The sequence below is a fragment of the Pipistrellus kuhlii genome, unplaced genomic scaffold, assembly GCF_014108245.1.
Source record: "Pipistrellus kuhlii isolate mPipKuh1 unplaced genomic scaffold, mPipKuh1.p scaffold_m20_p_22, whole genome shotgun sequence".
In the NCBI taxonomy this organism is placed as follows: domain Eukaryota; kingdom Metazoa; phylum Chordata; class Mammalia; order Chiroptera; family Vespertilionidae; genus Pipistrellus; species Pipistrellus kuhlii.
Window position 1 is genome coordinate 10,110,001 of NW_023425521.1, and position 274,146 is coordinate 10,384,146.

At 48.3% G+C, this 274,146-nt stretch overlaps 5 protein-coding genes and 2 long non-coding RNA genes across 14 annotated transcripts in view; 5 read left to right on the plus strand and 2 right to left on the minus strand.

Annotated features, from left to right (window-relative positions):
- WNT3 (Wnt family member 3) overlaps nucleotides 1-5,823 on the minus strand; it is a 43,151-nt gene extending 37,328 nt beyond the window's left edge. Inside the window, exon 1 of one of the 2 annotated variants that reach the window (XM_036451723.2) lies at nucleotides 5,582-5,823. In XM_036451723.2, coding sequence (XP_036307616.1) covers nucleotides 5,582-5,661 — 80 coding nt within the window. In that variant the 5' untranslated portion in view covers nucleotides 5,662-5,823. The remainder of the gene's footprint in view (nucleotides 1-5,581) is intronic. The other variant, XM_036451724.2, reaches the window with a different exon arrangement.
- Nucleotides 5,824-45,692: 39,869 nt separating this feature from the next.
- WNT9B (Wnt family member 9B) lies at nucleotides 45,693-51,056 on the plus strand. The gene is made up of 3 exons (XM_036451424.2): nucleotides 45,693-46,135; nucleotides 47,027-47,292; nucleotides 48,271-51,056. Exons 1-3 carry the CDS (start codon nucleotides 45,742-45,744, stop codon nucleotides 48,742-48,744), a joined length of 1,134 nt encoding a protein of 377 aa, XP_036307317.2. The 5' UTR covers nucleotides 45,693-45,741; the 3' UTR covers nucleotides 48,745-51,056.
- Nucleotides 51,057-75,823: 24,767 nt separating this feature from the next.
- GOSR2 (golgi SNAP receptor complex member 2) lies at nucleotides 75,824-93,834 on the plus strand. 2 transcript variants are annotated; one of them, XM_036451485.2, is made up of 6 exons: nucleotides 75,824-75,967; nucleotides 82,924-82,988; nucleotides 84,452-84,560; nucleotides 85,377-85,509; nucleotides 88,101-88,241; nucleotides 91,243-93,834. In XM_036451485.2, exons 1-6 carry the CDS (start codon nucleotides 75,939-75,941, stop codon nucleotides 91,402-91,404), a joined length of 639 nt encoding a protein of 212 aa, XP_036307378.1. In that variant the 5' UTR covers nucleotides 75,824-75,938; the 3' UTR covers nucleotides 91,405-93,834. The 2 variants fall into 2 exon arrangements, with proteins under 2 accessions (XP_036307378.1, XP_036307379.1); XM_036451486.2 differs by lacking the exon at nucleotides 88,101-88,241.
- LOC118726552 lies at nucleotides 92,728-109,901 on the minus strand. Its single transcript, XR_004990325.1, has 4 exons — nucleotides 109,890-109,901; nucleotides 109,503-109,505; nucleotides 105,160-105,170; nucleotides 92,728-92,809 (listed from the first exon to the last, which is right to left on the minus strand). It is a non-coding gene; the product is annotated as an uncharacterized LOC118726552 (long non-coding RNA).
- GDPD1 (glycerophosphodiester phosphodiesterase domain containing 1) lies at nucleotides 101,067-128,345 on the plus strand. Of its 3 annotated transcripts, none has more exons than XM_045586372.1 (10): nucleotides 101,067-101,514; nucleotides 109,138-109,180; nucleotides 116,342-116,477; nucleotides 117,262-117,307; nucleotides 121,942-122,060; nucleotides 122,569-122,658; nucleotides 123,265-123,398; nucleotides 126,119-126,178; nucleotides 127,223-127,274; nucleotides 128,187-128,345. In XM_045586372.1, exons 1-10 carry the CDS (start codon nucleotides 101,082-101,084, stop codon nucleotides 128,253-128,255), a joined length of 1,182 nt encoding a protein of 393 aa, XP_045442328.1. In that variant the 5' UTR covers nucleotides 101,067-101,081; the 3' UTR covers nucleotides 128,256-128,345. The 3 variants fall into 3 exon arrangements, with proteins under 3 accessions (XP_045442328.1, XP_036307372.1, XP_036307373.1); XM_036451479.2 differs by lacking the exon at nucleotides 128,187-128,345 and adding an exon at nucleotides 127,671-127,841; XM_036451480.2 differs by lacking the exons at nucleotides 127,223-127,274; nucleotides 128,187-128,345 and adding an exon at nucleotides 127,671-127,841.
- A 711-nt stretch (nucleotides 128,346-129,056) lies between these two features.
- YPEL2 (yippee like 2) lies at nucleotides 129,057-222,594 on the plus strand. 4 transcript variants are annotated; one of them, XM_036451490.2, is made up of 6 exons: nucleotides 129,057-129,174; nucleotides 131,579-131,707; nucleotides 179,935-180,248; nucleotides 212,994-213,037; nucleotides 214,042-214,150; nucleotides 218,147-222,594. In XM_036451490.2, the coding sequence occupies exons 3-6, from the start codon at nucleotides 180,132-180,134 to the stop codon at nucleotides 218,234-218,236; spliced, it is 360 nt and encodes a 119-aa protein (XP_036307383.1). In that variant the 5' UTR covers nucleotides 129,057-129,174; nucleotides 131,579-131,707; nucleotides 179,935-180,131; the 3' UTR covers nucleotides 218,237-222,594. The 4 variants fall into 4 exon arrangements, with proteins under 4 accessions (XP_036307383.1, XP_036307382.1, XP_045442329.1 ...); XM_036451489.2 differs by lacking the exons at nucleotides 129,057-129,174; nucleotides 131,579-131,707 and adding an exon at nucleotides 159,658-159,940; XM_045586373.1 differs by lacking the exons at nucleotides 129,057-129,174; nucleotides 131,579-131,707 and adding an exon at nucleotides 160,144-160,326.
- On the plus strand, nucleotides 183,381-200,233 carry LOC118726553. The gene is made up of 3 exons (XR_004990326.2): nucleotides 183,381-183,874; nucleotides 191,556-191,558; nucleotides 200,221-200,233. It is a non-coding gene; the product is annotated as an uncharacterized LOC118726553 (long non-coding RNA).
- Nucleotides 222,595-274,146: the final 51,552 nt, after the last annotated feature.

Here is a 274,146-nt window from a genome sequence, read left to right on the forward strand (position 1 = left end):
TGGGGCTGCAGAAGTAGAGGGCTGGGCTTCCCAAGCCAGGCTCTGAGTGTCTGAATGGGGGGCCTGGGATGGAGGGGGCGGGGGCAGACTCACTGGGGGAGTGGCACTGGGGCCACACGGAACTCCATGCTTCACAGCAATGAATTGGGTCCCTGTCGCGATCCTATGGACTCCCAGGCAGACGAGACCCCGCAGTGTGGCCAAGGAGAGGAAGCCCAGAGGAGGCAGAGAGAGAGAGGGTCCTAGGTCAGTGGGCGGGAAGCTCAGCACTCGGACTCCTGGCTGTCAGCACTCCCTGGCACCTGCCAGCAGGAACATGCCGATGGCACATCAGGATGGCCTTCACCTCTGAAAGAGGCACACCTCCTTTCGAACCAGGGGCCGGGCAGAGTGCCTGTCCCTGTGTGGTGGCTTTAGACGGAGTCTGTGGCTCACAGCTCTGCGTGGGTAGAAAAGACTGCAAGACCAGGTCCCCCTCGATGCACAGCTCACCCCAGGCTGAGGCCAGAAAGACCTTCCTTTTCCCTACCGCTCTCCTCGGAAGGCTCTGTGGCTGCTTTCTCCTTGGAAAGTCACCTCTCCTTCCCCAGCCTCAGTCTCCTTGCCTTTTGCCCAGACCCAGGAGGGACCTATTCAACGTCCAGAGCGAGCCCCAGGGTCACAACTCCCTTCCTGCCTATCACCCGTCCATCCCACAGCCGCCCAAGTGCCTTCCAGGCTTGCCAGCCTTGGGCTCCGCAGAGAGCAGGACGGGAGCTGCTTGCTTGGCTGAGTCTATTCTGTGAGGATTTCCACCTAAGGCCCTTTCCATCTTCACCAGGGACTGGGCACGCACCCAGGTGCCAACGAGGGTGGGTGCTGGGGGCTCTGGCTGGGTTTGCCACTGGGGAAACTGCAGGGAGGGAGGAGAGAGTGCCCGCTGAAGGACTGGGCACCATGGTCTAGCTCCTGCCTCTTTGACCTTTCCCACAGAGGGCTTCCCATGGGCAGGCGGCCCTCACCTGAGGTCCTCAGGATCCCCGGGGCGGGGTGATGTCAGGACCAGGCTCCATCCGCGGCTCACCTCCTAGCCCCAGAGCTGTTGACAAAATGCTGAGAAATTCTAGAACTTTCCCTGACAGCTGCCCCTTTCCCCAGGTCTTCCCCACATTAAAGCAGGATCTTCTTTTTTTTTTTTTTTTTAATGTATATACTTTTTATTGATTTTTCACAGAGAGGAAGGGAGAGAGATAGAGAGCTAGATACGTCGATGAGAGAGAAACATCGACCAGCTGCCTCTTGCACACCCCCTACCGGGGATATGCCCGCAACCAAGGTACATGCCCTTGCTCAGAATCAAACCTGGGACCTTTCAGTCCGCAGACCGACGCTCTACCACTGAGCCAAACCGGCTTTGGCTAAGACAGGATCTTCTAAGAACGTACATAACTCAGCACCATGCTCCTGGTATTATTACAACGTTTGGCTTGTTTTGTTTTGTTTTTTAAGCAAAATGTGGTCCCATCCGAAGAATGCAAACAAATCAGCCACCACTTTTACTTCCTCTGGACACCAAGCTCCGCCCACCGCGGGAGTGGGGTGGTCATGGGGGCTGTTCACTCACTTCCAAGAGGCCTGGATTGATTTCCCTGCCATATCCCCCCAGGGAGAGGCCTGCCCTGGGAGGGAGACCACCCCGCTCAACGCAGGCCATGCCTGGCCATTCGATCTGGTATCTGCTCATCTGTCTGTCTGTCTGTCTGTGAGATCAACAGCCTCCAGCCAGCTCCGTGCCTGCCTCGCCAGCCCCAGCCCCAGCCCAGCCAGCTGTAATTCCTGCCTGTTACAAGTGTTAACACCTGGCCCGGGGCTTTCCTCCCCCGCAGTCTCCAGGTGCCTCCCTGGGCCCAGCCCACTGACCCCCACGGGGTTTGACTGAACATGTTCACAAGCCTCTGAGAGGCGGGTGGAGGTGGGAGTGGGGGAAGGAGGAGGGGGGGAGGCAGAGGGACACCTGACAGATGGGGAAACTGAGGCAGGGCTTATGGCAAGCACTTGAGTTGGGGAACAGATCTCAGGATGGTGGAGAGAGAATTCAGGTGTATTTCCCAGCTCACTGCCCTTGGCTTCCGCAGGACACTTCCCACCCCAAGCCCAGCTGTGTGTGGGCAGTGCAGGTTGGTGATCCCTGGGTGAAATGGGGGGAAGCAGGCTCAGATAGGTGGGTCACCCAGAAGTGAGGTGCCCTTCTAAGCCCTAGCACAGAACCCCTGAATCAGGGCCTCTGCCTCTGGAATGTAGTAGGCACTAGGCCGGGCCCTAATAAGATAGTTCATTTTTCCCCCAAGAAGGAGAGAAAGACAAGTTCCTCCAACAGACAAGAATTAGAGAAACCAGTGCTTGCTGCCCCCCTCTTCCTGTCCCAGCTCTGCCACTGCTTGGCTGCAGGGCCTGGAGCACATCGCCTTCCAGGGCCCTCTGGGTCTGAGGCCCCTCATAGCTCTACCTTCTGGTCTACCAGCTCTCAGGGCTGAGGCCTGCCGAGATGGGGATTCGGGGTGCCTTCTGAGGGTGGCACGGGTAGAAATCCCACATGGTCTCCCCTGTAAATCCCTCCTGGGGGATGCGTGAGCTGGGTGAGCCAAAGTGGGCAGGGGCAGCCGCAATGAGCTCAGATGCTGAAAGGCTGGAATCTGACAGCCTGGGGGCAGAGTGGGAACAGCAATCTGAGGCCCATCTACTCTCCTGTCCCTGTCCCAGCCTCGGCCCTGGCCTTGGTCCCAACCCTGAGAAGGTGACTCACCCTCTATCCCTGCTCCAAGACCAGAGACAGGGGGCCTTAGAGGGGACGGCTGCTGACCACCGTCCTCAGGCAGACAGGAGAAGCTTATGGCTGACCACCCTGCCCAGCCCAGATCCCAGGTCAGCTGTGCCTCTTGCAGGTTCCTTGTTAGACCTTTGTCTCCCGCTGAACTGTGGCCCCCCCCACAAGCACCCCATCTCAGGATTCCCTCACACCCACAGGTCATCGGTGTGCCAACATCTGTAGCCACAGACAGCCATGGTCACTGGCACTCGAAGACAGGCTCACAGGCAGCCCCAGACACAGCCCTCACATCCATATTTCCCAGGACCATCGGGCATGGCCACGAGCACGGATATCCATGCACAAAGACATCTGTGGGGCTTTCCCCTTACCCTGTCATGGAGGCATGTGCACACATGCACACACACACGCACACTACACTCACATGCCCAGTCATGATCACAGTCATGCAGTGTCATAAGCAGACACAGGTGCTGACCTTCACACAGGCACAGATACTTCTAGACTTTCTCTCTCTCTCTCTCTGACACATACACACACGTATCATAGAATCAGCCACTTGCTGACACTTGTATGCAGACACAGCAGCACACCCTGTCACGGGCTGTGGATCCCCCAGGTATAGCTCACACGAGTTCACATCCGTGATCACCCGGTTGCAGGCACAGACATTCCTATTCACAGAAACACACTGGTATACAGATGACACCCTTTAGGGTCATAGACCCAGAACACACACACACACACACACACACATGCACACACGCACACATGCACACACGTCTCTGCTCAGACAAAGCAGCATCCCTGTCCCCCAACCCCCAAACAATCCATGTGGCCAGTACGGCTTTCCAGGTTTTCCCAACATCTTTCTCCTGGGTGGCTCCTCTCTGGGTGCTCCCCATACACCATTACTCACCAGACCCCAGCCCTCCCGCAGGCACTGCCCGGGGAAGTGCCTCCTCCAGCTCCCAGAGTAGAACCTGGCCTCTCCAGCTCACCCCTGCAGCCCACACCCTCTCCTCCCGCCCTCCCCCTGGCCAGGGTCCCCGTGACGGCAAAGAACAGCATGGCCTTAGCAGGGGGACCGGAGCGGGCAGGGGGGCGGGAAGGGCCATAGCGACAGGCCGGTTTCCGCAGCGGCCTTCCCTGCAGCGGGCATGGCCTCCGGCCTGGAATCTCCGGCCGCCGGCCGCCCCCACAGGTCTCTTTATGCCCAGGCGGCCGTGGGCCAGCCCGGCGCCCGGGGAAGGATGGGCTGGGCAGAAGAAAGACTTCCCCTTGGGTGTCTGTCCTGGGCACAACTCTCAGCACCTGATCAACAGAGATCCTCGGCCGTGCCTCCTCCGTCCCAGCCCTCACACAGCCAGAAATAAACACGGCCGCCCCCAAGCCACGGGAGGCAGGCTCCAGCAGGCGGGCGGTCGCCCCCAATCTCCAGGCTCTGCTCCCCCTGTCCCTGGCTAGAGAAGGGGTGGCGAGCCAGGGGAAGGAGGACACGCAGGTGGCACCACACCCTGGTGGCTCTCCTCTCTGACGTTCACCCCAGGGACCGCAGCCCCTCTCCTCATTCCCAGACCTTAAATTCTCACCCTCACCTCCCACCCCCAGGCCCGGGCTGTCCTCGGTCCAGGAGGGGGAGATTCTTTAATTGAAGTTTTCCGGAATGCAGAGGGCTGGAGACTGGGGAGAGGCGGGTGTAATTTAGAGAACTGGTTTCAGTGTGTCTGTCCCCTCTGGCCTCTGGGACCTGCCGGCGGGGGATGAGGCCGCTTGGAAAACAAGGGACTCCCTGGAATTGAGGCTCCGGAGGGCTGTTTATCCCTCGGTTGGCTCCCCAGTCAATGCACATCTCCCCAAAACACCGCGCCCGGTTTTCCAGCCTTATTTACTGAAAACGTCTTTTGTATCCGCATTTCCCGGGGATGGAATCCTCCTTTCCCTCCCTCCCTTTCTCCTCGGTCCTCGGTTTTCCAAAAGGAACGAATTTAACATGGAGAATCGGGCTTTGGGTCGGAGAACAAGCCCACCCCCTTCCGAACAACTACATGTTCAATGAGCCCCCCCTTTCGCCAGGATGGACAAGCAAGAAATGAATAAAACACGCATTCAATGGCATCTCGGAGCAGCAAATACACCACATTCACTTCTGAGGCTGAAGATTAATCTAGAGCAGAGTGGGGAGAGTCTGATGAAATCCCCCCATTCCCCTGCCCCTGGGGTCTCCGGAGCCCCTGGGCTCTGGAATAGGAAGGCAAATGGGGGGTTATTGTGGGGAAATCTCTCGATGGAGGCGACGGCAGCGGTGCGGGTGGCAAGGACGGAGCAGGATGGTTTTGCCCATGAAGACCCCAAAATGGAGAAGAGGAGTGGCTGGGCCCCAGGGTCAGCGTTGGATTTCCACAAACCCAACCGCGAGCAAACGGAGGGTATTGGGGTGGGGGGGTCCCCCAGATCGGGATGGGTGGAGGCTGAGGATGTAAGATCAGGAGACCTTCTGAGACGGGGTAAGCCCTCCACTCCAGCCTCTGCAGCGAGTGTAGCAGGGAAAATGGTGATTATCAGAGAAGCCAGGAGTAGGATTCTGAAGGCGACACCAGCAGAAAATCGGGGGAGAGAGGATAGGGGATGGGGGGCTGCAAGGAGGCCAGGAGAAAGGAGCCCCAGCCCGGGGCCGAGCCCACCCCAGCCGGCGTACACCCCCCCCCCCCCCAACCTCCCCGGGAGGACGCGGCGACGAAACGGGTCCGCGGGCAGACAAGGGGCGAGTCTTACCACCAAATTGGGTAGCCGGCGAGGACCCTGGTGCCACCGAGCAGGAGGCCGAGGAGCAGCCCGAGCAGGTGGGGCTCCATTGGAAGCGGCGCCGAGGAGGAAGTTTGCCCCCGACCATGAAGCGGGGGAGCGACGCCCCCACTAGTTGGAACAAAGTCCACTTGAGGTTGGGAATGACTTTCTCGCTTGTCAGAGGCGCACCTCCGCCCGCGGCCGCCCCCCTGCGCGCCGGGCGCGGAGCCGCCGGGCCGGGATGTCAGCGCGCAGCCAATCAGCGCGCGCGGCCTGCGGAGGAGATGCGTCCCTGGTTCGGCCTGTCAATCACGCGCCCCTCCCGCCGGCCCGCGCGTCGGGGCGCGGGGAAGGGCATCGCCCTGCAAACTTGGGCAAAGCCCGCGCCCCGGGCACAAGGAGAACTTGGGGGGGGGGGGTAGAGGGGAGACGCGGCCCGGTGGACCCTTTTGCTGGACCGCCCGGCACCCTCGCCAGCCAGGGCTAGGGAGCCGGGGGCGTTCGCGCGGCGCCGGGTCGGCGTGGGCACGGATGGGTGTCTCCGCTCCCCTGGGGGGGGGGCGTGACCCCTGGGGCCTGGGGCCCTGGAGCGATGGACAGTAGAAAGCACGGAGATGCTCCCAGAAGCCTGGAGCCTAGGATCGCGGAGGGGGCTGGGAAATGCCGCCCCTCCCAGCCTCCAGCCTCCGGCCTCTGAGCCCCGAAGCCCCAAAGCCGCTCGGCCCGGCCTAGGGAGGCGGTTTCGCGGGTGTCAGAAGGGCCTGCGGAGGCTCCAAGGTCTGGCTGCGGGCGGCGCCGGGGCCGGGGCCGTGTCACCGGAGTCTTTTGTCAGGGAGCAGATCGGTATCGGGACCTCCTGCTGCCTTTGCATTTCCTGCAACTGACACCGGCGGCCAGTTGCATTTCCTGCTCCCGAGCCGGGTCACTTTCTCCTCTTCCAGGGGTCAGGCCAGGCCGCCCTCCAGCTCCGGTGGGAAGCCTGGCCCCGCGGTCCCATTTGGATTTTGGAGGATGAACGTTTAAGGGGTCCTCGGAACACCCTGCTGCCCTCCAGACACACCCCTCCTCCCTGACCGTCCTGCCCTTGGCTTCAACCTGCGGTTTTCGATAAGGTCCCTTTTCCCCGTGTGGACACCAAGTGTACCCCAATACCACCACCACCACCACCACCCTCCCCCGGCCCTCATCATAGCTAAAACGTCCACCTAAGCCCGTGGCTTCTTTTTGTCCTCCCCCTCTCCAAAGTCAAGGAATTTGGTCTCAGCCTTGAGTGGTGCTGAGATGGAGGGCACACCTTGGGGGGACTTGCCCGCTATCGCCTGGGTGGCCTGCACCCCCCAACTCCCCTCCCTGGCCACCCAAGGCCTCCGGAGGCACTCGGGACCCTGGAGCAGCCCTGGGCCTGGGGTGAAGCAGGCAACGCCAGGGAGAGGGGGGCGAGGGCCGCTGCTCAGAGAACCATAGCGGGAGGGGCAGCCCCACGTCCTGGGGAGGGAGGCCTGGAGCTCGGGCTCGTCCAGGTGGGGGTGGGGGGGCTCGACCGGAGGAAGTTCATGCCAGGGGCCAGACATTTCTGGCCTTTGATCTGGGCCACCCATGCCCACAGCTCGAACCCGCCGGCCCTGCGCATCCCAGGAGCTCCCTGCACTCTCTCTCTCGGCTGCTGCGGGCGCGGGAGCTGGGGAGCTGGCCCGCGGGCACCAAGGGTCGGAGAGCCGCCTGGGCTTGTCGCGGCTTCGGCTGCGTTCCTAGCCCGGCTGGAGGGGGTGGGGTCGGGGGAGAGATGAAAGGGAGGAGGGAAGGAGAGAGAAGGGAGAGACGGTGCAGGAGAGAGGGAGAGGCTGGCTGAGAGACCGAGGAACACGGAGACAGAGCAGAGAGGGAGGGGAGACGAGCAGAGGGAGCCCGAGGAGAAAGACGGGGGAAAGGGGAAGGGGAGAGGCTGCCATGGGGAAGGATGAGCAGGAGGAGAAGCCCTGGCCTGCCTGGGGACAGCGCATGGGGTGCAGCCTGTGGAGAGGAGATGTCCGAGTGGGGGGCTGACGTAAGGTCCTTATTTCCCATTCACCTGGAAAGGAGGCCACAGCGGCTTTGCTATTGTCCCTAACTTCGGAGTGCCCCCCTGCCGCCCTCGCCCCTGCTCTAGGGGTAGGGAGCTCTCACACCCCCAATGGCCTGCCAGGTCCCACCGGACTTCTGTCCCCCCAGCAGGGGCTCTCAGCTGGTGTTCTGGTCCGAGGAGCCGGTGGGAGTTCAGATCCACCTGACCGAGTGGGGTGCTCCAGAGCCTCATCTCTCTCCGAGAGCCTGGGGGGACTCCCTACCCTGGCCCCCGCGACCCCACTGCAAACCCCGTGTGGCTGGAGGTGGGAGCTGGACTCGATGACCTTTGGGGTCATTCCGGGACCCCAGAATTCCACAGGTGCCAGCCCTGGGCAGCGGGGACAGGAGGTTTCTGAGGCTGCGTGTGGGCTGGCGGTTGGCAGAGCCGTGCCCAGCCCGCAGCCCTGGGCCGTGTAGGTGAGACTGGGCATCCCTCCGGGCAGCTGGGGGCACGGAGAGACCCAGGCCAGGAGCGCGGGGAAGGGAATGGAAAGGAGGCCAGCCAACAAGGGGGAGGGGAGGAGAGCTGGTCCCCCAGTCTTGTGCTGGCCGAGGGAGGAGAGGGCTGGAGGCCGTGTGGGAACCTGTGTGCGGCCCCATGGCCCCTGCAGAGTGGAGGCCTGTGCGGGGATTTCCCCCCCACTTGAAAGCTCCCCAGAGGAGGGGATTCCTGATCCCTTTCTCCTCCCCTGCCAGGTGTCCTTCCTTCAACACAGGCTTAATTTCCTTCCTCCCGCCTGCCCCGCGCTGCCGCCGGTGGGAACACAGGCACGGTCCCCGGCGGGCGGGGGAGGGCGCCCCCGCGCCACGTGTCCCGGACAGAAGCGCCTTCTCTCTCCCGGGCGCACCCCGGGCCGCAGGGTGGGCCGCCCTCGAGGGGGAAAGGGTTAAATCCACTGCCAGGCCGGCCGGAGCGAGGAGGTGGAGGCCTCCCTGCGGCGCGCCCTGAATGGGGGCAGAGGAGGCCGCGACGGCCCGGCCCGGGGGCCAGGGGCCAGGGGTCGGCGGGGGGAAGCACTTTGTGTTGTGTTGTGTGTGTGTGAACCTCGGGGACCTCCGACCCGCCCCCCTGCAGGCTGGCGGCCCACCCCCATCGCACCCCCACCTCTCCGGCGGCCCCGGGTCCTTTGATGCGCGCTCCCCGGGGGCGCGCGGCGGCCGCTGTGGATTCCGCGCCCCCGGCGGCCGCCCCGCCCGGACAAAGAGCCCGGGCCCGGCCCGCCCGCAGGGGGCTCCCCGTCTGCCGCGCGGAGGGAGGAGGAAATATCTCCGATCCAGCGTCCTGCCATCCATTTTTACTGGGGACAGGCTGACGGCTGCCGGGGGCCGGGGGACTGGGCTGGGCCGGGGATGGAGAGAGAGGGGAGCAGCCGGCGCGCAAGGCCAGAGGAGGCGGAGACCCGCACGGAGCGGGCGCGCCGGGACTCCTCGCTCTCTGCCCTGCAGAAAAGGGCTTTGGACTCGCTGCTGAGAGCCACAGGAGCCGCACGCGGTTCCCAGCAAGTTCCCTGGAGGCCGCTAGAAGGCTGGGCACCCTGGAGGCAGGAGGAGGGCCAGAGCGTGGGGGGCTGAGGCCAGGAAGTGATGGAACAGGATTTCTTTCACCTGCCCAGCGTAGAGAGACAGCGTCCTGGAAATGTCTGTCGCAAGCTCTTTGGTGAGCAACAAAGATCACAGTGGGACACACCAAGGCGCCCCAAGCCAGCCTGCCTGCTTCTCCATCCCCAGGCTCCGGCGCGCCCCCTGGCGTCGGTGCGGATAATAAGGCAAGAAATTGGGCAGCGAGGAAGGGGGCCTGCCCCGCCCCGCCCCCGTGGGCCGGGAGCCTGCGCCTCCTGCTGGTGTGCAGCCCGGATCTTTGGGGAACCAGGTTAAGTAGGCGTCTTCGGGAGTGAATGCCCTTAATCTACCTCGCAATCCCTGAGCTTAGCTGGGGATAAAGTGTGCGTGGCTTGGGATCCCCGCTCCTCCCAACCAAGGTGGCTCCCTGGGAAGGCGGGCCGTGGAGAGGTGAGGCCCCGGCGGGGCCTGCACTCCTGGGAAGGGGGCCTGCGGCTGTAGCAGCCTGTGTCCATGGAAACACTGGAGACTGCAGGCCGCAGGGTGACGGCAGGAGTTCTGTCTGGCCTGGCCCACCCGCACCCCGAGACCATAAGTGCCCCCTACGGGAACTGAGGGCTTTTCCCTGTCACAGTAGTCACTCCCCGCTCTTAACCATCTCCAGTCCCCCAAGGGCATTTTGGAAAGTGATTTGGGGTCAAAGACTTTTACAAGGGAGGGAGCAACAGAAAGCATGGGGGCGGGGGAGGAGAGGGGGGCACTGGCCAGCTGCCAGTTATCTCTGAACCTCCTCCATGCCCTGCGCAAGGTGGAGATAACGCTTTGTATCTCATAGGGAGCTGTCAGCGTTAAATGAGAACGGTGCTGACAGAATGCCAGACCGCGATGGTGAAGGAGAAATATTGGGTTTCTTCCTTCTCTCGGAGGGGCTGAGGGTCAGGGAGCGCTCCTGGGTGCCCCTTCTGCCCCCGGGAGCCTAAGCTAGGCGGTGGGTCCTCAGGTGCCCAGCGGCCTCCTGCAGGATTTGCCCACTGGAGACCCATCTCAAAATCTCCTCCTCAGAGAGGCCCCGAATACCACTAGCTGCTCCTCCACGCTGTCCCTCTGGGCCTCTTACTCCAATTTATTTTTCTTTATGGCCCTGAACACCGTTCTTATCTACTCTACAACACAACCCATACACCTATTTAGTTGTTCACTTAATGGTGCCCATTTTTTCTACTCTGAAGTCTAAGCCCTGTGGGACTGCTGGAGCCCCAACACCTTGGCTTCCGGGTGAAGCCTGATGGGTTCATAGGTCCAGCTGGGGAGAGCCTGTCCCTGAGAGGTTATCTCAGAGCCCAGAGGTCATGCCGCCATCACTGCCCTAATGACCCCCAGCTCTGCCTCTCACTTTGTGACACTGGGGACCTTACCTACTCTCTCTGAGCCTGTTTTCTCACCTGCGGGGTGAGGGGGGGGGGGAAGGTATAGTAACACCCGCCTCAGAGGGCTGTTGCTTATTGAGTGGAGTGATGCCTGCCGTGTTTGAAATGGCACCTGAGACATGTTAAGTGCCAGGTAACGGGTTTCCGTGCCTTTATGGACGTCAGCTGCTCTTTCTGAAGCCGATCGAGGAGGGCAAAGTCGTCTGTTTCAATTGCTGAGGCCCCTTCCTCCAGGGGCCGGTAGAGACCCCAGTTTGTTCTGCTACCTACCCCTCCCCAACCTGGCTCGGAGATTAATCCTGGGCCGTCTAAGGCAGACTCACTCGTCAGCAGAGCCAAATATCAACAGGACGATTGAAATTTCTTTTGAGAGCTCAGTTTTTTGCACTTAAGCTTCTTCTAACGCCACTTCTTCAAAATAGACTCGCCCAGGCTGTGGTACTGTGTGGAAGAGCCACACTCAAGGGGCCAGAGGGCTGCATGTGGCTGAGAGCCGCAGTTTGCCGACCTCGGGTCTAAGCCAATCATGAAGACCCTTTCCCCTTCCCAGGGATTGGTTGAGGGATAGGCATGTGACCAGCTTTGGCCAATGAGACACGAGGGAGGTCTACAGGAAGGTGCAAAAGGACTCCTGGGGAAAGATGGTTTGGAACTCTTGAAGGGAGGCTGTGGGAGCCCCCTTTTCCTGCTTTTGGACACTGTTGTGCGTGGTGGCATGCCCGGAGCTGCAGCAGCCATGCTGCGGCCCTGAGGGCGGCTGCCTGAGGCTGAGGCTGGCTGGGGGAGGAAGAACAGAGAGGGGAAGACGCTAGGCCTCCGACGCCATTGCTGAGGCATTCGCTGCCTCCGGGGAGTCCGACCGGGGAACTTCTCATCACGTGAAGTGACGCATTGCCCTTGCTGGTTAGGCCACGCCTGGCCGGCACTTCCCACCGAAGTCCTCCTCACTGAGCTCCGCGTCCGCAGCCCGCAGTGTCGGGTACAGGAAAGCCGTGAGGCGCCGTGGTACAAGTTGAGCTGCTTTCCTGAGGATGGGGAGGCTCCGTTTTCTTGGCTTGGGGGTTCAGTCCGGGTGGGGGCGCGGTTGTCATTGGAACCTGGAGCCGAAGACACGCTCTGGGGGATACCTTGGGGTGAGGGGAGAAGGAAACAGTAAAAGAGAGGGTATGGGCTTGCGGTGGGGTTCAAAACTAACCCAGAATACAGTTCCCGCTGGTGCTGCCTTTTCCTTCCCAAACAGCAGTACCTTCGGGGATGATGGAAATTGGAATCAATAGTGGTGGTAGATGGGCAACTTATTGAGTAGGCTCAAAGCCACGGAGTGGGACACGTTCAAACGGTAGATTTAATGATGTGCGAATTACATCTCTATTTTTGAAAAAAAGCTTCAGCAGCTCAGCTGCCCTCCTCCCACACTCGCTCTTCCACCTGTGATCTCAGCCCTCGCTCGCCGCCTCCTCAGGCTCCTCAGACACATGCGCACAGGAGTTCTTAGGCTGCTCCTCCCGGGGGCTGGTGGGAGTTTGGGGACAGAGGGCTGTGCTCTGCCTCCCACCCACCTTTTCAGGCCTCTGTGCATGCGCCTCACCCTCTGACCGGAGGGGCCAGGTTTTCCTAAGGTCTGTCCCCCGAGGGCCAAAGGGCCTCAAGCTGCAGGGAGGAAATCAGAATAATGCTGCAGGGGGTGGGGGGGGGGCGGTTGGGGGAGGAAGGGGGTATGAGCTTTGTGATCAGGCAGAACAACTTCAAATCCTGGCTCCATTGCTCAGCTGTGAATTTTGGGCAAGTGATTAAACCTGTGTGCCCGTTTCCTTACTTGGCAAAGGGGAATCCTAATTGCACAGCTCACAGGGTCAACTGGATAATTTGCCCAAAGAACTCGGGGGCATACAGTAGACAACATATGCTGGTACCTTAAGACTGACTAACTTGTAACCAGAGAAAGGCAGAATCGTGGCCAGACTGACGATTGAGAGACAGTGGTGATAATAATGAAAGCCTGACATAGTATTTGGCCGAAGGATGGATTGTGGAGAGCATTTCCCTGACGAGGGGTATGTACCTCTGAGGCTGGCGGGGACCATGTCTGCCCCCACGAGATGGAGTGTGGTGGGAAACAGCTTTGAACACGGTGAGAAAGCTCTTTGCTATTCCCTAGCCCAGTGGTCGGCAAACTGTGGCTCTCGAGCCACATGCGGCTCTTTGGCCCCTTGAGTGTGGCTCTTCCACAAAACACCACGGCCTGGGCGAGTCTATTTTGAAGAAGTGGCGTTAGAAGAAGTTTAAGTGTAAAACATTGGGCTCTCAAAAGAAATTTCAGTCGTTGTCCTGTTGATATTTGGCTCTGTTGACTAATGAGTTTGCCGACCACGGCCCTAGCCCATCCTCCACTCCTTTTAAGGATCGTTCAAGGAGGAATTCTGTTTGGTGCCAATGCCACACCTACAGGATCCCTTTCTAATAAGAAGAGAAGGTCATTTAAAACCTTTTTCTGCCGGGAGGGGACAACAGTATCTGGGTAGAATGCAACTATCGTTGAAAGTCATAGTAACAGAAAGCTTCCTTTTTAGTTGGAGTCCTTAGGAACAGAGCAGATCAACTTAAGGAACGTGTTGAGAAAAGAGAGCAGTTTGCTTGCAGATATGGTGTGAACGTGGCATGGAAACACCTAGAGTAGGGGTGTCGAACTCAATCAGAGAAGGGGCCAAAATCTAAAATCCAGCCTAAATCGCGGGCCGAATGGTTTACTGAACAGTCATAAACTGTCATTGTGATGGAAACGCAGCGGAGTGCAGTGATGACAGCGCGGTGCGGGCCACATTGCAAGGCCTGGCGGGACGGATTTGGCCCGCGGGCCTTGTGTTTGATACATGTGACCTAGAGTCTGGAGGACACTGGATCATGGGGACCACTGAGCTGAGGGCCTGCAGTCAGGGTGCCCTGCACGTGCCAGCCTGTGTGGTCAGGGCATCTTCTTGGGGGTCCTGGGAGCCAACCAGGCTATGTACAGATGGCAAAACGGGAGGGCACCCTGGCCAAGAGCTGCGAATCATCCTTGCCTTGACGTGTCAGACAGGAGACTTGGGGCCACCCACCCAGCCTTGTGAATACATTGGAGGGCAGGCTGGCCCGGCACCAGGCCTCTGTGACCCAGATACTCATGGGAGGTGGAGGAGGAAGCTTAACTGTCTCCCAGTTGTCCAGAGTAGCTGAGCAGGGCACTTTTCCAGTCCAGGCCTGATGGAGGCTTTCTGGGGTGGGGGTGGAGGGTCTTAGGTGGCCTGGTCAAGTTCAGACACCCCTTGATCACTGCACTAGAGGCAGGCAGGTCAGGGCCCAGAAGGTGCATCAGCTCAGAGAGCCCCCTGCTTCCCTCCAGGAACAAGTACACAGAGCCGCGGAGGAGGGAGACAGACACCAGGGTGCCAGCCGCTGCTTTCCCTCTCTTGCTGTGTGTCCCTGGGCAAGGCCCTTACTCTCTTCGGGTCTCAGTGTCTCTCTAGATAGAAGTGGCCAACGAGGAGTCCTCCTGGTGCCAACACGGGGGCTGGATGGTCCCACCACCCTTTGTGTCCCTGCCCCTTTCAGGCCCGACCAGGCCCCGGGCCAGAGCTGGCTGCCGGCCCCCGGCTGGGCCTGGCCCGGCCTTCAGAGGAGGCTTTCCTTCCAGGTGAGGAGTTATTCCTAAGGCCCGGCAGGGCTGGGCAGTGCCCCGTGGCACGCGAGGCACTGATAGGAGAGCCTGGGGCCTGAAAGGGAGGGCAGGAGAGACTGAAGAGGTGGCCAGGGAGGGGGCGGTTCTAGTCGCTGCCCCTCGGGAACGTGCAGAAGGTTGCCAAACGGAGTTTAAGCCTCGGTTCCAGCACACAAAGCCTGTCTCTGGGGGGCTTGACCCCTCGGAGCCCCCACCCCCAGGGCCTGCTGGCTGAGCGGCCCCAAAGGCACTGGCCCCAGAAGGGCCTGGCTGTGGGCTGGGAAGTGGCTGGGAGGGAAGTTTTAATGATACACAACACAAGGCGCAGGGGGGGACAGAGAGAGGGGGGCGGCGGAGGGAAGCAGGGAGGTGTGGTGGGGGGAGAAAGAAAGACCTCCTGCCAGGCCTGTTGCCAGGAGACGGCTAGGCAGCCAGAATCAGCCCTGCTCTTTTCACAGTCGCCTTTAAGCGCCGAGAGAAAGCCCCGGCCATAAAGGGAGACATGTGTTGCTGGGTGTGTAAGGCTAGCCTCTGCAGTTAGGGAGCCCCCGGCCACTGCCGGAGAGAGCCCCGCTCGCCCCCAGCCCTGCCCCCGCCCCTGGGGGTTATGGATGAATGGGATTGGGCCCGGGGAAGGCGCTGGCGCTGGCCCTGGCCACCGAAAGGCCGCAGCCACCTCGGGGCTGAGACTCACCAGCCAGCGCCCAGGGAGCTGGCAGGGGCTGGCGGGGCCGGGGAGGCCGGGAGGTCCAGCAGGGCGTGCCCACGCCCGTGGAGACGGATTCTGTTGGCTCAGGCGGGCCGCTGGCACATGGGGGTGGATGTCTAGGTGTCTAGGAATCCTCAACGGGGACTTCCAGGGTGGGCCGGGCAGCTGACCGTCCCCAGCCTGCACTCGGGCCCCGTGGTCCCGGTCACACAGCCCAGGGGGTGAACAGGCCGCTCCAGGCTGTGCCCTGGCACGTGGGGACTGTGTCCGCGCAGCCCAGTGGGTGACGGCGTCTGTTTCCACGGGGAGTCTGCCACACAAGCACCGGGTAAACAGAGGGCGAGGGCCATTGGCAACACAAAGACTTCAGCTTCCCAGGCCCCGCTGTCCCTCAGGGGACACCCCAGTGCGCTCTGCACGGAGGCTACCGATGGGCGCACGGACGCCGGCTACCCTTGATCGGACGTGGAGTGTGAGCTCCCTGGTGCGAGGGCTCCTTCAACACGCTGCTCTCACACCTGCTGAGAGCAGGCTGCCATGTCTGCTGCTCCCGTGGCAGTTTAATTAGAGACCAGCAGGCCCTGCGCATCCTCTGGCGTCCACGAAGGCCAACGCTCCAGGCCTGGGAGGGTGATAGCCCCTCTGAAGCTGGGCTTTAGCTTGGGAAGAAATGGAGAGCAGCCCCCCAGCTCCCCAGCCCCCCGGCCCCCCAGTATCCCGGTCCCCCAGCCCCCCAGCTCCCCAGCCCCCCGGCCCCCCAGCCCCCCGGTCCCCCAGCCCCCCGGCTCCCCAGCCCCCCGGCTCCCCAGCCCCCCGGCCCCCCGGCTCCCCAGCCCCCCGGCCCCCCAGCCCCCGGGGGTCGGCTGGCCGCTGTGTGGACTTGGGCAGCGCCAAGGCTCGGGCCGGCTTCCTGCTCAGGCAGCCCCCGGAGTGAGTGAGCCGGGGAGTGAGTGGGGCAGAGCTCAGGAGAGGCCGTTCTGGACAAAACGGAGAAATCCTCGTGTCCCCGAAGGCATCTCTGAGTGCGCACACGTGTGCGCGGGGATGTTTTCCACACGAGCCAGCGTCCTGGAAAACAGGGCTCGCAGGAAGGGGTAGGGTGAGACGGCCCACGCGGCTGTCTGTCTGTCTGTCCTTCAGGGCTCCTGTTGGGAAGGGTGCCTTCCCCTCCACCTCCCTTTGCCTCTTGCTCCTGCTGAAGCCTGTGTTGTCACCAGTTCTCAAGCCTTTCCTATCCGCTGGGGCCAGGCCCCACCCCAGGTGTCAACACTTGCTCCCAGAAGGGCCAAATCTCCATGAGGTGATAACCAAAAGGGCAAATTTGCCAACTCTCTGGGGGACGGGGGGGGGGGGGGGGGGGGGGGGGGGGGGGGGGGGAGTGGTGGTCTGGGCTGTGGCTGGAGGAGGGGTGGTGGCGGTGCTGATTGCATGAGGGCCTGGGGGGGGGGGGGCAGTCCGCTGGGACTTGGCCAGGCGGCAGGGATGTGTGAAGGGGGAGGGAGGGGCGGGAGGGCGGGGGAGCAGGGCCTGGGGAGCTCTGCAGGGCCCTCTGAGGTCCTGCTGGGCTTTACAACAGGAGGTGTTGAGTGCCTTCCCTGGAAAAGCCCAGCTCCCTGGCTTGTCACTGACTTTTCATCCCAAGGAAGGCCAAGGCCTCAAGGAAGCAAACACACCTGGCTGGGCTCAGCCCTGTTCTTAAGGCGGCGCAGGTTTAGTCCTTACTCCCTGCCTCTCCCCGCCCGCCCCGCCTCCCTGTCCCTCTGCTGTCACGCCCCACCCCCTTCCAGATGACCCAATTTTAACTGGAAGGAAGGTCTCCCTCTCCCTCTCCCAACTCTGCCTCCCTTTATTCCCTCCTAACCCTTACCAAGGCTCCTCCGTATCCCCACTCTCTCAGTCTGTGGCCCATGCTTCTCTGGCTTGTGGGGGGAGAGTTCCTGAAAGCCCAACCCAACCCCAGAAATACCCACCCGGACCCCAGAAACGGCCATGGACGAGCCCACCTGTCCGCATTCCTTCCCCCGGCGGAACCGGACCCCGAGGCTGCTGCCCCCCTCTCTGGTCCTTCAGATGGGGCAGGGCCAGGAGTTAATCTCTTAGGTCCACAGTCACCTCCTCCAGGAAGCCTCCCTGGCTTACAGCCCCCTCTGCGCCTTCTGGCTCCTCATCAGGGCAGCGATTCCTGACCTCTAGGGGCCCTCAGCAGTCACCAGGATTGGTCTCCAACGCTCAAGGCTGGTGGCCAGCTGGGCTGAAGGGGGGTGAGGGAGACACTCTCCTAACGCGATGGAAGAGGCCTGGCCAGCTTGGAGTGAGGCTTCACTCTGCCCTCTGTACCGACTGCCTCTCCCCTTGACCACGAGGCTGAACCTTCCCTCAAGGGGTCCCGGGAGATAATGGAGCAGAAGCAGCAACCTCCTCGGTGGGACAGGCCCCTCCCCAGGGGATTCCTTGGAATTGAGGTCCCCCTTCTGGGAGCCCCCCAACCCTCCAAGATATTGTGTGTGTGTGTGTGTGTGTACAGGCTCCAAACAGGGCCCTGTGAGGATGGTCAGGGCCACAGTGACACCTGCTGGGGATTCTAGGAATACCAGCTGGAGGGATGCTAACAAGTGTGGGGGTGGGGTGGGGAGGGCAATTAATAACACCTCAACACAAATGTTGAAATTCACGTCCGATAGTAACCCCCCATCCTCGTGCCAGAGAAGAAGCACACAACGGTGCAGAGGGGACGGGGGCCACGGGGTTCCAGCTGCGGCTTCCAGGGAAAGCCAGGGCCCCGCGGACAAGAGGTGCGTTTCTCAGAATCGGTGGGTTTTTGTTCGTGTGTTCATGTTGTTGTTGTTGTTGTTGTTTTAACTCTATTCACAGAGTCTGGTTTCCAGGAATGTAGCCAGAAGTAAGTCTGAGGTTATTATTCGCACCTCTATGTGAAATGGAGTTGTAAGGGCAGTAAATAAGTGTGCCCTCTGTATATCTTTGTGTTGTGTTGCATCAACAAAGGGAAGGAACTACAATATGTACCCCTGCACATGGCAGTGATTAACAACGGTCCAGGTGACACAGTCAATGCCAATTTCCAAAGACATTGGGAGGAATAAATAAGATCGTGAAATGAGCCCTCGCTGGTTTGGCTCAGTGGATAGAGAGCCGGCCTGCGGGCTGAAGGGTCCTGGGTTCAATTCCAGTCAAGGGCACACGCCCCGGCTTTGTGGGCTCCGTCCCCAGTAGGGGGCATGCAGGAGGCAGCCGGGCAAGGATGCTCTTACAATTGATGTTTCTATCTCTCCCTTCCTCTCTGAAGTCAATCGATACATGTATATACATGATCATGAAGTGAATTAGCCCAGTTCCTGACACCTGATAAGACTCAGGATGTTGAGCCAATTCGCCGGTAAGATGAAACCTGTGGTGAGGAGAGCCGGCCTGGAGGGAAGCAGAGGTGCCAGGGCCACAGGGCGGTGTCTCATGTTGGAAGCCACCGCTGACCTGTGTCCTTCTCACCCCGCGCTACTCAGTGACGCCCTGGAATAAACAAACAGCCAGAAGTGGGGATAAAGAGGTCCAGGGATAGGGATTCCGGGTTAGGAAGTAACCCTTCGTCAGGACTTTTTTTTTTTTTTTTTTTTTTAAGGAAGAACCCAGCATAGGAGTCTTATAAATATTTCTTACCTCATTTGTTTCACCCTCACACCCCTGTACTTGCATAATCCAACCTCACCTGCAGTGATGGGGCTGGAGAGAGAGCCTGCCCCTGCAGCCAAATGATACGCTCCTTCCTTAGGTGGGAACTGCAGGTGAGGTTTGGAGTATAAATGCGGGGAAGATGGGGGGAAGGGACTGATGGTGGGGACTCACAAGGCCCTGGTCCTGGTGCATCAATGTTTCCATCGAGTCCCCATGTGAGATAATAGGGACAGTGAGGGCCCTAACTGGTTTGGCTCAGTGGATAGAGCGTCAGCCTTCAGACCTAAGGATCCCAGGTTCGATTCCCACTAAGGGCCCATATCTGGGTTGCGGGCTCGAAATGGGGCTGTGGGGGTGGGCAGTGGCCTGCCAGCCTCTTCCATTCACATATCACATCTTCCTCCAGACCATCATCCGGGAGCAGGTGGTGGGCAGCTCCGGGGCCTAGCCCTTGAGCAGAGGCACCTTTTGCATTTTCTGCCCCATCTCGTGTCTCCCAGCCCAGCAGTCATCAGAGGGAAAACGGCCCAAAAGCCTTCGCTGTCCCGCTGGTTCCTCTCGGAGATACCTGGTTGAAAGTTCAGGCTTTAGCTCTTCCTGCTGGAACAGAACATCATACCAGTAATGGGGGCAGGGGGAGGGGAAGGAAGGAGGGAGGGGAGAGGAAGAGTTCGGAGCCCAATGGGTGAGTGGAAGGGGAAAATGCAGAATAGGGGTTGGCTTGTTTTTTTCCACATCTCAGGTTCATTTTAAAATATAACATCCCTGATCATTTTGGGGGGTGGGGAAGCCCTTCTCCCAATGCCTTCAGTCGAATTTGGGGACCTGAGATGATTTCCCGGAGCAGCATTTGTTATAACAGGCATGTGAGTGTATCAAGCTTCAATGCACTTTATAAAAATCTGGGTGTGCAAGACAGATCCACTGGCCCGGAGCTCGGTGCAGGGAGAGGGGGTCATTCACCACAGTTCACAAGGGTTATTTCCTTTTCTAATGAATGTCAAGTGGATTTCCACAAATCTCAAATGTTGTATTTATAACTGTCCATCGGATGCTTATTCTTTCAGACATGCAAATACGCTGTGGCCATGCTTCACAGCACATGCCCTCTCCCCATGACCACAGCCAACTGGACCAGGGGTGGCCACCTCCACCTTGGGCAGCCAGTCCACACTGGCCAACAGCCTTTGACGCAAATGTCACTGGGCCCCAAGGCGAATGGCCATGGCACAGTGAGGGGATCAGGCTGTAAGTTCTAAGAAGCAGACAGATATGTTCAGGAAGAGTGCAGGGTGAGGAAGCCAGCACCAAGAGCAAGCAAGAGAGGCAGACCTGTACCTGAAAGTCACAGGGAGCATTAGTGACAGGTGGCTTGATTTCCCCATCACTCTGTCTTTTCTTCCTTCCTTCCTTCCTTCCTCCCTCCCTCCCTCCCTCCCTCCCTCCCTCCCTCCCTCCCTCTTTCTTTCTTTCTTTCTTTCTTTCTTTCTTTCTTTCTTTCTTTCTTTCTTTCTTTCTTTCTTTCTTTCTTTCTTCTTTCTTTCTTTCTAATTGATCAGCTGCCTCCTGCACACCTCCTGCACACCCTTGACCAGAATCGAACCCGTGGCCCTTGAGTCCGCAGGCCAATGCTCTATCAACTGAGCCACACCGGGTAGGAGAGCATCCTCCTTCCCTATGACCCTTACACAGTCACTGTGTGGCCCCTTCCCTGGAGGCAGGGGATGAGGAGGATTAAGGGTGAGGGTCACATTTGGGAAAGAGGGTACCAAATAGGAGGTGTAGGGCTCTGCACTGTATGGCAGGCAGAACGACTGGGCGACCCGCATCCTGCTGATGCGCTGAGAGCCCTTCAGCACATCACGTCCTCCCCTGAGCTCCGCGTTTGTTGCAAAGTGAAGGAGCTGGGAGCGATCCCTCTGGGCTCTTCCTGGTCTACTTTGGGGCATCTAGGGTCTCCCATGGTCTCCCATGGACCTGCCCTTCTAGTGCTGAGTATCCTCCTCCACGCTGGGCTGCTGTGAGCAGCGACGCCGGTGACCAGCAGGGGGCGCTCCTGCAGAAGGCTGGCCACCGTGGCCGCTCAGCATCATCCGCCTGGCCAGGGTGTCAGGACAGGAAGGTCATCCCTTCTCTGTCCTTCCCAGCCTGTTCCAGTCACTGGCCTTCCCGCATGGCCCCTCCCCACCCCACATTCTGGGATTAACTGTCTGGAAGGTTCCTGGAATCCAGGTTCTTGGGCAGGCCCCTTCCCTCTTTGTGTGTCCCGGTTTTCCCCATGAGCAAACTGGGTTGTAGGTGCCCTGCTGCTTCCCATTATCTGTCTCAGGGCAGGAGATGCTGCTTCTACCCTCCACTAGGGAGGTAGAACCCCCTCAGCCCCCCATTACAACCTTTACCCAAAGTCTTTTTATGCAAAGGTGGGAATAATTTCTGAATTCCATGTGGCACCTGGGACAGTGAGTGATCCTCAGAAGGTACTTGTGAAATGACTGGTTTTTTGAAATCATCTGGACTCTTCTGAATCACCCTGGAAGGTGCCCACATCCACCCTTGCATTTTTCACCACCATTTCTGTGTGGAAGACAAACAGGGAGCATTCTATCCATTTTACGGATGAGGAAACTGAGGTCACAGAGGAAGCCAGGAACAAGGTTAAATTAGGACCCAGGGTTCTCTCTCCATTCACCTCAGATGTCCCATCCATGGTAGTCAGCGACCCCTATTGGAGACATGTGGTATTGGAGGCTGGTCATAGTAGACGCTGAATGCCTGGTCATGAGGGACTGGGATAGACCATAACATTGGAACTGGGGGTGAAAATAAGATTCTGGAGTCAATAACACAGAATGGCAAGGCTCGGCAAGTTTCAAAGATATTTTCTGTTATAAAGCCCCCAACTTCCCTTTCAATCAAATTCTCCAAAGTCGAACCAGTGTAGCAAAGGGATGCTCTGTAGGGTCATTCCTTAGAAGTAAAATGACAAGCACTGCAAAAAAATTTATTCCTTATCAAACATTTATGTGACAGATTAGGATAGACTGTGCCATTTGGTAAAGTGAAGAAAGATTAAAAAAAATGACTGCAAGTCAGCTCACATATTATTGCCTATTAGTATTATCCTAGACACACCTTCCCTGACAATGAATGGACTGTCCTCTTGCCTGGATTCCCACCTATTTTGGTACTTTCTTCTCTTTACTGCAGCACAGTCAGTGATGATACATATGCTTCTGGGTCCAGCACCCTAGGGTCTAACCCCAAGTCCAAGCTTACTAGCTGACCAGTTACTTAACTTACCTGTGCCTGAGTTTTTTCATTTGTAAATGTAGTGAGGATTGAATTAGTTAATATTCTTCTAGGACTTAGAGCCATGCTTGGCACCCTATAAGTACTCAATGCCTAGCTTATGCTTCTTTAGAAATATCAAAGTGCTCTATGTATTTATTTGCACATCTTTCCCAACAAACTGTGTGCTCTTCAAGGGCAGGGCCTGGCTTAATCATCTCTTACTCTCAGGGCTGAGCACCAGATGCTCAATCCAAGTTTGTTAAATTAAATATTATGTAATCACTAGTGGCCCAGTGCATGGATTCATGCACATTAAAAGGAAATTAATTAGAAGAAATATTTTAATATCGCTATTCATCCTTTCTCTATAATAGAAATGTCTACAAAAACAACCAAATTCATGATCGACAATGACAGATCGAAACACACATGTGTGATTGGTGCCAGCGAGAGCTTTATATGTATTGCCTGTGTGAGAGTCAACGCTTATTTTTATTTTTTTATTTTTTAAATATATTTTATTGATTTTTTACAGAGAGGAAGGGAGAGGGATAGAGAGTCAGAAACATCGACGAGAGAGATACACTGCCTCCTGCACACCCCCCATCAGGATATGCCCGCAACCAATGTACATGCCCTTGGTCGGAATCGAACCCAGGACCTTTCAGTCCACAGACAGACGCTCTATCCACTGAGCCAAACCGGTTTCGGCATCAACGCTTATTTTTAAACTAGAGGCCCAGTGCATGGGCCTCCCAGTTGAACTCCCAAGGGGACACTTTGCATATTAACCTTAGAAAGTATATGTAGACTGCCAGTGCGCATCATATGTACCAGCCAGTCAGTCAGTTAGATGATTGTATGGTCAGTCACTTAGCCTTTTATAGAATATAGATACTTTATATGAAATGGACATTTTGCAATAAAATGGAATTAGTGACTTTAAAATGTTTTAATATATTTTTATTGATTTCAGAGAGGAAGGGATAGAGTGAAAGAAACATTGATGAAAGAGAATCATTGATCAGCTTCCTTTTACATGCTCCCTACTGGGAATCGAGCCTGCAACCCAGGCATGTGCTCTGATTGGGAATCAAACTCTGACTTCCTGGTTCATAGGTCGACACTCAACCACTGAGCCATGCTGTCACTCAAAAAAATTAGTGACTGGGCAGAGGGTGGGGTGGGAACCTGGTGGAGGAGAGCAATGGTGGTGGGGGGGGAAAGGAACATTTGTAATAATATGAACAATAAAAACTTATAAAAAAAAAAAAAAAAATTAGTGACTTTTTTTGAGGAGTTAAACCTGAGCTTACGTCTTACTGTTTCCTGGAGATAAATCAAGGTTTGAGTCTCTCCCGTTTAAAGAAAGACGTCTGGCTGGGCCAGGAGAGCCCACGCTGAGTTCAGGAATATGTACTCTGACCCAACTGTCTGCTAGTCAAGACTTTGTTCATGAGCAACTTCCTGCAGACTCAGTTGTACCTGTAGTTGTGAAAATGCAACCTGGAGGAAAGGTGTGTGACGGCCATCTCCTCCAGCCATGCGTGCAGGGAGCTGCGTTCCTCCAGGTGCCAGCTGCATTCTGGACTTCCAGACGAGGTCCCTCTCCTCTCAGCCTCCCTTTTCTGAGGGCAAGAGCTTAGTCTGGAGACAACAAGCTAAAATGATGTTGAGAAGCTAAAATGATGTTGAGAATGAGATGTTGAGAATCCTCTGTTCAGAGTCAAATCTTGAGAATGCTACTTACAGTAAATTCTGGGATATTTTTCATTTCTATTTCATTTCTAAGGAACTTGTCTTTCTTGCTCTCTTCCTTTCCTTCCTTCTTTCATTTTTCTTTCTTTTTGTTGAGCCATATTAGTGGCTGTGCCTTGTGTGGGAGACCTTCCTGTTGTAAAACACCCAAGTACAGTACAGTTTAGTTGGTGCGTGACCTGTGGGAAGGATCTACTGGGGATTGAAATAGTTGAAAACACGTGATTGTTATTCAATGCTGCTTGCCCAAGTCACCTACCACTGTGTTCTAATACTTTGGGAAGTGGGAACCCAGTGGTTGGTATATTCATGGTGAGCCCCACACATACACATGCCTCCTGACATGTATGAGTCACCATGGAGTCACTATTCAAAATTGAGATTGTTACCTACCTACCTGTCTATGATCACCAGACAGAACTCCCTCTAGTTCCAAGCATGCTATGATAGAGGGCTCAACATCTTGTCCCTCATGAAGATTATAAAATCAAGGGCAGGGTCCGTAGCCATCAATAAGTCAGATCCAACCTATCCACACTCCAGTATTCATTCATTCATTCATTCATTCATTCAAATATGTAACAATTACTTGCCTGTGAGCTGAAGCTCTGTACCACTAGGGAGGAAGGTGTGGGATGTCGAAGAAACCGGAGGCAGAGTTTTAGTTCTTAAGAAATCTGCAATCTACAAAGATCAGGGGCACCTAACACCCCCCCACCCCAACTCCAGGACTATGTGTATTAATGTAATCACTAGCTCAAAACTAATCTGTGCTAAGAAAGTCTCTAGGGCCAAGGTGGTGAGCAAGCAGAACCAGGAGTGGTCATTCAAGGCAGGCTTCCAGGTGGGGATGGTGGCTCACACAGGACACCTGCTGGCCTTGGCAATGGAAGCAGGGCTTGGGGGGTATGCTAAAGGACAACCCTCTGCATTTGGCCTTCCTTGGCTGAACTCAAAGATGCTCAGAGCAGGGCCTCAGGCAGGCAAAGGGCAAGGGAAGGTCACACCACCCTCTACATAACAAAACCCCCACTCAGAGTGTAGTTCCGGGGTGAGGACGGTGAGGCAGGACAAGGAGAGAAGGCCTCGAATGAGCATGGCCATGGGTCGGGGGAGCTCTGCCTACTCAGGAGTGAGCTCCCCCAGAAAGCACAGGGTCCTTCCTGCAGAAGACAGATGGATGTGTGCCATAGGAGGATGTCAGAAATACTCCCACCCCACCTCCCAACAGCTTTTCTGCCAGGCCTTCAAGGTCTATCACGAAAGAATTATTCTGGAGTATCTGTCCTTTCTCCCTTTTAAGAAATCTTTTTCTACCATAAATGTTAAATATGCTTATAATAGAAAGTGTAGAAACTACAAAGAGGATAACAACGATTTTTTTTACCCACAATCCCCAGCCCAAGACACTTTTTTTTTTTTTTTTTTTTTTTTTTTACCATTTGGGTGTCTTTCTTGCCATCCTTGTTGTTTTCAAGCACAGCCATGAGTCTCCTACATGTGGAATTCTGCAGTCCGAGTTCACGTTCCCCACTTAGCCTCAGTCTTATTTCATTCAGCCTGATGTTCCGGAGACATCAAGTCCCCAACCACTAAGTGCCAGTGAGCTCCATGACACTGAGAAAGTGCCCTCTCTGGATTTAATGTCCCATCTGCATAGCAAGGACAGTGATGCCCAACATGCTCCCTCACAGGGCCCGGAGCCAAACAATACAAGTGAGAGTCAAGATCAAATTAGTGTGGCGGGTAGAGTAGTTGGGAGTGGTCAGACAGAACTAGTCATAATGAGGCCACAGCAAAGAGGCTGGGGTTGGGGGAAGGGGGTAGTGAGAAGGATGGGCAGAAGGACAGGTCAGCACACCCATCCAAGTCCTGTCGGGTCTTCCCCAGCACCAGCTCTCCTGAGCAGCCAGGCCTCGGGCCAGGCCTGGGCACTGGTGCCTTCCCTCAGAGCTGCATCTCCTGCACCACTTCCTGGGGGCTGAGAGCATTCCCAGTGCAGCCTCAGGGTGCTTAGAGAGAGCCAGCCAGCCTGGAGTTCCTCCTTTCCACTGCTCAGGGCCCGGTGAGCTGGAGGGATTGTGTGACTGCCTGGCTCTGCCTTGGCTGGGGTTTGGAATCGTGGGGCACCTGACAAAGATGGATGGATTCTTGCCCTAGCCTGTTTGGCTCAGTGGATAGAGTGTCGGCCTGCAGACTGAAGGGTCCCGGGTTTGATTCTGGACAAGGGCATGTACCTTGGTTGCAGGCTTCTCCAGGCAACCAATTGCTGTGTTTCTCTCGCATCGATATTTCTGTCTTCCCCTTTCTCTTCTATTCTCTCTAAAAATCCAAGGGAAAATATCCTCAGGAGAGGATTTTAGAAAGATGGGTCCTGCAGGTTTGCTTTCATCAGGGTGGCTGGACTTGGGGCAGAATTGGGTGGGGGGAGTTCTGGAGACACCTTGGAGAAGGATTTGATGCAAAACCACTTGCTAGCCTTTCATCCACGTGTTTGTAACTCCCAAAGAGAGAGACAGCGCGCGTGTGTGTGTGTGTGTGTGTGTGTGTACACACAGGGGAGGGGGAGGACTCCATCCCTGAGCGTGGCTGCCTTGGGCTGGTTAATGGAGACAGGTAGCTGCATGTGGATGTCTAAGAATGCTTCTCCTGCATACCTGTGTGAACCTGTGGGTCCAGGAGCAGCTGTGGGTCTGCCCAGGAATTTAGACAACCACGGGGAAGGTACGGGGGAGTCTGTGTGTCACTGAATGCCTGGGCTTGTGTTGCAGTGTCAGTGTGTGTGTGTGTGTGTGTGTGTGTGTGTGTAATGAAGCATGTGTCTGAGGATAAGAAGGGGTGCTTCTGTGAGCATGCATTGTGTCAATATGACTCTTTCTATCCCTGAAGCCCCATAAAAAGACCACAGACCAAGCTGGCAACAGCACATGTTTCCCGAGTACCTACTATGTGTGCTGGGTGGGCCCTGTGCCAGGCTCTGGAGATACAAAGAGAAATGGCCAGCCATCTGGATATTTTCTAAGCATATCTCACTGTCTAACCACGCATGTCTCTGTTGACTTTTTGGCGCTTCCTCCAACCTCTCTGCAGCACAGTCTCAACCATCAGATGTCAACAGGTAACTTTTATGAAATGCTGAAAATGTGTCACTTTGGGGAGAATGTTCTCGCCCTCACCCACCCACCCCCTTCTCCAGGCACGTGCCTGCTTGTGCCTGCTTGTGTGTGTGGTATGTGCTTAGGGGCGTGAGGACAGGATGGGGAGCTGGGGAGCCCGAGCTGGACCTGCTCCCTCCTCACTGCCCGCACTCAGTGCTGCGAGGGCGTGGCGGGGGGGCTCCGGTCTGACTCACACGGTGCTGCTCCTCCGAGCTCTGTTGAGCCTGCTTCAAGGGCTTACCAGGGGTGAGCTGGAGCTGGCTCAGACTGGCTGGCAGAGCCCACGGTGCAAACCTCTTCCTAGCTCCAGAGATCGGGGGTGACACCACATTGGCAGCTCAAACTCTTTCCAGCACAGAAATCGGCAAACGATACGAATCAGACACCCATTCACCCCCCAAAAGCATGTAAACATCACCGGTGCTGCCTGCCGTTACAGCAACAACAACCGGCTATTGAGTGGTAGCACCCGTTTGGCATTTGGCATCCCTCTCATCTGCACAAAAACCCTGTGAGGCGTTGGCCATCGTCCCCATTTCATACCTGGGGTTCACAGTTACATGATTTGACTTCAGGTCTCTGCCCATCACACGGGGCTGTGCCCCTCCGTAAACGGGACCGTGGAATCGGGTAGGGCTGGCAGAGTTGTTAAAAAGCATCTTCTACCAGCTAATCACTGCTCACTTGACAGGGAAATTGAACTCAGAGAGCCTCACTATGGAGGGACGGGGGTGGGGATGGGGGGTTCCTGTGCTAATGCCACCAAACACCTAACGCCACAGCTGCCATCTCCCACCTGTCTCCCCACCTGCAATCATGCAGTGCCCACCGCAGAGCCAAGGTCGCTGCAACCGGATGTTCTGCCGGCATGGCAGAGTTTTTGGAAAGTTGACCTGCAGGTCTTGGCATCCAGTGCAAGTTATAGTTTCTTGTGCTGGATTTGATCCAGAGTTCAAGACCCTCAAGAACATTTTAAACTTTGCTTCGGTTTCCCCCCTAGAGTGTACCACTTGCCCACCTGCGCTTCGGGAATTAGGATTAAATTTTTAAAAGAAAAAAAAAAAAAAGAATAAGCAAGACAGAGCTTCGTGGTCCAGCCGTGGAGATGCACATCCTCTCCGACAGAGGTTCTTTGGGAAGCAAGTCCCCCCGGGTCCCCCACCCCCTCCCCGGCTCTGCCTACCCCACTGACCAGAGAACTTGGATCTCTGTCCCCAGAACATCAGCGGCGCTTTGTCAAAACCCCCCTCCCCGCCCCCCCCCCCCCCCCCCCCCCCCCCGCCCCAGGCCCCCGCCGGGCACCTCGCCTTGGCCGGCCTTCCGTTTAGAACGAGAGCCCCCTTTCCCCTGCTCCGCTTTGGCTAAGGGACCTTTTGGGGGGCAAAAGGGTCCTCCCCCCAATGCACGTGGACTCTGAGAACCGCTCTGCTCCCAGCACCTGGCCCTGCCCTGGAGTCCGCGGCCCTTCGGCCAGGGGAGCGGAACCCACACCGCTTCTCCCCTACCCCAGGCTACTCCCTCCCATTCCCACTCCTCCCTCCTAGTCCGGCACCCCCATACCCCGTACCCTGGGGAGAGAACCAGCGCGTGCCACCACCCGCCCCGAGAGAGAGAAGCACACTCTCCCTCACCCCACCCAGCCCTCCCATGCCCGCCTCGGAGGACGGGGACTGAGGGGCGAGGGGGCGTCCCCGTTCCGCCGCCACGTCCCCTCCCCGGGTGGGCCCGGCGTCAGGTGCGCACTCACCTGGGGCGGGGGGGGGGGGGTCTGGGGCGGGGCGGGGGCGGGCCGAGGCCGCGGGGCCAATGGGACGGGGGCTCGCCGCCGGTGGGGGGGGGAGGAGGAGGGGGGTGGCCAACAGCCCTCTCCTCCCCGCCCCGCCCCGCCCCTCCGGGTTTAAAGCCCCGCGGGCGCGGGCGGCGGCGCTGCGCCGTGGAGCGGCGCTGGAGGTGGCCTGGCCCCGCGCCCCGCACCATGCGCCCCGCGCCGCCCCCGGCCCTGGCCGCGCTCCTCCTGCTGGCGCTGCCCGCCGCCCACGCCGCCTACTTCGGGTCAGTGCCCCCGCGCCCCCGCCCCCGCTCCTGCCTGCCGGTCCTCCGGCCGCTGCGGGCCAACTCCGCCGACCCCTCTGGCCCCGGCCCAGGCGGCATCTCCCACTCAGACCTCGCTCTGCCCGCGCCCAGCGCCCCCTCCCGCGTCTCCAGCCACCTGGGCTCCGACCCCCAGCGCCCCCTCGAGAGTCCGGCTCTGGGGTCCCCATTCGCAGGCGCTCTTCCCACCGTCCCTGTCCGGGACCTGGCCGCAGGTCCCGGGGTCTGCACGCTGCTTCTCGGACCCTGGTCCCGTCCCGTCCGCCCGGTCGCGCCCCGGCGTCTCTCGGCGCCCCGATGCCCGCTCCGCTGCTCGGCGTGGGCTCTGTCCGGCCGCCGGCTTGGCCTCGGCTCCCTCGCCGCCCCCCGGAGCGCAGACCCGGAGGCTGGGGCGGGCGGGGTGGGCTGGGGCGGAGCCGGGGAGGGGGCCCGCGCGGCCCAGGAGGACGGAGGGTCCGCGCAGCCCCCAGAGGGGACTGTCAGCTGGGAAATCCCACCGAAACGCAGAGCGGCGTCGGTGAGTTCTCCCCGGAGGAGGACGGAGAGCAGGGGCGGGACTGGGAGCGCTGGGAGCGCACGTTTCGGGGCAGTGAATGGGACCTCCTTCTCCGGCGCTGAATGGCAGGCACTTGGGGTGGGAGATGGGGTCGTGGGGGTGAAGGCACTTCCCTGCCCTCCGCCCGAAGCCTGAAGCCTGCTCCGACCACGTCCAGTCTGTCTTCACTCCAAGGTGAGGTTTACAGTCGGACTAGAAGGCAGGCAAGGGAACCCCAAACAAGTGAACCTGCCAGAGATCGCTTCTAAGGGCCTTCCAGGGAGGGGGGAGTAAGGGTCTGAGGTGCCCTCCCAGGCTGGAACAAGGACTGTGGGCTAATTTCCAGGTCATGACCTCTGGTTAAAGCACTCCTGGGCTGTGGGCAATGGCAGAGAGAGAGAGAGAGAGAGAGAGAGGGAGAGGGAGAGGGAGAGGGAGAGAGGGAGGGAGGGAGGGAGGGAGGGAGGGAGGGAGGGAGGGAGGGAGAGAGAGAGAGAGAGAGAGAGAGAGAGAGAGAGAGAGAGAGAGAGAGACAGAGAAATGGAAGGGGCGAGGGCTTGTCAGCTCAAACCCTAGCTCTGGGCTTAGCTGCTGCTGACTGGGAAGACCACTCACTCGTCTTTAGGGCTACAGTGACTCCTTTTACAAAGAAGGGGATGAACTCGATAGACGGGACCTCTAGACCCACTCCAAGAGCAACGCACCGACATTTGTATTTGGTTTTCCTAATGGTTTCAGGCTTGAAGGTGCTGTTATTGCCTCAGCAGGAAGGATATAATGGGAAGGGCACAGATTTGGGGTTCAGTTCCACACTTTCCTACTTGCTAGCTGTGTGTTCTTGGCCAAATCACATAACCTCTCTGTGCCTTGGTTTCTCATCTGTAACGTGAGGTTAATCGTGCCTATTTCATATGAAGATTATGTGAGTTAGTACATGTGAAGCAATCAAGTCGTGTCTAGCTCAAGGAATACCGATGATGATGATGATGATGATGATGATATCCCAGCTCTGACAAGGGTTTCTGAGCCAAAATGGAGAGGATCATTCTGGCTGGTGTGGTAGGAAAGCAGAGGACTTTGAAACAGGGCATGGGATTAGAGATTGAGGGGTGAGCAGGCGGCAGCCTTGGAAATGAGAGGGGCAATGATTCAGGCTGGGCTAACGGGGAAAGGAGTCCTGTGAGTCTTGGAGCCACCCCTTCCAGGTGTGAGCCTAGCTGGGCAGAGCTGGCAAAGCACACGTAAGCTGCCGCCACCACGTCTGGGGAGCAGGACTCACACTAAGAGAATAAGCTAAAACTGGGCCTCGTGCTGGCATGTGTTTGGTCTCAGAGAGCCCGGGTTCTCACTGGGGAAGCCCTGTCGCTCACCAGTCAGGTCGGGGGTCCCAGCTTCCCATCAGCATTGGCTCTCTGGGAGGGAGGTGTATCAGTCACCCACACTTAGTGAGAATGGGAGACAACGTGCCTCTCCCTTCTCCAGGCCATTTGCTTTCTGATTATAAGAGGAAGAGCTTTGGCATTCTGATAAAAGAAAATTCAAGCATCAGGAGAGCCAGTGAAGCCCATCTTTTGGGGACCTTCAAAATCACAGAAGCATAGACTTCAGCATTGCAAGTGACTCCCCAAGGATCTCTGGCCCAACTCCCTGCTTCAAGCAGGTCATTATCCCCCAATTTTTAAAGGAAACAACCATCTTTCCCAAAGCACAGTAAGCTGGCAGTTGCTGCTACTGCTTCTGCATGAGCCTGGAGCCTAATTCTGTTTATGGTAATCTATAATAATGAAAGCATAATATGCTAATTAGGCCAGACAGCCAAACGACCTTCCGGACATCCTTCCAGACGACCTTCCGGACAAAGCCGGGGCTGCGAGGGAAGCCTGGGTCCCGGGTGCCAGAGGGAAGCCGGTGCCAGCAGCCGGGGGAAGGAGGGCCTACTCTTGCGTGAATTTTGTGCACTGGGCCTCTAGTAAGAACTTAATAACTAGTATCACAGTTTACAAATAACTTTCTCGTTCAGCTCTTCTCTCAGCTGATTCTCAGAGCCATTCCTCAGGAATATAGGATGGGCCTAAGCAGTGCCCCAAAGGAAACCAAGGGTCAGAAAGGTCCAACAACTCACCCAATGTCACACGGCATGTCAGTGGGAGAGGCAGACTAGAAGCCAGTCTGGGCTCTTTGACCTGCAGCCTCCAGAGCTAATACGGAGTGGTCAGTCACCCAGGGAAGCAGCAGCCGCAACGGAGGCTGTTTAGTTAACTCTGTCTGACTCTCTTGGCTGCGTCCTCAATGGTGGGACCGGATGCACTGAGCCCTGCTGGTGTGTCAGGTGGACTCTCAAAGATGGCATTTTTATGGTGGACTGGGAGGTAGACCAGAAGTCTGGGAGCCCAGGTTTGCCCTCTTTCTGGACCATTCTCTGTGTTGTCTGTGGCCAAGTCATTTGCTCCAGGATCCTTAGCACCTGGAGGTATTAAGGTTTCCTAACAGGCTGGTCCTCGCCTGGAGTCTAGGATTATTCACCGACTCATGTTTTGGCCCAGTTGGCTTGAGAATTCCGGAAGTATTAACTGATGAGATGTTTTATAAAGGAACATGCCTTGCCTATGTGATGAGCTGCACGCTTGATTAAGTCAGACCAATGGCTTTGCAACTAGAAATAGTTCCTTTGGATGCAACTTTTAAAAATCATAGTTGACTTCCGTGGTTATTTTTAAATGTGTGACCTCTGTGCTTATTGGGTTTCTTTCCTCTCTGGAGATGGAACAGAGAAGTTTATGAAAAGCACAGCTAGACCTGAGTTAGAGTCCAGATCATGCCTCTTGCTAACTGTGTGATATTAAGCAAATGTCTTAACTTTGCCGAGTTTGGGTGATGAAAACACCCATCCAAAGGCTGGTGTGAGGCTTCATTGAGCCAATGAATGGAAGGGCCTGATAGGTTGCCAGGCACATATTTATACTAAGTGCTCAGTACAGTGCTTAGTACTCTTGGTGGTTGCTGGAGCTCTAGCCATCTTCTTGGGTTGTAAAGATGTCATCCTTGTAGAGAAGCAAAACATGCCAAAACCGGTTTGGCTCAGTGGATAGAGCATCAGCCTGCGGACTCAAGGGTCCCGGGTTCGATTCCGGTCAAGAGCATGTACCTTGGTTGCAGGCACATCCCCAGTAGGGGGTGTGCAGGAGGCAGCTGATCGATATTTCTCTCTCATTGATGTTTCTAACTCTCTATCCCTCTCCCTTCCTCTCTGTGAAAAATCAATAAAATATATTTTTTTAAAAAAGAGGCAAAACACAATCTTAACTCCCCACACCTCCCTCCCCCAAATCAACATTACATACAATAAAATGCACATGTTCTAAGTGCACGGTTTGGGTTTTAGCAAATGTCTGTCCCCATGCAACCACCACCACAATTACATTTCCTTCATCCCAAAGGATCCCCTGTGTTCCTTGGCAGCCCACCCTCCCCCACCAGCCCCAAGCCACCCCTTCTCTACTTTCTGCCATTATAGATTAGTCTTGCCCCTTGTAGAAGCTCATATAAATGGAATCATATGGTATAGTATAGCTTTTGCTATATGAATTCTTTTTTGCTCAAAATAATGTCTTGAGATTCATCCATGTTGTTGCATAAACCAGTAGCACATTTTTTTTTTTTTTCCGAGTAGTCTTTCATTGTGTGGATGTTCCTCAATTTGTTTATTCATTCACCTGTTGATAGACATTTGGGTTTTTTCCAGCTTGGAACTATTCCAAATAAAGTTGCTATGTACCCGTCTTTTTGTGGACATGTGTTTTTATTTCTCTTGGATAAATATCTAAGACCGGATTGTTAGATCACATGGTATGTATATGTTTAACTTTATAAGAAACCGTCAAATAGTATTCCAGAGTGGTTGTACCGTTTCACACAGTAATGTGTGAGAATTTCAAGTATTCCGTATTCTTGTCAGCTACTGTCAGTCTTAATTTTGGCTATTTTAGTGGGTATGTATTGGCATCTGGCTGTGGTTTTAATTTGTGTTTTCCCATTGATGAATGGTGTGTTGAATATTTTTATGTGGCTGTTGGTCATTTGAATGTCTATTTCATTGACTTATTTGGTTTTTTTATTGTTGAGTCATAAGAGTTTTTATTATTTTTGGTACAAGTCCTTTGTCAGAAACTATTGGCAATATTAGATCCTTGTCTGTGGTTTGCCCTTTCATTTTCTTATTGGTATCTTATCAAGAACAGAAGTTTTTAATTTTGATGAAGTACAATTTTTCAACATGTTCTTGTATATAGAACATGTGCTTTTTTGGGGGGTCCTATTCCGGAAACCTCTGCCTCCCAGAGGTTGTGAAGATTTCCTCCTTTGTTTTGTTTTGTTTTTTTTCTAGAAGCTTTATAGGTTTGGCTTTTGCACTTAGGTCTATGATTCTCTCTTGAGTTACTTTGTGTGTATGGTGTGAGGTAAGGGTTGAAGTTTATTGTTTTTTCGTGTGGATAGCCACTTGTTGCAGCACCATTTGTTAAAAAGATGATCCTTTCTCCATTGTTATCTTTATTGCAAATTGAGCCAATAGATGAGGCCTATTTCTGGACTCTCTTTTCCATCTCACTAATTTATATGCTTATCCTTATGCCAGTACCACTCAGCCTTGCTTACTGTAGCTGTTAAGTAAGTCCTGACACCAAGGACAATAAATTCTCTGTCTTTTTTTCAAAATTGTTTTGGCTCTTCTGGATTCTTTATATTTCCACATACATTTTAGTATAAACTTGTCAATATCTACAGAAAAGCCTGCTGGGATCTTGATTAGAATTGCAAGGAATCTATAAATCAATTTATAGAAGATTGGCATTTAAACAATAGTGAGTCTACTGATTTATAAACAGGCCATCTCTATTTAAAATGTTAGCAGTGTTTTGTAATTTTCAGTGTACAGGTCTTACAAATATTTTAAAAAACCCATTAAGTGTTTTATATATTTGAATAGTATTTATTTTTAATCAAAAAGCATTTTTAGGAATTACTTGAGAAAAAGCAGGATTGAAGAGAAGAAAGGGTAAAATACATGTTACTGCTTTGGGGTAGTGGGTTGGAAGCCAAACATCACTGATAAGAATCACTGTGTTTAGGGAAGGAATTCAGCCAGCCTTGTTACCAACCCCCCTCCACGCCCCCAAGAGTTGGGCTCTAAAGTTGGGTTTAGGGTGAAACCAGCCTCCTCGGTGGATGGTGGTGACGTTTCTGAGGCCTTGGAGTGGAAAAAGGAGGGGAGGGAAGCAAGTCAGGGGAACTCCTGGGGTGGCATCTCTTAAGTAAGAGAGGTCCTGGTACCTTTAGGATTATGTGCTCAGGTAGATGTTTGGCTCAAGAGGAGGGGGGCCAGGTACTCTGAGGGGACACCACCTCGGCATCTGCCTGATAGGATTGGAGGCAGCCCAAGGGCCTGGTCTTGGAGTCACACAAATTGAGTTCAAATCCTTCATCCAACTACTTACAAAAGTGTGGCCCAGGCAAATCATTTAGCTATTCTGACCTCAGTTTTCCCATCTATTAAAATGGGTTAATCCTTACCTCATGGGGTTGTGGTGAGGGTTAAATAAATGCATATAAACGCGCTGAAATGCTATCCTATATAATAAAAGCATAATATGCTAATTAGACCAGACAGCCAAAAGACCTTTCAGACTTCCTTCCTTCCGGATGAAGCCAGGGCTACGAGGGAAGCCCAAGTCCCTGCTGGTGGCCAGAGGGAAGCTGGTGCCAGCAGCCAGGGGAAGGAAGGCCTACTCTTGCACCAATTTGGTGCATCGGGCCTCTAGTCTCTGTATAAGGAGTCTGAGAAATTTCATGATCTGTCTTAGAGCATCCAAGTTAAGGAGCATCTTTCGTGCCATTTGCTCCTTCCTCTCTTCATTTTTAGCCCATTATGTAATTGTTTCCAGTCATTGTATTGTATAATTGAATCCTTCTGTGTTCAGCACTTTATGTGCATATCATCTCATTTAGCCATTGTGACAGCCTAGGGGGTGGGTACTGATATAATTATCTTCATTTCCAGGTGGGTGGGGGAACGTTCAGAGAGACCAAGAGCCTTGCCCAAAGCCACACAGCTAATGGCTGGGAGCACCAAGATTTAAACTCTACTACTCTTTAGAATCCAGAGCCAACCCAGTCAGCCCGGCCTCATGCTCCTGTTGAGCCCCAGCTGAGGCCTGCCTCCCTCTGGCCAGCTCAGGCCCTCTGAGACCCAGCCTTTCACTTGGCTTCTATCATGGGCATCTCTTGTACCTCTCTCTCTCTCATATATATATATATATAATGTTTTTATCAATTTTTAGAAATAGGGAGAGAGAGAAATGTCATCAAGTGGCTGCTTCCCATACGCCCCCTGCAGGATTGAGCCCACAACCCAGGCATGAGCCCCAACTGGGAATCAAACCAATGACCCCTTAGTTTCTTGGTTGATGCTCAACCGGTGGGCTGTACTTCATGTCTTAAACCCTTAATTTGTCATCCAATTCTTCATGTGCTCATGTCTCCAGTTCATGCATAGCTCTCTTTAAGAAGGGGTATTGGGGCCCTGCTGTGGTCTGGGTCCCCCCCAATAGGCCTTAGCTTTGTTCCTGGTCTATAGTGAATGTCTGAGTGAGAATCCCCTCTCCCTTTCCCTGGTCCTTCCTCTCCCCCAGAGCCCTCCTCTCTACCTCATCACATTTATTCTTTCATCTTCTGCTCACTCTTGGTTCTCTGGAGCACACGTTGCTTTGCCAGGATCTGGCCTGTATCTGGAAGGAGCTAAAAGCCAAGCAGAGAGCAGAGACTTGCCTGATCAGATGCCAGAGTCAGCCCCACGTGGCCTACCATGGGGATCCAATGGCAGCCAAGATGCACTTGGTGCTAGGGCAGTGGCCTCAAGGCCAGACCCTTCACTGGAGAGATGAAGATTGGCGGGGGGGGGGGGAGTGAGGGGAGGTGAAGAGTCTTAAAGAGCCAGGAAATACTTAGACCCCCATGCTCAGTCAGCACTGGAATTTCCAAAGGAACTGGTTTTAGGACAACAGCAGAGAAGGCCTACTTTCTTGACAGTTACAATCCCTTCGAGGCCAGATGCGCCTCAGAATTGAAGACTTTTCAGATTTTAGAAAGGTAATATAATGCATACATCATGTATAACCTGACATCCCTAGCAAGGCCGAGGCCAGCACCCCATCATCCGACACTTCGTTTTTGCAGAAGAAGCATCGAGGTGTTGGGATAAATCAAGACCGTAAATATTCTTGCCTTGGTTCAGGTCAAGTCTCTGCCGCGTGAGTTCCTCACAACCGTGCAAACACTCGGCAGTTTCCAGAGCTGTCTGGAGTCTGGAATTGTGGGTAAAGGCTTGTGAATCTACAGCAAACTTTCAGCACGTGTCACCACCAGAGGCTGTGAAAGAAAGACTTGGGCCAAGTTCTTGGCTGGTCCTCACTTGGTATCAAAGGGGGGCTCGGGCTGCCCTGGGAGTGTTTGTCCCCACAGGGGCCCAGAGGGCTGGGGGACTCGGGGTCTGACTGACCACAGCCAGGTGGCCCTGAGCGCTGGCACCGGGGAGAGCACGCACAAATGATCACAGTCTAAGGGCCAGGGAGGGCATGGTTGCAGCCACACCCTCCTGAGAGCCAGACAGCAGAGAGGCCAGGAAGTAGGGATGGAAGAGGCTGAGGGAGAGCCTAGAGCTACACTTGAAGGGTTGGACATCTGAGGGAGTTATGCAGCCAGCAGGAGTCTGAGGAACACTTGCTCAGAAGGTCTGGGGTGGGGACAAGAGGACCTCAGAAGAAAAGAACCTATGATCTCTACCAGGGAGCGTACAGGCTACTTCGAGAGACTGTACGGCCCTGAGGAGGGAGAAAAGAGTGCCAGCCCCACAAAACCAAAGCTACTGTATCTGCAAGATTGGAAGATGGGGAAGGGGATGGGCAAAGAGCGATGGGGCTGACAAGTAAGGAGGTCTTCCTGGAAGAGATGGACAAGCATCATAGCATGTTAGATGGAGCTGGACGGGCCCCCTGTGTCCCTTTTCTCATCCTCTGCATTGTCGGAAAAGGCAGTGGCTGGCTATAAAAGGTCCTAGCTGGTTGGCTCAGTGGATAGAGCATCAGCCTGTGGACTGAAGGGTCCCAGGTTCAATTCTGGACAAGGGCAGGATTCCAGTAGGGGGTATGCAGAAGGCAGCCGATCAACCATTATCTCTCAGAATTGATGTTTCTATCTCTCCTTTCCTCTCTGAAGTCAATAGTGTGTGTGTGAGTGTGTGTGTGTGTGTGTGTGTGTGTGTGTATGTAAATATAAATATATATATATTAAGTAAATAAAAGGGTACAGGGGATCCATGAGGGGTTTTGGACTGAAAGGCATTCCAGGTAGGAGGTCCAGCATGAAGAAAGACATGGAGGTCGGACTGAGAGCCATGGCTGGGGAGCAAGGAGGAGACTGGCCTGGCCTAAGGAGAGGTGCCCTCTGCTACAGCCCGGGCTTGCTGTGCGTCCAGCATGGTCCAAGGTGGGAAGTTAGTCTGGTCCTGCCCTGGAGGATCCTGATCTGTTCCCGAGGGAGCACCCCCTTGGGCTGTCCTGGACCACTCTGGCCCTCCCTAGGCACGCTCAGGGCGTGACTTCTTGACCAGGTTAGGAGGTTCCTGCTATTTCTGGAGCTGAGAGGAGGGGTGTGGGCCATCCCTGGAACCTGCAGGAGGACAGACGAAGATAGCAGCATGGGACGTCTCTGCCTACAGAGCATCTGCAAATAACGGAACTGTCCTTGTCACAGAGTGAGCACACATGAGACATTCCCTAGGGGCCTGGCGCTTCCAGGACCCACAGCCCAGTTGAGCTTGCCTGGCCATAGGGAAGAGGGTGACCACTCAAGAGCATGCCATACTAGTTATCGCTGGTTGGTCAACTTACCATGATTCATAGGTTGGCCGTAGTTACCCAGTCCAGGAGCCAGCATCCCGTAGTTGGGGCAGAGCTGAAGGAGGGTGCTGCTTGCCAGGAGATACAGCTCAGCAGCTGCAGTCCCCACTCCATGCCTCCTACGCTGCTCCTCCCCTGGGTCAGGGTTGGCCTCTGAACCGAAGAACCTTGGGAAGCTTGTCTTTAGGGCTTCTGGCCTCCCCTCTCTCTCCTCCCCCCACTCCTTGCCCCAGGCTCCCAGTTTCTCCCTTCCCAATCCCAGATGCTCTCCTCTGACCATTTTTCTATCTAGCGAAGTACTTGCTCTGGCACTAGCATTACATCAGACTCTCACGCTGTAGTATGAACAAGCAGGCTGCTTCTCTAAAGTCAGAAGCTCTCTTTCTGACTTGGGGCTGAAAAGGGAGGGTTAGACCAGGGGCAAGTAGCCTCTTAAACCAAGGCATCTTCTCTCCCTGGGGCTGCCCAGGGGCCAGAGGAGTCCTGACCAGGTTTCCTTCGCTTCAAACCTTCCTGTCTTCTATTCCTAACACCCTAGGCACTGGCTGTGGTGGTGTCTGACTTTGATTACCTGAAGCTTCACGTTGAAACTGAACACGGGAACCACCAGACGGGTTGATAGAAGCCGTTAGGAGACCTGGGACCTAGCCCCAGCCCTGCCACGAGCTCAGTGGGTCACCTAGGACCATAAATCCTACGTGGATTCCTCAGGCACCAGGCAGCTAGCTCACAGCAGACACTTGGCAAACGTCTCCCTGCCCCCAGAAGCCTTGGAGATATTTCCCAGAAGCCATCATGGCGAAACCTTGGGACTGGGTGATCTTGCAGGGTTTATTCAGCTTTAAGATAGAATCACTCAAACGGTGTCCATCTGGACCCAGCCAGGGACCTGGGGGAGAGGTAGAGGCGAGGTGTTCCTCTGCTCAGGAGTCGCTTCGGGGACCCTCCATGCCACCTGATCCATGCATGTGATGGGCGAATGCTCCCTCTCCTCAGCTTCTGCCTGAGCCTGAGCAGGGAGGGTGGGAGTCGGGAGGGAGGAAGAGGGATTCATTTCCTTTCCAGATGTTGCACTTGTTAAGCTGTGGATCCTGGAGATTGTTGAGATGCAAAGCGTGTTTGCTGTGTGGGCTGCTTGCTGCCCATTTAGCTCGGGAACACGTCTCCCCGATGCCATCCTCAGCGGGCAGCCCGGTCTGCGGAAACAGGAAGCAGAGCAGTTCTTAGGGAGACAAAGCCCACAGCTGGGACCACTCTTTCTCTCTAAGCCAGGGATTGGGGGGGGGGGAAAGTAGGGGGCTGGGGGGGAGCTCTGTGGGCTCCTGGGGGGAGGTGGTGATGAGATGCAGTCCTCAAGGTGGGCTCTGCGGCTGAGAGCTGGGGAGCAAAGCAAGGCTGGACCCAGTAGGGGCTGGGGGACCCAGACAGGAAAGGAGTGAATGTCCTTGTTTATTTCCGTCTTCTGCGGGTACACCTGGCCCAAAGCTGATGCTCAACAAAACCCTCCATTTTAATTTTAAATGAGTGAGTGAGTGAGTGAGTGAAAGGAAGGAGTGCAATGAAGCTAGGAGATGTAGGCTGCTCATTGAGGACTTCTTCCTGGGGGAGGCGGAAGGTGGTGCTGACTCCAGGAGAGGGGGCAGGAGGCTGAGGATGGAGGGAAGGATGGAGGGCAGGACACCTGATGGCAGGAAGAGGGGAGAGAAGCCTGGGGCAGGTGTTGAGGGCCCCTGCCCCCTCTCTGAAGGACTGTTTGCTCAGAACCATGGATGCTCTCTTCCTGGGCTAGTCACTGCCCTCACTAACTCTTCCTGCTGGGAAGAGGTGGGTAGTGGAGAGCGAGCACAGGTGGGGGTAACAAGTTGGTGAGAGTGGGAGGGGGGAGGGAGGGAGAGGGAGAGGGAGAGGGAGAGGGAGGGAGGGAGAGAGAGAGGGAGAGAGAGAGAGAGAGAGAGAGAGAGAGAGAGAGAGAGATTGATTCAGTGAGGGCTGGGAAAGGTGGGCTGAGACGTTTGAGATGAAAGCACAAAAGGAGCACTTACCGTGTAAAGGGCCCTGCAGCGGAAGCCTGTTATCGGAGCATCTAATGGGGCTTGTAGGGCCGAGGCCAATGCTCCAGGCAGGGCAAGGCTTTCCTGGTTCCCAGGCAGCTGCCTGCAGTTGGCATGGGCCCTGGTGCCAGGCACAGCTCCTGGCCCCTCCAGCTAAAGGTCCAGACATGCTGGCATGACCTGGTGCCCTGGAAACCACCAGCCTTGTCCTGTGCCAGCCCCACTTACCCACCACATCCTGGGGGAGGCCTCCTCTGGCCCCATCAGACCCTCTCAAGCAGAAACAGGTGTGTGTAGAGGTGGGGGGGGAGTAGAAAAGCAGAGCCGGGGGCACCCTCAGGTGATGGGAAGTGTTCTCCACCTGCCAGGCCTAGGAGTCCTCCTGCCTCCTCCCCACCCCATACCTCCCCCTGCAGGCAGGACGGAGACTGGCCAAGGTCAGTTCTTACCCAGATGATTTGGGTCCCGGAGCAGCTACTGATTGTTCCTTTGGGAGCTGGGCTGGTTCAAAACTTCCTTCTCCCTCCCCTGCCCCTTGGGGCCTCGAGAGAGTCTGGGGTACTTTTGCATTCAGCCATGTTTTCTCTAGACTGTGAGCTCTTCGAAGGCAGGAGCGGGTCCCAGCACCCAGCCCAGGGCCCGGCACATAGTAGGTACTTAAGAAGGACAGGTATCTGGAGCTTATGACATGCGAGGCAGTGTTCTAAGAGCTTACAAATGTGAACGCATTTCCCCCTCAGGTCAGCCCTGTGACGCAGGCCCTGTGATGAGACTCAGGAGGTGGAGTCCCTTTCCCAAGGTGGGGGGACTCGTAAGAGGCGGAGGTGGGATTCGAATTCAAGCAGTCTGGCCCCGGTCATGCTCCCCCACTTGTCACCGCGTACCTCTTAGATGGAATGGCTCAGAGGGCGAGTGGATGTCCTCAAGGTCACGGGCGAGTGAAGGCAGACCTGGGACCCAACCACCCAGATCAGAACTGCCTTGGGGACCTGAGGTCCCTGGGTCCCCACTCTCCAGCAGGTGATGGGTGATTGGTTCAGGATGAACCCCACTTCCTGTCAGGGGTCTGATGGCTCCTGAGTCCTGGCTGATGGTAAGCCAAAGCGGTCTCCTGAGAAGCCTTCCTCGAAGCCTGGGGAGCCGTCTATTGCTTACTTCACCGTCACCCCAGGTGGGGCTGCTCTAGCCCAAACTGTGGGTAACCTTGGGGAATGTGAAAGGAGGCAGGAGCAGACAGAAGAGACATCTGGGGTGGGGGGTGGGGCCGGGGGTGAATGTGAGATGGAGTCCTAAGGGGCACCCTTGCCTTTTTTCACTCCATGGGGAGATGAGGTGGCCAGGGAAGTGTCTGGGATGGTCAGGGGTCAAAGCCAGGTGCATCTCATTGCATGGGAGTGGGGGTTTCTGGTCTTATTATTAACCTAAGGGTCATGGGCCAAGGGGGCGGGGGGGGGGGGGGGCAGAAGATATAGGCTGGGGCCAAAGAAGGGAGGAGAATGGAGATGGCCACAGGGGGTTGTTACATTCCTAACGGAGAAGAGAGTCTGGAAAGCAGCCTGTGGAAGCCGGACTGGATGCAGGAATGGGGGAGACCAGCTGGGCCCACGCAGGTGCCACCCATGAGGTCCCAGGTGTCTCAGGAACAGCAGTCAGGCGGGGAAGCCTGGAGGCTAGTCCCCCGGCGCAGAAGAGCAACAAGGAAAGTTGCAAATTCTCCATCCTCTGCTCTTTGGTTCAGAACGCTGGTCACTTGTTTGGCTGATAGTCGGACCTCACCGAGGAGCCGTGTCTTTATTAGAACCCCCAAATTTGTCTGGATTTGTTAGATTAACGAAGGCCACTTGATCTTCTCCTGTTTACTCCCATGGGGATCAGCTAATATGTGGGCAGTTGAGACTTTTGCAGAGGGGCCTGGTGTGTGGGTTCTCAGGCCTGGGGTACCAGAGGGTGTGGTTTCTTTAAGGAAAGGGGATCCTGACCACTGACCTGGAACAGACTGGAGCCTGCACCTCCTGGAATTCTTCCAAGGTCAGGAAGAAGCCTTCCCCAGCAGATGCCCTGGGATGGGCACGTGGAGAAGAGCTCACAAGCGCGGTTTTAAGGAAATGCCTCCAGGCATCCTCTAAATTTGATGTCAGGGCCCTCTTTCTTCAAAGGAAATATGATCTCCAACCACAACATGGAAAACAAATAAGGGGAAAACTGGGTCCCGGAAGGGCTCCCAGCTGTCCGCCTCCTCGCCCCTGAGGGGCAGTGCCAGGGAGCCTTCTCTGAGGGCAGCCCAAGGCCCAACGTGGCCGGAGGTCCCTGTGCGGTTGGCTGCCTTTCCCGACCATTAATCGCTACTTAGTGTCATTACCGCTAATAAAATTAACCGACTTTATACCGGACTCCTGGGGCCGTCAATCACAGGCTCTCTTACATGGAATTTAAAAACAAAAACAAAACATGTGCCTGTGCATGGGGAAAGGGTACTGAGCCTGGCTAGGGCAGCCCAGGAGCAGCCTTGGGCACACTGGTACTCCACAGCTGTCATAAGAACCTCACCAGGAGCTGCAGGCACCCTTAGTTAGACAAACCAACTCCAAGTCTTGACACTGTATTACAGGTAGGGGCATCTCAAGCAAGAACACAGCTGACCTCAGAAAGACCCTGCTCCCCAAATTCTCTCTCCCACTCTCTTGAGGCATTGATTCATTCTCTCTTTAGACCAGCTTCCTTTTAAAAAAAAAAATTAAAAAAAAAATCGCCTGAGTTACAGGCCAGTCACCAAAAAAGAGAGAGAAAGCAACTGTATGCTCTCTTAATTCACATTTCAAATTCCCAGAGAAAGGACTGATTGGCCCAGCTTGGGTCATGTGATCCTCATTGGTTCAATCAACAGGCCAGAACAGCAGGGCAGCCAACCCATGCAGAGGGCCACCAGGGAACAGGGCTGTTTTGAGCTGATAGAACCATTTCACGGAGAGCTCTAATCCTAGTCCCCACCTTGCTGCTGATCTGCCCAGTCACTGCCTCTTCAGGTGTCTGCATAGTAATTTAAGGGGCTTAGAAATAAGCACTCATAAAGTGGTAGCTGTATCATCTCATATAACATCACGTACCTGTAATGATACAACAATGATAGCTATTATTCTTAAAATGCATTTGAGACAGGCCTTGAAGGACGGGCAACACTGTTGATCAAAATCCCTATCCCTCCCTGCTCATTCTGCCATCTGCCAATCAGCTGCTGTAAGGAAAGCAGCAATTTCTGAAACATGGGAACTGCCCGGGCAGGCACTGTCCCTAGCGCGGGGAGGACATTTGGGGGGCTGCGTGGCTGCTGCCCCTTTGCTGCCTGCAGCCCCCCAGGGGCTCTCCGCCCTGGAAGCCGGTCAGGGTGGGGCCCCCTCAACTGGAGGAGTTGACATCAGGTTCTGCCGTGGACCAGCCAAGGGTCAAGCTCCCAGGGTTTCCTGCCAGGCTGCCGGGAGGGGCTTGGGTGTAGGCCTGGCGGACTGGAAATTTACCCATTTGCCCCCAGGTTAATGATTAACGGGCCCCTGCCCTCACCCTGTCTGGGAGGGGAACCAGGGCCAGGCTGGGCCAGGAGGAGCCTGATAGCATCTGTCTCTGCTCGGAGGTTTCAGAGATATGCTCCGTGCTGGGTTGGCTGCACCTGATGGGTTTGGAACCTACAGGCGCTTTCTGGGGGCACCTGGGGCCCGGCCAGCACCGGCGCCCACCCAGACAGGGAGGGCATGGCGTCTGGCCAGGTGTCCTGGCCGGGCAGGTGGCTCCGAACGGGGGACTGTGCCCCTGTGTCCACGGAACACGGGCCTTTCTGACCCCTCGGGGCTTGGCCAGGACTTGCCTTGGAGCAGGAATGGCCAGTGCCACGTTCAAGCAGGAGCTTTAAAAGCCTCTGTGTGGTTCTACCTTCGTTCTTTTACCTTGACCAGGAGGCCAGCATGTTCCAGAAAGGGGTTACGTCCTCCAGCCTGCGTCTGGGATGACATATTTTCCGCCCTCGCGGAGGCCACCAGGGGATGGGACAGTGGGTTTTCGAACTGGTAGAACCATGTCACAGAGAGCCTGCGGGGAGGGGAAGGCGCGCTCTAATCCTAGTCCCCACCCTGCTGCTGGCCTGCTGGGCGACTCGGGCCCGTCACTGCCTCTTCCAAAAGCCTCTGTTTCCTTCTCTGGACAAAGGGAAGACTCTGCCCAAGTTAGACAGTCAAGCATCTTGCAGGAGGAAAGGATTTTGAGAAACTCTCGCATGTCCCCAGGCACTGCGGTTGGTACTTTTCACGTGATCATCCCCGACACCCCCAGGAGGTAGAGAGCATCACTGGTCCCACTTTCCGGAGGAGAAAACCAAGGCTTCAAGGTTATACAGCGAGGCAGTGGCAGACAGGCTCAGAACGTGGCAGCCGGATTCCAGCACCCACAAGCTTCAGATGTTATTGTATAACGAGAAGTCGGGGACTGATGGCAATTCAGCCCCGTCACCTTTACTCACCCATCTGTCAGTCTGTCCATCCACCCACCCCCCCATCCTCCCTTCCCTCCCCTCCCTCCTTCTTTCTTTCCTTCCACCCATTCTTCCACCAACACGAATATTCCCCAAGCATTTCTTATAACAGGCACTGAGTGGCCAGGTGGTTGATGATCTGGGAACAAGTTAGGTTGGCGTGGGATTACTTGGGCGGTGACATGTGTCAGGGGGAAAGGACCATCGGGGAGAATGGCTGGGTGTCTGCTCACCGTGTACAGCTCTCAGCCTCCCCCCACCCCTACCCCATCCCCCACCCCCATCCCCGCCTTTGGAATGAGTGTGGCTCTCCCCTCTGAACAGCCAATGCTACCTGCAGTATTTCCAGACTTCCCTGATCATTGAATCTGTAAATATACAGATTCCCCAGGCCCCACTCCAGACCCACAGAAGCAGACTTGCTAAGAGTGGATCCTGGAGGTCTGTGTTGTTAAGCACCGGGTGATTGCGTAAGGAACTGGGTGGGCAAGAAGAGCAGAGACTTTGGCATCTAGAAGACACGCTTGGGACCCTGCCCTGGCCCTTGTTGGCAGCCCCTTGGCTTCCTGCTCTGCAAAAAGGGACTGTAGGCCCATGGGGCCGGCCTCCCTCCGGAAATGGCGAACCCCTCCACGAAGGCCCCTTCCCCTGGCCTGCCCACGTGCTCCAGACCTGTCCTCTTTAGTTCTCTCCCCCAATCCGTCGCCCCATTGGGACTCCCCAGGGTCACGGGCCTGCCTTCTCGCCCTCCTAGCCTGACTGGCCGGGAGGTCCTGACGCCCTTCGCCGGGCTGGGCACCGCGGCGGCGCCGGCCCAGGGCGGGGCCCACCTGAAGCAGTGCGACCTGCTGAAGCTGTCCCGGCGGCAGAAGCAGCTCTGCCGGCGGGAACCCGGCCTGGCCGAGACCCTGCAGGATGCTGCCCACCTCAGCCTGCTGGAGTGCCAGTTCCAGTTTCGGCAGGAGCGCTGGAACTGCAGCCTGGAGGGGAGGACCGGCCTGCTCAAGAGAGGTAGGGAGGAGGGCAGAGAAGAGGAGGGCTGGGAGGAGGAGGGCAGGGAGGAGGAGGGCTGGGAGGAGGAGGGCTGGGAGGAGGAGGGCAGGGAGGAGGAGGGCTGGGAGGAGGAGGGCAGGGAGGAGGAGGGCTGGGAGGAGGAGGGCTGGGAGGAGGAGGGCAGGGAGGAGGAGGGAAGAGGAGGAGGAGGGCTGGGAGGAGGAGGGCAGGGAGGAGGAGGGAAGAGGAGGAGGAGGGCTGGGAGGAGGAGGGAAGAGGAGGAGGAGGGCTGGGAGGAGGAGGGCTGGGAGGAGGATGGCAGGGAGGAGGAGGGCTGGGAGGAGGAGGGCAGAGAGGAAGAGGGAAGAGGAGGAGGGCAGGGAGGAGGAGGGCAGGGAGGAGGAGGGCTGGGAGGAGGAGGGCTGGGAGGAGGAGGGCTGGGGGCAGGAGGGCAGGGAGGAGGAGGGCTGGGGGCAGGAGGGCTGGGAGGATGCCCTTCCCACACCCCTGGCCCCTATGCTCAGGCCACACTGCCCTTGCGAATCCAGCCCAGTCCTGGGGAGCAGAGTCCTGGGTTAATGAGGCCCGTTAGTGAGGGCATGTGACAGAGAGTTGAAGGCTTCAGAAGTGGATTAGTCCAACTTGTTCACACCTGGATGTGGAGTCAGGAGCAGCGGTTCAGTCCCAGCTGTGTCCCCCTCACCAGGTGCCTAAGTCCCTTCTCTTTGCATCTCAGTGTTTGCACCTGTTCCCCTGCCCCCAGCCCTCCACTGCCCCCAGACTCCGCCTGGGGAATCGGGGTGTATACTCACAGTGAATGGAAAGGCCCATCTTAAATAGCACCTCGCGGCCTGAGCCCAAGGGCAGGGTCCTCGGGTTCACGCGCCCCTCCCCCCGCGCCCCGGCCAGGCTTCAAGGAGACGGCCTTCCTGTACGCGGTGTCAGCGGCCGCCCTCACGCACACGCTGGCGCGGGCCTGCAGCGCCGGCCGCATGGAGCGCTGCACCTGCGACGACTCCCCGGGCCTGGAGAGCCGGCAGGCCTGGCAGTGGGGCGTGTGCGGCGACAACCTCAAGTACAGCACCAAGTTCCTGAGCAACTTCCTGGGGCCCAAGAGGGGGAGCAAGGACCTGCGGGCGCGGGCCGACGCCCACAACACCAACGTGGGCATCAAGGTGAGCGCGCTCCCGGGGCCCCAGCCCGTCCTCCCCACCGGCCCCCCAGCACACACACACACACACACACACACACACACACGCGCACACGCACGCGCACACACACGCATACACACACGCACGCACACACACGCACACGCGCGCGCGCGCACACACGCACACACACACGCACACACACACACACACAGCCGTCCCAGGAAGAAACCTCTTTAAAAAAAATTTATTGCTTGATTAAGGTATTACATATGTGTCCTTATTCCCCCATTACCCCCCACCTCCTATTCATGCCTTCACCCCCCTGAACCTCTTTTTTTCAACCAGCGTTCCTTGGGCAGCGGCTGAGGGCGGTGACCAGGACACAGGGAAGGTTCCCGGGGGTCAGCGGCGCTGGGCAGCGGGTGGGGGCCAGGGTGGGGGGGACAGGCCCCCGTGAGGCAGGAACGTTTGGAAAGGGGTCTCCGTTCCAAGGACCAGCCTTCCTGGAGGCCTTAGTAGTCAACGTCGTCAGAAAGCTCTGATCCGGTGCAACCTGCACTCCTCCTCCGAGTTCACACACGGGAAGAGGAGGAGGCCCAGGCGAGGGACGGGACTTGGCTGGGGTCACACAGTAGCTGCCTCTCCTGGACTGGAGGGTAAACGGTGTCCAGGTCTGTGGGATGAGCGGGCTGCGGGAGGAAGGGCCTCAGGAAGCCGAGGTCCAGGCCCTCATCACTGAGCTGTGCAGACCACGGCTGCTGTCCTCGGCTGTGCTCGCCGTCCACGCCGCAGGGTCTCCGGCCCGGGGAGGGGCCAGCCCAGCCCTCTCTCATCGCGGCATGCCCGTTGGCATCGGACTGCTTCTGCCCAGGGCAAGAGGAGCCTGGGGCTAGTTTGCACAGAGATGCCACCTGGCAAACTCTCCCATCTTCCTGCCCCTCCCCCGCCGGGGGAGGGGGTCGCCCTGTGCCTCTGACCCGCCTCCCTCTGCCTCCCCCCCAGGCCGTCAAGAGTGGCCTCAGGACCACCTGCAAGTGCCACGGCGTGTCCGGCTCCTGCGCCGTGCGCACCTGCTGGAAGCAGCTCTCCCCGTTCCGGGAGACGGGCCAGGCGCTCAAGCTGCGCTACGACTCGGCCGTCAAGGTGTCCAGCGCCACCAACGAGGCCCTGGGCCGCCTGGAGCTGTGGGCGCCCGCCAGGCTGGACGGTCCCGCCAAGGGCCTGGCCCCCCGGCCGGGGGACCTGGTCTACATGGAGGACTCGCCCAGCTTCTGCCAGCCCAGCAAGTACTCCCCGGGCACGGCGGGCAGGGTGTGCTCCCGGGAGGCCAGCTGCAGCAGCCTGTGCTGCGGGCGGGGCTACGACACCCAGAGCCGCCTGGTGGCCTTCTCCTGCCACTGCCAGGTGCAGTGGTGCTGCTACGTGGAGTGCCAGCAGTGCGTGCAGGAGGAGCTCCTGTACACCTGCAAGCCCTAGGTCGGCCGCCCGGTGTGCCAGCCGGGCACTGCCAGGACCCCCTCACTCAGTGCCCAGAGCCGCCCAGCTGTCCGGCTGGCCCCTCGGGGCAGATACGCCTGCACGCATGCGCTCATCGATGGGCGTGCCCATGGGCACCCATGCTCCTTCCTCTCCCCATCACGCCTGGCAGCCTCCCCCTCCCTCAACACTCAGCCATGCGAGGGGCAGGCTCTACCCTGAGCCCGAGGGTCCCCAGTCTTTTTTTGAGGACTTGCAGCAGGAAGGCAGAGTGGGAAAGAAGTGGAAGGAAATGAGAGAGGCCGGGAGGAGGGCAGGCCTGAGGTTTCAGAGGGGACGGGAGAAATCCCTCGCCATCTCCGTTCCTAGGACGCGAGGCCCAGCGCCGCCCCGCCCCGGAAGAGGCAGGGAATTGAGCTTCGGGGTGAGGAGGGCACCAGGAGGCAGTGCCAGCTGGAAGCTCAGGCTGGAGCCTGGCTGGGAGGGGTCAGTCCCTCCCGGGGGCCCTGCTCCAGGCGCGGTGGGCCCAGGGGCCACAAACGGTCACCACCCAGAGACAAGGGCCAAGGCCAGGGGCTGGGAGCCGTGGGTTTGGAGAAAAGCAAGCTTTCTGGGCTGGAATGGGCCACGTCGGAGACATGTCCTAGACTCCGAGTCCCTGATTATGTTTTTAAAATCTGCCCGTGCTGAGGCCTCTTTCTTGTCTTGAGAGCTGTTACCCAGCCCCACCCAGCCTTGCTCAGCAAGAGTACCCACGGATGCAAGACCCAGAGGGGGCGCAGTGCCGGGGGGGCTCAGAGGATGCATCGAGGGTGCACCCTCCCTGTTTGCTCTGGGACACAGATCCTTTAGTCCCCACCCAGGAGAGGGTGACAGCCCCCTGGTGCCAGGCAGAATGTGGTACCAGGCAAGCTCAGTGTCTCAGCTTCTCCTGGAGCTGGCTCTGGTCCCCAAGGTTGGGGTCCCCCTGTGCTGTGCGGCCCCCACACAGTTGACATTTGGGGTACAGGAGAGTTGGCTTATGCGTCCTGATCCTGGTTACATTTCTACTCTAACAGCTACTCATCTTCTTAAGGTTTTTGCCCTGGGGAGGTGTAGGGACATGAAAGTCTTTGCTAAGCCTGGTTTCTTAGGGAGCCCCTTTATTTACTAATGGGCCCTCTACCTAAAAAACAGAAGTAACTGCTGAATTCCTCCAATCCCATGGGCATTTTCAGTGATACCTCCCAAGGCCCTGTGTGGGAGGAGGAGAGAGAGGCTGGTACACTCACACACACACACACACACACACGCACGCACACGCACACATGCATGTACACACACATACAAATGCGTGCGCACACACACACACACACACACGCGCATGCCCCTTGGATCTGCCAAGCTGAGGCTTCTCCCTTGGCAGCACACAGTCCTCTGGTTCAGGACCAAAACCCCGCAGGGATCACTTTGCTGGCGGCCGTGCTTCCCCAGAGCAGGGCTCGGAGCCAGCCGGGAGGAAGTGACCTCCTCTGGGATGCCCTTGGCCACTCTGCTCGCCCGGCCGCGCCCTCTGTCAGCTTCCTCTCACCCTGAACGCAGAGTTGCTGACCCTCCACTGAAACAGGAAGCGTCAGAGTCAGCTGAGCGCTCAGAAACTCCACTGGGGCCTCAGGAAGAAGCCTCGGGGCGAGGCCTCTGAGGGCGAGACGTGCGGGCAGCCTGCAGGATGCTGGAAGGATCTCTGGCCCCAGAGGCTCTGATGAGCCCCCTTTCTGGACTGACCACGCACCCAAGCAGCTGGCCCACAGCTGGCAGAAAGAGCACCCAGGAGAGGGGGCTGGTTTTCTCGTTTCTCCCCCACTCCCACCGCCTGGAGACTCTGCCAGCCGCAGCCATCTTGCTCCCCAGAGACCCAACTCTGCCCCCATGCTGGCTCAGCCGGAGGCCTACAGCGGCAGGAGGAGGAGCATGATCTACAACATGCCATCTGCACCCCAGCACCCAGGCCGGCGGTGTCAGGGGTGCAGGAGGATAAAGGGCAGACTCTAAGGGACCAAGGCCATGGCTGGCCACCAACACAGACAGCCCAGGCCAAGGGCCTGGATGCAGGCTCTCAGGGCCCCTCCGCCTGTGAGGCCACCTCTCTCCAGCCCTTCCTTCTCTTTTGTGGCTCCCACCCTTTCTCTTCCAGTTGCCCCCAGAGGTCCACCTCAGTCCTGCCGGGACCCTGGGGACCAGTTACCACTGACCCCTCATTCTATACAGCTTTAAGGGAATCACTCACAGGGTATTTGTTGTCTACCTCACATATATAGATTTTAGGGCAAAAAGAGAATAATTTATATAGCTAAGATATATGAGAAAATATTTATGTTATTTATATAGTTTCTATATTCTATGGGCAGCACCTGTGGCATGACTCCCCCCCCCCCCCCCCCCCTTCTGCATGAGCCCCATTGGCTTGATCCGGATCCTCTTTGCGAAGTCTGGAACTCTCTGCTCTTCTGGTCCCAGGCCCCCTCTCCTGCTCTGGCCACACTGTCTTGCTCATGACACTGATGACAACAAGGATGACCACACCTTGAATCTGTAAAGCACTTTCAATCTTCAGAAACCCCCAGAAGCTCACCTGCTTTCCCCGTTTCCCCGGTGAGGTCGGCGGGACCATGTCGCTGTGCCCGTTACACAGATGCGGCCCCGGACGGGAAGGCCGTGCTCAGAGTCACGCTGAAGAGGGCCCGTCAGTGACTATGGACCGAACGTCTCTTGGGCCAGGCTCTGTGCGGGCTGACTGATCCTGAGCCCGGGAGCCGCAGAGCCCGGATACGCCCTCAGCCCAAGGACCCGCGGCAGTGGCTGCTTCCCTGGCGGTGGGTGACATGGGCCGTTTGGATAAGGACAGCACTCCGGCATTTCCCCATGGATTCCTCTGTCTCGGGGCTGGGACTGCCCAATGAGGCTGGAGAGACAAGGACCCCGTCGGGGGTCACTCCAGGGGCGCCACCATCGGACCCCCCTCCTCCTGCCCAGGCCACCCAAGAGGTCGGGCGGCTTCACAGGGCTCCTTCCAGCCACAGATGGGTCTGCTTTTATTAGTGTTTTTATTTAAAAAAATGAATTGTTTCCCATGGGATTTCTGGCTTCTCCTGTAACATCAGCTGCACCGGTAGCCTGGGCCTGCGATGCCACCTGGCCGAAGTCAGCTCGAGAGGGGAGCCCTCAGAGACAGAGGGCACGGGGCTCCCCAGGTGGCCAAGGACCAGCCGCCGCCGCCCACTTGACTTACAGATGCTCCACCGGGACCTCATGGGCACATCATCTCCATCCCCTGGTCCAGACACACCGGCTTCCCTCGTGTCCTCCGTTGCCCGACGGACAGAGCGACAGACCTGTGCCAACCCTGACCGTTATTTCTTGCTTTCCAGAGGTTCTCTCTCTCTCTCTCTCTCTCTCTCTCTCTCTCTCTCTCTCTCTCTCTCTCTCTCTCTCTCTCTCTCTCTCTAACAACCATGAACTTCAAATGCTTTTTGTCTTGGCACATTTTAGGATTACCGTGGGAGCTATCGTGTATTGAGCACCTTGTTCTGCCCATCCATACGATTGCTTAGGGAGTTCCTACGGGTGCCCGCACCACCCTGGAGGCTGGGGGGCAGCAGTGAGCGGGACCAAGTCCCCGCCTCCCGGGACTGACACTCTCGTGGGGGGGCAGGGAGACAATAAACCAATAAACTACATGTCCGCTTCTATACCCACTTTGTCTCATTTATTGAAACCACCTTACACACTGGGCACAAGCACCAGCATCGGTTAAGGAAATGAAGGTTGTGAGACGTAAAAGCTCCCAGATGCCACTCGCAAGCAGCGGTGTCAGGATTGGACCGCACAACCTCCGAAATGTGTATTCCCTCCTCTCTCCACCTGCTGTCCCGCTCAGATGTAGGCATTTCAGGGATGGATCACCCCCTTTTATGGATTCTGGTCACCTGAGGCCCAGAGGAAGGAAGTAACCCATCCAAGTTTGCATGCCACGTCAGATCAGGCCGGAGCCTGGGTGCCCTCCCAGACGGTAAGTATTTCTAGAGCCCCAGTTTCATGGCCAGCGATGCAGGTTTGGGTGGGGGCAGGACGAGGCAAAGCCAGAACCTTCAGGACTTAGGATTGGTTGGGAGAAATGAGAGGCACGACTGCGCATTGGTTTGAGTCATTTGTGTGTCAGCCCAAGCGTCCCTCCTCAGGCCACTCTGCCTTCCCAGCATGCTTTGGGAAATTCAGGTCCTCAACCAGCCTCTGCTCCTGGGGGTCTGATAGGGCAAGAGGCTCTGCCCTATGACCACTCTCCAGCCCTGCTGGGACCCTCAGGAGTACCCAGGGAAGGAGGCAGAGGGAGGTCTATAGTCCAACCTGAGAGAACCAACAGTTCCACCAGCGTGGCTGTCCTCCTCATGGGCTCTTCCTGCCCAGGGCTCCCAGGCCTGGCGTGGAGACAGACGTGTCCACACGCAGCAGGTTCCAGGGCCCCGAGGGATTTCCCACTCGAGCCTCACCTCACGGGAAGGGCATCCTTCTTCCCTTTACAGATAGGGAAAGTGAGGCACAACATGGTTCAGGGACTCACTGAAGCCACTTAGCTAGGCCACCCAGGTCTTTGCCCCCAAATCTATGTTCTTTCTACTCCACCTAACTCTCAGCCTCCCCCGGATCCCAGTGGGAGGAGGCTGAACGTTACATAAGAGTAGAAAGGACTTTCCGCTGCTCTAGTCCATAAACTGGTCCCCAATCAAACCCTCTGGCCTTTCCACCCTTAGCTGCTCGGTGCCCCACTCTTCCTGGGGATCAGAGCTCTCCAAGACAGCGGCTAGGTTCTTGAGCCTATGGAAACCCCCCTTTTAAAAATGCTTCGCCATGTGTGCTCCCTCTGCCTGCGGGTGCGTTATCTTGAACCATTTATGAGAACATTGCGGACACTGAGACGCGGACATATTTTCCCACCTATCTCCTAAGAACAAGAACGTTCTCCAGAAGAACCATAAGGCCGTCATCCCATCCAATATTGACACAATATCATCTACCACACAGTCCTTATTCAGACTTCCCCAATTCTCCCTCCAAAGGCCTTTTATCCATTTTTTTTTTCCTGACTCAGGATCCACTCAAGAATCAGGCTATGCATTTTGTCGTCCTATGTCTCTAGCCCCCTGTAATCACAGATATTCCTCTTGCCTTCTTCGTGTCCATGCAGGACGTTGCCGTTTTGGAATGGTTCGGGCAGGATGTCTTGTAGAATGGTACTCCGTGGAGATCTGTCTGATTGGTTCCTTATGGTTACACTCTGTAAACACTCTGGCGAGACCTCTACTTGGGTGATGGGTGTCCTTCTCAGCGCATGCCGTCAGGAGCCGTGGGATGCGGCTGTCAACGTTACCGGTGATGTTGGATTTCATCACCTGGTTAACGTGGTTTCTGCCAGATCTCTCTGATAAAAAGCTGCCTTTTCCCCTTTGTGGCTCATGTGATGTATGACTCATCTGTGGAGCGATGCTCTGAGACTGGGAATATCGTGTGGCCCAATAATATTTTACCCAATAGCCTCAGTCTCCGTTGGTGATCCTTGCCCCAATCAATGGCAAATGGTGATTTTTCTAATGCTGTCATTCCTATTTCTAGTTGGCATTCTTCCATAAGAAGAGATTTCCCTTCTCCCTTTCCCACAGGGTATTTCTTTTAATCGTCACAATCACCCTGCAGGGTACCAGTTGTTATCCCATTCTACAGAGGAGAAAACTGAGGTTCAGGGAGCTCAAGTCATTTGCCGAGTGGCAGAGCGGAGATTCGAACTCGGGCCTTTCTTCATGCCTAAGCTCACACCTTTCTGGAATATTCTCAAAGTCCTGGGCTGCTTCTCTGACGACCTAGCTCAAAATGGGGAGTGGGGAGTGATGCCATCTTCTAGCGGAATCCCTGTAGCAATTGTGGAAGACCAATTTATGCCGATGGTGGGGGGAGAGGAGGAAGATTCCTCTCTTGAAACCACGATGCAATCTTGCTCCCGTTTCCCTGGTCCACCTTCGACCTTACAGGCTCAGCAGTGTCTCAGCCTCCCTTTTTGCTACCCCTGAGGGCCCCCGTCCCCACCAGCCCTGCTCTGGTCCGTTCTGGGTTCCTGGCTCTATGGAACATGGCTGTAGTGACCGCAAGTCCTGGAGCTCCTGAGAAGGGCCTGGGGTCAATTCCTCTGCCTCTACCAACTCCAGGAGACACGTGGCATGATCCCATATGTCCTGTTTCCAGGAGGGGAAGTATGCTCACTGTCTAGCAGCAAGCGTAGCGTGCCAAGCTCTGCCCTAGAAGGAAGGCTATAAAAGACCAGAGGAGTGGCCTGCGATTGGGGCGGGGCCGTTCTGGAGGGAGAGCATGGGCTGGGGTCCTCTGCTCACCCCCCACCTTTCCTCTCATTTCTCACATCTCCCCCCGGGTGTGCCTTCTTGCAACTGATCACTCAGCAAACGAAGGGGCCACAGGTGTGCTAGGCATGTGCCAGAGTGCCATGGTGATGAGCCGTAGGCCAGGCCTTCAGGGAAGTCACAAACCAGGAAAAGAGATCACGAGGTGGTAGTGGGGGAGGCGGCTGACTGCACGGAAATTCTAGTGCCATTCTTGCTGGTCATCTCATTTCACCACGATGGCATCCCTAGGAATGTCCTAGTTTTAAGGAAACTGAAGCTCAGAGAGGTTCCCTGCCATCCCCAGGACCCGCGGTCAATGACAGGCTGGAAATGACACAGCCCCTCCATGCCCCTTGTCTCACAGGGTAGGGCTCGGCTTCTGCAAAGGTCTAGGGACTAGGGAGAAGGAGGCACCGGGGGATTGCAAGGATTCAATGTGGCTGCTGGCATCTTCCTCCCTTTTGCTTGTGCTCCTCCTGTCTTCCTCTCTCTCCCTCTCCCTTTCTCCCCCACCTGCATACCTGAGGCCCCCCGGCTTCTGGGTCCTTATCCCCTTTCCTCCCATCCCTCCCTGAGTCCCCAGGGCCTGTGGGGCCCACATTCCTCCCTGACTCTCCCTCAGACCCATTAGTGTGTTTACCCTGGAGCCCCAGCCCCTGACTCTCCCTGCCCTGCCCCCACCACTGGGAGTGGTCAGTGGAGAGGTAGAGGCTGGTCAGAGCCGCAGGAGAACCTGACCCAGCATCCGAATTCCTGCCCCCCTGTCCCAACAAGTCCGGGGCAGCCAACAGTAGCCCCCGGGTGCCTGCACCCCTTCTCGCACGGCCCCTCCTGTGGCTGACAGGCCCTAATCTCAGCTGTCTTCATGCAGCCAGCCCTCCAAGCCTGGGGTCACCTGATGCCGACACATTTTAATTCAGAAGCTGATTTCTGCTTGTTGGCAACATGTCATTTCTGAAATTGCTTTCTCTGCCCAGAGGCAGGAGATGTCAGAGCCGTGCAGGTGTTACAGCAGGGCCGCACCTCCCACCCCCACCCCAAGTTCAGGAAGGATTAAGGGGCGTGGGGGGCACACATTAGATCCTCCAGCTCTGCTTCTCATGTTTCCCCGAGGGCCGGGGGCCAAGGGTGGGGGATGCTGGGAACAGCCTCAGCTTTCCTCTCCGGACCAGAGACGGAGGCCCAGTGGAGGGTAAATGAAGTTGCTGCCGCGGCCGATACTGACAGTTATCAATGGGGGGTTGTCAGGAGCGTGTCCTAGATGGGGGCCAGGCACCCTGCAAAGTGCCTCTCACGCATTACTGTGTTTGCACCTCATGATAACCCTCCAAGTTGGTGCCACCCCTGCCTTACAGCAGAACATAGATGCTCAGAGAGGTGAGATCACTTACAAGGACCTGAGGTCACAGAGTAAGTATGTGATGCAACTAGGACTCAAACCATGAGAGTGACAGCCGGGCTAAGATTTAGAGGTTCCAGAAGAGATGAGCCACAGAGCTGGGAAGGACTTGGGGCTGGCTTCCCTTTGCCTGCTTCATGGCTCCACCCAAATATCTCCAGCGAAGTTTGCCTGCTCCCCTAGCTTTCCCACTCCTGCAGCCCACCAAATGGTTATTTGCTCCTATTACACTGATTTGGCTTTTTGCATATACCTTGATTAGCTATTATTTCAATATTGGCATCGTTATTGGATAGATGAGTGAAAAGACAAACAAATTAATTTATGAATCTTTCTCTCCCACTTCCCTCCCCATCAGTGTCCTCCGTAGCAGGCTTCCTGTGTCATGTCCTCCCATGACACACTGGCTCCTTACCAGCCGTGCTTCCTGCCCTTTTCTCTCCTCCCTTTCCTTCTCCTCACTCTCTCTTGCCTCCCCTTCCCAGCTCCCAGAATTCTGGGCTGCCACCAGGAACAGAGTTAGGCAGGAACTTGAACCCGCAGCCCCAGCAGGAACAAACTAATGCAGCTGGAAAGCAGCCTTCTTGTCCCCTCGTACAGATGGGGCCTGGGCCACCCCACCCTCTCCAAGGTGGTCATCACCTCCCAGCTCCACCTGCTTCTCCATCCGCTGCTTCCTCCTGCTTCTCCTGCTAGCTCTACAGAGGACCTATGGCTGCGTGTACTTGACCCTTGGCCAGAGCGAGGGACATGACCGGATGGGCTGGTGTGGAGAAAACTTCTGAGTCGCCTCATGCAATTGTTGCATGGGTGCGGAGTGTTAGCCTTAATCAGAGGCTTTCACAGCCATCATTTCCTCCAGTGCTGGCAGAAAGCAGTGTCAGCTGGAAGGCGTAAAAAGAAAGAGGTTAGCAAGTCATTGAACTGCAGACCTAACAGGCCCCTTCCCATTTTACAGATGAGGAAATCGAGGCCCACAATTGGGCAGGCACCAGTGGGATTTCTGAAGTGTGGCAACTAAAAATATGAAACCAGGATCTGTTTCAAGAAGAAGGGGCAGGTGGTCTTTAAAAGTCAGATACGCAGAGTCCCCAGGTGAGTACTGTCTTGGGAGCTAGAGCCAAGCAGGCAAGTTACCTTTCTTCTCTGAGCTTCATTCATTAAAGCAAGGAAGCAAGCACATAGCAAACACCACCAACAAAATCCTCTCTATAGATAGGTAGGTGGGTAGATAGACTGATTATCTATACACAAGTACTCCTACTGGGTGCCAGGCCCTGGGGAGGAAGCAGTTAACACAGCAGGCTGGGCTCGGAAGGGACAGGAGACGGATAAACAAGTCATCACCACTGAGGGTGATGAAACTGACAACCTGGTAGCCCCAGGCAGCTGAACTCAATGACTGGGACCAGTAGGAGCGCAGGGAGACTTCTCACTGTATTCCTTGTTGTTGCTGTTGAATAGGAACCATGGGAACTGCATTGCTTACCCCTCAAACTGAAGAAAATACAAAACAGAATAAATACGAGGGGTGATGAGTGTTAACAAGGGGTGAGTATAGAGTGCTTCCAGAACACTTCAGGAGCGTAGGTGCAGACCTGGCGGAGGGGGGGAGGGGGGGAAGGGAGAGACATCCCCCTCCCCCTCCAAGAGGAGTGACTTCAGCCCAACCCCAGCCTGCAGCTTCCTGGGGCCTTGGCCAGGTGAAGCGTTCGAGGGGGAGGGGGATGCAGCTGCCAGTGGGAGGTTACAGCGGGAGGCGATAAAGGCAACCTTGCAAGATCACTGAGAGGATTGGAGGGTGTCTCGAGAGAATGCCTGGCACACAGGATGTGCTTCATGTGTGGTGGCCACTGCTATGATTAGGCCCCAAGTGCTGCCATCGGCAGGGGCTGGGAACACGGGCCCTCATGCTGTCACTGACTGCGTTAAACGCCCGGGCCTCGGGTGTCTCTAGCGGACAGGAGCCTCCTGCACGGCTGCAACCTTTTATAGTTTCTGTGGACCCAGCAGTAGGTGCAGAAGGCAGAGAGAAGGCCTAAGATAAGGGTGCCCTTCTTGGGTGGTGGGCTCTCCTAGAATCAGCGATCAGACATAGGACCCAAACAACCCCGAACTTTTGATGCAGGGGCCGGCTGCCCAGGTGGTGGCACTCACACCGAGAACCCTCCTCATGCTGGGAAGGGACAGAATGCCCTGAAGGGGATAGCACAGCAACCAAGACCAGTGTTGTGAGCACTAATGATGCATGAACGCCTCATCCTCACAGCCACCCCACCAGGAGCAAGGAACTGTACTCACTACCCCCCTCCACCCTCCCCACCCCCGTCTTACAGATGAAGCATGCAAAGGTTAAGTGACTTGCATGAGGTCATTTCATGAGGTCACATTCATGAGGTCACGTGGTCGAGCTTTGATCCCAGGTGGCCCCTCAGCCACTTAGAGGCCCAAAGCAGAGCTCCCATGTCTCCAATGTCCTCTGTGTGCCTGCTCCGCCCCTTCCCTGCAACAGGAAGAGAACCATTTCCTTCAACCCAACAGCTCACTGTGCGCGCCTAAGACCTAATTTGTGTCCTGGACTTAGAATCCGTGGTGACATCAATACGTTTTTGAATATCTGATTTCCAGGGAGGCCGGATGGCCAGAGGGGTGGACTATATGTAGATGCCGGATGGGGTGAGGTGCGCAGCTCACTTAGAGGTGTCCCACTGGGTCTCAGGCCCTCTGGGATGGGAGAGCCTTACCCCAACAGGAAGTGCTCCCCTCCGGAGGGGACTCAGCAGGTGGTTGGCCAGGGCCAGAGAGGAAGAGCCCTGACCCTGGGAGCACTTGGGCTAGCCAGCTGGTGACCCTGTTCCTGCTCTCCTCCTCAGAAGAGATCAGTAGTCACACCTTAACCCAAAGCTTCATCATGGCCTTGGTAGGGTCCAAGCCAACCATCGATGGTCCGCCTATAGCCTCTGGTTGGCTAACTAGTCCTCTGACCTCTGACTCCTAAAGGTTAATCAAGACCTCTGACCTCTGTGTTCCTGGACCTCATCCTCTCTGGCACTCACCTAGCTCCCGTCATCCAAGCTGAGAGGTGGTCTGGAGCTCGTGTCTTTTCTTCCCTTCCAAATCCTGGAAGGAGGGGATCCATGCAGTCCTTCTTTATCTTGAACGTGGGAGTTGCATCTCATTGACCCCTGAGTGAGGCCTTTGACTTTTGACCTTTGGAGAGAAGGGAAGGCCTCTGTGAGCAGCAGACCTCAGCCTTGTGATCAGGATCAGCATTCTTTTTTTCTTTTTCTTTTTTAAAATATATTTTATTGATTTTTTTTTTTTTTTTTTTTTTTTTTTTTTTTTTTTTTTTTTACAGAGAGGAAGAGAGAGGGATAGAGAGCTAGAAACATCAATGAGAGCGAATCACCCATCAGCTGCCCCTACTGGGGATGTGCCTGCAACCAAGGTACATGCCCTTGACCGGAATCGAACCTGGGACCTTTCAGTCTGCAGACTGACGCTCTATCCACTGAGCCAAACCGGTTTCGGCAGGATCAGCATTCTTATCGATGGGCCTTTCTGTGCTATAATTTCTACATCATCTGTAAAACAAGGATAGTAATGCACCGTAGGCAGAGAGAATCATGAGAATCACACTTGTTAATACGAGAGCTTAGAACACTGCTTGCACAGTGCAGCTCTAAATAAGCATCAGCTGCTCTTGGTGTTATTTTCACTACTGTCACTGTGACACTCTCCCTGGGCTCCAAGGCAGCCCCTTTCATGCCACCCCCTGGGTCCTGCCCGAGTCTCCATCCCCAAAGCCCTGCCTCATTCCTGCATCTGCTCTGTCTCTTTATCCCCTGTTCCTCCTCCTCGACTCTTCCCTTCCCTCCCTGCTATCCCGCTGCTCCTGCGGCTCTTTGCTGGTTAATAATGCTGCTGTCACTTCAGATTAGAGCCCATTCCGTTCCTTCATCTCAGCTTAAAATTTTTGTGGTTTCCCAGCTCTGCCTACGGTGCTCCATGAGGGGCAAGGGCTGCCTAGCCGGAGGAGCCTTCGGGAGGAGGAATGCAGGTCTGAGTTTCCCAGGGGGGCTCTCCTGGGCTCCTGCCTATCAGAGACGGGGCTGGGGTGGGTGTGGGGGTTAGAGGGTGTCCACTTGTAGGACTGTGCATTGGAAGTACTGGGAAGGCCAGGGCCCTCTTGACTTGGGCGGGTCATTATCTACATGTCATGTTGGGATTTTGTCACCATGAGGAGAGGTGAAAACAGAATCAACTTCAGAGTTGAGGTTGGAAGCCTGAGGAAACCAAACTGGAAAGGCTCTGGCTTCTAGGGCTGAGAAGAGGAAAAGAAGCAAGAAGCCTAATTAATGCTCCTGGGTAAGGGCCTGTCCTCAGGAGAGCTGAGCTGGCCAGACAGGGCAGTGGGACCAGAGAAGGGACATCATGTTCCCAGGGTCTCTCCTGGAGTAGAGATGTCTTGATGTCAAGACACACACACTGAAGACCAGGATAGCTCGCTTGGCACAGCTGCCTGTGGCATGCAGCAACCCAGTCCCCACTTGGGCCTTGGTTTGTCCTGGTGACTCAACACCATGATACTCACCTACATCCATTTTTTAAAAATATAGACTTTTATTGATTTTTTTACAGAGAGGAGGGGAGAGGGATAGAGTTAGAAACATCGATGAGAGAGAAACATCGATCAGCTGACTCCTGCACACCCCCTACTGGAGATGTGCGCGCAACCAAGGTACATGCCCTTGACCGGAATGGAAGCTGGGACCCTTCAGTCTGCAGGACGATGCTCTATCCACTGAGCCAAACCAGTTAGGGCACCTACATCCATTTTTCATGACCAATACATCAGCTCACAAGATTTGAAGAATGGTCCAAATGATCACCATGCCCTCTTAGGTGCCACCCTTTTATCTTCCATACAACCAATTAACAAACACTTACTGAGCACCCAGTGTATCCAAGATGCTGTTGGGGTACAAGAATGGAGTCACCTGGCCTTGACTACTCGTCGTCCCAGCTCCTTTGACCTCGGTACTTTAGGTTCAAAGACAAAATTTGGAGATGCAGCCACCCTCCTCAAGGAGACTTACCACCTGGAGGGGCTAACCACACAGCAATGTGATTGACTGAGTCCCTTCCCTTCCCCGGGCCTCTGGCTCCTGCTCTGTAATAACAAGAAGGGTCAGGCTCCCTGACCTTGGGTGCTTGCCAGGCCTCCTATAATTCCAATGTAGGTTCTACACAAAAGGTCACTGGGTGATGCGCAGGAATAACTTAAGTCCCCTGAAGACAGGTGCCAGGAAGCCTACCAATTGGATAATTAGGCTTGCCCCGACCCCTCATCCCTTGAGGGAGCAGACATGGACCTCAGCTGCCCTCCCCACAGTGGCAAGCGGAAGTGCCGGGAGGGCCCCCTCGTGGTGTCGGGAGTCCCCCGGTTGGAATGTGGCCATGGTGGGCCCTGGGACAGAGGGCTTGCCTGACAGATCTAAGGCTGCCGCCTGCCACCGGGTCTCCATAGGGCAGCCTGCCGGCCTCCCTCCTGTGGAATGACAGCCCCGCTCCCCCCTACCTGGTGTTTAATCTTTAATGCAGGCCCCGCTGCCCTCCGGCAGGACCCATCAACCCACCCGCTCTGATAAAAGCGATAATTAGTTCTTTTTCAACTTTTCACTTCTCCCCCCACCACTCTGATGTGTGAGCATTGGGAGAATTCCAACTAATGGGCCTGCCCTCAGCCAATTCCCCACTGATGCAGGCCGGAATGTGCGCAGGGTCATTAGCCGGGCCTCCGGGCAGGGGCCAGCGCTTGGGACGTGCTTGAGACGCGCTCTCCTGCTTGCTCTGGGTGCCCCAGCCACCCGGGAGAGAGCCCAGCTTCTGCAGAGCAGACCTGCCTGGACCTGCTGGATCCCACCTTCCTCAGCGACGGCCCCTTCCTGCACCTCAGCACAGCCTGCTGGGAGGTGGCCCTCGGTTCCCATGGGGCCAGGCCGAGATGACACAGGGCCATCCGTCCCAGGCATCGCCCTTGCTTCCAGGGCAGGGAGCCCAGCTGGGTTCAGCCACCGGTCAGTGCAGAGACTGCTGGCTGGAATCCCCCCAACCCCGCCCCCTAGTGACTTACAACAACTAGCTTGTGCATGGCGCCTGTCCCAAGTGCTTCCTGATGGCTCAGCTCAGACGTTGCTGCAGCCCAGGGCTTAACCTGTACCTCAGGAGCAGGGGACAGCTCTGGCCTAGCTCCTCTTCCCTTCTTCTCTGACCAGCTCCAGCCAATACTCACAGACTCATGGGTCACCTAGTGCTAGAGGCTACCAGCACCCAGAACCATGGAGCCTACGTCACTAATATCATAGATTGCCAAGGCTACCCAAGTCTAGAGCTACTGCCTCTAAGAGGTAGAAACAGCAGAAACCGGTTTGGCTCAGTGGATAGAGCATCGGTCTGCGGACTGAGAGGTCCCAGGTTCGATTCTGGTCAAGGGCATGTACCTTGGTTGCGGATACATCCTCCGTGAGGGGTGTGCAGGAGGCAGCTGATGGATGTTTCTAACTCCCTATCCCTCTCTCTTCCTCTCTGTAAAAAAATCAATAAAATATATTTAAAAAAAGAGGTAGAAACAGGGCCATTGATGCTGAGAATCAGAGGTTACTACTAGCCAGAGCCACTTTGACCTAGAAACCCAGGGCCACCTTCACCAGGTGCTGTTGACACCTGGAACCGCCTAGCCCCACAGGACACAGGCACCAAGCACCCCAGAAGAGCTCATCCAGGACTTCCGCGGACTAGAACTCCAGAGTCTTCACGAACCAGCAAGGCGAGCCACAGAGTCCCTGGTGTCTAGTCCAACCTTGGGCCTTTATTGGACTGAGGGACTTGGAAGTAAGGCCGCACTGGCACTTAATGACGGGCTTTCCTCGTGCAGACTCTCGTGTGTTTTCCTTCACTGACTCTGCTTGACAATGAACTGCCATGGAGACTCTTGAGTCACTAATTATAGCTAATCTCTATCAGCACTTTTGCGGCTGATGTTAGTTTGTTTTCACCTCATCCCAGAGAAGCAGTCCACGCTGGAGAGATCATCAATTCACTCATTACCGAACACCATCCACAGGCCAAGCTCTGTACCTTAGGAGAGAGTGGAGAACGAGACAGCCCAGGGCCTGGCCCTCGGGGGCTTCCATTCTAGTAGATAATAAAGAGGTAAGCTTATGAAAAATGTATTTTCAGTCAGCTGTAATGCAATAAAAATAAATCAGATAAAGGTGGGAGGGACTAATATACCCTGTTTTCCCGAAAACAAGACAGTGTCTTATATTAATTTTTTCTCCCAAAGTTGCGCTAGGTCTTATTTTCAGGGGATGTCTTATTTTCGGGGAAACACGGTATATATCTTATACATACATATAGGTAGGTGTTCATGGAAGGGTTCTCTGAAAAACTAGCTTCTGAGCCGAGATAGGAGGAGGGCATATGATGCAGAGGGAATTGAAGTGGGAACCAGGGTGGCACATTTAAAGAACAGCAAGCTGGTCAGCGTGGGGCTGGAGCTGGGCCAGCACGGGGATGACCAAGGGAAGACCCTGAGGTAGGCGGGAGCCTTCTTACACTGAGTGCGTGGTCTGCTTTAGGGACTTGAGTTTTGTACCTTGTGCAGTTGGCTGCTTTGGGAAGGTTCTCCAGGCTTCTTGTGATGGAGGACCGAAGGGAATGCAAAACTCCAAGGAATACATTTTTTTAAAAATATATATATTTTATTGATTTTTTTACAGAGAGGAAGGGAGAGGGATAGAGAGTTAGAAACATCGATGAGAGAGAATCATCCATCAGCTGCCTCTTGCACACCCCCTACTGGGGATGTGCCCGCAACCAAGGTACATGCCCTCGACCGGAATCGAACCTGGGACCTTTCAGTCCCCAGGCCGACGCTCTATCCACTGAGCCAAACCGGTTTCGGCTGTGTATCTATTTTTTAATGATTTCAGAGAGGAAGGGAGGGGGGGAGAAAGATAAAAACATCAGTGATGACAGAGAATCACTGATCGGTTGCTTCGTGCGCGCCCCACAATGGGATTCATGAGGTTCCATGAATCAAATGAGATAACAACCGAACTTTTTCCTTTGCTTTAGATCAAGCCCAGTCTTTGGCTGCAGACATGGAGGCTCACGGATGCCCACTTGTGCAAACCCCGTCAGAAACGAATGAGGGGAAGGTGTCTGTGCTGGGGAGGGGGCGATGACCTGGAACAGCCATTTTCCTCGTAGTTCAGAGTAACTCAAGGGACACTAGAAAGTGTGTGTGTGTGTGTGTGTGTGTGTGTGTGTGTATGTGTGTGTGTAAAACTGAGATGGAGAGGACTCTGTGGCAGGAAGTTTTCACTTGGCTAAGTTCGAACAACAAACAAGGAGCAGTTTGGGGCCAAGCAGAAAGTCTAGAGGGGAAAACAAACAGACAGAGCAGGGGACCAGGAATGCCGGGATGGGTTTCCCAGGCTGCGGGGGAGAAACGCAAAACGCTGGGAGCTGGCTGCCAGCAGACACTGTGAGTAGCCTGCTCCCCCTCTTCAAGGTAAAGGAGCCCCAGTTCTGACGAGATACTCACCTCCCCGGGGAACAGCGCTCCATCCCCAGTGGAGGAGTAAATCCAGGTGTAACCAGCTCTTCATCTGGTCAATGAGAGGTGAAGCCAAGTTCTGCAGGGCTGGTGGGAGAGGTCTCTCTCTTGAAAAGGGCAAACACTGCTCCTCTTATGCTTCCGTTCTTTACAGCACTGGTCTGCAGTACCCAGATGTGTGGTGGACACTTGGACACCAGGAGGTGAGCTGGCAGGCAGAAAGGTGGGGAAAAAATTCAAGTTCTCAAGGATGCATCGCGTCCCTAAGTTGACCAATACCGGAGCCTCCTCCCTCTGGCCTTCTTACTGTGGGAGATAAGTTTTCCTTGTTTGTTTTTGTTGTTGTTGTTTTTAAAATATAGTTTATTGATTTTTCACAGAGAGGAAGAGAGAGAGAGAGATAGAGAGTTAGAAACATTGATGAGAGAGAATCATCGATCAGCTGCCTCTTGCACACCCCCTACTGGGGATGTGCCCGCAACCAAGGTACATGCCCTTGACCAGAGTCGAACCCGGAACCTTTCAGTCCACAGGCCGACGCTCTATCCACTGAGCCAAACCGGTTTCGGCAGTTTTCCTTATTGTTTTTTTTTTTTTTTTTTTTTTTTAAACCCTTTCAGGCAGGGTACTAATATCCTAATTGATTCTGTCGTCCTCACTGGAAAACAACTTGATGGCTTCCTCACCTCTAGATCTCCAGCACCTAACACCTGGCTTATTGTGGGTGCTCAACACACGATGGATGGATGGATGGATGGATGGATGGATGGATGGAATGAACTCACCATCTCTCACAGCAACTTTGTCCCGGTATCTGCTCTTCTATTCCCATTTCATCCTTGATTAAGGTTAGAGTGTCCTGAAGAGGCATGGAATCCCAGTCTCAGGAGATCTGCATGAAGCCTTCATGTGAACACAGGCCTGCGCTCTGACTGGGGCTGCAGAGAAACGGGGACCTCCCTAGCAAAGACCTCAGAAAGAGTCCCTTTCCCCAGGTCTCCTGCAGAGCGCTGCCTCTTCCTTGGAGTCCAGGCACTCCTGCCTCCTACTCCCCCCCTCCTGGGCCTTCCTCTCAAAACACAGAGCAGGATCAGCCACCATCACAAAGAAACCGTCTCTGGTGCCCCAAAGTCTCCATTTCTACATTGGAGAAAGGGGGATCGCAGCAGCACTAGTGAAGTGACCTTCTTAGTCACAGCGTCCAAAGACCCCTGTGAAGATGATGCTTGGAATATAGCCCACCCCCAGCCCACGTGGGCAGCAGTGAGAAGACAGAATTTTATCTTCTGCTGAGTCACAAACTGACCCCTTGAGTACATGTTGCTCATGTGTGAGAGAGCAAGCCCTGGTCCCGGGTGACATCTGTGGTTATGGAAGAGAAGGAAATTTGTGTCTCTAAGGATTAACCCATGACCTTGACCTCGTGGGCAATGAAAACTGACAGCTAAGCCATCATTCCCAATGGCCCATTGTGCCTCGTGGCACAGGACAGCCCAGTGGGGTGTCAAGCAGACAGCAAAATCAGTAACTGGTTGCTTCATTCCGCAGCCCCTGTGTATATGTGTGGGGGGGGGGGGGGCGGGGAGGAGGAGATATTGTGTGCCTGTGAGTGTGTGCCCAGCCCTGCAGACTAAGGTCCTCCAAAGGATCTGCCCCAGTGTGAAGGAAAGACCCCACCTAGCAATGACGAAGTGGCGGGAACATCTTTCCCCAGCATCTGGGAGGAACAGGCAGGTCCGGATGTGGGCCCCTGACCTTCTCCCTTCCTCCTGGAAAGGAAGCTCCTCCTGCAGCCACCTTTGTGCTGACCATGGGCGGTTACAAATGCAGTTCCCCGACTGTCGACTGTCGTCTCTTCCTGAGCAGCGAGGAGCAGCGGGCCCAGCCCCCACTCTCCGGGAAAGCCCTGCACGCCCTGGTTTCTGACCAGTGCTGCTGGGCGGGGCGGAGGCAAGGACCAGAGGCCAAGCCAAGGCCTTCCCTGGGCCTCTTCTGCAGCTCGGCTCCCTCCCCTCTCCCGTAAGAAAATAGACACAGGGTCAGAAAGGACTTCCTTGAGCTAACAGGACGGGGCCTGCAAAAGGCGTGAACTGGGGCCAGCAGACGGACGGTGAGCATCTTTGGGCAGGGAAGCTGGCCGATAAATGTCACTCACAATCCACCCCTGTGGCAATAATTACGTTATTCAGACCCCATGACAGCCCTATGAGGAAGGGGCTACAGTTATGTCCATTTCACAGATGAAGAGGTGGGGGCACAGAGAAGTTACTAAGCAACTGGCCTGAGATTGCCCATCTAGGAAGTGGCAGAGCTCAGATTGGAACTCGGGCTGCAGAGGGATGCTCTTAGCTCATATGCAACCCACCATACACACAGAAGAGCATTGGGTGGGTGTGTATTGGGCGCTGTCATAGGACCCTGCCGCTTGGGAGACCGGTCTATAACTGGGCCACAGCTACCCTGCCACTGGAGCTACGTGGACAGAGACAGAAGAAGAAACTCCATCTGATAGCACCATCCACTCTGTGCTGCGCCACATACTTTCCAGTACGTGATTTCATTTAATCCTTGCAAAAACCTCATAAGGAAGATGAAGGTCAGAGTGTTCAAGTCATTTACCCAAGGATGCACAGCTTGCCACTGACCCAACCCTAGGGCTCCCTGATCACAAGGCCAGATGGCTTTCCACTACACCAGGAGTATGGGAGGGGCATTTGCCAATTAAGAAATTATGGTTCAGAGCTTGGAGGATTCAAGTAACCTTGCCAAGGTCAACAGGCAGCAGGGACCTGCGTCAGGATTTGGACACAGGCCTTTCTGGTGCCTAAGTGAGCAAGGTTTCCAGTTCATCTTCATCCTGTTCTCAGGACTTCAGGCCTCCATTGCCCCCCCCTCCTCACCCCCAACTGGGAGGGAAGTAGAGGAGGAAAGTCCATGCTCTTGTCCCCCAGGCCATGGCTGTGAGCACTCAGGGCACTTGAAGTCAGCTGACCCTTGTGCTTCAGAAGGGCGAGCCGGTGCAGGTGTTTGGCTCGCTGGGGAGGACAGCTGGTCCTCTGCTCTTAGCCGAGGGACCCTTCCACACTCCGGCCCCTGCTCTCGGCATAAACAAGGCTTTGGAGACTCCGATGGCAACCCAGATCTCCCGATTGAAAAAAAAGAAAAGATAATCAAGATAGCGTCTCAAATTGTATGCTATTTTCTTAAAAGCAGGGGCAGACGAAAAGGCCCCACCAATTTCTATCTTGCCCTGGGCCCCTTAACCACAGCTCCAGTTGGGAGGGGGATGTAGGGGAGTTCAGTCTCAGCATTGTGGGTGAGCAGGCTTGAGGGGGGGGGGGACATCCCAGCCTGAGCTGAGAACCCCCTAATCCCCCACCAATGGAATGTGCTTGATTCCAGGAGGCTAAGGTATTGGGGGTGGGGAGCTTTAAAAAGAAGTCCCCTCTAAAGAGCCCAATGTTCAGACAGGCCTGTGGCCCTGCTGTTTGATGGTTCTTGATGGATGAGCCTCCGACTCTCCTCTTTAGCCTCCTTGTCTCCCCTCCTCCCGCGCCCCCTCACTCTGTGAGGTCTGGCTTGTGCGAGGAAGCCCGTTGGTGTTGGGACACGTTGGTCCCATGGCCTGCAGCAGGATGGAGGCCTCTGAGGGACGCCTGCTGTCTGGCCCTCTCTCCTCAGAGGGCTTCTCCAGCCCCACGCCTCAGGGTCCTGGGCACTTCCCTTTCAAAGCTGCACAATTACCGCCATTAATGCAGCTTGTCTCCCCAGGGCCCTGAAAGCCGGGCGGGCAAGGAGGCCCTGGCAGCAGATCTGGTTATGGGGGGCTGGCCCAGTGGGTGTCGATGGGGCTTTTCCCTGTGGGAGGCAGGAGCTAGGAGGAACTACGGTGAGCTCAGCTATGAACCTCTCTCTGTGCCCCACTGAAGGGGCCTCACTGGAGCTGGGAGCAGGGGGGAGCGGCAGGTGAATTTTCTAGGGTCAGCCTGCACCTGGAGTGAGTGCCTCCTTAAACTGTGTGCCCTGGGTGCCCGGCTGGCCTCATTCTTGTCCTGTCCCCGTTCGCCTTCAACAGAAAGCCTGCCTTGATTGCCCTCACACCCTACTCTGAGAGTCTGGATTCCAGGGAGGGGCCCTTTAGTCTAGAGAACTGGGGCCCGATGTGTGCGTCAGCCTGTGCCAGTCCTGGGGTCCAGGCTGGGAGGGTTGAGTGCGTGGAGGAAATACTATCCAAGTCAGCTCTCTGCCCTCAGGAGCCTCAGCTCTCCTAGGGGAGCCACAGGGTCCAGCCTAGACTAAGGTGACCAGACGTCCCGCTTTTGGCGGGACAGTCCCGCTTTTTAACAATTTGTCCCATGTCCCGATTTTTGGAAAGATCGGGACTGTTTTAAAACGCCGCGGGACGCGGGACAAATTGTTAGAGATCGGGACTGTCCCGCCAGAAGCGGGACGTCTGGTCACCTTAACCTAGCCCAGCACGGCCCCATAGAAATATAGCACAACTACCGATGAGAGCCTCATGTTTAGTGTCACGTTCCTAGAAGTCAACTTTAAAATGGGGGGACATGGGTGCAATTCATTTTAATAACACTATTTCAACATGAATTGATGTTAAAAAAAAAAAAAGGTATTGAGATATTTTATATATTTTCTATTCTAAATTTTTTAAAGTCAGTGTGTATCTTATGCTGGCAGCCCAAGTCAGTTTGCACTAACCACACTTCGTGCGCTCAATAGCTGGTGTGGCCAGTGGCGAGCACGTTGGACAGTGGAGCCTGAAGACCACGTGGCTTGGGCTGGGGGACAGCACCTTTGTTTCAAGGAGAGACAAACAGGTAGGATGTGCGGAGGCCCGGCAGGTTTGGGGGCCTCGGAGAGGAGCTGGGAGAGTCCTCCGTGGAGCCTTTGTGATCTGGGAGGCGGGGGGGGCCTGCTTCACCTCCTCGCACGTTGGAGGCGGTCTGAACGCAGGGAGGGGTCCCGAGCTCTGGTGTCCAGCCTGTGCTTCCAGAATCCCTGTGTGGAAAGCATTGCTCTATGTGCCACTCAAGAGGCAGTGTGAGGCCGGGAGCTGAGCATGGCATTGGGAGGCAGGCATGAGTTCCAACCCCAGCTCTGTGATGTGGGCAGGTCACATCTCCTCTTTGGACCTCAGGGGAAATAGCAGGTTGATTGGTTCTCGGTTCATTGGTTATCAAGGGCTTGGCAAGAATTATTTAACACCTCTGCCTCCCACCACACCCCTGACACCCGGAGGACTCACTGAGTGGTGAGGATGCTGCGTGCTCAGGGAAAGCTCTGCAGGGCTGTAGATGAAAGGGCTTCTAGATTGCCACTCCGCCACCTGGCAATAACAATCCCTCCGCCACACTGGCCTCCCGAGGCTTGAGTCAATTCCTGGGTGCGTATTGAGCTCTCCAGTAAGCCAGATCCTCAGAGTCCCACTACTTGAGGGTAAGACACTCTCTGCTGACATTAAGAGGACATCCCCTTAAACCCATACTCTCCAGCCTAGAGTAGTTAAGCAGTCCTGTGCCAAGCCTTTCATTCCCCTTCTCATTTAATCCTCCTTCAACACAGCAAAATACCTAAAAATGGGTATTATTGTCCCCATTTAACAGATAAAGAAACTGAGGCTCAGAGGAATGAATTGATTTGGTCAAGAGGACCGAGTTGGAGAGTCACACTCAGACTCTGTGTATCAGATCCTGAACTCTGTCTACTGTCCCATGCCTCAATGGTCCAGCAAAATAGGGATCCAAAAGGAGGAGACAGAGACCACCAAGGAAGGCCCCCAGGGGGGTGGGATTGAGGGGGTGAAGTATATTTCAAAGATGCCCAACATCCCTTAAAAGTTTCAGACTTAGCCAAAACCGGTTTGGCTCAGTGGTAGAGCGTCGGTCTGCGGACTGAAAGGTCCCGGGTTCGATTCCGGTCAAGGGCATGTACATTGGTTGCGGGCACATCCCCAGTAGGGGGTGTGCAAGAGGCAGCTGGTCGATGTTTCTCTCTCATCGACGATTCTAGCTCTCTATCTCTCTCCCTTCCTCCTCTCTGTGAAAAATCATAAAATATATATTTTTAAAAAGTTTCAGACTTAAATACTCATCTGGTCCCACTGACACTGAAATGCCCAGCTGGGAGTCAGCAAGGCCTGACTGAGTTCAGGTCTCAGCTAGCCACTCACCCACCACGTACTGTATTTTTCAGACCATAAGACACACTTTTTTCCCCCCCAGAAGTGGGGGGGAAAAGTCCCTGCGTCTTATGGTCCAAATATAGCCTACACATATACTTTTTAAAAAAAGTTTTTTTACTTGCCCGGCTCTGTTGGTCTCTATGTGCTTGCCCGGCTCTAAAATGGTTCTAAATGCTGCTGTTTACTTTACACTGTAAAGTTTACAGGGTTGATTACATGTGTTTATGACTGTGATGTTGGGTTTTAATGCACATAAAATATTTTAGGACACTATTTGTTTCAGAATCTTTTTTTCTTCATTTCCCTTCTCTAAAAACTGGTGCGTCTTATGGTCCGGTGCGTCTTATGGTCCGAAAAATACGGTAACTTTGGGCTTCAGTTTTCTCCTCTATAAGTTAAGATACCCACACTCAAGGGGATTGTAAGAAATGAATGAGATCGTTAGAATTAAGAGCCCAAAGAGACTAATTCCTTATTCTGTCCCTCCAGTCTAAATGAAGCCAACCCATTGCTCCATGATTAACCAGGAGCAACCTTTCCTTATACAGTTGCCCCAGCCTCATGCTACCTCCGCTTTCCTCAGGCCTCCTCACTTTCCAAGGATGCTCACACGCCCACCCTGACCCGTGTGGCCCTAGGAAGCAGGGGGCTCGGAGGCATTTCTGCAGCCTGGCAGAGGGCTTCCTCGAACCTGTCCGCGCTGAGCCCCTCCTGGTGCCTAAGGACCATGGGAATCACTTAGCAAGAGGAAGAGCCGGACCTTTGCCCTGGCCCCGCTCACAGGTGATGGGGTTAATTGGGAATTCTCTTTCCTTGCTCAGGGCTGCTGGTGGGGGTCCGGCTCCCCATGACCTGGGGACACATTAGTCCGTGATAAGTGGGGCTTTCCAGCCCCTTTTATCATGTTTACAATACACTGACTCTTTTTGGACAAAACCCTGCTCCCCGCACCTTGCTCCTGGCTGTTATGGCTACATGAGACAATTTGCTGATGGACTCTCCGAGGAGGGCAGCTTCCTGGGAGACCTCCTGCAGCACCCCGGGCAATATCTCCTCCACCTGGTGGGTCCCGGCAGGGGCCACAGAGGCTTGTTTTCCTCAGCTCATGGCAGCCTCTGAGTTCAGAAATGTCATCCTTTCTGTCTGCTCAGATTTAATCGGAGGGGTTGGGGAGCACACCCAGAGGCAGTGAGATTATGTTTCTCTGGCTTTGGTGGGGCGACTAGGGTTTCGTTGCTGTTCAAAGTGGAAGCCGTCAGAGGTGTATTACTTACCTGTGGCAAGGCCCTCTTTGGGTCTAAGATAAGGTGACCAGACGTCCCACTTTTGGCAGGACAGTCCCGATTTTTGGAAAGAAAATTTGTTAAAAATCGGGACTGCCCCGCCAAAAGCGGGACGTCTGGTCACCATAGTCTAAGAGGAAGGATGATGCTGTAGTGACCTAAAGGGTGGTGTGTGACTGCACCCTGGGTCTAGGCCCCCTCTCTCACGGCCAGCGTGGGAAAGCAAGTTAATTTCTCTGAAGCTCAGCATGTTTGTCCACCAAACCACGATGGTGATGCCTTGTCCTGCCTCCCACTAGGTGGTGATGAGCCCAGAATGTGAAACAGTTGTGAAAGTGCTTAAAAGGGGGAGTGTTTCGTTTAGCACTCTGCACTGATTTCAAGCGACGACTCAGCAGAAGAATGGCTCCCCTGATCAGTCTATAACTGCCTAAAAGTCAACTTTCAAGTAATTCTGGGCTTCTGACATGGCAGAAAGGTAGACTATTTAAGAGGGTGAGTTGATTAAATAGAGTGCATTTCAAGTCAACAGATATGTAACAAGCACCTACCTCGTATGAGTCACTGAGTTAGATGCTGGGGAAATGCAAGAATGAAAGAGACACCTCCTGCCTTCCAGTTAGTGGACAGAGGAATTGTGAAACAAATGCTGAGAGGGAGCACCAGGTGCCAGAGGAGCAAGGGGGAGGAATTTCAACCCTGCCTGGTTGTCAGGGGTGCATCCCAAGGGAGCTGAGACCAAAGCTGAGACTCCAGAAAGTGGGGGTTAATCAGGCTTGAGGCAGAGGAGAGCGTGCTTGAAGCACAGGGAACAGTGCGTGCAAAGGCCAGAAGACGCAGAGGCCCTTATGAGAATTCCTCTAGTTAGGACAGGGGAAATGGCCAGGGATGTGGCCGGTAAGGAGGGCTGCCAAGTGTGTTTCTTAGGCACCAGGGAGCTATTAAAAGTCTTGACGTGTATATGACATCAAATCTCTGTTAGAAAGATCTTGGGGCAACAAGATCTTGGGGAGGAGGATTGGAAAGGGAAGGGAGTGGTTGAGGAATGATGAGGACTGTTCAATAGACTCTCACGGTTTAGTAGAGGAAGTGAGATTATTTGAAGCTGGCACCAATTGTTCGAGGTGGTGCCTGAGCACTGGCACAGGTGGCATAGACAATAGGGGCAAAGGGGGGTTAGTTAGGAGGAAACAGGAACAGAAGATATGTGAGAGGGGATGGAGCCAGGGCTGGGGAAGTACAGGGAACATTGATGGGTTGGTAGATGGTTTAAGATAATTAGTCCGTTCAATTTGCACGCAATGGCCAGAGAGACACAGATGAATGTAGTTTCAGAAATCCAAATTATTTCATCAAATTGGACAGACCCAAAAGACTCTTCAGGGGGATGTGTTCCCAGTTTATCAGACCATCCAGGGAACAAGCAGGCTGACTACGAACTTTACCATATCCCTGGGATGTAGTCTACTTCTCAGGCCTGGCAGACTACATCAAGGGATATGGTATGGTCCAAAGAAGAACAAGGTATAGGGATAAACATTCTTTGAGAATATTTAAAATTTCTATCCAACCTCTGATAGCTTCCAACTACCTATAGAATAAAACTCTATAAAAACCTAAGCATAACATTTAAGATCCCCTATGATCCACCTCCAACTTTTCTTCTAATTCTATTATTGCCCCAAACACCCTAAACTCAGCCACAAAAGATCTATGTTCTTTTCCCCATTTGCCTGTGCTCAATGCCCTCCCCTTAATCACCACCAGGCCAAAACAATAAACATACAGAGTGGCAGTGTGTGCAAGACACTTAAAATTCTATTGATTCTTGAAGGTCCTATTCATGTTTTTTTCAAAACATATTTTTATTGATTACAGAGAGGAAGGGAGAGGGAGGGAGGGATAGAAACATCCTTGATGAGAAAGAATCACTGATAGGCTGCCTCCTTCACACCCCACACTGGGGATTGAGCCTGCAACCCAGGCATGTGCCCTGACCAGGAATCAAACTGTGACCTCCTGGTTCTTAAGTCGATCTCAACCATTGAGATCTGTCACTGCCAGCTGAGCCCTACTCACGATTTTTAAAAGTCCATGTACACTTGCTCTTCTCCAGAGAAATGGTTCTTTCTATTTTGTAGCATTTACTAGTACTCTACTTGATAATATAACTTGAGGGTGTGAATAGTCCTCCCAACAATGAGAGGTGAGAGATGTGAGGGCTGTTTTTCTTGTATTCCTACCCTTAACATCTGTGCCTTGTAATAGTAGGTACTCATTAATAAGTACTAGAATGGAAAAATAACGTTAGGGAAAGAATGTACACGATAGACAGTCTCTTGAGACACAAAACTGGGTGGGATCCAGGATACAGGAAAATAGTAGCATCAACTTCTCAAAGGAAGAGGAACGTCTCCTCCCTTGGGAGGAACCGCAGATAAGCCTAATGGGGATGGAAATGGGTTAGGCGGTTGTGGCGGGGCCAAAGTGTCCAGATCCTTCAAGTCCGAATTCAAATGCCACCTCCTACATTGTCTTCCCTGAATCTCCTACCGGCGCTGTTGGTGTTGCCAAGCTCGGCTCAGAACATTTGGACTTTTTATTTTGTAGACGTTTATTCGTATACCTATCTTATTTTCTTTCCTAGATTTCGACCTCTTTGAGGACAGGCGGAACCTAGCTTCTCCCACAGCACACATTAACATTAACACATAGGAAACATGCATTCAATGTGGGTTTATTGGACTAAACAGTGTGCGCGTGGAGGGGGTGGGGGTAGGTGCGTGGGCAAGTGAGCACACAAATTTGAGATAGGAGCAGCTTGTGCCAGATTCTCCAGGGGAGAGCGCATCTGCAGACCCACAGTCAAGCAGTTTAACACGAAGCCCAGCCAGACAGCAGCGAGGAAGAGCAGGTAACCGCCCATTCGCCGCCAACCTGGCTCTGAGGACCTCACGTCAGAATTCTGAGGCTGCCTTCGCTACTGCCTGACCCAATGCTGAAGACAGCCTCCGGCCAAAACCTATACCTCCTAGTCCTGCATCTGAGGCCGCACTTTTAACGACAGTTATCCTTCTTCTCCCGGCCTATTTCCTCGTTTCCCTTCCTACTCTCGTAATCACCACCAGTAAGGCGTATTGGGGGGGCAGCCCTAGCCAGTAGAGAGGAGAGAGGGTCCTGAGACCGGAAGCCGAAAGCCGGAAGGAGGGCTGTGAAGACGTGTTCGGAGGAAGCCGCAGCCGGACCCGGCTGGGCCGGCGACATGGAACCGCTGTACCAGCAAACGCACAAGTGAGGGTCGCGTCGGGGCACGGGCGGGGCAAAAGCAGGCTCGGTGAGACCGGCCTCCTTAGCTGGGGCCTGGGGCTTTGGCCATTGTGGAGGCCCAGTCTTTCCGCCCGGGCACTGCTGGAGGCAGCTCGGAGGTGGTCAGTTCCTGGCGGGATGCCCAGGTCCACGGCGAATGGAGGGTCTGGCGTGGGGCCCGAAAAGATGTGCCGGATGGCTCCCGGGATCTTCGAGGCCGTGACTACCCTAAGTGAAGCCAAAGTTGCATCTACCGGTTCTAATAGTTTGTCTCGCACCTGCCAACTCAGTGCTCCGGGTTAAGAGTTCTGCGGCAGGATTGGATGGAGGGTAAAGAAAGTCAGTACAGACAGGATTAGCTTGAGCAATTTAGAAGGATCCATCAGTGGGCGAATGTCAAAAAGTTTCATTGTAGCTCGCAGCTCCTAAATGATGTCAGCCTCCATTCTTGATTGACCCCAAACTTGTTGCTACATTATGATTTTTCCCCTTTATTTTTTTCTGATTTGGTTTATAATAAAGACCATGTTTTTATGGCACAAAGAAATTGCTGTACAAGTAGCATTCAGCATTACACACCTAGTTACAGATTACCATTAAGAAGATCAAGTTTTGATGTGGCTTCTCATAATTTAAATTCCTTGGTAGTCCTTTATGAATATTGTCCTGCACTTTTGGAATTTGCTGAGACATGTAGTTGAGTATGGTAATAGGAATCATACCTATCTGTTATTTGGAAAGAACTTCTATGATTTATTTTGTTTTTATTGTGGTAAAATACACAGAACATAAAGTTTACCACCTGCACCATTTCTGACTGTACAAGTCAGTGACATTAAGTACATTAGTGTAACCATCACTGCTATTCATTTCCAGAACTTTTTCATCAGCACAAACAGAAACCTGATGTACCCATTAAGCAATACCTTCCCAATCTCCCTTCCCTAAGCTCCTGGTAACCTCTGTTCTACTTCCTGTTTCTGAATTTACCTATTCTAGTTATATAAGTGTAACCATACAGTATATGTCCTTTTGTATCTGGCTTATTTCACTTAACATGTTTTCAAAGCTCATCTATTTGTGCCATGTATCAGAATATCATTTCTTTTATGGTTGAATAATAATTCTTGTGTGAACACCAACCAGATTTTGTTATCCATTCATCTGCAGATGGATACTTGGGTTTCTATTATGAATAATGCTAATATGAACATTGGTGTAAATCTAAGTCCCTGTTTTCAATTATTATTATTTTTTTTAGTATATATCTATTCCAATCCTATTTTAACAACTCTGTCTTTCCCTCTCTCTTCCATTCTCTCTAAAAATCAATAGAAAGATATCCTTGAGTGAGGATTTAAAACACAGGAAACACACCAAGTCCTGGGAGTGTCAGAAATTAATAATTGTAGCTGAATTGACACAACCTTAACTGAACATATTAATTTTACTTGAAGTTTGAACCCAGTTTGTGATTATCTCTCACATGATACATAGCTTTAAAATGTTTATCTAATTCCAATGTACAGAACATTGGAATTAGATAAACATTTTGAAGTTAACGTATCTTACAAACTCCTGAACTGCCTGAACAGTGAATGGAGGGAAAAATGAAAAGTGGAATAAACATTTTATACTTAGTGCATTAGAATGAACTTTAGAGAGGAGCCAGTAGGCAGGCTACTGTTTTTGAGACCCCGGTGTTGTAAAGGTGCCCCACTTGTAGTCCTAGAGATTCTGATTCAGTTGGTCTGGAGTACAAGAAGCTCTGTTTTGTTGTTTTGTTTTTAACAAGCTCTCCAGATGATTTTTATGAGCAGTTGCACTTAAGAACTTTACCTTATGTCAAGACCAGTTTTTCCGTATTTAATTTTGCCTTCTAAATACTGTATAGTAGAGGCAAAGTGGGTGAAGTGAAAATGACCAGATGGTTTTACTACTTATAAGTAAGGTTAAAACAACAAACTTGTATGATGCTATATGGGGTACAGAGCATTTTCATATTGCATTTGGATCTACCACCCTTTAAATAATTACTGTTAGTATCTCTATTTTAACAGTTGAGGAAGCGGAGGCATTAAAGGGTTAAATTACTTGTTCAGTGTACCTTAGCTAGTACATAGTGGAACTAGAACTTCAACCCAGATCTTTCCATATGACAGTCAGAGGCAGCATGGATAGACTTTTAAAAAGCAATTGTGTTTTAAAGTGCTTCCCAGATTTTCTACTGACCCTTTAAAAAATATTAGCAACAGTGACCCTTGCCTACGTGCTCCTAGGTCTCTGCTTAGTTATGTTACCACCCAAGCCCACCACGGACTCCATGCTAGGCTCATCTAGGACTTCTGATTTCTAATGTCCACACTCCCAGGTCTTATTAGTGTATCTGTTTCTTGCTGGCTTCAAGTGTGTTGTCCGAATGCCCAGTTCAGTTTAAAACAGATTTTCCACTTGGCACATAGTAGTTCCCACCCCACCATGCATACTTGCTTTGTTGTTTTGCATATATTCCCTCTCAGGCATGAAATATAGAGATTGGAATCACTTTATTGGCCATATTTTTTCTAGTTCATTCGAAGCAAGAAGAGATTGGATGGGAAAAGTCAGTAATGTTTCCCTGCAACTTATTAAAGTTGATCCTTTTTAGCTTGGGAAATAGTAAAAGCCAGCTGAAGATGTTTTGTGGGTATTGGCCTCATCTCTCTCCTGCTGTCCTCATAGAATTTAAGAATTGAAAGTGACTGGCAAGATCTTCCATTTCATTTCACTCCAGTCAGGAAGACCCTTTTGATAGTTTGTCTTCATGGCTTGATTCCTAAACACTCCCTTAGTCATCCTGTTCATCTCCCATTGGGGTAAACCTTTAATTGATAGGGTTTCTTTAACAGTTGGCTCCCAGAATAGAATGCCACTTTATAGTGTGCATTTGACTTTTTTTTTTTTTTAAACATCTGAAGACAGGATACTTTTTAATCCCCATTTTATCGTAAATGGAAAATGTTAATGTTTATCTTGTCACATCTTAACCCCTCATTCTATCACAAATCATGTGCAGATTTTATAAACATAAGTTGATTTTTTTTTTCTTCAATATTGAACTATATAGAACCAAAGGCAGTGCTATGGTAGAACACTGGAAATCAATCCCTCAACCTATATTATTAAACCAAATTTACTACAAGATATCTTGAGAGGCTATCAAATATCTCTTGAAATAAACATAAACGTACTGTGGTATCCTCAGCATATTACTCCTTTCCACTGTAGGCACACCTGTGGTTTTATTTCCCATGGACCATTGTGATTGTCTATCCCACTTATTTGTTGAGTGAGTAAATAACTGATCCTTGTTAAACCATTGATTCAACACCCGAAATTACCTTCCCGATAATCTCATCAGGAAAAAAAAATTAGTTATTTTATGTATGAAATATTTCAAACATAAAAATAGAGAATAATATAACATGCGTTAGGCCTCATATTTAATACATATGCTGCAGGTATTTAAAAACAGAGTAGAACTGAATCCCACACATTCTCTTCCTTTCAGGGACCTAGTCCTAGAAGTGGAATGCTGGCTCATTGGATACACACATATTTCACTCTACCAGTTTTTGTTTGTTTATTTTTTGGTGTGTGTGAGGTTTTTGTTTGTTTGTTTGTTTGTTTTTAGAAATATGTCTTTATTTTTTAAATATACTTTATTGATTTTTTACAGAGAGGAAGGGGGTGGGATGGAGTTAGAAACATCCCTTAGCTGTCTCCTGCACAACCCCCTACTGGGGATGTGCCCTCAACCAAGGTACATGCCCTTGAATAGAACCTGGGACCCTTCCGTCCGTAGACTGATGCTCTATCCACTGAGCCAAATCGGATAGGGCTAACTCTACCAGTTTTTATCAAAAACCTACTAAAGCCGAAACCGGTTTAGCTCAGTGGATAGAGCGTTGACCTGCGGACTGAAAGGTCCCAGGTTCGATTCTGGTCAAGAGCATGTACCTTGGTTGCGGGCACATCCCCAGTAGGGGCTGTGCAAGAGGCAGCTGATCCAATGTTTCTCTCTCATCGATGTTTCTAACTCTATCCCTCCCTCTTCCTCTCTGTAAAAAAACCAATAAAATATATTGGGGGGGGGGGGACACCTACTAAAAGGGTTTCTACCGGTTTATAATCCTATTGGCCACGTATGAGAGTTCTAGTTTCCTCACATCCTTATATCAATGTGTGTTATCACACTTTAAAATATTTGCCACTCAGAAGAAATGTGATATCTCCTTATTTTTATTTTTATTTTTTTAATATTTTTATTGATTTAAGAGAGGAAGGAAGAGGGAGAGAGTGATAGAAACATCAGTGTTGAGAGAGAATCATTGATCGGCTTCCTCCTGCATGCCTCCCACTGGGGATAGAGCCTGCAACCTGGTCATCCGAATGGGAATCGAACCGTGACCTCCCGGCTCAAGGGTCAACATTCAACTCCTGAGCCAGCCAGGCATGTGAAACGGACCTGCTTTTATTTTTATTTTTATTTTTATTTTATTTTATTTTATTTTTTTAATATATATTTTATTATTTTTGTACAGAGAGGAAGGGAGAGAGATAGAGAGCTAGAAACGTCGATGAGAGAGAGTCATCTATCAGCTGCCTCTTGCACACCCCCTACTGGGGATATGCCTGCAACCAAGGTACATGCCCTTGACCGGAATCGAACCCGGGACCCTTCAGTCCCCAAGCCGACGCTCTATCCATTGAGCCAAACCGGTCTCGGCAAGGACCTGCTTTTATTTTTAATTTGCACTTTCCTGAATACTAATAAAGTTGAATATCTCTTCATATGTTTATTGAGCATTTAGGTGTTTTTTTGTCAGTTGCTCTTTGCTATTTTTTTAAAAATTGCTTTGTTTGACTTTTCCTATTGATTTGTAGCTGTTTGTTATATATTCCCAACATTAGTTCTTGGTTATCTGTGAAGATATCTTCCAGTCTCTGCTTGTCTTTTTATATTTTATGGTGCCTTCGTTGTAAAAAAGAAAATTTTTTTTTAGTTAATGGTTTTCCCACTTATCAACTGGTATGTCACCAAGTCCCCAAATATGTAGGACTGTTTCTGGCCTTTATTCTTTCCTCTTGCATCAGAGTTGGGGTTTGTCTATTTTTGTCTGTCTCTCCCTGCATGTTACCATATTGTTTTCATTAGTATGTCTTTGTAATAAGTCTTAATAGTAGATGGGATAGGTCATTCCTTTCATACCTATTCAGAGTGTCTTGGCTATTTTTCTCCCCACTCCATTTTTTCATTTAATTTCTGTTCCTGTCAGTAATGCCACCAATTTTCAGATTTACTCTGTTAAGCTGCCATTGAAAATTTACCCACTGCATACATCCAGGACTTCAGTAAAGTTCTAATTCTCCCTTTGATCGGCATTACCGTCCAGTCCTCAATAGCTGTTTCCACAGTTGCCCTGTTCTGGATGTTCATTACCTCTAGCTGTGTTCTACCTTTGCCTCCACATCTCCATGTGCCCTGTTCTGGACTTACCTGCTGACGTAGCAGTCTGGTCTTTCAGATTCTGTTAGTGGTTTCTAGGGGGCATGAGTCTTGCCCAGGATCACTCTGGGAGTCATTAAAAGGCTGTCCTTGCTTCTGGGGCCATAGGTTATGCTTAGAGGCCACAGGAAAGCCCAGAAAAAGACTTAGAGAAACCAGATTTGGGCTCCTGGCCCACACTGATACATTTGCAGTCACAGTTTGTGGTACTTATGGTGGAAGATGGTTGGTGACCTTTCCCTCGAGTTGGGGATGATATAAGAGCTCAGCAGGTCCCTTTCACATGGCTCTAACATGGGGAGACTCTAAGCACCAAGAGGTGGTTGTTGGGGGGAGCATAAGCAATTCCAAGGACTAATCCCAGGGACCACTAGGAAAGGTTCTGAGGGTGACCTTGGCCAAGCTTTGGGGAGCCTTCAGGGTGCTCTGGAGCCTTATGTCTGGGACCATGCCAGAGGTCCAAGGTGTAGTGTCATTTCCAGATGAGATGGCAGTGGCCTCATATTGCCTGGGAAAGATGTCTACCAAGTAGGAGATCCTTTCATTGAGGGCCTTCCTCTGATGGTCCAGCTAATCACCTCATCCACCCTTTCCCTCTGACCCTGACTCTTCTGGACAGGCTGGCCTCCTTTTAATCCCCATGACATGATTTGCATGCCTTTTTGCATATCATTTTCTTTATATCTTTCTTCACTAAATCACATCTTCCTTCAAAATGATATTCAGTACTCCCTTCACCCACAAAACTCCAGCTTACTCTGGCTCAGCCCTGGCCCTTTCATTCACTTGCCTTTGCGTGGCACCACTGTGCTTAGCTTTCTGTTTGTTTACACTTACATGTGTTAGTTTTCTCTTAAATCTTCTTGGGACTTTTCTTTCTATCTAGCCTGTCATTCCTAATTACACTGTTTCTCAAGAACAAGGATTATCTCTCTCACCCTTTGACTCTGCCCAGTACAGACCAGTGCTCAGCACATTGGGTCAAACAACAGAGAGTGGGATTGGCTGGGTCCAGATCGAGGTTTATCACTTGCTATGTGACCTTGAACAAGTTACATAACCTTTCTGGACTTCAGTTGTCTTGTTTATAAAATAAGAATAATAATACTTTCCTCATAGGGTATTGACTTTGCAGAATGTCTCCGATGGGGGAAGCACTCAATAAACGCTGCCTGTCAGTATTATTATTATTATTATTATTATTGTTGTTGTTGTTAAGATATTCTAAACCATGTCAAAACATGTGGCCTCAAGTGCCATATACAAATTTTACAGTTCAGTGATGCTGTCAATTTAAATCAGTTACATGTTGGCATCAGAAAAATTGACTTTCCTGACTGAAGTGCTGTTGATTACTCCTGTCTCACCCATTTCCTCCCTTTTCCTTTGATAGGCAGGTCCACCAGATCCAGTCTCACATGGGACGCCTGGAGACAGCAGACAAGCAGTCTGTGCACTGTGAGTAATTAGCTATGGAGACCAGAGTCCTTTCTCTGATGACACGGTGCTAATGGGCTGGGTTTCCTGACTGCCTTTCTGCCTCAGGGGCCTAATGATTCAGCGTGGAATGAGTTCTGTTGTTAAGGTGCAGAAAACCCTGTGGCACAGTCACTGATTTCCCTGATTGTGCCCTTTGGAATCCCCCAAGTCGCATCCCCCATTACCCCTCCACTCAACCTGACATGGCCCTGTGCGAGTGGAAGTCTTTCCTCCATCTGTCTTAATCTCATTACCTAGTCCTTAGAGGAATGTGCTCCCTAAAAAGTCGGACGTGTGTAACTGGCCTTGGTCATTTCTTCTGAGTGAGAACTGTGGCTTTTTAGAAGGCCTGTTCGGAAATGGATAGCAATATTAATTAATTTAGTTCCCACACCGTGATTTCTTTGGAGTAGAGGGCTGCTTTGTGGTTTTTAGTGTCTTTTCTATCATTAGAAAAGGTCCTTTTTCTGAGTCGGTCATGCAGACACTGCTGGCTCCCCTCACACTGCAGAAGCTGCCTTCTCACCTCGCTGCTTGGCTGTCCGCATGCCCGTTTCTCTGTCTCCTTTCCACAGCTTCAGAGCATCTCTTCTCGTGGTTCCGTGCCCCACTTTGTTCCAACCTGTATTTGTTAGCTAACTTACAAAGGTGACGTTGCTGTCACTTATTTATGGGGCAAAAAGCAATCTGCTTTTGTGCACAGTTTAGTTTCTGTCCATTGCCTTTGTTTGCCTTCCCAATAATCTCATTGTTACCTGATTAGAAATGGAAAGAGGTCATTTTGACGGTTTATCACAAGGGATAAGGAAGACGACTGTGTTTATCATATCTGTACTGCTATGGATCCTTTCCTGGGCCTTTCCTACTGATACTTAGTCTATTTTGGGGATTCCAACTTCAGCCCACCCATTCTTATGGAAAGCCTTAAGGGAACTCTTCTGTTTCGATTACTAATCTTCTTCTTTGTGTGTGTGTGTGTGTGTTGTTTTTTGTGTGTGTTTTTTTAACCTTATTACTATAGGGAATTCAATGGGCAGTCTTTTTTCTAGACATTTATAATCTATATCTGAGAATAATCTCAAAGGAAAAGAGACCTCATGCTGTATCAGAAAATACTGACTTGCTTAAAAACTTTTTGGATAACATTTACATGTCCATTTTATTTTCTAACAGCAGGAAATTTATTTCTACAGATTTACCCTCTTAAAAATTGGCATTGTTATATCATTAACAGCTATATATACATATTTGAAACAGCATTTACAGAGTCACTTAGTATAACTTGAACTTTTTCTGTTATTCAATAGCATATGTATTTTTCTCCTTTTTGAAATACATATTTTGAGTCTATTGGGTGTGGAAAAAGGTATGTTTGATTTACCATTCTAATTTAAGTTCACTATCTCTTTTCCAGCAATTATTCTTTTTTCTCTTTTGTGCAGTAGTAGAAAATGAAATCCAAGCGAACATAGACCAGATATTCAGCCAGCTAGAACGCCTGGAGATTTTGTCCAGCAAGGAGCCCCCCAATAAAAGACAGAATGCCAAACTGTGAGTGCTCTATGACAGGTCTTTCTCCACAGGGGGCTATTGAATGCTCTGAAAATTCATTTACACATTGAAAAACTGAGACTGTGCGAAGATAAAGTCCCTGTAAAGGGTACAATTTTATTCTCTCAAAATAAAAATCCCGTGATTTAGTGGCTTAGAAGTTTTGTGTCTCCTTACCTCATTGGTGTCATTTTGAAAATTTGCCTCCAGAACTGTTTTTCTGTCCAAACCTGTGGCCGCTTGAAGCCTAAGTGAGTTTACTCTACCCTTTGGCTCCCACTACATTCTTGGGTTGAAATGAATCTTGCTCTTAATCATTTCAATCAGTCTAATTATAATGAAATACCGATCTAATGTTTGATAGTCCCCCCATGAAATTAAAATGAAACCACCCTCACCGCTTACACCCCAGCCCCTGCTCCCAAAAGTTTTATGAAACTTTGCGGATGCTTTACGCCAAAGATGCCCTTGGGCTTCTTCCAGGAGAGTGATATAATCCATAGAAGGTCAGGAAGAGGTCACTGAGCCTGTTTCCTGTCACCTGTTCTCTGTCATGCATTCAGAATCAGAGACCAGCAGGTATTTAAGTAAAGCTGCTGGAATCTCGTGTGCTACAACCCTACTTTAACCACAAGCTACTTCTTTATTTTCAACATAATTGATCAGAATCAGATTCTTTGGGGTGGGAGGGTGGCATGGAGTGGCATAGGAAGAAGTAAGGAAAGTCTTCTTTCCTGAATACAAAGCCTGGTGATCTCAAATTGTGCCACTCTGGGTTCCTGGGATGTAACATCTATCTCTCTTTCTCAATTCCAGTCGTGTTGACCAGTTAAAGTATGATGTCCAGCACCTGCAGACTGCTCTTAGAAACTTCCAGCATCGGCGATACGCAAGGGAGCAGCAAGAGAGACAGCGAGAGGAGCTTTTATCTCGCACCTTCACCCCCAACGTAAGCCAGGCACCAGGGTGGGAGTCTGCAGGTACTCAACAGCTCATTGAAGCTGGAGCTCAGGGTCTGAGTGTCATCCTTTTAGGTGGAGTCTGAAGCAGACTGATGAGGAGACCAACTGGAAATGACAGTGGATCCTGTGCCTTGCCACAGAGTCTGTAACTAGACAGGGAATCTCTTTTTCTAACACAGAAACCTGAAGAGGAAGCAGTTAACTTGAGGGAATGAGCGGGGTGAAAATTGCCTGGTTTGACTGGGCTGATGCAGAGAGGTCGTGGTTGACATGGTAGAAACGTTTTTTCTGATCAGATAGAGACAGATGATTAGAACTTAGGCCATTTTTAGGGAGGGCAGCATTTCAAAGCTGCCTTGGGGCAGTTGCCTTTGTGCTGAGTATGTGTGTGGTTCCAGTGTCAGATGCATTACAATGTTTTTGTCCCTAAGCTGAGCGCAATTTTGGAGGAATTTGTTAACAGACTTTTTTGTTTTAGACGGATTACTTGTTTTGAGCCTGTTTGAAAGTGGCCTGTTGGCTTTCTCGTTTGATTTTGTAGAACACCATTGTCCCTGCCCTTTGGTTTCTATAAGATCATTTTCTGCACATGATATAGGACATACGACTTTTCGTGTTCTGCATATTATATTCCGCCAAATGAGGTGGGTTTTTGGGTGTGTGTGTGTGTGTGTGTTTATGGAGATGTTTGTTTTCTAAAGAGGTCTTAGATTTCTAAGCCTGACATCAGAACAAATCAGTTCCCAATTTGCGATGTTTAACTCTCTTTGCTGTGTCCACACTTGTAGTAAATTTCCCCAAGTGTTTCAGAATGTACCTCTGTAGTTTCTGTGTCTCTAGAATGAGCATCAAGTAATAATGACTAACAATTCACAAGCGTGGTGGAGGCGTGTTGGCAGTGTAGTGGTGAGCATGGCCATTTCCGATAATGTAACGAACTCTCTGACGCTCTGGAAGATGCTGTGTGGGCTTTTGATTGTTACTTAGGCATTTTTTAGGCCGAGGACTTACTGAATGAACTTCTTTCTATTTATTCTATGATCTGGAACTATCAAACATTTTTCTGAGAGATAGTGGCTCATCAGCTCTACCCTTTCAGGTGGAAAAGTAAGGAAGATTTGTATATAAAAGGCATTCAATAAATGCTTGCCAACTAAATTAAGTATTTAATTAATTCAAACGCTGCAGTCTTCTGACCCACTGAGCATTAGCTGTATGTAGAACACTATTTAAGGTGCTGAGAATAGAGGGTGTGAAAAACTCCTTTGTCATCAAGGGAGATTGAACATGTGTGCGTTAATTTTCAACTTGATCATCAAAGAAAAGATGGTTTGATCTCTTTGTAGTGGTTAAAAGTGGTTAAAAAAAAAAAAAAAAAAAGGCCCTGGCTGATAGGCTCAGTTAGTTAGAACGTTGTCCTGAACACCAAAAGGTCGAGAGTTCGATTCCTGGTCAAGGCACATACCTAGGTTGCAGGTTTGATCCCTGGCCTTGGCAAGGTGGATGCAGGAGATGGATTGATGTGTTGTTGTTGTTTTTCTCTCTCTCTCTCTCTTTCTTCCTCTTTCTCTCTTTCTTTCTATCTGCCTTCCTCTCTCACTCCCTTTCTCTAAAAGTCAATGAACATGTCCTAGGGTGACTCAGGACATGTGGTAAGAATGGCTCTGGTTGACAGAAGAGTTTGTAGTCATCAGGAGGCAGGAGAGAGAACAGTGTTACAGCTGGTCATGAATTGCTCCGTGTACAGTGCACTTTCAGTGTCAGTTTAGAGCCTAGGATTGGTCCTGATCTTCCTCCAGACAGATGGCTAAGAGAGCAGACTCTGCACTCAGAACTGGGAGTCATGCCTTCCTGGATTTCTTACAGCTCAGGGAGAACTTGAACAAGGTATTCTAACTATCTGGGCTTCAGTTTCCTCATCTCTAAATGGGGATAATACGTTAACTACTTCATCAGGTTAGGATGAGGAGTAAGTGAGCTTAGGGTAATGAGCATGCAAAGTGAAAAGTACTTGGTCAGTATTAGTTTTTGTTTCCCTTCCTTTTTGTGCAGATTTTTCTTGCCTGCTCAGGAGACCAGTCCCATCTGAACATTATTTGGGCGTCAGTAGGAAAGCACTGTCTCTTCTGTCCTTAGTGTCAGTCTAAGTGGAGGGATAAGCTATGGATAAAATAGCTAAAGAACAAAAGCAAACATTTAATGTGGAATTAAGGGGAAACCAAGAAAAGGGACATTTGGAACAAGCTAGGTTAGTGAGCAGTCAGAGAAAGACTTTGAGAGAAGCCCATGGGGTCTTGAAGGAATCGATTTTCCCCAGTGGGGGTCATGATAAGAGGCAGGAATTAATAAGATTTGTGTAATGGAAGTCTGAGGAAGGTGACAGAGGCCATTCCAGATCTTCGCTTTGCCTTTCCCCCCCCCCCCCCCCCCTCTATTATGTTCCTCTGATTCTTGCACCATTCCCTCTGTCAATTCTTCTGGCTTGGCCTTGGCCAACAGGCAGAGCTGTCAGACGTGGTGGGCCCGCAGAGGCTGACTAGCAAGCAAAGTTAATCAAGTGCCTGCGTTTCTTCCACAGGACTCTGACACCACCATACCAATGGATGAATCCCTGCAGTTTAACTCCTCCCTCCAGAACATTCACCACGGCATGGATGACCTCATTGGAGGCGGGCACAGTATTCTGGAGGGACTGAGGGCCCAGAGAATGACCTTGAAGGTGGGGGCCCTTCCGGGGGACAGGGAGAAGGCCTCTTGTCTTGGCCTAATCCAACAGCTTGGTCCCTGCATTTGCATTTTGGTTACGTATTCCCAAATTGTGATGCTGTGATGGTGAGACGGATCCTTCCTTTGGTGTCAAATTATTATGAGTCTGAAAGTAGCTCAATGGCCTTTGCTAGTAGGTGTTTCTTGTGCTTGTAATGAATCGTAATGTGGCATCTTTTGGTATCCCAGGTCTTGTCCCACTTTCTGAAGGTGACTGCTGCTCTGAGAGGAACCAATAATAGACTTAAGAAATTCTGTTATTTAATCCACTCGTAAGAAAGAAGACGTGGCTGTGCTTTGGCATCTCACAGTCAGGTGTTTTCTCGTAAGGGCCTCTGCTGTGTGCTGTAGAACTGAGACCTTTTTGTGCTGTCGTAACCGAACCCCCAGAGGTGGGGTCTCAGGGCTGCCCTGGTTGTTTAGCAGGAGATAGCTTCTAGAGCCCATGATGGTGATCCCCGGTAACTCCTCCCCCGCTCTTAAGCCCCAGGTATTGCTGGGAGCCCTGCGCCATTGGCTGAAATGCCAACCCCCTGGGAGTAGTTTACAGAAACATTACACAGACTCTGATGCCAGCCTCAGCCCTTTTCCTGTACCAGCTCTGGTGGATAATGGGGTGTGGACTGTGCCTCATTATCAGGGTGTGGTTCCCTGTGAACGAAGCACTCCCAGCCACTGAGCTGTGAGAAACAGTCCCTCGGAAGCGTGAGCTTTATCTCAGTTTTTCTTGGACCATGTTGAGGCAGGCAGCTCCACGGCCTTCAGTACATTTCGGCCACCTTCACCAGGGGGAAGGCCAGGCCAGCCATGGGCGACATGTAACCTGCTGCTGATGGCCTGAAGTGTGGCCTCTGACAGCTTCACGGTGCCCTCCTTTCAGAACAGCCACTTGCAGTAATCTGAGCTGATACCCGTTGGTTAACCCGCCCTTACTGTAGAAAACGGCTGGCCTCCTTCCCATCTCTCAGAGAACAGTAAAACCCTTCGCTAATGTCGAGCAGTGGGGGTTAGAGCTTATTGTTAAGGCTGATGTTGGCTTCCTACTGCAGTCTGGCATCACTGAGTAGTGCAAGCAACTCCTGCCCCTGCACGGTCCCCGGAAGTGAAGTGCTAGGGAGCCTGTGAGATGCTCAGAGGCTGGGAGGAAGATGCTGATCCCGGTCCTCTGCACACACCACTACCTGCCTTCTTCCCTCCGCCGCCTCCCACCCACCTCCACAAGGGAAGTTTCGGGCTTTAACCGTTTGAAATTAACATGGGGGAGAACATCGAGGAGCTGGGCCATGATTTGGGGCTTGTCCTAGTTGAAAATGTTTATTTGGGGAAAAAGTTATGGTAATTTTTAGGTGATTTTAGAAACTTGATGCTTGAACTTCACATGGTGAGGAAATAATATGCATTTTCAGAGTTGAGCAGAATCTTAGTGAGAGTCCAATATTCACCATCACCGTATGGAAAGCATGTCTCTGCTCTCCTCTGGCAGTAATCAAGTTTGACTTGTGAAATCTCTCAGTGAGGCTTTGAGATCATGGACTGGGCAGCACGTAGGTCTGAATTCCTGTCGGTAGTGCCTTGTGTCATTCTCGCTTCTCTTGCTTCTTCTCATTTGCTTGTTACTGTGTTGTTCACTTAAAAAATGGGTGTGGGGCATTAGGTTAGATGCCATTCATACAGATGCAGTCGGTGATGTGTGTAGAAGTAACTTGGGGTCTCCTGCGCATTCATCTCTATTTCTTGTTTCATAAGAATTTGAATGTGATTAAAAATGAAAATTAGAAAGCAGAGAGGAAGAGCACGTTGGGTGGTTTGGTCTCTTGGTTTAGGAATAAAACACCCTTTTGTTATGGTTGTGGGTGGTGACATTTATATAAGATCATTGTGATGGTGTCTGTCAGTTGTGTTTCTGTCATTCCATCTTGCCCACTTCAAACCTTCTCGTAAATCTGGGCACTAGCACACGTGTTGTACTCAGCAACATCCTGATAGGATTTTGGAGATAGGGAGCGGAGACTGTTTTAATATAAAATATTTTAATTTAAAAAATTTTATTGAGGTATCATGTACATGCAAGGAGGTATACAGATCTTATTTGTATAGGTCATTGAATTTTGACAAATGCTTGCATTTTTGTAATTCACACTGTATCAAGACATCGCCCCTAAAAGATCACTGATCTGTGAGAAACTCAGTCTTTCCAAGTCAGTCTGCCCCTTTCCACAGGCAACCACAGTTCTGATTTATTTCACCACCAATTAATTTTGCCTGCTATTAATGTTACTGTTTTGTGTGTGGCTTCTTCTCAGTGTTTTCCAGGCTCTTTCATACTGTTACATGTTGGTAAATAGGTCCTTTTTATTGCCAAGCAGTATCCCATTGTCACATGTATCATAAATTGTTAATCCATCCATCCTCTGGTGTTAGATATCTGCATTATTTCCAGTTTTAAGATATTCTCCTGTGTTTTCTTCTAGAAGCTTTATTACAGTTGTAGCTTTTATGTTTAATTCTATGATCCAAATTAAGTTTTATATATAATATGAATCAAGGATCTTTTTTTAAATTTAAATCTTTATTGAAAATATTACATATGTCTCCCTCTTCCCTTCCCTCCCCCCCATTGACCCCTTTTAGCTTGCTCCCACCCAGGTCAAGGATCATTTTTTTTACACAAATATATATGCATATACATAGATACTTATATATAATTTATACAAGACGTATATGTGTGTATGTGATACATACATGTGATATTTATTATATAACCAGACTTTTCTTTCCCCCTTGTGTTGCTCTGGTATCTTGATCAAAAGTCATTTGACCACATGTGAGTGATCTATTTCTGGTTGATGCTGCTTTGTGTATGCTTTAGACTTGACTAAGAGACTATTGTTGGTAAATCCCCACCTCATATTAATGTTCACCCACCCTGCTTTTCTTTCTCTTTTCTACCCCAGGGGACTCAGAAGAGGATCCTTGACATTGCCAACATGCTGGGCTTGTCCAACACGGTGATGCGGCTCATCGAGAAACGGGCTTTCCAGGACAAGTACTTTATGATCGGTGGGATGCTGCTCACCTGTGTGGTCATGTTCTTGGTGGTGCAGTACCTGACATGAGCCAGCTAAGCCCAGCAGCTGGACGCCGTTCCTGCTGCATGAGCGTGTGTGACTGTGTATGTGTGCGTGAGAGAGAGAAGGGGGCCCAGGGGCCATGTTTTGAAATGTATGTCCGTCTTAACTGTGAAAACCACTCAGAAGTCATTGTGATCTGTAACCCAGTGGGCGTTTCAAACCTGCTCTGTTTGTGACATCTTGGAGAGGATGCGAGTGCTACCAAGATTCACGGTGCATAGAAAATGAACGGAGTACCTCTTCTCTTTTTGTCATTCTCACTCTCGCTGGGGGTGGAAGTGATGGAATGGTAGGCGATGAAGTAAGGAAAAGAATGGCTTTGGTGGATTTGTCCACGTACATGATGCACACCCCCGGAAGGCTTTCACGGTGACCCTTCTGGACAGGACTGTCCACATTTTTGTCATCCAGCTTTTCCAGCTCCGAAGGACAGGACAGAGCAGAAGCGGAGAGAAGGAGGGGAAAGAGGCCTTCTTTTCCTGCATTCATTATAGTAAATGGATTCACATGCAGCTAGCCACCCCACCCCATAATGACATGCAGATGACTGACCGCTCATACTGTCACCCTTCCCCAGAAGCAGCTCCCTGGAGGAAATGGGCATTGGTGCTGTTGCTGACGAGTAAGATTTTCTACATTATAGCTGTTGGGTGTTGCTCCTTTCTAAACTGAGGCCACTGTCATTCTCTGGGCACGTGCAGTCTTAAGACTAAAGACCCTAGTTCATGGAATGGTTGGCTTTTAAGGTTCCAAGACTGCAGCCTGGCACCCATGCCCAGGTTTTGTTGGGCTTTGACCCCTTAGAAAACAGCTGTGAGCAAAGGATAGTGATTTGTCCATTACAGTCTCATCTCTAGTTTTAACATCTGTAACTCTTTGGATCTCTTTTCGTGCCTGGAAATATATTAGCAGCTGCCAGCCAAGCGCCCCTCCCTCCCCCTGCCCAGCCAGTGTGGGCAGGTGCCACCCTAAAACTGTCTCTGGTGTCCTTGTGAGACCAGACCCTTTTCCCTTTTCTGACAAACCCTGGATTAAGAATGGCATATCGTGGAATTTATTGTAAAAGCAGTCTGTCTGTTTTTGATTAATTGCTGAAAGTACCAGAAAAACCTGGTTAGCATATATATATATATCTCGATCACAGGCCCTCCCAGCCCTATGCTCAGTAGCTTTATGGCAAGACAAGCTAGCACTCAGAATTCCCCAGACTGGAAACCTGGTCCATATTACTGCCACCTTTGATTATGTTGCCCCACCTACTGTCTTCTGTTTCTTTCCCTTTTCTGTGTGTGCTCCATTCAGCTGCTCTTTTCACCTCCCACCTGTTTCTGTAGCAGTATTGGTCTTTTAAGCAACATCTGTGGCATAGATCCCCTTTTGATAAATGTTTCTGATTTCACACTTTTGGTGGAATCTCCATTGCTCTGGCCCATGGGTTTTCAAGGAAGGGGGAATCCATGACCCCTTCATAAAAGAATTGAAGGCCCTGACAGAATGAAAATGATGGCTTGGAGGATGGAGAGAGGGGTTGAGGCATCTTCAGTCCTAGATCTAATTTTGGGGAGGTACAGTTTGAAATTTCCCTCACATCCAGCACCTCTGCCATCCTCAGGACCCAGCATAGGCCTCTTAGCATTCCATAAAAATGGGTTTTTAAACTGCACAGACCTGGACTCTGGAAGATCTTGCCAGACAGTACACTTTGGAAGAAGGTGCAAAAGGAGCAGCTAAGCTATTTGGACTTGAACTCTGGGAGAGTAAAACTCGCCTGCCCACCCCCCTCTATTGGCTGATGTGACATCTGTTTGCAGTGTGCACCACGGCGTTTCCACACTTGCCTTTATAATGATTGTTAGCCTTCATGAACCAGCAGTAGGGCCTTCCCCACCTTCAGAGTCATTCTCCCAACTTTGTAATAAAAACTGTGGAGGCATTTTGTGGGTCTTCCATCCTGGGTAGGGAACTGCAGTCACAGTGTGTCTGTGAAAAACGCCTAACTGAATGCTTGTCTCCACAATCCCATGTAGCGAAGAGTCCGAGACCAGGACAGGAGCACCACCTAGTGGAGTCAGGGTGAATTACCAGGTTGAGCTTGTGCGAGAATCTCCAGTTGACAACCGGTGACCTTGTCCAGGCTTTTGGTAAAAGCTTTGCTTGTTGTGGTTTAAGACAAGTGGGGTGTCAAGGAACTTGGGAATATCTTCTTTCTGTGGAATTTACTTGAGTGACCACCTTAAGAAAAGCCAAATTTGAAGACCAAATAAATAGGAGAGTCTTGATTTTTATAGGTTTCATTGCTGGCATTTTTCCTAAGTCCTCTGACCTAATGAATTTAAATGGGTTTTATTTGCAAATTTGGATTTAAACCCATTGTTTTTTAAACATATCGGTTAAATAAAATTGAGATTTGTTTTATTTAAAATGTTACATTTTGTAAAGAAACTTGACATTCATTGTTGTAACTAATGATCTTTTTATTTTTATTGATTTCAGAGAGGAAGGAAGAGGGAGAGAGGGAGATACATTAATGATGAGAGAGAAGCATTGATTGGCTGCCTGCACACACGCAACTGGGGATCAAACCTGCACACCAGGCACATGCCCTGATGGGAATTGAACCCTGACCTCCTGGTTCATAGGTGGACCTGGTTCAAAGCCATGCTAATGATCCCCTGTTTAATGTTTTCAGGCCAGACATTCTCAGACATTGCTCCATGGCTAGGGGCTGCTCTGGCTGCTTCAGAAGCAGCTTGGAAACTTTTAATTATGATTCTTGGGGGTCTACCCCAAACCTTCTGAATTAGAATATTTGTGTTAATCAAAGATTATAGCATTTGCAAATGTATGCTGAACTAGTTCATCATATATGAGTGAAGAACCATTTATAAATTTCCCAGTAAGTCTTATTTGTTTACGTCCTATCTCAGAAAAGATTTAAGGAGAATTATAGGAAATAACTAAAACAGTGAAATAAAAAGAAATTATCCAGAACAAATCAGAGTAGAATATCAATACTAAGGAAAAGGCTCAGTTTAAATCATGAAGCCCTGCTGAATAGCTCTGGGAACCCCTAGTTTGCCTGTGAGCCCCCAAAGCCAAAGTAAAGAGAGAAACATGATTTGTTAGTGTCTAAATGGGGGTGGGGGGTGAGGATGGGGATGTGTTATTTGCTCAGGGGGAACCCAGACCTTTAATGCTGCTAGCTTGCCTGGAGCCCTTACTGGAAGTCAGCCGTGGTTATTTTCCTGGACTGCCCCTCTAACCTTCACAAACCCTCTGAGTTAGGACCTGTGTTGTCTCCGTTGTGCATGTGAGGAGGCTGGGCTTCAGTGACTTTCCCAAGGCCCCGGCGAGGAGTCCTGGGGGAGCTGGCCTCTCTTCTGTCCGGTTTCATAGCCCAAGCTCACGATCACTGCACTGACCTGACTCCTGCGTTCTGTATGAGATGGGGGAACAAAGCAGCCTGCTAGCATTGGGAAAAGAGCTATAAGGCATTTATTGCACCTAATATGGCAGGTTCTCTGTCCTAAAACATTTTCCTAATTGAAAGGGGAGAGGCTGTTTGGCCAGGAATTTCTGGGAATGGAAAATGGAAGTGATTCTCGGGTCCTGCCACCAGAGAGCGACATAACTCTACTCGTTGGTCTTCCCAGAACCCTGTGTCAAGCCTGGTGTTGGAAGAGGAAACAATTGCAGGTTTGATTTGGCTCTTTTTAGGTCTAAAGTTCCTTCTCCTTTTTTGTGTGTGTGTCCTTTCATTTTACATGGCACATGGGAGGAGAGGGAAATGCGATGGGGTGGGAGAGTCTGGCAGGTCTTTTTCCCCCAAGTACAGTTGGTAAGTCCCAGGCCATAGGGCCTCTGCAGGCCCTCCCCACTTCATCCCTGTGCCTCTGGTACAGATTCTCAGCCTTGGTCCTACATTGGGCCCAGCAGGGAAGCCCTCCCATCTCCTCAGTATCCAGCTGCCAGAGCCTGGCATATGCCTGGCACCATGTTAGCTGTTTTAGGGCAGATGAGTTGGAAGCAACCTCTGCCCTTTGCACTGGGCATAGTTACAGAGGCAGCGGTGAAAGCCCTGGACCCAGGATGCATACACTTGGCTTCAAATCCCAGCCAGCCCTGCTGGCGGCAACCACATCTTTCTCCTGAGCTTTGTCTTTCTCTCCTTAGAATAAGGTAACAGCTGTCCTGCAGCCACTCTCAGTTGGACAGGGGCCCAGAAGACTGTGTTTGAGGCAGACTCTAGAGGTCTGCAGCGAGGAGTGTCAGCCTTGGCCTCTGCGATCACCAAAGAACTTAACCAGTCCCCATTCTGCAGCTTGTCCCCAGAGGCTTTGAGCTACTTGATCTCAGGTGTGGCCTAGGATTCAGGAATTTTTTTCTCTCTAACCTTCAGGAGGCTTTAGCTGAGCTCCACTCCAATGAGAGGCCTTAGCTCAGTCTGTATGTCCTTTGAGCCATTGACATTTTCATTAGTCCACGAGGGAGTTCCAGATAAGCATCCACCCTACATTGAATATTCACAACACAGGGTACTAACCACTATACGATCACGGCGAGCTGCGGAGCCTTTATGTTGAATATTCAATCAGCAAAAAGCTCAGCTCTGCCTCACATGCCTCTTGCTGATGTACAGCCGTCTCCAGTCCAGCTAAAGGGTTGGTTGTGCTCAGTCTCCAAAATCCTCGATAGATATCATAGTTCAACCTTCAGTACATCATGAGGTGATAGTCTCACCTTTAGATTCGGGTGAAGTTCAGCATCCAGTGTTGCCTATCAGTGTGAAAGATGCTGACCTGGGGGTTTTGGTAACTTCAAAGCTCCCTAAGAACATTGAACTACCTGCAGCTGAGAAGGAAGTCTCAGCTCATCCTCCAGAGGCCACTGAAAGATCAAACCTCCACCCCAGCCGGAGATCCCAGCTCAGCCTACTTCAGAGGTTGATACAGCCCTGCAGTAGACTGCAGCTCCAAAGCACCCTGAGGTGGCATTTCCATGTCCAGAATCTATTCAGGCTCAGCAGCCAACCTTGACTGAAGTCCCAGTTCAATCTTCAAACATGAAGGTCATCAAACTCTAGAGCACATGTGTCAAACACAAGGCCCGCGGGCCAAATCCGTCCCGCCAGGCCTTGCATTGTGGCCCGCACCGCGCTGTCATCACTGCACTCCGCTGCGTTTCCATCACAATGACAGTTTATGACTGTTCAGTAAACCATTCGGCCCGCGATTTAGGCTGGATTTTAGATTTTGGCCCCTTCTCTGATTGAGTTCGACACCCCTACTCTAGAGTCTACCCTGAATATGTTGAATTTTCAATCCAGCAGAAGAACTCGGCTTCTGGCCTGGATTGTCGCTGTGCCCCACTTGCCTGGGTCACTTGCTGTGCTGGGACCTCTGCCCTTCATGTCCAGGCTGCACCTGTGGACCCCACAGCTCCCGTTCACATAGCAGCTGTTGTGGCCATAGGTCCAGGTGGCTCAGCCTCTGGAGTTGGCCCTGCACTCAATCCTGGTGACCTCTATCCCAGGGGGACCACCGAGCCTGCCCTTGGATCAGCAAAACCCTTGTGAAGAGGTTGAATTTGCATCATTCCAGTAGGAAGCCTCAGCTCTGCCTACAGAGGCCCCTGAGAAAATGGAACCTTCTACAAACCTTCAGGAGGCTTCAGGTCAGCTTCCAGAGGCCTCAACTTAGTCTACAGCATCCTCTGAGCCATTGAAATTTTTGTTACTCCACTAGGGACTTCCAGACAAGCATCCACCCTACCCTCAATCTTTAATCCAGCAACGAGCTCAGCTCTGCCTTAGGTGCCTCTTGCTGGTGTACAGCCTTCTCCAGTGCAGCAGAGGATTGAGCTCAGTCTTTAAAATCCTCTATGGATGCTGTAGCTCAACCTTCAGTACATCCTGAGGTGACAGTTTCACCTCTAGGTTCGGGTGAAGCTCAGCATCCAATGCCTGCCTATTCATTTCAGGCCCCTCTAAAAAGGTTGAACCATCTGCAACCGAGGAGGTCTCAGCTCATCCTCCCACAGTCCACTGAAGAGGTCATACTTCCACCCAGCTCAGCCTACTTCAGAGGTTGATGCTACTGTATTGCAGCTGACTGCAGCTCCCCCAAAGCACCCTGCGGGGACACTTCCACATCCAGGTCTTGTTCAAGCTCAGCAGCCAACCTTTCCATTTTTGGACCTGGAGCTAACTATCCCTCCCGAGTGCTTTTCTTCCAAATGAGTACCTGTTCACTAGCGTGTTACAGTTGGTAAATTGGCTTTGTGTGCATTAGGTTTCAGTTGCTCTTTACCATGAGGTTTCAACTGGTTTTGTATGCATTAGGTTTCACTTCTCTTATAGGGCAATTATAGATATACTTTTATTTTGTTTGTTTTTGCAAGTTTATAAAAAGAGTATAAATGATGCTGTTTTGTGTAAGGTTTTTTGGAACATGAGAGTTTTGGGATCCATCACTGAACGCTGCTACCAAGCCCTCTAATGCATGGGAGGCTCTTGTGTTCTTTGACTGTCCAACTCTAACTTGCTCTGAAGCTCATGGTTTTCTATCCACCAAACACTCTGGTGCTTTTAAGTATTTTTCTATATATTGGGTTTATTGGCACTTACTTGATAACTTCCAAAGTGTGCTTTCATGCCCAGATATCTTGAACATGGTTTCTGTCAGTGATCTTGGGTACATCATAAATAATGACACTGTGCTTACTTATATAAAGACAGTGCTGCTTATTTTTCAAAACAATGTTTTGACTAATTATATTACTCCCTTCTGCCCAAACAGTGGGCAGGGCAGGCATTTTAATCTCCTTTTACAGGTGAGTAAAAACAAGATGAGCTGTCACCTAGTGCCCAGATCTCCAGCTCCCAGTTTTGGGCTCTTTGCAAATCCATGCGCCTCCTTTCTCAGGACCCTTACCTCCCCCTCTGACCCTCACCACCACCAGCAGTATTTTTACTTCTTCTGGAAACGAAACATAGCTGCACAGTGGTACACTTGACCTTCATGTAGTCAGAAACTTTTGGATGGTTCCCAAGTAAAGCTGAAATGAAAGCAAACTATGCAACTGACAAAATTTGCTTTCTCCCTCTGCATTTTGGGAGGGGTACAAAGGTGGGAGGAGCACCTGAAGGCATAATTGGGTGGAAGGAGAAGGCTCAATCCTAAATACTGGGGCCCTCTTTGATCGTGTTCAGCCGCCATCTCCTTTCTTCTCGCTCCCTTGGTGACTCTGAATTACAGCTGTCACTGACCTGGAGTGCAGTCACGTGAGCAGCGTCAGGGAAGAGCCTGGGCCAGAGCAAAGACGCGCGGCGACCGCTAGGGGGAGCGCGGGAGCCAGGTCGGTCGGGGAATGGGCGCCTGGCGCGGAGGCGCTGGACCGCAGACCAGAGGGGCACTCCTGGTAGTGAAGTGTCGTCGTCGTCGTCTTCCCCCGCCCCCCGCATCCCGCCAAAACTTCGGAAGACCGAGACGACTATCACCACGGAGCTCACGCTGGAGCCAACTTCCCAGATGTACCACCCTCCTGCCTCCTTGGGGGAACTGATGTTGAAAGAGCCAGAGTGTATCACAGAGCAGGGCTGGGGTACCCTTTCCTTTAGGACACATGTGTCAAACACAAGGCCCGCGGGCCAAATCCGTCCCGCCAGGCCTTGCAATGTGGCCCGCACCGCGCTGTCATCACTGCACTCTGCTGCGTTTCCATCACAATGACAGTTTATGACTGTTCAGTAAACCATTCGGCCCGCGATTTAGGCTGGATTTTAGATTTTGGCCCCTTCTCTGATTGAGTTCGACACCCCTACTTTAGGAAAAGAGAAAGGTTTATCATACAGATTACCTAGTCTTTCCATGGGGGCCCATGTGACAGATCACAGATGACCAGGAAATTACATACTGGTGGTAAATTACATAATGTTTCTGGGAGAGGCTGAAACTCTAGTTAAATTAGGCATTAAATCTAGGTTTGTTACATGCAATAAACATTCTTGGAATATTGATGTTTATTTCATGTAACATTATTATATTTAAAATCGTTTTTCTCGAAATATTAATGTTTATTGAAAGATGAGACAGAGGGCCAAAAACCGGGACTACAGGTTTTATTAGAGGAGAAGGAGCTCTGCCTGGCTGGGAGTAGCAACACGTGTAGGGGTGAACACGCCTTTTGAGGGGAGGAAAGGGAAGGGGTGGGGCTCAGAGTACTAGGGGCACGCTGATCGGTGGTTTCCTATAAGGCACATGATTGGGCACTTAGATACTTAGGAATCAAGAACTTAGGGTTTTTGGCAGATGCTGATTGGTGGTTCAATGTACAGTCCATATAAGGTGCCCGGTTAGGTGCTCAGGAATATCCAGGCCGAGGGTGCAGTTTACATCATACGCTGTCCATCTGTCAGGGAGAAGGGAGGGTCCATCATTTATTGCATGTAACATTATTATACTTAAAATCGTTTTTCTTGGGGGAAAAAATCTAGGTTTATCTTGGGCCTTTAGCATGAATGATGCCATTTTGGGCCTGTGGTTTTTGTCTTTAACATTCCGTCTACCACACCTAATTCAGATTACACTATAGTTATCAAAAATGGTATTTCCCTATAAATCCTCTGTAGGTTCTTCCTGAGCCTGCAGGGCCTTGATTGTTTTCAAATCCAGTGTTGCTCAGTGGTTGAGCATCCACCTATGAGCCAGGAGGTCACTGATTCCCATGGGGCATGCCAGGGTTCCAGGATCTATCCCAGTAGGGGTATTTCAGGAGGCAGCTGATCCATGTGTTGCTCTCATACCAATGTTTCTTGCTCAAAAATAAATTTAAAAATCATTAAAATACATAAAAATTTAAATTAAAAAATAATTATTGCTGATAAACTGAACAAAATCTTTTTCTGCTACTTTTTAAAGTCTAATGAAGGCACCTGATTTTTAAAAATCTTCTAAATATTTACTCATCTTAAAGAAAGCTAGAATTTCAGGGAATCAAGATCAATAATAGAAGGTGAGAGCTGGAGGTTTTTATTTAGTAAAATAAATAAATAAATCTCATTTTACAGATAAAGCAACAGAAGAGAATAATTTGCTTAAGGCCAGAGACAAGAACCACAAGAATTTAAATAACCAGTCTGCATTCTACTTCAGCGGAAGACTTGCTCTGGCCACATTTTCGGCCCCGGGGGTTAATTCTTTTGCATTTAAACGAGGACTGGAGATTGGAATTTGTGAGGTGAAAGGGGAACTAGTTGGGACTTTTGGAATTCAGTTTCCTGTCTTCCTAAGACTTCTGAGTGACAAACTACGGCCTTGTCAGCGTTTCCTTATTTTAAATAGACTCCTAAGTCAACAAATATTTGACTGCCTAACGTGTAGAAAGCATGGGGATTGTATTTCCATACTAAATTAAAGAAGAGCCAGTCCCTCAAATATTTGACTAATACATTGGTATCTGGCATGGGCACATGTTGCTCTAGGGGACTTTCTCTGTCGGCTTAGACAAATGGTTGGGTTTGTTAATTGTTTTAATACCGAGCGTTCACTCCTCCATCCGTTACAGTTCCTTGCCTTTCCCAGAGCAGAGGCTAAGCCGCACGGTGGAATCATTCCCTTTTTACGTGGATTGTCCAACGATGCCAGGCCCTCTCTGCCCGAGCGATGGCGAAGGCACGGCCAGGTCCCAGCTCCCGCCGCGGTGGGGAGCTGCCGCTGACCCCCAGGACGGTCCGGCCGGCGCCCACCCCGCACCGGGCGGGCGGAGTGCGCCTGCGCGCCGCAGCCCTTTGTTGCCGGGCCGGCGGCTGCGCCTGCGCGGTGGGCGCGCGCGAACAAGTGCGCTGCGCCGCGGGCACCGGCGGGGGGCGGGCTGGCCCGGAGCCGCCGCCGCGTCCGCGCGACCGCCGCAGCGGCGCTGAGAGGGCCTGGCGGCGCAGCCACCCGCGCTTGGCCGACATGTCCACCGCGGCGTACTACCTCCTCTCCACCCTGGGAGGGTACCTGGTGACCTCCTTCTTGTTGCTCAAGTACCCGACCTTGCTGCACCAGAGGAAGAAGCAGCGGTTCCTCAGCAAACACATCTCTCACCGCGGAGGTGAGGGGTCCGCGGAGCCCGGGGGCGGAAACGGGCGCCTTTCTGTCGTGTGTCCTTCTCCCCCCCACGCCCCCCTCAGGTCCTTCGGGGCTCCGCCAAGGCTGGCGGGTGGGAATACGCCCAGTGTGAGGAAGAACGGGGTCTGGGGCGGTGAAGAGGGGGCGCCCCGGAGGCGAAGGCGATGAGGAGGGGGGTCTCCGGGGGGCAGGAAGGGGGTCTGGGGACGAAGCCGAGGGGAGGATTTCTCGGGCGCAATGGTGTCGGGGTTCCCTGGAGGAGGCGGGGCCGGGTGAGAACGGTGGACGGAGAGTCTCTCAGCGGCCGCGGAGGGTCCCGCCGCGGGGCATGGGGCCCGGGGGGCCGGGAACGGGCCGCTCCCGGGGGGCCGGGGAGCCGGGGGGCCGGGGGCTGGGGGCTGGGAACGGGCCGCTCCCGGGGGGCCGGGGGGCCGGGGGCTGGGGGCCGGGAATGGGCCGCTCCCGGGGGGTCGGGGGGAGCCTGTGGGGAGATCCTGGGCCGCAGTGTTCAGGCGGAGGAACCGCGGGAACCGGAGCGTGGGGCCGCAGACCCGGCCAGGCCCCCCCCCCCTCCCCGCGCAGAGCGGGGTGATGGGTGAGGGGGGAGCCGGGCCCCTTCCCGCGCCCCTGGAGCCCGGGCCGGGCCGGGCCCGCCACCGGAGCGCCCAGGTGCCCCGGTCTGCAAACCTGTGGGGTTTTAAAGCCGCACCCACACCCCAGCCACCACACGTGGATTTCCAAAAGATGGAAAGGTGATTTCGTTATGACGGGATGGTATTGTTTAAAGAAAGCAAAAGTTTGTTTTGGAAAGATGTCTTGCTAGAAGGAGGCTAGATAGTCCGCCCTCTGATCTCCCAGACAGCAGTCTCAGCAGGTCCAGTCTTTGCCTCTTCATTGTTGAGTATTAAGTGTCTGTTTCATTTGAAATATGATGTATAAAATGTCGTCAAATTGGGTTATTTCCATCAACGTTAACTCTTCTTTAGAAATGAATGTAATACTAGGTTAAAATTGCTTGGAATTTGTAGCCTAATACTTAAAATGGTACATTTCTAGGTTTACAGTCTAAAACTTGATTTAGTACCATCACTCCTTTTCTAACAAAAACTGGCCAGGAATAAGGGTTGTTTTTTTTGTTTTGTTTTGTTTTGTTTTTTTAACATTTCATTGATTTTTTACAGAGAGGAAGGGAGAGAGGGACAGAGAGACTTAGAAACATCGACCAGCTGCCTTCTGAACACTCCATACTGAGGATGTGCCCACAACCAAGGTATATGCCCTTGACTGGAATGGAACCTGGGACCCTTGAGTCCACAGGTTGAGGCTGTAGCCACTGAGCCAAACCAGTTAGGGCAGGAATAAGGGTTTAAATGTCACAGAAATACATTAGCATTCATCTGTATAATTTTATCACTTCCACATAGTATTAAAGACTAACTTCCATGGTTATGCTAGTCTCCCACTCATGGGAAGTATCAAAGGTTTTTAAAGGTGTCACCTGCCAAACGCCATGTTGTTTCTCATTTGATTTATCTGCATTTTAATAAATGCATAGTTCAACTATAAAATGTACATGTAACTGCTAATACGCCTTCAACCATTAAAGCCCCAAACCAACTTTTAGTGTTGAAGTTGTTACTCTAGAAGCAATTTTCAGTGGTGATGGTCCTATTCTGGGGGTGGCAGTACACACTGCAGTTGTGTTTACTGATTTTCAAAAAGTGTGCTTGCTTAAAACCCAGACCAAAACAAAACTAGATCCTCTAAAAAGCTCTCTATCATTAGGGGTGATCTAAATTTTTATTTTAGAAGAAATACTCTTGTTAAAATATCTGCAGGCTCAAAATCTGTTTAACTCTGCTTGTATGCTGGGCTAATGCACTGTAGTGAGTTTCAGTGTGTTAGTGGCTTCATATGCTTTTGTGTGAGCATCTACACCAAATAATATAGTTGAGTCTAGAGCACATGTGTCAAACACAAGGCCCGCGGGCCAAATCCGTCCCGCCAGGCCTTGCAATGTGGCCCGCACCGCGCTGTCATCACTGCACTCCGCTGCGTTTCCATCACAATGACAGTTTATGACTGTTCGGTAAACCATTCGGCCCGCGATTTAGGCTGGATTTTAGATTTTGGCCCCTTCTCTGATTGAGTTCGACACCCCTAGTCTAGAGTGATAGAGGCAATATTTATTTTAAACACACACACAGAGTAACTCAAGATACTATGTTTCTGGCCAAAACTGGTTTGGCTCACTAGATAGAGCATCGGCCTGTGGACTGAAGGGCCCCGGGTTTGATTCCTGTCAAGAGCATGTACCTTGGTTGGGGGCGCATTCCCAGTGGGGGGGTGTGCAGGAGGCAGCTGATAGATGTTTCTCTCTCGTTGATGTTTCTGGCTCTCTATTCCTCTCTGTAAAAAATCAATAAAATATACTTTTAAAAAAAGATACTACATTTCTGGGAAATAATAGACTGGGAAGGAGTCTCCTTGTTTGCTTGTTTTTGTGGGGGGGTTTTCTTGGACACTGATAACAGCAATCAGTAGTCTCTCTGTGCATATGACTAACATTTGGGCTAATACTATAATTGCCCTAAAGACAAATACCTGATATTTCATATAAACCGGGTGTATAACCATTCCGAGACTGAAATATTGATAGCTATATTTGTTTACAGTATATACACCTGAATTGCTCTAATGTGAAACTCTTACTGTGTAACTCTTAATGTATATTATGTCTGCCTTAAAAGCATTTTCCTGAGTCAGATGCTAGACCTACCACTAATTAGCCTTGGGTGTAAACCTGAGTTTACAGGCTTGCTTCTCTTTGAGTTGTTAGAGGACTAGGTACATAGAAAGCACTTTGAAAATTTGTAGAGTTGAAAATATAAGCATGGATATAGGAAATCCACATTTGCATTTTGCAATAGAACTTTGAGTTGATTAGAAGATTGAGATCACCCTATACTTATGTTTTCAAAGTTTTAATGAACACTTTCACCTTTTTTAACATTGACCTTGAAAGTGGCTGTCTTGGAAATTAAATGCTATAGGTTTGCTTTGCTCTTACCTCTTTAAAGCATACATTGTATTGCATTATATTGTAATAGGATATATTAATACATCAGCTTCCATTACTAGGCCAAGTTTTAGATTTTATTAATTTTATCTCTAACCTCTAATACTGATACTAATATACAATATAATTAAAATAATAGCTTATTGTCTGCTAATTATCTACTATCGATACATGTTAGATAGTTTCCATGTGTTTCTTAAATTTATTTGACCAAGAGCACACTTTATAACTACAATGTATTGATGAAATATCAACAGAACCAAAGATATAACCTTTGGATTAAATGGAGAGCAAGCAGTATAATCAAGGGCCATTTTCTTAATTCCTTTATGAAATTATAGGTTTTGTTATTATTTTTCCATTTGTAAAAGTAACTCATGTTCATTATAGGAAACTTGGAAATATGGAATTGAGAAGAGAAAAAATAACTCCTAAACTTTACTATCTGGACATTTTGACGTATATCTTTTAAGTACATATTGTCCTGTATTTGGAATTACATGGCATATATATTTCAGATAGAGATAGGATAGCAGGGAAATAACATACTTTAATACTCTCTAATCTGTCTCCATGAGCCAATTGAATTAAGCAACAGCCTTTAAAAAGAAAGTCTACTTACTAGGCATTAATGGTCAAATAATTTTTAAAAATCAGTTGATCAGCCCTGACTGGTTTGGCTCGGTGGACAGAGTGTCGGCCTGTGTACTGTAGGGTCCCAGGTTCAATTCTGGTCAAGGGCATGTACATTGGTTGTGGGCACATTCCCAGTGGGAGGTGTGCAGGGGGCAGCTGATCGATGTTTCTCTTTCATCAATGTTTCTAACTCTATATCCCTCTCTTTTCCTCTCTGTAAAAAATCAATTAAAATATTAAACAAAAATCAACTGATCAAATTTTTTAATGTTTTTTTTATTTATTTATTTAAAAAAATTTTTGAGAGAGAAAGAGAGAGAAAGGAGATAGGCGAGTGAGATAGAAACATCAATAAGAAACATCAGCCCTAACCAGTTTGGTTCAGATAGACAGCCTGCGAACTCAAGGGTCCCAGGTTCTGTTCCAGTCAAGGGCATATACCTTGGTTGCAGGCACATGCCCAGTAGGGAATGTGCAGGAGGCAGCTGTTCGATGTTTCTAACGCTCTATCCCTCTCCCTTCCTCTCTGTAAAAAAAATCAATAGAATATATTTTTTTAAAAATAAACATCAACTGGCTGTCTCCTGCATGCCCCCTACTGGGGATCAAGCCTGAAACTTGGTTATGTACCCTGACCAGGAATGGAACCAGTGACCTCTTGGTGCATGGGTCAATGACATTTAACCAGAGCCGCACCAGCTGAATCAACTGATCAAATCTTAACATTTCCTTCTAATTTTTCACCCTTGCAATTAAGCAAGAGTACTGTCACAGTCTGGGCATGTTGCCACAGATTGATTTAACAGGTGATAAGTCTGAGGGTAAAGATTGCTTTTGGGCCCTGGCCGATGTGGGTCAGTTTGTTGAGCATCATCCTAAGCACTGAAAGATCGCCATTTGATTCCTGGTCAGGGCACATACCCAGGTTGCTGTTTCAATGCCGGGTGGGTTGTGGTGCTCGTGGAAGGCAACCGATGGCTGTTTCTCTCCCCTCTCTCTTTCTCTCTCTAAAATCATAAAATAAAATTTAAAAAATAAGGTGGAATGAAAGTATCTCTATTCCTTCAAAAAAAAAAAAAAAAAGGAATTTCATGAGAGAGGTGCTAACACCAAATAATTCTTTGGAGAGGAATGACATACTCTTAATTTAGTTACTCTCTAGGCTTTCCCCATATGAATCTAATAAGTAATTTGTCCCATGCACCAGAAGGTCTCTGGTTTGATCCCCAGTCAGAGCACATACAATTATCCAATGAATGCATAAATAAGTGGAACAGCTAATTGATCTCGCTCTCCCTTCTTTCTCTAAAATCAATAAATAAGAAAAAAAAGGCAGTTTCACTTAAGAATATATTTGTTGTATTATTAAACATTATTATTGTTATTAAATTTCAACCTTCAACTATACATAGCCTGTGTGACATAATTAGAGGTATTCACTTTTACTGCATACCAAAGTATGATGATGGTTGTCTTGAGAAAAAGCACTTGTATGGTCATTTGGCTTGTGAGCTGAATTTACCTTTTTCCCCCACAGAACACCATTTTTACTTTAAAAAAAAAACAAAAACTGACAGCTGGTTATGGATACTTGAATATTCAGCAGATATGTTCTTGAAAATGAATAAAGTATATCTCTCATTAGCTAATAATAATAATAATAATAATAATAATAATAAATAATCTAGCTGCCTTCTATAAAGGTAGTGCCAATGATTAAATTTGAACTTTTAAGCAAAAATTAGAATTTTGAAAACGTGCATATGCCAGTGTGAGCTTGATAGCTTTCCAATTCTCAAAGATTCTCCTAATAAGATCAGATGTTAACAAATGAGATTTAAAAATATATATTATATAATGATATGTGTCAGTATTTAGAAGATTGGCATAATTCAGTGAATCGGTATTTTCCAAAAGATTACTGGATAATATCATAAAGCCATGAATGGGTGAAAGATCCATTCAAAGTTCACAGTGGACCAGTGGGTTTCTATGTAATAGAGTGTGAAAAGGACATTTATGTGGTTCAGATTCCACATTGCAACGAACTTATAAAACTCCCTTGTTGAATTCAGGTACGTGTTAAGCAGATAGAAGAATCTAGCTGCCTTCTATTAAGCCAGACATTAAAGAGATTAGCAAAAATGTAAAACATTCTTCTCATTAAACTTTTTGGAAGGTAGTTATTTTTCATAAAATATATGTTAGCATGAAATGGGTTAACTCTTATTTTCAAATAAATAAATTTTAAGGAGTCAATTTTTGAAGCTCTTTGAGGTAATCAGTAAAAGAGTCCTGAGAACAAGTGCCTGGAAACTGCCAATTGAATGAACTCTTGTCTGTAATAAGAATCATTGTGGTCTGAAGCGACAAGAAAGTCCTTTGACACGGAGGAGTTGCAAAGTGACTTCATTCTGGAATTAATGTTAAGAAACATTGGGAGAAAATGGGGAAGAGAAAGTCTCAGGCACATGGCATGAGCTTAAGACTTTGATTCTTCCCTCTATTTTGAAAGTAGTGCATATTCATTGTAAAGTGCAAAGTATAGAAGAATGCATGTTAGACAAGAGATCATTTGTATTCTGACCAAATTGATCACTGTTATTAATTTGCTTTGTTAAATTAAACTACTCACTACTTATTGTGCCAAAAAGCAAGGACATGAACAGGACACTGCAGTCAGCTTGAAGGAGCCAATGATGTTGACTTTGGTCATTTGGTTAAAGTGGTTTCTGAGAGACTTTTCCACTGGGAAGTTACTCCTTTATTCTTTGTAATAGCGTTTTTGTAGGGAGGTACTTTGAAACTATATAAATAAGCATTCCTCATCAAACTTTCCATTTATTAAAATAGACTGAGAATTTCCTATTTTATATAGTAGTTTAAAATTTGTTACTATCATTCATTTGATGCTAATGTTGTTTCAGGTTTGGCTGGTGAAAATGCCTTCAAATTGGCTTCAGAATTCTTTTAACTTCCTTAGGGTGTTTTGTTTTTTGTTGTTGTGTTTGTTTTTGTTTGTTTTTGAGACAATAAGCAGTCACTAGTTTACTTAACAATAACCATTTTAGCACTCTAGGTGTGTTTTTTTTTTGTAATATTTTAGAGTGCTTTGTTCTTGAAATATTGGTTATCTGAATATAACATATTTCCATAGTTTTTTTTTATTAAAAACAGACACCAGTTGGATGTTTTAAAGTCATTTAACCTCAAAACAGCACTTTCTAAAAAACAAACAAAAAAAACACAGCACTTTCTTTAAAAAAAAAAACTATAATCTCCATATTTATTTTATCTGTTTTCTATTATGCAACAACTCTAGTAACCATTATCCTCATTCTTATACGTAAGAAAGCACAGTCTAACAGAGATTGGGTAACTTTCCCAAGGTGACACAAACATCAAATAGACTGTAGAACAAAGATCAGAACTCTGGAGGCCCATTCCCAACTTCTATAGTATCCTGCTTTCAGCCAAAGTGATTAAAGTACAGGCACTTGTCTTAAGTAACTCATGGGGAAGGAAGGAGAGAAATAGGTAATAACTTACGCTATAATATGATAAATGCATGGCAGAGAGGTGCATAAGGGACTGTGTAAATACATAAGAGAGATGTTTAACTCTGCTTGGGGAGGTGTATAGGTACCAAGTCCTGTTCTGTCTTTCCTCGCAGATATGACAGTTTACAAATCATGTTTACATGCTCTCACACTTCTGAGTTGTTGTGTCTGTGTTTTGATCTTCGATTCTTCCTGGTGCAGCTAAAAAATAGAGATGCCATTATACTCTTTAGAACATTTGTAAAGATGTATCTTATTAAAATGAATTTATAGAAAAATAAAATGTGCAGAGTATACAAGTAAATGAAGTTTACATTTAATGTTTTTACAGGTGCTGGAGAAAATTTGGAGAATACAATGGCAGCATTTCAGCAGTAAGTATATAAAAGATTTACAGTTTATCTTTAAAGTGATGATGATTCACAAACTGAAGATAGTATACATGTCACATCCACTTGTGAATAATATAGTTATTTCTATATTACTAAAATTGCTTTTTTGTGCAGTTACTCCAGTGTTACAAATAGTGTGTCTGGCTTCTGCGTAACTGAAGAAACTACATCAGAGTTTGGGTAATCAAAAGATACTATAGTTCCAAAATTGAAAGAAGACATTTATAACAAGGAACACACTGTGTGTAATGCTAATTAGTCTTGGAGAGAAAGAGAAAAGTAGAAAATGAAACAACTGTTACACTGGCTGCTGTTTATGAATAGGATTATGTGTCGACCCAGTGATTCTCGTACAGACCTGAATCCATAATCTAATCTAAAACAGGGAATGTGAGAAGTTAAACCCCGTGAAAGACATTATCTATCCATATTGATTTTTTCTTATATAATTTTAAAATCATTTTTATCTATATAAAAACAGCTAAGAAATCAGGAAAACTTGGCTTATGTTTTGGTCCTGCTTGTCATCATTCAAAGACATTTTAGAGATTATTTTTCCTGTTACCAGGTCCAAAGGTATGCTTTTCCACATTTTATTTCATCTAAATTTTATCCCCCTGAATTTGTCATGGCTTATTTTTCCTGTTCTATAATATGATGCCTTTTAACTATAATCTCAAGAGTCTCTTACATTTTTAAAGTGCATACTCTTTCCTTCTGTCATAAACTGTAAAACAGAATAATTTAAATTATTTTTTCTACTGAGATTATATTTCTAGCTAGCTATAGCTAAATATGTTTATAAGTTCATTTGTACAGTTTCTACTGAGATACACCCCACACACATATTTAGATACACAGTTCATAAAGCAAATATATATATTATGACATGTAAGTGAAGATGAGAAGATAAGATACTAGAGGAAGTATAAATAGTTGGTGTGGGAAGCCAGGTTAAGATTAACTAGAAAACTGAAAAACTACCAGGACTAGAAGAGCTATAATTCGGCATAGAGGAAGAATGTGGAACGTTTGAGATTAAGATGTGAGGATAGATAGACCAGGTGTGTCTAGGAAATTGTAAGGACCTTAAGACTGTATTGTAGTGGGGCTAAATAAATAATTAGGACTGACAAAGAGAAATAGATGCATCTCACGGCTTATAAAAGTTCTTTAATTTGGTTTATCAAATGCTTTCAATAACATCTTAAGTTATGAATATAGCTCTTCAGTAATTTCTTGGGAGCAAGCATCTTTCCTCATTGCTCTCTCAGTCTCTAACATAAAGTGTATGTTACCATAAAATGGGTTAACTCTTATTTTCAAATAAATAAATTAAAAATTTTAGACATAATTTTCTGAAGCTCTTTGAGGTAATCAGTAAAAGAGTCCTGAGAACAACTGTCTGGAAACTGCCAGTTGAATGAACTCTTGTCTGTAATAAGAATCATTGTGGTCTGAAGCGACAAGAAAGTCCTTTGTCACGGAGGAGTTGCAAAGTGACTTCATTCTGGAATTAATGTTAAGAAACATTGGGAGAAAATGGTGAAAAGAAAGTCCCAGGCATATGGCATGAGCTTAAGACTTTGATTCTTCCATCTATTTTATTTTTTTTTTTTTTATTGAGCATCTTTTTAAAAAAATATATTTTATTGATTTTTACACAGAGAGGAATTGAAAGGGATAGAGAGTTAGAAACGTCGATGAGAGAGATACATCGACCGGCTGCCTCCTGCACACCCCCAACTGGGGATATGCCCACAACCAAGGTACATGCCCTTGACCGGAATCAAATCTGGGACCCTTCAGTCCGCAGGCCAACGCTCTATCTACTGAGCCAAACCGGTCTCAGCTATTTTATTTTTTTAATATATTTTATTGATTTTTTACAGAGAGGAAGAGAGAGGGACAGAGAGTTAGAAACATCGATGAGAGAGAATCATTGATCAGTTGCCTTTTGCACATCCCCTTCTGGGGATGTGCCTGCAACCAAGGTATGTGACCTTGACCGGAATCCAACCTGGGATCCTTCAGTCTGCAGGCCGTCACTCTTTCCACTGAGCCAAACTAATTTCAGCCTTCCCTCTATTTTAAAAGTAGTGTAACCAAAACTGGTTTGGCTCAGTGGATAGAGCGTTGGCCTGCAGACTAGAAGGTTCCAGATTCAATCCCGCTCAAGGGCATGTACCTTGATTGCGGGCACATCTCTGATAGGGGATGTGCAGGAGGCAGCTGATTGATGTTTCTCTCTCTTTGATGTTTCTAGCTCTCCATCTCTCTCCCTTCCTCTCTGTAAAAAAATAAAATAAATAAAATATATATTTTTTAAAAGTAGTGCATATTCATTATAGAGTGTTTGTAAAGTATAGAAGAATATATGTTAGAAAAGAAATCGTTTGTATTCTGACCAAATTGATCACTGTTATTAATTTGCTTTGTTAAATTAAACTACTCACTGCTTACTGTGCCAAAAAGCAAGGACATGAACAGGACACGGCAGTCAACTTGAAGGAGCCAGTGATGTTGACTAGATCTTTTGGTTAAGGTGATTTCTGAGAGTTTTCCACTGGGAAGTTAGTCCTTTATTCTTTGTAATTAATAAGTGTTTTTATAGGAAGGTACTTTGAAACTACATAAATAAGCATTCCTTATCAAATTTTCCCTAACACCTGGCTCTGGTACTATCTCTTACTAGTTGCTTACTGAATGAGATACAGAACAGGGTACTCAAGAACAAAGCAGAATATTAGCAGAAGACAGGATGAAGAAGATAGAACCCCATCCATAATAAACATAGAACCAAAGACTAAGGAATTATATTACACACACACACAGTCACTAAACCCTTGAGTATGTAAAAATCTGGTTCTTAAGAGCTAATAAAACTATGTTATTAAACTAGGCTGTCTTTGTAAATACCCACAGGACAATTTGTTCCCTATGGTATTAACATGAATGGTAAGAGAAAGAAACAAATTGTATTAGCAATAGCTGGAAGTATAAGTTGGCAGACAGTCAAAGTAATTAATCAGTGACCTGATTCTTATAATATTTTTTGGACTATCTAGTTAATATAATACCAATTATCTCATCAATGAAATGGGAATGATAATACAACCTCAATATTGTGAGGAGTTAATGAAATTCAAATAAATTCCTTAACAAAATTCCTGTTGTAAATTGTATGCATAGCTTCTGTGGAGTTTCAAGTAATTTCACATCTTCTTTTATAGCTAGAGTTTTAATTTCTTTTTCTAGAAAGTTGAAGCCTGGCTTTCCTAACTTTTTTCAATGTTTGTCATCAACTTGTCAGAAATTTAGCTACAAAATAACTGGTGTTTCAGTTGATGTAGATAAATACTATTGTTATTTATGGAAATTTCTGAAGGCCATAGTGATAAAAAAAAAAATTCTATGTTCTAGCTATTTGTATATCAAGTTGGGGTAATTTATTAGGATAACTTATAAATTGTCCTAAGTATACTTGCTATTGCTCTAAATTTTTATTTATTATCTTGTTATTAAGAAATAAGCATACACCCGGTCAGTGTGGCTCAGTGGTTGAGCATCAAGCCATTCACCAAGAGGTCACTGGTTTGATTCCTGGTCAGGGTACATGTCCAGTTTGCCAAGCTCCATCCCCAGCAGTGGGGCATGCAGGAAGTAGCTGATTGATGTTTCTCTTTCGACTTCTCCCTTCCTCTCTAAATATTGTATGACAACAATATTTAAGGAAATTAAAAAATACAGAAAAATAATCTACCAACCTAAAAGCTGTTTTGTTTATTGTGCTGTTTTAGATTTTACTTTTATACATTTGTGGCTCTAACAAAGATACAGTTGGCAAACAAATATTCTCTTTTAAAATTGAGAATTTAATGGTCAGGAGAAAAAAAAATTCCTTTCAGAATATTATTGCTCATTGATAATGTACCTGGTCACCCAAGAACTCTGGTGAAGATGTACGCTGAGTTTCATGTTTTCTTTTTTTTAGATATATCTTTATTGATTTCAGAGATGAAGGGAGGGGGAGAGAGAATTTCATTGATTGGCTGCCTCCTGCACACCATCTACTGGGGATCAAGCCTGAAACCCCAGCATGTGCACTGTCCTCTGGTTCCTAGGTCAAAGCTCAACCACTGGGCCACGCTGGCCGGACCTGAGATTAATGTTTTCATTCCTGCTAGTGCAACATCCATTCTGCAGCTTATGGATCAAGGAGTAATTTCAACTTTAAGTCTTATTATTTAAGAAGTATATTTTGTAAGGCTATAGCTGCTTTAGTGATTTTCCTGATAGATTTGGGCAAAGTAAATTGAAAACCTTATGGAAAAGATTCACCATTCTAGAAGATAAGAACATTTATGATTAATGGGAAGAGGTCAGAATATCAACATTAATAAGAGTTTAGAAGAAGTTGATCCTAACCCTTGTGGATGACTTTGATAGCTTCAAGACTTCAGTGGAGGAAGTAACTGCAGATGTGTGGAAATAGCATAGGGACTAGAATTAGAAGTGGAGCTTGAAGTCATTACTGAATTGCTGCAATCTCATGATAAAACTTTAATGTATAAGGAGTTGCTTTTAATAGGTGAGCAAAGAAAGTGGTTTCTAGGGATGAAATCTAATAAAGTCTAAAGTGAAAAAAGAAAGTCTAAAGTGAAGAAAAAAAAGAAGTGTGACTCAGTGGTAGAGCATTGACCTATGCCAGTGGTCAGGATACTGCTGCTTGTGAGCCACATGCGGCTCTTTGGCCCCCTGAGTGTGGCTCTTCCACAAAATGCCATGGTCTGGGCAAGTCTATTTTGAAGAACTGGCGTTAGAAGAAGTTTAAGTTTAAAAAATTTGGCTCTCAAAAGAAATTTCAATCGTTGTACTGTTGATACTTGGCTCTGTTGACCAATGAGTTTGCTGACCATGGGCCTATGCAGTCGAGGATCATAGGTTCGATTCCTGGTCAAGGATACATACCTGGGTTGCAGGTTTGTTCCCACTCCAGTGGTCTGGCACATGCAGGAGGCAACCAATCAATGTGTGTGTCTCTCTCTCCCTCCCTCCCTCCCTCCCTCCCCTCTTCCCTCCCTCCTTCCCTCCCTCCCTCCCTTCCTTCCGCCCTTCCCACCTCTTTCTCCTTTTCCCCCTCCCCCCTTGCTTCCACTCTCTCTAAAATTCTATGGAAAAAAATATCCTTGGATGAGCATTAACAAAAATAAAAAATGGATCAAGAGGAGAAAATGTAGTGTGGGTATGAGATTATGGTTAAACTTTTTATCTTAATGTTTTCGAATGTTCCTTATAATAGTGTTCTGATATGCATAAAGTCTAGTGTGAGGTGGAATCTATTCCTGGAAAAGATGCTGACTAAATAGTTGACATTATAAAGGATTTAGAATATTACATAAACTTAGTTGATAAATCAGTGGCAGGGTTTGAGAGGATTGACTGGATAAAATGCTATCAAACAGTATCACATGCTTCAGAGGAATCATTCGTGAAAGGAAGAGTCAACTGATGTAGCAAACCTCATTGTTGTCTTATTTTAAGAAATTGCCACAGCCACCCATCTTCAGCCACCTGTACTCTGATCACCCAGCAGCCATCAACATCGAGGCAAGACCCTTCACCACCAGAGATTATGACTCACTGAAGGTTCAGATGATGGCTAGCATCTTTATTTTTTAGCCGAAACTGGTTTGGCTCAGTGGATAGAGCGTTGGCCTGCAGACTGAAAGGTCCCAGGTTCGATTCTGCTCAAGGGCATGTACCTTGGTTGCGGGCACATCCCCAGTGGGGGGTGTGCAAGAGGCAGCCGATTGATGTTTCTCATCAATGTTTCTAATTCTTTATCACTCTCTCTTCCTCTCTGTAAAAAATCAATAAAATATATTTAAAATAAAAGGCCGAGACCGGTTTGGCTCAACGGATAGAGCGTCGGCTTGGGGACTGAAAGGTCCCGGGTTCGATTCCGGTCAAGGGCATGTACCTTGGTTGCTGGCATATCCCCAGTGGGGGGTGTGCAAGAGGCAGCTGGTCGATGACTCTCTCTCTCATCGATGTTTCTGGCTCTCTATCTCTCTCCCTTCCTCTCTGTACAAAATAATAAAATATATTTTTTTTTAAATTAAAATAAATAAAATAAATAAAAGTATTTTTTAATTAAGGCATCTACATTGTTTTTTAGACATAATGCTCTGCAAACATCTTTAAGTGGGTTCCTTGGCAATCAAAGCTTAAGCCAGTCACTTGCATTATAAGAAAAAAATGTCAGGGCTTCCACTACCCTACACTGTAGCTTTGTAATAAGTTCTGAAGTCATGAGGTGTGAGTCTTCAATTTTGTTGTTCTTTTCCAAGATTGTTTTGACTCTTTGGGGTTCCTTGAGGTTGCATGTCAATTTTAGGGTAGATTTTTGTTTTTGCCAAAAATATCGAATATCATTGGGATTTTGATGGGAATTACATTGACTCCGTAGATCAGTGTAGTATTTGCATTTAACAGTGTTAAATATATTCTAATTCTTGAGTGTGGGATTTCTTTCCATTATGTATTTCTTCTTTAATTTCTTTCAACAGTGTTTTGTAGTTTTCTTCGTATAAGCCTTTCTCCTCCTTAGTTAAGTTAATTTCTAAGTTTTTTTATTCTTTTTATGCTATTGTCAGTGGAATTGTTTTATGATTCCCTTTCCAATTTGGACCCCTGCCCTCTTTTTTGATCCTTGCTTAATTGCCCTGGCAAGAATTTCTAATCCTGTGTTGAATTAAAGTGTCAAAAGCTGGCATCCTTTCCTTGTTTTTCACTCCTTTCATTTTATAGATGTGGAAATGTAGGCCCAGAGGGGGCATTTACTTGTCCAATGTTATACAGCAAGTTTGTAGCAAAGCAGGAACTGACATCTAGATCTCTTAACTTCCGGCCCAGTGTTCTTTCCATTCTAATTGGGTTTACAGAAGCTAGGATAGCTAGTTATGGAAAGACAACATGCTTCTCTTCTTCTGAGTTCCTTTAGAATATTTTCACATCAGTTAGTCATAATAGGTGACAGTGTTAGGAAATTTTAATATTACGGATTTTTAATTTTTTGCTGTTTGATGTATAATTCCAAATTTAAGTTTCATAATGTCATTATTCTTTGTATTTCTTCAGTGCAGTTACTATTGGAACTGATATGCTGGAATTGGACTGTCATATCACAAAAGATGAGCAAGTTGTTGTATCACATGATGAGAATCTAAAGAGATCAACTGGGGTCAATGTAAACATCTCAGATCTCAAATACTGTGTAAGTATAAAAATGCATGATAAACTGATATCTTGTAGATCTTGGGCCTGTAACATTTTTAAAAACAGTGAATGCCAGATAAATAATAAAATAATAAAAAATAAATGACAGTGGTTAAATAATGAATGTCAAAGGAAATTTTTAAAAACTATTCTGAGTTTCAGTAAAGATGTACTCACTATGTACATATAGAGAGTCTTATTTTTGTAAGTAATTTAACAAAATTCCAAAGTTCTCAAATGTAAAACTACTAGAGTTCAATTCCTTGAAATACTTTTTAATTTGCTTTATTTGGATTAAATATATAAATTAGTTTTACCCTTACAGTATGGGAAAGAACCCTTTAAAAATCTGGTTTTAGTAGTAAATCCTGATAAATAGAAGGAAAAATGCTGTTTTACCACCTAAAGAAAATTTATGTTAATAGGATACTATCTTATTGAATGTACAGTATGTTTTTTTATATAGTTGTGACCCTGCTGTTTATTATATATATTGTATTTTTTTTAATATTTTGACATAATACACATTTTCTGAACTTTTTGTTTTTAGTGGACTTTAGTTTTTAGAGCAGTTATAGGTTTACAGCAAAATTGAGCAAGAAAGTATAGAGAATTCTCACATAATTATATGATTAAATTGCTTTTGGAGATTTTCTGCTACAGGGTACCTTACATATAAGTATTTTGTTCTTTTATTTTTTGAAGAAGCAAATATTTATGTCTTAATGTAATACATTAAAATATTGATTTTTTGAGAGCTAACTCTTTTCAATCTTTTAAAGGAACTCCCACCTTACCTTTGCAAACTGGATGTCACATTTCAAAAAGGTAATATTTCCCATTTGCAACTTAAACATTAACATTAAAGTGTATTCACTTATGTTAAGAATTAGACATATAGGCATGTTCTCTTGTCATAGTAAGTTTCAGCTTAAAAGTACTGCCCTGAAAGCATTCTCTTAGGCCTAATCTGAAATCTTGACCCTAAAAAGATGTCCAGAGATTTAATTAGCTCATTCTACTAAAATTATATACAGTTAATTTGAGCCAATACTAATGACAAGAAACCTATATATTATTAGGGACACTTTGTACTTCTAAAGCTTCCAGTTCTGGAATATTACTATAAAATATAGTAATCATAAATCAAATAAATGAATAAATTAAAGGGATCCCTTTCAGATCCTTACTAATTGTCTCACATTTGATTCTATGTCATTCAGATGCTCCATATTTTAAATTTTAAAGAGAATTATGTTTCTCAAATCATCCAATCCAGTCAGTGTGGCTCAGTGGTTGAACATCCATCTGTGAACCAGGAGGTCAAGGTTTAATGCCTGGATTGCTGTCTTGTTCCCTAATGGCAGTTGTGCAAGAGGCAGCTGATTCTCTCTCATCATTGACTAGAGGTCCAGTGCATGAAAATTCATGTACTGGAGGGTATGGGGGAGGATTCCCTCAGCCCAGCCTGCCCCCTCTCACAGTCTGGGAGCTCTCAGGGGCGGGAGGCAACCCAGCAATCGGGAAGGCGACACCCCCCTCACACCTCTGCTGCTGCCATTGCCGGCAGCGCAAGCCTTGGCTGGCCCTGGTTACCTGAGCCTTGGGCAGCTGGGCAACTGACATCGAGGCTTGCCTATGCCTCAGACCAGCCCTGGGCAGGTGGGGGCTGAGGGCAGGTCCGGCCACAGTACTTGCGGACACGCTCACACCTGCCACCACCACCCCCACTCATCTCCCTCCCCCACCCCTCATGGTTGAAAGGACTGGAGGACTCTGGCAGGACTGAGGGGACTGGGCACCACCATCTTTGTGATGAAATCTATAAAAATATATATAAATAAGTAAATACAAACCATACATTTCCTAGTCATCTTCACTTTTCAGTTAGCAGCATAACAGTTTTCTTTCCTTTGAGAGAGCATATCTTATAAAGAAACATGTTCCTTGGCCCCAATTTGTTGGTTATGCTAGAATGGAAAATACACCTTGAGATACAGGTTGCTGAGCAGGTAAAGTCTCCTGCACTAGCACAATTCAGCCTCATGCTTTGAATGATTCAAATGTAACTCAGTCACGCTATGAGATGCTATAAGTTATGGTCCATGGTATGGCTTGGATATACTTAAAAGTTTGGTCAAAGGATCTATTGATAATAATTTTCAAAACATACTCTTAACTTCTCAGTGAGCTACATTTAACATTGGTCAGTAAAATTTCTCTTTGGGAAATTTTTATTTATATATTTATTTTTTTGGAAATATAATTTTTATTTCATTTTTCCCACATGTTTTAATATAATACAACATTCAGTTCACTCGTTGTGAGAGAGTAAAGCTTACTATGTATTTTCACAATTGAGTTTAGTAGCTCATGCTGGCTGTTCCTTGAGCCTGGAATCCACTTCCCTTGGTCTGAAGAAATTCTATTATCCTACTAAGCTTAGCCTAAATGCCACATCCTTCATAAAATCCTCTGACCACTCCCTTTTCTACTTTTCTTCCCACCTCCCCAAACCTTGTCATGGGTGAGTCTGTTCTCAGCTCAGGATCTGTCCTTGTCTGTGGGAAATTTTAGAAAGGCAAATAAAAATTAGAAAACCATTTAAATTAGCTAACTCTGAGTGATATTTAGATCTCATGTTTGTTGTTTTTTGCCTTCCAGGTAAGTATCATTAAGCTGTCTTGGTTTCAGGAAATACCTTTCTCATTCTTGTAATTAACAGGATTATACTTACCAACCTTTTCTCATAGTTGTGTCGATTGTGAACTTGGGAAAGTTAAGAGAATTTCATGGGTGGAGAGTAGGGACGGGCTAGAAGGGGTCAATTTGGTGCAAAAGGGGACATATGTAATACTTTCAACAATAAAGATTTTTTTTTTTTTTTAATATATTTTATTGATTTTTCACAGAGAGGAAGAGAGAGGGATAGAGAGAGTTAGAAACATCGATGAGAGAGAATCATCGATCAGCTGCCTCTTGCACACCCCCTACTGGGGATGCACCCGCAACCAAGGTACATGCCCTTGACCGGAATCGAACCCAGAACCTTTCAGTTCCCAGGCCGACGCTCTATCCACTGAGCCAAACCGGTCCCGGCAACAATAAAGATTTTTAAAATAATGATAATATAATTTTTTAAGTAAAAGAAAATTTCAGAAGTGAAATTTTTCCCTTTGTAGAGCAAAACCAAAGCCTCATAAAAATGAAAAGATAATTTGAGCCGAAACCGGTTTGGCTCAATGGATAGAGCGTCGGCTTGGGGACTGAAGGGACCCGGGTTCGATTCCAGTCAAGGGCACGTACCTTGGTTGCCGGCATATCCCCCGTAGGGGTGTGCAAGAGGCAGCTGATCAATGACTCTCTCTCATCGATGTTTCTAACTCTCTATCTCTCTCTCTTCCTCTCTGTACAAAATCAATAAAATATATATATATATAAAAAAAAGATAATTTGAGAGAAAAAAAGTTTTTATTTTTTTCTGGTTTTTATTCCTCCCTCATAAAGTCATAAAACTTTTGGATGTGAAGAGACCTTTGAGACTGTCTCTTCCTGTTATAGATAAAGAAAGAGGCCTAACGATGTAAATTAAGGTCACACAGTCAATAAGTGACAAAGCTAGGATTTATCTAGGTTTTCTCCTCACCAGGCCAGTATTTAGCTACACCACATTGCTTCTCCATCTGGAGAAAATAAACCTCCGGAAATAGAAAGAAATATAAAGGATGATTGAAATCCTCTTTTAATTTTTTCATGACTCAATTTTCTTTGAATTGAGTTGCACTCAACACATTACTGAAGTAGCGTGTATTACTCTTGCCTGAATATAATATTCTCAATATCTGAAAAATTCAATGATGATAACAGAGCAAAACTTTAGAAATAATTTCAGTAACCACTGATAGGCTGTAGTTTCTACCTTTCTAGATTCTCAGCTGAGACTCTGTAACAAAAGAGAGATTAATATGAGAAAAAAAAGCAGAAGTTTATTAATATGTATGTCTCATGGGAGAGACTCAGAGATGGTTAGAACCTGAGTTTATATAGCATTTTAACAAAACAATATTTTTTCAGAGAAGTGACAAGATAAAGGAAAAGGACTTTGAATTTTTAGGGTGGCAAATTTTAAGAATGCACAGATGTGGGAGAATAATGGAAGATAAAGTTTGTTATATACAGTCCTCTGGTGCTGATAAGGGTCTATGGTTGTGGGTGATTAATTTTTGTACAAATATAAGTCTTGTTTTAAAGCAAAAGGGGAAGGGCAGAGAACCTTTCTTGTATCTGCTTCTCCATTGTCTTCAATTAGAAATAATCCTTATACCAAAGCTGCATATTTTGGAGTGGCAGACACTGCTACCTTTCAAGGGAAATGGTTAAACGAAAGTAATTAAATTGATACATGGCTATGGAATATGGAATATTTTTAAAACTTTAAAATAATAATTGTAGTCCTGGCTGGTGTGAGTCGGGGATTAGAGCATTGCCTCATACACTGAAGGGTCATGGGTTCGATTCCCAGTCAAGGGCATGTTACCTGGGTTCCAGGTTTCATCCCTGTCCCAGTGTGGGCACATGTAGGAGGCAACCAATCAGCGTGTCTGTGTCTCTTCCATCAATGCCCCCCTCCCCCCACTCTCTCTAAAAAAAATTTAAAAAAATTAATGAAAAAATGCCCTCGGGTGAGGATTAACCAAAAATAATATTTATAGAATTAGATTGGTGGATTATAACAATGTCAGTATCATGGTTATGATACTGTATTACAGTTTTACAAGGTCACCGTTGGTAAAGTGTGCACAGATATCTATTATCTCTTACAATTTTATGTAAATCCAGTTAATCTCAAAAAGTTTAATGAGCCCTAGCTGGTTTGGCTCAGTGGATAGAGTGTCAGCCTACAGACTGAAGGGTCCCGGATTCAATTCTGGTCAAGGACACATGCTCAGGTTGCAGGTTCCTTCCCCAGTTGGGGAGGGGGGGCGGTGCAGGAGGCAGTCTACCAATGATTCTCATCGTTGATGTTTCTCTCTCTCTCCCTCTACCTCTCTCTCTCTCTCTCTCTCTCTCTCTCTCTCTCTCTCTCTCTCTCTCTCTCTCTCTCTCTCTCTCTCTCTCTCCTTCCTCCCTGAAATCGATTAAAAATTTTTTTTTAAGTTTAATGAGAAAAACCTTAAACAATTATAAATACGGTGTAATAACATGCAATACTTATTTTTTACTTATATAAAAAGATCAGGTTAAATATGTAGGTATACTATAACTATTAAATTATGCATAGAGGGAAAAAGAATAGAGAAAGTATACCAAATGGTCACAATGGTTATATCTAAATGGTTGCATTTATATGATTTTTCTTTTTATGCTTTTCATCATTTTGTAAATGTCCTATTATGGCTACTACTTTATCTCTTCTAATCATCAAAAAAATAAGTTATCTATTAAAAACCTTGCTTTCTCAGCATGCCAATGTGAAGGAAAAGATAACCGGATTCCGTTACTGAAGGAAGTTTTTGAGGCCTTTCCTAACACTCCCATTAACATCGATATCAAAGTCAACAACAGTGTGCTGATTAAGAAGGTACTTCAGGCATTGCCTCCTCTGAATGTGTTGCATGCATCCAATTTCACAAACTAATAAGGCTAGAGTAGATGGCTGCATAGACTGATAATGTGCAAGGAAATGTGATGCTCTGTGTTGTTTTAAATAATGCCCTGGTAAAAGAGATCACTTTACTGTTGGGAAGCCTGTTTTCAGAGTTGTCATGTCTCAGTCGTGGATAAAAGTGAGCTCCTGTGAGCTAATAGTTCTGGCATTTGTATGATTAACTTCTAGTTTCACTTATTTCATTTTTAGTTAGTGCATGTCAAATTATTAAGTAGTTGCATTCTATTAGATAAATGATATGATGGTAAAATGTAACTAATTTCTTAAATTTTATAAAATAATCTTAATTTATACGTCGGTTCTTCCAAGATTTTGTACTATTCACTGGCAGATAGTCAGTTATAACCCATTTTTTAAAATGAAATAATGTAAGTGGATTTACAGTAGGCACATCTATAAAAATATGAATTTTCACTTACAGGTTTCAGAGTTGGTGAAACAGTACAGACGAGAACACATAACAGTATGGGGTAATGCCAATTATGAAATTGTAGGAAAGTGCTACAAAGAGGTAATTCTTTCAAAAATGATACAGAATGACCTTTGTTATTGTTATGTATAGATGGTAGGTTATAGTGATATTTTTTTAATATGAAGACCAATGGTACTGGGTGAAAGCAACTAACCAGAGTTTGCTAATAATAGAGATAATGGATTTCTTAGAGATAATGGACCTTGCAATTAAAGTTCAAAAAAGTTGGACTGGTTTATAGGATTGTCACCATTCGAGGCAACTAAGTTAAGGGTATATAAGACTCTATTATGTTTTTACAACCTCCTGTGAACCTATAATTATTTCAGAATAAAAAGTCCACTTTTGGCTCAGAGTCACAGAACTTTTCTTTTGTTTCATATTTGTTTTCTAGAAGCCTCTGGCTTTCTATCATTTTATTTATTTATTTAGGTAGATAGGTAGGTACTTGGTTTTGTTTTTAGTTTCCTGTCATTTTAGAACTTAAAGACTTACAAAATTAATGGAAAAAGTACCCTCTGGTGAGGATTGACCCCCCCCAAAAAAAAAAAAAAAAGATAAGAGTCTTGGGAAATTTTGAGTATTATGAAATAATCCTCTCTTTGAGCAGTTGCAAAGTAACATAATATTGTTCGTGTCTTTTAGAATTCAGATATTCCCATTCTCTTCAGTGTACAACGGGTTCTGCTCATTCTTGGCCTGTTCTTCACTGGTCTCTTGCCTTTTGTGCCAATTCGAGAACAGTTTTTTGAAATCCCAATGCCTTCTATCATATTGAAGTAAGTGGTTACCTGTTTTCATCAATTATCAATTACAGGAGGACTAAGATAAAGCTCATTAATATCAATATTAATGATAAAGAATAGATTGCTATAGTTATGTCTGTGTTTTATTAGCTGACCTATATTAACAGTGCTTTTTGCCCTAAGACATTCTCTAAAACGAATAATACTAGCAAAGGATTATAAGTATTTAATCTCGGCCCATTTCACATAACAATGACTTTCTGTGCCTATGTATTCAGAAGTCAGATAAAAAGAATTGAGCTTCAACCGAAGGACTTGTGTACATGCATATAAGTACAACCAATGGACATAAAACTCTGGGGAGGGAAGGAGGAAGGGGGGCAAAAAAAAAAAAATCAATAAAATATATTTAAAAAAAGAAAAAAAGAATTGAGCTTAATTATTGGTTTAATCTCTTATTCTAACATCTACCATGTTTCCCAGAAAATAAGACATCCTCTGAAAATAAGCCCTAGTGCATGGAAAGATAAGACATCCCCTGAAATAAGACCTAGTGCAACTTTGGGAGAAAAAACTAATATAAGACACTGTCTTATTTTCGGGGAAATAGGGTAGTAGCAATTGCCCTCCAACTTTCCTTCTTCCTACTACTATACAAAGCAGAAAATCCATTAAACTTGAAATTCACCACTAGTATTAATATATTTAGGAAGAAAAACAGCCACCCCACAACAACCCAAAAGAAACTTCTGGAGATAGGAGAAAGAAAATGATAGAATTCATTTATACAAGATATTTCTCTGAATGTATAACTTCCCTACAGGATACAAAGCCTTGCTTTTCGCACACTAACTTACTAAGGAAAAAAACAAAACAAAACAATTAGTGCCTGACAAATAATAAACACTCAATAAATGATAGCTTTTATTGTTAAATTATCTTTTACATTATTATTAAAGACAGCTAGTTTTATCTCCTGCACCCTCAGAATGTGATTTCTAGCTATAAATTTATAATAATAACTAAATCATCACAAAGGAATTCAGAGTTACTGGGAGATCATTTAAATGTGATTTCACCTGCATGAAAACTTTTTTCATTCTCCAAACAGAATTTTTTTTAAAAACCAAGCTAAGCCAGGCTGGTATTGCTTAGTGGTTGAGCATCAGCCTCTGAACCAGGAGGTTGAGGTTCGTTTCCCAGTCGGTATATGCCCAGTTGTGGGCTCGATTCCCAGTGTGGGCCATGCAGGAGGCAGCCAATCAATGATTCTCTCTCATCATTGATGTTTTCTCTCTCCCTTTCCCTTCCTCCCTGAAATTAATAAGAAATATTTATTAAAAAACAGCAACAAGCTGAATATTAGTCATTAACTATTTGAAAATATTGGTAAGAAAAGGAATTTGGTCAGTACCCTTGTATTCAGCATCTATGTTTCATACCAGTTTGAGTTACTTAGTGATGAGCATTTTTATCTATTCCTAGTTATATTTATTAGCAGTCTTTGTGGCTATTTCTCAGATAAAACAACAGAAATCACTTCTTGTTTACAAAGAAATAATTTTTTTTAAGAAATAATTTTCATTGCTAAATTCAAATGATTCCTAACTATTTATTCCTAGTGTACTTAGCGTTTCTCTGACCTGAGATGAACTTTTGAGCTCTCTAGATTGTCTCTATGTGTTCCTTTTAGAAGCTAATATTATTGAAACACAGACCTGAAAAAATTAGAATTTTTTCATAGAATTAATCTTTTCTCTAAAGAGTGATTATGGATTAAGACATGGGTAAAACATGTTGTATGCTTTAATGTTTTGGGGTTCTTTTATGGGAGACAATGGGAACTTCCTAAGACAACATAATAATTTGTATTTAGTGAGGTAATTTAGTATTTGAGGTATTAAATCCCTCAGATTCCTGAAATAGCAACCAGGACTTTCCACCTCGGCTAGAGTTAGGGAAAAGAGGATTTTATTTAGAGAGCTTCTAAATAAAAACTGAATTCAAAGAGAAAGGACAAAATGAATTTAAGTGTGGGGACTCAAGATTATACTAAGAGTATAGAGAGGTGGCTTTAGAAAGAAAACAAGGAATTAAGAGCTGGGGAGATTAAGAATCACTATGTGCTGTTAAACTTAGAAAGAAACTGAGAAATCTTCATAGTAGAGAGGCTAATGGAGATTTCCTATGGTCACAACCCGAAGTTAATAGCACAGGTAGTGGTGCTGCTCTGGCCATCAGTAAGACTGAAGAAGGAACAGCATATGTCTAAATGTCATGTCCTCTTTCAATAGCAAAAATAATTAAAAAGTACAGGGCCTACATCTTTAAATATTGAAAGGGAAAGAAAAAGAAAAACACATGCTTTTATATGGATTTTTTTTGTCTCATTTTTATCCCAAATATCTTTTAATCCATACTAAGTTTGGTTGTGTGTTTTAAGTCTACTATATACTAAATGATAGCAGATGCAGCAAGAGAAAGTTGGCTTCACCAAAATAAGAAGAGACATGAGCCCTAGGCACTCTGAATCCCTAGAAAGATAACTTTTTTTAAACCTTTCAGTCGTTGCAAAAAGCCTGAAATCAGTGGAAAATAGAGAACCCAAATGGGCTTTATTTTAATTTATGTTTGTCTTTTTAGGAATTTTTTTTTTTTTAGTACATACTAAGTATAAGGCACTTTCTGTTTTTGAACTTGTTTTATTTTATCACACTGTGTTTCTAATTTATTCAAATTTTATTTTGTCTCAGGTTAAAAGAACCACACAAAATGTCCAAAAGTCAGAAGTTTCTCATCTGGCTTTCTGATATGTAAGAATTTTCGTTTCTTGATATTCAAGTTAGTGTTTTAGCTATATCTATTAAATACTGTGCTCAAACTTAGTGTGATCTTTCGACATATAATTTGTAACAAGGATGTGTTGAGTATCAACTATACAAATGAATGTGTATGAGTCATTTAGAATTAGTTTAATTATTAGTCAGAAAGCCTTATGGAGGAATTTAGGGAGATAATCTCATTCATCTTAAACACAATCCACCCACAGTTAAATTATTTACTTGAGGCTACCTAGCTAGTTAGTAGCATTCTAATAAACATAAATGAAATAGAAATTAGAAGTAGCCCTAGCTGGTTTGGCTCAGTGGATAGAGCATCAGCCTGTAGACTGAAGGATCCCATTCTAGTCAAGGGAAACATGCCTGGGTTGTGGGTTTGATCCCCAGTAGGGGACATGCAGGAAGCAGCCAATCAATGATTGTCAATCATCATTGATGTTTCTATCTCTCTTCCCCTCTCCCTTCCTCTCTGAAACCAATAAAGATATATTTTTTTTAAAAGAAAGAAATTAGATGTAAAGCTTTTCAGTACAATAGTTCCCATCTTGCTCAAGTGATTTGTATTCTAAAAGTTCACTTTTAGTTGGTTATTTGGAACTTTAAAAAAATGGTTTTTTTCCCTATATATAGATAATTAATGGACATTAGATTTCTAAGAGAGCTCACAAAAGACTGATCCATTCTGTACATGAATTACAATGTTATAGAACTTGACCCAAGTTTGCCATCTTATTTTAACTTGCAAATTTAGGAATGCAGACTCCAGTGAGCTGCTCCAATAAGAATAGGTCTCTTGAGGATCTATTGGTAGCAAGGAGTAGAAAATTGGTCTGGTTGTTCACCGGCCAGCAGTGAAAAGAGATCCAGCAGTTAAGATATAAATGTATCCATAGCAGTGGTTATTGTTTGAGGCCATTGCTTAAAACTCTAAATTAGGACTACATTAGAACTAAGGACTAACTTTAGTCCTTCCTAAGGCTAAGAATTACCTAAATCTGTTCCGCTTTTCTCTTCTAGTTTATTAATGAGAAAAGCTTTGTTTGACCACCTTACTGCCCGAGGCATTCAGGTAAGTTTCTGGAAGGATGAATTTTTGGAAAAAGACTAGTTTACCAGTTTAACATAAGTATAAGTAGCAGGAACTTTTAACTGACTTAATTTAGTCCCAACTCTGATGATGATGCTTGCCTGGTTGACATATGAAGATCTTAATTTCTGCCTTACAGTGAACAAGAAAGCATTGGCATTTCAGTAACTACAAGTCCACTAATGTAGAGGTCAGAGTAGCTAAAGGCAGAGGGTAGGTCAGGGCATATTTAATGAGCAAAGTGGAATTTTTTAAACTAAGAGTCCAGTTATTTCTTAAAATTGCAGATAAATGCTATTATAAAAATAATTTTCTTTTTAAAATAATTTTCTATGTTAACATTTGTTCTCATACTTCTCCCATGCTTCTAACTTTCAGGTATATATTTGGGTATTAAATGAAGAACAAGAATACAAAAGAGCTTTTGACTTGGGAGCGACTGGGGTGATGACAGATTATCCAACAAAGCTTAAGAATTTTTTACACAGTTTTTCAGCATAGAAAAGGAAGTATTCAGAAGCATACAAAGAAACCATGAAAAGACCTAAGGGGGAAAAAGTTTCATTATCATTTTCCTAAGCCATTTTCAGAATGGTAAAAGGTTTAATCAGTTAAGTTTTTATTACCTCATTTTTAAGCTGCCTGAGAATGTAGAAACTCTATATTGTATATTTATTTTAAACAATATTGCATATTTTGCATTTGTAAATAGTTTATTTAGAAAGATTATTGATCGAGATTTCTGTATATGATTATATTGTTATAAGTAATTCTGAAATCAAAAGACTTGGATAATTTGATAATTTCACTGGAATAAGGCCAGCTCATCAGTAAAACAAAACTATTAAAGGCCACTATAGCTATTTTGAGTTGTCTTACTATTAATATTTCTAGCTACATCTTAGTTGGTCGGAGGAAATACAGTGGAAGGAGAGCTTTGAAATCATTGATGTGGTTACCTGACAAATTGTACATGTTAACAGAAGGCAGACTCAAAGAATTAACTGGAAGTTTATTATTTGATCAGAAATAAAATCTGTAGACTGAATTAGATTTCATAGTTGCTATTCTTAATGGGAACATTCTATTTGGAATCCTTTTCAGGTGTGTAACATGTTCTTTTTCTTTTGGTGGGGGAGGGGGGAGAGGTAAATATTAAAACTAGACGTATCAATTGTAAATTAAGACAAGATCCAAATAATCATATTTTTATGTTTCCTGTAAAGAAATTTAAATTTTCCATTTTGGGCAACGACTTAAGTGTTTGAGCTTACATCTAGATTTTAAGTAACATCTTGAATCCTAATCACATGAAACTGATGAAAGTGCATATCATTTGTTAATACTTGTAGTATAAACTACCTGTTCCTGATCTCTTAGAATGTATTTTGAGTATTAATGTGGAAATGAAAATTTCCAAGGCATTAGCCATCACTTTCTCTGCTTTTCTGATGTGACCTCATGTAAATCTGTTTCTGATTTTATGGACTAATTTTCGTGATCTCTTTGGGAGTTGGATGTAATCTGGATTAATAAGTGTCTTTTACCTAGATCACATCTCTCACTTAGAGTCTGCCAGTTTGCAGCTAAGAAGGATGGCCAGACTCTCACTTATCCCTGGATGATATAAGTAACATTTGCCTTTTTTGTTTATACCGAAATAAAGTTTTCCAAGAACAAAATAAGGGTCCTTCATTGTTTGTTTGTTTTTATAGTTGTAAATTCACATATACTTTGTAGATTTTTCTTTTTGCAGAATTTGATGAGGTGATGAATTGATGAGTAAATGCAACTGAGATTTCTCTCTAGAGTAAAGAAAATGTGGAAACACTTTTATGGTAAAGAAGTTGCTTCTTGGCATGTGAACAAATAACTTGGGCAGGTAATCCACTATATCAGTCACTTTTGCAATAATTTGTTATTATAGTTGCTAGGGATCATATTTGATATAATTCTTCTTGTTATTTCTTTTTACCAAATTTTACTTTATTATGATTCAGAGCAGTTCATATTGTAGGGCCAGCATATATTTTGTGTCAACCAATAGAAGATAAAGTACCCAGTATGGTAAAGATGTTTAGAAAGTCATGTTTTAGAAATGTGACTAAATCACTTTTATTAAGAATAGTAGCTTTAACAAGAGAGTTGATACTCACTATCAGAAAACATTTATATACTGCTTTTCTGATTGGGGTATCATGTTTTAAAATAGGCTAAATAGCCCAACCAACCTGGCTCTGGTTTAGTATCAACCTATGAACCAGGAGGTCACAGTTTGATTCCCAGTCAGGCACATGCCCAGATTGTGGGCTCTATCCCCAGTGTGGGTCATGCAGGAGGCAGCTGATCAGTGATTCTCATCATTGATGTTTCTATCTCTCCCTCCCTCTCCCCTCCTCTCTAAAATCAATAAAAATATATTTTATAAATAAAATAAAATAGGCTAAATATCCTTTCAATTTGATATAGCTATTGGTAGCATGGTAGACAGCATAAGTGGGGGAGACCTTTCTGTTGAGATGCAGCTGGCACCAGATTTGACAGAACCAGTTGTAGGTCTAGTCCAGCATGTCAGTAGTATTCCAGGTACATGGCATTTGGCAGGCATTTCAGTAAGCAAGGTACCAACCAGAGCTAGCATGCCGGTCTTGGAAATAAGCTCATTTAGTAGAACGGAAGAACAAAGCGATAACACTGGATCTATTATAGTAGTAAATTGGTACTAAGTCCTAGAGCTATTACATCTCTAATTTCTGGCCAGGCCTGATTCTAAAAATTGGGGTGGGTCCCTGACAACAGTGGGCATTTAGAAATCACAACTGTAGAGAAAGAATGGCAGTAGTGAATTGAAATGAAAGAACGTAAAACGTAAATCTTAGTAAGTTCCAGTATGGGAAGCCATTAGCAGAGTACAACGTGAATGATGATTCTGGTTAGAGTTGTGCAACATGGTGGCCCTGAGGAGGTACATTGAAAAAAAAAAAAGGCCCTAGCCGGGTAGTTCAGCTGGTTGAGCGTCATCCCAATACACCCAAGTTGTGAGTTTGATCCCTGGTCAGGGTACATACAAGGATCAACCAATGAATGCATAAATAAGTGAAACAACAAATTGATGTTCCTCTCCCTCTCTATCAGATCAGTAAAAAATAAAAAAAATTTAATGGTCAAGAGAGAATCTGCAGTATTTATGAGTGCCAATGGAAGAGTGCCAGGTTGAAGAGTTTGTTCTGAACTGAAAGTCTTAAGACTTTAGTAGGTGTCTAATCTTAAGACATTAAAAACAAGCACTAAAACTGTTAGGCAATAATATGACATAATCATTTCAGTAACAAAAAGAAAATATAAATAGTGGTCTGAGACGAGGCACCAAAACAAGGTCAGAGCTAAAACAGTCAGATTCAAAAGTCAGAGATCAGAATGCAGAGAGCAATGGTGCCAGATGAGTACTGGAAATATCAGAAGGAACACTTTGTGAAGTACATGATTGACTGACCACTATACTGTACACCTAAAACTAATACAAAACAATATTGAATGTAAACTGTAATTGAAAAACAAACAAACTTAGGTTAGCCGAAATAGTTTTGGCTCAGTGGATAGAGCGTTGACCTGCGGACTGAAAGGTCCCGGGTTCGATTCTGGTCAAGAGCATGTACCTTGGTTGCAGGCACATCCCCAGTAGGGGATGTGCAAGAGGCAGCTGATCGATAATGCTTTCTCATCGATGTTTCTAACTCTCTATCCCTCTCTCTTCCTCTCTGTAAAACATCAATAAAATATATTTAAAAACAAACAAACAAAAAAACTTAGATTGTGCATCAACTGTAATTGAAAAAAATTATTAAAGAAAAAAAATTTTTTTAATTGTTTTAAAGAATGCTGAGAGCATACAAACAATTCATAAAGCCACCAGTGATGTTAGGCTTTTCTGCCTCTGGACTGTTTGGAATGCTAATTCAAGGCTTTAGATTCTGTATTTAAAATGAAATCAACTCACTTGTGATTTATTTAGCCTCATCAATAAGAGTTGACAATTTATATTAAGAGAAAAAGAAAAACTCTTAAAGGAAATGAGTGTGGAGAAAAGAGTGACGGAGTCAATCCCTTGAATTTGCCCACAGCATGTTCAGCCCCTTGAAAGCAGAAGTGGCACCTTTTATTTAGTGAGAGAAAGTGGTTGTCAGCATTGTCCATAATAGGACATTGAGAAGGCAGGGTCTGGGAAAGGATGATAGCATTTGGCTTAGAAGGAGGCCTCCTTAACTGTGGTTCACTTATCTCTCTAGTTGATGGAACTGATACCAAATTGCAAAGGGCTGAAGAGGACTGAATGGTACTAAATGAGGCTAGTAAAAGTCAGCCACTTATTCAAAGGAATTGGAGAACCAGGACATTTTAAAAGACAGCAGTATCAAGTGAGTTGTGTTCTAAATGGGGAGGCTTATAAATGTGTGAAAATGAGAAGGGGCCAGTGGAGAGAGATTGGAGATATTAGAGGGGACATTTGAGAAAAGATCCCTATCAAGACTGAATGGGTTGTATTTATTCAACAAATATTTATGAATGCCTGCCATGCCTGGCACCTGGGTTATAGTTGTGAACCATACAGAACAGTCCCTGCCCTCCTTAGGGCTTTTGGTCTTGTTAGTAAGTAATTGAGATGAGAGAAAAGGAAGAAGCAGGATATATATTTTTCTTATACTCTAGGGTAAAATCCTATATAATAAAAGCCTAATATGCCAAGTGTCAGAGCATTTGTACAACCGTTTGACCAGTTGCACTGACCACCAGGGGACAGGTGCTCTGACCAGTAGGTTAGCTTGCTGCTGGGGTCTTGCTGATCAGGACTGGACAAGACTGGCCGGTCCTCCCACAGTCCTTCCAAGGCACCGATCGTGCACTGGTGAGATCCCTCAGCCTGGCCTCTTGCAGTCAGGGATCCCTCGCTCCTTACTGCCCCATCCTGCCGCCACCACCACTGCACTTGCCGTCCATGAGCCCAGCTTCTGGCTGAGCGGTGCTCCCCTGTGGGAGCACACTGACCACCAGGAAGCAGTCGCTCAATGCAGGATCTGTCCCCTGGTGGTCAGTGTTTAGCACAGCTACTGGGTCATTCTACCCGTCTTTCTACCATTTGGTTGATTTGAACACCAGGGTTTTATTATAGAGGATCTGTAGTCCCTATGCTGTATTTTTGATGTAGTGCATTTTTTAATATTCTTGCTGCTAAGCAAACATAGATTGGAAGGGGACAGGATGGAAATAGAGCTAGGGCAGTGGGAGTGGAGTTGGAGTGACTGGATTTGAGATTTATTTTAGAGGTAGAACCAATGGACTTGGTGGGTAAAGGAAGAGGGAAAACTCTTAAGTGAATTGGTAGGTTTGGCTTATACAACTGAATAGTTGGATGGTGGAGCCAGTTACTGAGATGAGAAAGAAATGAGTTTCTGGAGGGAGTATGAAAAATTTCAATTCAAGTCACTCTTTGAAAAGCAATATCCAGAGCCCAAGTATGCATGCAAGTTCAAAGCTGTTTTCACCAAACAACACTGCTGTCCCCAGGCTTGTTCTTTCTCCACTGAACTTCTTAAATATGATCATAGGAAGAGTGTGTTAAAAAAGAAATCCAATTATTTCTCTCATGTCATTGTTTTCCTTTTTCTTCCAAGTAAAACTTTTGATTAAACAAATTAATATTTAATATACATAAGTGCTAGCCTCTCCCAACTATTGTATGGCATTACACAAAGGGTAGGTGTGTTGTTTTGTTCACTTTCTTATTTTAACCATTTTATGGGGGGGGGAAATTTGAGTTTAAAACACTCCAAAAATCTCACCTTTCTGTCTTCTGTGATCTCTGAAATCAAATATTAAAGTTTACCAACGATGAAACTATACTTATGTATATTTAAGTAAAAGTTCAGATGAACTATTAACTTTTTACAGGCTCTTTCCCAACCCCATCTCCTTCATAGTTGACTCACTTCCCTTTTTCTTGGGTATATCCCTTTAGTCATCATGTTTAGGTCCGATTCCAAAGAAAAACATTTGGGTGACTTTGCGAAATGTAACAGGATACACCTGGTCCAGTTAATCACTCACAGCAATCACTGACCTATCAAAAGTTAGATGGATGACATCATCTTAGAAGAAAAAGACCTCTTGGGAAATACCAGATGGGAAATGCTGAGGCCAGCTATGGCAACATTTTTTCTCAGGAAAATGTTGTCTTTTTTCTAAACTAACCAGTTTTGGGAATAACTTCTCCCAAATAACTTATTTTTTTGAAAATACCCAAATTAGCCGAGACCGGTTTGGCTCAATGGATGAGCGTCGGCTTGGGGACTGAAGGGTCCCGGGTTCGATTCCGGTCAAGGGCATGTACCTTGGTTGCGGGCATATCCCCGGTGGGGGGTGTGCAAGAGGCAGCTGATTGATGACTCTCTCTCATCGATGTTTCTAACTATCTCTCTCCCTTCCTCTCTACAAAATCAATAAAATATATTAAAAAGAAAAAAGAAAAGAAAATACCCAAATTAAAAAAAAGAAAATTACCCGAATTACTTCACACTCATTAGAATGACTACTATGAGAAAAATCCAGAAAAATTACAGATGTTGACAAGGTTGTAAAGAAATTAAAACTCTTGTGCACTGCTGGTGGGGAATGTAAAATAATAGGACTTCTAAGAAAAAAGATAGGGTGATTTCTCAAATAATTTAAAATAGAATTACCATATGATCAGTAATTGGGTACATACACAGAAGAATTGAAAGCAGGGACTTTTCCAGAACACCAGGTTCACAGCTTTATTCACAGTAAGAGAACGGTGTAACCAACCCAAGTGTGCACTGACAGATGAATGGACAAACAAAATGTATGTATGTAATGGAATATTATTCTTAAACATGGGGAGTGCATAAAGCTGTGGTTGGGCCCTACCATCAGGAATATCATATTTTAGAGAGAAAGACTTAGAGTAAGAGTTTAGTAGTCCAAGGACAACTTCTAACTTGGCATCTTATGACCAGTTACTACCCTATTATTAATCTAAAAATTATAGTAAAAGTTGCCTCATGAGGACATATTTATATTATATAGTAAACCTTCATTCAAAATGAAATAATTAGGTATCTTCTAGGTACTAGGCATTATTCCAGATGTTGGGTATTTAATAAGAAATAAGATGTAGTTCCTACTTTTAAGGGATTTGTGGGGCATTCTTATTTAGAAGGCTTTAATATGTGTGTGTGTGTGTGTATTATTGATTTTAGAAGGAGAGAGAAACATTGATGTGAGAGAGAAACATCAATTAGTTACCTTCATATGCACCCCGACTGGGGAACCAAACCCAAAACCTGAGTACATGCCCTGACTAGGAATTGAACCAGCAATCTTTTAGTACATAGGACATGCTCAACCAACTGAGGCACACTGGCCAGAGCTAAAAGATTTTTTCTTAAATATGCCCCTCCCCCCCAGCATGGCTCAGTGTTTGACTAATGGCCCATGAAGTGGGAGGTCACGGTTTGATTCCCAGCTGGGGCATATGCCCAGGTTGTAGGCTCAATCCTCAGTGTAAGGTGGGCAGATATATGATTCTCTCTCATCATTGATGTTTCTATTTCTCTCTTCCTTTCTCTGAAATAAATACATTAAAAAAGAAGAAGAACTGCCCTGACAGGTTTGGCTCAGTGGATAGTGTGTCAGTCAGCAGACTGAAGGGTCCCAGGTTTGATTCCGATCTGGAGCATGTACCTTGTTTGCAGGCACATTCCCAGTGTGTGTGTGTGTGTGGGGGGGGGTGTACGGGAGGCAGCTGATCGATGTTTCTCTCTTACCAATGTTTCTAACTCTCTATCCCACTTCCTCTCTGTAAAAAATCAATAAAATGTTTTTTTAAAAAGAAACTTTTTTTTCTTAAAAAAAACACACCATTTTATGTATATACAAATACATATTGATTTCAGAGAGGAAGGGAGAGGATGAAAAAGATAGAAACATCAATGATGAAAGAGAATTATTGATTGGTTGCCTCCTGTGGGCCCCCTACTGGGAATTGAGCCCACTACCTGGCGTGAGCCTTGACCAGGAATTGAACTGGTAACCTGGTTGCTGGGTTGATACTCAACCACTGAGCCATACCAGCTGGGCAGGCATTTATATATATACACACACTAATAGAGAGAAATATGCAAATTGACTACCTCCATGACGCCAACCAGGAGTGAGTATGCAAATTAACCCAACAAAGCTGGGTTAATTTGCATATGCTGATACAGAGCAAAGACTGAAGGCTCTGCTGCAGCCATAGCCAAGCCTGAAGATGGAAGGCTTGGCTCCACTGTAGCCTGGGTCCTGGTTGCTGGAGGAAAACCGGTGCTGGCAGCCAGGGGAAGGAAGGCCTATTGAATGAATCTTTGTGCAACAGGCCTCAGTGCATATATATTACCTTCCTTGATTCTTACAGAAGTCTCATGAGGCAGTCATGAAGAGACAGAGGCTCAGAGAGGTCCAAGAATTGCCCAGGGTCTATGATCAAGTAAATCACAAAGTATCTAAACTGAGGTTTTCTGATGGCAAAGTTCACAATACAGACAATGAGAATTGTCTTAGAGAGAACGTGGAGATCTGACTTATTTCTCTGTACCCCTTCCTTTCTTATGGAAGGCAAAGGGAAATTTTCATTTTTGGCTGGTAGTGCATTTGTACTTAACATTATGAAGAACCAGTAGTGTTCTGGCTATTTTTTTAAAAAAAATATATTTTATTGATTATTTTTTTTTTTTTTTTTTTTTTTTTTTTTTTTTTTTTTTACTGAGAGGAAGGGAGAGGGATAGAAAGTTAGAAACATCAGCCGAAGCCGGTTTGGCTCAGTGGTAGAGCGTCGGTCTGCGGACTGAAAGGTCCCGGGTTCGATTCCGGTCAAGGGCATGTGCAAGAGGCAGCTGGTCAATGTTTCTCTCTCATCGACATTTCTAGCTCTCTATCTCTCTCCCTTTCTCTCTGTTAAAAATCAATAAAATATATTTAAAAAAAAAAAAAAAGAAAAGAAAGAAACATCAATGATGAGAGAGGAACATTGATCAGCTGCTTCCTGACACCCCCCACTGGGGATGTGCCCTCAACCAAGGTACATGCCCTTGACTGGATCGAACCTGGGATCTTTCAGTCCGCAGGCTCTACCCACTGAGCCAAACCGGTTTTGGCTGGCTATAATATTTCTTGAGACTAAGCAACAACCTTTAAAAGATCTTAAATAATAGCATGGAAACTCTTAAGTGCTCTTGTTGGAATTCTTCTTCTTGTCATAAAAATAAATACTATCCAGGAAAACAGAGATTCCTTACATATTTATTTTCTCTGCAATGCATAATGTAGGTGTATAAATTGCACTTCCTCTTGGGGTAATTCAGGCACAAACAAAAAATGACTGTTACACGGGGCTTCTGGAATGTGAGAAGCTTGTCTTCACCTCTGCTATTTACCTTTTCCCCAACTTTGAGAAATGCACATGTAATACATGGAAGATCCTCGGTAAAACTTCAAGTTGAGCCCAAAGTGGTTTTGGCCTCTTTGTTTTTTTATTTTTATTTATTTATTTTTTAAAATATTATATATTTTATTGATTTTTTTACAGAGAGGATGAGAGAGAGATAGAAAGCTAGAAACATCGATGAGAGAGAAACATCAATCAGCTGCCTCTTGCACACCCTTTACCGGGGATGTGCCCGCAACCAAGGTACATGCCCTTGACCGGAATCGAACCCGGGACCTCTCAGTCTCCAGACCGATGCTCTTCCACTGAGCCAAACTGGTTTCGGCCTCTTTGTTTTTTTAGACAACATTCTTCAGGGTTAACATTTCAGGTAAGTTAGTTCATCTAGTATTCCCAAGTAGAAAAAAAAGCAAAGGGAACTATGAACTTCTTTCAGTATTCAGTGTCTGAAGATAAAAGAGCATCCTTGTGTAAATAAGAGCATTTGGATTTTGTGTTGTTTGGGTTGGTATTTTCTATAGGTATAACCAGCGTCTTTGAAAAAACACTTTAAGGACAAAAGAGCTTTGCCTGAGGAAGAGGAGATAAGGAGGCTGAGCTAGGCTATAAACATGGGTCTGCTCCTACTGGCTGACATTGGACAACTCAGTAAGCTGGAATCAGAAACAAACAGACCTTCCTGTGGAGCCTTCGCTACATAGTAGCCATACTTGCCCGGTGACGTAAGTACGGGGGGGGGGGGGGGGGGGGGGGGGGGGTGAGCGGCCACTGCGTTCTGGAGTGCTCTGATCCTGAGGTGGAGCAGAGAGGTCTCCAGTGTCACTGCTGCCGTTTCCCCAGAGCTCTCCGAGGCCAAGAACAAAATGCTTCTTTTTGTTCAATGCTGCAGCTCGGAGAAAGCACGAGGTAAAGTGGCCAACTTCCTTCATCAATGTGTGCAGAGAGTGTATGCTCAGATATTCATTCAGCAAAAATCGAATGCTCACCATGTGGAGGTTCTGGGGCTTCAGTAGTGGAAAAGGCAGGCAAGCTCTCCATTCTGAAAGTTTTGATGCCATTGTTTGTGGGCTGGCTAACTCACCATTGCGTCTCCTCTGACTCTTATATTAACTCCCCATGGAAAAGGCCAATCTAAGAGCAGAAAACCTGAACAGTATCTGATTCTAGCTGATTAAATGGGTTTGTATCCCTTTCCTTTCTTGGAAAAGTGATCTTTCTCCTTTGTATGGCCTGAAAACAATGAAAGCCAAACGCTGCAAGTAAAAGCTGTATACACTTGCCCGCTGGCATGGCTGAGCGAAGTGTGGGGTGTGCGAGAAGCAGCAGCCAATCAGTGATTCTCTTTCATCATTGATGTTTGTATTTCTCCCTCTCCCTTCCTCTCTGAAGTCAATATATGCATTTAAAAAAATTAAATGTGCTTTTCTATTTCTGGGATGTGCACTCAATTGCATTTTATTTTTTTATTTTTTAAATATATTTTATTGATTTTTTACAGAGAGGGGGAGAGAATCAGAAACATCGATGAGAGAGAATCATCGACCAGCTGCCTCCTGCACACCCCCCACTGGAGATGTGCCCGCAACCAAGGTACATGCCCTTGACTGGAATCGAACCTGGGACCTTTCAGTCCGCAGGCTGAAACGCTCTATCCACCGAGCCAAACCAGTTTCAGCTCAATTGCATTTTAGAAATAAGTTTCTTCACTTCTTATTTCTACCTTTGTACATCGGTGTGATATGGAGCAGGGTGTTGGCAAGCTTTTTCTGGAAGGACTGGATAGACACTATTTCAGGCTTTACAGGCTGCGAGGGCTCTCGTCACAACTCCTCCTCCCAAAGTGGATAAGTGGGGCTATGTGCCAATAACACATGATTTATAGATGCCAAAATTTTCATTCCATGTAATTTTCACATATAACAAGTACTCTTCTTTTGATTTTTCCCCCCAACCACCCAGAAATGTGAAAACCATTCTTAGCTTGTGGGCCATGAGTCATGATTTGCCAGTGCTGTGGCTGTCATCCCCCTGTGAGCGGTCACGTCAGCTCGGCTCTGGTGAGCCTGTTGCAATCTCCCGTTCCACCCTTGGTTCTTGCCAGTGACTTGAATATGTCACCAGACGCCACTGAAAGATGCCACTTCTCATGCTTTCTGATGATTGGTTCCTCTTCTTCTGTCCCTTGAAAGTTGTTGGAGTTTTTTTCATCTTTATTTACATAGGTCCTCCTTTTCACCCCATTAACCTCTTCCAGCCCGCTCCCAGCCTCCCCCGCAACCCCAACTTGAAAGTTCTTTAATTCCATTTTTTCAGAGGAGGACAACGCAAATGGCAGTGTGCTCTCCTCACCCCATCAGTAAGGCAGTAAGGCCAGAAATCTATGGGGTTTTATTGCTGTTATGTAGGAAAACCGACTTGTAAGCATTTTCGGATAATTCTCCGAGTGAGCATAACAGTGTGCTGTGCATATTTAATGTCGACCTTGAACTTTTTCTTGACCAGGATCATTTCGTTCAGTCCCCTCAGGTTTGCTTTGTGCTGTGAAATCCGAGTTGCACTTTTGTTTCCTGTTGAGGTCCTTCCTGGCCACTCTGTTCACCTTCACTGAGCTTTACAGATAGCTTTGAGTGAGCTCTTATGTGAAGGCATTTGTTTTCCAGCCTAGATTCCCCTGCCTCTTTCACACCTCTTAACTCTCTGCTTTTGAAATGCCTTTGTTTTGAGGTGAACAACTGGCTAGTGTGGGATTTGTAAAGTGTATGGAGCCCTTGGAGGAGATTTATAAACAAAGCCAATCTCTGGCTGCTATCACTGTAAACCGGCTTACATCCCTCCAGAAGGAGTTATTTTTTATTATAGGTATCAGTAGGTGCAAAGCTGTTCCAGCAAAGCTCTGTCACCTGGACTGTTTCCTAAATTTGATGTTTCTGTAATGCGGTTTGAAGGAGTAAACCCCTGGTGGATTCTCTGTGGGGTTAGTTATACCAAAAAGTTTGTACAGAAGACTGGGTTCGATTCCACCCTGAAAACCCGCTCTCGTGCTTGATGATCTCTTTTTCGTATACCCCGGTCCCATCTAAGAACCCCGTCATGCCTCCTTCATAGTGATTCCAGGACCAGATCCCTTCCTCAGTGCTGTAATCCTGACCCAGGCCCACACCATGTCTCTCCTGGATTACTCCCTCTGCCTCTTCCCTGCTCTGCTCCTTCCCCTGGCTCTTTAGGCTTATTATTATTTTATTGATTTTAGGAGGAAAGGAGAGGGAGAGAAACACTAATGATGAGAGAGAATCATCGATCAGCTGCCTCCTATTATATATTCCCTCTACTGGGGATTGAGCACACAACCTGTACACATGCCCTGACCAGGAATCGAACCGTGACCTCCAGGTTCATATGTTGATGGCTCAACCACTAAGCCATGCTGGCCGAGCCAGGCTTTTCTTAACACCTCCCTTAACACCTCCGTGGCAGTGCTAAGGACCTGTCAGTGGACATCCCCCGAGGGGTCCCAGACTGCAAGAGAGTGCAGGCTGAGCTGAGGGAACCCCCCAATCCGCCAGTGCACGAATGTCATGCACCAGGCCTCTAGTAGCTCGATAATTAAGAAAAATAAAACAAATTCACTTACCTAAAATAGCCCTTTCTACCTTCTTGTCACTTCTCCCCCTTTTTGTTTTATTTTTGTCCATAGCCCATGTGACCAGCTGGCATATTTTGTATATACTTATGCATTTGCTTATTCATTATCTGTCTCTCTCACTAGACTGTGAGCTCCATAAGAGTAAGGATCTTGTTTTGTTTACCACTGTGTCTCAGAGCTTAGAACAATGCTTGGCAAAGAGAAGGTTTCAATAAAGATTTATTCAATAAATGAATTACTATATTGCAGCCTTCAGCTCTGGATATACCTACAAATCAATTTTTGTCCGGAATATGAGCTACTTCTCTTTCCTGATAATCAGCACTGTGGTGAATTTACATGGTGCAGTGTTTTACTAATGACAGACTGCAAGATGGGTCTGGGGACAATGTCAGTCTTTGGGTTGAGTTGCAAGCACAGATTTTACTGACAAAGACATTATTTGGTTGACTTCTGGGCCCAAACCTAAGAAGGTAGAAGTGTTGGGGTGGGTGTTGGTTCATATTTCTCACTCTCCCAAGGTTTTTGAGTTGTTTAGTTTTATTTTCTCAGGAGCTAGAGGAGGAAACTGAATAAACCATTATCTCTCTGAGCTAAATGTTTGTGCTATCATCAAGATCTTTGACCCTGGAATCAGATAGAAAGAAGCAAATCTAAGGACATGTGATACAGTGAAATGGACTGGGCGGAGGAGCTAGTCTCTCCAGATCTAAAATGCTCTTGGCAGGATAAAGAATATACAACAACAGCAATAAAATTGTCCTAAGGTAGAATTTAAGTGCAAGAATATAGACATGAAAAAGAAAATGGGCAGTAGACTCTGAGAAGTACCAGAGCATGAAAACAGTGATGTGTAAAAATGCAAATGTTCAACTGTGACCTCAAGGCAGGAGTGGCATGGTTGGAAATAAGGCTTACTGAGTGACTACTGTATTGCCGGCATTAAAATAGTTCTTCTCATGTAGTCCTCACTGCAGGTGCTTAGGTAAGTATTATTGGCCTCCTTATTTTATTAGAGGTCAGGAAATGGAAGCTCAAAAGGCTACAGCCAATGCCCTGACTGGTTTGGCTCAGTGGATAGAACGTTGGCCTGCAGACTGAGGGGTCCCGGGTTCGATTCCGATCAAGGGCATGTACCTTGATTGGGGACGCATCCCCAATGGGGGACATGCAGGAGGCAGCTGATCTATGTTTCTAACTCTCTATCCTCTCCTTTCCTCTCTGTAAAAAAATCAATAAAATATATATATTTTTAAAAAGTTACAGCCCCAGCCAGTGTGGCTCAGTTGGTTGACTGTCACATTCCAGGTTGGGGCACATGCCCAGGTTGCTAACTCAGTCTCCATTAGGGAGGCATGCAGGAGGCAGCTGATCAGATGTTTTTCCCTTTTCCTTTCTCTCTAAAATATATATATATTTTAAGGCTACAAACCTTGTTCACAGATGATGAAAGACCTGGGATTCCTGCCTACATCTGATTTTAAGGCCAAGGTTCTCTCCCTATGTGGTGATAACTCCCTCCCCTGAACGCCTACTGTTATTATCTGTGCCATTTATCACAGCACATTTTACCATTTTATTACTTATTTGATCTTATCACTCTGCTGCCTGTGGGTTAAGGTCCAATGGCAGGCGTGGCTCCCTATAGTGCTCTTCACAGTCTGGCTGCCATCTTTCCAGTCTTCTCTCTTCCCATCCCAAGCCCTCCCTGGTGCTAGAATGATTCTGTCAAAAACCAATTCTGATAAAAACTCCTGCTTTAAAACCTTTGCTGACCCTATTACTTTTATGATAAAGTTCAAACCTTTTGCATGCTAGACACCTCCATTCATCTTTCCAGAAGCCACCCCCATTCCAAATGCCCAAAACGTCAGCTACACCAGATAAATACCTGTTCTCTGTGCAGAACATACTATTCAGTGCCTCCCTAGCAATTCCCGTTTGCCTTGCTTCAGCCCTTCATACAGAAACGTCCGGTTTCCTATCCCTGAACATGAGGGGTTTCTGCTCTATGGAATGCACCTTTTCCTCTCTTTCCATGCAGAACCCTTGTCACTGATTAATATTATCTCCTTGGTGCAGCCTCATTGACCTTCCTTGTGGCATTTTATTGCCTGCTTTAAATTATTTAGATCATCTGTTTATCTTTCCAAAGAGTATCAGTTCCCCAAGGACAGAAAGAAATAGACACACTCATCTATATGTCTTCAGAGCCTGGCATACAGCATATGCTCAATAGATGTTGTAATGAGTGAATTACTAATTCTTCTACAAGGCTAGTATATTATATAGAAGTTATATAATCAATTATGTGAAGCAAATTGTAAAATAGACAGTAAAGCAACAAGCAGACTGTCAAATTACAGCAGGGAGGGTAGGGCGATCTGGGGGAGATATTAATAGATTAACCGAAGGACTTGTATACATGCATATAAGTACAACCAATGGACACAAAACTCTGGGGAGGGAGGGTCTGTATGGGAGGGGGGAACAATGTTAAAATATGTACACAGATAATAATTTAATAAAAAATGTAAAAGCATTGTAAAATAAAAATTAATTTTTACATTAATTTAATCACCAATGCTCAACAATAACCAGTGAAGATGGCATGAGGGAAAAACCTTTCTCTGCACCCTTTCACCAACACAATCAAAAGAAAGACGTCACTGGTTAATATTAACAAGAAATTTGGGTGACAAAACCACCAGATACTACTCAGGAATACAAAGAAATACCTGAGTAAGTGGAGAAGTAAGTCATTTTTTTAAAATTATATATTTTTTATTGATTTTTTGCAGAGGAAGGGAGAGGGATAGAAAGCCAGAAACATCAATGAGAGAGAAATATCGAACAGCTGCTTCCAGCACACTCCCCACAGGTTATGTGCCCACAACCCAGGTACACGCCCTTGACCGGAATCGAACCTGGGACCCTTGAGTCCGCAGGCTGACGCACTATCCCCGGAGCCAAACTGGTTAGGGCTAAACCATATTTCTGAAGGAGAATTTTAATTAGTATTAATATTAATATCACATTAACTCTTAGTGTGAATTAGTTTCCATCAAATTCTCAAAAGCAGGTTATTTTGGTTTTTGTTTGTACTTGAGTTTTGAAACAAATGATTTGGGAAGGTTAACCTGGGGTGCTTATAATTCTTTTACTTTTCTTTATATTTAAATTTTCCATAATTAATTATGGTAATACAATTTATTTGGAAGAATGAGCAGGCAACCTAGCAAGGAAAGTGTTAGAAAAGAATAGTGGGTATTGGTGTGAGCTTGTCCTGTCATATTTAAAATGCCATTTTATTTTATTTAAATTTAAAAAATTTTTCAATTAGTTGCCTGGCCAGCGTGGCTCAGTGGTTGAGTATCAGCCTATGGACCAGGAGGTCACAGTGTGATTCCCGGTCAGGGCCCAGGCCTGGGTTGCGGGCTCGATCCCCAGTGTGGGGCGTGCAGGAGGCAGCCGATCAGTGGTTCTCATCATTGATGTTTTTATCTCTCTCTTCCTCTCCCTCTGTGAAATCAATAAAAATACATATTTAAATTTTTTTTCTCAATTAGTTGACATCAAGTATTATATTAGTTTCAGATGTATAGCATAGTGGTTAGAGATTTATATAACTTACAAAGTGACCCCCCCAAAAAAGTCTAGTACTCAAATGACACCAGTTATTACAATATTATCAATATATTCCCTATGCTGTACTTTACCTCCCCATAACTATTCTGTAACTACCAATTTGTACTTCTTAATCCCTTCACCTTTTTCATCCAGTCCCTCACCCCAATGCTACTTTATAATCAAAACTAAAACAGAAAACAGCACAGATCAATGGAATACAAACAGGTATCCTTGAAACAGATTATTGGATAAGTAAATCCATGACATTTTCCCTGAATTTATTAAACATTTATATGAAGATTACTATGTGCCAACCACTGTTCTAGATTCTTTGCAAATATTAACTCATTTACAATTTAACTCAATTAAGAATAGGTCTCTATGCCAAACTGCTGTGTCAGGTTGGGTCTCCACCGTTTATTAGCTGTTGTAACCGTGGGTAATTCACTGAACCTCTCTGTGCCTGTTTTCTTAGGTGTAAAATGTGGATAATATTTATAGGGTTTTTAAAAGAGTAAGTTAGTATTTTTAAAGGATACATCACAGTAGAAAATAAATTATATAATCAATTATGTGTAGCAAATTGTATAAAAATACCTAGTTGGGTTTTACCTCACACCATATACCGAAAATAAATTCTAAAATTTAAAGAAGTATATCTAAAACCATTGAAACAATGTTAAAAAAAACTATTAGAAAAACTGCTGAAACAATAGGAGAATTGCTATACTGTGGTTCATCTACATTGTGAAATATGGGCTTTTAAAAAGATAATGGGGAAAAAAAATTAATGAAAAGATAGTAAAGACTCTAGGAATATAAAAACATTTCAGATACAACATTCATTGAAAAAAGTAAAGTATGGCCGAAACTGGTTTGGCTCAGTGGATAGAGCATCAGTCTGGGGACTGAAAGGTCCCAGGTTCGATTCTGGTCAAGGGCATGTACATTGGTTGCGGGCACATCCCCAGTGGGGTGTGTGCAAGAGGAGACTTTTCTAGCTCTCTATCTCTCTCCCTTCATCTCTGTAAAAAATCAATAAAATATATTTTTTTAAAAAGAAAAAAGCCAATACTGGTTTGGCTCAGTGGATAGAGCGTCGGCCTGCGGACTGAAAGGCCCCAGGTTCGATTCCGGTCAAGGACATGTACCTTGGTTGCAAGCACATCCCCAGTGGGGGGAGGGGAGGTGCAGGAGGCAGCTGATCAGGTGTTTCTCTCTCATCAATGTTTCTAACTATCTCTCTCCCTTCCTCTCTGTAAAAAAATCAATAAAATATATTTTTTTTAAAAAAGAGAAAAAAGTAGAGTATGAAGTGGTTATTTCATTGGTTACAACAACATAAAATATTGTATATAGGGATATATAGGGATGCAATTGAGATAGTTGTATTGTAGATCATGGTTGTAATGGAAGTGGCTGCAGTTTTTCCCTCAAACTTATTTTTAGTTTAATTGATTTATTATTTTAAAAAACATCTGGAACAAAATGTATTACTTATTCCCTTTCTCAAAACACTGGCCCTGACTCAGTTATTTTTCTGCCTGCACCTCTTCTGCTCAGAGCAGCCTCCTGTTTACCAATTGCTTCTGTTTTGCTTCACAGCATGAGTTTTTGCCATTCGTATTCATGTGCCCAATGTTAGCCCCAACAGAAACTGCACATTTCCAAAAATCTCTTCGCCATTTCTTCTATCTCTGCTGTGATTGATAGCGTTGAGCTGCACATTTTATTGAAGAATTTGTCCTCTCTTTTTACAAAACAGGATCTCTCCCTCCCCCCTCCCTTCTCTCTCTCCCTTTTATTTTTTTTTCACTTTTTTTTAAAAAAAAATTATTAAATTATTATCTGTGTACATATTTTAACATTGCCCCCCCCTCCAATACATACCCTCCCTCCCCAGAGTTTTATGTCTCCCTCCTTTTTAAAGTGTTTGTTTGAGCATGACTATAACCTTTACACACCTGTATACAGCTGTTGGCCACAGGGCTTCTTAACCTTAGTATCAGTGACGTGTCAATTCAGATCCTTGTTTGTATGTATGTGTTCTGTGCAACATCCCTGGTCTCTTCTTACTAAATGTCAGTAGCATCACCTCCCCAAAATGTGGCTTTCAAAGATAGCTCCAGATACTGCTGAATATTCTCTGGGGCTGGGGAGCAAAATCATCCCTGTTTGAGAACCACTGGACTGAAGGAATCTCAGTGGCAGAAGGCAAGAGCCTGCAACTGGCTTGTTATGCCCTTACCTAACCACTAGAGGTCTCCCTAAACCCTGTTATGGTTCTAATCTGGAAACTAGTACAGAGCTATGGAAATCAAATAGGTTCATGGTTATGCCTTGTTGTGCGTTGACAGCAAAAGGTTTACAAACTCAAACCTTTGGACAATCTCCAAATCTGCAGAAGCATTCCAATTAAAAAATATTCCACTGTCAAGGAGGCGTGGCAGGGACTATAACTCCCCTACTCTGGGCTGTACATAGTGACTTCCTGTTAAAACTTCAGTATGGAGATCCAAGATGGCTGCACCCAGGTGAACACCTAGCCGCAGCCGCACACAACAATTTCAATAAAATACAACTAAAATATAAAACGGACATTTCCCAGAACTACAGGAAGGTTGACTGACTGGAAATTCTACAGCGAGAAGCAAGGAGAAAACCAGAAGGAGGCGCGGAGGAGCTGGAAAAGCCCAAGAGTCCTAAAAACAGAAGGAAAGATCGCAAGAATCAAGTCAAAGATTTGGAACATAAAGAGCCAGAAGACACTCCTCCACAGAAGCTATTGTAGAAGGCAAGAGAATCCAGAAAATTGAAGATAATGTAAGAAACCTCTGGGACAACTTCAAGCGAACCAACATCAGAATTATGGGGGTCCCAGAAGATGAGAGAGAGCAAGATATCGAAAACATACTGAAAGAAATAGTGACAGAAAGCTTCCCCCACCTGGTGAAAGAATTAGACTTACAAGTCCAGGAAGCGCACAGAACTCCAAACAAAAGGAATCCAAAGAGGACCACACCGAGACACATCATACTTAAAATTCCAAGAGCAAAAGACAAAGAGAGAATATTAAAAGAAGCAAGAGCAAAGAAGGTAGTAACCTATAAAGGAGCACCTATATGATTGTCAGCTGACTTCTCAACAGAAACCATGCAGGCCAGAAGGGAATGGCAAGAAATATTCAAGGTGATGAATAGCAAGAACCTACAGCCAAAAATAATCTACCCAGCAAAGCTATCACTCAGAATCGAAGGCCAGATAAAGAGCTTCACTAATTAAAAAAAAAGCTAAAGGAGTTCATCACCGCCAAACCAGAATTATATGAATTGCTGAAGGGGGTTCTTTCAGAAGAGAAAGTAAACAAAGATAAAAATTATGAACAACAAATACGTAACTATCAACAAGTGAATCTAAAAACCAAGGAAATTAAAAAAAAATCTGATGAACAATATTAACTGTTGAATATAATAGAATCAGAGGTATGGAAGGGGAGTGAACTGATGATTCTTGGGGAAAAGGGGAGAGGGGGGCGTGGGAAGAGACTGAACACAAACTGTGCACCTATGGATGAGGACAATGGGGAGAGGGGAAAGGGCAGAGGGTGGGGTGGGAACCTGGTGGAGGAGAGCAATGGTGGGGGAGGGGGGAAGGAACATTTGTAATAATATGAACAATAAAAACTTATTTTAAAAAAACGTAAAAAAAATAAAAAATAAAAAAAAATAAAACTTCAGTATGGAAAGGAAAGTAACCATGGTGAGGAAACCTAAGGTGACCTCAGCCAGGTGATTCAAGTCAACATCATCACTAATAAATCAAATAGATAGCATGTACCTTTGATATGATGTGATGAAAATGGCACCTTACCACGTGATCCTCCTCCCGAAACCACATAAACCCAGTCTAATCATGAGAAAAACATCAGACAAATTGCAATCGTGGGGCATTGTACAAACACTTGACCAGAACACCTCAAAACTGTCCAGGTCATTAAAAATAAGGAAAATCTGCCGGGTAGCTCAGTTAATGTTGTCCCTAAATGCTAAGGTTGTGGGTTTGGTCCCCAGTCAGGGAACATACAAGAATCAACTAATCTATCTATATAAAAGGCTAAGTGTTTGTCTGTCCAACTGGTAGCTATGATGCACACTGACCACCAGGGGGAAGACACTCAGCGCAGGAGCTGCCATGACACACACTGGCCATCTATAATAATAAAAGGGCAATATGCTAATTAGACCAGATGTCATTCCTGACGTCCTTCCTGTTGAAGCCAGGTCTGGAGGGAAGCCAGCTAGGTCCCAGGTGCTTGCAGACAGCCTGAGGGAAGCCAGCGCAGGTCCCGGGTGACTGCCAACAGCCAGAGGAGGGGGCTGGAGGGAAGCCAGTGCTTGCAGGAGCGAGAAGGAAGGCCTATTCTTGCATGAATGTTTGTGTATAGGCCTCTAGTTTAAAAATAAATGGCACTGCCGAAACAGGTTTGGTTCAGTGGTAGAGCGTCGGTCTGTGGACTGAAAGGTCCCGGGTTCGATTCCGGTCAAGGGCATGTACGTTGGTTGCAGGCACATCCCCGGTCAGGGGTGTGCAGGAGGCAGCTGGTCGATGTTTCTCTCTCATCGACGTTTCTGGCTCTCTATCCTTCTCCCTTCCTCTCTGTAAAAGATCAATAAAATATATTAATAAATAAATGAATAAATGGCACCTTGGACCTGGCACTGACAAAACAACACTTGTCTTCCCCCAAGTGGGACATAGGCCCTGCCACCACCCCAGAGCAACACCCCATCAAATCACAGCCCAGGCCGCCGAGACCCCATGGTGCAAAATGCGGCCCACAGCCCAGCCCAGCCTGGAAATGGCCCCTGTGGGTGCCAGGTAGTAACATCATGTAACAACGCCCGGCTTCCTCTCCCTAGCAACTAGCCTCCTCGGAGTTTCTTCAGCCAGGAACCCGGCTTGCTTTATAGCCAGGTACAAACATTTTACAGTTTAACCAAATGTTTGTGAAACATTTTCCTGTGCCTCATCTCATTTGATTGTCACAGAAGTCCTGAAGTAGGTAGGTAGGAGACACAGTAGAATCCTATTTTCTTTTCATTAGCAAAATGCGATAGCAATATTAAAATATTTCTTCTAATTAATTTCCTTTCAATGTGCATGAATCTGTGCACCAGGACACTAGTGAATGCACAAATAAGTCGAACAACAAATTGATGTGTGTGTTTTTTCCCCTCTCTAAAAAAAGAAAGTGAGTCAATTAACACTTTAAATGTTGAATTTTCTATGCTCCTAATTTCTGATCTAGATGAAATTATTTGGTGACTGTAATGAGAAATGCCGCCAGAACAAACCAGTGAAGCACCTCACCTATGCAGTAGCATCAGGTATGAAAGGCAAAGATTGAGACCAAAGAAAACTTAATGGAATAAAGGAGCCCAACTACATTAAAAAAAAAAATCCTTAGAGATTTGTTTACAAGTCGGAAAATGTGGCATGATTACATAATGAGAATATCAACTGTTGTATCTCTTTGATGCCCCTTTGAAGGTGTCACTATAGTTTTGTTCTATATTCAGGTGAGGAAAACTGAGTCTCAAAGAGGTTATATATGGTACCCAAGATCTTAGAGCTAATAAGTGGCAGAACTAACATTCACATTCTTTCGTCTGATTGTTAAACTCTTGCTGCTCATTCCTGTGCTATAGTCCTCCCTCCGTGTGACAGCCGAGGTTATTGACTGTCACTGCCGAGTATGCAATTATGTAATTTTAAAAGTTGCTGGACAAAAAACAGAAGTTCAGGTCCTCAGTGGGCTCAGGATACCAACTTCCTTACCAGAAAACTGTAGCTAATGATACCTGTCTCGCTTGCCTCACTGGGTTATTTTAAGAGTCAAAAGTAAGAATATGTGAGAAAATGTCTTGCCACCTGTGAAGCATGGCATTGTATCCTTAACACCGATATTCTGCAGTTTTTTGCAAATATGTCTGTGGGCTAATTGCAAAGGTGTGGAGATGCTTTAGGGGAGCTTCAGACCAGAAGGCTTAGAAGGGAATTATGCCAGCTTCCAATCCTCTCTCTCTCTCTTTATCTCTCTCTTTCTCTCCCTCTCTCTCTCTTTTTAAGAGAATTCTGCCGGTATTTATTTATTCATTCATGTTTGTTTTTTAAATATATTTTTATTTATTTCAGAGAGGAAGGTAGAGAGATAGAAACATCAATGATGAGAGAGAATCATTGATTGGCTGCGTCCTGCACGCCCCCAACTGGGGACCTAACCCGCAACCCAGGCATGTGCCCTTGACCAGAATTAAACCTGGGACCCTTCAGGCCACAGGCTGACACTCTGACCACTGAGCCAAACCAGCGAGGGCCCAATTCTCTCTCTCTCTCTCTCTCTCTCTCTCTCTCTCTCTCTCTCTCTCTCTCTCTCTCTCAATATATTTTATTGATTTTTTTACAGAGAGGAAGGGAGAGGGATAGAGAGTTAGAAACATCAATGAGCCGAAACTGGTTTGGCTCATGGATAGAGCGTCAGCCTGCGGACTGAAGGGTCCCAGGTTCGATTCCGGTCAAGGGCATGTACCTTGGTTGCGGGCATATCCCCAGTAGGGGGTGTGCAAGAGGCAGCTGATCGATGACTCTCTCTCATCGATATTTTTAACTCTCTATCTCTCTCCCTTCCTCTCTGTACAAAATCAATAAAAATATATTAAATAAAAAAAAAGAAAAAAAAAAGAAGCATCGATGAGAGAGAATCATCGATGAGCTGCCTCTTGCACACCCCCTACTGGGGATGTGCCTGCAACCAAGGTACATGCCCTTGACCGGAATCGAACCTGGGACCCTTCAGTCCGCAGGTCGATGCTCTACCACTGAGCCAAACCGGTTTCGGCCCAGTCCTCTCTGTGGTCTTCATTGCGACTGCACATAGAACCTGGGGAGCTTTTAAAAGGCATCCGTGCCCAGTTCCCACCCCAGACCAATTACATCACAATAGGTAGGAGAGGGAACACGGGCATTGCTACTTCTAAAAAGCTCTCCAGATGATTCTAATCTGCAACTAAAGCTGAGAACTGCTGTCCTCATTGATCTGAGGTCAGCCCAGTTCCCTGGGGCCCCGTCATCCCCTTCCTGCATGGGCTGTTCCCCACTCCCAGAAATTGCTGGAGTTGGAGTATTGCCTTCAGGCAGTGAGGCTAAAATAAAAGTCTGGCCATCCAAGCTGCTAGGACAGCTGACGAAATTGTCACTGACTAAAGAAAATGGGTCTGTTTCAGTTTTATTCGAAGAAGGAACAGTCCAGGCACAGGAGGGAGAATGCCAAAGAGGCCGGCTATGCAGTTACTCAGCATTCAGCCGCTGTAGTAAGCCAGGTGGCAGACCCCGAACCTCGGCAAGCACGGCTCTGCAGGCCGGTTCATCAGTGTCGTCTGAAGAGCCTTTGTTGAGAGCCTGAGCCTTGGTGCCTGGCAGACCAAAGCAACAATCAGCTAACGAGTTGGTGAGTTAACGCTGTTCAAAACTGGAGGCCCTGGCCCTGGCCCTGCCGGTGTGGCTCAGTGGGTTGGGCATTGTCCTACACACAGAAATGTTGTTGGTTTGATTCCTGGTGTGGGCACCTACCCGGGTTGCTGGCTCGATCTCCAGTAGGGGTATGCAGGAGGCAGCCCATCGATGTGTCTCTCTCGTGCCCTCTCCCTTCCTCGCTCTAAAAATCAGTAAAGTACTGTTTAAAAACAAAACAAACCTGAGGCCATAGAAGAAATTGCTGTTGAGCAAGAATAACATTAGGTGTGCTGCAGAATTATTACAACTCAGAACTATAAATTCTCTTATTTTAGAAACAAGGCCCAGGTTTCGATCTGTCTTACTTCTCAGGGGGTAGAATTTGGGTTACAGCACTGAGAGGAGAGCGTGCGGCACGGAGTCATCTGGGGAAGCTGAGGGTGTCTGTCCCCTGGGCTCTGGGCATCACTTTGACAAGCTCAGGACCTCATTTTGTCATAATGCTCAGAGGTGAGGCGTCTCTTGGGGGTGGACTGACATTAACCAAGCTCCCAAGAGTCCAGTACTGGATTATGCAATGACCAGACCTTGGACGGCACATTTTCTACCTGTGAGAAAGATAACAACGTGGGAAGCCACATTGGGATCATCCATTCTCCTTGAACATCAAGAACATAATTAAGCCGAACCGGTTTGGCTCAGTGGTAGAGCGTCGGTCTGCAGACTGAAGGGTCCTAGGTTTGATTCCGGTCAAGGGCATGTACCTTGGTTGTGGGCACATCCCTGGTGCGGGGTGTGCAAGAGGCAGCTGTTCGATGATTCTCTCTCATCGATATTTCTAACTCTCTATTCCTCTCTCTTCCTCGCTGTAAAAAATCAATAAAATATATATTTAAAAAAAGAACATAATTAAGAAATGTGTTGGGTGATCTTAAAAGATGGTATCATCGAACTACAGTAGGCTCAGTCAGCCTCCCCGTGGGTATGAGCAGTTAAGCAGAATGAAACACCCCAGACTCTGGGGCACCTTCTGTCTGGACCATGTGGGAGTGTCACTGACAAATTCTTGCTCTTCAGGGGTCACTTTTTCAAACCAGGAGTCTCCAAGCTTTTCTGATTGTATGTGACTAACAGCAAAAAAATTTACAAATCAATTTTTCAAGTAATTTATGGATATTTTTGATACCACCTTCTCGTCAGATCTGACAAGAGAAATTACCAATTTACCTTACTATCAACCATATAAGAGTGGCTATTTTTAAAAATAAGTTTTTATTGATTTCAGTGAGGAAGGGGGAGAGAGAGAGAAACATCAATGATGAGAGAGAAAGAGTAATTGCATTGATTGGCTGCCTCCTGCATGCCCTATACTGGGGATTCAGCCCAAAACCGAGTATGTGCCCTAACTTGGAATTGATGGGTCAACAAGCAACCACTGAGCAACACGAGCCTGGCAAGTATGGCTATTTCTTTTTATCTTTCTTTTTTCTTTTTAAATATATTTTATTGATTTTTTACAGAGAGGAAGGGAGAGGGATAGAGAGCTAGAAACATCGATGAGAGAGAAATATTGACCAGCTGCCTCCTGCACACCCCCTAATGGGGATGTGCCCGCAACCAATGTACATGCCCTTGACCAGAATCGAACCTGGGATCCTTCAGTCCACAGACCGTTGCTCTATTCACTGAGCCAAACCGGTTTCAGAAAGTATGGCTATTTCTTTACATCTCCAACACGATGTCATTGAGCGTATTACTACTTGCCGATCTAAGATTAAAATAGCACCTCATTGCCGAAACCGGTTTGGCTCAGTGGTAGAGCGTCGGTCTGCGGACTGAAAGGTCCCGGGTTCGATTCTGGTCAAGGGCATGTACCTTGGTTGCAGGCACAACCCCGGTGAGGGTTGTGCAAGAGGCAGCTGGTCGATGTTTCTCTCTCATCGATGTTTCTAGCTCTATTCCTCTCCCTTCCTCTCTGTAAAAAAAAAAAATCAATAAAATATATTTTTTCAAAAATAAAATAAAATAGCACCTCAATATAATTTTAATTTACATTTTATTTTTTGTAAGTATGGTAAACTTTTAAATATATTTTACAATTTATTTCTTTTTTCTCTACAATGAATTGTTACTTCATATCCTTTGCCTTTTTTAAAAATTATTTTTATTGACTTCAGAGAGGAAGGGAGAAGGAGAGATAAAAACATCAATGATGAGAGAGAATGATGTAATTATGTAATTATTATCCCTGCTACAGACAAGTAAACGTAGGCACAGAGAGGTTCACTAATTTTCTCGAGGTCACACAGCTAGTACGTAGTAGAGAATTATGTAATTCTCTCTCATCATTGATGTTTTTATCTCTCCTTCTCCCTTCCTCTCTGAAGTCAATAAAAATAATTTTTAAAAAAGGCAAAGGATATGAAGTAACAATCGGCTACTTTCTGCCTGTCCCCCCTCCCCCCCACTGGGGACGGAGCCCAAAACCAGGGCATGTGCCTTTGATCAGAGCTGAACCCAGGATCCTTCAGTCCCCAGGCCAACGCTCTATCCACTGAGCCAAGCTGGCTAGGGTTCCTTTGCCTTTAGGAAAATTAGTCTGTCATGTGTACTTCAAATACTTTCTTTTCACAGTTTGAGACATAGTTTTAATCCTAGCTCTACTACGTACTAGCTGTGTGACCTCGAGAAAATTAGTGAACCTCTCTGTGCCTACGTTTACTTGTCTGTAGCAGGGATAATAATATAGTTCTCAATCCTATATTTGATAAGTAGATGTTTTAGATTCTAGAATATTTTTGTACAAATACTGTTGTATGTTCATATAAAAACCTAGGAAGTATGAGCTGTTTCAAACATTAATATTCCTATAAGAAACATATGAATGTACTAAGTGGGATTAACGATACCTACGAACGACATCGTGTCAGTTTAAGTTTGCCATCAAATGAGTTGCATCCAAGGTTTTTGTGTGTTTTTTTGTTTTGTTTTGTTTTTGTTTTCATTAAGTGGAGTATAGGAAAAGCTATGGTTTATTGCAGGCGTCCTCAAACTTTTTAAAGTGGGGCCAGATCACGGTCCCTCAGAGAGCTGGAGGGCCGGACTATATGAACTACTAATTCCTACTGTAACACCTCGCTACGCTCACTGCCCAAAAAACCTGGCGGGCCGGATCAGACTCCTCTGAGGGCCACATGTGGCCCGCGGGCGGGCCGTAGTTTGAAGACGCCTGGTCGGGTTGTCGAAGAGGGACATCCTAGTGATATTGTAGCTGATTGTTTAAATAGTGATACTAGCCCACATGGGAAGAAGGATTGAAAAGGTAAAGATACTCCATGAGAGTACTTTCAGTAGCTTGTGCAAATAAAGAAATATCACAGAATCCTGACAAATATATTCTATCCTCCCGTAGGTTGTGAATAGTGGATTACATTACGCCACACGTGGAAAGCGGCTATAGCAGCTCTTAGAACAGAAAGCACCAAGTAAACATTCTTGTGCTTGTTTTTAAGATGGGATTGCTGAGCCCTTGCAATTCTTATTTGTGGGCCTTTAGCTTGGCTTTGTGGGGTGGCTTGGCGTTGAATAAGTTTCCTTGTGAAGGCGATGGGGATATTTAGAGAGGAGGGAAGCATTTCTCTTTGATGGAATGGACACCGTAGATAGAAGAAAGAATCCATGGCCTTTGAAGCTGGAAAAATCAGGGTTCAGCTTCCATCTGATCAGCTTCTTTTAAAAAGGCGGGGGGGGGGGGTACGGAGAGGGAGGGGTGCGGTGGGGGGGGGATAACCTATCTTACAGGTTGCTTTGAGGATTAACTAATTAACTATAACTAGATAGGATGAGACTGCTCTGTATACAGTATGTGCTCAATAAATGATAGCAGCTGTTTTGTCAGGGGAATTTCCGGAGGGCTGAGGTCCAACCTTTGCAGTCTGAAAAGCATATAATCAGCCACCACTTTGATGACTGAAAATGAGGGACTTGGACAAGGATCAGAGGAAGCATCGATTGTGCGCAAAGAAACAAAGCGCCATTACCGCGATCCCTCCGCGAGGAGGCCCCGGACCCTCCTCTGTGACATGTCAGGGGCTTTACTTATGGGCAGAGCTGGGGGGCGGGCCCAGTGAGGTCTGCCAGGAGCAGACCCCCTCTCCCCTCAGGGGCCGAGCGGACCGCGTCCCCATCCCCGGGTGGTAAGGTGAGCCAGCAGCCTTTAGCCTGCAGGACCTTTCCATGGCCCTGCGATTTTAAGATACAGGCTGCTCCTTTTATTATATTGTAGAATATCCCCAAGCTTTAGATTGAACTTCTCAGACTTCAAAGTCAGACTGCTATCTCTTGATCCGTATACCCTGAGGCTAGACCCTATCCGTTTCTGCTTAAATCCCTTCTGAATTCAGCGGAGATATAAACCGTGAGGGAGTGCCTCCCGCACGCCAGGTGCTGAAAATACAAAGATGATCTGATAAGTTTCCATTCCAGGAGGGACTGGCGGGAGAGGAAGGATCGCTGATAACTCTAATAGGGAGTGCCGAGTGTTGAGTGATGTGGCAGCGCTATGAGTAAAGTGCTGTGGTAGGTACCGAGGAGAGAAAAATTAAATTGTCTAGGGGGGTTAGGGGAAACTCCTCACAGAAGCGCCATTTGATCTGATCTTCGGACTGAGTCATCCAGCAGAAGGCTTTGAGATGGAACCAGGAGAGGAAAAAGCAGAGACGGAGGGGGGGGGGGGGGGGGGGGGGGGGGGGGGAAACAGCACTCGGAGAGAAAGAAGCTGTAGGGACAAGGATGTGAGGCAGGAGGCATATTCACCCCCTGGTTCCGTTATTTATTCAACAAGCAGGCACTGGTTGAGTGCCAGGCACTGGGGTCACAACAGGAAACAGGACAAAGCCCCCGATGCGCTCATGAAGTTTACGCTTTAGAGCGGGATGGGTCTGAAAACAAACAAACAAGCGAGGTGACTTCCAAGAGCAATACCTGTTATGAAGAAAATAAGCTGGGAGAGGGTATGGTGACAGAGTACCCTGGCATGTACGATTGGGTAATCAGGGAATGCTCTCTGGGGGAGGTGTTGGGCCTGAAAACCAAGTGGCACGGAGGCAGCCTTCTGAAGGCAAAGTGCCCCAGGAGGAGGGAACAGCAAATGAAAAAAAGAAAGAAGAAAAAAAAAAAAAGGCAACAGGGCTAGGCCTGGTGTATTTGAGGGACAGAGGACAGCCAGCTCCACTGGGAACAGCCTAGGCAAAGGAGTGCTGGGGGAACACCACCGAGGGGCAGGCCTGGTGGGAAAGCCCCGTGGGGCATCCTAAGGATGTTGTTTTGGAGAAGTCCCATCTGGCTGCTGTGTGGAGAAAGGGTTGGAAGCAGGGAGATTAGTTAGGTGTTGCTTACTCTGGGCAAGAGATGCTGGTGGCTCTGACCAGAGGGCAGCAACAGAGACAGACAAATATATATATATGTTTTTTTAATATATATTTTTATTGTTTTTTTTGTTTTGTTTTGGTTTTTTTTTTTTACAGAGAGGAAGGGAAAGAGATAGAGAGCTAGAAACGTCGATGAGAGAGAAACACTGACCAGCTGCCTCTTGCACAGCCCCCACAAGGGATATGCCCGTAACCAACGGACATGCCCCTGACCGGAATCAAATCTGGGACCTTTCAGTCCGCAGGCAGACGCTCTACCACTGAGCCAAACCGGTTTCGGCCAAATACATCCATTTTGAAGTAGCGTTCACAGGACCAGCCGATGGATTGGAGTGGGGGTGAGGGAAAAGAAGAGGTAACCATGTCACATGCTACCCCAGGTTGAATAAGATGAGCAGATAAACGTGACTTTGCTCCTTGTAGTAGTGATGTCCATGTGGCAACAGTGGGGACATGGGGTTGGAGAGAGAGGATGCTGGGAAAGAATGGCTGTAAGGACTTTGGGAATGAATGAATCTGGCCTCCCACAGAGGACACAAGGGTATGGAGCCACTGACAAAGCCAGGCTGATAACCTGTCTGTGAGGCCAGGTTCCTCTGAAAATGTTACTGCCACGGGTTTTAAGAAAGAGGCCTGCCTCAGACTGGGGACCAGCACCCCGGATATGTGGAATAGTACTCACCACCTTTTGCTGTGTGGAACAACACTCCAACCAATTGAGCCACACCAGCCAGGGCTGTTCATCTCCTTTCTGGCTTATAGGGTAAATATCTGCCTGTTCTCACCCACTCTCCATTAGCCTCAGCCTCTCTCCTCTCAGTAGATTATTCAGATGTGTACTATCCTCCAGGTCAAGCAGGAAATTCTGCACTTAATGGGCCCTGAGTAAATGTGTACTGAGGGGCAATTAGAAGTGCTTGTTTTCAGAGGAAGAGAAAACACTTTTGCTACTTTGTTTCACCCAAGACTGTTTTACTCTCACTTAACAACTCAGGATGTTTGACTCTTTTGCCTGGGAGGGGACATTATCAGGCTTCTTAAATATTTTGTGTTGGCTGGCTGGCTAGTTCAATCCCACAGTCCCCTGCAATACCCACAGCAGGCCTGCAGGGGTCCTCAGCTCTCTCTCTCAACCACTACACCAGGCTTGTCCTCTTTAGCTAACATTATCTTTTATTTAAACAGAAACAGTAGCCACCAATCTTGTTACATAACATACCAATATCCTAGGGTGTTAAACTAATGTAATATCTACTGTTAGGGAGTGGAAATCTGTCAACGCAGATATTCACTAGGAGAATATTTTGGAAACATTATAATAGGTTTGACTTTCTGGCCCTGGAGCCAGAGGGAACTTTAGAGATCATTCTGTTTCATTCTGCCTTTTATACTCAGAAAAACCAAGGCCCACAAGAGGTGGCCCAAAGGCTAGAAATCAAACTTGTGATAATCCAAAGAATCCATCACACATTCTTAGATTAAGTGTTAAGCCCTTCTTTTTTGAGATTTTTTCTTATCTCAAAAGCCTTTATATTCTAAGACTTTCAAATTTTGTCCATTGTGAATAGTGACATAGTGCTCCTGCTTTTACTGACAGTGCACATTTGAGACTGATAAACATGTACAATACTGATGTATTTAAGGTAGCTTTGTTGTCTTTACTTATTTACTAGCACTAGGACCGGGTTCACACCCAACCATGCAACTTATATATTAACTGAATACAATTTGAATGCAACCCATATTAATTGAATCAAATTATTTTAAGCCCAGCTGGGTGGAGTTATAGGTGAAGTTTGAACCACCAGGGAGGGGACCCACCCCCCTACCATTCTCATTTCTGGTCTCCGGGGAATTGCAGGAACCTCAGTGGCCAAGCGAAAAGGCTGGGCCTCTCTCTTCCCCTGACCCCTGCCAGCATTCTTTTCCAAACTGACCTGTTTTCCTGCTGGGAGACTGCCCCACTCCACCCACCTGGTGCCTCCCAGAATTTCCTGACTGCCCTGGGCTTATTTTTTAACCTTCTGTTCCTTGAAAAGCACCACCCCACTGACCCAGAATGTGGGCTCCTCCCCTCTGGTCACTGACCCACCCACTCTCCCAGGGTTACCATCCCGGTCTCTTTCTAAAAGTCTTGGAAAACCAGCAGCAGTAGGCGGATATATGAGCGCCAACCAATTTCCCTAAAGGCTCTTTCCTACTTTGAGCTCACCGAAATGGCTTGCTTCTGAGAAGGGCCTGGTTGGCACTCTCTTATTCAGCAGCCCCAGGATCTGAGGGACCTCCTCAGTTACCTTGGGCTCTGGATCAGGGATGGCTAAGGTGTAAGGAGAGTTCCCATCTTTGGACCTCTAAGCAGAAGCACTATAAAACCTCCCTTCTCCCTACCCCAGGTCCTGGGAATCCCAGTTTTGACCTGGGGACAAATCCCAAACCCAAATAAAAGATCTCCTCCTCCCAGGCGCAGAGAGCCCTCCCATTCTCATCACCCTTTCTCTCCGTTCCTCCGGCTAGTCGCCCCGGGGAGCCGAGTACAGCTGGCCTGGGCCTCGCGGGGCCTGACCCGTGCATCACAACCCTCCCCACACCCAAGCCCCGCCAGGGCAGCGGGGTGGGGGGTGGGAGGCAGGGGAAGCGGGGGGCGGAGTTCCGTCCTTTCCTGATTGGCTCGGGGTGGGTGGCTGCGGCCGCGCCGAGCCAACCCGCGGCGTGTTGCTATGTGCCGAGCTGAGGGGATAGGCGCGGGGGCGCGTCCGTCATAGGGCAGCCCCCAGCCCCGACCCGGAGGGATGCAGAGTGGCGGCGGCGGCAGTGGCGGAGACTGTGGCTTTAAGAGAGCGCCCGGAGCCCGGGATCCGGCCGGGCGGTCCTTCGCTGCGGCGCATCCCCGCGGAGCCGAGCCCGGCGCGGGCCGGACGGTGCAGCTTGCAGCCGGGTAAGCGCGTCGGGAGCGCGGCGCAGGCCGAGCGCGCGTGGGCACGGGGCGCGCTGACAGCGGGAGCGCCGGGCACCCAGCGCCGGGCACCGGCCCCGCGGCCCCTCTGGGGCGCCGAATCGCGGAGCGCGGCGCCCTCTGCCCCGCACGGCCGGGTCGGACTCGGGCGCGGGGTCTCCGCGGGGGCCGCGGGCGCAGGGGGCGGGGAGCTGGCTGCCGGGCCACGTGACCGGTTTGTTTACAAACACTGGCGGGCCCGCGGCGGGCGCCGGGGCGGCGCGGGGTCCTCGGGTCCGGGTCCAGACCGTGTTCGGCGAGCTGGGCATGTCTGGGGCGGCGATTGGGCCGAGGGGCCCCGGAGACCCGATCGCTGCTTCTTTCTCAGCGTAAGTCCCGTGGGTTCGGACTCCGCGGGGGCCAGGGCGGGGGCTTTGGGCATTTCTGTCCCGGGTGACGCTCCAGACTGCCTGCTGGAGACTGTGGGTGTTGGGAGCGCCGTCCTCGGGGACCCCGCCTTTGGGAGAATGGCCGCTTCAAAACTCCCGGGAGGGAGCGAGCGAGCGCTCGGCCGGCCCCGAGCCGAGGTGACCGCAGCCCAGTTCCTGCCCGGCCGCTTCCCGGCGCCTCCCCAGAGCCCTTGCCAAAGGGGTGGGCGCGAGTTCGCTCCTGCCCGAGGGAATGGAGGGGCCTCTACAGCGACCGCCGCCCAGGAACCCCCTGCTTTTAAGTTCACCCTCCGTGGCCGCTGACCTCTCCTGGTGTCTTCACCCAGGTGGTGGCTTTTCTCCGGTTGGGGGTGGGGGAACCACCTGTTCTTTTGGACCCAGCCCAGGAGCCTGCCACCTCCGACTTCCCTCTCAGTTTACAATTGTTTCTAAAGGCGAGTGAGCGAGTGTCCTGTTTTCCTGGGCTCTGCACGGGCTGCTGTGAATGGCACGTGGAAGTGCTTCAGGGCTCTGCTGGCGGGGGAGGGGGCTGCTTTCTGGCCTGCTGTTGGATTTGCACTTGTGGAGACTTAAGGTTCTTGGAAGCGAGTCCTTGCTCCGTGAGTCTGAAAGCTAACAAGACAGCTAGCCACTCGTCCTCGTTCCTTACCTGGCCTCCCTTTTTCTTCTCTTCAGATCCAGCAAGATACAGGCACGCTGGGGCTCCCTGGGCCGGAGCAGTGGGCAGAAAGAGGAACTGCTACCCTGTACCCCACTTGCTCACGGGGCATCCGTGGTGCAAGGAACCTGGGGTGGGGGTGGGGGTTGAGAAGAAGTTAAGCGACTTTCCCAAGATAAACATGTCACTGGCTGGGGTGGGACTTGACCTCACATGCTTGATGTAAGTGCTCTTGATTTTGAGAACTTGACCTTGTGATCAGTAGGATTGGATTCAACCTTCTCTCTGGCTTTCCTTTGGCCTAATCACGGCCACAGGACTTGCAGATGTGGGCTGCACCTGACTGGGACTCCTGCCCATCGCTCCCCTCATTGCCTTAGCTGCACTTCAGGCCGAGGCTGAGGCTGCGTCTTGCCCTGGTGAGGACTGTGTTGATTCTCCTGCACGGTGATGTGAGTGGCTACAAGTTTTGTTCTTATCAAGGACAGGTCCAGCCCGAGTTGCGCAAACTTCCCGTAGACACTGTCCCTTGTCCCCAGCTCCTTGATAAGGGTGCCAGGTGGAGTGGAAAGGGGCCTTGGGCTCATCCTATTCCGGTTCGGTTTGGCCTTGTCGGTTTCAGATTTGATAACAGCATTTATGGGATCTGCCTGGTTGATAACTTGCACTTGCACGAAAGTCAGGCTTGGGGTTAGCGGTGGAAAATAGAAAATTAAACACCGTACACAAGAAAACTTTTCCTTCTAGGAGCGGGCTTTTCAAACTTTGGGATCCACAGTAAGGAATACATTTCACATCACTACATCCCAGAGCTATGAAACAATTGCCCTTACTATCTGCAGTATGCTCTACTTATAATTAAAACAAACAAAAACAAACCACACACACACAAAACTGCTGGTCATGACCCATTAATTTGATTTCTTGACCAAATAGCTCTAGGCCCCCACAGTTTCAGAAACATTGCTCTAGGGCGGAGGTCCTTAAACTTGATGTGCATAAAGATGACCTTGGCCATGTTTAAAAAGGAAGCTTGTCAGTCCACTGGTGGTGTTTATTCTCAGTGGGGCACATTTTTAATAAGTGGGCCAGGAGATTGCGATGCAGGCGGTTGATAAGAAACTGACCTCCTGGGACTGGGGGCAGTGAACAATGAAAGGCATTAACTTAGGTATGAAGTATGCAAACGCCTGGCTCAGAAATGTGACCCACGCTCTGCAAACCTTAGTCTCTCCTCTGCCTGTGTCAGTAGCCTGTAGTGTTGTTTGCTTTCAGCTGCCATGAAACTTGGCCGGAAGAGAAGAGATAGACACCCCTTCCCTTCTAGCCCCACCCCACCCCACTGGAGGGCTGCTGTTCCCTGTTCTGTGCCGCTGAGTGTTTTTAGATGCCTGGGGTTGGGATCAGGAGCAGTGCGGAGGACTTAGCTACTATGCTATTTACACATTGTGTTAAAACCATCACTGTTTTAATGGTTTTTAATGGTTTTTGAGTTATCAGCACAGTCATTGTGCCTGGGATGGTAACAAACGGCCAGCAGAGAGGTTGATTTTGTTGAATGTCTGGGTCTTCCAGGCTCTGTGGCCTGGGGGAAGGGCAGGCTGAGGGTTTTGTTTTGTTTGGAGGTGGGGGTGGGGGGAGTGTCCCAGGCTTGTCGGTCGCCAGTTGTTCGTAAGAGGCACAATTCCCCACCTCCTTGCCTGCCTTGGTCCTGGTCCTTTCCTGTGGTGACAGCTCTCGCTCCTGTCTGTATGTGGATTTGTTAGTCGTCCAGTTTCTAATGCTGTTACCTCTATCTCTGTCTTCGAGCACAAACATACACAGATCTGATGCATTCACATGTTGGTTGTTTCCCTCTTAGTTCCAAACATCCTGGTTAAAGAAATTTCCTTGACTTAAAGCTGCCGTTTAGCTTCAAAAAGGACTCTACATTATCCAAATTTAAATTCAACTGTGGTCCTTCCTGCCAAAGGTATGCCTTATATGGGGCTACTAACTGTAGGATTGTTGACATTAATGATGCTCCGTTTTGGTCAAGCAGGCCACACTGAGGCTGTTTTGAGCCAGTGGAAAAAGGAAAGCAGCAAAGGGATGGCAATGGGTAGGATATCCCAGGCGAAGAAAAGCAGAGGGCAGAGGTGTTCAGGTGCCCTTCAAATGGAGGATCAGGATGAATTTCCTTTCTACATAATCTTGTCACTTCCCAAGGATCTGTGGACCAAAGCACTGGATGCTCTGAAAACTGCATTCTTGCCGAAGCCGGTTTGGCTCAGTGGTAGAGCGTCGGTCTGCGGACTGAAAGGTCCCAGGTTCGATTCCGGGCAAGGGCATGTACATTGGTTGCGGGCACATCCCCGGTAGGGAGTATGCAAGAGGCAGCTGGTCGATGTTTCTCTCTCATTGAACTTTCTAGCTCTCTATCTCTCTCCCTTCCTCTCTGTAAAAAATCAATAAAATATATTTTTAAAAAGAAAAAGAAAAAAGGAAAGTGCATTCTTAGCATGAAGTGAATATTAAGCTCTGGAAAAAGAAGAATATTTTTTTGAACTTGCGCCTTCCGTGATGGAAAGCTGGGGCCTGCAGGCTAAGGGTATAGTTTTGTTAGAGTTGATAGTTTTCAATGATATTATCCTTAACAAAATAAAAGGTGATGGTACTTGACTTCCATCCTAAAGAACCAAACTTACTTGAATTTCACTTGGGAGCAGTGAATGTGACCTTGGGAGGTGGGGAGGTAAAAGTAAATTGGATTATGCTCCTCCCCTGTTTACCATTTTTCAGTCATAATCCAGCTGCCTTCTCTGAGGCCCTCCTCTCTTCCCTAACTTCTTCCTTATCTCCTACCAGCTGCAGCTGGTTTGTTTTTGTCACAGGGCCTTTCCTCCTGGCAGTTCCTCTTCCAGAATGCCTTTCCTCCGCGTTTCTGCAGGATTGGCTCCTCTCCTCCCTGCCCTTCAGCCTTTCTTAAGCCCCTTTACTTAATTTTTTCCTGAAGACCTTTAACACCATCTGGAAATGCCTTGTCTACTGGAGGGCCACACTGGAAGCTCCAGAGCTTCTCTGCCTTGCTCACTGCTGACAGTCATCCAGTTTCACTGGCTAAACTATCTATGTTGTTGGAGTGAATGAATGAATGAACGAATGACGTAAGAGCCAAGGCTAAGTCTCCAAGAGTAGGAAATAGTACTTTATTTTCAAGAGAAGAAGAGATGAGACAACACAAGCATTTTGACCAGTAATCACATTTCATTAATGCTAGGAGGCATTGTAAGTAGGGCTTTGGAACCAGAAAAATCTGAATAATTATCACTGTGATCTTGGGCAATTTGCTAAACTTCTCTAAATCTCTGTCCCTTATTTGTAAAATGGGACTAGTAATAGTTGCTATCACACAGGCTTGAGGGGAGGATTAAATGAGAGAATGCATGGAAACCAGATGCTGAGCCTGAGCACTTGGTCTTAGCTATTCGTGAACAGGCAGATGTTAATAGGTAGGGTTAATAGGTAGAGTCTCCCTCTCTGACTGGCAGATTCCCAAAACATTGATTTGAGAATGGGCAGTAAGAGGTAAAAACTACTAAATTATCCACATAAGAACGCATCAACCTAAGAGGTTATTTGAGCCAATCTAAGGAAGATTGCTTGAAGGTGGGAGAAAGCAAGGCTGGGATTGGATTACAAGGCAGTTAACAAGATTATGTGCCCTCTTGAGGGTGGTTATTTCAAAAGGTATGTTGACCTAGATGCTCAACAATGGGGACAGGGTTTGTTTAAGGCAAACGCAAACCTTTTACTAAAAATGTTATCTGTCGGAGGTGTGACGGCCCACCAGGAACTGTTAGGAATGTAAGATGAGATCACCCCGTCGGAGAACCCCTTTTTCATCCGAAAACGTCTTAACGTGTAAGTGAAGACAAGGGGTCACTTGGATCTTTCAGAACTGGAACGGAATTTAGAAATGCATCACTGTAAATAAATACCCCTATGGAAGAAGTAACTTTCATAGAAGTTTTTGGAAGGAAATGTCTTACTTGTTCTCCTTTTATCCTTGGATTAAGGTGGGGCAACTGAAAGCCGTTTACTGGGGCCATTGATTCCCCCCCACCCTTGTTTTCACCTCATTGAGGTGTCCTGCTCTTCGTTTTTTTGGAGGGACACTGTCTGAAGTAGCTGTGTATACCATGATACTCCATTTCTTATAAGGGTTTATATTGTTGATAACTTAAGCTGCAACTATAAAAAGTTAATGGAGCCGAAACCAGTTTGGCTCAATGGATAGATAGTCGGCCTGCAGACTGAAGGGTCCCAGGTTCGATTCTGGTCAAGGGTTGCGAGCACATCCCCAGTGGGAGGTGTGCAGGAGGCAGCTGATCGATGTTTCTAACTCCCTCTCCCTTCCTCTCTGTAAAAAAATCAATAAAATTTATTAAAAAAATTTTTTTTTAAATAAAAACAAGTTAATGGAGAAATTACTTTCAGAATCAAGTTCTCTGAAAAGCTTTGTCTCGTCCCAGAAACTGTTATGATTTTTCTTTAGACAGTTGGAAATTTACAGCTGATCACGTTTCTCTTTTTGCTTTGGCTGCCAGGAAGCACAAAGCCAAATTTGTGCTTGAATTTGGTAATCATAGGGCCCTGCATCCTAACTTTTTCTGATGTGAAACTTGTAGTTTTTATTTTCTTTAACTTCAAGTTAATGACTTATAACTTTTTATTAGTTAGGTATGTACTGGATTGGGCATTAACACCTGTTTTATGTATTACGTTGTAGAGATATAAACGCTGAGGCTCAACCTGGGAAAAGGGCTTACTTAAGACACAGAGCTAATTAGGGCAGAGCACAGACTATAAACCATACCTTTTGTTTACTAGGCCCAGGGCTCTTCCTACTCCTGTACATTCTGGAAAAACACCAGCTCCTGACTAAAACCCTAATAGCCCAGAATGTCTCAACACCAGGCAAAGCCTGCCTCCTCTCTGGTAGGGCAGAGGAGCATTCTGCCACGGAGGTGCCACTGTGCCACCCACATTCCCATTTCCTGGTTGAGTCAGCCACGTGGTGTGCTACAGGGCCGCCAGCCTCCCCTGAGGTCTGGAGAATGTGGTGTGTCCAGATCTGAAACTCGATTGCCAGCTCAGAGTGAAGACACCCTCTGGTGTCTGGAACTCAGTTTGTTGATCTCCAGGAAGGAAAGTTTGATGTTCAGGTGGCCAGTGATGCCCCCCAAGCCTCAGACAGAGTCTTCTGGGTGCCAGCCGTGGCTGCGTTTGATTGGACTGAAGAAAATGCTTTTATTTGATCTGATGCTAAATTTAGTTATAGGAAACACTAATTTTGTTTTCTTTTCCCATGGTGCTCCGGTTGGGAGGACCTGGGGCAAGAGGGCGCAGACTTGGAAGGCGTCCTGCCTGATTTCTATTTTGAATGAGAGGAGAGAACCTCTGGCCTGGGGCTGAAACTCAACCTTGGGTTTTGTTTTATTTTGCCGGGCGATAATCATTGAGCAGATAGAAGACCTTGGGGAGATAAGGATGAGTTAAACATGGCCTCTGTACCCAAGAGCAATTAAAGCAGATGTATTAGTAACGATAGAGGACAAAACAAGGTAGACTTTAAATTCATCACAGAGATACGGAGAAAAGGGGAGGCGGAGAAAAGGGGAGGCAGAGAAAAGGGGAGGCGTGGTGAAGAATAAAGAGGACTTCCACGTGTAGAAACACTCCAGTGGGTGCAGAGCCACAGAGGTGTGATCAGAAGAGGCAGCAGGTGGGGCAGGCTCCGCAGGCACAGGAGCTGTGGAAAGGAGGCTGCTGGGATATTGCCACCGTCTAGAATAGGGGTGTCGAACTCAATCAGAGAAGGGGCCAAAATCTAAAATCCAGCCTAAATCGCGGGCCGAATGGTTTACTGAACAGTCATAAACTGTCATTGTGATGGAAACGCAGCGGAGTGCAGTGATGATAGCGCGGTGCGGGCCACATTGCAAGGCCTGGCGGGACGGATTTGGCCCGCGGGCCTTGTGTTTGACACATGTGGTCTAGAACAACTCAGTGGAGGTGACCCGTGGCTTCCATTCACAGTGGCACTCCTGAGCCTGCAGCCTGTGAACAATGGCTGGTTGACAAAGATAATACCTAGGCTTCCCTCAGGGCTCTTCCATCCTGGCTGCCATCGAGAATTCCCAGCCCAACCCGAAGATGGATGCGCGGTCAAAATGCTCAGGATGAGGACTCTTAACAAAAGCAGGCGTTTAACAATCCCAAGAATTCGCTCCCAGGTTTCTCCAGTGCAGCCATCCCACATGTGCCTGAGGTCTGGAAATCTCTAAGGCAGTCGCTCTTCCTGGCAGAAACCAGCCGCCTCATTAATATCTCTGACCTTCGGCCTCCTTTCTCACTTCCCCTTCTTTTGTTTGTTTGTATGACTCCTGTGCGTGTCAGCCATTCTTGTACCACTCCAGTCCCTGTCTGTTGAAAGGATCCCTCCCAAAATTGACCCACCAGGTAGCAATGAATTCTCTCTCAGTATTTACTGCTTTAATGGCATAAACACGTACTGTGTAAACACCAATAGGGCTGCTTCTGGTCCGTTTTGCTTCTGTGATTCTGAACTTGTTTCCTTCAGGGTTTGAGGCAAGACGTGCCCCACACATGACTGCAAGCCGTACAGCCCATTAGCAGGAAGATACTGAAAACGAGCTTTTCTTGTGGCCTAATCTCTTGACTCACCTTCTGGTTCAGGTTATTCCCTACTCTCGTTTGTTTTCTCGGGTTTCTGTAATTAAAAGTTGTAGCATTGCGCCAACCCTGAGACTCTGAAAATGTTTTAGAGAGAACTTAACATCGTTATCGCGTTATAATTACTTGATTTCGACTCTCCCTCTGGGAGATACCCTGCTTAGTGCCCTAGGAGGCTCAGGAACCTAGGAGGCACACATCCAGGCCTGGCTCTGGCTTGTGTAAACTGAAGAATCCATGAGGGCTGGGAGGGGGAGGGCCCAGGATTCAAATGCTGATTCTGGTACTTTCCAACGGGTCACCTTCCATAAGGCCTGCCTCCCCGGGTTGTTGTGAGGATTAACCCAGAAAATACATACCCAGGGCCCCCTCCCGGACCCACAATAGGAAATGAAGAAATTGTCCTGGAGGCTAACTGACTGGTTGCTGCAGAGCCTCAGGTGACTCCTCCCTCCCTCCTCCCCACACTCCCACCTCTTCCACCAAGGCCTTTTGCAGCTCTCCCTGCCAGCCAGCCAGACTTTGGGCTGGAGATGAGGGATGATTAACCGGTCCTGGCCTCCGGCCAGCCATGGCTCACAATCTAGTAGGAAGGCTGACCCATCAGCAACCAGCTTGTGGAGGTTTCTCCAACGCTAGGGAAAGGCTGTGTTGGCACAGGGCACGTCCCCCCTTGGTGTGCCAGGCGTGGAAGAGAAAAGAGGCTGTAATTTTTCTAAAGCCGACCTGCCGTTCCCATGACAGGAGGAATCCACCCCCTCTTCCTCCTGACTACGTTTCCTTTCCTTCAAGATATGGCAACAGTAGGTGACCGTTTAATCCTTAGAACAAAATATGTCCCTCTTTGTCCCCATGAAGGCCAGGACTTGAGACCTACAGGCCTTTCTTTGGAAAGTGCCTCTGCCTGTTCTTTCTCATGAGTTTTAAGTTTAATTTCCAAATTCCAGTTGTGGAGAGGCAGGGAAGGGAGCCCAGCCACAGATGTCAGAGTCTAGAGTTTTGGATTTATTTGATTTGGGAGATTCAAGTGGGGAAGCCAGAGGCATGCTGACAGCTGAACAATGAAGTTGTATTGACAGATCGAGGATGGATGGGGCCACACAGCACCCATAGTCCAAAGGACATTTGTCTATTTAGTAAATAATAGTTGATACTGGAGTGTGTGAGACACAGATGGCAATCAAATAGTGACTTGAATAAAAACACTACCACTGTGAAAAGTGCTCTGCGTGTGGAAAAGGGGGCCTGACTTAACGGGGCGTGGAGGGCGCTCTGCAGAGGGCTTCCTGGGCAGGGAACTTGTGAAGATGGGCCACGTATCTCTTTTAAAAAAAATATATTTTATTGATTTTTTTACAGAGTGGAAGGGAGAGAGAGAGAGAGCACTAGAAACGTCAATGAGAGAGAAACTCGACCAGCTGCCTCTTGCATACCCCCTACCGGGGAAGTGCCCGCAACCAATGTACATACCCTTGACCGGAATCGAACCTGGGACCTTTCAGTCCGCAGACCGATGCTCTACCACTGAGCCAAACCGGCTTCGGTGGGCCACGTCTCCTGCCCTACTTTCAGCAATGTCTTCTTGATGCATCTTCTAGGGTTGTCTTAGATCAGGGGTGAGAAACCTTTTGCCTGCCAAGGGCCATCTGGATATTTACAATATCATTCTCAGGTCACAAAATTATCAACTTAGAAATTAGCCTGCTAGCGATCAGACTTTCAAACCTCAGAGGGAAAGTGGGGGAGAGTGGGGGTAAAGGGAAGAGATCAACCAAAGGACTTGTGTGCATGCATACGGGCCTAGCCAGTGGCCATGGACAATAGGGGGTGGGGGCATATGTGGAGAGGGGTTTGGATGGGAATGGGGGGATGAGGACAATTACGTGATACCATAATCAATAAAAAATAAAAATTATTATATATATATATATATATATATATATATATATATATATATATATATATATGTTAGCCTGCTATATTTGGTCAATTAACTTACCCCTGATGCCTTGGCAGGGCCAGGCCAAATGATTTTATAGGCCCCCCCCCCCTTTTTTTATAGTCCTTATATGGCCCTCGGGCTGGACATTTCCTACCCCTGTTTTGTTTTTGTTTTTTAATTATTTTTTAAATACATATATTTTTTATTTCAGAGAGGAAGGGAGAGAATGAGAGAAACATCAATGATAAGAGAGAATCATCAATCAGCTGCCTCCTGTTTCTGCACATCCTGCAGCCCAGGCATGCGCCCTGACCCGGCATCGAACTGTGGCCTCCTGGTTCACAGTTTGATGTGTAGCCACGGAGCCACACTGGTCTGGCATTTCCCACCCCTGTGTTATAGATCATAATTCAAGGTGAGCTGTGTCTGGTCTCTCTGTGGGTGCCAGATCATGGAGAAAATGTATCTCTTTTGTTTTCACCAGGATTGTCATCTCAGAACATGGCCAGATACAAAACAGGACTGATGCTGAGGGAGGCAGTCTCCGGGGGTTGGAAGAAAAGGGCAGGTCTGGCCCTCTTTTACACGTGGAATAACGAGGCAAGCTTCGTGGCCCCCTTCTCGGCCCGAACTAAGCCTGACACTCATTTTCCCCTAACTCAGTCATTTAATGCAGTAGCTCAGACCGCCCCAGGGTTTTATGGGGACCACCCCAGGAGAAAGAAGGTTCCTGTGTTGACAGTCTTAAGGGTTTTTCTAGGGGTCCAGAATGCCACCCAGATGATGCAAAGATGGTGTGAAGGGCCAGAGGAGGCGAAACGGGAAATGTCTCTGCCATCAGACAACAGCCAGCGAAGCCACCAGTGGTCCGTATGGTGGGTGGATGGGAGACACAGCATTGAGTCTTAGACTCCTGCCAGCCCAAGTGAGTTGAGATCACAAGAGTTTGCTGCCTTTTGAACTTAGTGGCATATAAATGGTGTGTAAATGTCCCAGTCATGTCCAGCATTAGATTGATTTTTCTAGTTGATTTGAGAGAAAGGGAGAGGGATGGGAAGGGAGAGAGAAACATTGATTTGTTGATTCACTTATTTTTGCATCCATTGGTTGCCTCCTGCATGTGCCCTGACCGAGGATAGAATACACAGCCTTGGGAAGACACTCGAACCATCTGAGCTACCCGGCAAGGGCCAGAATTAGATATTTTATATGTCTTGCATAGGGGTAAAGTAAGTAAGGAGATTTAAAAAATATCAGTGTTATAGGGCAGCATGGTTTCATGGGTGGTCATGCATTTACTCAGTTGACACCAAGAATCTCCAGTGAGCTGGACACTAGGTAGGAGTCCTGGGCCAACCATGGCTCTGGGGCGGGGCTGGGTAGACTGGACTTATGGCTTCAATAAGTTCCCAGGCTGGTGGGGAGACAGACATAGGAACAGTGTGATAAAGGACCCGGGGGCGGGAGGTAGGTGGAGAAGGCGGCCACCAGCTGTGCTTTTTGTCTCATTTGAGCTAGTATTAATGGGCGAGAGGCATGGACCAGCAGAGAAGCTAGGTTAAGGTGTTGCAGGAGGCTGAAACAACTTGAGAAAAGGCAGTGCGGGAGCTTGGTTCGCTGGGGAAACAGGTTTGGAGCGAGGTGGGAAGGTGATGAGAAGATAAGCCACCAGGTTCTTGGTGCCACCTGAGGTGTCGGGCTGGGTCCTGCAGGCTGCCGGGAAACCTGAGAGAGATGCGATCAGATTGTGTGGTATAAATAGAATTCTAGAATGGGCTGGCGAGGTAAGCGCTGAGTCAGGGAGCCCAGTCAGGAAGCTCTCCCCGCGGTTCAGGATGGGAGAGGATGGGGGTCACTCAGTGAGTGCTGCCCCGGTGGAGGGTGGCCTTCAGAGGCAGAGCCAGCCGTCCAGGGGACCGATGAAGTGTGACAAAGAAGGAAGAGAAGAAACTCAAGGTTGTTTTCTGTTTGGGCAACTGGGCTTCCAGAAGGAAGGAATAGGATTGGGGTGAAGGTGGTAGGAGCCAAAGGGAAGGAGAAAGATGGTGTAGTTGGAAATGCCATCCGAGCCGGGACCGGTTTGGCTCAATGGATAGAGCGTCGGCTTGGGGACTGAAAGGTCCCGGGTTCGATTCCGGTCAAGGGCATGTACCTTGGTTGTGGGCATATCCCCGGTAGGGGGTGTGCAAGAAGCAGCTGATCGATGACTCTCTCTCATCGATGTTTCTAACTCTCTATCTCTCCCTTCCTCTCTGTACAAAATCAATAAAATATATTAAAAAAAAAAAAAAAAAAAAAGAAATGCCATCCGAGGTGCCAGACAGAGGCATCCTTTGGAATCCCGCTCCAGGTTTCAGGAGCGGGAGGCAGAGGTTCAGAAGACTTGGGTGTGGGTGAGAACACAGTCATTCACACAGGGGTGGGGGTGGGGGGAAGAGCACCTCCAAGGAGGAGGAGGATGGAAGAGGAGCAGCCAGGGAGCCGTGAGAGGGGCACCATGAGGCAGGCCCACCAGGGAGAGTTGTAGGGACAAGCAGCCCATGAGAGAGCTGAATAGTGTTCGCATTCAAACGTTTTAGTGTTTGGGCTTGGCACGCTGGATCTGCCCATATTTTTGTTACTCAAAAGCCTGGTTGTGATAAATGATATTCCTGGAGCAGTGCCAGAAGGCGCTGCAGCCCTTCCATTCCTCTGAGCGCCTGCATTGCCGGGTCCAGCCAGGCCATCAGAAAGCCGCGCGCTCAGGCTGCCCTGACGTGACCCTGTCAGAGTCTGTTTTACTGCATTGGAGCCCTTTGGTGTTTGCTCTGATGTCTGTTTCCGTGGAGGGACAGTCTCGCCAGAGGGTTTACTTGGTGGGAACTTTTGGGGTGCTTGTCCACGGGGTCACTCATTGTCTCCTACTCATAGGATGTCTCTGAGAAACATTTGTATCCCGAACAACCAAGTTTCTTTGATTTTATAGAAAATATAAACTGTGTAACTGCTGTTTTCTTCTCTGCCTTGGTTACTGGGGAGTTCAAAGCCAAATTTGCCATTGAAATTCAGTAAATGTTTAGCAGTTTAATAGCATGCCTTTTATACCCTAACTCTCCTTTTTTCTTCTATTACTCCTACCCTGATTCCTTAACCTATTTTAATAGTATTGTCTTGCTTATATTTTTTGTGAGCCTCTTTAAATCCTTTTTGGAACTAGGAGTTGTATAAAAAAGAGAAGGAAGCCATCCTGAATGTCCTTGCCAACTTATCTTCAAACAAGTAAGCCAGTCTCTTTACATTATTATTATTTTTACTTAAAAAAATATTAAAAAAAAAAATATATATATATATTATTGATTATTTTTTTCCCCCAGAGAGGAAGGGAGAGGGATAGAGAATTAGAAACACCGATGAGAGAAAAGCCTCCTGCACACTCCCTTCTGGGGATGTGCCCGCAACCAAGGTCCATGCCCTTGACTGGAACCGAACGTGGGACCCTTCAGTCTGCAAGCCGACACTCTATCCACTGAGCCAAACCGGTTAGGGCTATTATTATTTTTATATAGGAAGGCTTATTTAGAAAGTCACAGAGATAGAATAAGTGAGCTGTAGGAAAATGGGCTCAGGAACCTAGTTACAGGCAAAAGAAAGGGTCCTTGGAGCTTGGGAGAGAGAAGGATTAAAGGTAACTTCCCTCGGGGAAAGGGGAGGGGACAGGAAAGGCGCAGACGTGCTCCCAAGAGGGAGAGCACCCCATTATTTTTCTTATTGAAATTGTAGAAACAACCCAGAGAGATACCTGATCTCTTCATTGCCAGCTAATAACAACAGCTATTTTTTCTAGTACATTACCCTCAAGTTTCGGGATTTTCTGGGGGCACTGCCTTGTCTCTGTGCAGATGTTCACACAGATGCATCCTCCCTGGGGCCTCCAGGCAGAACACTGACCTGAGGCCATGTGGTGAGCACATTGCTGTGTGAACAGATGCTGCAGAGGCACATCCAGCAGCCATCGCTGAGCAGACTGCGGCTGGCATGTCCCGCGGCCTCGTTGAAGTCAGGGTCTTAGCAGGACAAAGGTTGGTGGGCGGATGCTCTGCTGGCAGAGACGTCATTACAACATGGAATCAGGACTTTGAAAGCTGAAGGAATCCTAGAGATCACGGAGGGATTATCGTCTGACAGATAATCCCCATGAAACCAAGACGAGGCCTGGTATCCAGGATAGGATGAATGGTTGGTTTTGTTTGTGAAAGAGAGTGGTTTCTTGAATCTCCAGGCTGGTGTTTATTATCCACTGAGTGGATTTGGAGTGCCACCTGGCTCCAGTGCCATATAGTGGGAAACCCTGAAACATGAAACACAATGACATGATTTTCCTGTGCAACTTGCATGTCAGCTTCATGGCATTTTTTTTTTATATATATCTTATTGATTTTTTTTACAGAGAGAAAGGGAGAGAGCTAGAAACGTCGATGAGAGAAACATCAACGAAACATCAACCAGCTGCCTCTTGCACACCCCCTACTGGGGATGTGCCTGCAACCAATGTACATGCCCTTGACCAGAATCGAACCTGGGACCTTTCAGTCCTCAGACCGATGCTCTACCACTGAGCCAAACTGGCTTCGGCTTCATGGCAGTTTTAAATGACCACAGCCTTCTCTCAACAGTGTAAAGATTGTATTTTTTTTTTTTAAAGATTGCTTAAAATTTATTCTTAGAGGGAGGGGAAGGAAGAGGGAGAGATAGAAAGAGAAACATCCATGTGAGAGCAAGACATTGATTGGCTGCCTCCTGCACACCCCATTGGGGATTGAACCCACAACCCCGAGCATGTGCCCTGACCGGGAATCAAACCAGCAACATTATGGTGCGGGGGACAATGCCTAACCAGCTGAGCCACACCAGCCAGGGCTCATGGCAGTTTTCCTAGGGGCATTTCAGTGAAGTTCTCACCAGTGGTTCCGTCCTGGGATTGGTAGAGACGGCGCCGATCGCAGAGGCCCCTTGTCCTCTGCACTAAGCGATGGAGTAGTCTGTTGTTTGGAATGACATAGTAATACCAGATCCCCAGCTAAGCCACAAAAACTCACCTAAACCACAGTGTACCTTTAAGTGGATTAAGTTCGGTCCTAACCCTCTAACCACCATGAGTCAACTGGAGACAGGAGCGCTGCTCCGAAGGTCCTGTGAATCAGCAGTTCCTGTGCTTTTTCATGCTTGCTGGCCAGGACAGTGACAGCTAATCAAGGTAATTGAGGACTAGCCATCCAAGTGTGCTGAATGCTCCCCTTGCATGATCTCATCTGATTCTTTTGTCTCCTCCGTGAGGTAGGCACTGTTTGTTGTTCCTCCCTTTTAGGCAACTTGCTTAACGGCGGGGCAGCTAGTGAGAGGAACCAAGACTGAATCCCAGTCCCTCTGCCTTAGATCCTGCACCCACCACTGGACTCCACTGCCACCACTCCTCCTGCTTGGCAGCCCAGGGAGACTGGGTCTCTCCGCTCCCTGGCCTGGGTTCAGGATTCTGGTGACATTAGGAATGGGGGGGAGGTCAGTTCTCCTGGGATAAAGGCCATCCACAGCCTTTCTGTTTCTCTTCTCTGTATTGTCTCCAGTACCAGAAATGGCTGGTCTGTTCCCTTCCTGTGCTGTCACCTGTTTATTGACTCCAACGGAACAGGGCTGCTGGTCCTGCTCCCACGCTCCTGTCCTGTCCTCAAAGCTAGCAGAAAGCCTTCCTCGGGCTTTCTAAGAGTTCCCACTATATATATATATGGTCCTGTAAATGCAAAGCATGGGCATAGATGCCAGTGACAGGTCTTTATGGGTTTTATGGAGCCTGGAGACCCAGAGTAACTTCGCCCCCCCACCCCCCCTTCTCATTACTTGGGAAAGGGGAGGGGCCTCAGTCATGTCTGCTACCCTCCATGGGGGGGTGGGCTGGTCCAGTCAGCAGCCCAATGAGAGGCAGAGGGACTTCAGGTCCATGGCCGCCTCTCCGGTGTGCTCTGCACCGCTGAGTTCAACGGGCACAAAACGACTGAAACACAGTCTCTGCTCTCGTGGAGGAAACGGGCAGAAAAGGGTAATTTCCCTTTCAGTGGGGTGTTAGCTAGAGGTGAGCACAGAGGAGGGGCCAGTAAGCCCAACGCTGAGGTGACTTGTGAGCTCAGTCTCCATGGGCAAGGAAGGGCCTGGCGAACAGAGCTGGGAACGGTGTGTCGGGCTGAGGGAACGGCATCAGTGAAACTTTCATGAGTGAGATGCAGGGGTGGTGTGTGAGGAGGGACCGCAGAGTTTGGCTGCCAGATCTGAACGCGTAGGGGAGTTCCGGGGACACGGTTGACCCTTTAAATGTCAGTCCATGGTGGAGTGTAGAGTGTGAGGTGGTGATGCGTCTGAAGCCGTTTATGGGTGTGTGGATGAGAAAGCAGTGGCAGGTGGCGGTCAGCGGCCGTACACGTTGGAATTCATTGTATACTAACCACATTCCGGGCACCTGTGCGGGGTACTTCAATGGGTTAACTTCCTTAGTTCTCACACGAGTCCTGTGAGGCAGATACTCCTGTTCTTCGATGAGGAAGGGGAGGTCCACAGAGATTATGTAACTTGTCTGGGGATCGCACGGCTAGTCAGTGATAGAACTGGAATTTGAAATATCTGAGTCTGGGTCCAGAACCTGCCTTAACCACTGCCCCCCGTAGTGCCTGTCTGAAGGCCGTGAAAGTGGTGGCATGGTCAAGTCTGCTTTTAAAATAGACTGTGCTGGCTGACAGCAGAGAGTGGCTATAAAGGGCACAGGAGGCTCCTGGGCCTGCCGGGGCCGTGTGCCAGCATTGTGAATATGCACTTACATCATCTCATTTAATCCTCCCAGCCCTCTGCAGGCTGGTATTATTAGCGTTTGGGGAAGCCGAAGGTCAGAGTGGTTGAATAACTTGCCCCAGATCACTCGGCCGGAAAGGAGCAGAGCGGGTTTGTGATTCCAGATCCCACGTCTTCTGCAGGCAGTCTTCGCCTCCCCTCCACCGAAACATCCCACAGACACAACACGGCACCCACAGAACCGCCAGCACACCGGGCGCCGCCTGTGGTTGGAGGTGTCACTTCCCCTGTGAGTTCCACCTTCGCAGCTTCTGTGGCGCTGGGTGTGTGTCAGGAGAGCTTTGCTCCCACGCCCTTCGAGTTCCTTCTTGGCGTACCTTCATCCCTCTCTCCCTCCCTCCATCCTGGGGACACACACAGCTTCTGTGTTGAGTCCCAGCTGCAGTCGGGGGCCCTTGGGGAGCGGGCCTGTCCGTCAGGCGGACCAGCCCATTTCGGCCCGAGCTCCCTCTCCTATGCATGTGGCTCTCAGTGGTACATCATAAACATAGTCCTCATATTTTCTTTCTGTGCTGGTCAGCGGGAGCCGGCCGGGGGTAGCAAGTCTTCCTTTAATTTCAACTGTGATGGATTATCACTTCCTTTAAAACGGTGTTTCATTTGTACCTTTGCCCGGAGGTTTTTAAACTATGGAGCTCTTTTGATTATTACTGGAAATCAATAGGTTGGCGTTAGGAAGCTCCATGGAGCCTGTAGCCCCATCCCCTCAATTTCTTCCTTAAACAACAACATCAACAACATGCCCCTTAACTATGTTATATTCCTTCCTACAAACCAACTCAAAGAAGCTTTAAAAATCTCCCCGTAAGAGGGAAGAGGGTAGTTATTTTCCCGCCCCTGACCGGCATCTGCTATCTTCCCTCTTGTTCGGTCTCTTCTCTCTCAGACACAAGGACCTTTCCTGATGCTGCTTCACCTTGCTTTTCGCTCATCCCCCCTCATCCCTTCTCGTTTGCCCTGGGCCAGTTGAACAAGATTCATGCCACAGCCCTACACGCCTCCTGTCCTTCCCTCTGGGGGCAGGAGCCGCTCCGGTGCTGTGCCTCCTGGGAGGCGCAGACAGCGCTGCGGCCTGGCTCCTGGCTCCCGGGCCTCTCCCAGCCGCAGGCAGCCCAGGCCATTGCCTGCAGGGCTGGCCTTTCTTGTCTTTTCCAGTTCAGAGCTGTGGAGCGCAGTGCATGTGTGTGCCTGGGCATGTGTTTGTATGGGACATACGTCCAACACAGGCCGTGTAAATGCCTGTTGCTCAGAAGGTAGGTTTGGATACGTTTTGCGATTCAGATTTAAAGCAGAGCAAAACCAGAACCCCCTGCCTACAAACTTTGTGTGTGTTTTTTTTTGTTTCCTGCAGAAGAGAAGTGAGAGCAGAAATAATTCTACTCTGGGGAAACACATAATTTAGAAGCCAGCTGCGCGTGTAAGAAAACAGACCCAGTGGCTGCTCTGTAAACCCAGACGGCGGCCGGGGCCCTTTGTTTCCTCTCCTCCCTCAGTGTTTGTCTAAGACTGAGGAGCCCGCGCTGTTTCCTCTCCGTCCCTCAGTGTTTGTCTACGACTGAGGAGGCCGCACTCTCCTCGCTCCCCCCGGGCGGCGAAGGCAGGGCCTCCGGAGCCGCCGGGCCCTGAGCAAGCCTCCTGCTCCTTCCCTCCTGTCTCTTCTGTTCCTTCCCTGAGAATACAGGACTCTTTCCTGGGAATCCTGTGCTGTCTGAGGGTGAGGAAGTGCCAGGGCGTTTCAGGAACCCAGGTGCCCGGCGACACTCCCAGGGGCTTTGGTGTGCCCAGGGGGAGGTGAATGGGACCTGGAGCCAAGGGCCGTGGGAATTCCTGCCCAGCACTGAGTCGTCAGTTCTCACCTCCATATTCTTCAAGTTACTTCTATAATGTTCCGTTTAACCAAGTTGCACAGCTTTCAAAAGAGACTGTGCAGAGGGGAGACTGGGCCCCAACAGGCCGGAATTCCTTCAGCAATTGGACATCTCATGGGTGTGGACCCTGCTTGGCTCCGGGTGCACAGGGACAGAGGGTGAGGGTAGTGCCCACTGCTGTCCTTCAGCCTCGGGCTGGCGGGTGGGACTGATGGCACAGGAAGGTGGAGTTCCAGGGATGCAGTGCCTTCCGTGGCTGCTGGGGTCTGGACGGAGGGCAGCCTCCCTGGGGTAGATGTGATTCCAGTGAGGCTTAGAGGAAAAAGAGCTGTGATTTGCAGACATTCTCTAGATAGCCAGATGGATTCCAGGCGTAATCCAGCCGGGAAGATTGGTTTTGTTGATCTTCCTCTCCCGTCTCTCTAAATAATTTTATCTTCAAAGCATGACACAGGTGGTAATTAACACACCGGCCCTCCTGGGAGGGAGGCAGGTGGGAACACCGCCCCCGGATAGTGAAGCCGGTGGACTAGGCAGGTCCAGAAGCCTCAGGCCGGTGAGCCTGAGCCAGCAGAGGGAGGCTGAGACCTTGGGGCCCTCTGACCTTGACTTGAACACACCCAAGGAGCCATCCCACAGTCTACAGGGTCCTTGGTTCCCAATAGAACAAAGGAGCTGAGGTTCCATAAAGAGATGGCACCGGGGGATGAGGAATGGGAAGCTTGAGGGCTGAGGAGGAATTCTGGTAACCTCCTCACTATCATTGGGAATCTTAGGTGCAGGAGTTTACTTCACTGGTTTCATTTATTCTCTTCAGAGTTGTTTTTTTGTTTGCTTGCTTGCTTGTTTTTAATATACTAAGCCCCTACGTCTGGGCGAGAGAGGGCAGAGGGAATAACTTCTCCCAGAAAAGCTGGCCAGCCACGAGGGACCTGGCTGGTCGGGAACTCGATCCTTTGTACCCCATGCGTTTAGTCCATTAGCACAGGGCGGTGTGGGGGGCGCTGTCTCCACAGGTGGGGGTTCACGTGTTGGAAACGGATGAGAAATCCAGATGTGGCTGCGGATGTGATGGCTCTCTGGAGGCCGAATGTCTCCTTTCCCTCCTGCCATTTGTCTTCGTCGCTCAGGATGGGGGGGCCCTTCGGAGCCCTCTCCCAGGGGCGACAGGGGGCACGTTTACGCCCTCCCTGTTGCAGGGCTCCCTGGGATGGGGATCCTGCCAGTTTGCTGTATGTCAGCGGAGGGACTGCTGAGAGCCCCGAACCTCCAGCTCGAGGGAAGCAGCAGTTCTGGGACCTCCGGTGGTTTCTTCTCCTTCCTGGGGCATCTTGCCACCGTGCAGGAAGCAGAAGGGGGGGGGTCATTTCATCCTATAAATGTTGCCCTCCTGGTGGCAAGTTGGACTCGACTCGCTTTGCAGGAAGCCCAGCTCCATCAGCTAACGGTATTCCCTGATCTTGGTACCGCAGGCTGCTGAGCACCGGCCCGAGACCTCTGCCTGAGGGTCCTTCCTCCGAAGACATCGCCAGCGTGTGGAGCCCGCCCCACACCCACCCCCCGCCACACCACGGCCTTTACCTGCGTCTTCCGGTGTTTCCCCTGCGACCCGTCCTGTGGGAGTGCCTCGTGGGCCGCCCCGGAGCTCACCCCTCGCTCAGCGGCGCCCATGGTGAAGATGACAAGGTCCAAGACCTTCCAGGCCTACCTGCCCTCCTGCCACCGGACCTACAGCTGCATTCACTGCAGAGCCCACCTGGCCAACCACGATGAACTCATTTCCAAGGTACACGTTCCCTGCAGGCCCGCCTGGCCTTCCCCGGGGAGGGCGCTTCCTGCCCCTGAAGGTGCCGAGGGCCACAAGCTCCCCGAGAGCCTGGGTATTGGTGCTGCGTCTTCAGTTCGGGGGCGGGTTGGGGGGGAGGGACACGCAGGGGGCGTGGGGGGGGTGGGAGTTGGGGAGGGGTTGACCCACATGGCTGTCTCATCTAGCTGAGAAATAACTGAGTTGGGGAGGGCGTGTGCTCGTTTGTTACTTTGGAGATTGGATGTCATCCCCGTTGGAGGCTGAGGGGAATGCTGGTTGGCAGGCCAGAGTGGGGAGAGGGGCTAAGGAGGGGTTGGAGTCCTTGGCTTGGCTTGCTTGGCGTAGGCTGGCAGACGAACACGGTCTAGAATGCTGCCTGCCTGGAAAGCGAGTTGGAAGAGAGTTGGCGGGGCCGGGATGTCTTGTAGCGGGTTCTTAGCTGAGACGAGTGAGGATACTGCCTTTCAAGGCCAGGAGAGACTGCTGACTTTGGGGAGGACCAGAGAGACTTGGTGAAGAGCTGACCATTAGGGCCTTTACATGGCATTTGGACCCAATCAGAAGAGGAAATGGAACCCTATTTTCCAGAGGAGCCTTGGCAACTGCTTTCTGAGGTTGGGGTAGGGATGAGGGGATTTGAAAAAATAAATAAACCCCACATCTCCGCTGTACAGTCTAGGAACTGGCTCCTTCGAGTAGCTCTCTCAGGGGAGTGCTTGCCTCCCGGCCCTGAATTCCCACGGGAGGAGAAACAGGTTTTACGAGGCTGCAGGAAAATCTTCTGAACCTGTGCTATGTCATTCAAGCAAAAAAAAAAAAAAAAAAAAAAAAAAAAGATAAAAAGAAACAAGCCTTTATGCAGACCCAGATTACGTTTAAAAAAAAAAAAAAATGCTAGAAAAGGTGGCATCATTCTCCCTGCCCTTGCCTGGGAGCCCCAGCCAGAGAGGGAAGAAGGAGCAACCATTCTACAGCCGTCGTGTCCAGCTGGCTGCCCCAGCAGGACCGGAGGAGGCTGCTGAACAGCCGTGTGTGGTGCAGGGGTTTATAAGCCAGGACCGGGGTTAGCGCCGCCGCCTAGGCCTATTCCAGAGTTTAGGGTCACCACCGAGCTTGAACCCTGGAGCCTTCCAAGTCCTGACACCTGGCCCACTTCCCTCCTCCGGGTTTCCTCCGGTTACTCCCCTTTCCGCTGCTCCTGCTTCAGCCAGCCTAGGGCTTCCTCCTCTGTCACCTAACTTGCGTTGCCTCAGGTGCCTTGGATCTTACGGGAACCCCTTGAGTGTGAAGTTTGGATGGGGGAGGCTGTGTCAGTGAGGGAAGACAGGACTCAGTCCTCTTTGCTTTGGGAGAGTGCCTGCAGGCTTGAAGGGAAAATGTGAGTTGTCCCGTTTCTGAAAACATCCAGAGAAAGTGGAAGCCAAGATGTGTTGTGTTTTGTTTTTTTTTAATACCAGGAAGAAGTGCTCTGTATCATAAGAAATTGAGGGACCAGTGAAATGCATTTTAGCGCCTTCTCTGTCCTAAAAACCTGCTACTTGACATTTTGTTATCCCACTTAACCTTCATAAGAAGCCTTTAAAGTAGGTGACATTACTCATATTTCATTTTTTAAAATATCTTCAGGCTTCTTTTTCCCCCTTTAAATGTGTGGTGTGTTTTTTTTTTTTTTTAATTTTTTAATTTTTTGAAAGAGAGAGAGGAAGGGGGAGGGAGAGAGAGATAGACACATCAATGAGAGAGAAACATTAACATTGATCGGCTGCTTCCTGCACTCTCCCTGCTAGGGATTGAGCCTACAACCCAGGCATGTGCCCCCATTGGAAATCCAACCAGAGACCTCTTGATGTATGGTTTGATCCTCAACCACTAAGCCACACCGGTTGGGCGATATTAGTCATATTGTATGTAGATGCAGAAGTTGAGAGTTATGTTGTCCAAGAACTCAAACTGGAGGCTCAAAGAAGAGGAGCAATTACTGTGAACATGTTTAAGGAGGATTTCTGGAAGAAGTGGGCCCCTGTAGGATGGGCGGAAGTGACTATGGGGAGATGGCAATGGCCTTCAAAGTCACTCTCATCTCTGGCCTGGAATACGGGTCCTGGATGATCTGGCAAAGCCAGCCTTTTGCGTTAGGGCTCCTGCCAGTTCCTTGCTTGCTGTTCCAACCACTTGGAACTAAGCAGCATTCCCTAAATATACAGACAGGATTTCAGGCCGCTGTGCCTCAGCCAAGGGCAGCCCTTTTTCCTCACCTTCCTCTCTCCCAGGAGCCCCTCCACAGTCTCTCCCACCTGGAGCCATTTCCTGCTAGCTTTGTATCGCTGGGTCAGAATCCCGCCCACGGCAAGAGCTCAATACGTGATCAAATGCATGCCTGGATGGAGCCCGAGCTTTGGGAGAGGACAAGTGACGAGCAAGAGAGTCTTTGTTGGCCTCCTGTCCTCTCTCCTGGGCCTTCGGGGGCAGAAAGGCTCATTCACAAATCCAGGCCAAAGTCAGCACAGGCTTCAGTTTCGTTGGCCACAACCGGTGCACAGATGGGGTGCATTAGAGCTTGATGATTTAAAGAGTTGGGTTAAATGCCTGGCTGGGGGTTAGGACTGAGGGAGCTGTGGCTGGCACCACACAAAGGTTCCTTTATTTCACTCCGCAGCCACCCCCGGCGTTAAGTAATCTATAGGTTCTTCTGCAGGTCTGCTTAACAGGAAGACCGTTGCCCCAACCCCCTCTTTGGAAAATGGGCCTTTCTTTTCATTTTGTTTCTTTCTCCCTTCCATCTAAGAAAGTTCAGGGAGAGAATGTGTCTCCTGTTCTCCCCCATCGAGGTAATCTATGTGGTTTCACGGTCAGCCCCGGGGGAGGGAGACGCTGGGAAGCAGATAACTGGAGCAGCCGTGTAATTAAACGATATGTTGTGCTTGTAATAGAGCCTTTGATCTGGAAGCTCGACATTCCATTGTTTGGTCTAAAAAAAGAAAAGATGACGACACAAAGGTCCTGAGAGCTGCAGCCCTGAGTGCTGGGCCAGCGGAGAACAGGGATGGAGCCAGGACTTCGGGCTCCCTTCCTGCCAGGGTGGCTAAGCCCACGGGGGAATGCGTCGTTGTCAGGATTAGAACGATTCGAGCATATTGGCACGCGGTGTAAAGAATCTTATCTTCCCAGCTTGCTCTAGATCCTCAGACGCCTGGACTCAACTGTCCAGCCTCTGACTCCCCGCTTCTCACTGCGCAGAGGTGATATTGGTCGTGTCTAATGCCTAGGAGCTAGCACTGTGCTCACTGTGTGTCCTCCCTAACAGTGCCGTGTGGTAGGTGTACCTTATTGTGTGTGAGGGGAGAGCAGGTTTACCTCATTGGGTTGCTATGAGGCTGGATGAGATCATAGATGTGTGGGTGGTTTGTAAATCAAAGAAAGCTCTATGCAAGTATAAAGTGGTTCCTCTGCTTCTCTTGGCCTTGCTGTCCAAAAAAAAAAAAAGGAAAGAAAAGACAAGGGAGTGGAGTGGAGGGGATTGTTCCTGCTGACTCCAAGCAGATTTCCACCAGCCAGGATAGTTTCACGTTAGTCCATGGAGCACAGGAGTTAGACACGGAGGAAAAGTCGACAGCCAAGATGCACGTGTCTGCAGGAAGGTAACAGCTTTCTCTCGGCGGGGCGGGCGATGGCCGGGGGTGGGTAGGTGAGTTGATGAGAGAGCTGTCTGAGGAATGTGCTGAGGCGCCGTCCTACAGCTGCTTTCTCGGGGGTGTTGTGCTCTGAATGTTTGCCTGCAGAGGTGTTGTAAGTTGGCATGAGGAATTGCTCACACTGTGGTTTCTTCCTTCATGGTGCAGGCCCCAGGATAAAGTTGTACCTGGGTTATAAATAATATGGTTTCCACTGGAACCGTTAGTTGCCCTGAGTTAAGAACCACCCAACTCTCATGTCCGTGGGGGCAGTTATGGGAACCTGGATCTTCACAAAGCTTTTCTCCGAAAACTTCCTCTGCCGTCGTCATTCCCTCCCCGCCCCTCTGCTAACCCTTCCATGGCTTCCTGGAGTAAGCCATCTGGGAAGAGCGAGTTGGGTTCATCTGTCACAATCCCACTCTAGGGACAGTGGCTTCATTTGGAGACACTGCTGCTTTAGTTGCTGCTCTCGGTCCTTGGAGGGAAGGTGTAGGCGGCTCTGGAGGGTGGGGGGTGGGGAGTCCAGGGAAGGTAACAGGAAGAAATCTTTTGCTCACTCTCAAACTATTTCTTACTCTGTCAAACCTGCAGGTCAGTTATCTTCTGGTGACAGATACAGAATTCCCAGAGTTTCAGGTCACGGAGCCCAGCCCCTCTTCATGAGGAAACAGGCCATGGGTCACTCAGTGACCAACTGAGGCTCCATAGGCTCAAAACCGGTTGTGTCCGGTCCACACCACTCGGCTGCACTCTCAGCTGCTTCCGTCTCAGATGGGGAGCTCCTAGGAGGCAGGTTTTTTTCCTTCCCTCTGGGGTTCCATCAGGCCGGCAGTGGTAGCGTTTGGGTTTTCCCTTCGTGCCTAGACACTAGGCAGAGTGTTTCTGTCATCACGCAGAGCAAGAGCTTTTGGAGGCTTGCGTGGACCTCACACTTGCAGAGAGGCCGCTCTACCTCAGTTTCCCAGCTCTGCTTTGGAGCCTCGTGCTTGATCCCTGTGGTTCTCAAAAAGACTTGCACCCCCAACACCATGGCTTAGAGGTAGTGGGCATGGAGGGGGTGTCAGTCTGGAATACAGGGATCCAACCCATTTTGTCTGTCTTGATAAGTTATTGTATTGTTCCTCAGTTCCCAGCCTCTACAAGCTTGTCTTTCACGTACAATAAGCAAACTCTCCAGAATATCAATGCCATTTTTTTATGTTCCGAAAATCTCATGTAAAAAAAAACCACACAGGAACAGAATTTGTAAAAATCTACTCATTTCATTTTCTCTAAGTACTCTGGAAAAGGGTAATAGTCGGCCTTGGATTGTACCAGTAATGTTAGTGACTTCTATGCCACATCAAGCGGAATAAGCCGTGAAGAACATACACAATAAATGTGTCACTTAAGGTAGTTCTTGCAAATTACATTTTGAATTCTAATTTTATCAATTAAGAGATTTTTGGTACCTAGTGGATATAAGCCAGTGATTTTTTTTTTTATTTTTTTTTACAAAAACCGTGATTCAGTAGAATTAGTATTTCTATCCTAGCAAGATGATTGTATGTAAACCTGTGAATGTTTACCTCAAAAAGGTGAACTCTGTGTTTCTGAAAGAGTGGGGCCCAGGCTTTCTCCAGAGTGACCGATGAGCTGTCAGCAACAAAAGGCTGAGAGCAGCCCCACAAATAAAGTGCCTTTGTTGCTTTTGCAGTGTTTGCACATCATTGTTGAATGTGTGTCAGTGTTTCCCAGAGAGCATTTCTGAGGTACGGCACAGGCAGGGGTGACAAATTATGGAAGAGTTCCAACATAAGCCAGTGAGCCCAGTTTCAAAACACAAGTCCATCAGTTTAGCTTCTGTAGAGAAAATCACATATGGAACCTAAATTACTTCTTTTCTGCAACTACTTGACCTTTGCAAGCCCCAGTCTCCTACCCGGGAAGCATTAGTTCTGGAAGAGTGCGAACAAGATGACCTGTTGACCACCCAGGAAGGAGTGACAGGTGAACCAAGTTTATACAGAAAATCTCCCAACAATGTTGGTGAAAAGAAACCATGGGGAGCTTATATCTCCTAGCATCTTCCCCCCTACAGACAGAGACTGAATCAAATTCAGGGTGAGCTCAGCCATAAATTAGCTGGGAGGTTTGTGTGGCGTCATTGTTTCAGGACAGGCGCTCAGAGGCCTCTGGTGTGCGTGGGTGATGGCAGCGGGGACTGTGCCCATACTTGCTCTTTTGTCTCATTGTCTCTGCTCTGTCACTGCAAAAATGCTAAAAGTGTTCTCTGTGTGTAGCACTGTCCTAGATAGCATGCTGCCACCCTTAAGGATTTTATCTTCAAGGAACTTGAAGTTGGGAGATAATAGGTTCCTAAGTCATCTCTTCTTGAAGTCTGTACTTCACCTTGTGTTTGTCTTAAAGAATTTGGTCTCAGGGTAACGATGCAGGTCTCCCATTAGCTTGCCAACTACTTGAGGAGATGCTTGTGATGCCATCTTTAGCACCCGACACAGCTCCTAAAGACTGGTATTTGTTCATCGGATATCTGAGTGAATGACTAATAGTACCCAGGATAGAGACAGGTCTTAATTTGGGGTCCCTGGACTGGCTTCCAGGGATCCCTGGAATTGTGTGTTTAATTCTGTGTGCATGTATCATTTTCTAGGGAGGTTTCCATGGCAATCACTAGGCTTTCAAAGGAGTTGTTGGTCAAAAATGAACTTTATGGGCCAGATATTGAGGGACTGTGATGGAAGAGGTAGGTTGAAGCCAGGTTGTTGAGTCCTACTGGCAGCTGGGTACCACTGAAGACTTTTGAGCAAGTAACTAAACGCCCAGAGCTTTGCTGTGAGAAGGGGAATGTGGTTGTGATGTGGTAGGGGAACTGCTAAAGAGACTGGAAGTGGAAAAAGCAGTGCATGTGCATTGCAGGGATCTGAAAATACCCCAGGCATGTGGTGATCATGCAGTACAGGCTTGTGCACCTCTGCTTGAGAGAGAAACGCTCACATTCTGTCCTCATGAACAAGAGGAATTGAATTCATGAAGTCACACGCTTTGGATGGAGGCAGACCTGTCCCACTGTGTTGCCCGTTCCCTGTGACAATGAACCTGGGCACAAGTAGAATTGCCCACTTTATATAATAATAACCAGTTTGTTATCCAAGGAGCTGCCAGGGACAGAGTCTGGAGCAAGCAGCAGGCGCACTCAAATCTGCTCGATTGGGACCCTTTCTCTGTGGTTGCTTTAAATACCAAAAGGAAATGTCAGCTGAGCTCTGAAAATGAACCCTGTGGTTTGCAAATGTCTGTAAGGATCCAGTCATAAGGTTGGTGGGTGCAGGAGTGTCTCAGCACTCGGCGAGGACGCTGGTGATGGCGAGCTTGTGTTCCCAGTTAAATCCAAGAAAATCCTCTTCTAAAATGGGAAGCGGTGAAGTGGGTGAGGGACACCTACCCTGTGTGTGAGCACCGATGCCGGTGTGGCTGCTCCTATGCTGGGGCCTGACCAGAACCCACTGTCATACACCACATGTTCGTTTCAATATTATTTATTCTTTGCATTAGAAACAACACTCCAGGCCCTCGCCTTGGTACTAGGCATAGGGAGAGGAAGCCAACAGTATTCCTGCACCTTTGGGTGCAGAGGAATGAAAGGCTCTCCGGGGAGGGCAGAAGGTCACTGATGAGGTTGTGTTGGTGACAGAAACAGCACAGGATGGAAAGTCTGCATTGCTGCTATTTACTATTTATTGAACATGTCCTGTGTGCTAAGGACTCCTTTAGATGTTTCCTTTACTTCATCACTTTACAACATCCTTTTGAGAGGGCAGGGCGGGGTGAGGATGAGCTCCTGACTCCACTGTGGGGCAGGGCGGAGTTATCCTCCATTCTGTAACTGGACTCAGCCCAATCAGGGTCAGCCAAGGCAGTGACGTCACCACCGACCGGAGTAAAACCCCTGGACTGGGCGAAATTCGCTCTCTTCCGCCATGCTGCCGGCGTGAGTGGGAGGAGCCCATGCTAGCATGGAAAAGGCTCTTTTGTTTATTGCATCGGACTCAGCTCCCAGGTGGTCCTTGGGGATCACGAAGTCTGGGTGTAACACTTTCAAAGTGGGCATTAGCTGACTTGCCTAAGCCCTTAGGTTTCCAAGAAGCTGTATGGGATATAGATCGAGGTACGTCTAGGCCCATTTAAGGACCCAGGTTATTTTCTGGTCTCGCTCAGTAACATTGGTGGTGAATTGTACCCTGTATTCCCTCCTTTCATGTTCCTTGCCTGAAGAATACTTTCTCTATATCCAGTTTCTACCCATCCTTTTTTCTTCTTTTCTTGCATCTACTCATGCATTTTTTAAAAATTGAAAAATTGAATATGTGGTAGAAAATTTTAAAATACAAAATACAATATGGTTATATAATATATAACCAGATACCCTTCAAGTCCACATTAGAGAATTCATCGTGTGGAAATTTAATTGAATGCTGAGGGAAAACCTATTTTGCTTTTAAGCACCTTTTGTGGCCATATGTACAACATATGTGATCATTTATATAAAAAGCTGGAAACTGCAAAACAAAGCACCAAATACCAGCCAAATACTAAAACGGTCACTTATGCAGGATATTCGCACAACGGAAATAAAATCAGGTTCATGAGGCTATGCTTTCTTTATTAACCACCTAGGAAAAGGTCAGACAACTATTCTTTTCCTGGTAAGAACACGATGCAAAATGCAAAAAACTGCAGTTTATCCAAGGCATTATATTAGGCCCGTGGTTGCCAAACTGCAGCTCAAGAGCCACATGCGGCTCTTTGGCCCCTTGAGTGTGGCTCTTCCACAAAATACCATGGCCTGGGCGAGTCTTATTTTGAAGAAGTTTAAGTTTAAAAAATTTGGCTCTCAAAAGAAATTTCAATTGTTGTACTATTTTTTATTTGGCTCTGTTGACTGAATTTGCCGACCATTATTTAGGCAATTACATTAAAAAGCTTGTAGAATGATATGCAAAACACCATTTTTATTGACTGTTAAGAAATAAAAGTGTCTTTTCTCAATGAGCATTTCCATCCAACGAATTTCATGCAGGGGGGACGGGGGAGATATGGTGTTCCTCAGCCCAGCCTGCACCCTCTTCAATCTGGGACCCCTTGAGGATGTCTGTGACTTAGGAGTATGCCTAAATGGGCAGTCGGACATCCCTCTCACAATCCAGGACTGCTGGCTCCCAACTGCTCACCTGCCTGCCTGCCTGATGGCCCCTACCTAACTGCTTCTGCCTGCCAGCCTGGTCAATTCTAACCACTCCCCTGCCAGCCTGATCAATTCCTAACTGCTCCCCTGTGGCCCGATTGCCCCTAACTGCCCTCCCCTGCCAGCCTGATTGCACCTAACTGTCCTCCCCTGCAGGCCTAGTCCCCCCCAACTGCCCTCTCCTGTAGGCCTGGTCCCCCCAACTGTCCTCCCCTGCTGGCTTGGTCATCCCTAACTGCCCTCTCCTGCTGTCCTAATTGCCCACAACTGCCCTCTCCTGCTGGCCATCTTGTGTTCATATGGGGACAGCCATCTTTGACCAGCTGGGGGTGGCCATCTTGTATTGGAGTGACAGTCAATTTGCATATTACTCTTTCATTACCCATTCTTGAAGAGCAACTTCAGTGTTTTCTAGGATGTCTTCCTGAGCTAAGTCTGTCTCCTTCCACTGAATGTCTATAAAACTCGCCGCTTGCTTGTTCGTTTAGCAATTAATAATGACGTCTTGTAATAAATAATATGGTCCGTGTGATTGTGGTCACATGCACTTTTTATGTATAATTGTCTTGTTTCCTAACAAGAGTCTAAATGACCTGGAGTCACAGACTCTCAGAACGTGAGAGCTGGAGGGACCTCGGAACCTGGGTTTTCTAGTTCAGCTCCTTGTACAGATCAAGAAAGCACTGAGTACCTCTTGACTTTGTACCTTGCCGCCTCCTCCCCGCTGCACCGCCTACTGCCTTGCACCTCACGGTTGCTCGTCATGCTGGAGGCAGCCCGGGGAGAGCGCTGGCAGCCGGGTGAATTAAAGTATCAAGCTCTATGATCTTGGACAAGGCTGGTCTCTCTGGCTCTCCTTTTTCTTCCTCCTTCCAAATGAGGCAACAGATGAAACTATCTTTAAAGGTTCCTTCCATAAGCCCCTGATTATCATTCAGCAGCAAAAGGTGATATGAAGCAACGTAAGTCCGGGTTAACAGGGTAAAGTCTGAGCCAGTTTAGACTCTGGCTTCTTTACTTAGCGGTTGTGCAAGTTAGTAACCTTGTCTTAACGCCCTATTAGGAAAATGGGAATACTTTTAATATCAGATGCCGGATAGAATTTTTGTGGAAATTAAACGAGGTAATCAGGTACATAAATGCTCAGCAAATGCTGCTAACTGTTGTTCTCTATGAATGTTTTTTTTTTTTTGTTTTTTTTTTTTTTAAGAAAATAACAAAGTGCCACTCAAACATAACCAGGTCCTGGCACCCGTAATTGTCCTTTTTGAGAGACTCAACTTTTGCCGGTAGCTATACAGCTGGTCTTCTGCAGCTTCTGATCCTTGTTCCTTACAATTCCAAAGGGACTGACAGGCCTCTGGAGGCAGTTCAATCACAGAAGCAGCAGCCTTCATCCTGCTTTCTGGGGCCTTGCCTGCAAGCACCTGCGAGGTCTCTCTAGCATTTTTAGTAGAAAATCTGTTCCCACTCCCTTCTCTCCTGTTCTGTCAGGTGGTTACTCTGCAGGATTACAGAGACCTACTGCGACAACAGCAGCCAGGCAGCTGGGAGAGAGGTCGGGGCCTGGGTGTCAGGGCCATAGCCAAGAATTGCTTGTCAGTTTGGTTAAGTCTGTGATGATGGTTCAGGTGTGTGTGGGAGGCGGGGAGGCCGAGCTTCTTTGGACAGAAGTCATTTTGCTTATCCTAAAAAAAAAAATAAAAAATAAAAAAATCTCTGATACCTTTGTTTCCAAAGCACTTAGCCTGCTCCCGAGGGAGGCGGGGTTTGACCTGGTGACCCAGAGCATTGTCTGCGCCAGCGGAGGAGCAGCGGAGGAGAGCTTCCCCACCCTCTGCCCATGGCTGGTGGCTGGGCAGTGACTCAGGGCAGGAGGGAGCTGAGGAGGAGACAGGCCGTGCACGACAAACAACATCTCCTCAGTCCACAAGCTCCTCCCGCCAGAGCACAGTGAAGTCAGGAAGCAGAGCGGGTGGCGCTGGCTCCCCTCCCCGTCACCCCCAAAACCTTTGGATCTTTCTTTAAAGGGGCAACTGATGGTTGTCAAAAGTTAAACGGGGTTTCCCTTTGGAGGCCCAGGAACTCTTTTCCTCCCTGTGAGGGCTGGTCCCACCACCAACACTCCCTGGAACTCCATCCAGCTCCCTAGCAGGTGAACGAGGGCACAGGAAAGCATTTCCTGACCAGAACAAAAGCTCCGAGTGACCCTCCTGCACCAAGCTCCCTCCTCATTCGGTCCACATTTAGGGAGCTCCTCCGGCAGGTGAAGCAGTGGTTACGCAGTGGCACACAGATGTATGCGTGCCTCGCCCTCAGCCAGCCTGAGCCCAGGACCCTTTGGTTACTGGGAAGCCAGTGTCTAAGGGAGTCGCTGGCCACCGCAGAGGTGGGGATCTCCACCCTGAGCCTGGTACCGCGATGTCTGGGGCCGCTGGGAAGCCAACATTTCCATGTTGTTTTCCATCCCATTTGCCTGATTTCCCTGCCCACATGTGTACCGTTTTTTCCCTCGGCTATCCCCGCCCCTCCCGTCATGCTGACCCGGGTTCAGTCCAGCCTCGTGGAAGGGCCAGCTGGGCCCCTGCCGCTCGGGGTGGCCGGTGACTGAGCCCAGCTGTTCCCTGGTGTGTGTTTGGAGGAACGTCTGGTTGCTGGACCAGGCCTCTCACCGTGGCTGGTGGCCCCATTTTTATTTCTGAAAGCTGCTGGACTTGCCCCTCAGCGGGCCCCTCCCCTTTCCACGCCACACGCTCAGCTCCGAGGAGCCCCTTACTGTTCGCCCCAGGCAAGTTCACTTGGAGAGCCTAAGGAAAGAGGAAGCAGAGAAACCAGACCTCCTGCCGTGGGCTCCATAAGCCACCTTATTTATTTTTTTTTACTCTCCTCTCAGCAGCAGAAGAAAAAAACAAACAAACGAAAAACAAAACAAAACAAAGTATATTTGTGGGGGAGGAGAGCTCCTCCCTGTCTGTCTCCGCCCTGGGCACTGAGGGGGCAGGTGCCGGGTAAATACAGAGGAAGGAAAGCCGATAAGATATGGTCTGACAAATCTAGGTCACCGGGCTGCTGCCGGCACCTGTGTGACTGGTCACCTTGAAACGGACCGGAGGGAGGAGGACGGACTTGGTTCAGGGCGCAGACTGCCCAGCTCCCCGTGCTGTGTGTGTTTATTCGGTAAGCATTTCCGGAGCACCATTACATTCGAGGCCACGTGTGTAAGTGTTTCAGGGCCTTCTGTGTCTCCATTAGGCAAAATCTCCTCCTGGATCCCAGGCCTGTAACTAGTGCTAAAAAAAAAAAAAAAAAAGACATCTGACATCGTGCAAAAGCCAGTCCACTGGCTCCCAGAGGGGGCAGCCGGTCTCTCGGCAGACGAAGGAGCTGTTTGAAGGCTCACTTCCCTGCTCCCTCAGCTAGATCAGGGTGGGCAGAACTTTTCTGTGCAGGCCAGACAGTAAATGTTTCAGACTTTGCTGGCCATGTGGACTCAGCCACTCAATTCTGCACCCATAGAATGCATCAACAAAGGCGTGTGGCTACATTCCAGCAGAACTTTATTTGCAAAACAGGGGAGAGACCCAGTTTGGCCCTTGTGTATTGTTTGCTGACTCCTCTGGCCAGAGACAGTCCCTCTGTGTCCTTGGTTTTTGTTTCCCTGTAGGAACAGATTTAAATAGAGTACAGAGAGCAGCAAGAATAAGTGAGAGTTTACCTGCAGAAAAGGAATACCTATGCTCAGATACAGTCGGAGCGGGCAGCTGAGCCAGCCAAAACCTAACCAAGGGCCCCTCACACAGTTGGGGGTTTGGGGAATTTATACCCCTAGGCTGGGGTGCCCCTAAATAAGTCTCCCCCTCCATTATTTCCCGAAAATAAAAATATAGCGTCAAGTTGTAAGGCTCCTTCACCCAGGTGTTATATCACTGGCTATTCCACGGCCTGGAGTGGCTCTGAATCTTCTCACTTCACGTTGGGGTCTGCTGCCTTTATAATCTTACTTTGGTTTGTCACACCTCACAGGTACCCCCTCCAAGCCCTAAGTGCCTTACCCAGCTCATGTCTTCCTTGCTGCCTGCTCTAATAGATGGTTGAAACACGTGTTGGAGAAATGGGTTTATGTGATTTCAGGAGGAATTCCAAACCAGCAGGTGGCTGGCTGCCTCTGGTGTGGACAGTGTCGGAGCTAGTGCACTGTGCTCATTGACAAGGTTGATTGATACTCCGGTGTCAGTTTAGCTGCACAGACAATTCCACTTCACAGGCCAAACTTCAGCCTCGGCCACATCGCACGCCCAGGTTCCCAGCCAGACATAGTTTCACACAATCTCAACAGTCCAATAGGAAGACAGTGAGGGGTGTTGCTGATGGGCAGTCAGTAGCATCATTTTATTTATTTTTATTTTTATTTTTTTTAAATATGTTTCATTGATTTTTTTAATTTTTTATTTATTTATTATTTATTTTTTTATTTTTTTACAGAGAGGAAAGGAGAGGGATATTGAGCTAGAAACATCGATGAGAGAAAATCATCGATCAGCTGCCTCTTGCACACCCCCTACTGGGGATGTGCCCGTAACCAAGGTACGTGCCCTTGACCAGAATCAAACCTGGGACCTTTCAGTCCACAGGCCGATGCTCTATCCACTGAGCCAAACCGGTTTTGGCAGTAGCATCATTTTAAAAGCCCTGCATGAAGGATCAAGCCGTCTCTACTCTCAGTCTGGCTCTGCTACTAACTATTCATTGTGGCATTGATAAGTCACTTCACCGCTCTGCCCAGTCAGCAGATACTGAGTACTGGATGAGGCATGGGGATACTGAAATGGATGCAAAATTCTTGCTTTAAGGAGCTTATGATCTACCAGGGAAGAGAAATAAGATGCAGCGAAACACAGGGTTTGAGTAGGTGATTGTTCCAGATTCTGGAGGGACAAAGAGGTGGGATGAATGTTTGTTTAGTGAACAAAAAAGGGGAGTCCTTCCGGAATAGAGTCAGAGAAACATTCTAGAGGAGATCCAGCCCAGGGCATCACAGGTAAGAGATGGAGGAGGCATGTGAGGGGGAATCAGGAGGTCAGCAGGGGTGGATCACGGGGCCTGGACGCCCAGTGAAGGAGGTTGGATTAATTCTGTGTGCTGTGGGAGCCCCTGAAAGGTTTTAAGCCAGGGAGTCCTAGCCTCTGATTCAGATTGGACTCAACAGTCTCTCCCGTTCCCATAAACCCTGTCGTCACAAGCTACAGGGTTTATAGAAATGTTGATATTGTATAAAGTTAATAAGCAAGAAAATTAAACCACTGGCTGTAATTAATAACCAGGCTCAGTCCCTTGCTGGTAGTGCCTTTAGGTAAACAGCAATCGGATAAATCATTGGCCAACACCAAGCACCCGTAGCTCTGAGAAGAGGAACTTTCAAAGTTCGCTGGGATCCCTGGCTTGCTGGGCCAGGTACTCCCTCTTGTGTGTGACCTTGTGGCTTCTCGAGGCTCCCTGAGTCGTCACAGGCTGGCAATGGCAACTCCACACTTGGGTGTTTTTCTGCTACTTTAAAGGGAGAACTGAGTGGCAGCATTCAGATGGCATTTGGTGTAGCTCTGAGGTTTAGGCCAGGGCAAAGGGAAGGGGGGGGGGGGGTTTGGCGGGAGTGTTAAGTGGCTCTGCAGTCTTCATAATTTAGGGCATTAGAAAAATAGGGTTTTCTGGGCAGTGATTTCCACATCTGACAGCACATCAGGGGAACCTGGGATGAAAAGGCTGGTCTCCGGGTCCCACCTGCAGAGATTCCTACGGTGTGGGTCTGAATGTGACTAGGGCAACAAGTCTCCTAGGACATAGCAATTAAGGAGGCATGCGTGCTTAGGGTTTGTACAAGTGCAGAGGATGTGCTTCAGAGGGAGGACCTCCTTAAACGTTGTGTTCTAGCTTTCTGGCTGGCCTCCCCCTCATCCCAGCCCTAGGAGGGAGTCTTCCTTCTCCCCCTGAGATTCTGATGCAACTAGTACTCATAGCGGGAGCCACAGCGCTCTAGGACAAAAGTTCTCATTTCTTGGGAAATAGCTACCCACGTTGTCCCCACCACCCGCGATCTACCGTCTAGCCCCATTCCACTGCCGAAGGCCCAAAGGGTGGTTATGACAAACATTTGCCCGAAAAAGGAACCAGCTCTTTGGAAGCATTCTCCTAATCCTGAAGACAACAGTCATCCTTTCACCGAGAGGGTACTGAGCGCCAGGCCCTGTCCCCGGGACTTTTGATGGGACTCACATCTTCTGTCCTATACCAGCCCGGAGAGAGAGGAGCCACTGCTGTTCCCATTCCCAGGTAACGAAAGGAACGCGTAGACAGATGGAGTTGACCCAAGGGCCTCGGCTAGGAAATGGCAGAACCAGAATTGGAATTGAGGCAGGACCCCGTCCGTGCCCCTGGAAGTACTCCAGGGCGAGGTTTATCTTTTTGCTCCACATTAGCAGCGGAGACCAGCTCAGCCTCCCCTCCTGGTGCCTGGCTCCGAAATCTCTAGGCACCAGCTCCCTGTTTCTGGGACCAAACACGGAGCCCCCGATGTCCTCTGCGTGTGTGTGTTTTTGTAAACAGACTCCCAGCCCCCAGAAAGGCGGGGGGGGAGGGGGGGGACGGAGACCCTCAGCAGGGGCAGGAGAGTTTACTCTTTCTTAAGCTCCTTACTGAAACCAGAAAGCAGAGGAACCCAGAGTCAGCAGGGCTCAGAGCCCTAATTAATTGCGGTCCAACTGGGTCAGGGGGAGTGACCCTGCGCAGCGGCCTTTTTTTTTTTTTTTTTCCTTCCTTCTTCAGGGACACGTGTGCCCAGCTACTAGAGCAGAGTTCCACGCACAGAGGGGAGCCATTCCAGATCCCCCCTCCCGGGGGTGGGGTTATCTCTCCCGTGAAGCACGTCTGCCTCTCAGTCCCTTCCTCCCCGGCTCTCTGGCTGGGCTCCTGCCGGTGTTAAGTTGCCCCAAATACCCAGTCTCTTATTTCACATCCTCAGGCTCGGATCCCACAGCCAAGGTGCCCTTTCAGCTTAGCTTTCCCATCGGCTGCTCGGCTGCTCGCTGACAGATAAGCTCCTAAGAGGAGCGAAGAGGGAGGGTGCAGGGAAAACCGGAGCCCACCCTTTTGTCCCTTTGTCATGGGGCTCCGTGGGTCCTCCCCCACACACACACCCCTCCCCCTCCCCAGTGTTGTGCGTGATGGGGTGGCAGCCAGCAGCCTCATTGGCAGCTGGGACTTGACTTGGCCAAGCCCCAATGGCACATACGCTTGGGCTTTACCTTAGGGTGGAAATTGGAGGCCGAGAGTTTGCTAAGTGTCAGGAGACCAGGAAACTCTGTTTTGTGTGTGGGCTGGGAGAACGCAGGGCCGGAGCCAGGCTCTGTTTCTGTGTGTGCTGCCAGACTCCCAGTCCAGGCCTCGCGGAGATGGCTCACTCCCTGGGCCGGGTGGACGGAGACACGGGCGCTGCTGGGAATCCGGAGCGAGAAGGAGCCAGTGGACAGAATGTTCTTGCGCCTGATGGACCGGCCACCGCACCGGCTGGGCTCCTGCGGGTAGAGGCGAACCCTTGCTCGTTTAGTCAGTCCGTATCTTGAGTAACGACGGACTGCCGGATGAACTGGTTCTAAAGTACCTTTCCGAGGCGATCTAAGCGGTTAAAATAAAAACGGGAGCGACCAGGAAGTTTGCACAGTCGGGTCCATTGGTCTTACTGCTCTGGGGGGCAAACCTGTATCCGGGGCTTAACCTCCCACCTCTTCTCCTCTCTTGCCACGCGCCACCCAAGCAAGTGCCCGGGCCCTGGTTCTAGGGATGATGATGTGGAGTTCGTTGGTATTCCAAACGGGCTCAGCTCATTTCCCCAAGAAGAGGTCCCCGGCCATGGCCTCCAAAGATGACCTTGTGGGCAGTGCCCAAGTAACAGACCCCAAGAATTGGGCCTCTGTGGATAGGTTGGTGCCCAGAATATATCGAAAACGATATCCAGAATGCCCAGAGACTATTTAAAACGTGTATAAGAAAGGTAGCAAGTGAATGTTTGCCTTGGAATAAGGCTGGCCTCCCGTTCTCCCAGGAGCCCTCGCCTAGGGAAGATGATTAAAAATAGATCTGAGTAGCACTTCCTGCTTGGCAGATGGCTGATAGCAAACACTGGGGCTTGCAGCTGACCTTTCCCTTCTGAAATCTGCTCTGTTTCCATGATGCTAATTGAGTCCCTCTCTAGACCTAATCAAAGAGCTGGCTGCAAACACACACACACACACACACACAAAAAAAAAAAAAAACCAAAAAGCCAGTACACACGCAAACCACACTTGCTGTCCTGGCTGGGCTCACTTCGTGGAGCAACTTGAAAGTGCTGGAATTTGCATGGAAACACCCACTCCGTGTTCCAACTGGCTGGTCCTTGTTTGAAAAGGAACAAGTTCTGCTTTCAAATTTGCTGTCCGGGGCTGTGGAGGGTCCCACCCCCTCTCCGCCCCCGTCCATAAGGAACGGCGAGTGGAGGGGGAGTGATAAGAGCGCCCAGTGTTTGGACCCATGCACAATAGACAATGCCCACACTCACTTCAGAGCAGAGTAGGTGTCCGAAAGAGGGGCTTCTAGGGGGGGCTCCATCCTCACTTACAAAGCACAGTATCAAACTATGGGAGATACAAGGCATCTGTTGTTTTATTATTATACTAGTGGCCCAGTGCACGGATTCGTGCACATTGAAAGGAAATTAATTAGAAGAAAGATTCATGTGGTAATTACATTATTGCAAAAAAAAAAAAGTGCATGTGCCCAAACTGGTTTGGCTCAGTGGTAGAGCGTCGGTCTGCGGACTGAAAGGTCTCGGGTTCAATTCCGGTCAAGGGCATGTACCTTGGTTGCGGGCACATCCCCGGTAGGGGATGTGCAGGAGGCAGCTGGTTGATATTTCTCTCACATTGACGTTTCTAGCTCTCTATCTCTATCCCTTCCTCTCTGTAAAATATCAATAAAATATATATTTTTTAAAAAAAATACCTGTCAAAATAGTATATATAATATAGTATTATAAAGTTAAAACACACCTACAATTGGTGCCAGTGAGAACTTTATTGTATCAATGCATGTGTAAGTCAATGTTTATTTTTATTTTTAAAAAATATATATTTTATTGGGTTTTTTTTTTACAGAGAGGAAGAGAGAGGGGTAGAGAGTTAGAAACATCGATGAGAGAGAATCATCGATCAGCTGCCTCCTGCACACCCCCCCACTGGGGATGTGCCCACAACCAAGGTACATGCCCTTGACTGGAATCAAACCTGGGTCCTGTCAGTCCGCAGGCCGACACTCTATCCACTGAGCCAAACTGATTTTAGCAGTCAGTGTTTATTTTTAAATTGCCAGTGTGCGTTATACATACCAGCTGTTCAGATGGTCACTCACCTATCCTTTCATATATAGAAATGTAGCAAACATCTAGGGACCAGTGCTGGCTTTTCGTTGAGTTATTCTCCTCCCCAGGAAAGAGATGAGGGTATATACACAGGCTGCCCTGACTCCTCAAGGGTCTCCAACCTACTTCCTTTCCAGGGACAGTCCTTGTGCACCTAGAGTGCTCCCATCTTCTCCGGTCCCATCCATGTTCTCCGAATCCTCTTAACATCCATAATGTATTACAGGGATCTCTAGGTGGGTCTGTACACATTTTATAGATTGTAGTCCCATTGGCTAGATTGTAAGCACCTTCAGGGCAGAGCTGACTGGCTGTATTCTCACGGTGCCCAGCAACATCTGACACAGCTGCTCATTAAATATTTGCTGACATATAATTATAGAGGCACCATACTCCTTCCAACGACTGCATCACAAGATTCTGAGCCATACCCTTATCCTTGGAAATCAGGTTCTCCCTCCCCAACTGACTGCTTGAATGTGACACAACCCTGTTTTCTGAGGCCTGATACTTTACAATGGATCTGAGACTTGCATGTTGACCGGGGAGGAGGTTGAGTGCCAGAAGATGTGAAGGGGATTTTAGTGCATGTCTTGGAGGATGAGAGTCGCATGGTGAAATGATCAGATAAAATAGATCAGCTGGTGTTTTATGCAGATAAACAGGAAGTTTTAAAAACACCAGGGAAGAGGTCTAACTCTGAGTCAGAAATGTTTGTTTAATGTGTGAGGCGTTTTCTCTGGGGAATATGGACTCACAAAATGTTCACCCTTCTAAGAGACCTTACTCAACCCCCTCACTTCACAGATGACACAACTCCCAGCTCAGAGGAGCAGGGATCTGTCCAAGGACAGCCTGCTAGTAGGAGGCAGATGACCCGGCCATGCCTGACAGGGCTGGGAGTGCGTGGCCAGCTATTCCTACCCAGTCACATTATGCTTCCAGAGGGAACACCAGTAGTCACCAGTGCTCAGCTTTTGCACTTTGGCAAAAATATTTCTAATTTTATATGTGTTCCTGTTTCTTTCTTAAGAGCTCTTTGGCTGTGATTTCTTCAAGCCATAACAACAATCCTTACCACTGTGGCCCTTTTAAGTAACTTTGGCTCTTCCTTTATAACTTGACTCCTAAACTCAGTCCCTTGGGGTATATGAGTCCAGAGTTCAAATGTAGGTCTTTGCTAATACGGCTCACCAGAGGAAACCTACTGCTGGACCATTGTCACAGTGCGAACACACATTGATAAACCTACTTAGTCTAAATGCAGCCTCAAATCCAGTCATTTCATTAAATAAGGCCTTGTGCTTTGCTTAGCATTTCCAGGAGAAGGAAGTGTGGAAAGTATTTAGGATGAAATGAAACGTCAGGTTCAGAAGAAAGTGGTAAACTCGGTGAGGGTAAAGCCTGGCATACAGGGGAAATTTGAAGGAACTTGTAGAGGAAAGGTTTATTGAGGGCCTGTTAGATGCCAGGCATTTTACTTTCTGTGAGGTGGGCATTTGTGGGGACCCCTTTCACGTCCCGCATGGTTCAGGGATCCAGTTCAGGGGTCAGGTTCTGGAGAAGGGCTGCACACAAATGGAAGAGACTAGAAGAAATTTAATTTGGCCATATGGGGGGCCAGGCAGGAGCCCACCTCTAGTGGGAGGACTGCCACTAGGCTCTGGCCTTGCTATCCCTTTTATTGAGACTATGGCTATGCAAGTTTAGGATACACCCATAGCCCTTAGGCAGGTAATAAGCAGATTATCATATCAGTAAGGATTTACATGATTATTTGATGGGGAAATTGCCTCAGTTACCATTGTCTCAATTACCATTGTCTCAAATTAGATTTGGCTTTGACCTTTCAGATCTTTCTACTAGTGAGACAATGATTAGTTCCCGGAAGGCATTGTTATCCCATTTGGTAGGTGAGGAATTTGTGACCAGAAAGGTGACCATACCCAATCGCATACCCTACAGAGTGTGCCAGAACTAGGAATTTATTCTGGTTCATCCAACTGCTTAATTCTCTCATTATTCCAAGGCACTAAACTGGGACAAGTTGAGCCCATAGAAGGAACCCTTGATGTGGGCAAGAGAATGGCATTAAAGCTGTAACTTGAAGTGCTGTTTGGTACCAAAGAATGTAAAGAGGATTGGGGAAGCTCTCAGGAGTTCATTTAGCTCAAAGAAGTAATCTTGGTACTGTCAGAGCGACTGGTAGTGGGTTTCCTGTCTCTGGAAGTATTTAAGCAGAGGTTTGGCGGAAATGTGGACAAGGTGCATCAGGTGAGTGGTTGGCCTTTGGAGCTTCTTCTTCTTCTTCTTCTTTTTTTTTTAATATATTTTATTGATTTTGTACAGAGAGGAAGAGAGAAGGATAGAGAGTTAGAAACATCGATGAGAGAATCATCGATCAGCTGCCTCCTACACACCTCCCACTGGGGATGTGCCCGCAACCAAGGTACATGCCCTTGACCGGAATCGAACCTGGGACTTTACAGTCCGCAGGCCGACGCTCTATCCACTGAGCCAAACCGGGCTTGGCCCTTTGGAGCATCTTCACGTCTCAATAGTCTATGGAATTAAAACTAGATCAAGTCATATGCATATCTAGGTTGGTTTTGAGACCCTCCACTGCATGACATTCCTACAGACTGCAATTAAATATTTCTCTTTTACCAACTCTCCAAAGTAGGGGTGTCGAACTCAATCAGAGAAGGGGCCAAAATCTAAAATCCAGCCTAAATCACGGGCCGAATGGTTTACTGAACAGTCATAAACTGTCATTGTGATGGAAACGCAGCGGAGTGCAGTGATGACAGCGTGGTGCGGGCCACATTGCAAGGCCTGGCGGGACGGATTTGGCCCGCGGGCCTTGTGTTTGACACATGTGCTCCAAAGCATTCTTCTGGGTTCTCTGCTCAGTCTTGGCCATGAAGATCAGGGACTTTAAGGGGCTTCTTGGCATTCAATTATTTTTTTCCAGTTGTTGTCAAATAGGGATCATTCATTCAGTAATAAGCTGGGAAGGCTGTTTTCAGGCTGGGATGCAGAGTCTTACACGTGGAAGGTGTACACATTTAATTGTATCCATTCATTCAAGGTGACCAAGCTCTGGTGGAGTGAATTCTAATTTATTAGCTTACGGTAGAACAGATAATCCTGAAAACTTGAACTGTGTGTTACCTTCCTGGAAGGTGACCCACTTGAGCAAGAGGATTCCATTTAGTCAGTCAGCTGCTGGGTCAATATGGCCTCAGAGCAGAGCGGAGGAAACGGAATAGTCTAAGAGGTTTTCATCAGTTTTGACAGCTTGATCCATCCTCCTCCTTCAAGAAGATGGCTTTTCCAAGTGGACATGCTCTTGAAAAAATCTGAGGCTTGGAGGCAGAAGCCATAATTTAAGTTCTGACCTTGACTTTCAAGCTTTGTAAAGCTGAGTAACTCACTTGAGCTGCCCGTGGCTTCAGTTTCTGCCTGTTGTTTTGGAGGTTGATTCTGTTCATGTATGTGGGAGTGTTCTGCGTGTTCTGATGTCTTACACATGTGTCAGAATGAGTCTAACTTTGTTAGGTTCCCCTCTTTGAGGAAGTCGCTTGGACAACACCCTTGTCATCCCAACTTCACTCTCCCCTGGACCTCGGAGGCAGACCACCTAGGTCTCTATCATGAATTGGTTTTTTGACCCTGGGCATGTGTCTTAACTTCCCTCTCTGCCTCACTTTCAGGCGTCTTCAAACTACGGCCCGCGGGCCACATGCGGCCCGCAGAGGAGTCTGATCCGGCCCGCCAGGTTTTTTGGGCAGTGAGCGCAGCCGAGGTGTTACAGTAGGAATTAGTAGTTCATATAGTCCGGCCCTCCAGCTCTCTGAGGGACCGTGATCTGGCCCCCACTTTAAAAAGTTTGAGGACACCTGCTTAGGTCATTAGATTGTTGAGAGGATTAAATGGCTTATGTAAAACTATTTGGATCCTGCAGGGCATATGATAAACACTATGCAAATCTGAGTCATTATTGTTATTTCACAACTTAACGAGCCACCTCAGTTTCGTCTATAAACTCTCTTCCAATGTCACTACAAGACGTGCTTGTTAGAAAATAATTAAAAAAGAAATTTCCTCCGTACCTTCAGTCTTGGAGATGAGGCTTTTCTGGCCTTTTTGCCTGGATCCGTTGCAGAGCAAGATGTACCTAGAGAGTCTGTCAGTCTTCACAGACGGCCTTCGTGGTGTAAAGAAACGTTCATTCCCCAGTGTCCAATTGGCTTTGGAAACACAAGCGTAGATTGAAACATAAATCTAAGAAATTGTTATTTGTCCTTCCTAGGTATGCAAATGAATAGTGAATTGTTTTCAAAGGCCTTGTGGTTTTGAGAGAAATTTGAGCACCACTGTTTCAGCTTTACTAGTAGCTTTGTGTTTGAGTTGAACTGCAGAGGGCCTGGTGATTAATGCCTTGTTGCCATTACATCCTGATTCCACCATCTCTACCCCGGACTGGCCAAGTGAGGGTGACAGGTCTGGCTTTGTGTAGAGGCTGGTGCTTGCACGACGAAGGGACTGCCCTGCTCTTGATCCTTCTGGAGAAAGCGCGCTTCTCATACCTTCTCTGTGGAAAGCACGGAGGGAAAGAATGCAGGATACTGAGAGCTGGTAGCATCTGTTTTCCCACTGGCTGAGTGTTTACATTGGCATCCGCTGTCCTAACCGTTTGCCACAGACTAGAGAGCCTTGGTTCTTCAGAGAACAACCACTGGGCCCCAGGCCACATCTGAGGCCCTAGGACAGCTGGGGAGGTGTGGGAGAGGAGCTGTGGAGGCCTGTGGCTGGAGAGGGGTTTAGGAGAGCAGCTGGAGATGCTCTGGGAAGACAGCTCCCATTTTATTTTATTTTAAAATATATATATTTAGTTGTTTTGTTTGTGTGTGTGTGTTTTTTTATAGAGAGGAAGGTAGAAGGATAGAGAGTTAGAAACATCGATGAGAGAGAAACATCGATAAGCTGCCTCCTGCACATGCCCTACTGGGGATGTGCCCACAACCAAGGTACATGCCCTTGACCGGAATCGAACCTGGGACCTTTCAGTCCTCAGGCTGACGCTCTATCCACTGAGCCAAACTGGTTTTGGCTACAGCTCCCATTTTAAATCCCACAAGCCTGGGTTTGTGTGAAAGGAAACAGAATTTATAAATATTTTTTTTATGGGCCAGGTACTGTGCATTCATTTTTACACTCACAATAATATCCCTTTGGAACTGTCATTCTCTCCTCCCTTTTGGAGGTGGGACTTTGAGGCCCAGAAGTGGAAGTGTCTTGCCGAGGGTTACACAACGAGAAAGGGCTGGGTCCAAGGCCTCCCCAGCTCCAAAGCCTGCCTCTTTCCCACTGCACTTCGGGCAGGCATGACACATGAGGGAGCCCAGCTTGCAGGGTCTTCTCTGGTCCATGGCTTTATTCTAGATCCTTCCCTGAAAGCAACTCTTTTTGCCTGGGTCAACAGGAAGGCGGATTTGAAAGGTCTGGTCATTCGGCAGATCCCAGAATTTCCGCCTTTCCCCAGTAAAATGGGACACCTCACCACCTTTTGTTTTTTGGCTTTTGGTGCTGTTTCTTGTCACTGGTATGCTCCTATGCCCTTGGAATTCTATGACTCCGCACTGCAGATATTTCCTCCTTTCCAGCCAGTCCCTTCCCTGCCCCTCCCCTCCATCTGCTTGGGGAATGTGAGGTTGCCTTGAGACCTACCAAAGCTCAAGGCCAAGAAGGAGGGCTGTAGGAGACCAGGCTTCTACCCCTAGGCAGCACACATGGCCTTTTCCCCCATTCCACGTTTCTAGACAAATATGGAAATGCCTTCTGTAGACCATAAACACGTACAAATGGCTCTGTCCTTCCCTAGTCTTTCCTGGCGATCTGTGTCCCAGTTGTGGAAGTCCTCGAGTCGGGAAATTCTCCCTTATAATTAGCCCGGGTCTCATTTCCATTTAAGTCCATTTCCTCTTCTTACTGCAGAGAAGATGGAAGAAATCCCCTTTAATCTTTTCCCTCTGGGCTAAATGTTCCCAGTTTCTTTTTATAAGTTGCATTTGAGTTCTAATTCTGGAAAATTTCATAATTTTCATTGTTCTTTATTATCATCCTTTACACTTTCTCCATATGCTTCCTCGGGGTGAAATCCAAACAGGATCCGATATTATTTTGCTTGGGTTTCAGGTTTTTGGAATGAAGCCTGTGGCTTACATTGACCCTAAATAGGAAACTCCACCAGGTCTTAACTATGGATGAAGGAAAGAACGAGAAAGGGAAAAAAGGGGCCTGGGCCTCCCAGTCTAGTGCCAGTTCTGTTGAAGTGGAGGTGTTTAGCTGACCCCAAGAGGGGAGGTTTTACCAACTTGTTTGTATCTCTACCTAACACTTAGGCCACTTTCCACTGAGATGATGGTATGGAGTATAGTGTATAGTTCCTTGAGCAAACCCATAGAGACAGAAAATAGATTTGTGGTAGACTGGGGTGAAGGGCAAGGGAATTGGAAGGTGACTAGTAATGATGTGAGATTTCTTTTAGGAGGTGCAAATTGGATGGTGACGGTTGCACCACCTTGTGACTATACTGAGCGCCACTGAATTGTATACTTTAAAGGGGTGACTTTTATGGTAATGGGGATTACCATTCAACTAAACAAAACAGGTTTATTTTGGCACAGTGAGTTCTTTTATAGTAATATAGTAAGACATTCTAACAACATTTATACAGTTCCTTGAAGTTTAGGAAGCTCTTTATTTTATAAACATTATCTTATTTATTACCCTGTTTCCCCCAAAATAAGACAGTGTCTTATATTAATTTTTTCTCCCAAAGTTGCGCTAGGTCTTATTTTCAGAGGATGTCTTATCTTTCCATGCGCTAGGTCTTATTTTCGGAGGATGTCTTATTTTCGGGAAACACGGTATTATTATTATTATTATTATTATTATACATATGTGTTCTTATCCCCCCCATTATCTCCTACCCTCCACTCTTATTTTTTTTTTATATACAAAATTGATGTGAATGTGAATACTATTTTGTTGTGCCCATTTTCTCGATTAGGTGATTGAGTCTTGGGGAAGTGAATTAACTTGCCAGGGCTCAAACTCTGTCATTCTGCCTCTTTGAAGCCCATGTAATTGAAACTGTGCCTGTGGATGGTCAATTGGAGAAACAGATACCAAGTGCTTTAAAACAGTGGTTCTCAACCGGTGGTCCATGAGGTTGGCGACCGCTGCTTTATTTTTTATTTATTTTATTTTTTAAAATATATTTTATTGATTTTTACAGAGGGGAAGGGAGAGGGATAGAGAGTTATCAACATCAATGAGAGAGAAACATCGATCAGCATATGCCCTACTGGGGATGTGCCCACAACCAAGATACATGCCCTTGACGGGAATCGAACCTAGGACCTTTCAGTCCACAGGCCACCGCTCTATCCACCGAGCCAAACCAGCTAGGGCTTTAAAAGATTTGTAACTGGACAATCAATGGGTCTGTGCTTCCTGTCACTACTTGAGCCAATTAAGCAGAGACAGGGTTGAATTTTATGAGCGTTCATTCCAATACCGCTGGCAGTATAGGAGAACAGCAGGTCATCCACAAAAGTCTGCTCTGTAGCCCCCCATAAGCCAGCTGCTTATATAGGGTAGGACCAATATTACGGAGGGAAGTAGGGATTACAGGTATGGAGGAGTAAGCTGTGTAGACTCCATAATCTGTCCATGCTAATAGTTCTTGAATGAGAATGGGCTGCATTCAAAGATTGACTCCCAGATCCAAGGTTGACTTCCTGGGCCCAGGGGTACACAACTGCCAGCCAGGTCAGGATGTCCTTTCTTTAACCAACACGAGGCAATCATGGTTAACTGAGCATCATCAGTATTTCCTGGAACCATAGTTAGTCCCCAGCATTCTATTTTTGCCCCTAACAGATTCACAGAGTATCCTGAGTGAAAAGAACCATAGGGAGCTTCAGTCTACCGCCTCCATTTTTATGGAGACATTGAGTTGCAAAGAGTGAAAGATTTATCTTTTGTCATAATAGTAGAGAAAGGAGGAGACCAAAGTCACCAAAGAAAAGGATGTCGAAGAACCAAGTAGATGAGAAGCAACGTCTTCATTGTGCCTCTCCAGGCTCCGGAAAAGGCTGAGGAGGAGAGACAGGGAGTGGACCTTTTTATTCTGCCCTGCCGTTACCCTGGTTTACTCATCACTCTCAACAACCTTATGAAATACAGACGTGGTTTCATCTAAAGATGTAAAAGATGTAGAGCTAAGGGAAGGCGAAATGATTCTCCCAAGGTCAAGTAGTTTGTAAGTTGAAGTTGCAAAACCAGAATTTGTTTTTTTGTTTATTTTGTTTTGTTTTTGTTAATCCTCACCTGGGGATATTTGTCCATTGGTTTTTGTTCTTGTTGTTTTTTAGGGAGAGTGAAAGAGAGAGGGAACGACAGAGAGAAACGTCCATTGGTTGCCTCCTGCTTGAGCCCTTTGGTCCAAAGGCTGACGTTCTATCCACTGACCCAAACCCCGGCTCTCGAGCTACATGCGGCTCTTTGGCCCCTTGAGTTTTTAGCAAAGTCCAGCTTAAGAGTACCCTAATTAAGTTAATAACAATGTACTTACCTATATAGTTTAAGTTTAAAAAAATGTGGCTCTCATAAGAAATTTCAATCGTTGTACCATTGATTTTTGGCTCTATTGACTAATGAGTTTGCCGACCACTGGGCTAGGGGGCCACACCAGAATTTGATCTGAATTTCTGGTGCCAACACTCAGTCTTCTCATCATATGCAGATAGCATCCAGCTCCCAGGGGGCATCTGCTTCCCCATCTCTGTGCATCCCCTGACGCATGTGCTCGTTGAAAAGGATTGGCCTGAGAGAGAGAGAGAGAGAGAGAGAGAGAGAGAGAGAGAGAAGGAGGAGACCTATGTGTGAGAGGCTCTGCTTGCTGCCAGGAGGACTTCACCACTGAGTCCGTCCAAGTACACAGGACTCCAGGGCGCGGGCCTGGGCCTGGGCCTGGGCCTGTCACCACTGGGAAGGACCACATGTTTGCTCTATTGCCACCTCCCCCCGTTATTTCAACGGCCCTCCTCCTTTTCAAAGGCATCGCTGTCTTCCAGGCTTTCAAAGGAGCCAGAAATCAGCGGTTTTGGCTACTAAACAGGAAACTCAAAGCCCTTTCCGTTCCTTTGAGCTAGCTGGAAGGGCTGGGCCTGAAATGATTACTTTCCTATAAAGGACAGAAGAAAAGTTTTGTGTAACTTAAAAAAAAAAAACTTTCCCAGAGCCCTACATACCAGCCGCCGTGGACACACACCGTGGCACAGGGCTGCCTTGTTGCCGGGCAGTGCCGACAGACACCCAGCGAACACGTCTGGCCGTCCGTTTGGCATCTGCTAGCCTCAGATTCTGTTCGCTTCCCGAAGCTCTTCCCAGTCTCCGCACCTTTGGTACCACCCTCCCTCGCGGGGGAGTGCCAGGCTGTGCCTGGTTGCGCCAGGCCGGGCCGGGCCCCACAGGATTCAGCGGCCCAGCCGGCACTATGCTCGTCGGCGTCTGTTTGCAAAATGCCTGTTGTTCTCGCGTTTTCCCATCATAACTGAGGACTTGGCAGGGCCCCATGTGACAGGCCTGGTGGGAGAGCGAGCTCTGCTTAGGGAGTGCGGCCGCTCCCGCGTGCCAGGCCGAGGAAGCAGGCTCGACAGTCGCGCAGGGGCCACCTGAGTGGACGCCGCCGGGTGACAGCCGGCCTGGGCCCGGCACCCTCTGCAGAGCGCGGCGCTGCCAGCAGGCTGTCGGGAACCAGCCTGCGAGGTGCCGCTGGGGCGTGCTGGCTGGCGTTTCTCTCCTGTGTGTGTCCTCCCCTAGCCCCACTTTCGAGGAATTCTGATCTGTGTCAGGCCAGAGAACATTCCTCTTGGGCCCTACCCCAGAGCCCCAGAGCAGTGGCCTCCAGACTTTTAAAACCACACACCCCCCGGCAGGAAAACGTTGGTGCACATACTCCTCATTTGCCTACTTACAACTGGCATTCCGTGTGCTGCTATGGAATGTGTACATTCGAAACGTACAGGCAAAGGAAATCTTAATGAGTTATGTGATTTTAAAGGACGGAAGAAAAAGGGAACAATTACAGATTTGCTTTTAATCTGATTTTATTGTAAGCGCACGTTATTGGATAGACTCCTTAGAAAAAATATAATCTTGTTCCTCCCTTTCTGATTCAGTGGTGCCCCGGTGTGTCCCCAGCAGAGTGCATTTCGGAGCTACATTTTACGTTTCCCTCGCTGGAAACAGGCTTTCAGAGAAAGGACTTTTCCGTGGATCATGTGTACCATGGTTGTGCTTACGAAATCCCGATCCCCATTTCCCCAGCCCGTCCCCAGTTACACAAAGGATTTTGCTGAACTTTGCAGTTGCTCTTGCAGTTTTTTGTGTTTTTTTTAACAAGGCTACACCGCCTCGGGAGCTCTTTTGTTTGGAATTCTTTTAAAGATAAGGAAATTGTTTACAATTCCTAATTATAGGAGTGCAGTGTAGAGGCACACGACATTTTAGAGATGGCTTATTCTTTTAAAATGTATTGGATTTTTAGTTATTTATTTAATTGGGATTTTTAAAAATTATTTTTAGCCAAAGCTGGTTTGGCTCAGCGGTAGAGCATCGGTCTGTGGACTGAAAGGTCCCGGGTTCGATTCCGGTCAAGGGCACGTACATTGGTTGCGGGCACATCCCCGGTAGGGAGTGTGCAAGAGGCAGCTGGTTGATGTTCCTCTCTCATTGACATTTCTAGCTCTCTAGCTCTCTTCCTTCCTCTCTGTAAGAAAAATCAATAAAATATATATTTAAAATACCTTATTTTTAATTCGATACACAGTAAAATTCACTCCTTAGTGTCTAGTCCTATGAGTGTTGACAAATACATGTTCTTGTAACCTCTCTCACCAGTCAGAAAGTCCCACCGCCCCCCGCCCTCCCTCTGTAGTCGAACTGCCCCCTGTCCCATAGCCTTTGGCAGCGGAGGGTCACAGCCCAGTGCATTTCACATGCATCCACGTTGCTGTGTTGCTATGTTTGTCCGTGGTCAGATCTGTGATTTTCAGACACTTCTTCCCAGTCTATCTCATATTTTTATTCTCTTACTAGTGTCTTTTTTAGAGCAAAAGTTAAAACTTTTTATGAAGTTCAGTTGGGCAGGTTTTAAAAATTAATTATGTTCCTGTTGAAGTATCTTAAATCTTTTCTAACATTAAGCAACAAAGATTTTCTCCTGCATTTTCTTCTAAATATTGTCCATTTTGAATTAATTTTTTTTGCATAGGCATTTCCGTTGTAGACTACAGAGATCACATAAAATGAAAATACTGCCAAATGCCAGTTCTCTCCATAGCAAAAGTTTCTTTTGAAAAGGAGTTATATTTTCATTCCCTGTTAAAATGTCACCTTTACTTTGAAGGGACAGATTTAGTGTGTTTATGTTTTTGGAAAATCTGGCAAAATAGTCTACTTTTTACCACAAAAGGCAGCTAGCTTGGAATGCTGGTCTTTTTGCCGGGGGGGGGGGGGGGGGGAGGGCGAGGGGGGGGCGGGGGGCCGGGGCGGGAGTATAACTTACATTCTCATTTTTAAGATTTTTTTATGTAAATGAACCTCTTTGTAGTCCTTTCTCTCATCACAAAAAATTACAAGGACCCTACTGTGTAAAGATCTGCTTTTGTGAGCTCAGTCTCTCAGTGCCATCCTACAGCACAGAAACAGTGGTATATTCACAATGTGCTGAAAGCAAAGGCGAAAGGGTACCCCCCCCCCAAAAAAAAAAAAACCCACACACAGCGAGAGCCCCACACTTCCTGTTAGATACCTGTGCAATGACACATGCTGGCCCAGGGGAGATCCCAGAGGCAATCCATGCCTTAGGACTGTTTAGCAAAATTTTTAAAGATGAAAGAAAATAGATAAAATTTCTAATAATTTTTTCCTACTCTGGGGGGTTGTCTTATGTGTCTTCCGGGAATACCGCTGCCCTGAAAAGTCTTAGGAAGCTGCCTCGCTTCCTGCTTGTGCCAAACAGATTGCAGGTGACCTGTGCGTGTGTGAGAGGCAGGTGACTTTTCCTGTCACAAATGGTAAAGCTGTGGTGCCGTTTTCCTGCCTGCTTTCTTCCAGAATTCATTTTCCCACCACCACCTTCTTCTAAGCTCTGAACCTAAAGGTCTTGACAAATGTTTTTGTTTCGTTTTTTTTTTACTTTATTTGTATTATTTTTTTTAAATATACTTTTATTGATTTCAGAGAGGAAGGGAGAGGGGGAGAGAGAGACAGAAGCATCAATGATGAGAGAGAATTATTGATCGGCTGCCTCCTGCACACCCCCTACTGAGGATTGAGCCCGCAACCTGGGCCTGTGCCCTTGGCTGGAATCAAACCCAGGGCCCTTCATTCCCCAGGCCGACGCTCTATCCACTGAGCCAAACCAGCTAGGGTTTGACAGACGTTTCTTAGAGACGACACTCCTGATTATTCATAATGTATGGCCATTGAACTATAAGTGAATATAATTTTGGAGCTGGCAGGGGACTTGGAGGTCAGCTAGTGCAAATTGCTTTTTAAAATATTTTTCCTAATTCCTTCTTAAAATCAAGTAAAAAATGACAGGGAACTGGAGGCGTCCAGAACACAGGTGTCAGGGGGCCCCTCTTCCTGGCCAGGTCATAGGAAGCCAAGCAGAGACTTAGCATTGGGGGGTGAAGGGCCTCCCCACGCTGGGGCAACGTTGTGGGCAAAGTTGGTGAAGTGCAAGTTCCAGGAACTTGATGGGGTTGGGCCCCGCTAGAGCAAAGGCCACCCTGGGAAGAGAGCAAGAGAAGGGGCTGCAGCCGAAACCGGTTTGGCTCAGTGGATAGAGCATCGGTCTGCGGACTGAAAGGTCCCAGGTTCGATTCCGGTCAAGGGCATGTATCTTGGTTGAGGGCACATCCTCAGTAGGGGGTGTGCAAGAGGCAGCTGGTCAATGATTCTCTCTCATCATTGATGCTTCTAACTCTCTATCCCTCTCTCTTCCTCTCTGTAAATACTCAATAAAAAAGTATCTCATCCAAACACTTCCAGGCTTCAAGGCTGCCACACTCAGTTTCACGCCCAGTTCTAGTCTGAGGGCTCCTGTGCTCCTCGGGGACGGTTCAGGGTCCAGGAGAGCTGGTTGAGGTTTGAGCAGCAGCTGGGAAACGTCCGGTGCTACACCTGGGGGCACAGGCTTCTGATGTGTTTGTATGTTGGAGGCAGCCAACAGTTCAGCTGCCCGGGAGGCAGCTTTCCCCCAAGTCAGGCATTCTGCCTTTCTCCCGGCACTGACCCCTGAAGGCCTGTGCTCCTGGCAGCGACGGTCCCGTGGGCACCGATCTGCATCCAGTCTGGTTAACCAGTCCCCCCGGGTTCCTCCAGCCACTGAGTAACAGAGGTCATGGGAGAGCCCGCTCCTTCGGCGTCTGTTTGTTTTCAGAGTGGATTTCAGAGCAGGCAGCGATATTCAACTCAGGGTACAACCATCAGACCATTAAAAATGCAGGCAGCAATGCAGAACACGGCCGGCTCACGTCAGCCAGGCATGTCAGGGTAACCGGAGGAGGCAAGCATGGGTAGGGCCGGTGTTCGTGGGCGTAGACGCCAAGTGGCATGGCCGGCCCTGGCTCCTGTGTCTCCTGTTCCCTGCCACCCTCCCGCCGGAAGAGAGGGGAGCTCTGTGTAAGCTACACGTCTACATGGGATTGCTGCTCAGCGAGCACTCCTGTGACCTAGGGATCCAGTTGCTCACACCTCAGAGAGAGACTCCCCATGTAGGAGGGGGTAACTGCCACGGAGGTTAGACACCACAGGAAGGCACGGCCCGTGAGAAGAAGGTGGGCTTGGTGGTTTATTCTTGCCCCAGGGATTCTGTAGGGTTGGACCAAGAGGGTGAGAAAGGTGCCGGTTCCCATGGGCTGGTTTCCATGCCTACTCGAGGACAGCCGTGGCCAGCACGCAGGGCTGAAATCAAGCGGGTCTGGGAAAGGCCAGTGTGGATCCCGGTATCAGAGGATGTCAGGAGGGAATTGGGAGTTTGTGATCTTCCTACCTTCTCTCCTGGGCTACTGAAAATAAGACAGTCCTGGTGTGGGCTGGCGGGGCTCCTTAGCCCTGTCCGTTCTGCCTTCTCCTGGACTGCTCACTGGCTCACTGCTCCCTTTTTCCTTTGTCAGTCCTGGAGGGCCATGGCCACTGTGATTCGGGCTGGTTTTCCCGAGTGGGTGGGTGAAGGAGATGTCTAACCATCCATTTGTGTTCTTGCATTTCAGTCGTTCCAAGGAAGTCAAGGACGCGCATACCTCTTTAACTCAGTGTGAGTGTCTCTCAACAGTCCGTCCATTGTTCGGTGCCCCTTTGAGGGTTGGGGGGGAAACACAGCAACACTCAGTGATAATTAAACAATGGAGCCTGCCCTCTGTGCCACAATAAAAATTAAAAAAAAAAACAGCCGTGGCATGTTGCGTTCCACAAGTGGTCGCCAGTTACCTCTGGGGGTTTTTTTGGCAGCATCTTTGGCTGCAAACAATATATTCACGAGCCCCAGGATGCACATGGGAGAGCTGTGGTCTCATAGGGAAGAAGCTGATGTGCTTCTTAGGAAGCCTCCACGTGAGGGCTTAGAACCAGGCCTGAGGCACGCTGGGAAAAGGAGGAGATGGCAGGGAAGACCTAAGGCTGGAGGGAAGGCCTCTGTTCCTCCGGCAGATGCACAGTCTGCCCCAGCCCTCAGTCACTAGCCGGGCACGTCATTTACGGCCTCTTCCCGGGAAAGGAAGGTGGGGCGCACACAGGCCGAGGAGCTGTGCTGGTGGACAGCCTGCGGGTGCAGTTGAGAGGGTGTGTGCTCTGTGGAGGCGCAGAGCGGGTTTGATACCCAGGGCTCACTCACCTCTGTGCTCAGGGCAGGCCTGGGCTGTCATGGTTCACATTTCCGGCTGCAGCCAACCCCCAGGGAGCTCCGAGGACCTGTGCCCATGGCCTTGGACTTCCCAGTGTGGCCGCCCGTTTGCCCCTGTATGTCACAAGATTGAAAGCACCTCTTAGGAACATTCCAAGCAAAATCTCAACCATCAAGACTATTTCTAGTCAACTCGTTGAATCAGAACTTGCAGGCCTAACATTCACTTCCACGTGGTGGGCCTTTGGGGGTGGGGAGGGGGTTGCTATTGATTTCAGTTGTGGAGGGCACCCTCCTGGGCGTGGGCTTCCCCCGAGGCAGCTGTGCTCAGCTGGCTTTTGCTGGGAGCTCAGCTTGAGCAACGGATGCTGAACAGGTGACTGACTACCCGTTCTCTCTCTCTCTGTCCCTTGGCACAGAGTTAATGTGGGCTGCGGGCCTGCGGAGGAGCGAGTGTTGCTAACGGGACTGCACGCAGTCTCAGACATTTACTGTGAAAACTGCAAAACCACTCTGGGCTGGAAATACGTAAGTACTGAGAAGTCTGGTGGAAAGAGGGACCTGCAGGGGAAGCCGAGAGCCTCTCTTTAGAAGTGGCCTTTCTGAGGCCTGGGGGACCGTCTTTGACCAGGACAGGACCCTGGCCCCAAAGGCACACGCCTGTGCGCCATACTCATTCTTCCCTTTTCACTACTCTTTCCCTCACACCACGCCAGAGACAGACAGACACATACACACCCCCCTTTGCCTTTAAATAAACAATAATACGGGCCCAGCATTTCCTCCTGACAGCTTAGTGTGTTCCAGGCACACCTTATGTTACTTTCTCTCCACAGTATCCCACCCCCAGAGGGTAGGTCATATTTTAACCCCTATTTTTATTTATTTTTTTATTTTTTATTTTTTATTTTTATTTATTTATTTATTTTTTTTTAGTTAAAGAACCATTACGTATTTATTGATTTCGGAGAGGAAGAGAAACATCAAAGAGGAGAATCAGGGATTGGCTGCCTCCTGCACACCCACTACCAAATGGGGATGGAGCCTGCAACTCAGGCAGGTGCCCTGACCAGGAAATGTACTGGGACCTCCTGGTTCATAGGCAACGCTCTAACCACTGAACCACACCGGCCAATAATATATATATTATTCTTCCCTCCCTCCCCACCCCTATGCTTGTCTCCAAGACCTGAAACTGACGGCCACCATCAGTCAGGCAGTCAGGGTCTGGCCGTGGGACTGCTGTCGCACTGGAATGGAACCCGTCAGCCACAGCACGGCCATTAACCCCTATTTTTAAAAAGCATGTTTTCATTGATTTGCGAGAGGAAGGAAGAGAGAGAGATAGAAACATCATCAATGAGAGAGAATCATTGATCGGCTACCTCCTGCACGGATCTCCCCCCACCCCCCACCCCCCCTCCCCGACTGGAGATGGAGCCCACAACCCACCCCTTCACGTGCCCTGACTGGGAATTGGACTCTGACCTCCTGCTTCACAGGTCGATGCTCAAACTCTGAGCCACACCCGCCAGCTTAACCCCCATTGAGGATGAGGGCCCGGGCTGAGGGAGGTCAGCAGTACGTTCCATGTTACCTCGCCATTGCCTGGCTACATAGGCTGGGGCTCCAGGTGGTGGTCTGAGTGCAGGGCCCCTGCTCTTTCGTGCCCCAGTAAGTGCCCAGAGCACCTTAGTCCCGGGCCCTGTGCTCGGCGCCGTCAGCATTGGTAGTGCCTGCCCACTGTCAGCCATGCTGGGCTGGACTTTGCCAACCAGTCATCCCTTCGTTGCAAGTATTTCCCGCCTCTTCTTGGTACCTGGGGAAGTCCGCGGGCGTGGCCAGGGTGGGAGAGGTACACGTCCTCTATGGAAATGCTTGTCTTGTTGTTTTCACTGGGTGATCCTTCACAGAGTGGAATTGAACAAGGAGTCTTCCCGTCCCTGACAGTCCGCCCTGTCGGGTGCCTACCGTCATGTCTCCTTCGTCAGGGAGGAGGGGCCTGCGGGAGGCCTGCTGCTGGCGGGGGAGGATGACCGTGCCGATGCGGGTTTGTTGTTGAGACACGTGTACCCTCTGCAGGGTCTGCCTGCGGGGAGGCTGTGTGTCGGTGGGAGCAGGCGCAGAGGGGAAATCTCTGCCTTCTGCTCCTTTTTTGCTGGGAGCCTAAAACTGCTCTGAAAATAGGACTGCTATTTAAAAAGGATGTTGAACAATGGCAGCCAGGCATAAACGTATGCTTGCATTTAAGTAAAGTTAAAAAACTATGCAAATCTTGAAACCGGCTGCAGGTGGAGCCTGTGATGGAGCGGCATGAAGCGTTTGGATTAGAAAGGAAAAGGCCTCGATGCGGTGTTTGCCGATGCCAAGGTGGTTTAGCCTGACCTCCCTAGGGGGCCTCGTTGGTTCCTTCTGGGGGGAGACTGGCCTTGACCATTGGGCGCCTCCCCACCCCCCGGTGTGGCCACTGGCCCTGCTGGGAGATGTGGGGGCCCTGGTTCTGGGTGGATTACCCAGTAACGTTCTCCCCCTTCTCCTGGCCGTCTCATTCCTGTCAGGCCGTGCTGGGTGACAGACAGCAGATAAGTCTGAGTTGGTTGGTTTTGCTCCCAACTTGCTTCAGGGCAAATGACTCACTGCCTGACAGCTTTAGGGAGAGCCTTTGTGCGGGGCACAGAGAGGAGCTAGCAGTCCCGCCCTGGCTGTTCACAGTCTGGCTGGGGAGCAAACCACAGGTAAACCGGAGAGAGTGGGTAGGATGTCTGCATCTCTCTCCCCAACCATCCTGATCCCCTCCCCGTGCCAGTCAGTGCTCCAGCTTCATCCGTGCCTCTTCCGGCCCGCACAGCAATCCTGTGAGATGTGGTCATTGTCCCAGTTTGGTGAGTGGCGAGTTCCTCATTTTGTACCTTGTGAACAGTTAAGGGGCACCTCTGATCCTGGGAAGCAGAGTGGCGCGCTCACTCTGGGGTGGAGTTTGGACTCCAGATGTGGTGCTTCGGCACTGGAGCCCAGTGGTGACATTTGGCAAACGCCCTGTGGCTTGTGGAGTGTCAATTTGTGTGAGTGTGTGTGTGTTACATAAGGATACACTCCCACTTTCCTAGTTTTGTTTTTTCCTCTCCCCACCCTGAACACACTACTGTGGGACAATAGGTCTTATTCCTGAACCACATTCTCTGCTGTATACACCGCCCCCCCCCCCCTCTCTCTCTCTCTCTCACACACACACACACACACACACACACACACACAAGGGGAATAAGGAAGTGTAAGGATATCACTGCTGAGCCCACAGCTCTTGTGTGTGTGGTGTTGTGCATTGTCTGTTGGTGCCCCTCCCTCTCTGTGGAATGAGTGCTCTCACCCAAAGCCTGGAGTCTGACCTCTCCTCCTGCGGCCACAGCCCTGAGCTCTCGCCCAGAAGGCCCTCTCGTCAGCAGGGTTAATGGGAGAACGAGCTGAATCCACTCCTCTCTGCCTGACCTTAGGCGTCTACTGACTGCTCATCCACCGGGATGTCTGAGGCATCTGTGCCCGCACACAAACAGCCCTCCGACCTCACTCCTGTGAGGGCTTCTCTCTGCACGGGGCTTATAGCGAGCGGAGAGTCCGCAGTGCTGCAGGGTGAGGGAGGGTGAGGGTGGGGAGCTGCCAGGTGCTTTGCAGTGAGTGTGTCCGTCCCCCCCCCCCCCCCCCCCCCCGCCCAGGTCCGGCAGCTGGGCCGGTCCATACAGCGCCCATGTCCCCGGAGGAAGGCAGCGAAGGAAAAGCAGACGTAACACATCTGGCACAGAAACAGCAAGATAAGAAACGAAAAGACCCGCTTGGCCTCACCATACGTCATTTCTCTCCGTGTCTTTTCTATAAGCCTAGCAAAGTCTAGTTTTCAATGATAACACAGACGCTGTGTGAACACATCCATGGGGCAGATGTCTGGTTAGCCTCAAAAACCAAGTTCCCCAAGACAAACCATAGGGTGTCCCCCAAAAGGTGTGCACATTTGTATGCACAGATGAATGAAATGCACTCGTTCAGTTACTTGTTGAAGGCCTGCTATAAGCCGAGCCATAGTCTTGGCGCTTAGGCATGGGGCCGTGAACAGAACAGAGGGAATCTCTGTCTCCTCGGAAGCTGATGTTGTCGTAGGGGGAGACGGACAACGAGCAGAACAGATGCGCAGGTTCCAGTGCGCGTTTGAAAGCGGCACGCACTGCGGGGAGAGATTGCGGTGGAAGCTCTGGTCTTAAGTCGCTGAGTACTTGGCAGGAGCCTACTGAGACGGTGACATTTGGGCCAAGACCTGAGTGAGCAGAGACCCTAAAGCAACGCTGCTGTCACCGTGGAGGAGGCCCTGGTGTCCCCCGGCGCCGTGGTCCTCTGAAAGGGACCCGGTGTGCCCACGTGGCGGGAGTTCTCTCCGGGCGTGCGGGCAAAGCAGGGCACAGGCCCCCGTGCCTGCCCCGGGCCCCGCCTGCTTGTCTTTCGTCACTGAGCCTCTCTTCCCTTCCTTGTGTTTCCCAGGAACATGCCTTCGAAAGCAGCCAGAAATATAAAGAAGGGAAATACATCATCGAGCTGGCGCACATGATCAAGGACAATGGCTGGGACTGAGCCGCGAGCCGCCGCCAGCCCGTGTCCGCGTGAAGGCCGCCCGACCGGACGTTCTACCCCAGCGGGGAGGGACTGGACACCGGCTCCATCCGCCGGGGCCCTGCCCCCGGGGCAGCCGCCCAGCCCGACGCCGTCTCCCCGGTGACCGGCCTCTACACCGCTGTCTCTCTGTCTCTTTGCTTTGTATCTGTCTGTGAGTTGATCCTGGCTTCTCTCTCTGTTCGCGTGTTGGCTGAAAACGAAACAGCGAAAGGAACAGACGCCTGCCCGCATGGCGGGGCCCACGTGAGAGCTGTCCCGTGGCCTCCGTCGGGGAAGCTGTGCACAGCGGGGGGTGAGCGAGAGGGAGGCCCCAGGGTGGCCAGGGACGGGAGGGGAGAGGTAGGGACAAAATTGTGCTATTCCTGGAGACCTGGTACCTTAGGCTTGAAGTAACCAAGTTGTCTAAAAGGACAAAGAGAAAAAAAAATACCTCATGACCACGCCCTCTCTGATCAGAAGCTTCTGCTCCTGACACCACAGGTGCCCGGGGAGCAGGTGGGCACCAGCGTGGCCCTGATCCTGGCTGGCAGGGCAGCGGCCTGCTGCTCCCGGGCTTGTTGGGGTGTCGTGGCGGCTGTGGGTGGTTGGGGGGGAGCCCAGCTGGGTTTGGACGCCTCCGGAGCCCCACCGCTCCTCTGGGCCATCTTCCTTTCCTCTGCAGCCACCGGAGGGTGAGGAGGGGGCTGCCATTTGCAATGGGTGCAAACATCCAGACATCCAAAGGCTGTGACCAGGAACCAGGAGACATCAGCGATTGAGGAGAACGGGGAACGAGAAGCCGCAGTTGGGGAGCTCCTGTAGAAACAGCTCAGATATTGGGCTCAAACCCCACCCCCACACGTAAAACCAATTAGCATTTCTGCGGGTCTGACCTTTCCCCTGCCCCTCAGTGAGAGAAGGCAACGCCGTGGCCAGGAACGGGGTGTGGAGGGGCGAAGCTGGGAGAAGCTTAGCTTTGGGTTGCAGGTTCGGTGCATCTTCCATCTTTGGGATGCAGTAGCTTCAGGAGGCCAGCAGTTCTCCGTACATAGAGTTTGGGGTGGTTTTCCCCTGTTCTGTCTTAATAGATTGTGGAAAACAAAGTCCCTCCCAAGGGTTTGAGCTTAGTGATCGCTTGCATGTGAGAGAGAAAACTGTCCGAATGGTCCAGTAGGGGGAGGGATCAGACTTGATGTCAAATGTTAATATTACCCAACACCCCCGCTCTTCTCCTCCCCGTCCAAAGCTCATTCCATTCGGAGAAGTGGAGAGCAAATCCCTGCGCGGCTCCCGAGAGGGAGGAGTTTATTACATCTGATCAGCACTCTTGTTCCACAGCCTCTTAGCCAGTGCACAGCGCATGGCGGAAGCTCCTTGAGCTGAGCTCCTTTCATTGCTTGGACTGAAAATATCATTGTTCAGATACGTGCAGGTTATGTCAGGCAATCCTCAGTATCTCGTTCCCCAGGTAGGCTGATCCTATAGGAACATTCACCTTTGAAATCGCCAATGAGTGTGTGCCTGGGGACAGTCTATAAAATCGATTAGCCAACCCAGGATTGTTCAGAATCGAACGAGCTTTCCCTAGGGTAGGGGTCGGCGGTGGAAATGCCTTTCCGTGTCTCAGTGCTGACCACAGCGTGGGGGCCCTGGGACGGCGAGGTCCTGCCGGCCGAGGTGGGCGGGGGGACAGAAGGCGGGGGCTCCGGGCCCCCGGCAGACGGCCTCTGTGAGACTTCTGAGTTTTAGAAATGGAACTTTGTTCCCAGTGGCTTCTCGCCCACATCTCCGGTGCTTTAGTAGCCCTGGGAGATTTTGTTCTCCCCACGTTACTGAAAAGCAGACTGAAGTTCAAAAAAGAAAGAAGAAAAAAAAAAAGTATTGCATTTTTGCTGCCAGAGAAATAGTTCCTCTGGTTCCCAGGCACTCCCAGGCCCAAGATCTCAAAAATAAAATTTTTACAACTTTCACATTCCTCAACGGGCTTGCCAGCCCAAAAGTCATAGATTCCCTTTTAGCCCCCTGGCTCAGGGAATGTCCTGGCTGTTGATACTCCTCCCCATGATAACAAAAGCGGGGGCTAACCATGGGTGTTTTGTCTTTAAAAGTAAGAATGGAGTGTAATTACAGAGAAACCAGACATGAGGTGCCCTAGAATGTTCAGCAGGAGGAGACAGAGGTGTCCCTCTTCCCTGGGGATGGAGCCTGCACAGGTCAGCCCAGGCTCCAATAAGACCCTGGTTTTGGTGGTGTTTTTTTTTTTTTAATTATTATTAATATCCATTGAGCATCCAGGGGTGGAGGGCACCATACTTGGTGCAAAAGATCCGAGAAAAATGTTGGTTTTTTCCATAAAAACAGAAACCCAACTCTTTGGGCTTTCCCTTCGTGTCATTGAAACCAAAAGTGCTTCTTAAACCTTCAGCTTCATTCACGGCTTGTCTGCCTAACATCTGGTGGCATCGGAGAGCCCTCAGCTGAGCAGTGGAGATGCATCAACGCATGGCCTCGGTCACTTCATTCTTTAATTTTCCTCACCAAATCATTGCCTCAGAGCATAACCAAAGACCTTGTCCACTCACCCCAGGGAGGTTCAGGGAATTGGAGTTCGATGCAAAACTTAGGTGGGGTTGAGGGAGGAGTGAGAAAGGAATCGGTCCAGAGTTCTGTGCCTCCAGCAGCTGCCTTCACCATCAGCTGAAGTCCAGCCACAGATGCTCCAGTTCCATCCCAGATCATACGGCCTTGGTGGCCCTGGGTTACACCCACCCAGCCCCATCCCGTCCTTGCTGTTCATCTCAGGCTGCTGGTGGGCTGGTTTGGCGGGAGTCAAATGCAGCCGAAGTTGAAGGTCACAGATGGTCACCTGGGCCTGACTGAGTGGTACCCAGACTCCGTGGACAGTAGTAAGTCAGGGACGCAGGATGGAGGACATCTCCCCCAGCGGGTCAGTGTGAAAAAAAGAGGCATCCCCTTTATACAAAGATTTTCAAGTGGATATATATAAAAGAAAGTTGCTTGTGAATATATACTTTTGTAAATAATATTTAATTTTTTAAATAATATATTTGGTGCTGTTTTCTCAGATCCCCTGAGAGCACTTTTTATTTTTCATTTTTAAATTGTATGGTTTTCTCTGCATTTCTTGAAGTATATTTTAAGGGAAACAGTGATCACCAATGTATTCTTTTTTTCGGGGGTGGGGGGAGATCTCTATCACATTGGAGTGGAGGCAATAAAGCAATGCCTTGCTGTATTTTTCCCCATTGGAATGAACTCTACAGTACATGAGCAGGTTGAGAATCAAAGTATTTTGCACCAGTATTGGCTAGAAAATAAATACAATCAAATAAATTTAGTAGCAGAGCGAAACAAATTGGAATCGTGTGTGCGTGTAAAGTACTTTGGATTGTGCCTCCTGTTTTTTTTTATTGGGGACACTAGTTATAGTTTACACCTCGGGCACATAAGGGTTTTCCTTCTCTTTCCCTCTGGTGATGGTTTTGTTCCCGAGCGGACCAACAGCACAAGCCTCGGGTCTCGTTTTCCTGAGCGTGGCACTGTGGCTGGCTTAGTCCCTTTTTCCTCGTGTGCTCAGCATTTCCAGACTGTGAAGGAAATCTGTGTGAAGATCAGGCAGAGGCAGATCTGTGTTTTTCTGAGATGTGGGTGTCTACATCACACATCCCAGGGCTCTGATTGCAAATCATGGTAAAACATCAACTCGTTTTGAAAGAACAGTAAGGGAATAGTGCACATACCTTGTTGGGAAGCAGCTTTTTTTTTTTAAAGGTCAGATTGGCCCAGGAAGAGGCTGAGAAATCAGATCTTAAACACAGTCAACTCACATATTTTTTAAAAGTCTGCCTCCAATGAGGGAACGTGCTAATAATGGTGTAGGTGGAGGAAAGAGATGGTTAATTTTAAAAATTAAAGACATGAAATCTGCCAGTAATAAAGGGTAAAGCAAGAAGGAGCAAGCTGTTCTAATTTTACCAAATTCTATCTGCACATCCGTTTTGCATAAAATTTCAGTGAGTGAGAGTTCCCTTCTCCAACCTGCAGAGACCATCTTCGAATACAGAATCTATTTATGCTTGTGTTTACAAACTATTTGTTGGGTTCGGGTTTTGTTACTTTTGTGTATCTTCTTTTGTTTTGTTGTTGGCATTTTTCAGGTCACTTTGCTTTAATAACAAAGATGATTTTCAAATAATTTGTCTTCACCTTTTCCTCTATTTGTACATAGTGGTTCAGTATTAGAGAAAAGTGCATTGTTTCTGTCATATTTCCAATCTGTGTTGGTGCTCATTTGAGAAAATAAAGTTTTCAAATATTAATTCTCGGGAGAGCTCATCTGTCTTCATTGACCCAGCCAGTTTGATCTTGGCATTTAAAGTAACCGTAAGGCCTGCAGGAGGTCACCCCACTCACAGACCCGTCAACTGAGGCGTTATCTTATCCAAGGACAGTTAGCCCATTCGTGAATAAAAATCAGGTCTCCGGCGTCAGATATCAGACATGTATGAGTGGCCGTTATCATTTCTGTCTATTCAGTCCATAGTCTTAGCTTTTCTGTTTATACCGGTTTCCTTGGAAATAGAAATGCGTTAGGAAAGGGGGGAATAGGGGACAAAAGAACAAAATTATGTCAAAAAGAGGCAGCAGGATCTCTGAATTGACTAACCCAAGTCTTCTCACTCATTGAACACATTTGTTAAACACCTTCTATTAGATTCCAGGCGAGAGGTGAGGCAAGTTAACATCCTACAAACCAGCTGTTTTGGTTCCCAAGTGCCTTATCTGCAGCCTCGCCCACAGGCACCCCATCTCTCAGAGCCAGCTGTGAGTACAGTTTTGTATTCTGGTACCTTCATGTTGCAGGGCAAACGTTTTTGCCTGGACATCATCCATTTATGTTATATTCTTTTGCTCCCCCCCCACACACACAAATATATTTTATTGATTTTCCACAGAGAGGAAGGGAGAAGGATAGAGAGTTAGAAACATCAATGAGAGAGGATCCAAGATGGCTGCGCCCAGGTGAACACCTAGCCGCAGCAGCACACAACAATTTCAATAAAATACAACTAAAATATAAAACGGACATTGCCCAGAACTACAGGAAGGTTGACTGACTGGAAATTCTACAGCGAGAAGCAAGGAGAAAACCAGAAGGAAGCGCGGAAGAGCTGGAAAAGCCCAAGGTAGGGAGACGCGGAGCGGGGAGAGGACAGAGCCGGAGAGGAGGGAGAGGCGGAGTGCCTGGCTGGCATTCCCGAGCGGAAAGGAGATAGAACTTCGACTGTGCTGGGCCCCCGACTGCTCTGAACCCCAGTTCTGGGCCAGACCCCAGGGACTCAGGCTCAGCCATAGGGAGCCGGGCTGTAAGGCGGAACCCCAGGAGCGGCGAGGGAAGGTCCCGGCGGCGCGCACATTGCGCGCAGAGAAGGGAAGGTCGGCTGTGCCGCGGGATTGCCCTGACGGGAAGGAGACTGGGGCTCCAGACTGCTCTGAACGCCACCTCCAACTCCACCTCCAACTGAACTGAACCCCAATACCGGGCTCATTGGGGGAGAGCCTAGACTGTTTGGCAGCAGGCGAAAATCGAGGGCACCTTTCTCTCAGAGGCGCCGGCAGCGAGCACTGAAGGACCCGCATAGGGCGGGGCTGACGGAAGCCAAAGCTGCAGGCTCCACCCTGAAACCCCGTCCCATCTGTAACTGCGAAATGAGACAACAAAATAGATCACAAACGAAAGAAATGGAGGACAAAAAGCGTCTGGATATAGAGTTCAAATCTACGCTTATAAGGTTTTTCAAGAATTTCCTAGAAAAGATGGATAAGACCTATGAGGATATGAAAAGAGATCAACTACAATAGAATTAATAAGGAGTCATCAAGAAATGATAAGGGATCAACAAGAAATAAAGAACACGTCTGAAATAAAAAATATTTTACAGAGTCCTAAAAACAGAAGGGAAGATCGCAAGAATCAAGTCAAAGATTTGGAACATAAAGAGCCAGAAGACACTCCTCCACAGAAGCTATTGTAGAAGGCAAGAGAATCCAGAAAATTGAAGATAATGTAAGAAACCTCTGGGACAACTTCAAGTGAACCAACATCAGAATTATGGGGGTCCCAGAAGATGAGAGAGAGCAAGATATCGAAAACATACTGAAAGAAATAGTGACAGAAAGCTTCCCCCACCTGGTGAAAGAATTAGACTTACAAGTCCAGGAAGCGCACAGAACTCCAAACAAAAGGAATCCAAAGAGGACCACACCAAGACACAACATACTTAAAATTCCAAGAGCAAAAGACAAAGAGAGAATATTAAAAGAAGCAAGAGCAAAGAAGGTAGTTACCTATAAAGGAGCACCTTTACGATTGTCAGCTGACTTCTCAACAGAAACCATGCAGGCCAGAAGGGAATGGCAAGAAATATTCAAGGTGATGAATAGTAAGAACCTACAGCCAAAGATAATCTATCCAGCAAAGCTATCACTCAGAATCAAAAGTCAGATAAAGAGCTTCACTAATAAAAAAAAAGCTAAAGGAGTTCATCAACACCAAGCCAGAATTATATGAATTGCTGAAGGGGGTTCTTTCAGAAGAGAAGGTAAACAAAGATAAAAATTATGAACAACAAATACGTAACTATCAACAAGTGAATCTAAAAACCAAGGAAATTAAAAAAAAAATCTGATGAACAATAGTAACTGTTGAATATAATAGAATCAGAGGTATGGAAGGGGAGTGAACTGATGATTCTTGGGGAAAAGGGGAAAGAGAGGCATGGGAAGAGACTGAACATAAACTGTGCACCTATGGATGAGGACAATGGGGAGTGGGGAAAGGGCAGAGGGCGGGGTGGGAACCTGGTGGAGGAGAGCAATGGTGGTGGGGGGGAAAGGAACATTTGTAATAATATGAACAATAAAAACTTATTAAAAAAAAAAAAAACATCAATGAGAGAGAAACATCGATCAGCTGCCTCTTGCACACACACCCACTATAGATGTGTCCACAACCAAGATACATGCCCATGACCGGAATCGAACCTGGGAACCCTCAGTCCGCAGGCCGATGCTCTATCCACTGAGCCAAACAGGTCAGGGGATAGAGCATTTTTATGGTATATTCTCAGCACTTTTTGCATAGCTTGCCTCCCTAAATCTCAAGGAGGGAAAATAGGAAAGCCGCACAGGTGTGTGGATGTGTTGGTGTGCTTTCACATCGGTGGTTATAGCATATGAACCTATTTCCCCATCAAATAGGAAATCCTTCTCTACTTCCCTTGAATTTTCACCTACCCCTCTGGGCCCAGCCGCTGTTGACTTTTAGTTGTCCTTGGGTGTGCTATTTTCCTGTGACCTGATTTGCCTCAGTGGACCTGCCAGTTATCATTTCATTCCTGTTTGCCTTTGGCAGACGGGGAGGAGAGGAGATAACACATGCTGGAGTCAACCAGTCTCGAACCAGCAATCTTTGGGCTCGTCTATCCCCAGCAGTTATCTGGTTCCAGATGACACTGGGAGGAAGTACAGAGGCACCAGGGCCCATGGAGTGCTTTGCCTATAGGATCTCACTGAGGATCCTTGCAATGAGCTATTTCTTCCGATCATCCCAGGAATCCTTGCCATCCTGCGGGAAAGCTGATTTCAAATTAAATATTGACTATTCCTGTTCTTTAGATGATGAAATTGGAGTTTTGCAAGATTTTGCTGCTAGCCACGGGGTCTTTCCCTATGCTGTGTTCCCAGTTTCATCCTCCAGCCTTCACTCTAGTGATGCTCATGGGACACTTTCCTTTTTTATAATTTTTTTTTGTTTGTTTTTTTAAATATATTTCTTTATTGATTTCAGAGAGGAAGGGAGGAGGAGAGAGAGAGAGAAACATCAATGATGAGAAAGAATTATTGATTGGCTGCCTCCTGCACATCCCCCACTGAGGATCAAGCCCTAAACCCAGGCATGTGCCCTTGGCTGGAATCCATCCTGGGACCCTTCAGTCCGAAGGCTGATCCACTGAGCCAAGCCAGCTCGGGCTCACAGGACACTTTCCAAGGCTGCCCATGTGACTGCTTCATAGGTAAGGGTTCAGGGAATGAAAGTTAGAACATTAATGTTCTAACAGCCACCCAAGTCAGTGCTACCTGAGTAAGATTGTATATTCCGTAGCCGAACATAAGTGGGGCTTTGTTGTTTTCTAATACTCTGTAATGGATTACATATGTAATCCTGGGCCCCTCGACTAATAGTAGGTACTTAATATAGTTTGGTGAACATTGAATTAATGTGGTTGGGGGAGAATGAACAGCTTTACACAAAATCTGTTCAACGTGTTGTTAGAATCCCTGAGAGGAGAATGGCGATGAGGTTAGCATGAAATGTTTTCTATGTGAGCTCATGGTTACACCACGAGTGATCAAATTGTTATTTGCATGTATTTATTCATCAAACTTTTTTTTTTTTTTTTTTTTTTTTTTTACATAATATTTGCCCAGTCTAGTCAGGAAACGTAACCCCAGGGTGCAGAAAATCAGAGGCATCAATTGTGCAGGGTGGGGAAACCAAGGGCTGGGATGGATGACCCTCCCTACTGTTGGCCAAATATCCAGCCATGACCCTCACAGGCAGCTGTTTCCTGCAGAAGCAATTGCTCATAAATCCTTTTATCTGGGCCCAATAAATGTCCTGGGGCAGCACAGGGCACAGGGCACGCTCTTGGAGTTAGAGCACAGGGCTGGCCTCAAACACCTGCTTCCCTTGGTAAAAAGGAAATAGATGGCAAGGGCTCGGCCCAGTGCCTGGGATACAGTGAGGAGGCAATCATAAAGTAATTGTTATAACAGCTTGTTCAAGTCTGTTTTGAATTGGAAGTGGAATAAAGAAGGCTATTGTGTTTGTTCTCAGTGTACATTATATGTTTAATTTTGCAACAATCCTGTGAAGCAAATGTCTCCGTTTTACAGAAGAGAAGCTAAGGCTCAGAGAGAGTGGATAAAAAGCCTGAGGGAGAGCTGGGACTTCTTAGCGCTTGTTCTGACTCGAAGCCTACACCCTATCTGTGGCCCCAGCTCGCCTCTCAGGAAAGGGAATAACTACCAAATAGGAAACTTTCTGGCAGATGTAGTTACACACCCAAAATTTCATAGGTTATTTTGTTTTTGTTCAAGTTTTCTTCCTTTTTATGTGAAATGGAAATTCTGGCTTTTCCAGTGGAAACCAAGAGCTTAAAATTGAGACTAGGGTTGAGTGGTATTATACCTTTGTTTCACAGGGTTTCAGGCCTGTTGATTGCAGTGCCTGTTGATTTTATATTTCTTAGGAGGGGGAAAAATGTTGCTTTCAGTTGTTGGCTGTTTTAAACAATAAAAATCCAAAAGCTTGCCCATGGAGAATTGACTTAAGTCTCCTAACATATGACAACATCTTCCTGGGGCCATTCGGGACCAGCTCTCCAGACCAGCTTTGGAACAAGCCAAGGACTGAAAGTTCATGTCACATGAAGATACTTCTAATTCCCAAGTGACATGGGATCATCTTAATGAGAGAATAGCCGGAGATGCTGAATTTCTGAAGGCATTAGCAAATTATTTGAAAATTCTCATGGAACAGTTCTATTGCATTTTATTTTATTTTATTTTATTTTATTTTATTTTATTTTATTTTTAAATAAACCTTTATTGTTCATATTATTACAAAAGTTCCTCATTTTTTCCCCCCTCCACCAGGTTCCTACCCCACCCTCTGCCCTTTACCCACCCCCCATTGTCCTCATCCATAGGTGCACAGTTTATGTTCTAAATGAAAATCATGTTAATGACTTATCCCAAGCTCAGACTTGAGCAGGGTCAAGTAGAACGAAGGTTGGATCTGCCATTGGACAGATGGGGGTTTTAAGCCTGAGTGCATGCTTCTCCCTCTACCACTTTGAGGAAGTCACAGCCATTCTCAGGACCAGTTCCCATCATCTGTTAAAAAACGTAAGTTACTGTGAGGACCCCAGAGCTGCCCAGCACATTGCCCGATCAAATAGGCTTTCGCACTTGTCATTGTCTTTTTTTGTTGTTGAGTGACAGGAACTCACTGTGATGGGCACTGCTGGTGCATAGGATTTTAGGAACTTAGCATTCACCATCTAACCAACCTCTATGAAGGAGACTAGGAAACCAACACTCGTTCATGGACCAGGTAAGTACCAGAACTGGACCTGAAACCCAGTGCACCTCACGGGTCAGGTAAGGGGTCCCTGCACCACATGACTTGCTTCCCCTTCTAGAGGCGAATGTGTACAGTTATGGGAAGAAGAAGAAGAAAAGCATCAGCTAGGAAAACATCCTTGAATTTTAGGACCTTGCTTGAAATGTTTGTAGTAGCCATCGTTGGCGGTCTTCCGTGAAGCAAGATTTGCTCATTATCCCGGCATCTCGGTCTGATGTGCAGGCCACAGAGGGGAGAGGAAGCCAAATGCTCCTCATCTCACTCGCATCCCTGGCCTCCCCTGGCCTCCCCGCCTCTGAGTCCAAGCCACTTCTCCAGGGCAAGGCCATGCGAGCACAGCAACCCAGCAGGCGCAGCCAGGGATGTTTATTTATGGCTTTAATAATGGAGTCTCTTGGGAAATTTTTGGTCTCCCATTCCCAGAAGCAAAATGCATCTGCAGAATGTTCTTGAAATTTATTACTGTTTTTTGTGTTTGTCTTTTTTTCTCCCCTACCACCACATTCTCTGAGCCACCTTAATCGAGTTGAAACTGTCCCTTGGCAAAAAATAGGATCACTTGAGTGGTCATTTATTTGGCTGGCATGTTCTATACCAGTCCCGCATGGTGTAGAACATAGAGAAAAGAGGTTGATGGTGCTGCTGATCATTATATGAACGCAATCCCATGTTGAACTTGCCACGTTTATTACCAAACTGCCGCAAATCCGATGGGAGTGTGTTTTAGCTTTGTCCCCTTCCCTGTCCCTTATTTCCAGTCTTTGGGAAACAGCACCCATGAGTCCTGGAGGCACTCAGGCTTGACGTTGTTTCCACGGTGACGGGACATATGCCCAAGGTTCACATTTCATTCCATTTCATATCTAAGCGATATTAAAAAGAAATGATACCACCTGAGGCTGGAGGATTGCGGAAAGGGAGTGCCCCTGATCTGGGGCCTTTGTTAAAGGAGGGACTCTGGGAGTTTCTGCTTAAGAGAGGGCGTGGGTATTCATCTTGCAAAGAAAAGGTTGGCATTTCTGCAGGGAAGACTGGTTTGGACCTGTTGTGTCCAGGGCATCAGAGATGTCGTCTTGTCTTGGGTAGACCTCGGTTTCCCCTGAGGGAGACTCTCCTGAGAAAGCCATGTCCTGAGCACAAGGCAGGCAGACTCACCATGAGAATGTCCAATCCTTCCTGCCTGTGAGCAGGAGACGCTAGGCTCTCGTTCCTGTGTGACCTTGAATAGGTCGCTTACCTTCCAAGGCTCAGTTGGCTTATCCTGTGAGAGAGGCTTGTAAGGACTGAGGAGGACAATGTGTGTAGAAGTGCCTAGGTCAGCGGTTCTCCACCTTTCTGATGCTGCAACCTTTAACACAGATCCTCATGTTGTGGTGACCCCCAACCATAAAATTTTTATTTTCGTTGCTTCTTCATAACTGTAATTTTGCTACTGTTATGAATCGTAATGTAAATACCTGTGTTTTCCGATGGTCTTAGGCGACCTTGTGAGCGGTTCTCAACCCCCACAGAAAGGTTGAGGACCACTGGCCTAGACGAAGCCTGGCCATGTAGAAGCAGAGATGCTCTGACTGGCCTATGTCACTTAGCATAATTTGTAGATGGCAAAATTCATAGTTGTGCAGTTCTGTGAGATTTGACAAAACTCGACGGAATAGAGTCAAGATACAGAATATTGCCATCAACTTTTTCAAAAATGTATTTCACGTCCTTTTTATAATGAACCCCTCAACTACCCCACCCCCAACAACAACCACTGATCTATTTCTGTTCCTATCGTTTTGCCTTTTCCAGGATGCCATATGTTATGTAGCCTTTGAGTCTGGCTTCTTCAGCATGTTTTAACATGATGATTTAGAGCAAGCATGTCAAACTCAACTAACATGGGCCAAATGAACAAGGTTTAAATTTATGTGGGCCACAAAAACAACAAAAGCTTCAATTTTCATAGAAACGTAGGTTTATTTCGATGGAGACATACTGAATACAAAGGGCTGAAATAAATGAGTTATCATTAACACAAAATAATAGAACATTTAAGTAAAAATTAACATTTTTTTCTTGAACAATAACTTACCAGACACTGGATAACTGCACAAATTAATAAGCGTAACACAGATAAACCTATTTTTCTTGTTCTCTGAAAGCGAATTCTTTCCTGTTGCGCACACCAAACAAGTCAGTAACAAGACTAATGACGTGGCAATCGGCTGCTAAAATATTCGCTGCTGGTATAAGTGGAGAGAAATGGTGTGCCTGCACGTAGGCACGTAAGGGAAATGAATGCAACATGATCATAGTCATCACTCACTTGTGAACATTGTAGTTCATTATTAATAATTATGAATAATAGGATATTATAAAAATTAAGTTACAAATTTTTTATTAAAACTCATTATATTGGCTGGGCCGCAAAAATATTCATTGTGGGTCGCATGAGGGCCACGAATTTGACATGCTTGCTTTAGAGACTCATCCATGTTGTTGCATAAATCAGTAGGTCATTCCTTTTTATCTCTGAAAAGAATTCTATCGTATGAATATAATGAAGTACGTTCACCAATTGATGGACATTTGTGTTGTTCCCAGTTTCTGGGTATTATGAAAAAGCTAATACAAACATTTGTGGGCAGATGTGTGTGTGTATTTTCACTGCTCTTGAGTAAATTACTAGAAGTGAGATTGCTGGGTCATATGGCCAAAGTATTTTGCATCCCTACCAGCAGTGCCTGAGAATTCCAGTTGTTTGTCAGTTTATTTATTCTGATATATGTGGATACTCATTTTTTTCTTTTTTAATAATTTTTTTCCCAAATATGTTTTTATTGATTTTAGAGAGAGCAAGGGAAAGGGATAGAGAGATAGAAATATGGAGAGAGGAGTATCAATCAGTGGCCTCCTGTATGCCCCTTACTGGGGATGGAACCCGCAACCCGAGCATGTGCCCTGACTTGGAATGGAACCAACGGTAGGTTGATGCCCAATCACCGAGCCACACTGGGCCACACTGGTCAGGCCTAATTTTTTAAAAAAATATATATTTTATTGATTTTTTACAGAGAGGAAGGGAGAGAGATAGAGAGCCAGAAACGTTGATGAGAAAGAAACATCGACCAGCTGCCTCTTGCACACTCCCTACCAGGGATGTGCCCGCAACCAACTTACATGCCCCTGACCAGAATCGAACCTGGGACCTTTCAGTCCACAGACCGACGCTCTACCGCTGAGCCAAACCGGTTTCAGCTAATTTTTCTTTAATTTCTATTGCCACATTTCTCCCTTGGGATAAATGCATAGGAAATCCTACCTGACCAAACGAGGTAGAGTCAAGAGGAAATGTAAAAGTGACTTCATGTAATAAGCAAAAATATCCTTTGGTGCAGGGGTCCTCAAACTTTTTAAAGTGGGGGCCAGATCACGGTCCCTCAGAGAGCTGGAGGGCCGGACTATATGAACTACTAATTCCTACTGTAACACCTCGGCTGCGCTCACTGCCCAAAAAACCTGGCGGGCCGGATCAGACTCCTCTGCGGGCCGCATGTGGCCCGCGGGCCGTAGTTTGAAGATGCCTGCTTTGGTGCATAAGAAAACATAAAGACAAGAATGAAAAATAAGTGAGAGCAGAAGCTTGTTGGGAAGAGGGACCCCAGTATGGGATCTCCTAATCTTCCCACTGTGATTCCTTTTTGTCACCCATCTAGGTGGGAAGCATACCCTTTGGCCACATATTCTGATTAATTCATTTGAAAAAATCCACTTTGCTCTTGGCACAGATTACGAAACGGGCCTCTTTTTGTTAACTCCTATTTTCCAACTTAGTCTCTTATAACCAGAAAAGCCGGTTCTTGCAGGAAGATGACTGGGATGATAACATTGCCATCATAGCCACGTGTAAAATGACTTTAAAAAAATTGCACATTCAAGGGGAAACCTCACCTTGACCCAGAATTATGTGATCCCGTAGTTCTTTAGTAAGTAATTTGACGTGAGAAGTCTTTGAATTCCTCTGAGGAATCATCTTGTTCTTTTCCTTGTCACTCCTCATTCACGTTGTTGGCACACACATTTGCAGGATAATCTTGCAATTTATAATCTTAGCCATTTGGTTCAAGACTCTCTTGAGACAGTTATGACCTCTAAATGTGACTCCGTGAACCAAGATCTAGAAAACCAGGTCTGAAATAAAGACTACAGTCGAAACTGTTTTGGCTCAGTGGATAGATCATTAGCCTGCAGACTGAAGGGTCCCAGGTTCGATTCCCGTCAAGGGCATGTACCTTGGTTGCGGGCACATCCCTGGTGGTGAGTGTGCAGGAGGCAGCTGATTGATGTTTCTCTCTCACGATGTTTCTAGCTCTCTATCCCTCTCCCTTCCTCTCTGTAAAAAATCAATAAAATATATTAAAAAAAAGAAGAAAAAAAAGGCTACAGCCCCCTCCTTGGGCATGAGATTAGAAAGGAAGGCATTTCTTTCAGTTGAGCACACTGGGGCTCTGTTTCCCCAGGGTTGCTTCTCACACATCGCTGCAACCCCCAGAAGGAGCCAAACAGTTCACAGCCCACCCTGAAGGTCTGCACGTCCCCCTTCCCTTCCTCCAAGGAGAAATCACTGCTCGTATTCAAAAGGCCTACACCAATCGCCTCTGTCACCAAGGGCGGGGAGAACACAGGACCAAGGGGACCAGAGGGGTGAAAGCCGTGAAGAACTCAGGTAATCCGCTGCCTGCCTGGCAATGCTTCCTTTTGGTGTCCAGGCAATAAATCATGACTCCCCAGCAAAAGGCTATTCCTGGTCTCAGCCATTATCTGCATCCCTGTTCCCCAAGGCCCCGTATTCAGGGCGACCCGAGACGATGGCAAATGCAGCGCCTGCTGAAACGGAGCATCCAGGCTGGAGAAGCGGACTCCAGACATTTGGTTCCAAAAGGGGTGGTGACACAATGGGGTCAAGCAAAGCTGTCGGGAAAATCGCTATTAATAACAGCTCACGGGTATTGAGCGCGCGCTGTGCCCCTCACCCCCACACGGGTCCTATAAAGTGGGTCCTGTTAGCAGCCTGGCTTCACTGTACAGGTTAGTGAGATGGTGACTTCCCCAGGGCCCACAGCCGGCCGGAGGGTAGAGCCAAGTTTTAAACCCAGGTAATGTGTCTCCGAAGTCTTCCTTCTGAACTGCTCTGTGTTCTGCCCATTGCAACAAAAACCTCCAGGTAGGTAAGCCTGACAGTGGGAAAATGTGAGGACAACAATGTCCCCCAGATTTCAAAATCTACCTCTCCCCTCAAAAACACACACAAAAAAAACTACCACAAATTCAACAGGCCATTCATTTCACAGAGATTGAAGAACATGCACAGATGCTAAGGGATACAGCCGTAACAAGGTAACTATGGCTTCTGCCCTCTTGCACCTTGCAATCTTAAAGCTGGTAAACAGAAAATTACCCTTGAAAGAATGATGTGTTTCCTCAGAAGTATGAAGGGGAAATACCCAGGAGGAAGTGATGCCTAAGTCTGTGAGAGTGAGGAGGCTTCCCAGAGGAGGCATCTGAGGGGTTGAGTCTTAAAGAACAAAGGGTAATCACTGAATGGGTAAGGTATATGCACACACTTGCGTGTTTGTGTGTGCCTGTGCACACGTGCTCATGCGTGTGGGGTGGGGTGTTGCACAGAGGAGGAAAGGAAGAAGCATTCTGGGCTCAGCAACAGCCCAGCCCCAGTGTCCAAACAGCACGCCTGGTAACGCCCGGAGCACAGGGCTCCAGGGAAACGGCAGAGAGGGGCATGAGGCTGCACAGGGAGTCAGGTCTTAAAGGGCCTTGTAGGGAGTTTGGGCTTTAACTTCCAAGCCACAAGAAGCCATTACAGGATTTTGAGCAGAAGCAGGGCATGGTCAGGTGGACATCAAATTTCAATGCGGCCAGAAGGAAGGAAAGATTAGAGAGATGCAGAGGGGCTAGGTGAGGGCAGGGAGGTAATTGAGGAGGATGTTGCAATATTATAGATGCCTAACTAAGGGCTGTGTCCATGGAGATAGAGTGGAAGAGACAGATGAGAGCATGATTAAGAAGATAGGATCCAGCCGAAACCAGTTTGCCTCAGTGGATAGAGCGTCGGCCTGCAGACTAAAAGGTCCCGGGTTCGATTCCTTGGTTGTGGGTGCATCCCCAGTGGGGGGTGCAGGAGGCGGCTGATTGATGTTTCTGATTCCCTCTCTCTTCCTCTCTATAAAAAAAAATCAATAAAATATATTTATAAAGAAGAAGAAGAAGAAGATGACGACGACGACGACGACAGGATCCCTGGGATTTGAAGATTGTCCCACCATGAGGTGGCACAGTGGCTAACCACACAGGCTGCATTGGTTCCATACGCTAACTAGCAGTGTGACTCGGCCAAGCTACTTGAATCCATTGGCCTCCGTTTCCTATAGAAAATGAAGATGATAACAGTACTCACGCCACCTGGTGAAGATCAAATGAGATCCATGTGCCTAGAACAGTACCTGACACAGTAAGTGCTCAGCACATTTTCTCTTTGTGTCATTTCAGTGAGAGGAGGGGATTGATCTCGGCTGGGTCCCGGGTCCGTACCTATGTCACCATGGCGCCCTGAACTAGGTGCCCGGTCCTCTCCATGAGCAGGAACGGGCTGAGAGAGCACCCACTGGAGACCTTGCCATGCTGATCCGAAGGTAAGCTGGCAAGTGATAAGCCACACTCCTGAGTAGCTCCAGGTCCTGGGCTGTCTAACAGCAATATTTTCTTCCTTTGTTTTGATTAAAGTTCTCAAAAGATAGTTTTCAAACATCAAAAATATTTTGTGTAGCCCTAGCCAGTTTGCGGAGTGAAGGGTCCCATGTTCGAGTCCAGTCAAGGGCACATGCCTGGTTGCAGTCTTGATCCCCAGTAGGGGACGTGCAGGAGGCAGCCTATCAATGATTCTCTCTCATCCTTGATGTTTCTCTCCCTCTCCCTTTCTATCTAAAATCAATAAAAATATATTTTAAAATATATATTTTATGCTCTTAAAGTAATCTCAGATCACTTGGGGTGGGAGGCGGGGGGTGGGGGGTAGGGGAGGTACGGAAGATACTAGAAAATGCTCCCTGGAAAGATAATTTTTTCAAATTTCTAAGCTGTTTTTTTTTTTTTTTTTTTTTTTTTTTTTTTTTTTTTTTTAACAAGGCTTTCTGGAACTTTCTATGCCCCCCACCCCCACCCCCCAAGTGAATTCTAGCTCCTCTGAATTCCTGTGAGTAACCCCAGTGGGAATTTATGCTTGGCTCTTCTATTTTTTTCCTTTTCAGGGATAAATCTTTCCATTTTGAAAATGTGCCACTTTAAGAGAGACACTTTGATACAAATGATTTTCATTATGCGATGCTTCCTTCTGCCAATTATTCCATTCATGTATCCTTTGATCATCTATCCATCCACCCACCCATCTGCCCTCCCACCCACCCGGCCGGACTGTGGGACTGTTGTGTGGTGGTGAGGAGCATAGGAGTTGGAGCCAGACACACCACTGTTAAGCTTTACCACTTAATAGCCGTGAGACTGTGAGGCTGTCCCCATATCCTCTCCCAGCCCAACTCCCTGTTTGTAAAATGAGATTCAAGCAAGTATCTCCCCACAGTTCTCTTGTGAAGATTAAATGAGAGAGAATATACAGTACGGAGCACAGTGCTCGGTATGTATTAAACAATCAATTATTGGCAGTTGCTTTTATTGTTCTGCAAACTGTACATTGAGCATGCAACAGAGAACGAGAGAGTTAAGGGCCCAGCTCTCAGGGAATCTACAGTCTAGAGGAGGATAAAGACGTGAAATAATCTCCCAAACAATCCCATCTATTAAACAGTGCTACTGTTCAAAAATCTAGACGTCATCTTTGATTCCTCTTTTTCTATCACTTCTCCCTCTTCCCATATCTAACCCACAGGCAATTCTTCTTGACTCTGTCCCCAAAATACGTTCCCCACCCGGCCAGTCTTCACCATCTCCAATACTACAACCTGGCTCAAGCCACCATCTGCCCTTGTCCGGACTCCTGCAGCCACCTCCTTAGCTGGTCTCTTTACTTTCACTCACGCCACTTAGAGCACATCCCAAGAAGAGCTGCAGGGTTCTTTTCAAAGCATAAAGGAGACCTTGCTGGGCCTCAGCTCAAAACGCTGCAATTGCAATAAAATATAACCTTCAAGGCCTCATTCTGCCACCTGCAGTTTCACTTCCCACAACCACCTGGAAATTATTTCTGAGCCTTGAACACTCCAAGCGTTTTTCTGCTTGGAGACTTTGCCCTGATGTCTCTGCTGCTTAGGATGCTGTCTCCCATCCTCCTGTGTCTGGCTCCTTCTCATCCATCAGATCTCAACTCGGATGTCATCTCTTCAGAGAGACTTCTCTGCCTCCTACCTCATTACTCCTCCACCATTACTTACTATACTGGTACCTTGTTTAGTTTCATATAAATATAAATATAAACAAACATAAACATAAACATAAACATAAACATAAATTATTGATTTCAGAGAGGAAGGGAGAGGGAAAAGAGATAGAAACATCAATGAGAGAATCATTGATTGGCTGCCTCCTGCATGTCTGCAGGCCAATGCTCTATCCATGGAGCCAAATTGTCTAGGGCTTGTTTTAGATTCTTCTTATTGCTTCTTTCTTCCTTCTTTTCTTTTTTAAAAATATATTTTATTGATTTTTTTACAGAGAGGAAGGGAGAGGGATAGAGAGCTAGAAACATCAATGAGAGAGAAACATCAACCAGCTGCCTCCTGCACACCCCCCACCGGGGATGTGCCCGCAACCAATGTACGTGCCCTTGACCGGAATCAAACCCGGGACCCTTCAGTCCGCAGACCGATGCTCTATCCACTGAGCCAAACTGGTTTCGGCCTTCTTTTCTTTCCTCTTGTTTTTTTTTTTTTTTTCTTCCTTCTTCTCTCTACTCTCTCTTCCTGCCTTCCCCTCTCTCTGTTATATGCCTTGAATGGAACTCAGCACATAGTAGGTGCTCCATAAACGTTTATGGATTAATGATTGAATGAATGACACAAATACAATGAACTGTGGGAGATCCCTGGAGCAGTGCTGCTGGGGCAGTGTTGGTGACGCCTGCTCAGCTCTGTATTGGAGATTCCCATCTGCCTGAGTTTCAGATTCAGTCACGTCCAAGAGCAAAAACCTGGACTAGAGTTTTCTCAGAATTCTTTCCAATCAGAGATTCTGGGATCCATGCCCTTTCCCATGTCCTGGAGTGTCCTCCTTTCACCTGGTTCTTAGCAATACAAAAATTAAAGAGCTACAAATAGCTAATGAAATGTAGATCTGGCCGCCATTCTTTTTTTTTTCTGTTTTTTTTTTTTTAATATATTTTTATTGGTTTTTAGAGAGGAAGGGAGAGAGATGAGAGACTGAAACATCAATGAGAGAGATATATTGAACCGCTGCCTCCTGCATGCTCCCTACTGGGGATCAGACCCACAACCTGGACATGTGTCCGGACCAGGAATCAAACTAGTGACCTCTTGGTTCATGGGTCAACATTCAACCACTGAACCACACTATCCTGGCTTGGTCACCATTCTTAACAGAACCATCATTCACCTTCCTAAAAGGCACTGGCAAAATTAGCCAGGATTTTATATCTGATATGAAAACAAAGACTCACTTTCAGGGTATCTATCACATTCCATCGTTTTGCCTACCTCTTGGCTAATTCTTACACAAACTCTGCAGACTAGGTATTATCCTCATCTCGCATAGAAGGAACCCGAGGCCCAGAAGAGACTCCTGACTTGCCCAAGGTCACAAAGTGGGTTAAGGTGAGAGCTGTGATTCCAGGTCTGTCTGTCTCCAATGCCTGGGCCGGTTCCAAGCCGTCTAGTGGGCCAGCTCCTTAATGTACAGGGTAGATGGCATTGATAGCAACCTCGCTAATGCTAATTTAGGAAAACAACCTTGAGATAAAGAGTTTTAGAAAGAAGACACTATAATTAGCCTGCTGGCCCAGCAGGAAGGGTGAGTTTTATCTACTGAAGGTCAAAGCTACTGGCTTCTGGAGAGTCAAGGGCAGGATTGTGTGGGCCTTGGAGAAAACTCTTTTCAAAGACTATGAGCCCATGAAGGGCTTCTCTGGGCTGAGCCAGGCAGGGCACTGTCCTCACAGTGAAGAGAGCGTGCTGGGGAACAGGAACGAGGAAGAGCTTAGAGAGAAACAAGTGTGCCAGAAAGCCCCTAGACGGAGTCCAGATGGGGGGGTGGGGGTTGGGGAGAATGAAAAGAAAAGCAAATACATCCACAGAAGAAGACTTGGAAGAAAGATTCTGTATTCCCCTTTCTTCTCCCAGAATCTTCCTCCCTGCATCCCTGGCTGAGGCACCCTTTCCTTCTTCTTAGGGCTGTAAACAAACATTCCCAATCTGAGGTGTGGAAAGGGACTATTCCATTCAGGTGAACAGTGTGCAGATGAGGAAATGCAGCGACTGGAACACCAAGAGTGCACTCCCGATACACAGGGGAGGCAGCCTTTTATAGAGTTACCACCCATTCCTGACTCCGGTCAAGGGCATGTATATTGGTTGTTGGCACATCCCTGGTGGGAGGTGTGCAAGAGGCAGCTGGTCGATATTTCTAGCTCTCTATCCCTCTCCCTTCCTCTCTGTAAAAAATCAATAAAATATACTTTAAAAAAAAAAAGTGTTTGTTCAGGGACTGAAGGAGTGAGTAGTGTCAGGTGACTGATGCGTAAGTTGGGTGGTCTCGGTTGCATGTAAGTGAATCCCAGTGTGCTCACCCCTCTCAGCGTTCGAATGCACTGTAGATCCAGTCATGTGGAGTGTTAATGACAAGGACAGGTCCCGGGGAAATAAGGACTCATTCCCGAAGAGGTGTCATGGGCAGCCCTGCTCCATTGCCTGCTGAGGCAAGGGGAATTGGAGGCTGCTTTCCTGAATATGAGCCTAAGTCGGTTCAGCCCCAGCTCTCTCCTCCCCTGCACCGGCCCCAGTCAGTGCCCAGTTGGGGGCAGGTCATGCTGGGACTTGCCCCATTTGGCGCTGCCAGGAGCGCTGGCTGGCTCCCATCAGATATGTGCCCGCTGTTGGTAACCAGGGAGGAAGCAAGCTGCAGCAAGAACGAAGGTTGGCGCCCCACCCTCCCCCAAGCCCCGTCCAGACCTGGAGCAGTCCGCTGGGTTAGAGACCCAGCTTTTTGCCGCCGAATAAGGCTTGTGGGGAGCACAGTGCTTGTCAGCAGGGTGGACTACAGGGCCTGTGTGAGATCTGGTTTCTCCTTTGGCCTTGCTGATAGCAGGGTTCACCCTCCGGTCAGGCTGACCGCTTCTTTTACGGGAACCTTGAAATGTAGATAAGCACCCAGCAGTGGAACCTACGATTACCCTTCCCTAACCTTCCCTACCCATTCTTCCTCTTTTTCCCCCTCCAGCAATCATGCTCTTTTATTTATTTTTTAAATTTAATTTAGTTTTTCCATCACCATTTATCCCATTTCTTCCTCTTCCACCTCCACTCATCCTCCCCACCCTACACTGTTGTCCACGTCCATGAGGTTTTTGAGGTGTTTTTTGTTTGTTTGTTTTGCTCAATCCCTCCACTCCACTCCTACCTATTTAAAAAAGATATATATATATATATATATATATATATATATATATATATATGTGTGTGTGTGTGTGTGTGTGTGTGTGTGTGTGTGTGTGTGTTTATTAATTTTAGAGAGGAAGGGAAAGGAAGAGATAGATAGAAACATTGATCAGAGAGAAACATCAGTTGGCTGCCCAGGCATATGCCCTGACCTGGAATTGACCTGGCCAGCTCCTGGTGATGGGGTTGATGCTCAACCACTGAGCCACACTGGCCGGGCCTACCTATTCTTCTTCATGCCAATGCTGGTTTATGAACGGTGAGACTTCTGATAAATGGACCTAGGAGCCTCCTCCCTGTGGCCTTAGCAAGGCACATTACAGGCCAGATCGGCCTCTCACTGTGGCTTTTCAATGGAATGAATCTAGAGAGAAAGGAAGCAAAGTTCTGAGTTTCTGAGTGTTCCCCCCCAGCCTTTCTGTCAGAGGCGCTGATACCGTAGCTCTGCGCACTTGGAGATGCTATCATTTTTTATTTGTTTTTTTTCATGACTGTGGCCTGGATGGCCTTGGTTTGCACTCACGTTCCCCTCCCTTTTATTTTCTGGACCATTTATTGAGCATGTCCTATATTCCGGGCTCTGTACTAGGCATAGTCTCCAAAGCTGGTCTCCTTTAACTTACATTACCCCATTTTCGGAGCGGTGGTTGCGCCTGTTAGACACACGGTAAGATGGAGGCTCCAGGTTCCAGGGAGGCGGGAAATGCACTAACCCTCTCAGCTAAGAGACGGAGTCCGAATTCGAACCCGGGTTTCCGGCTCCTGAACGTGAGCGTTTTTCCCATCCAGGCCCACAGAGAACGGGGATGCAGGCACCATTACAGGGTGGCCCGGCGGCATGGCTCGTAGCACCGATCCAACACTGAGGACTGTTCAGCGTGTCTGCTTCTGCTGGGGAGACAGAGGAGGCTTACACTTTTCTGGAAGGGACGGTGAGCTCTTGGCAGCCTGTCCCATCCAGAAACCCGAGCCTCTCTAAGTAGGCCGCCTTGTTACTGTAATGTCAGAGAAAAGCTGACCTTGGTAGGGACTCACTCCAGCTTGGCCCACAGCTTCCATCCGGGGGAGCTAAGGGATCTGCATTCTTGCATAAGATCCACACTTTTTTTTTTTTTAATATATTTTATTGATTTTTTTTTTTTTTTTTTTTTTTTTACAGAGAGGAAGGGAGAGGAATAGAGAGTTAGAAACCTCAATGAGAGAGAAACAACAATCAGCTGCCTCCTGCACACCTCCCACTGGGGATGTGCCCACAACCAAGGCACATGCCCCTGACCGGAATCAAACCTGGGACCCCCCAGTCTGCAGACCGATGCTCTATCCACTGAGCCAAACCGGTTTCGGCAAGAACCACACTGTTTCAGCCTCGCCCAGGACGATCTGTGGTAATCACAATAAAATAAAGTGATCCCGCATGCTTGTCTCCTGCCCTAAACCAGGGGGAGCTCAGCAGGACAGAAACCCCAAAGCAGTGACTTGCCTCAAAGGCCATCCATCGACTGAGTCACCCCCGCCTCTCCCGGCCGCAGCTGCTGAGAGAACCAGCCGGGCCTTTGCTGACTGGACCGAGCGTGCGCTCCGAGGCCGTCGGTAACCCAGCTCCAGGAAGTGTGCTGCTTCCTTATTTGAGGTGTATTATCAATATTAACGTGTGATCACACTGTGAGTGGAGCCAGCCAAAGCAGACGCTATTAATAGGGAGGTGAAGAGAGCTGACTCAGGAGCGAGCCGACTGAGGCTGGAGGGGAGAGCGAGCCCGGCCACCTTGGCCTGCAATCCTCCGGGTGAGGCCAGCGAGCGACAGACCTGAGCTCACTGGTCCCTGGGCTGGCGTCAGCATCTCTGGGTTTCTCAATCGGGAAACAGAAACCTGGAGGGGACCAGTCCAGGGGATCTGCAGCCTCTTTCCCCGGGCCCCGGGGAGTCTCAGAGCCTGAGAACAAACAGCTTAGAGAGCTCTGACCCAGCAAAGCCGCAGCTCTTCCCGCACGATGACGTCGGTGGAGGAGCCTGGGAAAGGGGCTCGGGGGCTGCGCCTGGGCGGCCTCCCTGCACCGAGAAGCAGCGCTGAGCCGGCGGAGAAGCAGCGCTGAGCCGGCCGCCGCCGGCCAGAGCTCCCCGCTGGCAGGGCCCTCTGAGCAGGGAGAGGCTATTTCTGGCTCCGCGATAAGCCCGGGGAAGTGGGGGAAGCGGAGAGGTGAAGGTCCGCGGCCAGTGAAGGGCGCGGTGCAGCGAGGCCTCATCACGCGGGGGGACGTTGTCCGTGCTTCCTGTGGACGCCATGCGCTTCTCACGGAGCTGAGACCTGAATCCTGTGGCCGCCCTGCCGCCCTCTGGCAGCCAGCGGCAGGAGAGACGGCAGCCTGGCCGCGGGCCGTGATGTACCGCAGGGCTCACAGCACCCCTCCCTCTGCGCCCCGCCCCGCACACATGCTCTGTATTCGCTGCTACACCCGTCCTCACCACCTCCAGGCGGGTATTGTCACCTCTCTTCTCCCAGGTTAAAGTGAGATTGTAAAAGGTCATGTGGCCAAAACCGGTTTGGCTCAGTGGATAGAGCGTCGGCCTGCGGACTGAGAGGTCCCCGGGTTCGATTCCGGTCAAGGGCATGTACCTTGGTTGTGGGCACATCCTCATTGGGGTTGTGCAGAAGGCAGCTGGTCCATGTTCTCTCTCATTGATGCTTCTAACTATCTCCCTTCCTCTCTGTAAAAAAAAATCAATAAAAAAAAAATATATATATATATATATATAAATTTTTTTTAAAAGGTAATGTGACTTAGTCACACAGCTAGGAGGTTGCAAAGATAAGACGAAAACCTAGGCCTGAGAGGCCAGGCCCAAGGTCCCTCCATCTTTCCTGTTTCTTCCACAGTCACCCAGCGGCCCCTCCCTCTTGACCCTGCGCCTGTGCTCACAGTCACATGGAGGGGGGCTGGGGGAGGGGACACAAGTCTCTGCCGTGTTGCTGGGAGATGCTGAGAAGGTGGGGAGTGATATGTCGGCATCTTCTCCCCTTGTTGGTTAGTGGGTTAGGCACGCCTAGGTATGTTTCCTCAAAGGAGAAGGTCCGTTTTGGTTCCTGGATCTTGGAAGAAGGAGGTTAAGGTGGAGGTAGCACGTGGGATATTTCCCCCTTCCTTTCTGAAGATACTGGGCTTGGCTTTGGGGCCTGGCACCTGCAGACGATAGAGCCATTTAATAACACTGTTCACCTGGTGTTTTTTCCCTCCACTGTTCTTCACATAGCCCAGCAACTATCTGCATGGCTCTCTCTAGAGTAGGGGTGTCGAACTCAATCAGAGAAGGGGCCAAAATCTAAAATCCAGCCTAAATCGCGGGCCGAATGGTTTACTGAACAGTCATAAACTGTCATTGTGATGGAAACGCAGCGGAGTGCAGTGATGACAGCGCGGTGCGGGCCACATTGCAAGGCCTGGCGGGACGGATTTGGCCCGCGGGCCTTGTGTTTGACACATGTGCTCTAGAGTGGCACAAGCATTATAATCTTATATACTCCCGTGGATCCAAAAATACCTTCTCACTGATCAGAAAGAAGAGGCTGTCCTGCCTGGATCCCTCCCTGAACCTGAACGAGCCCCCAGGACCCCGCCACCAAGTCCACGAGGCAAGAGCTCCAGGCCCCAGCTGTCAGGAGGCCCCGGATACAGAGCTGGCCCAGGACCAGGCTTCTGGGGATTTGTTCATCCTTTTACGGCCACGTTCATTTATAGCCAAACTGATTTCCAGGCCCTCAAGCGGTAGATCATCCAAGCTGTTGTTTTGGGGTCTCGTGTGTACTCTCTTGGCAATTTTCTTCCTTCCTGTTTTGAAAAGCAAACGAGTAGCTTCACAGTAATAACAAACAGGATGGTGGCCGCCTCCAGGCTCGGAAATCTGCCTCCTCTCGCTGTGGTCAAAGTTCACCCATTCCTGCTGCACCTCGGACGAGGCGAGGCCACCTGCAGGTCTGTCTGTGCCGGGGCCTGGCCTGGCTGCCAGGGGCAGGCGTTTCCAGCTTGGGCAGCGGTGAGGGGAAGGGGATAGATTTGGCCTTAGCGTGGGAGCGTCTCCCCGCTTCTCCTCCGGGGAGGTGACCGTTTTCAGATCTGTGGGTGGGGAGGAAAATCTTCTCTTCCAAAAATAATCTCTCTCCGCAGTGGGGTTTGAAGCCGGACCAAGCTGCTAGCACTATTTTTACCCCCGCTTGCACTTCAGGGTGCAAATAGCAGCTCTGGCTGTTTTTCCCCACAGCTGACAAACGGGTCTAGCTCTCCCAGGCGGAGGCCTCCTGGCGTTGGGCACAGAGGAGACAGAACCGAGGTTGCCCTCCGGCCCAGGGGGTGATGATTGGACCTTCGGGCCGGTATACCAGCAGGGGTGGCATCGCCCTGGTTCTGTTCTCTCGGCCTCTGCCGCGAACACTAGGCCCCGTGCTAGCGGCTCGGCTCAGGCTGATGTAAAGAAGCACCAGGAGGGATCCTGAGGCGAAGGCAGGCCCTGAACCTCTGCCTGAGCGGGCTGAGCTGGGCTCCCGGGAGCTTGAGCAGCTCGAGGCTGCAGCCGGCTGCGCCCTCGCCCGCTCTCTCACATGAACGAGCACCTCCTCCAAGGTGGCTGCCCTCGGAGGGTCTCTTGCCCCAAACCGGCCCGATCAGGATACTGAGGAAAGGCGGAAAGGAGGACATCCACTGGAGGCTGCCCCAGTGGCAGAATGTCTCTACGTGTACACCTCCTGGTGCCCAGGGGATCGGAGGCCCCCCTGACTTAGTGTTGGAGAGCGTCATTGAGAGGTCACAGAGAGCCAAAACCGGTTTGGCTCAGTGGATAGAGTGTCGGCCTGCGGACTGAAGGGTCCCGGGTTCGGTTCCGGTCAAGGGCACGTACCTTGGTTGCGGGCACATCCCCGGTAGGAGGTGTGCAAGAGGCAGCTGGTCGATGATTCTAACTCTCTGTTCCTCTCTCTTCCTCTCTGTAAAAAAATCAATAAAATATATTAAAATTTATATGTATATTATTGATTTTTTACAGAGAGGAAGGGAGAGAGAGAGCTAGAAACATCGACCAGCTGCCTCCTGCACACCCCCCACTGGGTACGTGCCCTTGACCGGAATCGAACCCGGGGCCCTTCAGTCCGCAGGCTGACGCTCTATCCACTGAGCCAAACCGGTTTCGGCAATAAAATATATTTTTTTTAAAAAAGGAAAGAAAAGAAAGGTCATGGAGAAAGGCTCCTTCCGTGCTGCGGGAGAGCAGGAGCCTCGGGTTAGGTCTCCCATGGGCTTGGAGGAGGCGGGAGGTTCAGCTTCACAGGGGCCCCCGGTTGGTGCAGTGGGTGAGCGAGGTAAACCGGCAGAGACCGAGCTGTGCCCTCCTAGGAGCCAGTTCCCTACTTGCTGGTCTTAGAGAACGGACTTCAGCGGCTTTTCCCGGAGGCCACGTTTCTAACCCAGCCCTCTCCCCGGGGTCTCCGTCCTGAAATTAGAAAGGAGGGCTATGAGTCAGCAGGAAAACCCGCTCTTCCTTGGGAATTACACAGCAGCTCCTCATGGACTGCTCATCCCCTCCCTCTAGGTACACATCCGTCAATCATCAATCAATCAGAGTTTCACAAATCCCTACCACGTGCTCAGAACTGGCGTTGGAGGACGCAGCTCACGTTTCAGGTCCTCCGGGCCGGTGACGTGCAGGGCAAGAGACGATTGGAGGACAGGTAAGCCGCTGATCGTCCCCTTGGGGATCTGCTGGTTTTGGACGAGGTTCCGGAGCAGTTCCACGGAATTGATCCTGAGCAGTTAGTTGCTCATTGCAAAACTCGCTGCCAATTATTGACAGCCTGAGTGGCCCGGAGAGCTCCCGAGGGTAAAAATAGGGGCAGGTGATAGATGAGAAAATAGCTTTGCGTTTGCAGAGAGCGGGATGGGAACACATTGTCTCCATCTGCTGTGCTGTGGGTTTCCGTTGTCAGCCTGGGATCTTTCCCAGCACTGGCCGGCCAAGTCTGCTTCGTGGCTTCCGGCAGAAACTCCACCCGAGAGCTGCTCAGGGTGAGATCAAAGCTCAAGGCTCTGTCTTAGCAGCCAGACCAGAGGAGGTCCATGCTGGATTTGAGGCATCCTGGTTCACACTGTGTTTAGAGTCACATTAAAACAGCCAACAGCCCAGCTGGCGTGGCTCTGTGCTTGAGTGTCGAGCTATGAACCAGGAGGTTACGGTTCGATTCCCGGTCAGCGCATATGCCAACGTTGTAGGCTTGACCCCCAGTGTGGGGCATGCAGGAGGCAGCCAGTCAATGATTCTCTCTCATCATTGATGTTTCTGTTGCTCTCTCCTTCACTCTTTCTCTCTGAAATCAATAAAAATGTATTTAAAAAACAAAACAAAAATAGCCAACACCACAGTTTCCAGTAAAACCCACTGAATTTTAAATGTGCTGTTGGCTAATTTGGGAGGGATGGGGGTAGTATGGCCCAGTTGATCTGGTCATTCATTTGTCCACTAAAGGTCACATTCACAAAACAATGTTTTTTTGGGGGAAAGCCTCCTAACGCCCGGATGGTCAATGTTTACCTTGAAAACAAACACACTCCCCAAAACCGGTTTGGCTCAGTGGATAGAGCATCGGCCTGCGGACTGAAGGGTCCCGGGTTCGGTTCCGGTCAGGGGCATGCACCTTGGTTGAGGGCACATCCCCAGTAGGGGGTGTGCAGGAGGCAGCTGATAGATGATTCTCTCACATCGATGTTTCTAACTCTCTATCCCTCTCTCTTCCTCTCTGTACAAAATCAATAAAATATTATTTAAAAAAAAGAAAGAAAGAAAGAAAGAAAACAAACACACTCAAAACCCTGAAGCAAGATGAAGTTTCCAGGTAAGTAAAACCAAAAGCACATGGCTGACAGTCACGTTGCTCCGCTGACCATTTGTTTTGAAAAAATGCTCTCTGCCCCCCCCACCCCCAGCCTTGGCGTTGGGGAAATTGGGAACGTGGTCACCCACTTCCTGTCTAGCGTGGCCCTCGGTGTCCTGGAATTCACTGTGAAGCGCCTTGTTCCTGTGTCACCGAGGAGTTAAGCTGGCTGTGCCCTCCTGGTGACTCAGTGGGAGCAGCTGGCTCCGAGGTCACCAGAGAGACGGACAGGTGTGAGGTGTCAGTGCTCGGGAGACACCTCTGATGGGCACGGTGCGTGATGAGCCAGCGCCAGGATGACTGCCGCCCGGTGCCCCTGGTTGTGTAAGTGTGGTGTGAGTCCTTCTCGTTTCTCCCTTTGAATTTTGCATGATTTTAAAGGTCTCTGACTTCTTTGGGAGCTTGGTATGACTGTGGTGTGTCCGTGATTCCGTGGAGAATACTTTAGACAGCAAACAAATCCCACCCTTTTGGCTCAGTGGTAGAGCGTCGGTCTGCAGACTGAAAGGTCCCAGGTTCAATTCCGGTCAAGGGCATGTACATTGGTTGCGGGCACATCCCCGGTAGGGGGTGTGCAAGAGGCAGCTGGTCGATGTTTCTCATAGAAGTTTCTAGCTCCATATCTCTCTCCCTTCCTCTCTGTAAAAAATCAATAAAATATAAAAATAAAAAAAAGAAAGAAAAGAAAAAAGAAAAATAAGCTAGTAAGATGGAAAACAAAGCAGAATCAATTGGCCTGCCCGAATCACACTGGATGTGTCTTCCCACCCTGGCTGCTTCCTTCCTTGTGAAAGAGCCCAATTAGCATCCACACCCCGCCTTCTCCCCGCCCTCTGGCCCTCTTGCTCTTCTCCGGAGGAAGTGGTTTCATGTGACTGGTGAGTTTGGAAGGAGAAACTGTGCCTCCCACCATCTTTCTCTTTCTTCTTGGGAGTCAGCGCTGCTCCCTCAGGGTGGGGAAGGGAGGCCCATTCTGGCCGAGGCCGTCTCATTCGGAGGTTGGGTGTTGAGACGCTCATTAGCCTGATACTATAAGCCACATCCTCTCATCTCAGCTTTATTAGTCATAAAGGTTATTTTTATTAGTAATAAAACCTTTATTAGTAATGAACGATCTTTTTGGTCCTCATCTAGCTTACTGCTATCTTACTTCGAATTCAGTTCAAGATTCGCAGGAAAGTGTGTGTGTGGGGGGGGGTGGGGGTGGGGTGCTGGGGGGGAGGGAGTGGGCTGCTACTTTGGGGCCTTCTCAGAGACGCCACCTATTTCCAGGAAGACTTCCTGGTGGTTAGCAAAAGCCTTGAGCCGGGACTCTAGAGCCACAGAACACCAGGCTCCTTGCAGTCACGTTGGTAGAGGGGATTTGTAGAACTCATGCCTTCCGGCTGATGTGTATTCAGTCAGCACTCATTTGTCGCATGCCTCCTCCCGTGCCAGGGGGTGGGTACTGTGGTCATCAAGAGAGACACAATCTCTTCTGTCACGTAGTGTATAATCTAACCAACCAGAAAGTTTCATGCTCCCAGTGAAATAAAACCATTGCCACCTGGCTTAAGCAATCAAGAGAATGCACTGGCTCCTGAGGGATCAGACACAGTGTGATCCAGGACTCAAACTGCAGGTTTCCAGGTCTCCTCGGCTTCCTCGGGGGAGTCATTCTTTTGTCGCCATGCGATGCAACCCCTCCAGCTTCCCGCTATGGCAGCAGAACAGAGACGCACCACTGGCCAGGCTGAGAGGAGCCCAAGTCCCTATGCCCTGCAGACTCCTGCGTTCACTCCGATGAGACCCTTTAAGGCCGTGGGCCGTCCTATAGCAGTGCCTGGACTCTGTGGGATAGGACACACCGACCGGCTTAAACCCAGAGGTTCGTGCCTGGAGGGAGAAAGTCCAGCCCTTTGCACATGGTTCGGAAGTGCGGGGACCTGCTGGAAGAGAGAAGGGCCGTGAGCACAGCTGTCTGTGACGGAGGGAGAAGACAATAGATAAAAGGGTAATTCTGGCCAAGACTGGTTTGGCTCAATGGATAGAGCATCAGCCTGCGGACTCAAGGGTCCCGGGTTGAGTCCAGTCAAGGGCATATACCGTACTTTTCGGACCATAAGACGCACTTTTTTCCCCCCAGAAGTGGGGGGGAAAGTCCCTGCGTCTTATGGTCCAAATATAGCCTACACATATATTGTACTTAAAAAAAAAAAGTTTTTTTACTTGCTTGGCTCTATGTGGTCTCTGTGTGCTTGCCCGGCTCTAAAATGGTTCTAAATGCTGCTGTTTACAGAGTTGATTACATGTGTTTATGACTGTGATGTTGGGTTTTAATGCACATAAAATATTTTAGGACACTATTTGTTTCAGAATCTTTTTTTCTTCATTTCCCTTCTCTAAAAACTGGTGCGTCTTATGGTCCGGTGCGTCTTATGGTCCGAAAAACACGGTACCTGGGTTGCGGGCACATCCCCAATGAGGGGTGTGCAGGAGGCAGCTGATCGATGTTTCTCTCTTATAGATGTTTCTAACATCCTTCCTCTCTTTAAAAAATCAATAAAATATATATATATATATATATATATATTTTTTTTTTAAAAGGGTAATTCTGCTAGGAGGCAACCTTGACCCTGCAGAAAACACAGACATCCCATTATTGCCTGGTAAGCCATGCCCAGACCTGGGAATCCAGATTGGGGTCCACGTTCTGTGCAGGGTCCTGTGCACGACAGGCTCTCGGACAGTTCCGGAAGGGGGTGGACTTGACTCTTTGGTTGGGCCCCTCAGGAACTGCCTTTGGGCTGGATTTGTCTGGGCTGTGAACCCTCTTCTCTTTTTGGGGAAGGAGGATAATAGGTGCCTGAGAGGGACGCCAGTGTACAGAAACAGCGCACCTGTATTGATGAGTGCTTGTTTATTCGTTCAGACTTAAAGACATCCAGCCAGTGGCTGAGGCGGTAAACATTAACCACGTTGGAGCATATCAGCGCCACGGTGCTGAGCTGTGAAGATAACACAGGCCTCCGGTGTTCTAAGTTCAAAAGATCCGTGTGCAACAAGGTGCAGCCCCAATGAATTGAAGATGGAAAGAAATGCAGCTCTACCCAGTGTGGCTCAGTGGATAGAGCATTGGCCTGCGGACTAGAAGGTCCTGGTTGGATTCCGGTCAAGGGCACATGCCCAGGTTGCAGGTTTGATCCCCAGTAGGGAGCATGCAGAAGGCAGCTGATCAGTGATTCTCTCTCATCATTAATGTTTCAATCTCTCTTCTTTCCTCTCTGAAATCAATAAAAAATATATTTTAAAAAGTAAGCATCGTGTGAGAGGTGCTATAATAGACATATATATATGGAGTGCCCAGAGGTAATGTCTTCACAAAGGAGGTGGCATTTCAGTGCAGTTTGGGGACAAACAGGGACTTTTCTTTTTTTAATAAATATTTATTGTTCAGATTATTACAGATGTTCCTCTTTTTTCCCCCTATAGCTCCCCTCCACCTGATCCCCCACCCCATGCCTTAACCCCCACCACTGTTCTTTTTAAAAAAATATATATTTCATTGATTTTTCACAGAGAGGAAGGGAGAGGGATAGAGAGCTAGAAACATCGATGAGAAAGAATCATCGGTCAGCTGCCTCTTGCACACCTCCTACCGGGGATGTGCCCGCAACCAATGTACATGCCCTTGACCAGAATCGAACCCGGGACCTTTCAGTCCGTAGACTGACGCCCTACCGCTGAGCCAAACCGGTTTCGGCCAGACTGTTTTTCCAAAGCAGCTGCAACAAACAGTGCAGTTTAAAGAATAGAAGTCAGTCAACTCAGGGAAGTGAGTATGTGCAACAGCTGAGAATAGCTTTATCCTGGGTTAGCTGGAGGGCGCGAGAGAACGGTTAGGTTTTAAAGAGTTGAGCTAAGATCCAATTATTCCAGGCCACCTTCAGATCATCTTGTTTTCAAATCCAGGGTCCTTTTGGAAATTGCCAGGTGACAGCTTTTGCTTCATCTGAAAAGCGATGAGGTTGATAAACTGTCACCTTTAGTCCAGAAGCCACAAGGCTCTCAAGCAATACCTGGTCAACCAGAGCTGTCACTTCGTTCATGATTTCTGCCCCTTTCTTCTGATAGTTAGAAGCCTTTTCCACCCCAAGGTTGTACAAATATCCATGCTTTCTTCTTTGACTTCTAGACTTTCATTTAAAAATTTAAATTTTTAAGCCACATGGAATTGTTTTGGAATAAATATTTTGGGGTTTATTTTTTTTTAAAAAAGAAAAGGGTGAACAGAAGGAGTTGAAGGGAGAATTGAGAGACTGGGTCAACAAGACTTGATCGTTGGTTGATGGGAGATGATGGGAGAAAGGAAGAAGCTAAGAATGACTTAGAAATCATTGGCCTGCACACGCTGAGGAAGTGAGGGTTCCATTAACCACCATGGGGAACAGAAGCACAGGTTTGGGAGGAAGGATGATGTCCTGGGTTTAAGGTGCCCACCTGACATTCAGGTGAGCAAGCCCCACTGGGTGTTAGAAATATGTGTCTAAATAGTTGATGAGACAGATGGGAGCTAGAGACTGACAAGGAACTAGGTTAAGTGCTGAAGCCATGAATTAGATGCACAGACCAGACAACTAAAGGGCAAAGCTTTTGACAGTGGGAGTTTGGTAACCCACAGGCCCTGGAACAGGACTTTGCATAAAGCAGACAGTATCGTTGATAGAATTTACAGATGCACATATAGATATACCAATGTAAAGGTTGTTAGGAACTTCTACATGTCCCAAGACCTCAAATGTGGAACCATTGGAATTTAAAAGACTTATTTGGGGTCAAATTGTCCAATAAGAAGAGTACAATTAGCATCCTAATATTCAAAGAGATACTAGCCTCCTGCTAAATTTTATTTAAAACCTACTCTTATTACCTTGTGGTTTGTGTGTGTGTGTGTGTGTGTGTGTGTGTGTGTGTGTGTTGTTGTTGTTGTGGGGGTTTTTTGGGGGTTTTTTTTGTTTGTTTTTGCATTTGGTTTTCTAGAGATGCTATAAAATGAGGAAGCTGGGGAAATACAGTTTATCAGAATTAGGGGAGGTCAGTCTCAGTTGCTGGAACTCAGAAATTGGTGTCAACATGTTTGACCTTTAGAAGAGTCATTCTGAGGGCAACTTCATGGTGTTTCAGGAACTAAGCAATGTCTCCTTCAAATGTCAAACACTTACAGTTTGCCTTTGCTCGTTGTTTCAACAAACATTGTTGAGCACTTCATATATTCTCGCCATCGTGGCGACAAAAGGCATTGTCCTGCCGAAACCGATTTGGCTCAGTGGATGGAGTGTCGGCTTGGGGACTGAAGTTGTCCCAGGTTCGATTCCGGTCAAGGGCATGTACCTTGGTTGCGGGCATATCCCCGGTAGGGGGTGTGCAAGAGGCAGCTGATCGATGACTCTCTCTCATCGATGTTTCTAACTCTATCTCTCTCCCTTCCTCTCTGTACAAAATCAATAAAATATATATTTTTTAAAAAGGCATTGTCCTATGTCCCAAAGAGCTCCCAGTCCAGCAGGGAACAGAGACAAGGGAATACAATTGAAATATAACCGAGTGCTGTGTTTGAGGTAAGCACTGTGTGCAACTGAAGACAGAGAAGGACAACCCAACCGAGGGAGAGAACGAGGGCAGCAACGTGGCTAAAGTCTTTCCAGAGGAAACAATGCCTGAGACAGGGATACAAGGAGGGGACAAGGTTCTCGGTCAAGGAGAGAGCAAGTCTAAAGGCGAGGAAGAACAGAATGCATTTTTATGGCTGAACATGGAGGGGGATGGCAAGCGGTGGGCAGGGACCTCATCCTATAAGCCCTTCTATGGAGTCTGAACTTTGGTCCTGAAAGCAATGGAGGGCCACACAGGATTCTTACAGAAGACTTCAAAGGAAGCCTTTTGTCTTTGATACCTCTCTCTCTTTCTTGTTTTCTACCCACCTCCTTCCTTCCTTTCTTCCTTCTTATAAGCAGGTTTTGGGAAATATGTATCTTATCTAGCCTACACTTAATGGGCAAGAGATTTATTTATGGTTTGTCCATGCTTGGGCTGGAGAAAAAAAGGAAGTTGTCCATCCCATGAGACCTGACGTTTGATGGCAGTAAGGATCAAAGTGAGAGGATTCCACAATGATTCCTATCACCCAGAGACTGTCCCTCCACCTGAAACCTGGACACACCTGTGGTCAGTGTTCATGAGGGCACCATTGTTTACAAGACGTGGACAGGAATCCTAGCTGGAGAGGTCTACACTCTTGGTACATAAAATGGGGCCCCTGGACCTGAAGAATCAGCAATACCTGGCAGCTGCTCAGCGAAGCAGGATCTCAAGCCCCACCCAAAACCTACTGAGCCGGAGTCTGCGCTTTAGCCAGGTGCCTGGGTGATTCCCAGGCACGTTCAGGTTTGAAAGGCCCCGATCCACAAGATAGGAAACTGCTTAGCTGGCAAACCTCATGCCACCGTGTCGCAATCGTAACTGATAGGTAATCAGTGTGTTAAGCTCTATGATTACAAATTTATGTCCCAAAGAAAATTCGGGGGTTAAATCTTTTGTACCCTACTGACCATTTCTAAGAGTCTCCTTGGAACCAAAGATGTTAAGATCTCTTTAAATGAAGGGCTTGAGCCGAAACCGGTTTGGTTCAGTGGATAGAGCGTTGGCCTGCGGACTGAGAGGTCCCAGGTTTGATTCCGGTCAAGGGCATGTACATTGGTTGCTGGCACATCCCCAGTCGGGGGTGTGCAGGAGGCAGCTGGTCGATGTTTCTAGTTCTCTATCCCTCTCCCTTCCTCTGTGTAAAAAATCAATAAAATATATATTTTTAAAAAATAAATAAATGAAGGGCTTGATCTCTGGCTGATGAATAAACGATTCATTTTTTACCCCTGTTATAGCAACATATATATATAACATAAACTTAGCATTTAACCATTTCTAAGTGCAGTTCAGTAGCAATAGGTACGTTCCCATGGTTGTGCAACCATCACCACCATCCATCTCCAGAACTTTTGCATCTTCTCAAGCAGAAACTCTGTCCCCGTTAGACAATAAATCCCATTGCCTGCTCTCCGGAGCCCTGATAACCACCATTCTGCCTTCTGTCTCTATGAACTTAACTACTTAAGGGACTTCAGGTAAGTGGGAACATGCAATGCCTTTCCTTTTGTGACTGGCTTATTTCACTTAGCACGCTGTCTTCGAGTTTCATCCATGTTGTAGCATGTGTCAGAATTGCCTTCCCTTTTAAGGCTGAGGAACATTCCATTGTAGATATCATACTTTGTCCACCGTTCATTTGTCAGTGGGCACTTGGGTTGCTTCTGTGCTTTAGCGGCTGTGAGCAGTGCTGCTGCGGACACAGGGGTGGAAAGATTTGTTCTTAGAACCGGCACTCAGGCCAGGCATGCAGCTCCCCACTCCCAGCTTCTCCACATTCTTTCCTCGGGGCGGGCCATCATAAACACTGCTCCATTCCCAGTTCGCGGATGCTCCCGATGAGTTTTCTTTAATGTGTCAAGTCCCTGGTTGACTCCTCATTAAGAAAAGGGAATGTGCTGTTGTCGGGAGTGAAATGTCTGTTCCATTTAGTGTCTCTGTCTGGGAGCCACGGCCTCCCCAACGTACACCCAGAGCCAGAGCCAAGACGTTAATGTGTGCAGCTCAAGGATTGACTTGGTGCCGCCATTGCCTCCCCCGCCCCTCCTTCCCCTCCTCCTAATGCTATTCCCATCACCCCACATTCCCTTTGTGAATACATAACCCATCTCCTCCGGGGGCTCCGGGCAGCGGGGGACTAGCTATTTGCTGATGGGCTCTGACAGACAGGAGCAGTAATCTCATCTCTGGGCAGTGGAGGCCCTCCCGCCAGTGTAGCTGGGCAAAGCGATGTGCCGTTCCGATGCCAAGGGCAGATCCCCACGGAGACAGACCCGGGGCTCCATTCTGACTTCAGCGACCCGCCACGGGATTCAGAGAAGGGGAAGAGTCTCTGAGCGCGTGATGGAAGTATGTATGCTATCTCCTCCAAATGATCCCATTTCTCTCCTGAAGCCTCCAGGGTCCTGGGTCCTGCTTCGGAAAGCTGTGGGGACAGGCTCTCCTTAGGTGCGTGCCCTCTGGCGTCCAGCAGAGACGCTCTCACACTCCACTTGGCACCCACTATTTCCTACACCACCCTTCTCGCCATCAGCTCCACTGCAGAGAGGTTTACAAATACACCAGCTCATTGGGGAAATCAACTCTGGGTTTCATCTCGGTGCAGTCGCTCTTGTTTTGTAAACTAAATCTAGACATTCCGAGAGGGGAACCAGTGAGTTCCCCATTTTCATTTCTTTTTTTAAAATATATTTTTATTGATTTTTTACAGAGAGGAAGAGAGAGGGATAGAGAGTTAGAAGCATCAATGATGAGAGAGAATCATCGATCAGCTGCCTCTTGCACACCCCTTCTGGGGATGTGCCCACAACCAAGGTACATGCCCTTGACCAGAATCGAACCCGGGACCCTTCAGTCCGCATGCCGACGCTCTATCCACTGAGCCAAACCGGTTTCAGCAAGTTCCCCATTTTCATCCGGGTTCCCGGCCCTCAAGGGTGATTAACTATCTAGAAACTGAAAATGCGTTTGGGCTGGTTGTTTTTGAGAGAGAGCGGATGGTGAGCTCTCCGGAGAAGAGCTGCCCCGACTTGGAAAGGCTCTGGCCCCTCAGGAGGGTCCACAGGGAAGGCCTTTCTTTCCACCTGATTGTAAAAGGAGAGTCAGACGGCACAGCCATTGGCACAAGACAGGGCAGGGCGACCTGCCTGCTTCCATGCAGAGAGGAAAGTTCGCATGTTAAGTGAACGCATTTGAGGAACGCCCAGGAGAACCACGGACTAAACCAAGACACGTAGGATGGGATGAGGTTATGTAAATGGAAAGCCACAACATGTGACGTGCTGAAGAGATCCGACAAACATCTGGGATCACGCACAAGACAATGCAATGCCTGTAGGCCACCGCCTAGAATGTCCCATTTGCCTGCTCCGTCCACTCGAAATGGCCTTCCCTGCCCCTTTCCTCTCCATTTATATCCACGCGTATCAGAGCCTCCCCACCTGTGGGAACACGGCCCCTACTGACCCCTCTTGACTGTAATCATTCTTCTGCACCTTCTCAAAATGGATGTTCTGCAGCCCACGTGGCACTAATGACACAGTTCTTTGTGGCCACTTCTATGACATTTTTCACAGTTTCTCTCCTGGAGCCTCCTAAGCCAGTCTATAAACTCCTTGAGGTAGGGTCTGTGGGGGTTGGGGGGGAGATGTTGTTTGTCTTTTATGGGTTCGGGTTGACTCGCATCCTTCTGCTGGTCTCAGCTCAAAGGCTTACCCTGTTCACGGGGCTCAGTTATCCCTTCTAGAGAGCGTGGGGCCTCCCCTCCGCCAGCCTACTGCAGCGAGACTTGAAAAGAGATGCCCTGTGCTGCCACCTAATGTTCCTGCTCCATCAAGGCGGTTCTCCTTTGTTTAGACTCTCTAGGCCCTATGGGGAGCCTGCCGGCGATGAGGGTCTAGCCGGGGAGGGCAAACCGGGGACTTCCAGGTGCCACCTCATTAGGGGAATCGGGGACCTGACTGTAAGCGCTGTGAGGTTTTTGTAAACTTTGTAATTTCCTCCTTACTGTTATTTCCTGCCCGGTTCCCTGCTGTGATTAGCCCTGAGACTCTGAAAACAAAAAGGGCCAAGGTGTTTGTTTTCAAGGGCAGCAAGGAAACAGGGACTGGGAGACAGTGCTCCAGAGTGTGAGGTAAACAACTCCAGGAGATGGAGTGGGTGGAGGGGGCGGGAACGGGGGCAAGGAAAGCAGGCTGCTCGGGGCCTGTTTGAGAAAGGAAAGAGGGGTGGGGTGGGAGAATGAGGCCGCATTCCAGTTGAAGCGAAGGTAGCAGTCGGAATAGCATTGTCATTCTTTCCTGTTTTGTCTTCAGTGGTACCAGTCTTTCAAGCCAGGAAAATGAGGTAAACGTATAGCTGTCCAATGACTATGTACAGTAGCAAAGGATACTTGTTAGAGCAGCGGCTCTCAGCCTGTGGGTCGTGACCCCTTTGGAGGTCGAATGACCCCTTCACAGGGGTCGCCTAAGACATCCTGCATATCAGACATTTACATGACGATTCATTCGCAGTAGCAAAATTACAGTTATGAAGGAGCAGTGAAAATAATTTTATGATTGGGGGTCACTACGACATGAGGAACTGTATTAAAGGGTCGTGCCATTAGGAAGGTTGAGAACTACTGCTCTAGAGTAAGGATCTTAAATACAAAGGTCTACAGAAGGGCCAGGCAGATAAGGTACCTGGATGGGGCGGCAAGGGGTGAGACAGTAGGGAGTGGTGGGGACTGTGGTAAACTGGAGAGCATGGCCCTCCTAACGAGGCCACAGCTATTCAGCCCCACGTGGTTATGGCCCTAACCCAGTTGTGTACTCACGTTGCCTGATCTTTCAAGTTTTCAAGAGAAGCTGAAAATCTATTTTATTATGTGAAGTCTCCTTATTTTTATGTTTAGAATGCAAAGTGTTTTGTTTTTAAACTTCGAAATTTGAAAACAAGCCCTAACTGGTTTGGCTCAAGGGTCCCAGGTTCCATTCCAGTCAAGGCCATGTACCATGGTTGCGGGTACATCCCCAGTAGGGAGTATGCAGGAGGCAGCTGATTGATGTTTCTCACTCTCCATCCCTCTCCCTTCCTCTCTGTAAAAAAAAAAAAATCAATAAAATAAATTTTTAAAAAATAAAAATGAATTTGAAAACAAGACAGCCTAGGTTAAATAAATAACATAGGTTTCCAAAGCTGAGTGTGCTCATAGGAGCTCAGTTTTTGTGCTTGACGTAAGAACCAACTTTCTAAAACTCCTAGGCGGGAACACTGCTGTTTCCATGATCTGTGATGCGATGAACTGATCAGTCTCAGTGGGTAACATCCCTTTTTCTCTCTCTGGTAAGTAAGAGTTTACAAAACTCTAGAGCAGATGCATTTTTCTTGTCTTATACGGACCATTTCATTCCAAATGTCCCCTGAGAGACAGCTATCACGTCAGGAACCCATCTTCATCCTTCTCACTGTCATGCACTTCCGAAACGGAGTGCACCGCTCGCCGTGCAGTGCCTGCTCACTGACGGGAAGAAGACCTCGTTAGCGCTGAGCTGCCAGCACCTTGTCACCATCGCCATGACTTCACTCATGCCGACGTGTCCAGGTGCAAGGAACCTGGTTCTGTCCCGGACAGGAAGCTGCTTCTCGCCCTCATGTAGCCGTTTACCACCGGGATTTGGGTCGGACCCTGCTCTCAGATGAGCGGGGCATCGTCTACTCTTTGTCCAAGGTGCGGCGCTGGGTGAGTGAAGGTCTTCTCTGAGGCCAGGGCGCAGGAGGCCCGGCGGGGGCCACGAGGCAGAGGGTGCCGGCAGCTTTAGGGGGCGGCGGGTCCAAGGCAAGTCTCCTTATTTTTATCTGTTGGCAGCTAAGGCTGCTCTCAACATAAACAGCAGCAGCATGGTGAGAGTCAAATAAAACATGTGTAACGATGAATAAACAGCTTCCTCATATGCTTTGGAGTTGGGAGGTCCTGTAAGGAGAGCTGTCACCCCCCACCATTCATCATCCATTACTCCAAACAGGAAGAGAAGTATTTTCTACCTCTAAGGAGAAGATGTTTTTCTACTCCAGGACTCCCGCAGGAAGAGGGAGGATCTCAACCAGCAGCCACTCAGCTGATGAAATACAACGCAGCCAATGAAAGGCTATTACAACTCAGCCAATGAGAAGCCATTATATTTTGAATTCCTAGTTTCCTCTAATGGACTCTTTGTTGACACAGCCCCCCTTTCCTCTATAAAAGAACTTTCTCCTTTGTTCTCTGGACTTGCCCGTCCTTTGCTATTAGATTGGATGTTCTGAATTGTACTTTCCAGAATCTCAAAGTTCTAACACGATCTTTGCCAGGCATGTGTGGACAATAGCAAACTACAACCGAACAAGCAAATACCAGAGAAGCTGTGGAAGTAAAATGTGTTGTGTAGTTTGTCAATTTGTTCATTGTTCCTGTCTAGCTGGGAAGCCTGGAATGTAGTCATTCAATAAACCGGGAAGCATTTATTGGATACCTAGTATGTGCTAAGTCAGTGGTCGGCAAACTCGTTAGTCAACAGAGCTAAATATCAACAGTACAAACGATTGAAATTTCTTTCTCAAACTTTTTTTTTTTTAAATATATTTTATTGATTTTGTACATAGAGGAAGTGAGAGAGATAGAGAGTTAGAAACATCGATGAGAGAGAGTCATGATGAGAGAGAGTCATCGATCAGCTGCCTCTTGCACACCCCCTACTGGGGATATGCTCGCAACTAAGGTTCATGCCCTTGACTGGAATTGAACCCGGGTCCCTTCAGTCCCCAAGCCGACGCTCTATCCATTGAGCCAAACTGGTCTTGGCTCAAACTTCTTCTAATGCCACTTCTTCAAAATAGTCTCGGCCAGGCTGTGGTATTTTGTGAAAGAGCCACACTCAAGGGGCAAAGAGCCACATGTAAGAGCCGCAGTTTGCCGACCACGGTGCTAAGAAATGAGAAATTTAAAATTTTCCCTATAAAGGGCCAGATAGTAAATATAGACATTGAAAGCTGTACGGTCTCCATCACCACTCCTCTGTTCTGCCAATTGTAGTTTCAAAACAGCGTTAGATTCTGCATAAACGAGCGTGTCTGTGTTCCAATAAAAATTTACTTACTGTGGGCAGCAGTCTACGGGCCACAGTTTGCCAATCCCTGAGCTAGATGTAAGAGAGTTTGCGGCCTAATGCAATAGTTTTCTTTGAGGAAGCCTACATGTTTATGCTTTGCTTATAAACACAGAGAATTAGGTTGCTGTCTCTCTAGGTGTGAAGGTATATTTGTCAGGAGGCTATTCAAAGTGGCTCTCTCTGATTATTACCTGTAAAACATCCTGTAAGCATAAACAAGTGACTGCAAACATTGGAAATGGCGCCCGTGCTACCTCACTACCGAAGTGAGTTTGGCAGGGCTGTGTGAATGTGAATTTAATTTATGATAATTTTTCACAAAGGAAGCCATCGCGCAGGAGAACATTGAGTATCTGACTGAGCTAGTTAACTCAGGGGGGTGATTCAGTTCCTGTTTGGATTGGATTTGAAACTGTTGGGAAGAGGCGACGTGAAATGGAATACAACTGTTTTGTTTCCTGAGCCCTAAGGCTTACTACTTGGAACTTGCAGAAATATGTCCTAAAGAGAACAAACGAAGCAGCATGCCACTTCCATCTTTTACGTTCTCAACGAAGTAACAGTACATAGAAAATGCTAAAAAAAATTTTTTTGCTTATGAGTAGAAGGCAGATGGACGATAACCATGTTAACTCCTTTAGATGTAACTTTGATGAAATACCCACCAAAGATGCCTAGTATGTACATGGCTGTGGATATTGTAGATTGGGTGCCAAAAGCTATCTTCTCCTTTGCTTTCTGCTAGTATAGACTCCCTTGCAGGTGAGAGGTCTGCGTGTTCCAGTTCTGGCCAATGAGATAGAAACACGTGTTTACACCTTGGGGCTTGTTAGAACTTTTCCTAATAGGGACTGATTCCTCCTCTCTTCTGCCTGACTGAGAACACAGGTGCAATGCCTTAGAGCACATGTGTCAAACACAAGGCCCGCGGGCCAAATCCGTCCCGCCTTGCAATGTGGCCCGCACCGCGCTGTCATCACTGCACTCCGCTGCGTTTCCATCACAATGACAGTTCATGACTGTTCAGTAAACCATTCGGCCCGCGATTTAGGCTGGATTTTAGATTTTGGCCCCTTCTCTGATTGAGTTCGACACCCCTACCTTAGAGGCTCAGTAGCATTGTGTGATCTGGAGGACAAAGGAGACAGACTGAGGATGGTGGCGTGCAAAGGCAGAGGAAGGCCCGGCGAGGTCACCGAACAGCCACACTGGTCCTGAGCTGACCACCTTAGGGTCCCTGCGGAGTCAAGCCATTACTATCTGGTTTTCTGTTACTTGCAACCCAACCCAATCCTATCTACTTTGAGCTATTTTGAGTTTCCTTTTCTTCTCACAGTCTTCAGCATTGTACAGGAAATGAAATTTCTGGCATCAAATGCAGGTGTATTAATTCTCCAACTCTTCAGACTGTGCCACTTTAAAAAGTTGGGTTAAAAACACTTAAAAATCTTGTTTCAGACTCAAATAATATGTAAAGATGAAAAATCACTGATTTTCTTTGGAAGAAATCCTATTACAATACATAAACATCGAGTTCAAAGGAAATGTTTTACCATATAACTTCTAAGGAAATCAAAGGTGTTGTCAACAGATTCTGAACTTGCTTCAGGTAGCAAACATTTTATGCCAACAAATTGTCCAAAGAGTATTTGAATATGGTCTACATTTTAGAGTTTCATAGGCCTCCCACCTATTGTTTTCTGTGACATATAGATTATTATAAAGACCTTTCAAATTATTTTAAGAGTCCTAGTTGCCAGATTTTGGACAATTTGGGCATCAAAAAGTTAATGATGGTAATGGATAATAGCACATTAAGTAAAGTGTAAAAATATTTATAAGTTCACAGTGATTCACAAACATGCCAGCTAATAAATGTAGGCAAATGACAGATTTAGACTTTGCAACTGCCAATACAATGATGGATTCAGGGTAGCATCGTTAATGGGTGCTAAAGCCATTGAGGGAAAGGATGTTGGGGAACAAGATAATCATACGGTTTCAGAGGAGCATCCCACAGATCAATGAATCATTCCGAAGGGAAATGCATTTTTACCATTGAGAGATCTATTAGACACTGTCTTAACACCAAGAAAACAAACTTATCACCAATGATAAGATGGCTTAGTGTGTGACTCATTGAAAATCATTTAGCTTCCCAGAGTCTTGGTTTCCTCATCTACAAACAGAAGATTATCCATATGCCACCATGTGGATGGGCCTTGAAAACATTATGCTAAGTGAGAAAAGCCAGACATAGAAGCCTCTTGTAGTGTATGATTCCATTTATATGAAACGTCCAACGGAATAGGCAAATTCATAGGAGGGAGGGATCACGGGGAAGGACTTCTAAGCTCTGTGAGATTTCTTGTGGGGGTGATGAAAATGTTCCAGAATTAGATAATAGTGGTCACACAAGTCTGTGAATATAAAAAACCACTGAATTGTACATGTTAAGAGAGTAAATTTTATGGTATAGGAATTGTATCTTAATAACACTGTTTAAAAAAACGCAGAAACATGCAATTACCATAGAACCTAGCAATTCCACTCCTAAGAATAGGCAAGTGGGAAAGAGACAAAAAGAAGATTAGTGGTTGCCTAGACTGGGAGGGGCAGGGGACAATGGGGAGTGACTGCTAATAGGAATGAGATTTCTTTTCGGAGTAATGGGGAATGTTCTAGAATTGATTGTGGTGATGGTTGTAAATCTTTATCAATATACTAAAACTTGGAAATGGTACGCTTTCCATGGGTGATCCAAATAGTATGGTATGTGAATATATCTAAAAGCAGTTAAAAAGGTAAAACATTAAAATATTTTAGGCTAAAAAGAGAGAGAGAGAGAGAGAGAGAGAGATGATAATACTGGTATGAGGTCTAAATGACCTCATTTTTTGTCTCCTTGTTTACATCACACCTCATGCCACCCCCCCCAACATATACTATTATTATTTATCGCACCAGATCATCACTGTGATGCTTTTGTCTTGCCCACTGAGCTGAGAGCTCTCTGATAACAGAAACCTTTAAAAAATATATATATATATATATATATATATATATATATATATATATATATATATATATATAATTGATTTTTTTACAGAGAGGAAGAGAGAGGGATAGAGAGAAACATCGATGAGAGAGAAACATCGACCAGCTGCCTCCTGCACACACCCTACTGGGGATGTGCCCGCAACCAAGTTACATGCCCTTGACCGTAATCGAACCCGGGACTTTTCAGTCCCCAGGCCGATGCTCTATCCACTGAGCCAAACCAGTTTTGGCAACAGAACCCTTTTAAAAAAGTATATGTATTTTTTAATTTCAGAAAGGAAGAGGAAGAGAGAGATAGAAACAACAATAAGAGAGAATCATTGATCGACTGCCTCCTGCTTGCCCCCTAGTGGGGATCCAGCCCACAAGGCGGGCATGTGCCCTGCCTGGGAATGAACCCATGACCCCTGAGCCACACCAGTGGGGCTGATAACAGAAACTTTCTAATCCGCCCGGGGCCGGCTTCCTGGGTCTGTGACCTGCCAGCCACACAGGACTCCTCCGCAGGAGGGTACTCTGCCCTAGCACTCTGCTGTCACCATCTTGAAATTCTCCATTTTTGGATCAAGGTGCAGGCGTCCCCCCTTTTGATCTCGCACGGACCCCTGCACACTTTGTCGCGGTCCTGGACCCCCCTCTGGGCCCCGCACAGCTCGGCGCAGTACTGATGCTCGGTGGGTGTCCAATAACGGTTCCTTCTCTTTCCCAGTCCCAGCACCGAGACTCCCCCCCGACAGTGCTTCAGCCTTCACACAGATCCAGCCAGGGCCTCCTGAGGGCCAGGAAATGTGCCAGCAGCTGGGGGCACAGTGAGGCGCCAGAGCCACAGCTGAGGCTCTCCCCCTGCCCAGCAGGGGAGCTGCGGAGATGCAGGCTGGGCCAGCACTGCACAGGGCCCCTCCCCACCAACCTCCGCAGCCACCACCGCGTGGGACTCATCTGTCCTCAGAGACAAATGCATCCCCTTGGGACTCTGACTTGGTGAGTTGTGCTGTGTAATAGGAAGGAGAAGGCCCTAATGAGTGCGGGTGAGACCGCTGCTCTTTCCCACAGCGGGAAAGAGAAAATCCACTCTGCCTTTCTCAGTATGCTGTGGTCTATCACAGTGACATCTTTTATTAAAGAGATCTGTCAGCACCTCTCTAAAAAAAATTATTATTTTTTTATTGACTTCAGAGAGAAAGGAAGTGGGAGAGAGATAGAAACATCAACGATGAGAGAGAATCATTGATCAGCTGCCTTCTGCATGCCCCACGCTGAGGATGGAGCCCACAACCCGGGCATGTGCCCTGACCGGGAATCGAACCCTGACCTCCTCGTTCATAGATCGATGCTCAACCAGTTGTGCTGTCAGCACCTCTTAACTCAATACAGTTCCTAAGGACAAAACCAATGCTAGGCACTGCTGACGGGAAGACAGTGGCTGGGTCTTTGTGAGCCTGTCGCAGGTGCTCTTTGGATGAAGATGACAGCGGGCTACAGCCTCCTGGGGAGGCGGCAGAGTGGTAGTCACAGAAATTCCTGCCGGGACTGGTTTGGCTCAATGGATAGAGCGTCGGCTTGGGGACTGAAAGGTCCCAGGTTCGATTCCTGTCAAGGGCATGTACCTTGGTTGCGGGCATATCCCCAGTAGGGGGTGTGCAAGAGGCAGCTGATCGATGACTCTCTCTCATTGATGTTTCTGACTCTCTATCTCTCTCCCTTCCTCTCTGTACAAAATCAATAAAATATATATAAAAAAAAAAAAAAAGAAAAGAAAAGAAAAGAAAAGAAAAGAAAAATTCCTGATAGACCCGGCTTCCGCTGGACTGTGCGCTTTCCTAGGGGCGGGTCCCCGGGCAATTCCTTAATCTCTGTGGACCGACTTCAGTCTTCTAATCAGTTAGCACAGCCCTGGTGTCACAGGGCTGCTGTAAAGATTGAACCAGACAAAGCATGCACAGTAGTTGCACGGTTGTCCAGCACTTAGTAAGAAAGTCACACGCAAAAAACAAAACCTAACACATCCTATCAAACTGTGCTGCTTTGCCCCCAAATGGGTAAACAGTTCTGTTCCTGGCCCACAGCCACGTGTTATAAAATACCTCTGCCTGCGGTGTCTGTGTCTCTAGCTCGAGGGGAAGGCACACCACGACAGCCCACACCACCCAACGCCGTGATATGACCTGACGTCAGTGAGCTCCTCTTTCTCCCTCTCAGTCTTTTTTGTTGTTGTTGTTTTGTTTTTCATATATTTTATTGATTTTTTTACAGAGAGGAAGAGAGAGGGATAGAGAGAGAATCATCGATCAGCTGCCTCCTGCTCACCCCCCCCCCCACTGGGAATGTGCCCGCAACCAAGGTACATGCCCTTGACCGGAATCGAACCCAGGACCCTTCAGTCCGCAGGCTGACGCTCTATCCACTGAGCCAAACTGGTTTTGGCTCCCTCTCAGTCTTGGTGGTGAAGCTCACGCCTGCTCCCACACTCCAGCACAGTGCGGTGCGGGAAAGGCTGAGCGAAGGAGCTGGGGTGCCGGGGGAAGGGGTTTTGGCTTATCCCTGCACATTTTTGCTTCTTTGGGCCTTAGAGCCACTCCTCCCCAGCACAGCCTGCCCAGGAGCACTAAGCTGGGCTCCCCCCCAGCCCCAGCCTCAGCGCCATCACTGTCCAGTCCTGGGAAGTGGCTGCTCCCAGGGAGAACAGCATGACCTTGAGCAAGACAGCTTTCTCCAGCGGACGGACGGACGCTCCTCTGAGAGCTGCCAGCCAACGCTCCCAGCAGGTGGGGGAAGGGTACCTCCATCCTGAGCGGGCACTCCAGGTGGGCAGCTCAGCGCAGAATCAGTGACGAGAACTGAACGCTAGGAATCGCTGTTCTAGTCTCAGCCATTCCTAGCAGTGTTGGAATAGGGACGGGCTGGGGGAGGATAGGGGGTAGGCCCCCTTGCCAAACTTCATAGTGGATGATGGGGCAAATGCATTGAAAGCGGCACAGATTATGGTTTTATGTGCGTTTAACCAAATTTAGGGTCGATCCCAGCAAAACATTTCTCAGCAGATCCACAGAAAGTACAAAGAATGGCTTGACCATAAAATATTCACCACGTATAAGATCATACTTGCTTTTTAAAGCCTTCATTGTCGAAGAAATAGGATGCTCATAGTCAAAACCAAAAAGCTTGGGCTCTGGGAATAGACAGGACTGGGTTGGAGTTCCAGCTCCAGGACTTACCGTGAGGGACCTTTCCTCAGTGCCCAGCGTAATGGGGATAATGTTACAAACCTCACTGGGTTGAGATGGTGTCCCCAGCACATACAAATTGCTAAATAACATTTCTTTTTCTTCTTTTCCTCCTCCTCCTCATTATTATTATTTTTACTGCATTTCCCTGTCCGAGCACAGGAAAAATAAAATGCTGAGTTCTCACTCTTCAACTCCTGCCCTAACAATCCTCACTAATAGCCCATTTTCCAGCATATTGATGTTTTTCCAGCATATTTAGTTTTTAATTTTTTGCTTTTTGAATCTATTGGGTGACACTGGTTAATGACATTATACAGGTTTCCGGTGCAACATTCTGCAGCACATCATCTGTACACTGTATTGCGTGTTCACCACCCCAAGTCAAATCCTTGTCCATCACCATTTACCTCCCCCCGGCCATCACTGCGCTGTTGTCTGTGTCCATGACTAACTCGTTTGTTTTATTATTATTTTTTTTAAAAAAAATAAATTCCATTAAATTTTATTTATTTATTTTTAATATATTTTATTGATTTTTCACAGAGAGGAAGGAAGAAGGATAGAGAGCTAGAAACGTCGATGAGAGAGAATCACCGATCAGTTGCCTCTTGCACACCCCCTACTGGGGATGTGCCTACAACTTAAGGTACATGCCCTTGACCAGAATTGAACCTGGGACTTTTCAGTCCGCAGACCGACGCTCTACCACTGAGCCAAACCTGCTTCGGCTAACTTGTTTGTTTTAGAAAGAGGGGCTGTAGGCAGATCACGGTATGCTCCAGGTGCCAGGCTAGGAGAGATGGACATGTGTTACTGACGGTGGGAACCACTAAAGGTTTCGGAGCAGATGTTAGGAAATAAAAGAGGAGAATCAAGATTCCTTAGATAGGAGGGCCTGAAGACCCCCTGAAATTTTGAGTCAATATTTGTGTGAATAGCCATGTGTTTCTTTTTCTGGGGAAAGAGTCCGTAACGCTCACCCACACTCAAAGGTGTCTGAGACTTAAACAACAGCTAACGATCGCTCTCAGCAGTTTCCAGCGTAGCTGGCCAGCAGCATGGTAGTAGCATTCGAAAGAAAAGGGGTCCCAGCCATAACCAGTTTGGCTCAGTGGATAAGAGCAAGGGTCCCAGGTTTGGTTCCGGTCAAGGGCATGTACTTTGGTTGCGGGCACATGCCCAGTGGGGAGTGTGCAGGAGGCAGCTGATCGATGTTTCTCTCTCATTGATGTTTCTAGCTCTCTATTTTGCTCCCTTCCTCTCTGTAAAAAATCAATGAAATATAGTATATTTAAAAAAAAGAAAGAAAGAAAGAGAGAGAGAGAGAGAGAGAGAGAAAGAAAGAAAGAAAGAAAGAAAGAAAGAAAGAAAGAAAGAAAGAAAGAGAGAGAGAAAAGGGGTCCCAGGAGGGGGGTTGGCTGGAGGAGTGGAGAACGGTCACTTGCTCTATCGCTCTCACGATGCTGCTGTAGGTGGAATTTCCAGGGGGCACTGGGCGCCGGGACCCCTGCCGCCCTCCAGCGCTCTCAAGGCTGCAGCCACCGGTGGCGGGGAGTGACCTCCATCACAGGCTGGCGTTTGAATGACATTGTCAAGAGGAGCAGATAAGCGGGCCAAGGACAGCTCTCTGCGCATATTTAATCTGCCTGCTGTGCCTTTTCCGAAGCGCTTTCTGACCGATGGTTTTCTCCACATGGGAAATTCACATTTTGAACTTCACTTCCTAAAATACATTCAGTGACGCTTCGGCTTCTGAGGAGGGGCCGGGGGTGGGGGGGGGTTAGGCACATAATGACTACTTCTCATCGGAGGAAATTACCTTTTCAGAGTGATCGCGTGCTCCTGACCCTGTCTGAAAGCAGGTGGGTATTCGGGGGCTAAGTAAGGAAGTGTGTGGGGTCATTGTTAGCACTCAGGCGATCTAGTTCTAGCCTCCTGTGGAAACCCTAGCCTCCTGAGGCATTGCTCTTCTCCCTGGAGAGGAAGAAAAAGTACCTGTTACTCCTCGCCTACTCATGCCAGAAAGCTACTTAACAATATTTGGGTAGAGGGGTGGTCTTTCCACAACGATACTTCCTGTGAAGGGTTGAATGGTGTCTCCCCAAAACTCCTATGTCTGAATCCTAAGCCCCTGTACTTCCAAATATGATCTAATTTGCAAACTAGAGGCCCAGTGCATGAAATTTGTGCACTGGGGGTGGGGTGGTTCCTTAGCCAGGCCTGTGCCCTCTCACAGTTGGGGACCCCTCGGGGGATGTCTGCCTAAGCCAGCAGTTGAACATCCCTCTTGCAATCTGGGATTCCTTACTCCCTGCTCCTTACTGCTCAGCTCACTGGTCAGTGCTGCCATGGAGGCGGGAGAGGCTTCCACCACCGGCCCTGTGCTCACTGGCTGTGAGCCCGGCTTCTGGCTGAGCAGCGCTCCCCCTGTGGGAGCACACTGACCACCAGGGGGCAGCTCCTGTGTTGACTATCTGCCCCCTGGTGGTCAGTGTGCATCATAGCAAGCGATCATTCTACCGTTTAGTGTAGGGGTGTCGAACTCAATCAGAGAAGGGGCCAAAATCTAAAATCCAGCCTAAATCGCGGGCCGAATGGTTTACTGAACGGTCATAAACTGTCATTGTAATGGAAACGCAGCGGAGTGCAGTGATGACAGCGCGGTGCGGGCCACATTGCAAGGCCTGGCGGGACGGATTTGGCCCGCGGGCCTTGTGTTTGACACCTGTGGTTTAGTGGATTTGCATATCAGGGCTTAATAATATAGGACAGGGTCCTTGCAGATGTCAATAATTAAGATGAGGTCATAAGGGTGGGCCCTAATCCATTATGACTGGTGTCCTTATAAAAAAAAGATAATTTGACACAGAACACACACAGGGGGAATGCCTTGTGAATGTAAAGACAGAGACCAGGTGACGCTGCTACATGCTAAAGAACATCAAAGAAAGTGCCAGGAAACCCCCAGAAACGAGGGGGGAGGCAGAGAGCCGAATCATCCTCACGGCTGTCAGAAAGAATGAACGCCGCCCACACCTTGGTCACGGACTTCCAGCCTCCAGAACTGTGAGACCGAAGATGCTGTTGTTGAAGCCACCAGTTTGTGGTGCTTTGTTACTGTCCTAGCAGCTCTTGAAAACTTAACACACTCCCTTTCTCTAGAATCGTAGAGCTGTTCCATTCCGCTTCTGGCTAATCCAGTCCTGGTTTCCTGAACTGAGGTCTCAGAGAAGGTGGGCGGGGTTGAGGCGACCTTGTCCATCCAAGTGGCTCCTGCAGAGCTTGTCGGGTATGACCTCATGGGAGGTCAGCAGGGACAGTGGCTTGGGGACCTCCCACCCTGCCCTGCACTGTGGGGATACTCTGTCCTGTGTGTGCTGTGGCTTAAGGAAGGGGGGGTCCCCACTGTTTAGCCAAGTGCTGGCTCTCTTGAAGGATCAAAATATTCAGCCCTCGGGTCTGGAGCATGGATTTTGCTTAACCTGGCTCCAGAAAGTCTTTGTTCCCAGCCTCTCTCTCCGCCATCATCAAGCTGTTGCAAACTTGTCTTTAGCCACCTGATGACTAGGTTTCCATGGTTACTTACAAACATGCAGCAAGGTGCCGTTCCTAGGAGACCTCAGGATAAAACCAGTAGCAAGACAGGGCCTTGGCACCATGAGGATAACCTGGATCCAATGACCAGGATGGAGGGCTGAGAGCAGAGCAACCAGAGCGAGCCAGGAGCCCAGGTACAGAGCTGGGCTTAAAGACAGAGGCAGAGCAGTGCAGCCGTCTGCCGGATACCGAGCCCTCACTCAGAACTAGGAGACTCACCCAGTGTGCCATGTGCGTTACCTCCTTTGGTCTTTGCTTTCTGTTTTCTCAGAGAAGGAACTGAGCCTAGCCGAAACTGGTTTGGCTCAGTGGATAGAGCATCGGTCTGAGGATTGAAAGGTCCCGGGTTCGATTCCGGTCAAGGGCATGTACATTGGTTATGGGCATATCCCCAGTAGGGGGTGTGCAGGAGGCAGCTGGTCGATGTTTCTCTCTCATCGATGTTTCTAGCTCTCTATCCCTCTCTCCCTTCCTCTCTGTAAAAATTCAATAAAATATATATTAAAAAAAAAAAGAAGAATAAGAAGAAGAAGAAGAAGAAGAAACTGAGTCTGTGTGACACGTTGAAGGTCACACAGCGGGTAGGCACAGAAAGAGCAAGGATTTGAACCCAGGCACTAATTATCTCCCATCTACCCCTTCAATCTGCTCTTCTCCACCCCAGAGACTGGCCTGCGTGGGCTGCCATCCACAGCCCCCCTTGTCCCCAGCTCCTCGTGCCTGTTACCAGAGAGCCCGGCAGGGGAGGGGGAAGGAAACAGAGGCTGCTTCTGGCTGCTGTGCCGCGGAATGGCTCCTCTGCAGAGTCCTCTCCTTCCCGGCCAGGGTGATGGGCCCATACTCTTTGACCCCTGCAATCCAAGGTCAGGCTTGGTGTCTGAGACCTGGGGCTGCAGGAAAGAGGTGCTGAACCCGATGTAGGTCCCCAGTGACTATAGGGGTGGGGTGAGGGTCACGGCACAAGCTAGAGAATGAAGCAGGATCTGTTACTCACCTGTAAGGACTTTCAGGTCTCCCACGGTCCAACTCCCCAATGTTTAGCCAATGCAATTAGCTTAGCTTTTCCCTTTGATTTTTAGACAGAGGAAGAGGGAGAGAAAGGGAGGGAGAGGGAGAGAGGGAGAGGGAGAGGGAGAGGAAGAGGGAGAGGAGAGGGAGAGGGAGAGGGAGAGGGAGAGGGAGAGGGAGAGAAGGAGAGGGAGAGAGAAGAGGGAGAGGAAGAGGGAGAGGGAAAGGGGAGGAGAGGAGAGAAGAAGAGGGAGAGGGAGAGGGAAAGGGAGAGAGAGGGGGAGAGGGAGAGGGAGAGGGAAAGGGAGAGAGAGGGGGAGAGGGAGAGGGAGAGGGGAGGAGAGGAAAGGGAAAGAATGATGTGAGAGAGACATATCGATTTGTTGCCTCCCATACTAGAGTATTGGGGCTTGAGGCTCAAACCTGCAACTCAGGTACGTGGCCTTGATCAGGAATCAAATCTGTAACCCTTCAGTGCACAGGCCAAAGCCCTAACCATTGAGAAACAATGGCAGTGGCCTCTGTCTCTGCCTTTCGAATCCGGGTGACCTTGTAATTTCTCTGTCCCATAAAGTTCAGAAGTGGTAGATATGACTTCTGAGCCTGGGTCATAAAAGATGCTGAGCTGGCTCTGTGGGAAGTCCATCACCACGTCAGAAGTCTGACAACCCTGAGAGCGCCTCCTGGAGAGACCACGTGAGACAATCCAGGAGGCAGCCCTGGCTGAGCTGCCAGCCAGCTGCCCGGTATCAACTGCCAGTCATATGGATGAGCCAACTTGGGCATCTGGCCCAGTCGTGCCCTCGGATGACTGCAGTCTCAGGCAACGTCTAAATGCAGCTCATGAGAGATCCAAGGCTCCAGAGCTCCTTAATTCCTGACTCAGAAAATCACAAGCAAAAGAAAATGATTGTGTTTTGTTTTTTTTTTTTTAATGTTGTTGTTGTTATTGTTGTTTTATTTCAGAAGAGGAAGGGAGAGAGGGATAGATATCAATGATGAGCTGTTCTGGCATGGCTTAGTGGTCGAGCATCACTTATGCTCCAGGAGGTCATAGTTCAATTCCCAGTCAGGGCACATGCCTGGGTTTTGGACTTAGTCCCACTGTTAGATATGCAGGAGGCAACAGATCAATGATTCTCATCATTGATCTCTCTCTCTCTCTCTCTCTCTCTCTCTCTCTCTCTCTGTCTCTCTCCCACTTTCTTTCTTCCTCCCAGAAATAAAAAAAGAAGAGAAACATCAATGACAAGGGTTTTGGGAGATTGTGCCAGGAACTTGGAGTAGAAACTAAATAATAAACTATTATTATGTAGCTCATTATTTCTATAAGATTGGATCTCACCTAAATTTTCTTAAATTCAATTTGTTTTAACAACAACAAAAAAGTTCATACATATCTGCCATTCTCCAACTCCAACTCTTGCAACCACCAATCTATTCTCTTAAGTCTGTGAGGTTGTTTTTGTTGTTTTGTTTTATATTCCACAATATAAGCAAGATCATAAGGTATTGTTTTTCTCTTACATTTCACTTCGCATCATGCTCTCAAGGTCCATCCACCAAGGCTCTTGCAAATGGCAAGATTTCAGTATTTTTTATGGTTGAACCTATAATAATACAAGGGTAATATGCTAATTAGACCGGATGCCTTCTGAATGTCTGACGAAGCCGGGGCTAGAGGGAAGCACCCGGGTCCCGGGGGCCAGAGGGAAGCCAGTGCCGGCAGCCGGGGGAAGGAAGACCTATTCTTTTTTTTTTTTTTTAAATAAGCGTATGAAAATTGAAGCTTTTTTTTAATTAATTAATTTTTATTTTTACAGTGAGGAAGAGAGAGGGATAGAGAGTTAGAAACATCGATGAGAGAGAATCATCGATCAGCTGCATCTTGTACACCCCCTACTGGGGATGTGCCTGCAACCAAGGTACATGCCCTTGACCGGAATTGAACCCGGGACTTTTCAGTCCACAGGCTGACGCTCTATCCACTGAGCCAAACCAGTTTCGGCATGGAAGGCCTATTCTTGCATGAATTTTTGTGCATCGGGCCTCTAGTAACATATATAATTTCATTACCTATTCATCCACCTATGGACATTTAGATTGTTTCCATATCTTGACTATTGTAAATGATGCTGCAATAAACATGGGGTGCATTTATATTTTCAAATGAGCGTTTTTGTTCTCTTCAGAAGCAGAATTGCTGAATCATATGGTAGTTCTATTAAAAAAAAAGTTTTTCCTGCAAAAAGCTTTATTGTTTCCATTTGGTCCAGTGGATGGGACAGGGCTTCAGGGCGGGAGATTAAAAGAATGGCTAGCGGTTTCAGGGAGAGGCTCAGGCACAAGCCAGACACCAGCAGGACTAGAAAGGGGCCCCTCAAAGGCCTGGGCTCCTAGGGCTCCTAGTCGGGCTTGAGGGTGAGCCTTTGGATGAGATACTCGCCCAGCCCAGCCCCGGGGGCTGGCAGCCTGGGGACAGGCAGCCTGCAGAGGTGGGTCAGGTGTCGCCCTTCTTCTTGGTGAGTTTCACCTCCTCACCCCGGAAGTGGTTCTCCAGGAAGTCACGGAGCTGAGGGTCTGGCTCGGGGCAGAACCCAGGGCAGGCAGCTCCCGGAGGGCCTGCGTCAGGCTCCTCTCCGAGGCCAGGGCGGCTCCCGTGGCGCCCTGAGTTTGCCCGTTCATCCCGGGAGGCTTCGGCAGGGCCTGGAAGGGAATGCGGCCCCCGCGCTGGGGCTGCAGCTTTAAGAGACGCTCGCCCACCCCCCGGAGCCACATCCTGAGGCCATAGCGGCGGCCGGGAGAGGTAGGTGCGGAGGCCGCCGGCAGGCTGGCCAGGCGATGGGCCCCAGCCCCCACCTCGGTGGAGCGATTCGGACCAATCTGGGAGCTCATGGTTGTTCGGCAATAAGGACGTAGGGTAGAGCCGTGGTCGGCAAACTATGGCTTTCGAGCCACATGCGGCTCTTTGGCCTCTTGAGTGTGGCTCTTCCACACAATACCACGGCCTGGGCGAGTCTATGCTGAAGAAATGGCGTTAGAAGAAGTTTAAGTTTAAAAAACTTGGCTCTCAAAAGAAATTTCAATCGTCGTCCTGTTGATATTTGGCTCTGGTGACTAATGATTGCCGACCACTGGGGTAGAGAAAAAACATGTGTTGGCTGGTCTCAGAGGTGGTTTTGGAGGTGGTGACTGGGTAAGACACTGCAGAGTGGCCGGAGGCTGGAAGAAGGGGTGGCCCTGGTTCTGTTCTGTCCCAACACTGCAGGAGCCAGACGAGTCCGGACCACCGAGGGCAAGATTTACCCTGTGTCCCTGAAAATAAGGCAGTGTCTTATATTAATTTTTGCTCCCAAAGATGCGTTAGATCTT

Bases quoted from the DNA above. Each gene is read 5' to 3' on its own strand.
- YPEL2 (XM_036451490.2), top strand. From the start codon at position 180,132: ATGGTGAAGATGACAAGGTCCAAGACCTTCCAGGCCTACCTGCCCTCC. The intron at 180,249-212,993 runs GTACACGTTCCC...CTTGCATTTCAG, and splicing joins ACGATGAACTCATTTCCAAG to TCGTTCCAAGGAAGTCAAGG. The intron at 213,038-214,041 runs GTGAGTGTCTCT...CCCTTGGCACAG, and splicing joins GCATACCTCTTTAACTCAGT to AGTTAATGTGGGCTGCGGGC.
- GOSR2 (XM_036451485.2), top strand. From the start codon at position 75,939: ATGGAACCGCTGTACCAGCAAACGCACAA. The intron at 82,989-84,451 runs GTGAGTAATTAG...TCTTTTGTGCAG, and splicing joins AGACAAGCAGTCTGTGCACT to TAGTAGAAAATGAAATCCAA. The intron at 88,242-91,242 runs GTGGGGGCCCTT...TTTCTACCCCAG, and splicing joins CCCAGAGAATGACCTTGAAG to GGGACTCAGAAGAGGATCCT.
- WNT9B (XM_036451424.2), top strand. From the start codon at position 45,742: ATGGCGAACCCCTCCACGAAGGCCCCTTCCCCTGGCCTGCCCACGTGC. The intron at 46,136-47,026 runs GTAGGGAGGAGG...CGCCCCGGCCAG, and splicing joins GACCGGCCTGCTCAAGAGAG to GCTTCAAGGAGACGGCCTTC. The intron at 47,293-48,270 runs GTGAGCGCGCTC...CCTCCCCCCCAG, and splicing joins ACACCAACGTGGGCATCAAG to GCCGTCAAGAGTGGCCTCAG.
- GDPD1 (XM_036451479.2), top strand. From the start codon at position 101,082: ATGGCGAAGGCACGGCCAGGTCCCAGCTCCCGCCGCGGTGGGGAGCTG. The intron at 116,478-117,261 runs GTAAGTATAAAA...AATCTTTTAAAG, and splicing joins TCTCAGATCTCAAATACTGT to GAACTCCCACCTTACCTTTG. The intron at 122,659-123,264 runs GTAATTCTTTCA...CGTGTCTTTTAG, and splicing joins TAGGAAAGTGCTACAAAGAG to AATTCAGATATTCCCATTCT.